Source organism: Apus apus, chromosome 1 (assembly GCF_020740795.1).
Source record: "Apus apus isolate bApuApu2 chromosome 1, bApuApu2.pri.cur, whole genome shotgun sequence".
Lineage (NCBI taxonomy): Eukaryota > Metazoa > Chordata > Aves > Apodiformes > Apodidae > Apus > Apus apus.
In genome coordinates, this window is record NC_067282.1 from 93,980,344 (window position 1) to 94,268,701 (window position 288,358).

The window sequence follows — 288,358 nt, forward strand, 5'->3', positions numbered from 1 at the left end:
AACGTGGTGGAACGTTCCCTGCAGGTGCCAGGAGGGGTGAACTTGGCCAGGAGACCTGGATTTTGTGGCCAGAGGATCTGCTGCCTGCGTTGAGTGCGCGGCCATAGGGCTGTTCCTTTGTTGTAGTGTTGGGCTCAAACCACAACACAGGCAGAATGTTTGGCAGGTGGTAGGACCAGCCAGAGAACAGTATTGCACAATGATGTTGCAGTTTGTTACATGCAGCTGTGGGGATTACTTGTCTGTGTCATGACACTACCCTAAACTTCTGCATGTTTGGGATAGAAGTGTTATTATCCTACAGGTTTCTTCCTCATTCCCCAGTATTAGTCTCTCCAGGGATGGGACATCTTCATGGACTGACGAAGTACTTGGGATGATAGTTTTGCAAAGTGTTCATTCCTTCGATTCATGCTAAGCACACCCTTTGCCTACTGCTGCTGTATATTTTTTATTTAGAGCCATAAAGCAGCATTTTAAAGTGTGCACAGTTTAAAAAAGCAGATATAGGTGTAAAGAAAGGGAACTGTAACCCAGCTGGTACCATAATATGTTATTTGTTTAGAGCCCAGTCATAAAATCAACTAGGGGAAAGCAGCAGCGTCCCTGTGGATTTTCAACATCAGAACAAGCAGTGATCTCACCCCGTGCTGCAGACCAGAACCTAATGCAGTGTTAAAAGATGTGCTGGCAAGAACCTGGCACAGCAAGCAGAAAAACAGCCCCTCTGCAGCAGGTGAGCCCCCTGGCCAGCACAGACTGACTCTGTATGGGGGGTTTGGCTGTCCTGCCCCACAGCTCTCACTGTAGATCAGTGTAGCTCTCTGCAGGTTCAAGCTATTCAGGCTAAATATCCTAAATTTAAAAAATGCTCTTCCCTGTAGTAACTATCCCAAAACTGGGATTGCACTGCTTTGTTTCCTTTTCCCCAAAATTATCTTTTCTTTCTCTCTTCAGTTCCCAGCAGCATTGTCTCACTGACCCCATCCCAACCAACCCCCGCTCTTGCCTCAACTTACTGAAGCATCTGCTTAGGCCACCTACAGAAATTGCTGCTGACTTCTAGGGGCCCTCCCTGTATCTTCTTGAAATCAGCTCTTGCAGCACCCTGGGGAAACACAGAGAGCTGAGCCCCTACAGTTCTTGTCTGTACCACTCTGGGGTGAATCTTTCCAGACCTATCTACTGTTTTCAAAATGCACTTGCTCAGCAAATGTACATGTTTTTTATCCCAGCACTCTCAGTTTTATTTTAACAACAGCTCTTATTTTACTTTTTTTAATGGGAAGCAGAAAAGAAGGATCATTTTAAATAATTTCATTATAAATTTCTGATTTTTTCATGCTTTGTGAGGTTTTGAGGGGGCAGAGGATTGGATTTTCTTGTCTTTTTAAGTTACTTTTTTTTTGCTGTCTTTATCTCCTGGACTATTGAGTATAATTCTACTAATAGGCTGCTATTGCAGTGACCTCAAAGAAAGCTGATACTCTACTTTAATTTTTTAATTTCTTCCTGGAGATCTAAGGGGCTTGATGTTTTGTTTGTTTGTTTGTTTGTGGGTTTTTTGTGGTTTTGTTTGTTTTGTGGTTTTTTTGTGTTTGTTTTGTGTTTTTTTTGTGGGGGTTTTTGTTTGTTTGTTTTTTAAATTGCTGCATTAGGAACTTCTGGGAGAGGATGAAGTAGATTCTTCTGAATTGCACTTCTACTAAAGCTTCCTTCCACATTGCACTCCCTTCTCCAACAGCAGCATTTTCCCCGAAACTGTCTAGTATCATGGAGAACTCTTGAATGCTCTTCACTTGCCATTTTTAAGCACAGGGCTGCAGTCCTCAAAGCAAACTTCATTGATGCTGGGCTCTTGCCTTGACCTACCCAGCAATTGCCCAGCCAGGGCTCGCTACGAAGATTCTCTGTACAAATCTGTAAATAGTCATGGTGCATGGCTTCTGGCTCCCACGCTGCCTTGCAGATCCCACCAAAGCAACAGGGGAGGTGGGATGTTACATGCCCCTTTCCAGAGTTACACGTACAAAATCAGTTTCTCCTTTATGCGATATTTGCCTGTCATCTCAAGTACTGACACAGGAGGGCTCAAAATGGTGCGGAGCAGCCGGGCATCCTTTGCCTGATAGGAGGTGTTATCCCCATCCTGTCACTGCCTTCTAAATCCTTGATGAGATCCTTCAGTCCCTTTGAAGACTTAATACCAAAGAATGGACAAGATTGAGGGAGAATCTGTCCCCCTTCATCGGGGGAGACACCCACTGATCAGCAGCATCAGTCCCAGCCTCATTAGCGCTCAAACAACTACAGAGATGCTAAACTCTCTAATACCTCTTGAGGAGTTAATTAAAGGGGTTTAACCTCTGCTGAGAAGAAGTGAATCCGCATCCATCCCTGGAAATTATATTTTCTGACGGAATGACGTCAAACCCAGCTAGAGCCCGGCGCCGGGCACAGCGCTTCCTTGGCACAGGGATGCCTCGCGTCCTCTCAGCACACAGGACGGGGCTTGACTGCCGCCAGAGCGCCAGGCTCTCCCACTTATGTCCCGCTTATTCGTTTCACTAAAGAGGAAATTCCCCGGCTTTTCAGGGAGCTGGGAAGGCCCGGCAGCCGTGCCTGGCAGTATTTGCGGGGAAAGAGTGACCCCCGCTGGCCACCGCCCTGGAAGCAGCCCCGGCCCCTGCCCGCCCGGCTCCCTCTCCTCCTCCTCCTCCTCCTCCTCCTCCTCCTCCTCCCGTCTGGCACATCAGTGGGCTCCTCCGCCCTCTCGCCCCTGCTCCCTGCGGAAAAGCCGCCGGGATGGTTGCTGGGTTGAGCCTCCGCGCTGGGACCGCATCGCTCCGCAGGCAGAGCGGCCGTGCCCGGGGAGGGTGTTGCCAGGGGTTTGGGGCGGCTGGACCTGTCCAGGAGTTGTATCCTGGGGAGGCACTGGGTGGGCTATTGCTGTTGTCTGCAGAAACACCTCTTTCGTTTCTCATCTTTCCTGTAGAGTGTGAGGAGAGTCCAGTTCTGGGCCCCTCACTGCAAGAAGGACATTGAGGTGCTGGAGCAGGTCCAGAGGAGAGCAACAAGGCTGGTGAAGGGACTAGAGGGAAAATCTTATAGGGATAGGCTGAGGGAGCTGGGGTTGTTCGGCCTGGAGGAGTCTCAGGGGGCACCTTATCACTCTCTTCAACTACCTGAAGAGAGGTTGCAGTCAGGTGAGGGCTGGGCTCTTTTTCCAGGCAACCAGCAACAAGACAAGAGGGCAGGGCCTGAAGCTGCTCCAGGGGTGGTTTAGGCTGGATATTAGGAAGCACTTCTACACGGCAAGGGTGATCAGACATTGGAATGGACTTCCCAGGGAAGTGGAGGCACCATCCCTGGATGTGCTCAAGGGAAGGCTGGATGTGGCACTTAGTGCCGTGGTCTAGCTGATGCGGTGGTGTTGGTCATAGGCTGGACTTGGTGGTCTTAAAGGTCTTTTCCAGCCTTGGTGATTCTGTGACTCTGTAAGGACAGCTGCTTGCTGGCAGTGATACTGTGCAGCCCAGAAGGCAGAGGCACAGAAGCTAGCCGGGGCTCTGGCTCCAGGCTGGAGGTGATGTTGGAGCTAACTGCTTCCCTGACCACCAGCAACAGACAAGGTTTGTTTTGTACTGTGGTCAGCAGGACCAAACTGCTTCAGTCACTCCAGCAAGCAGGCCACAGGCTCCTGCACAGTCACTGACTGTCAGCTCAGCTTTTGGGCCATCTGTCACAAACCACTTGGAGCACATTAGGCACGGCAGAGATATCTGAGCTGAAATACCACTCCAGAGCACCAGGCAGGTGTGCTCTACTGTCTGTCGCCTTGGCTGAGCGAAGCAAAGCCTTCAGTGTGCCTGGGGAAACCACACAGGGCTGGCTGGCCTCATGCAGCAGGAGAGCCTCAAGGCTCACTGACTTTCTACAGAGGGAACTTGGTTGGACATGATTATCTTTGACGTCTTTTCCAATCTTAATGATTCTGTGATTCACTGAAACACAAGAAGCAACGACTCATACTGGCCTGACCCAGTGACTGTACAAAGCAATAGGCATTTTATCTGGGAACTGAAAAGAAAGCTGCTGGAACTGTGGCTGTGTAATTAGATTTAAAATGTGCCAGAGACTACTGGCAACAGCTGACCCAGAGCAGCCTGCGTTTGTGCTGTGGAGCCCCCTCAGTCTCCCCAAGACCGTGGCCACAGGCAAAATATTCTTGTGGCTGTGTGCTAAGTGTGGGGGAGACAAGGGAGCCTGCGAAGCAGGAGGGCATTGCTGCAAGATGGTAGAGCAATTATTTTAGGTACAGTGAGTGCAAAGGTTCATCCAGTGCTTTTTTAGAAACAGAGAGCTGTGTGTTGGCCCTGGGGCATGGAGGAGCATTTGGCTTTGTCCTTGCCACACTCCAAGCACCCCGAGTGTTGGTTCAGAGCCTGCTCACCTTTCATAGATAGTGTAGCACATCATACTTAATATTCTGTTCACGCCTCTCTGCAGATTTATGAATCTGGGTTTCTGGCTTTGATCTTGCTCCTGCAACATTAATTAATTTCAGGCCCTCTTGCTCCCTCTTTTTTTTTTTTTTTTTTAATATGCTATTTCTAATTATTTCTTCTTTCCTTGAGTTACCTGTTTCATTTCAAAGAATTTTTCCCCAAGAGCAGATTGCTCAGCTGCTGTTAGAATGTGTGGTTGTTTACAGGTCATCAGCTAATTGCATAGGTGTGAAACAGGGATCTGGTAGGACACGGACTAACGGAGCCTGTCCTAGCACTCAGAAACACCATCAGCATTCATCTCTCCCAACTGTGCACGGAGTTGCAGGAGGAACCACAGGAGGAGGTTTCCCTCTGTCTTGCTCTGATTCACACAGAGGCGGTTGGCTCGTGGTAGCACCAAGGTTTTAAGCCAAAGCAGTGGGAAGGATTTCAGGTCTGGTGCAGTGAAGCGCACAGCGAGTTGGCATGAGCTGCTTGTTACTGCTTGTGTGCATGCTCTTCTAGTTGTGTGCTGCTTTCTGCTTGATGCCCTGCTTCTCCTTCATTTCACTACTTCACTGACTTCCTGAAGGTTTTGGATTAGTCTCGTAGTATTACAAGCTGAAAACACTCCTACCTGAAGTAGCAAATATTAACTTTCCGTAGGAATTGCTGCATATACCATACCCCATTTTCATGCCACTTCCTTTCTGTGCCTTTTATTGTCATCTGCTAGAGAGACGTGGAGCTTTGCAAAACTTAACCACACCAGCAATTTCTGTCAGGCTTGCTGGCAACATATTAAAGATGTGTAATTTCTACTTTCTATCACTGTCATACCTTCAAACTTTCTAATATATTTCGCAGATGCAAAAAAAGTCCTGTGGCATCAATGAGCTGGCTCTGCAGCTCTCTGAGTACCTGAAAGGGCTCAGTCTGGAAAAAAAACAAACACAACTGTTTATGAGGAATATGACAGAAGTTTCTAAACTTATGGGTAACGTGGAGAGAGTAAGAAGAGATTGACTCTTCACAGTTACCTGCAGTGTAAAATGTTAGCAGGTGTCAAGTCAAACTAGTGGGATCAAAACTCAGAATAAGGAAAAGAAGGTGGTAGATCCCTGCCTGGGTACCAGACCTCTGAAACTCCTTGCCAAAGGATGTCTGGATGCAAAAAGCTTTCCTGGACTCAAGGACACAGTGGACAGCTTCCTGGAGCAGAAGTCACTAGAGATCTATCAAACCCACAGCATGGGATTCAGGTACCTTTAATGCCACCACCTGAGCTGCCCCAGCATCACCCACCATACTCCAGCTGCTCGTCCATAATGGCATTGCTCATCTCAAGCACCTGTGTCCTCCTGTGTCCCCATAGAGAGATATTTTGGATCTCTTAGATGTCTTGAAGGAAGTGTTACTACTGACCACATGTGGGCAGCTGAACTGACCTTTCACTCTTCTGAAATGCCTTAAGATACTACACCATGAAATAGCACAATGTGTCCGTGTTTAGCAGCTAGGAGCGCAGAGGTCAAAGTATTACACGTTTGCTCCATTCTTCTTCCCTAGATGTATGTCTGTGGTTGCTGTTTGAGGCAGGATACTGGGTGCTGTGGGGGACCCGAGGCACACCATACCCTCCATTGCCCTTTGCAGTCCATCTTTCCCAAGAAATCCTTTCTTCAGACTAGCCACATTCTGAGTAAGATGACTGGGCTCTGGGAGGAGAGCCCAGTATCTTTAACTCTTATGTGCCAAAACAGGGGGTTTAAGGAGAGATTTTGTTTCAAATATTTTGCTTCAACTGGGAGAAGACAGGGGAGTAGAAAACCTTGCTGTGTATACCCAAACACAGTTCGGATAAAAGTCCAGTGATGTTTTTTGCGGCAAGGACCCAAGGATTAGTGGCAAACAGGCACTTCTGCAACTTACTGTGTTTAGCAGACGTGGGGCATCCCAGGAAATATATCTACATCTGCACCAAACACTTCTCTTTGTGGGTGAGAGGATCAGGAAAAGGTGACTTAGAACCTCTTCAGCTGTCCCACCCCTACAGTAAATCTGTGCTGCTGCCATTTCCCGTGGAAGACTGCCACCAAGCTTTACTTCTTGGGAGTATGTCTATTTTATTTCATTGCAATCTTTTAATCTTTTAAGACAAAACTCAAGATACATTTTGCAGCTTGCTCCTGACTGGAAAAAAAAACCCAAACAAACTGAAACTTATCCTGTTTGACCAGGTGTGGAGGGGTGCGGAGGAGGAGTCACAGTATCATAGGATAATGCAGGTGGGAAGGTCTGTGGTCTAACCTCCTACTGCAAGCAGAGCCAGCTCCAGGATCAGACCAGGCAGCTCAAGGCTTTCTCCACGTGGTTCCTGAAAGCCCGCAGCATTGGAGAGTCCAGAGGAGGACCACGAAGATGACCTGAGGACTGGAGCACCTCTCCTATGAAGACAGGCTGAGAGAGTTGGGATTGTTCAGCCTGGAGAAGAGAAGGCTACAGGGAGAACTTGAAGTGGCCTTCCAGTATCTGAAGGGGCCTACAGGAAAGCTGGAGAGGGACTTTTTACCAGGGTGTATAGTGATAGGACATGGGGTAATGGTTTTAAACTGAAAGAGGGTAGATTTAGGTTAGACATTAGGAAGAAATTATTTAGTGTGAGGGTGGTGAGACACTGGCACATGTTGCCCAGGGAAGCTGTGGATGCCTCCTCCCCGGAGGTGTTCAAGGCCAAGTCAGACAGGGCATTATGCAACCTGGTCTAGTGGAAGGTGTCCTTGCCCTTTCAGGGGGTATGGAACTAGGTAATTTTCTAGGTGTCTTCCAACCCAAACCATTCCATGAATCTGTTCTCCTCCCAGGTGTGCTGAGGAGTATTCCCTTGAGGCCATCTGTGTGCAGTCAGCATGACCTGTAACATCAGTGCACAGTGGGGAACAGCCACAGAAACCTTGGCTTTATGTTGAAGGTCACACAGAAAATAATTCATTAGTCACAATTATTCCCTCACTCATCATTATCCTTCTTATTAAATTGATTGGAAATACAGAATTGCGAGGAGAAAGCAAACTCCATACCACAGCTGTATGCAATGGGCAAACAAATTCCTGCTGCCCAGGCACTCTGTGTGACTTTTCTGACCACTTTATTACTCTGCCACAAGGAAGGATTCCTTACTACAGCTAATTACTTCTTTACATTAACAAAAAGCAAGCACTGACCAGACTAATGACTACACAGCCTTCTGTAAGCCTTTCCACAGTACCACAGGCTTGCTGCATGACCCTGTGTGCACTCTTCCACCTGCCTTCATTTGTCAAGCTTAACATGGGAATGATTTACCCAGGCCCTACAGTCTTACAGCTCCTGTAAGACTTCAGTATGGCAAAAACCTACTCAAGCTCATGCCCATGTACAGCACAGAGGTACTATGTATTTTTATAGGATGTGGTCAAAGGAAAAGAGAAAGAGAGGAAACAATTTTTCAAATGCTTTTTTCATTCTCATTTCCTCCCAGAATAAGGCAAGCTTCCAAAATGCTGGATTGGATTAATTAATACTGACAAGATGACAGTCTTCCATCAACATGCATGACAGGACATCTTGCCATTGAAAGGACTGAAAGCCAAGTGTTCAGCAAAGTGTTCAGCAGAAGTACCTCAGCAACTGTTGAGAATAATATTAAAAGGGAAGGAAAACATGTTGCCAAAGACACCAGGAGAGGGGACATGAGCTGTGGGAAGCACTGTTTGCTGTCTCCACTATTATCTACACACATTTAAAATAGCCACACACAGGGAGTGGGGTCACATTCTTGACATTTAATTTGCAGAGACAATAGCCTCAGAAACAAAGTATTTCCTGTGTTGTTCCAAAGCTGGTGCAAGCACAGCAAGTCTGCGAGAGAAGACAATGAAAAACAACTGACTGGTAAAACTAGAGTTAAGAAAAGCACATCCCAAACCTCAATGCCAAAAGGTGCCTATGCTCCCTTTACAGAAGACAGCTGCTGTTTTTCTACTGCAGGAACTGTGCAAGGCTCTTCTCACAGTTCTGGCAATAACATCTTTTTTAATAAACCGGTTCCATAATGTCCACCAACTCGCCTTTTAGGGCCAATCTGCCATAATCCACGCACATAACCCAACTGCCTGTACTTCACTACTCCTAGCTCCCCTAAAGAAAAGCGGTGGGAGTCAAGGTCTCACCCACAGGCCAGGGAAGCTCCTGCCCAGGCTCCACAAAACTCCAACCCGTGGCCAGCTCCTCCCATTTGGACTAGAATTCTGCACCCCAAAGGGAGGAGGTTTGGCCAAATAACAGGCCATAGCAAGACTGGAGAGCTCTTCCAAAATAATAGGAATTCTTCTGGTATTTGCTACTTTTTTTTTTTTTCTCCCCCTCATGTTAAAATACACACTTAAGGCTCCTTATGACCAGCACAGAAAAAGAAACAGGCATGAGTAGTTACAGGAACAATAAGGAAAATGGCAACTCTCACTTCTGCAAAATATAAGCTGAGCCTAACTTGAGTGCTCTGCTAAGCTACAGCAACTGGTAGTTGAGAATATAAGAACTATTCCATAGCATTAGACTTTCCACCCATCACATCTTCTGTGTAAGGCTTGATATAAGCTACATAATATGGATTTTTAATGCAAGGTATGATGTCATTTTAGTAGGAGAAGCTCTTTAAGCAGCTTCGTATATGATACAAAAGCTGAAGTCAGTTGTTGGAAATGTTGCAGTAGCCAGTAAAAACTAAACTGTGGAGGAGACGAACACGTGAACTGATCTAAAGAAAGTCTGTGGCATTTAAAAGAGAAGTTCATAGTTGTTCTCATTTGTTCTCTGCTGAGCACAGAAGCAAGCATTAGCACACTTTGCACACATTTCAGTAGAAGCTGACACAGTTTCAAGGATATGAGGAACAGTGTTGCTACTTACAGACTTAAACACGCCATTTTAAGGCCAGAAATCCCACTAAAGAAAAGCTTCATTTTGTGCCAAGGTGCACATCAAATAGGCACACTGTGGGCAAATACTCGAAGCTTGCATTTAATCTGTCTGTCTTGTTTTTCATCCTCCATCAGGGAAGGTTCCAGGCTTGGATGATGTTTTAATAGGACAGAAGGGAGGCCAACAATTTTGTCCCAGCCTTGCATGTGTGAGAGGTTGAAGCTCAGCACATACTGGCCAAAGGAGCTGCTACTCACCCCAGAGCTCAGACCCCACCAAAAAGCATAGCCAGGACAGGCTGAACCTGTTCTAAGGGTATACTCTCACATGATACGGGGCACACACTGCCAAGGGTAGAAATCTTACTATTAAGGAGACTCCCTACAGGTTATTAAAGCCAGAAGAGTGATCCCAACAACTTAATCTACTGTAGGACTTTCTTCCTTGCACATCCCTACTGAGAGAGACACTTGTTTCAGAGCACACAAATACACACCCCACTCTCTTGTGTTTTTTTCCCAGTATTTTATTTCTGACAAGCATTTACAACGTTCCATTCATAGAACTAAAAACATAAAAATAGACCTTCTTTCAGCTTATAAAAGAAATATATAAGAACCTTTGACATACGACATGTCATGACATTATGTACAAGAACAACGGTACCTTTCCCAGTACCAGCCTTCCAGTATTTCAGCGCTGACCATATTCCGCTGGGTACAGCACAGGACAGCTAAAACCTCTGCTCCTCTAATACGCTGGGACACAACTGACAGGTAGATGATATAAAACAATGATGTGAGAATAATACAAAGGGTATAGAAACCTTTCTAAAGCTTTTACGAAAAGAAATCAGAAGATAGCAAAAAGTTAAGAGAGAAAGCTTTCATAAGATCAAGTATAGTGCACCAGAAACCAGAAAGGAGGTGGGAAGGTGGGGAGGTGGCAAGGAGAGAATGCTAGCTGGGACACAAAGACAGTGATGGATTTTTTGGGGGAATAATTTCTGTAATGTTTTAAAATATAGTCAGAGTGGATTTTATAAAATATAATCCTAAAGCTATTACAAAATTTCAGGTTTTCAGAGTCCCTACTAATGTGTCAAACATCAATAGATACCAACAAAAAGAAATTTTCATATAGTCTTCCTTTTATCCTATAGATGAAACTGAAATGGGAAAAGCTATATAAATCTTAAAAAAAAAAAAAGTGCTATTTTGTGTTTTGTATTTGGAAGTCTACTTAAAAACCACAAGCTTTTAGTTGCATTTTACCCTGTTTTAGATGTTTAAATAAGTTTTTAAAATGTTAAAGAGGTTTGCTTGCGTAGAACTTGTTCATAATCTATTGCAGTGGAAAAGCTTTTATAAAGGAATTAAAATACACTAGTTTCACCCACAGTAGAAGAGTGGATGAGGTCAGTTTTTTGGCCATGAATTCCCTGTCCCCTAAGCCCAAACTCTGCCAGAGAGCGGACCAAACAGATCTGCGATGTTGCTACTCTGGCGAGGTTGCACCATGGATCAGTTTGGTCTACTACAATTGAGTCATTTTTATTTTATTCTTTTTCTTATCTAACTAAACTCCAGTCTCAAACATATACAATAATCCTTTTCCTGAAGAAAGTTATACCTAAATAAGAGATTCCAGTTCATATTTTAATATAAACCCACCATTCCTAACCCTCTGCAAAAAAGCTAGCCTTGTATCCTAGACATGGAGCTAAGCTAATGCTGTAAAACTCTTATCCCTTTGTGCCCCTGCATCTCAGGTAAAATACAAAAAAATATTTCTTCAAGTGTTAAATTTGGATCTCTTTTAAGAGAGTTTGGCATCTTTATAATATTATGTAAAACTAGAGCTTCCAACATTGACATTAAATTAGACCAGCCACAGACCAAGAGGACTTAACACAACATAAATCCCAAACCTTTCCTCACGCATTCCTAAGATACATGTATATTCTCTTACACTTAAAGAGGGAGTAATAAGTAATAAGAATGCTGCAACTGTACACATTAAAAAGGTAGTTTCCTTGATAAGGAGATGAACCTACAACTGATGTTTTACGGCTATAAAGCCCTCTGTTCCTTGTGCTATTGTTTAAGCTAGTTCACTGAATGTAGGTTAAGACATCTGGAGGAATTTGTTTTCCAGAGATGACATTCTCCCCATAATTAATTTCAGCCCCTGATTCTTTTAGAATAAATAAAATAGTGTGAAAGCCCTTGGTAACGTAAGACAGGACCTCAAGCTTATTCCATTCCAGGTTTTGAGCATTTTACAGTTGCCTAAAGTGTGGCCTCATGGCTTTGGACCAATTCAGCTGCCGAAATGGTGTGTGCAAGTGTGCAATCTATCGGTATCGGCTCTCCGCGGTGTGCGGGGGTGGAAGGGAGGGATGGAGAGTGGGACGGGGAGACCTACGCAACCAGGCAGGAAAGGGGACAAGTTTAGAGCTCTGTGTTCAGTTTCCTGTTGGGGACAAAGTCTTCACGCCTGACCCAGATGACCTCCTCGCCGTGGCCCTCCACATCGCCGTTGATGCCGGTCAAGGCCGCCTGCTTCTTCAGCTGGGTCATCCTGGAGGCGTGCGTGTCCATGGGCGGGCGCGGGCGGTCTCCCCGGCACGGCTGGCTGCTCGTGATGGAGGCTGCCTGCAGCCGCTCCCGAAGGTCTCGGTCGGCCACAGCACCTCTCATGGCCTCGCAGTACTCATCGTCATCGCTGAGGATGTCCGTTTCCTTGATGTCCTCCTGCTCCTCATACTGAGCAAGGTCAAACTGTTCCTCTACCCAGCGGTCAGTGTCCCCACTGTGCGTGGGCTGCTGGGGCTCTTTTTCAGGGCTGCTCGTGTAGACGGCATCTGAGTCAATGGTAAACCTGTTTCGGGCCAGCCGCCGCCTCCTCCTCCCAAGAGACTTGCTTGGGGCTGACACTGCGCACACACAAAGATAAAACCCCACAGGCTTTTTACACACGGTACAACTCTCTGTAAAAAGTTAGTCTTCCAAGAGCCTTTTTTATTTAACACCGCTAGGCATAAAGCAGGCAGACTCCCATGAATGACCCAGTTATTCAGCATCCTCCCTGTGGGCATGTCAAACTTCACTGAGCTCCTCAGCACAGGTCTCTCTCCAGCTGACAAAGGAGTTTCTGCTACTCAGATCTACAGTTGGGATAATGGCCCACAATTACTGTTCCTCCTAAGCGGTAGGCAGGCAGCCAGCCAGCACAAAGTGCATCTGTTCAGCTCAGCTTCTCACACGAAGTGCCCTGCTGTCAGCACACCACGAAAATCAACTAGCCTCGGAACGGGAAATTGCTTTGTCTGGGGCAAGATCAACACTATAGGTTTCCAAGTAGCTACCTCGGTGCTGAAGATGCTGCAATTTTTGTATTATTTATGGGGAAGTAAGCTCCCTGTCCAGGCTCTGCGACTCCCTTCCCTGCCCCCTCCCTACTGGGTTGGGGGGAGAGAACCAAACCCCAAAACCAGAAAAACTTTCAGAAGTTCCTTACTCAGTATCAGCTGGTCTATTAGCTTTTGCAACAGGCCCAATTAGCAAATTCACATCTTCTGTGCTGGAACATCTTCATAAGAGGCTTGTGAGGCAAAGCAGGGGACGAATCCTGCAGCGGAAGGACCTGCAGGCATTCCGGCGCTTTACGTGCACACACACGTAGCTCCATGGCGAGCAGGTGAACACTGAGGTGAGAGTTTGTCCCCCTCCACTAAACAGCACCTTAGCACTTTCAGGATCTATTTCTTCAACTCTAGCTTGGGGGCAGGGTTACATTTTAATATCCCTGAGCCTCAAAACATGCATTAAGTACAAAAGCTCAGCAGTTGCGAATTTTAACTGTAGTGACAGGTCTGGACTCTAAAAAGGAGATTTTAATCTCTGCAGAATTCATCATGCAAATGCACCAATGAGCCAAGCTGAAAGACAGTTTGGCATCTACAGCAGAAAAGCCCCACAAGGCTGACTGAAGAAGCCCTGAGGTAAAGCAGTTGCATTTTGACCCTCCTTTGACTCTTCTTCCTTACTATTTTAAGTGTCTCTGAGGCAGATGGCTAGCAACACTCCGAGTGAGAAGCCATGCTGCGAATGTTATTGGTCTGGCCTGCCCATGACAGAAGAGGAACAGAAAGCCTGGTTGTCTACATTGCTGGATCTAATGAGCAGAAAAAAACCACCAAAATAACAACAGACCAGAACAAAACACGCAGCGGTGCCATGTACTTTTTTCAGTTGGAAGCAAACGTTTCTTCCCTCCACCATCTAGTGTTCTGAAAATGAAAACCTGCTTTTCCCTGGGATTTTTTCATTGCTTTTGCCTGAAGTCAACTGAAAAGGAAAATCCATGGCTTAGGACAGGCCATTACAAAAATAATAGCATCAAGTGCATGCCTCTCAAAATGTGAGAACTAGAAGCACGTGCCCTTCAGCAATAGAGCTGAAAAGTTTAAAATGGATGACATATAAAGCTATCTCTTCAAACCAAGCTACTCACTCAGGGGAGCTGATTTTTCTTGTGCATTTTAGTTTAAAAGTGCTAGGGTTAGCTCAAAATTCTGTACATGCTTTTAAGAAATAAGCAGTAGACTTCTGCTTTGTTCAGCCAAAACCCATTTCCAGATTAAAGTGCACAGCCAATCGGTATTGACAGGAATCCCATTTCTTCCTTCCATGTCAGAAGGACCGCTTTGAAGCTAAGTCTTGAGTGCAAAGCAAGGTAAATAGAGGCTATTTAAGGCTCTCAAGGAGGTGAAGCATGGAAAACCAGCAGTTTTTACATACATAGGAAAGAATGCTAATCCTAATATACAAGTGACAGACACGACCACATGTCCTACAACGGTGCTGGGGTTACTGGGATCTTGAAAGTCTGTAGCCCTACAGTACCTGCCCTGTTCATGGCTGGCCTTGCACCTTTTAGAGCACACAATCTTTTTCCACCAAAAGGAACATATTGCTGGGATGAGGGCAAACTTTCGGTTTTAAGAAGCTGCCTTCTGTGTTTATCCCGCAGAATCGAGTGCACAGCCTTCAGAAAGTCCTTCCTGTGTTCTGGTGAACTGAAAAATAAGCAAGAATAAAAAAAGGCAACGTTATCTCTTGGGAACTGCTACAAGTCCACTGTAAAGCAGATAAATGACAACCAGTTCTGTAATTTAAGACAGTGCAAACTGACTGACATACACTTCACCCAGAGAAGACTCAGTTTAATCCAGTATTTTCAAAGTAAAGGTAAATCCATAATAATTGCAATGGACATCCAAGGAAACTAATACATTGCTAATTAACAAATCATTTAGCTGTTCACCCCTCTTGAGCCTTCCTCTTCCTCCAATACCCACCATGCACTTCACTTTGTCTGATAACCATCAAGTTGACCTATGATGGCTAATTAAATCTCAGTTTGTCTCCTGTAAACACACCCTGAACAGTCCTACAACTCTCTACTACAATTCCTAGTGGTAGAAATTGGCTTGGTGTCAGCTCTGATAGACCCTGTTGAACTCTTGTACCAAGTTCTTATTTGAACTCTAAAACACATCAGGGCAAGCACCACAATGAAGATGGACAAGGCTTATTCAAGGAAAGGGCAACGTCCTAAGAGCAAAGGTTGGAACTTGATGGCATGAAAAGTACTTACTGAACAAGACACATAAGCAGCTACCTGACATAAAGATCCAATACTGGAGTTTAACTGGTTACAAATTTGTGAAAGGAAAATTGTAATAATTATATTCTCATAGAGGTGCAGAGTTGATCAAATATATGCCTTTATTTTAATACAGTTTAGAAAATTCTGCCTGCCAGAGGTAAGGTTTTAATACCTTCTCCCCACTTCCCCGACTGCCTGTTATCAGATTGCCTTACAGGAAAGGAACAGGCAAGCTGGGATCCAGAGAAGCAGCTGCCATTGAAAAACATGGAAATGCACTTACCTACAGCAAAGGTGAAACGTTCTTTCTGGCCTGCCTTCAGACTCAGATTTTACGTGGACAATCTCACATACAGAATTGGTCTCTGCATCTATAGTGAAAAACAAGCAGAACTTCATCTAACAGTTTATCTTATTTAACCTCAATTAGAGTGTTTGTTCCATAATCCTGAAGATATGGTTTAAGATCCTCCAGGACAATAGATAATACACTGCAAATAATATTAACTCTTGGCTGAAAGACAGCAGTGGACAAGTGATTAATGAAACAGTAGACTCTTACACTCACCAGGATCTGGTAGTATTTTATACGCACTCAGTCCCATAAAAATATGAAAAAAACCCAAAAAAAACAGCCAACCCAGTTTTCAGCTCTTTCACAGAGTACTGTCACTTTTTACAGCTACCTCCTATATTCTTTCTACTTTCATTTATGCATTACAAAGGGAGCAAATTGTTTAAAATTTTTAACTTTTTTAAGACTATAAGGCTGATGTGAAGTCATTAAGCACAAGAATAAAAATTCCCTAGCTATACTGTTTCACAGCTGCAAGACTGCCTTCTAGTCTCCAGAAGAGTAACAGAGTGAACGAGAGTCAGCAACGACTTTGCCTTGTTCTTCTAGAACCCTGCCTGGCTTTAGGAAAGTACTGACAAGCTGGAAATACCCAACTGGAGCTCCTGCCCCTTCATCTCTCACTGAGGCTATAATGCTTGTTGAGGTTGTGGGTTCCCCTTTTCAGACCCCAGCAACTGTGTACCCATGTACCAAGGACAAACACTGGTCAGTGAGTGCCCCAGAACAAACATTTAGAACCCTGCCAAATTCATGCAGTGGGAACATTACCTGCACTTGCCAACGCTCGAACCTGCAGCGCTTCTAAAGGTATCATGTGGCGAAAGCGAAACGGATCCCAGTCTTCATAAATTGAAGCTCTATGTGATCCTCCCTGGAAGAATTTCAAAATACCATTTGGAAATGAGACACCTTGGGATAGTTAGACACACACTTCTCCTGTGTTTTGTACTAAGAATGTCCAGCTAGGGACTTGTTGCAATTCTTATTTTCTCACTACATCTTAGTAACCAGTGTCACTGAAGTGCCTATCTGTGAAGATCTTGATAAAACCTAGACAAATCTAGGCAAATCAACTCTATCAATGCCTTCAGAAGTGATTTGAGACCAATGCTGCATTCTCTCTTTCAAGTGCACATACACTCATGAACATGCTTTAGTAATCCAGTTATCTTGTGGCCAGTTGACTTTAATCATGCAAGCATTTCAAAACACGCTTTGGTTTATGCTGTACATGGGAATCAGTAAGTTTTCTGTAATACTATAAATTGTGTTCCCTATTGTAGCAAAGCATGTGTTTTACTGTCAAGCTTAGCTTTAACTTTTAATCTCAAACTCCAGTAGGATCCCCTGATACATACTATATACATACTATAGGCACACCTAATTCAGCTGAGAGCAACCAGCACTTGCTCAGTGGCATGCAACTGCCAGAACTGAAGTGAGGGCATTGTGTTTCACTGAGACAGTTGGCAGACATCAGCTCTCGTATGTGATTTATATACACTGACCAAAGAGTCAAACACATTCAAGGTGACACCTTGAATGTCACCATGAAAGTCTGGTCCACAGCATGAAACAGATGTGGCAGGCAACATGAATTACTAGTCTGGTAGAGAGCAAAGGATAAATTAAATGAAGGCTTGCAGAGTGCTGCACCCATGCTGAAGAGCAGGCCACTCACCGTTACCCAAAACCTCAGCTGTGTGGCAGAGAACAAGGATCATGTATGCAAAAGCACACTCTAGCACCACAGCTTTATGAAAAGCAAATCTTGATCAGAGCACCACAAATGAACACAGCATCACTAAATAAGTCTATGCAACTTACAAGTTTCTTCTTCTGTTTGGAACCATCCTTGTATACAAGGACCACAGCAGTTTTGAACACTAGAGGAGAAAGTTAGAAACAAAAGCCACGTAGTCAGTACGATTTGGAACAGGTCTCCTCCTATGCTCAAGCACAGAGACCTTTCAGCTGCCCCACAGCCCTCACCTGAGTCAGGGAGGGAAGGCAGAAGTAAACCTACCAATACTCTTCCCAGAAAACCCAAGCTCAACAGCTTTTACCACACAGAATTAGACTACTTCAAAGTCACTTGAAACTTAAGAGTTTAAGTCATCAGTTATCAGAACAACTATTTAAACAGTCACAGATCTATATAATTTTATAAAACATTTATCCCCCTGGCTAAATTCACCTCAGACCAGCATCCACCAGCAATGAGCAACATGCAGCTATATGCAGGGAGTCAGCAGATGTAGCTGCACTTGGACAGAATTTGAACCACTCACAGGTGGGACAGTGGTTTATGCTGAAATATCCGATTCCGCTTTTGCCACATAACATCCACATGGAGCTGGAATTTGTCTTCCAGGACTCCAGATTTCTATGTGATCTCTTCCTTCAGGCTTCAAACGCACCCTTTGTTTTCAGATTGAATGGCATGGACACTTAATTGTAGACATTTTATCAAACCAATTTAAAGATTTTTGGAGTAATTAAGCATTGCTGCACATTCCTAGCAGCTTTCATGAGGCCACACAGCTTCAGGGTATGACCAGGTGCTTTCCCAACTTACAGGAAAGCTGTCAATTTTTATAGGCTCTTCCAGAATAAAGCTGAAAGAGTCTTCATTCGTTATCTGTTATAAAACAAAAGCCAAATCACTGGCTACATAACCAGCATAAATTTCTGGAAACAACAAGGAAAATTCCCATTGTGTGTAAAGAAATGTAGGAACAAATAAAGAACACTTAGCACACTCTGAATTGCTTGATATAATTCTGGAACTAAAATAAATGTGATTTGGCCAATATAAGAGAACATGTACCTTTCCAAGGGACATACTTCAATGCAGTGGAAAGACCTTGAGATCTGCGCCAGCAGCAGTTTCAATTTCCAGTTTGGCCACTCAAGATAGACTACTCAGAAGGAGACAGACCACTCCAAAGTAACTCACTGGGAGTTCTGGCTTAGTTTTGTAGGCACTTTTTAAGTCTTATATATACAAGCTCCTTCTGGCAAAAGGCACTGAGATAAAAGCAAACCCTCTACAAGCACCAAACCCCCATCCTACAGGATGTGAAGTTGAGTTATTTGGCATCAGTAAGACTACCAAACTGTATATTTTCAGAAAGACAAATACTTCTTTATATATCTCTCAATTTGTAGCCTTGGATATGGGCTTAAGAAACCCTTGCACTATTACAGAAGTCATCTCCAGATTCTTCACCAGATTTGTATCAACACAGAACAGAATTTGACCATTGCAGCAAAGAGACAAATACAGTTATAAGTTCCAGCCAACTTTGCAGAAGGCAACATTCAATTACCTTTAGCAAATATCTGCTAAGACACAGTTTACAGTCGTTTAGGCATCTGAAATAAAATTACTAAGTTACAAACCAAATGCTGCCAGCTCAGGTTCCTTCTTCCATTTCCCCAGTGAAGCAGGAGGATTCAGCCATATCACTGTATTATGCAAGAGCAAGTCTCCCATTGAAAGGTCTGCAACCTGCCAACACAAACACATGCACAAAGACACAATGTGTAATAAGTTCTAGAAAGCTTACTTGAATTTTCACTTCAGGAAAACTTGCTTGAAGTTTACTCCTAAACAAACAAAAAACACCCCACAAGCAAACTTTTGGAACATTTCATCAGATGACTGCAAGCATGTGTAAACAGGTTGTGACAGTTAGCAACAGATGCATGTAAATCCTTAACTGGTGAGCATAAATTAGGGTAAGTCAGACTCAGAGTCTGGCTTTCATAATTTGGCGGGAAGTCAGGGCAAAAATCATATTTTTTCCTTGCTTTTTTTCTCCTTCGTCCATCTTTCTCTTTACCAGTTTCTTTCTATTGTGTTTGAACATATAAGCGTAGTCCCCAACACATACACATAGTTTGGGGTGAAGTTTAGAGACTGCATCATGGGAAGCAGTGAAAGCGCTTCCTCCCCATAGTTGCTATGGCTCTTGATTTCCTGCAAAGGTTCACCTGTGCAAACCATATTGCTGGAAATGGACTAATAAAGAAGTTCATAGCAACTGTTGGGAGATGACTACTAATATTGTAGCCACTGGATCTTTCACTTTGACTTATGGTCTCCCTGAGTGACAAACTGAGGACTATTACGAGTCTAGGGGCCATGTTCTCCCATTCCTCTACCCTCCCCCCTCAGCAAAGTCTGACTTTTGCCAAAGGATGCCACAGATACCATCAGCAAAACAACCCAAGGTCTCCCCAATTACAAGAGACACACTAAGATTAATACTTCCTAAACTTACACTAAGTTTACTGTCTCCTCTCCCATATTAACATAAACTGCAGTTGCTCCCCACACAGATGTCCTGACATGCTCTCTCTACCACTGCTTGCCAGCACCAACCCTAGTCTCTGCCCTCTATCCACCACCTGATTGCCTCTCCCCACTGTTGCTATCCAGCTCTCACACCCAAAGCTTCCTCAACACTAATCAATCCCAGACCTCCTTTGCCTTGTAGCCCAATGTCTCTTATGTTTGTTCTTCATCCTGGCTGTTGGCATAAACCCCATTACCATTAATTCATATGGCCATGTCTCTCTCAAGCCTTCACCCGCATCATGCCCCTGTTGGCCCTTTAGTGTGCCTCTACCTCTTTCCTTGAGTCCCCCTCAAATTTACTCCATTCCTTCCTTAATGCCCACCACTCTCCTTCACTGCACCACTGGAATGCAGACCTACTTCTTTTTTATTGGTAAGTGGAGTGTCCCAGTCTCAGTCTGAAACTTCAGGACACCTTCCATGGGTTTCTGAGACGGTCAGTGAGGACTGAGCCACAATGTATCTTCACACATTTGCATATGCCCCATGAGACACCTAAACCAAAGCCCAAGGTTCTCTCTTAAATCAAGACCGCTAACACACTTTATAAAAGAGAAACCACAGTTTCTCACACACTGCACACCTCACATTGTGATATCTTTAAAGTGATTAAAGAGCTAAGTACAGACTTGCCTCAGTGTGCCAGTGCACTCAGACTGGTGCGACAGGATTAGTTATGTGAAACAAGGACAGCCAAGCTATACACACAGTTGTATACAAACAGTGAGCTGTAGGTTGGGATGTAATTTTGATCCAAGCACTACACTGAAGATGTATTAACCCACTACTTCTTTACATTGCTCCCACTTACTGAACTACACATGGAAAAGCAGTTTTTAAATTGGATTGGGATCTATCTTTCTGCATCAGGATCCACTTAAATGACACAGCACAAAAGGTAAATATTTTATACAATTTAACATTATGGCTACAGATGACAAAATAACAGCCCTTTTCCCCTTAAATTTTATCATGTCACCTCTTTTTTCTCCCCCGTTTGTTCTGCTATGAGTTGGTCAAACACGGCTCCATATTCTTCATGGATTTTCTGCATTTCATTAATGTGGCTGGCAACTTTGTTCATTGTTTTTATGGCCACTAGAAGAAAGACAGAGAGACAGGACAAGAGACATAAGGTATTTTTAAGCCTCTGAGAGGAAGGGGATGGAGGAGGGTTCCAAACCAGGAACAGGGAAAAGTAGCCTAAGTTAGCTCCTTACCATCAAGGTGATAATGTTCTTCACTGTCTACATCAGTCAGAGCAAAGAGCTCCTTCAGCAGGAGAGGGTATTTCAGTATCCGCTGGATGGGTTTGATGAGGTAAGACTCCAGTGTGGAGGAATGCTGCCGTCGGGGATTCTGAGCATCCAGAAATGCCTTGAAAGCAGTGTCTGTCTTGGCTGGAAGATGAAAATCAAGTGAATGGATAAATCCAAAATCATAACAGCTGTCTTGATTAAGTGACTTTTCCAGTTTTAAATTAATTTTGCATTTTTTGCAAGGAAGTGCAGATTTATCAGGTCCACAGTATAATGCACTTCAGGTTTTGAGTTACTGACACTTTGCCACAGATACCCTATTTACAATGTAACATCAGTCATCTACTGTACCAATACACATACTGTCACTATCCACAGTATTTCTGGCCTTGCAATTATTTTAGAGCAGCATAAATTGCTTTAATCACCTGTTTCCTTTAAGAAAAGGCTCAGATTTGGTATATGTAAGAAGTCACTACTGATGAGTCTAGTCTGACAGGTACACCTATAATATTGGTGAGTCTGGTTATTGTTACCTCATTAAACCTTAAAATGTAGTACTGAACAACAGCAACAAAAATCCAGTGGTGGTCTGGGTGTTTTTTTTTCACAGTCACCTGATTTCAATGAAGCAACTTCAGTTTCAAAATCCAAAAGCCACCTGCACCTCAGCTGAGGATGCACCCAATTACACTTTAGATACACTCCGAGGCTTTTGAAGAAGCTTATCTCTAGAATAAAATATTAACTTTTGTTCGTGTGATAATTCGAGCACAACCATTTCTTATTTTTAAATACAGTCAGCAATGAAAAAGCAAAATAACCAGATCCAGCTGGCCTATGGCCTTAACATTAAGGTCTAGCAAAATGATGAAAGAAAGCTGAAAGAAAGCATGGATGTGACTAGCAACAAATAATTTATTCATGTATTCCACAGGGCTGCCAAGTATTCTTTGCAGCATGGTAAATACAATTAGAAATGGGGGGAAAAAAATGCACAGCAAAAAAACCCCAACAAACCTAAAAAAAACCCTAACACAACCCCCACCCAAAGTCCCAAAAAACCAACAAAGAAACAAATGAACAAAAAAAAACAAACACAAAACTTTTGATTGCCAGGCATCCAGATGTTCTTTGAAAAAAGAAAAGTTCCTCCCTTCATGACACTGCTCCTGCAACCAGAACCATTTCTTTATTTAACGTCTTGGCCAGAAAGGAATCGCATGAAGCACTGCTAACTTGAAGAGATTAACACTTTTACAGGGGGAAAAAACATCCCTTCAATGCAAGGAGGCCCATGAGCATTTATAAGCCAGATCACAGTACATATATCACCATCTCAGCAAGTCAAGCTCTACTAGGAATTTATACATGGAAACTTCTCAGGGAAACTGGAACAACAGTGAGAGAAGGAAAAGTGGGAGAGAGACAGAGCAGTGAAGTTAAAGTATTTAGACAGCTTCCATAAAACACCCTCCCAGGTTGACCCTTTCCTAGTGGCTGTCAGTGTTCAACCACATCAGCTGAAGCTTCAGTGGGATTGACATTAGCAAGGATTCATGGCACAATCTCTAGGAGGACCCAGAGGTCATTACAGGCTTCACCTCTCTTTGTTCCAAAGTACACAGTGATCCTAATGGATCACATAGCCCATTTATGAAATATCTCCACTTCCTACATGACTGAAAAGAAATTGAGCATGTCTGGGGAGAATAAATTAAGTGTGGGGGTAAAAACTACGTGTAAGGTTAATGGCCTTTCGTAATTAATTACTCTGGTATCATTACATTGATGGTGGTCCACGAAGACCCACGGCACAGAGCTCTGTGAGCCTCTCAGAACAGGTGGTCTTACTTCCCTACTGCAAAGGTTCCCGGAGAGGAACCGGGCATGTGTATGCCTCCAGTCCTCCACCACAACTTGCCCTGCATGGTTTGGGGTGCAGTGGCCACCTTTCATCATCTGCAAAGACAACCTGCACCAGCCCAAACCAATCTGTCACTGTGACATCTCTCTCTCTGCACGCCCAGGTCCATTTGTCCAGCACATGGCTCTTACCTTTCACCAGTACTTTAGGGACTTTTGTGTGGCTGGCACAGAAGGCACTGTACAGCTTGAACCGGTCAGCATAGTAGAGAAAGGATCCACCCAAGGAAAACAACACTTTCTAGCAACAAAAAAACAAACAAACAAACAAACAAAAGCATTAGAGAAAAAAGTACATAAAAGACAGTTATTTTCCCCTCTGCCAGGTCACCTGAAGTTTCTGTTTAGCTTTTGGATTACAGGACACTGCATTTTTAGAGTGTTTGAGTGTTTTCATACTATATAGCAAGAAACAGGTTCAGCTGTGGTGTCTGGATTCAGGCTGTGCAATTAACATCCTTAGCCAAGTTCTAGTTCAGATGATCTGGTGACACCACTGACTACAGAGGGAATTAGGTTCACAGCTCCAGGAACGTATTTGAATGCCTGAGCTTAAAACCTCATGAAAGTAATGACCAGAGACCCCAAGAAGGACTGGGTTTATCTGACTTCATAATGGATCAAGACACTAAGGAGCTACAAGCAAGAACATTATCCCTCTGCACAAAAAACACCAGGGTCTTCATTCTCATGGAAATGAGTTTGTGTTAAGGGCCAAAAACAATCTTCCCCTAAGATGTCTTATGCCACAGTCAAGCATTTGCTCTTTCACCCATTAGGAACAAGACAACATGGAGGGGTGTGTGAGACAGCACATAGGTAGCTTGTCTACAGTCAGCAGAGGGAAGCAAACTGCAGAACAATGCAGCCCTGATGTCCCATTTTGCACACAGCTTTCAGACTAAGCCCATAGCACAAAACTGAAAATCAAGCTGGTGCACATTTTATGGAAAGAGGTGGAAACAGCAGCATTCAGAAAAAAGACAGAGGTATCTCCACAAGGAGGCTTCTTCTGCACTTCACAGAGGCTTCCTCCACTGGAAAAAAAAAAAGTATCTCTGTGCCCTCTGTTAAGGACACATTTCCTACAAAAGAGAAGCTATGTTCTAGCTACACAAGGGCAGTGCTCATGATTCCTGTTTATTTTAAACAGGTACCTAATGGCAAGGCCAGACATGCACAAAAAGACAAATTCTTTCAGTAGTTCTTCCAGGGCTGTATGTTAGTTGAAGAGCAATCCCAGTGGAATTATTATTATTCATCAAGACATTCTGTCCTCTACCAAGATGAGTGCTCAAAGCAAGAGTAAAATTCCCCAAAGGCAAAACACTGTATTAGCTACTTGCAATATATCCAGCACATGACTGCAGTTGAAATAAAACTTAATTTCTTTTCCCACATTTATTTTTTAATCTATTTATTTATTAAATGAAGCTCATATATCATTAGTTTAAATATCTACCTTTGATGCACATCTGCTGATAGTTGGATGCATTTTCCATATAGTTCTGCTATGCATCAAAGTCCCAAATACAGAATTCAATTTACAGTTCTCATCTGTAGCCCTGTTTGGCTTCTGAACTAGTACATCAGACTTGTCAGAACAAAGATTTTACGTAAGTTTCCATTCCTAGCTTTTCCTGACAGCTTGAGACAAGAAATCTGGCAGAAGGACAAGAATAGCATCTAAAAGCACACGGCATTACAGATTTCTAGTAGTCTGTATGGCTAAATGTAGCATAAAATGCCATTGTAGAAGGATATTTTTCAAACAGCTTCAGTATTAGCAAGAAAATTAATCTCAGGTGTAAGCAGAAGTAGGTTTTTACATGAACAGTGACAGCAGTCAGACAAATATGATGAAGTGTTAAAGGACTACTCAGAATATAAACAATGAAATTACCTTAAATTGCTCAACTTTTTCAAGCTTTTCCAGGTCTGGAACCAGCCTTACTCCATCTTCAAGAGTTTTCAAGAATTCTACCTGGAATGCTACCATTTCAGTCAGATTCCCAAAAAGAACATCCAGCTAATAAGTGAGAGGGGAAAAAAAAAAAAAAAAAAAAAAAAGCAAGATGCTGAAAATATCACACTGCACCTGAATCATGTTTTCTACAACTTGGGTAACTTTCAGTCCAGTTGTACAACCAGTCTGCAGCCAGGAAGAAAACCTCAGACAAACAACAAAAAACCCCACCCAAACAAAACAAAGTCAACCTACAGACTATAAATTATTGAGCAGCACTTTTATATTCTACCCAATTAATTTTTTTAAATGGAATTCAGCATTTCTCCATCATCCTTGCTCAAACAAGCAAATCTGGGGAGCAGACAGAGTGGAGGGCTGTGTAAGCTATCCAGCAAAAAGAGAAGCAACAGTTAACTTACCTCCTCTGGAGTGAGGAATGTTTCTTTTTGTAGAGGCTTCAAGTATCTCTCCATTAGACAATTTAAGTCCTAAAATTTCAGAAAAAGATTCCCATGTAGGTTCCTCAAACTGCTTCTGAATGTTTATTGAAGTGGCAACAATCACCCTCTACCCAGACTAGGAATTTTTCCCTTTCATGTGTAAAACAAAATAGTTGGATTTCACAGAATATATGATAGTTAAAGGAAACATTTACACATACTTACAATCACATTGAGCAACGTTCCTCTGCACACCAGCTAAGTAATTTCAAAACAACAGCATAAGAATTTGGAAAGCCTACTTATTTCAGAGGTTTAAGCTGCTATTCTAGCGACAGACTGTAGAATTGGATGTAAGTTCACTAAGAGATACATGCATGAAACATAATTTGAAGTACTGGAGAAGAAACTAACACAATTTTCCAGAAGGAGAAGAAATATCAGTAGACTGACACTACACATCAAGACTCCTTACTTTGACGTAGGTGCGCTCTGTCTCAAGAAGTTCACAGATAACCTTTCGCAGTTTATCTGCATCTGTGAGTTGTCTCATGGTGGCCAGCTGGGGTCCTGTAAATTCCTGAGGATGAGCACTTGAATCAGAAGGGTTCATTTCATGCAGACTGCGACAGAAAGCAGCGACCTGCTCTGTACTCTTTAAAAAGAAGGAAGAGGAAAGACCAGCGGTAATATTTTTAAGTCAGAGCTATAGGAATGATGGAGCTGAAAAGTCTTTGCAGTTAAGCACGTGCAGCTTAGGGGCTTTTAGTTGGCACCAAAGTACAGAGGTGCACATATAATTTCATATATGTCTATACTATCTCTCAGTGACTGGGGATAAGGGGTGGGAAAAAAAAAAAAGAGATGCACAATTCAAGTTAACTAAGAGGCTACTCAATAACATTCCTGGTTTCAGATAAGCATGATCTGTGATTAAATAGGCTCCTCCAGAACTTAAGATTGAAAAACAATCAAACAAAAAGGCCCAAGAATTGGGAACCAAAAATGACTGTGCAAACAAAACACACATCCCAGCCCTCTGCCAGTTCCCTAATCTAGTTTGCAACAGTCCCATGAATAGCTGTGTCAACACAGCCTAGGAGACAATGCAGAGACAGAAACTGTCTAAGTTGTTTTTCAGGGAAGCAGAGCCAGCAAATGCATGCTCTTTGGGGACAGCAAATATATATCTGCTCTGTGTCTAGAAACAAGCCTTGCAGGGTGAATTTCTTCCCCTTAAGTCAGGTTTTTCAGAGCTGCTACATCTAGCTGGTTTCTTCAATGTTTAATCAGCTGTCCATATATAAAGACAGTTATCCTCTCTTCACCTCCTTGTTAGATCATCTTTTCACATCTTTCATTACCCTGAAAAGTATGGAGCAGGTATAGTCTCTGGTGTCAGTGACAACAGCCCGAGGCTTCTAGGGTTGCCAAAGCAGCAGCATGCCCTGCCTCCATCCCTCCCAAAGACCTGGAGGGGGCATAGGAGGGAAAAGAGCTGTTGAACTTGATCACACTTCCCTAACCTTCTGTGTCTAATCCTGCCATGGTATCTTAATCCAGATTCAGTGACTTCCCAACACTGCATCTATAGCCCTCCAGCACATACAACTGACCTAAAATGAGCCTGTTCAAACAGAGAATATACAAAGAGATGAAAGGAGAACAAAACAAAAACAACAACAAACAAACACCAAACAAGAAGCAGCAAAAGAAAAAACAAACAATAACAACAACAAAACCAACCAACCAACCAAAAACAACACAAAAAAACAACCAAACAAAAAACCACCACCAACAACAGAAGCAAACAAAATAAATAAAACTCAACACATCACTACCTTGCAGTTTGGAGACAGAACCCTGCCACCTGGGAGATCATTTCACTCCCACCAGCTGGTAGCAACAACCTCATCCAGAGCCTGTGCTACCCCACATGCTTAAGATGACCAATTGCTGAAAAACTCTTTGTTGTTGAAGCTCTGCAGTCTGTTCATAGCTAGTTTCCCCTCTCGGTGCACCTACAATGCCATGAAGCCCAAGAGGAGCATTAACTGTGCTAGTGACAAGTGAAGAATTTCCTGCCATAATACAGTTGCTTTCCTTAAAGGTATCTTATGGCTATAAATGCTCACCTGAGTGTGAAACTGCAAAGGCAAATATTAGTAAAGATGCTTATTATACAAAGGGTAATTTTCTTCGGGACACAAATGTAAGCAACAAAACAAATGTAAGGGACTGTCTATTCAAAAATGCCTCTTGGACACCATTTATTAGAGGAAAAATACTCATCATCAGTATCTGAAGTTTAACTCGGTTGAGAAAGAAAGGAAAAACGTTGCAACTTGAGGGCAGGAAGAAGCAGTGAGTCAAACCAATCCATTTCCAACTAATTCAGCTTGTAGCAATGACACATGTCACTGAGAGTTAAAATAATAAGTCAAAGAAATTCCTTTTTTTTTTTTTTTTTTCAGCAAAGTTCCACCTATACTCACTGTGGTCTTAAGTATAAAACATACCCAAACTTTTAGGTTAAGTTTGCATTAGATTACAACAGGCATGATCTTGATCCCAACTGACCCAAGTCCACAAAGTACAGTAGGTGAAAGCCTGGCTTCAAGACAAGACATAAAAACCTGCCCAAATTACCTGCTCAGCTGGAAACGGACAAAGAACTGACAATTAATATATGTTAATCTGAGCATGCAGAGACCCAGGATATGCAGGGTTTTGCTCAGAAATGCTTAGCTTTGTTAAGACTATTTGGTGAAAGAATATTTGAGGGAGACATATCCAGGGGCAATTTAAGAGCCAAAGGTACGAATAGTTGCAACATATAAAACACAATATGGAATCAAACTCTAAAAAGAAGCCAAGTGCTTTGAGCAGTTCATGCTTGATACTCCACAGACAGCTCACCATCCGGAGCATGCACTTGCAGTAAGTTGCAGGGAAAAATGGGTCACCCAGAAAGAGAGAGTGAAAATCCACTTACACCATGAAACACCTGCTAAAAACTAACAAGTACTTGAAAACTGGATAATTGTCATACAGGCATACTGCCTGCCCCAGAAGGAACAGTTACACCCATTATGTCAAAAAGGAAGCGTAGATGACTTTTAAAAGCCTTATCTCCACTTTTGCACACGTAATCAACCACTCACTGACTTCAGCCATGCCCAGCACAGCCAGAAGCAACTGAGCTCAGCCCTGCCTCACATCTTTTTACCTACTTCTCAAGTATCACTCACTCAATACTCTTTGGGCAGACAAAAAGTCTCAAGCACAACAACGCTTGCAAACCTGTTCTCTTCCTTGCTCATTGAATGGACTGGTTTTTTTCATCCCTGAATGCAATCCCATCTACTTTATATTTACTTTAAAAACAAAAACAAAAAAGCCCCACAAGTTCTAGACAAAAAGTTTATGCATATTGCACCCAGGGAGGTTCAGAACACAGAACTTCTGCTGAAATCTCTAAAACAGTATTAAGAAAAGCCTCTCTGTCTCCATTTTCCTGGAGAAAGCAGATAGAGTACAGCAGGTCTAGAACAGAAACAGATCCTTTCATCTTCCAGTACCAGCTCTGTTTGCCAGCTGTGACAATGACAGCACTGAACCAGGATTTCTCTAGGAGAATTACAACACCACACTTCAGGCACAATTCTGCAAGCAATCTCAGCTAGCAACCTTAAAATGAGATGGAGGGCTGGCACAGCTGGGCTGTAAAGTGAAGTTTACTTTGCAAGTACATTACCCTCATCTGCAGGGGGCTCAGCAGAGGAGCTAAGCTCACATCCTTCCCAACAGGAGAAGCAAGTCCTTAAACTCATCAAGCATGTTGATGGTGCCCACAGTGGGGAGTTTTGGCTACCAGCCATAGAGTTTTGACAGTGACGTGTCATTTTCTCTTGAGCTTATCTTATAGAGACATACAGGTGCCTGGGCATCAGGCAGATTGCCCCCTTGATCAGCACACAACAACCATCTTTTGCCACGGATGGCAAACTCCAAGCAGTATTGCTCTCCCAAACAAAATTCAGGCAAATAGCATCTTTTCACGCATTGCCAGGACTGCTAACGACACTGCACAATATCAAAAAGCCTCTACAGGGGACATACGTTACAGCTCAGCCTCAAACTTATAACCCAACAATTAAAACAGCATGAAAATTCATTTAACTGCTCATTACTTAAGACTAGTCACACAGCACAGCGGATCTGCTCACCAAATACAGCACACGGTACAGAGAGTCACCGGCTCTCCCAGGGTTTTCGTTCTTGAGTTTACGGTTACCTCTCCAAAGAGCCGACATCGCTGGAAAGGCAGTATTGCCAGAGCTGTCACTCAGCTGGGAGGAAAATCCCAGTTCTCCACATACTCAGCTGATCCAAAGGGCTTTCCCACTCCAGACAGATACTCCCTGCTGCTTATTTGGCACACAACATGGAAGACGGCTGCATTTTAACAAGGAAGGGCAGTGACCATGTTTCTCTAAGCAAAGCCTTTCCGCATGTGTCATTTGCCGCCGGCCTCGTTCGCTGACCACATTAGCTGGAATTAAGAGTCAGACACCAGTCAAAACTGAGAACTCAATGCTGCTTTTCATAGACTCGTTAGGAGGAAAACTTCAGCAGAGCAGCTGAAATGCAGCAAAGCAGAGGTGAAGGCAGCCTGAGAATGTAAATGTCTGTTGCCTGTGGCTGAGCATGAGCCGATTGGCTAAGAACGGCACTGCTGAAGAATATTAAACATCTGAAGGGATGAGGCACAGAATTAAAAGAACTTCAAACAGCCAGTTACACTAGTGGAAAACCTACCCCTCAAATCCCTGTTTTAAGCCTTTCACATCTATTTCAACACGTCGGAGGTTTTGAGACTTAATTCTTGTCTTGAATAATGCGGCAGAGAGAAGACGACCTATTTTCTCTGAAAAAATACTTCTAAATGGTATAAGCGTACACAGAGCCCATTACAGCATGCTCCTCCAAGTACAAGTGCTGCAACATAATTAGCTTTCAGTTCAAGAGGCAGATGTCTTTAATTGTGGACAAATTAGTGTCCTGCAGTATTTTAACTGATAACAGCTTTTAAAACACATCCCCTGTTAAATTCAAAGGACCATTACAAAAAAAAAAAAAATGCACAAAGACTGATCTTAAGAGGCAACACTACACCAATCTTAGCCTTTGGTAACCTGCAACATTAAAAACTCACACACATACTCAGTTTTCAGGGTGCCTCCTTTGAACCTAAATTTATTCTACAACATTTAAAAAGCTAAAATAGTCAGGTCACCACAGAGGGAAGGAGCCATCTAAGAAATTACTCTGGTATGATATGTTCCAAATATTTTTTTGAACTGGAGACTGACAGAGAGGCATCATCTAGATTTTAGGCTATTTATGAAACTTTAATTCACATGCTAGATGAAAACAAGCCTGAAGAGGTGGCAGAGAGTAGACTTTCCCCCACTCTTCTGCCTACAAGTTCTCTCTTCTTCTTCGCTACCACACGAAACTGGGAGAGGAAGGAAAGACAGGAGCCCACCCCAGAGCAGAAGCAACTGGTAGTGCAACTCAAGCCACTGCCAGTTGCATGGCTTAAAGGAAACCAGTTGCATCCAGAAAGCATACCTGCTTGTTACTGTTTACATAGATTTCAGCCCAAGAGATGCTGTACCTAAGAGGGCTGGCTGGTTGACACATGGAAGGCATCGTGAAATTAGATAGGGAGAGAACCCAGGGAACAACAACTACCCTACACCACTGCACAGCCAATGCCTCAAGCCACCTCAGAAACAGTTCTCTAGTATTTTATCAGAATAGTTCTACGGACATTTCATTTTTTTTCTTATTATTATAATGATTCCTGTGACAATAGCGATGGAGAAGTAAACTCTGTTATTAGTTCCTTAGAATTCTCAGAAGATAAGATCTTCAGAGAAGGAAGGAATCCTCAGAGCTACTGGTGTACCCTCCAAATCCTTCACCACCATCAACAGATTGAAGCTTTTTGCAGATTAAGAAACAAATGCACCACTACTAAAGAAACACACACCCACGTGCACACATGCTGGGCTGGGGGAAGGGAAAGAGACAGCTGGGAAGGAGGAGGAAGAGAAGGGAAGACACACTCAAGTACCTCCTGTGTTACACATCCGCCTATCACCTACATGAGAAAGTTACAGGTAAGTCAGAAGGCACCCAAGCCCAGCTTTCGGTAGGATTTCACACAGCTTACCTTCACAGAAAGCCTGCCTGGGCTGTGCTACAAGAGCCGATGAAGGAGAGCTGCAGCGCTGCCTTCCTCTCCTTTTCCCATGAATTATTAACTCTCCCCTAGGATTGCTTTGCTAGCTGGAGAGCTGGGAAATTTCCTCGGAGAAGCTTGAAGCTCTACTCCTCTGCAGTGTTCTGTGGGCATCAACAGACCACCAGCACCACGGTGTGGAGTGGTGGTGTTTGCAGGATTAAGCCCTGCCCCAGGATCATGCTATCGCAAGGCAGAAGACAACCCAAATGCTATTTTTGGATCTTCAGCTGCTAATGCTGCATCTGCGCTGAAAGAAAGAGAACTCTACATTTAGCTGGGAGGATCCAGCATAGTTAAAATGGATTTTCTCTCCTGCCCAGCAGTGAATGGATAAGAGCACTCCTGCCCTGCTTTTGCCAAGAATGGCAGAAAATAAAGGAACTCTCCTCCAAACTCCACCATCCAAGGGAGAATGATAGCTGTGGCAGTAATGGCAATACAGAGAATCATTCATGCCCCTCCTGGTGGGTACGAAGGCACTGTTTCACTTGCCACGTACAAAAATAACAAGTGTAAAACAGTGCTGAGGACATCAGCTTAATCTTCTGTGCTGTAATCCTAGAAGCATGGAAAGGTGTGGCAGTGCTGAGACAGGAAAACACCTTTGCTTTTTTCCCTGCTGTATCAGCTGGGTGGTGACTTTCCATAGAAAAACATATGTTGCAGACTCCTTAACTCCCCACACACGTTGGCTTTTCCAAGCACACAGAAAAGCAAAAGGATCAGGAATACACCCCCACACATACACCCCATTGATTGAGTTTTTTTATGTTAAGTTTTTTCATTGTAAAATGAAAAATGAGCACGTTATTAGCAAGCAATGACATCCTCCCTGCTACCACACATTTGAATTCTCTATAGACGTAAAATCATTCGGGGGTTTCTGTTTCTGCAGCTTTTGTTAGGGAGGAACAGCAAAGAAAGCCCACTTAGTAAGGAGGTCTTCTTTGTGACCAGGGACAGTGGCATGGTTTGCCAAATTGAGCACACTGTATATATACTATATGTACAAGTGTGCTGCTTTTTTATGGAAGACCATTTCAAGCAGTTTGTCCCATAACAAACAGAACGTGAAGTTAAATGCCTCACACCCCTTTACATCATAGAAACAAAACAAGACATATTTCTGAATTTTAAGCTAAAACATTTACTGATGTCAACATTTCATTTGCAGAAAGACAGATTTTCCTCTCGTTGGAAGCCAAGGCTTGTTAGAGTTGCAAGTTACTCTTCCAATATAAGAATACTAAGCATTAGAGCTGCTAACGCACATTTCTCAGTTTAACTAAATCTGCTGAGCCACAGGGATAATCACGTAATCCTTACGCCTTGCTTCAGGCAATTACAGCTCTGAAGATCCAGGAGGCAAGATACAAAATGGAACCCCACAGCCTGTTGTACAGCTCAGAAATAGAAAGCTACAGAAAAACACTGCGAGAACATTTATTCCCCAAGCAGCTATGTGGGAAGAGACTCCAGTCAGAGCATATGAAGATCACACATATTTACAGTAAAAAATCCCAAAGTATCAACAAATGTTTCCACTTACTCAAGAAGAAATTCTTTGTACTTACAAGGAAAACTCCCGTAATAAAACCTGGAAGCTGCAATAGCAATCACCTTTCTGTATGCAAGCTCTGCGTATATTTTATGCACAGGAATGTTTCCTCTTATCTGACTTCCACTGTCTGGCTAGCAAAGACAAAACTATAGGCTAGCATGACATGAGAGATCAGGAAACAGGAGGCCAGGGTCTTTTCCTTCCTTTCACTACAATGACGAGTATCATTGCACAGGAACCAGGTCAGAGCTCATTGTAACACATTTTATTCAAAGTAAGAGCTGAGAAAAAACACACCTGTACCTAAGCAGAGAGTGAGATCTAATACTCATGAAATCATTAATTCTGTAGAAAAATAGTTTTAAGCTCTCATCATTACCTATGCAACAAATACCTAAAAGCAATCAGTTCCTTCAAAATAATCTCATTTGATTCTGGCACAGAAGCCATTTAATCATCACACCTTATGTTGTGTAAAGCTCCCTAGCAGTGGAGCAAGTGCAAACTACCAACCACTGTGAAACCCATCCCTTAGTATATGGCAATTAGCAATCCATTTGCACAACCTCTTAGCCATAATTGGAGAGTTTTGTTTCAGTTTAAGGTAGATTAGCAGTAATTAGTTTGGAATTAAAAACTACCATGTGCACTACGATATTGATTTAAAGAAATAACTTTTTAACTTCCTTCCCTTCCTCCTATGCCTAGAAATCAAGAAAGAATAAGAAATCATAATCAACCTGATCGTTTGGTTTAGCTGTCCTGCTCTGGTGAGGGCAGTAATAAACCATTCCATTTAAAAATTATGTGGGGATGATATCACGAGATACTGAAGACAGGAACTGACCTTGGAAAAAGGGCACTAGTCTTGCTCAAGAGGTAATTATATGCCATAATCGAAGCTGTAATTTGTTATATTCAGTATCATCTGTAAACACCTTAAAAGTAAGATTAACATTTTCCCAGGAAAGATGTTCTAATCGTGTGTAGCTGTGAAGCCAGCACATCAGCTGTGACTGCACTGCACTTTGACTCCTTGTCATGTGAAAATGAAACTTTCTCACCTTGCTCATCTTGTCAGCTTCATCAGATGACTCCAAGTCTTGTGCTTCTGCCTCCTCTGGAGCTGTTTCAACAGAGCTGTCCGGGTCACCAGAAGGAGAGTGCCCTGATGAAATTGAGATGTGTGTGAAAACCCAACCATAATTTCCAAAAATTCAAGAAGCTGGGCACAACGGGCGTGCAGTTCCCACGGAGGGCCAGGCCCCATCCTGCACACAAGTACATGTCAACAACACATTATGCCAGAGGCACTCAATGACCTTAAAGGACTATCTGGGTTTACAGCAGGGGTCAGGTTTAACTACAGGTGTAAAAATAAACAGGTTATGGCCAGACACACTATTTAACTGAAAACTATGAAAGCTGATTTAGTGATAAGGCTAAAATGCCCCACTGAAATTCTGATGTTTATTACCAATTTCTTGGCTGGCCAGCAATTGCCTACCTTTATACTTCGGTGGTTTCAAATGGATACTGCAGCATGTGAACAGGCAAACCATGCCAAGAAGCAAAACTTGGCCAGCCTTTCCTCTGAGTTAAGTCAAACGTGATGATTTTAAATTGTTTGCACTTTTGGCCTAACACACGCACTACTAAGTTTCAATGTTGATTTTTAAGGAAAGAAACCTGGTTTTAGCAGGTTTTAGGAGTCTACAGCATTAGCTGAAAACTAAATTTCATTTCCATCACTACGTGACAACAACTAGGCACCCCTATGCCTGTGCACTCCTCTGGAGACTATGCTGTTGATAGAGCTAGTAACTCTTTCACAACTGCTTGGAAGTAAATGATTAGTTACCTGCAAGTGACAAAAGAAAGAAGAGAACCAATCTCAGCCTGAGAGCTCTGTGCACAAAATTTTTTTCTGGGGATCTCATTGTCTGACTCAAATAGCTGTAAAAAGCACTATTACTACATGTTAGCCAGTCTTTACAGATTATTTAATACACATTGAACTCCCAGCTACAGCAAATGACAGTGACCAGCCATGTACTGAACTCTGCCAGAAAACTCCTGCATTGCCTCAGTTTACCTTCAAGCCAGCATAAAGATACTTTATAGCAGCTGAGTCCAGATGCTAATTCCTTCTACTTTTTCCCTCTCTTCCTCTCAACCCCGTAAGGAAGAACTTTTTCTGCAGTGCCACTCCTAGGACTGGAAGGGTGGTTTCTGAGTATGCTTCCCTGCCTGCATCCTGCCACACAAACAGAAGAGTGAATATCCCACCAGGGATCACACATCTTATTCCATTATGCTTATTCTTCAGGTAATGCAGAAAATCCTAATTAAAACTCAATGGACACAGCAACACAGAAAATCCCCACTTTTTAATAGCCAAGATTCAACAGACTATATTACACATATTTTCTGGCTGTATTGTTAACATTTAGCATTTAAACATTTTGGTGGAAACCTGACACCTTTATGTAGCAGAACAGATATATTTATTTTTTTTTTTTTCCAAACCAGTGGTGGTTTTGGTTCTTTTTTTGTTTGCTAGCCCTATGGATAGAAGCAGCCCAACAGCACATCATCATGTTGTCAGCACCCAGTGGTCCAGCAGCCATCCCCTCCTATTCACTACTAGGTAGAAACATGGATGTTTTTCAAAGATTAAAAGTGATTTAGCTCATCAGATGCAGCACTGTTTCTATGTTAGTCCCATGCTGACTCTCATGTGACTTGCTATTTTTCAATTAGAAACTTCAATTTAGGTAAGTCATGTATGTTCGTCTATAAGGAGCATTTGGCTAGATAGCAATGCCATGAGTAAAAAGGCCACAGTGATAATAACAAACATCTGTTATACTGATATATCACAATTAAACACTGTGTGGTTTGGCTAAAAAGGCTATAGTAGCATGGATGGTCTTTTAAATTCAGATAAAATGGCAAGATGCTTTAAAATGAAGATATTTTGAAAAAACAAACCTGATTATGCACATCAAGTATATTTTTTTTATATTTATACTGGAACGAAATACATTTCATTATACAGAAATGACAAGATCTAAGAAATATGTTTCCTAAATAAGAAAAAATCTGCTGCCCCTTTGCTCTTCTTTCAGGGAGTTTTGTGCTAATGCAGAATGTCAGCTCACAAACACATAAGGTGTGTGTGTTAAGTTCTTTACATTAAGACTCAGTGCAGAGATCCAGGTTTGGGTTCCTCAGTACCCAACTTTCAGCTGCTGTACTTGCAAGCTTTCAGCTACTATTACAAAAACAAATTTGCATGACTGCAAAAGATTTCCACTTTGTTGAGTCTGTAAATAATTTGTAAAAAAGGGAATTCAGAAATCCAGAAATAAATTCAGAACATATTTTGCATACTGCATGGAAGCTAAATTGGACAACAAATGAGATCAGAAGGACACAGAAGGCAGTTCATAGCTGAGCTTCTGAAAGACATGCATCTTTTCTGAAAAGACAGGATTTACATTTTTAAAAATTGTGCCTGTAGGGGCTGTCTGGTGATACAAAAACTATTTGGAAAAGTGCTTTTTCATTAAGAAGTTAGATTTTTCTGAGTCTTGCCCAGATTTTACCAATTTAGACTATCAGCTTCCTGGTCTCTCTATCAATGTGTGAAAAATTCTTAAAAACCTTAGCTAGCCATTAAAAAAAAAAAAAAGTGAGATGTTTCATAATTTGTTTTGGGCATTCTGTGTTTTTTTACTGCGATTAATTTCCTATTATAGGCTGTGTGAAATACATCCTACAGCTGTTTCTTACCCCAAGCCAAGGCAAATAATGTTTGTTTGGGGTTTTGGTTCTTGTGTTTAAGCTACCACTTCTTCCTTTCCTGTATATTTAAACACCATTTAATCTGTTTCCTGCAGTATAAACACTTTTACAGAGTAGACAGCAATCTTTCACTTGTCTTAATGAGCAGTCACACAGTACATGTGCTTAGGGTATTTCTAATGTCTTAAGCTGCCAAAGCCAATGTCAACTTTAGCAGGTTTATCTGCTGGTTGTTAAACACAGGCAATCGGTTCAGTTATGCCGCACGTTCCCGCTTTTTAATACCTTCCAGTTACTGTCCCATTTCTGTCAGATTCATTACATCATTTTATTTTTGCCCTGTAAATCTTTTTTTAGCTCTGCAAGGCGCTCTAAGGACAATGAGCTCATTTCCTTCTGCAGCACCTGAACACCACCCAATCACTACCATTTGCTAGGGATGATAACGCATGGACTTCACTTGACGTTAAGGAATTAGAAAGGGAAATCTGAAAAGCAGCAGGAAAAGGGGGTCAAATTCATGTGGCCAGCAGCACAGATGGAGGTCACACGAGCTCCCGAGTTGCCTCAGCAATTTAATATCCGTGACATTATGACTAATGCCGATTAAATAACTCCTACTTATGGTTAGAACTAAGAAAATAAAAGGAAGCCTTATATCACTGAAGCAAAGGTGCTGGGGCTTAAAGGCCTGGAGAATCACATAAAGGTTAAGGACTATGCCAACACTTGACTAAAACTTTCCATGGCTGCTGCTTCCAATCTTGCAGGGTTGCTGTCGCTCAAGATTTTAATGTGACTTCCACAATCTTTGGTACTGCTCTTAAAGCTCACTTCTTGGTGCCAGGTTATTTTTTTTATTAATGCAGTGGAAATAAATATTCCTAGCCAAGGTCTGTCAGCTGTGGTGCAAAGCTCGGAAGTGTGCATCCTACCAACACAAAAAGCAGCATACAAGCAGAAAACACAGCGTCTCGATGCACTATTGCTGAGTACATAGAATGAGCAACACTGAATTTAGTCCCCTCAGTGGCAGCCATAGGGCATTGCTGGCAAGGGCAACCATTTGCCACCACGTTAGATGCTGAAGGCCAGAAGCAATAACAGGTTTGGATGGTTGAAAGCTATGGTTTTTAACTTTAAGGTGCTTTAGTCTCTTAAGCAGGTTGTTTTACACATCTCAGTGCCCCACACAACACCTGGGCATGCAACTGAGGAAATGCTCTGGGATTGCTGCAGCCAGGTGACAAGTGCCAGGCACCGAGGAGATCAGCCAGTGTCCTTCCCTGCCCACCTGCCACCACTCGCTCCCTGCAAAAGGTGCGTTGTGCTCCTCTGTACTTCTTTAACCAATGAAACTCTGCAATACTCAAAGTCAAATACAAAGACTGCTTAATAACTTTCATTGGGAAATAAGGAGTGACCTTCATCTGAGCTGAAACCACAGAAAGAATATGGACCAGGCAGAATGTGACTACCCCAGATGAATCCTAGCCAAGACACTCGGGTGTCTGTGCTCCTGCAAGAAGTGGTGTGAAGGTTTCACATTGGCCAAATGCTTTCAGCAGTTCATGTTTGACTCTTGTCTTGAAAAAAGAGAGTGTCAATTACTTGGGCAGTTCAACAGCAACTTCCTTAAACAGAAAGTGCCATTTCTAAATGCTGCCAAGGGAATAGCTCTGTTATAGCAATGGAGTACCTGTCAAAAGAGAATGTGCCATAAGCGAACAACTGTAATACAAATTGTTAGGGAACTGTCTCTCAGGTTAAATTTTTATTTGAGACAAAATTCCACCTATAAATCTACAATTAAAAAGGCAAGCATGCTTTTTTTTTTTTTTTTTTTTTAGAAGAATTCTGCTTACACTGGAGTGTTCTGTCCCATTGGGAAGACCCACAGAGTTGAAAACATCTCCAAAGACCTGTGAAACTCAGGTCTATGACAGCTAAAAGCCAACCAAAGGCCATATAGGAATGAACTGGAAAATTCTACCTTTCCTGGAGAGCTACAGAACAAGCCCTATAATTCTCTTTTACCTTCTGATAAAACTCTATTGCTTCCCTTTCTATTTAGCTAGGTAATAAATTGTGCAAATACAGAAAAACCTATGCTGAATGTCATTTAATTCATTCACTTTTCTTTGGGAAAAGTGCAGATTCAAGGAAACTTTCCCTGTACCAGCTGTACCACACTCACTTTTCACCCCCCCCCCCCGGTCAGGAGTCTAGTCCAACACTTGTAATATGCTTGAGTAGCCCCTTTGGAATAAACAGGAGTTTTCATAGACATGGAAGTGAAGCATGTGCACAGGGACCTTGGAAACCAGGGACATGGAGATCAGAAAAACGAGCCTTTCCTTCTGCGAGTACCTGGGGCTCGGGAGCCAGCAGGGGGAGCGGCAACACAGTGAGAATATTAAGATCAGACATGGGAGAGTAAGGGAGCAGCTATGCTCACTGCAGCTAACGTGGGAAGGGTCAGAAACCCAAAGCCGCACTGCAAAAACTAATGTGCTAATAGCCATGCTGCTTATTTCAACAGCAGCTCAGGCAGTCTTTAGAAAATCCAGGAATGAGACCTCTGAACACAGTTCTGACTGAGGCAACATCCTTGAGCTTTGGCTTTTAAGCTTTTAGAAAACAGATCTTGTGTCTGATTAACTATATGCAAGACCTTCAGATTGCTGTTGCAGTAAATGCCCCTGGTATTATTAAATCAAGCACTGAATGATGACAGTATTTTTTTAACATGCTACGAAAGGTATGAAATTAGTTGCCTCAGGAAAACAACCCTGAAGAAATCAGGGTTACTGTTAGTCTCAGCTTGTTCTGAAATCCAAATTACCTAGTGTACAGGGACCTGGGCCAGGATGAGGATGGAATGAAAAACAGTGGCCATTCTTATCGTGCCATGTAAGTTTGCTTCAGTTTTATAACATAGTCTTTAGGGCATATGTTAATTTCAGCCTCTCATACTCCTGCTTTCTGGATGACAAAATAATAGACTCCTTAAAAATACCTAGGTGCTTCGTGCCTAGAAGATTCATATATCCATTCAAAGCAAGGTTATTCTTTCTTTTTTATCATTTATACATTCTGCACAGTGATTTATATGGCTCACAATGATCCCTGCAGTGTTATCCCTCATGCTAGAGGTCTCCAAAATACAGAAGCATGCAAAGCCTAAACCTCAAGAAACTCTACTCTAGAGTAAATAAACGGTAGTGAACTGTAGGGATACAACAAATAAATAATGGATACTACTTCCATACCCAAATCCCTTCTACTAAAAAAATATCTTTATGATTTTGTGAAGATTCAATGCTGTGTTTCCAGCTTCCAGCCTCTCATTCCCTGGATTGAGTGGAGCTGAATGGGGAGTCAAAACACTCCTTATGGGAAGGGGAGACAGCTCTTGCTGCTATTTTTAGGCAATAAGGAAAACATGCTGTAGGGCTCCACACAGAATGAGAGCTAGTTCTCCTTGACCAGACTTATGCAGACTGTGTTAGCAAGAGTGAAAGCCAGGAAAAACAATACCATATGAAAGGAGCAAAACCTGTGGCTCTGCAAGCCTGATGCAGCGCAAATTCCAAGGGGGGAGTATATATATATCATGCCCAAGACAGTATTTTTCATATCAATTAGAGATATAAAATCCAAGGTCATCTCAAGAATAACCTGTTAAGTAAACACAATGAAGTATCCACTGCCACGGAGCTGATTTGCAGCTCTAGCCCCAACCTCAGTGTATACGAGGTAGTTACAGATAAGAAACAGCTGTAAGAAACATCCTATTTAACAGAAGCATCAGCAGTCACTTCAGGGAGGTCAACTCCCAGAAACACAGCCCTGCTTTGCTCCTGGAAGACCTCCCACTGAGTAATAAGGCATTAGGAAAGCTTCTTTAAAAAAAAAAAAAAAAAATGTAGCACAGCATCTTCTGTTGAAAAAACACAGCATGATTTGCCTCACACAAAAAATCTACCCTTTGCTGCCTTCATAGCCAATGAAGAATTGCTGGTGAAGAAGATAATGATAATACATCAGCATGATCAGTCAACCAGACTGAATTTCTGAAGAATGAATGTGCCTACAGGTGATTTATACCTGCTGGCATTCTGGCTCAGCCATGTTTTACTCCCCTGCTGAAAGGGGGCTGCACTACTTCAGGACTGAAAAAAAAAAATCTGCATGCTATAAATAAAGCATGTAACAGAAATCACTGAACTGATTTGCCTAGCCAGCCAAACTGCCAGTAATCAACAAGGACACAAATAAATGGGTCAGTGGCTATTTTTCATACTTGACTGCTCTCCACAAGAAGCTGTGGAGCTGAGACCTAAAATCTAAGACACAGTCACAATCTCCCAAATAAAAGCACATAGCCTTCTTAAAAAAATCACATAGATCCCATTTTAGGTAATGAATTGCTGAAAAAGCAGAGGGCCAGAAGATGAAAGGCTTCAGTAAAATTGCATTTTACAAACACCTAAATAGAGAGAAATTGATGGATATCAAAACACCTGCCTCCCAATCATACACTTGGGTACAGATCCTTGATTTTACTCCTCCCTAAGGCTAAGTCATCCCTAATTAGTGTTGTTTAAACACCATCTTAACATTGTTCTTCAGAGGCATATTTCATATGGCAACTACTGGCACCTTCAGAAGCTGCCAGAGACACCTGCACATCTGCTGATGAGCTATTATGTTGCTTCTGTTGTTTAAAGCAGAATTCCTCCTTCTTTGAGGAGAAATGAAGGCGATTCCCACTTCAATGTCTGCTGTATTTTGAAAGAAAGCAAACGTCAAGAGAGCTCTAGCTTCTGGGCCACCTGTCACCTGAAAGAGAGAGCAAAGGAGCTGGCTACAGCACACCAAAAGTGAAGAGCAGCTGTACCAAGACAAATCTGAAGGGAAAAGGAATCCCTAAAAGTTATCCCTGGTCCTGGGGAGCTATTTAAGAAGTAGTCGCTTTGGCCCACCAGACAGTTCACGTACTCACTGCAGGACATGGAAAAACAAGCAACTATTCCACACCACTGCGATAACTACAAAAAAGCTGGCTCAGGAGAAGCTTACAAAGGAGAACAGACATGACTCAAGTTGGAAGCAGCACAAAGGAAGCAGTGTTTACAAAGCAGCGGAGGTGGGAGGTCTGATTTTGCCATGGTGTATCCATTAGCCACATCCTATGTCTTCATTGCACTGGGACACACAGGGCTATTACTGGATAGTATAAAAAGGCAAATGCTAGGTTCTTCAGACACATTTGGCAAACCATGCACTGTCAGCAAAGGACCCCTTGAAGACCCTCAGAATAATGATGCAGAGAACTGACAGCGACAGAGACACTGCTTGTTGAGACAAGCTGTTGGGACCCTGTGTTAAGAAATGCAATTGCTCTGCCTTAGAAATCACTACGTTGCATAAATACAAATTCCCAATTCTCTGCACCCAGGGTAGACGCTCACTTCAGTGAAAAGTCAGGGTACAAGGACTCAGCACTCAGGGTTTCAGTGAAAAAAGCACAGGCAAGGACAAAAGGATGGGGCCTGCAAGGAGCTGGTGTTACACAGGAAATGGAGGCATCTTGTGGCCGGCTATAAAAATGTACAAGAGGAGTTTGATTTTTCAGCACAAAAGCATAACAGGGAAAATTTCAACGAAAATTAAAAGGGAAAAAATGTCCTTCTGAAAATGTTTTATTTTAACTGCCCTTGGCGGTTTATCCTACATATTGCATGAGGATGCTTTTAGCAGTCCCTTCAGAGATATTTGCAATAAGCTGTTTTTAAGCTTTCTTCATTGTGTTATTCTACTTGCTACGAATAGAAGACTCCTCAAAGCCAGATTAGTGGTCCAGCTTTCTTTTTCCCCACTACAAGTTCCTGTCACCTGAACAATGACATTTTTTCCCAGATCACTTTCATCAAATATTTTAAGCAAAACCAGAGCAGCAACTAGAAATGTGGAAAAAGCAGGCTCTACCTCCCTGACCCTTTGCAAGCAGAGATGAATTGAGTCAGCTTGGTTCTGAGCCCAAGCAAACTATCTTTCACTGCAGCTCATTTGCTACAGCTCAGCATCATGCTAATGCACTCATGGTGCTTCTGGGTTAGCTCCACTTTGCACCTAGACCATGAAGACCCTACACCAAGTGAATGCAACACGCAGACGTGTCCTGTGAAGTGCATTGACAGCTCTCCTCCCACTCCAGCTTTTTATTCTGTGTTCCTGAAACAATTATTTTGACAATTCTGAAACCTTTACTTCCAAGAGAAAGCAGCGTGTTTTGACATATTCAGACACCATTTACATTTGACTGAAAGCTTAAATTTACCTCAGCTCAGAACAGTTTTTATTATCTAGAAACCACTTATTTTTGGCCATTCCATTAGTTGTTTAAAATTATTTTAAAAAACCCAAAGCAAGCAGGCACATCTGGTATCCTCTTGTATTTGAGTATGGGGAGAGGGGGGCATTTAGAAGCCGGCAACTAGGTCACAACTGAGCAGGCAAGTAAGAGGAGACAGTGCAGGACCTTTTCTGCTATCCCAGTGCAATTCCCAACATTGTTGTCTTACAGCGGTAATGGCTAGAAACTGCCAAGGGGAAATCCTGCTCTTCTGCAGCTGTTTCTCTTACCCCAGCCCAGGCGCTTGTCCTTAGCTGGTTCAGGAAACTACACTAGCGGCAAACAATTCATATTTGTAGGGATGAATTTATTGCTAGTTCAGCTCCCTGAACAGGGGAGCGTGGTGAGCAGGAATGCCCCTTCCCATTGCAGTGTGCTGTGGGACCAGTTAAGATTTGTTTGGCTGTAACGTCAACCCCTACCTTTAGGTGTTTTGAACTTGTGATTTATTTACAAGTCTCATCAAACACACAGGGCTCCCATGCTTCTGGCTAATATCAGAGAGGGTAAATGCTTATCCTCTCTTCCTTCCCTGCCATACATAAATCCTGTGGGCAAATCCAGAGGTAAAGGCACCTCCTGAGCAGCCCAGAAGTGAGCAATTAGTTCTGTGACTTGATGCAGGCACAGTTTGATGATGTGACATACATTTGGCGACGACACAGGTTTCACAGCCTAACCCTCTAAACAGTCATTCTTCATTGCTACCACAGATTATACCTTGCAGCTTCCAGAGCTCACACATATTATCTGCCCAGCACATTCAGACTGTAACTGCTCTCACTCACTTCCACCATGGGAGTTACATGCAGGGATCAATGGGATTACACTAGCACACTGTAAGCATGAATTCTCCTCCTGGTAATTTCTACACTGAACCCCATACCTTGGTTGCTCCCCGGAAAGGCCAGTGCACTGTCACTTGAATCAGATGGGTTTTCCAAGCGACGCGGTGGTGGCTGCATTAGCTGCTGCCCTTCCTCTATCTCAGGATAAGTGCGCACAGTAAGACACAGCAAAGGCTGGACAAGGGCATCTTTCAGCAAAGCTGAGTCTAGATCCTCAGCTGCTTTCTTGTTAATCTCCACAATTTCATCGCCAGCCTTCAGGCCTGCAATGCAGAAAGGAACAGGTGAGACTTGCACAGTAACTTTTCTGTTATCCACAGACATCAAGGAGTTCAGCCAGGTGTTTATGAAGTGCCAGACAGTGTTGTCTAGACATAAAGTAAGCATTTATGACTGAAAATTATTTTGAATTTTGACAGACTGATGTGAGATCTGTTATCAGGCTGGTACTCCAGGATCGTCCCTAAGACTGCAGTGTCCAGGAAGTCCCTCACAACACACCAGCAACAAGATACCCCCTTTTTATTCCCATCTCTCTGCAAGCAAACGGCCGCTGTACACCAAGCCACACTGCACAACATATTGCTTGTAAATAAATGTATACTGAAGGACAGAGGCAGACTTCAGAGCTGTTGCACACAGGACAGGAAGAATGGAGTGGCTAGACTGGCTTGATTCTTGCTTTTAATTTCCAATACATGTGAAGGCTTCTACTGGAAATTGTCCCCTACCCATACACCTAGGAGGAGAGAAAATGTTTTCCACTCATCTGAGGCATATGGTGTAGAACTTCAGACAGCCTCTTTGGCCCTGTCTGAATCATGTCCTAGCACACAGAACTTTTAAAAGGCAAATTCTAGTGCTTTGTAAGTTAGTAATTTTTTTTTTCCAATCTGATTTCAGAAGTTATTTATAGCACCAGTGCCCAAGGGAAAAGGGAATCTGCAGAGGAAACAGCTGACTCCTGCTTGCTTCAGGGGTGACACAGCACTGCCAACAGATGATGTGCAGCCTTCCGAGGTGCTGCAGGAATGCTGACCTTCCCCTCAGCCAGCTGGGCCCATTCTCCAACTTATAACAGCAAGCTGGACCTGGCTTTAATCCCAAATAACCTTTAAGATCAGATAGGCAGCAGCGCAGCAGGGCATGCTGGTGCTGACAGCCCAAATCATTGGAGCTGCTCCTACTGTTGCAGCTTTTGTGTCCACTTCAGGCTGATGCTGGTGGTCCCTTACAGGCAGCCCCCAGCAGGAGCCAGCCCACTGGGCAAAGCCAGTGGGAACACACACTCTGCAAAGCCCACCAATCTCCCAACAGGACTGCTGCAGCATCTTGTTCACTGTTCTGGCATTTACAGGGATGAAAGTTGGAATTTACAGGGTTGAAAAAGCTGCTCTGTGGGGCTGACCTGCCCTCATGCCATTCAGTCCTCTGGGTGGGTGATCATGTGAGGGACAAGTCTTGCCACACTTTAAGCCCAGATGAAAGGCCTGACTCAATGAGCCTGAGCTGCAAGCAGAGCTCATCTGCACCCTCCAAGAAACAGATTACCTACCCACATTCAAGAAAAAAACATGGAAGGGAGGAGGCTAAAGGGCTTCAGTCTTCTTTAAGAAAATTGAGATTTTTCTAAATGCATGCAACTGTAGTGTAGCATGCAGTTTTGGAGACAATAAAATTAACTAGATAGAACAGCTACAAAATAAATGGACCATAAAATCATATTTGAAACAAAGACAAAACAGGGCAAGTCAAGCATTCTGCATTATTTCATTTATTCTACTTAGTGATGCCATGTCATAATAGTAGCACATTAATATGCCTACAACCATAAACATCTTATCTGGGGCTTCATTTACTCTTTATAATCTTTGGTTTTAATTATGTAGGGTAAAGCATCATGTATATCTCAGTATAATCAAGCAGCTCAAATTCCAACAATGGTCTAGCTAATGCAGAACAATGGAAAAAATAAAAATAATAAAAATTCTTAGGAGAAAATAAAATTCAAGTTTTCTTACTGGAGAAAAGATTGAAAATGAGATATTGTATCTCTTCTTGTTAGAGTTCTTACAGGAAGTGCAAATGCAAATATGCATGTAAATAATGGGAGGAGGAGAGTTTTCCTCCCTGCATTCTACTAACTATGGGTTATCTTGTCATAATACCCTACCAAATCCTGTACATACAGAAGCAGCTTTTTATGTTAATTGTGAAGAGCAACGTTATCACTGAAAGCATGTTTTAGCGTTTTAGCCCCACAGGAGGCAGTCTGTGTTCATGCATTCATTTAAACTGTTGCAGAAATGTTTTCTAAAAGCAAAATAAGGAGGCCCTGCTGAACCCTTACACACACACACACACACACACCTCGTCCCCCATTTTCTCTTTGCTCCCCACAAAAAGCCCACAGAGTTTTATTTCCCTGGTGCAGGCTGGCAATGAGATGTCCCCCAGCCCCTGGTCAGGGCTTTTGGCAGAATCCCTGTCCTGTCAGCCAGGAAATCATATGGGGTTGAGGTGGGGTGAGGAGAGAAACATGGTTTTTTCAAGTTTAACAGACATACATACACAGGAGCCTCCAGAACCACCTACAAGGTTTTCTTGAATGAGGGTTAGAGGTTGCAGGTGAGGAAAACTCCAGGCTCCCTGCAGCCAGAACTGCTCCCCCTCCCCTGCTTCTTCCTTTCTGGTTTCTGCCTGCACAGTCCTGTCCCTCTGCTGTGACATTTCTGCCACTTGCTTCACTGCAACACAAGCCTACTCCATTTGCTAGTGGGTCAAAAAAACAGCCATACATTTTGCAGTTCTCTGTTAAGACAGTGAGCTGAATTGGCTCAGCAGAGTGCCAGAGTCAGCACAAGGCAAAGGTCTGCAGGCAGCTTGAGGGAGACCAGCACCCATTGCTGACAGCAACAGCAAACTGTTGAATAAGCTCTGCAAGACCATATAACTACTCACCAAGAAAACTCTGAAGGTGTTTTTGAGCACTCTACATAAACTGATGGGTTATGAAGAGATGAGAGTCTTCCCACTCTTCGTGCAAAAAACTCATGTTATATTTTAAAATCTGTTTAGCTGCCCAGCTCCCTAACCGGCCTATCCCATGACTGCACAAGCAGTAACGCCAGCACACTGGAAAAGTCAAGGAATGCCCTAAGATGAGCCTGGCAACCTAGTTATCTCTGCCGGTTTCTGGCCCAACTGCTGTCATGCTTCTTGCAAAGGCTGGAAGCAAAACTAGTGGCAGTAATTCCAGCCACAGAAAGAGCACTATGAGGACTTCTACTGTACCCGTTTATTTTGCAGTGACTGACTTGAGAGGGCCCTGCTCCTCTTTCTAGCTGCAAGGGATGTGCTAACCCTGCCACATATATAGCAACTCAAAATTAAAAGAGGTTGACTACGTATCATAGATGATCTCAAGAGCAGAACAGAGCCAGGTCTTCAGTACCCCAAATTCTTCCCAAAAGACCATGACCTCCTTCAGACAAGGACCATGGTTTGGTGTGTTCATAAAGCTCCCATCCCAACAAGCTCATGGTCCATACCAGGATTAAGCAAGCAATAACAAAAGCAGTTTAGCCTTTTACCTTTTTTGAAAGCTAGGCCTGTCTCTTTGACACCATTCACATACAGCCGACGAACCCCTTCTTCTTCCACAGACGACAGAGAGAAACCTAGGGAAATACCCAGTGATGCAGTTAGAAAAAGCCAACCACTTCCAGTGTGTCCTAACAACTGCAGACACTACAGATAAGGCTGCAATGTCCCAGCAGCACAGTCGGAAATTCCTCCCTTCTCCTTCCCATTAACCTTTACAAACACGAAGTTAGAAAATTAAAGTGGCTTTAACAAAAACCTGTACCTAATTTCTGAGTGTATAGATAAATCATTTATAGCTTTATTTGAGGATAACACAGCTGCAAAATGTTGGAACAGACTTCCAATTCTCCTGCCACAAGTAGTCACTTCAAGAAGTTTTGCTGTTTGCAGACAAAAGCTGCACAGAGATGCGGTTTGTGACCGAAACTGACAAAACCCAGGAAGCAGAGAGCTGTGGCTGACATGCCATCCTGAACTCAGACAAGGCATAACACCTGCTGAAGAAGAATGCCAAGTTTTACCTTTTTTAATTCCCTGACTGGACAAGTTTGTAAAAATACTGCCTGCTCTTCTCCCCCTTTCTATTCTCAGCTGCTCCTGGCACGACCTATTATTTGCTAAGTCTCAGCTCAGTGCACATTTTATAGCTACGTTAGAGACCCATAGACCATCTTTATAATGGAAGTTCTGAAGTAGTCTTAATTTGGAGTGCAAATGGTACTGTTATGTTTGGTTTTGGTGACTTTCCTGCAATTTGTGATTGACACTACCTAAGATAACAATATGTAAAGGAAATAAATGTGGTTAACTAAATAGGGTTTATTTATTTTCTGTTGAGAGTTATCTAAAGCAGAACATTTGCCTTTCTGAAACTCCATTACTCCCAAAATGGGTGTAGGCAACCATTTGTTCTCTCTTTTTCTGACTAGAAAAACATTTACAAACCTCTTGGGGGAGACACTTGTTTGACATAGAATCAACTACCAGCCAAGAAGCAGCAGATGTGCTAGGAGCCTACTCAGACTTTAGGACTCCCTTCAAGTTGGTGTTTATGGATGAGAAGTTATTTTTTCATCTATCATTTAAAAAAAAAAAAAAAAAAAAAAAAAAAAGGAGAAAGGAGGGGGAAGAATGTGGCAGCCTAGAAGCAAGGAGCATATGGCCCTTTGTGACTTACTGATCTACTTGGAATATATAAAAGTTCCTCTGCCTGAATAAAATAAAATATGTGAAGCTCACTCAACACACCAACTTTGGCAGAGAGGAAAACTCTTAACTAAACAAATGAGCAGCTGTAAAAAAAATATATAGTAGCTATTGGTTGTTATCACTGCAAAGCCTACCTGGAAGGCCCTTAACCAGAAGCACAGTGGCCAAGCATAGCCACAAGAGTGCAGTTTGAGTCAGCACAAATTATCAGTTACTAATATCATCACCCTTTTTCAATTGAAATGCTGTTCTACAGCCAACTATCACACAGTTAAAACAAGGCTGAGTTGCATCTTAAGTTCTCGACGAGGCTAACTGTGAAGAGATTTGCATGCCTAAGCAGTCCCAAGCTCCCATTCTCTTCCATGAGAGGACCTCTGCCTCCTCTAATCTGTCAGGCATAAGGGAATGTGTAGTTGTTTTTAAATTCAGCTTTCATTAAGAAAAAATTCAGAGCAGAATGAGTGTAAGGAGCAATTACATGTGTTGTCATCACCTTTGGGAGATGAGTGATGGACAATTGGTAACAGCCTTTAAATGGTCATCTTACAAATACCCATGGCAGACAGGGTATGTGACCGTAAACTAAGTATGGATAAACTGGTTTATTTCCACAGTTGTAATGTGTCTGGAAAACTTGAAACAGCATTCCTGTCCCACTGCAGTGCAGGTACCGCTGCTTTCACTGCCCTGCAGTAAAGCAGAGCAGGTAACTCGTCAAGAGGAGAAATACCTGAAGTCAAGCTTTATTTTTATAAATATATATACACTTGCAAATATGCATACATGTGTAAACATGCCTGTGTAGTTTGTATATATACTTGTACAGTATGATTGTACAGTTTCCAACTGGCTGAATTCTGCAGGTGCTCCACACAAACACATGTACTAGCATTGCATGAGAGGAAGGGCAGGAGTGGGTGGAAGCGACGATTGCATAAGCTGGCATCACTGCCAAAAAGATTATGATCAAACTGTGCATGGACTCTGAAACACAGGTGGGAACTGATGGGTGGTGACCCAGACAGAGCCTTTTCCTCACTGCAAAGTTCTGATGACAGGAGAACAAAAGTTTGCACCTATGAGTGCACATGGCCTCACCAAACCAGCACAATACCTGAACAAATCCACCTTCAAAAAATTGCCTTGACCCCCTTGCTAACAAAATGCCAGTATGTTCCCAGGACATACAGGAGCTGGAAGCAATAGGTTTTCACTGCTGGGGTGCCCCGACTTGCCCACACAACCTTTGCAAAAAGGCTGGTACCAGTGAAAGAGACAATGTGTCTGGACATCAGCAACAGCATCATATTGACAGAGCTAATGCTGGCAAGGCCCGACACACTAGCCAGACACTCCAGGAGTGGCCCTTTCCACAGGCACACCGGTGGGAGTAGAAATTCTACTAAATGTTCCCAGGTGAGCTTTCCCTGTAAATGCTCTGCTCTGTCCTCTTAATGTCACTTGAACTCAGGTGTGCTCAAGGCCATGGTGAAGCTGCTCCAAAGGCCTGCTAATGCTTGAAGGGGCAGCTCTGCTACTTCCTCAGCACCAGGATCTCTTAGCTGGCCCAAAACAGCTTGTAAAGCCAGCAGACAGCTTCACTTCATTATCTTACCTTTCTGCCAGGCTAACAAGTTGAACTGACCTGTCTAATTGCACCCTAAGTGAAAGCATTTCACCTCCCTATCTTTGATACCATGTCTGTTAAGTGGAGATAACAGCAGTAAGTCTACATTGTTGGGATTAATTAACAGCTCCTTGTGAAGTATCTTGAAAATCCAAGGTTATTTACAAGTAGTATTATTGCTATTGCTGGAATACTAGCAACAGTAACAGGTAATGTCACTAATGATTTTCATAATTTCATCCATTTTCAAAATGAAGGCTTTTCCAGTTCTTCTGGAGGAATCAAGGCACAGGGAATTTGCATGTATGTTTTCTGCACAGAAAAAAGACCCTTCGTGCTCTAGACATTTGGTTTCTGTACTGGCTCCTGCCTCACTTCCCAACAATTGTTGAAGTGCCAGTGAGGGGCTGAGCCTCCAGTGCTGCCTGCCTGCCTGAGAATCAATCTCAAAGGCAGCCCCACTCACACAAGGACTTATGCAGGCGCTTAGATGCTTGGAGACTGTGAGGACATACTATTGATTTAGGATTTTTTTCAAAACAAAACCCTTAAAAAGGGTTAAATCTCTTTAACCCTGTTAAAAAGATACTATGCCATAATTTTAAAGCTCTGATCTTTGTGTTCTCATAACTCGTGAATGTGCTGTTCTGTAAAGAGACTAAAAGAACTAAAAACTCAACTGTGACTAACATAAAGGATGGAAAAGCATCTCAGGAGGAACCCTAGCCTTCTCCAGCACCAAGACATGATCAACACTTCACCTCTGCTCCCCAGGCACACATGTATTTCAGCAAACGCTTGCCACTGTATGAACACATAGTAGTGCTTCTATGAGACACACACAGACTACAGAAATTCTGCTGCCATTCACAGTCAAAGTAAGTTTCTCCATTTGCTTTCAATGACAGAAAGGTCAGGTTTTTTGGGCTGTATTTAGGGTTCACTTCTTGCAGGGTCAGAGCCACTGAACTAATAAATCCTATGTCTCACACAGCCAATCTCATTCCATGGGACATGACAGTGCATTTTGCAGTCTTTCCCATCTATCATTTTTAAAAAGAGAAGAAAAAGAAAGAAATGCTATGATACCCCTAACTCTTGCAGTACTTTCAAGCACAGCACACTTATCAAACCCAGGGCCATTGCTGTGCTGGTTAATATTTCTCTCTTAGGCCTTCAATATTCAAGCTGCAGTCAGCACCACTGCTTTGTAGCATAGCTCAATATTCAAATGGCCTGCAGCTGTATATTAAGCAGTTTGGGGATTCAGAATTATTCTAGTGACTAAACCAGATCATTTAGGTAAACAGTAAAAAGATGCAGATTGTCTTCCTGCAGGGTAGGTTGCACAAATAACTTTAAAATACACCACAAAACTGTAATTGTCAGACCAAAGGGCAAACTCACCAGGCTGGAGGTCTGTAATTTTAAATACTTGAAAGCAAAGAAATATGACCACTTCCAGGTAAAGACCAGGGATTTTGCTGAAATTTCACAGGGAAGACTTCCTCTGTTTTATGTTTTATACACAGATCTGTATGACATGTCAGATTCTGGCTCAAGGAATCCATGGAGCATACTCGAGGTCTGGGTGTGCACTGAGGCCAGGCTCCTCCAGCCTCAGTAATGTCGGGATGAGACATGGACCCAGCTTGTGTGCCCACAGCAGGTGGGGGAAGGGGCCAAGCAGCATCTCCTGGACATCTGCATGGCCACAGACCTTGAGATGTGTCCTACCTACAGCAATGCTCCTGGCTGCATCCCTGCTGTCGCACTGGGTGGAAAGACTGAGGAGCGGGAGAGCTTGCTAGCAGCGTCAAGCTACCATGGCAGCCCCCTCCCAAGCCCCACTGCAGGGACCCCATGAATGCCACCATGCTGGCACTCATGTAGGATGTGACAAAGGGCAAAGGGTGTTGTTTTCCAGTGGCGTTCAGCTGCACAACCTCTGTAGGCGGTGTTTTGAGAAACTACAAGAACAAGAAAACATTTGTCCTTTCTGCCACCATAGATCTCATTGAAGAGCTGCACACCCTATAGCTGGAGCACCAGGAAATACAGCATGCAGTGCACTGCAAATAAAGCAATCCCACTTCAGGGCAGGGGAGTGAGCTTTCTGTGGATGGCACAGGTATCAGATGTGATCTTGCTGCATTCAACAGGCCTTTCAGGTGTACCAATGAATAGCAAGCAAGAACCTGCACACTGAATTAGCAGAAAAGTGAAAACAAAATTAGGAGAGAAACTCACCGTAAATATCAGAGGATGCATCAGACTTCTCTATTTGAATGTGCTGTGTTATTTTCTGACAGATTTCAATTTCTTTGTACAGCTGAAGAGAACAAATATAACACAAAAGTACGTTACTGTGGGAGGACACATCAACTGTAAAAATTTCAAACAGATTTTTCTTTTAAATTACAAGTGGAAGAAATGGACCGTGGTCATTTTCTATCAAACAGTTTATCTCCACATGTGTAAGATTTATTAGTAGTGTCACTAAGCTTTACTGTTGGAACACAGTTAAAGAGGAGGAAGCAGTGTTTTACTACTGCCAACATTAGAGCAAAGATACATCTATTTCACTCAGTCAATACCATTTCGAGCACAAGAAACAAAGCTTCTATTCCTGTTTTCTTGTTTTATGGGTATCCATCATTTAACATTTTTATGTAATTTTGATTAAGACATTGCAGAAATTAAATTATTTGATAGTATTGAAATCACAAGGTGAGATTTTGTTTCTTAAATGCATTTCTTAATTGTTGGAAGACTAACAGACTTGATATGCAGCTCACTCTTAGCATGAAATTTCATCCCTAACACATTTATGTTTATTTGTACCAAGAAAAGCCCTCCCAAGTCTTTGAAATGGTCATTAACATCCTTCCCAGGAGACCAGCACAAATTCACACCTAGGTAATAACCCAGACGCCTAAGCATGCAGGTGCAATTCACTCTGCCTTTCAGGAGCCAGGCAACACCTCCACCAGAGGTCACACATTTTGTGCTTCTAAATCACCTATGCTCTCCTGTCTTGTGTGTCTCTCTGTTGTACTGGGGTCCTGCCCCAAGCTCTGAACAAAGGGCCTGTCATGCCACCTGAAACAGGGAAATCCCACTTTTCCAGACCAAGTCACCTATATCAGATATTTGAGGCTCTGAACTGACATGTTTGGGAGTCAGCCCTGACTTGCTCCTTGTAAGACAGACTTGACACTCTGGAAACCTCCAGCTCAGCCAAGGTTTGAAGCTGTTCTTTCCATAGCACAGGCTAGCACTTCAGTAAAAAAACATCCTTTTGTTTTTGGAAAAAATCATACCCACAGGTGCAGGCAAATAGTAATTTTGTTTACATGGTGGTATGAGTGTGTAAAAAAGCAATTCACAATAATTAACATTTTGAAACAAGGCGGCATCAGTGTTCAGACTGAAGTATTTAACCAATTTATTTAAAAATTAAGAGTAATTCATTATTAAAAGATTTATTTAATAATATAATTTTATCTTCTGCTTTTATGAGCACACACACATTTGTTTAATTGCAAATATTAAGAATTACAGAACAGTTATATATGCATTTAAATTATTCCATGTAGTAAAATAAAATGTAAAACTAAACAAGGATGGCATGCTAGCAATATTTTTAAAACATGTTTTTCAAATATGGGAACATATTATTCAGAACCTGAAAAATAGTTAGATGAACTTTACAAAAATCTCAGCTAGATTTCAGCACGGGTTTTAAAAAGAGGAGAAAGAAAAAATGGTCTGAAAATCGCAGTGTTTTCCAAACAAAACTTGAGTTTGATCCCTGCAGTTGTCTAAACTGAGCATGCAGGACCAGAACCAAGGAGGATGGCTGCCATGCTCTCACCGGGATACAGGAGCCACACATATTGCCTGCATCCCAAAGTGGCTTTTCAAGCAAGAATCTCTGTTGAATGGGAGGCAAATAACTGGGATGCTTGGCTGCCCAAACCAGAGAGCCAGTTTGGAAGGAGCCCTGAGGTGCCCCTCAGATTTCTGTGCCCTGTGGACCCACTGTCCCAACACCAAGGACAAGCAGCATATCTGGGCACAGAGAGGTTTGATAGCAATACTAGGAGCATCCCAAGGAGGTTTGCTAGGCCCAAGGACAGGATTTTGTCCTGACAGTGGCAGTGTTGCCCCTCTGTGCCACTCAAGTCCCTCACAGTGTTTCTCATGGCAACCTTGGGATATTATTGGGTTTTATTATTACTACTACTACTGCTGCTATTGTTTTTAATTCCTTGCCCTTTGTTCCTCTACCACTTTTGGTCTTGTTCCAACACTCCTTCCCAGGGGCTACCTTTTCTACCAGCCCAAATGCCTTCACCCCAGCCTCATCACACCTTCAAGATTTTCAGGGAAGCCTTTGGTCTTGTGCTTCCACCTAAAAGGGCCATCTTACTCAAAGTAAAAAGTCTGGAACATCAAGCTTCAGCCAAAACCTTAGTTTACAGTAACAGGTGCTTAAACAACTATAACCTCCTGGTACAGCACTTACTGCTAAATACTCCCCCCTGAGCCCTTAGTAACATTTTTAACACATAATAAACCAAGCTTGTAATTTTTGAAAGACTGTGTCAGAGCACAAAGCATAACCATTAATGTTTTGGAGAGGAATGGAATATGGATATTTATTCTCCATTTCTTATTTAAATACATCCTATAAATTCTGCAAGAAAAAATAATTTCCTTCTAGGAAATTTTGTTTACCTTTTCTGCAGCAATGTGTATCTCTAAAAGCATCTTAAAAGATGGAAGATACTTGTAGCAAGGTGATATCAACATTAGACAATAAACAGATATTCAGGAGACTACTAAAATACAAGCATTAATTTTATCATATTGCACCAGAGTCATTTAATCAAACACTGAAATAAAGTAACTCAAATTTTCTGATGAAACAAGCACACTTATACACTCACAAGCAAACATACAAATGTGTGTTGTTTTAATATTACTATATTAGATATAACTCTGCAGCATCTATCCATATTATAATCTTTCAGCATGTACCTAGTCCCACCGACTGTAGAGTTTTGGTTTGATTTCATTTTTTCAGAATAAACAATAACTGATGACTATGTCAATCCTACATCCTCTCAACATAAGACAAGTCACCAAAATCCCTGCAGCCAATGAAAGCTAAAAACTGTCTTCTCTGATCTTTAATTTTTCCCAGCTACATTTTACTTTCCAGTCTTAGTACTTTACTAGCACTTTCTCACTCTTTTTTTTTGTTGTTGACAGTGTTAATGGCAAATTCCAGAACTTCTTTACTAAGTGAGCAAAAGCATCCATAATTGGCAAAGTTTTACTTTTTATAAATAAAACAGCCACCAATGAAAAGTTTAAAAAACTTTATAATGTGCATGTGTAAAATCAAAGAGTTAAAGTATGACACTAATTCTACTTGGTCTTTTTTTTAATCTCCAAATTAAAAATTCCTTTGAAGTCTGCTTTTGAGATGAATGATATGAAAACATCCAACTGAAGCAATTAGGAAAGTATATACTAACACATAACTCCACAGCTTTTTAACTTCAACATTTACCTCCTCATTTAGTGGGGAGAAACAACCCCAACCAAACAACAGACCAAAAAAAAAACCCAACTACCTGTGCATTCTCCTTCTCTTTAAAAATCATGCAATGTGATCTGAACAAGAAATACTCAGGCATCAACACTATGTCTTTGAAACTACTGAAGACAATATGAACAACAGAAAAAGGCAACCTTGAGAAAAGTTAATTGTAACTGTATGTTTATAGTGACTTTCACCCATTACCTGTGGCTGTAGCTCCTCTCTCTCTTCCACATAGACACATGCCTGCACAAACATAGGCTAAATAGCAACTCTCTCTTCGAGGTGAAATGTCTAGGGACATTACTTTACTGTAGGCCAACTTGCTATATTGTGCAGAGCACTATATTCGCAAGTTAAAAAGTGTAACTCTGAATATTACAAATGACAGATAAACACTTATTAATAGTGTCCTACCAAGTGTCATTTAATTTTGTTCAGTAGGTAGCATTACCAGTTCATAGATATCCTCTTCTGGCTTTGGTACATAAAATTGAATCTGGTTTTCAATCAGGAATTTGAGACGCAGGTAGTGAGCAGAGTAATCCAGGTGGTGTGTCTGCAAGAAACAGAGAAGAGGCTTTAGGAGAAAAAAGCAATGGCTCACATCACCTATACTTAGAGAATGGCCTGACACTCATAGGAAGAAAAATGCCCCAGCATCATCTTTCACAAGAGGCCCATGACCTCCTAACTTGAACAAGGACCTGAACCTCCACCTCTTCCACAGAAATTTAACCACTGGCCAGGAAGACAAAGGCAGTGCTAGTACTCCTAAGAAGCTTTTTTGGTCCTGCTTATCTGACAGTTCTGCTCCATTCCATGCTATTGCAGAAATAAACAAACACTATTACTGCAGAAGACTCAGAGCAAACCTTCATATACAAAAGGGCATTTAAAATTGCAAGGAGGAAAACAGATGTTCTGCTAACAGAGAAAAACGTAACAAGAAAGCTGGTTTTGTTCTGTTTGTTTTGGTTTTTTAGCATCTTCACACATTAGTGATGTGGCTTTCAAGAAAGGTTAATATAAAAAATAAATAAATCTGTATGTCCTCTAATCCAAAACAGCTCAGGGTACACTGGCTTTATAGGACTAAAAGAAGCTAAGGGCTGCATATTGGATTACTAGTGGAAACAGGTCACACCATTTTAATGAATTAGTTATAATTAGCTGAGGATACAGCATTTGGTCTGGGAGATGTTAATGACCTTTTCTCAGCACGATTAATAAGCTTGATTTAAGCAGAGGTTAATGCAGTGTGTAATCAAAACACATGTGAATTATGATTGACACAAAGGATGTCATTCAGAAGTTACTTTCAAAGTTTGAAACCCAAAGTGATTCAGAAATACAGGAGGTAAATAATGTTTACTGTCACTTTTGAAATCCCATTATTATATTCTTTTATAGATTGGCCTTCTCATTTTGTATGAGCAAATTACCAGTTTCCTGGTTGTACCGAAAACAATGGCTCGTCTGAAAATTAATGCAAAAATATCATTATTGCCTATTTATTATGGCTTTTTAAGCCTTGCTTACCCAGTTCAAGCCAAGACAACGATACACCAGGACTCAGCTGACTGATCACACAGCAGAGATGATGAGTATTGTACTCTGAGTGACCCATGGAAAAGATCACACTGTCGTAACAAACCCTTCAGCAAGTACTCAGAGTGAACGTGTTTGAAAGTCTAGATTAGCTCATGAATAAAAAAGAGCTACCAATACGAAGGAGATAAAAAGATCTATTGCTGCACTTTATGTAGCAGTATGTTGAAGTATGTCCAATTTCAAAGACCAAATTATCCGTATATGAAACTGAGTAACTGAAATAGGATAACCTCCGTAATCCAGACAAATACCTAGTTAATTAAATAAGGAATGTGAAATATATCAAGGGCCAAAATAAAAAGAGCTGAGCACAGGAAATCCTCATCCTCTGCCCTCTTTTTCTTTTTTGATAAGCATTTTGCATGCCCATTTTTTACTGACTCTTTTCATAGTTCTTTCTCTTACATGCACATACATACAAAGAGCCCAGAAATTAAAGGGAAGCAGAACTGGTTTTAATCATAGATAAATCATACATAGGAGTCCTAGATTAGTTTCTGGTCAGATCAGTTTACTATCCCTAGATACAAACTAGAGAGTGCCTTGCACACTAATTAAACACAAAGAGGAGACATAAACCCACAGACTGCACACCCCACATCCAGAGGGAGAAGTTTATGCTAAGTCTCTGGAAGTCCAGAAAATGCTTGAACTCTTTACAGCAAAGCCAGTGGGGAAAAAAATTCTGTGTAGAAAAACCATACTAGCAGAAAAGAGAGCCAGACAACCTGGCAGCCTCCTCCTTCCACCATGGTGCATCAGCCCATGGTCTCCTACGCTGAAGCTCTTGTATGTGTCCTGTGTTTCATGCAGCATCAGGAACAGCCACTGCACAAACGCCAGTCAGCCAGGCCTGTGCTGACAAGCTACATGTCCCTGACACATGGAGATGACCATTGACACCTCTGTTTTCACACCGGTCTTGGCATGGAGATTTGCTTAGGAGAAAATTGTGTGTGCTGGCCATTTGAGAGGGTAGGATGGAGCCAAATGCAGAATGACCAAAGCTGCATTGAAGCCCTGAACTATGCCAGAGTACAGCATTGTCTAAAGAGGTCACTGGATAAAACACATATGTATTTTGCCCACTCATTTCTTCCAAGAAACACCACTGGCCAGAGTGGATGCCATTCATGAACTACCTTGCAATTCCACCCAAATCAGGCAATGAGAGTCATCACCATTAAAGCTGTGATGGTGCAGCACATGAACTGCACCATTTAGTTAATTAACATTTGTATAGCTGCAGCAAAGCTTTGTCTACCTCAAAATTTTACATTAAACTCTTTCAAATAGAGGCATGATTTTTTACTGAAGCGAAAGTAAAAGGCCTTCGCAAAGTGGACATAGCCAATCTGCCCTAAAAGTCATACCATTAAACCACTTCTTGTTGTTGTTGCTGGCCCTGCTGCATCCATATGTGGGAAGCTGGGAGCAGAAACAGTGCAGCTTTAATTATATTAATATCCTTTCAAGACCACCCAAAATACCTTTTAGTAGTCCAAATAAGCTTCTCGGTTTATTTCTTTCTCTCCTAATAAATCTGGCTATGTCTGGACTAAAGTAAGCAGCTAACCCAATTTAAAGCACAACCCGACAGGTTAACTGACATGCACTTGAAGAAGCATTTATAATCTGGGGTGTGATCCAATTCAACAGGCTCCACATGGTGTAGCATGTCGACACACAACCTGAACTGCTAATTCGTTTCAGCTCTCTTCCAGTTAAAGCCAGGGACGTGTACTTCCAGAGGACCATTCAGCCTTATCTGAGACCCATCTGAGTCACCTGTGGTCATCACTCCCTCAGTCCCATCTGCCTTAGCAGACAATCACCAGATTCAAGAACAGGCACATTCTTTCAGCTTGGTGGGAGAGACCTTCATTAGCACAGAAATGACAGCACCACAGAAACATGCCAGCCATCCCAGCCTGTTACTCTGGCTTCGCACTTGTGGGTCACAAGCTTTTTCAGTAGAAAAACCCCAGCTCAAATTCAAATTAAGCCCACAGAGCTTCAGGCTTAACTAACTTCTCTGAGACCTTAAGCACAGACTTGGAGACCTAGGGAAAATCTGTTTCTTGCCCCTTATGCAGGTCTATCTGAAAAACACAAATCATGCGAAAAAAAGAACCTTTTTGCTTTTTATCCAGTTCAGTCAAAAGACTAAATGCCATGTAGTTGTCTAGGCATGATTTTTTGTGTTATTCTCCCCATATTGGCTCTGCCTAAATCCATATACAGTGTGTATGTTTCTACTCAATTTCAAGATATACCATTATGCAAATACTGGTAATACGTATACATCCATTCACACTGATCAGTATTATTCATAAGAAACTATTTAATGTATATACACTGACTTTTCCTGCCTTCCAAGTGATGTTATTAGTTAAATCTTAGAAGTCTTCAAGAAAACACTTTAAAATACACTTTAAACTCTCTTCCCACCAATTTTGAATCATAAAAGTGTCACAAAGCAGCCTCCAAAATCTAACTCGCTGTATAATGACAAGCAGCAATGTTAGTATAAGAACACATTTTCTACAATGATTTGAGTGCACTTAATGTTCTCCAACAGAATAATCAAGCTCAGTTTAATAGCACAGATAGATTTAACCACATCTACAAACATGAAGACGTTTATATGAAATGTAGATCTTGAAATGTTTACTATACCAGAACTTGACTGGTTCTCAGATGGCAGATGGCAAACTGATGTGAAATGATGTGGATCAGATATTAAGGGGAAAAAAATGAGCTGAATGCAAGAGACAGAAGAAAGAGATTGATTATTAAATGCTACAGAAAAGAAGGCATCCATCAGTGCTTTCCAGACTGAAAACTCTTACAGAAAGGAAAGAAACAGGTAATAGCTCTTAAAAAAACTCTCACCCACCTCCCTTTCTCCTTATGCACCACCACCCACAAAAATCAAACACACACTGAGAGACCAGACTCTCAGCAGACACCTACTGAAACCTGTGGAGATACACCAATTTACTCCAGCTAAGGATTTGGCCCACTGAGTTAATCACTCTTACCCAAAGCAACATATAAATCTTTTAAAAAAAATAAAAAAAATCATTACTAATAATTTGTCATCCAGCTTCCCTATTACGTCTCTCTCCAAAAATGTCATATTTTCCTGAATACAATGATGAGCTTTCACAAGCTGCATCACTCTTTAATATAGCACCTGGCAGAGAGACAAGCACACTGTATAATTATTGCAGACAAATGCCTTTCTCTCACCTTCCCTCTCTTTGGAAGCACATGCAACATGTTCTAAAAGTACCCAAAGTTAAGCTCTTCATAGTAATAAATGTTTTCTTTTGCTGTTGTTGTTGTACAAAAGACGACTCACTTTTCAGAAAGGCACATGCCACGAGTTTGGTCTAGCTTGCAGTCAGCCCGTTAGTAGAAAACATACATTATGTAACTGCCAGAACTGAAAGCTTGTATTTAATTTGTCAAAGCTTTCAACTTCTCTGCTGAGATGTAACATTTTTTAATGACCAAATGTCAAATCCAGGTGGTTTTTCTTCCACCCACTCCCCAAATGCAGATTAAAGTTTTTCTCTCTCTTCCCTTTTGCCACCCACATGAAGTGAGCCTGACTCTGCAATGCAGATAGCAAACACAGGCACCTTCTACTCCTGGCTGTTTTCTATCTGCCTTCCTCCCCCATGCCAGCCAGAGGGAAGGAAGAGGCAGGAGGAAGGAAGGAGGAATGGCACCTGGAAACAGGATGAGCTGGCACCTGGGAAGGGGTGATTATCGCCCCTCTTGCCTGGCAGAGGAGATGGGCCACAGGAGGAGAGCTTGGCAGAAGCCGGGGGACTGCACTACTCTGTGGCAGGGCTATCCAGTGGAAGGAATCATGCTGGGGACCAGGAGCTGGGATGCTGGGGGCCAGAGAAGGAAAGGAGAAGGGAACTGCACGCTGCTTGGCTGTGAGTGGATGGGGAGAGGGTCTGTGGGTACTTGAGAGGTGGCAGCACAAGCAGAGTCAGGGTGTTAAGGCACTTCAGATGCTCATGCCTGATGGCCAAAATGGAGAAGGCAAAACATAGTCTGCCTTCCTCTCCCTACACTCATGCCAAGTTGAGCCCCAGCTGTAGGAATTTTTCTTGCATGGTGCTGGCATGAGAAATTCAGTATAATTAATGTTTTTCATCTAACATACAACTGGTCTCCCAGCACAGTGCAGTTTGAGTGCTGGCATATGATAAACTCACTACAAGGTTCAACTGAAAGGGCTCAGGGTTGGAGACACTTCATGCCACTCCAGGGCATGCTCATAGCCTTTACCTTGCAAATCATTTCCAGCACATCTCGTGTGGTGTCCCCAGGACGGATGACTGTCAGAGCAGGCTGGTTGTTCGGCAGGGAGAACCAAGACGGTGTAAAATACTCATGAACCCAAATATCGCAGTCAGGATTGTGCTGATGGACACTGCTCAGTGCCACTTCTTTTTCCCTCTAAATAGACAAAATCCATTATGACTCTACTGGCCAAATATTATTCCCCTCATCACCAATAACAAGTGGAAGAACATTATATGCTGTAACAAAAAGCCCTCTTGTAGAGAAGACATTTTATTCATAAGACTAGATTGAAGGCTTGTCTGGACAGGAAAACTTTATACAGTTTTACCTGAGCAGTATAAAGTGTGCCCTCCCGTGCCACCCACAAAGCTACACTGATGCAATGCACTGGGATTTCACCCTGTGTCTACTGGAAATGCTAAGAATGCAACAAAAAAAAATAGTGATAAAAAGAGATTTAAAATTAAAACTTAAATGCAATGTGTTTCTGGGTAACCAATCCAAAGCCAACAAAACTGCTGTAGAGGCATCAGTTCCTATGTTTAGAAATGGCAAAATGACAAATCTTAGCATCTATTTTGAATTTACTGTCTTCTATACATCTAGTTGCACTCCAAGCTATAAATCCCCAGATTTGATGGAGCTGCAGAATTCCTATTTGCTGCAAGTGGGCTCACACAGCTAAACCCATATTCACTAGATGAAGAACGTGCCTCTTAGCACTGTCTCAATGCTGGTTGATAGCCGACTTTCTCTGGGGGGAAAAAAAAGCAGTTGTAATTGTGGCTGCAAACACAGAAGCTCACAGAAAAGCATGAGAACAAAACAGAGGAAGCCCTGTGCTTCATAGTTGTGCCAACACTAAATATGGTTGTCACAAGGAGCTGTTTTCCAGAACCAGTGGTGTCAAGGTCCTCCTGTGGGAAGAGATTTCTCTAGCACGCAGTGCTAACACCCCTCTAGATCTGGCACCTCCAGCTGCACTTAGGATGCCACATGCAGTGAGCCCTTTTGACTGTGGGCAACCAGCTCTAACCCTTCCAGAGCAGCTACAAGGCCTAGAGTGCACAGAAGGTCCTCTCCTGGGGGCTCTGTGTCCCCCCTCACGTCCCAGAGTCAACAATGCATTTATGGTGGCTGCAAATGAGGGGGAAGGAGGCAGCTGGAGAGCGGGTGTTTTACCTTGCCGTCTGGGACTGTATCATCGAAGATGCCTTCGAGAGACTTCTTCACTGAATCAACTCCTTCACCAAACACCTGAGGAACAACAGAGAGACTCTGCTTTAAAACATGAATGTGCCTCCACACCATCTGCAGCACACACTAAGTGTATCTAACGTCTAGCATGGAAATGAAACTGAAAAAATAAAAACATTCATCTCAAAACACTGAAAAGGAAAATATCAGCTGGTTAAGAGGGAAGGGGAATGAAGAACAAGCTGGTCACAGAGCACCATCCTGAAAGATGAGAGGCCAGTTCTGCTTAGTGGTCTGTCCCTGATTTACTTGATGGAGCTGGACAAATCGTATATCCTTCTGTGCTCAGTTTCCCCATCTGTACAGTGGGGGAAATGAATGCTTCTCCACCTCTGCTAAGGCTGAGAAATCAGAAGGTCTCAGCTTCTGGCTGGTTTTGTAATAAAACAGCTTTCAAAAAGTACTTAGGAAACGTTCAAGTACCACAAGTTAGTGTAACCCCCATCTAACAAAATAAAAGCTGGTAACCCACCACAATCCAGAGAGCCAAAATCAACAGGACATGGTGCAGGAAGAACAACAGAATGGGAATAAATACAGGATCCACCCCAAATCAGCAGAGAACCACATCAGACAGGCAAACAGGGTTGTTACTGCAGCAGAAGCTTACAATTAAAACCAAAAAGTTAAGGCTTATAGCTCCACATCAGCACAGCTTTATGATCAAGTTGCTGGGTTTTGCTGTTACCTATTCTGGACCTAAAATGAAGCAGGGACCATACAGGGTAGGAGAGGTCACTGCCCTTTGGAATGATACAGTTTTTGCTTCAACTTGGCAGTACTTTGCATGCTGCTACACACAAACGGGAAATAAATTCAGGCACTACATTTAGATATTCTGCTACTTTGTAAAAACATAACTTTTTCTTTGTCTCTCTCCAGTATCACTTTTCTTTAACCTAGTACAAAATCCCTTTTTCACACCTGTGATTATTGAAGAGTAAGGGGGGTAGGAATTGGAGGAAATGTGGAGAATGTATTTATCTCCACTGAAAGAAAAAAAATAAAGGATTTGTTCAGGAAAAAAAAAACAGGTCTGAAGACACAACATGGGCAGGATCCTAGCTCAGGATAACAGATTGCACTTGCGGTAACAATTTGGGGAAAGTAAGTATAAAGTACCAGGGATGCCAGAGCACCAGCACAAAGAATTGGGAATGCACTCAGAGAGGCATCTGCTGCTTCCCAACAAAACTCTGAGCTTTTGTTTACCTTCTAAATATTAGGTGAACTTTTAATGTCTCACTAAAAACAAGCTAAACAATTCAGCAGCATTCATCCTCTGCTAAACAAAATAAACACCCACTGCTGCTTTAACAGAAGGAGGAAGAAATCACAGGGCACAGAACAACACGTGTCCCAAGCCTTTCTCTCTTCAAAAAGTGAAAGAAGAGAAAGAAAAGCAAAGCCTACACTTCCTGCAATTAGATGAGGTATGGCTCTCAAAAAGCAAAAGCTATAATTAGGGATGTTTGGAAAGAATAACAAGGAAGCACCTTCTTTCCACACTGAAACACGTTTTCTAGAGAAAGATCTGTTCAGTAACTGGGTGTAAACATTTCAGCTTTTGATTTTTTAAAAATCCAAAGCAAAACAGGGACTGTCCCTACTAAATGCAAAGTTTTTTGTTACTTCAGGAAGTTTCCCCAAAACTCAACTACATTTAAAGTATTCTACAAAGTCATAATTTTAATTTAAGGAAACAAACAAGTCTACACTTTTTTTTCCCCTTCCAAAATTGTATGTGGTTTACACTGTTGTTTTGTTACTCCTGAGTTTAAAAGGACTTCCAGCAAAAGCAGAAGCAGCAGAAATATAACCAAAGTAGAAATGCAACCAATTCAGCTAAAGAAGGTGCAGACTCTAAACTTTGCTTTACAGGAACTGCTGTAGACTTATCTGTAATTACAGTTGCTGATTTTTGAAGAGGATGTGGAATGAGATGACACTATGCTGTCAAAGATTAAACAGGCAAGGTTAAGGTTGGATGTGTAAGTGCTTGGTGCAAGTGGATCTTTGCTTGAGCTGCATTCTGCACGCTAACAAATAAGCCTTGGAAGTAAGAATATCAGAAACTTCCACACACATACCTGATTAATGCTTGGCCTCCCTTGCTTTTTCTTCGAGGTAGTATCCAGTCCCCAAAGAGAAGAAAACCTGCTTCTCCGTTTACTGGCAGATCTGGACATGGCCTGCGTCCTTCTCCTCACTCCGGACTCCCCTGTGCGAGCCGCCACCTGTCAAAGCCACATGGTTTTAAAAAACAAAGGTTGCAGCATGCCTCTGCACCATGGCTTACATAATCTAACCAAGAGTGGAATCTGTTGCTGTTGTTTGGTTGTTTTCTTTTTTTAAAAAGTCACTCTGGCAACAATGTGTACTCACAACAGGGACAACGGTGATGCTGCCAGGCTACCTCCTTCTCACTACTATTTAACTCCTTTTGAAGTCAAACATCAAAAATTAAAATAGACAGTAACTCCTCCTCCCCTTTTTTGGCATTTAATTAGATCTACTTGGAAACAGCCTAATTATCACAGGGCAAAGCCTCAGCACCAGTGAAGGATTTGGGTTTTTTCTTTTCTTTTTTTTTTTTTTTCTAAAAAGTTTTCAAAGCTGGACATACAAAACCTGAGATTCCAAACTTATCTGCTGCTTCCGAAGCCCAGTCTTTCTCTTTGCACTTTCCTGTGGAAACACTCTGGGCATCCTGGAACTGACTCACAACTGTTAAAAGGCCAGATAAAGGCTTGCAAATAGATCAAGGTATTTAAAACCTGCACTTCCTTAAAGATACCAACATTTGACGGAGTGAGCAAAACACAGGAAGAAAAAAAGTCAGCTGAAATGGCCTTTTTTATTAAAACAGTATTAACTTCTTGGGTACTTGAAAAATGGCCAGTGGCAACCCCTTCAGAGCAAAAAGATATTTGCCTTTACTGAGACCAAATATTTGGGAAGCGTTTCCCTAATAAGGAAGCTCTGGTAGAAATCAGTGTGAGGTGAAGTGTTTAGGCCAAAGTTGAAGCAGATTTCCCATGCTGAGGCGGCCTCTGGAGAGCAAGCTCCTCTCCTGCAAAAAAGGGAGTGGTAGGAGATGGCAGGTACGAACGGGAGCACAAGGCGAAGTGAGACAGACGGACAGACAGACCCACCCTGCCGACTTAGCCATACACTTCCTGAAACACCTTTGTACTGAATTCCCACAGCCGAAACTAGCAAAATGTGACTGTCATTTGGCAACCCCAGCAGGAACACCCAAATCTCTGAGTGACGCCCCAAGCTACAGAGCTGAGAAACAGGTTATTTGGGTGCAGCAGATACAAAAACTCATACAAAGATGGGATGAACAGGCTTGTGTACCCAGGGAACTGTCGCTGTATGAGTAAATGGTTATTCTCCTTGGGAAATGTGGAGATGCAAAGGAAAAGGAGAACGTAACACTACTGCAAGCATCTCCATTTCCACAGCCTGGACTTGTGAAACATTTCTCAGCTCTATCTGGGACATTTGTGCAGAGGCAGCTGGAAAACTTAGCACATCCTCTAGCTAATGTACTGAAGAACGTCTTCAGGAGAGGTAGGGATGCTATCACCATGCAGAACCCGGCTCAAGTCTGAGACTCGCTGCACCCCCACTACACTACTGAGGGCAAAGGAGGACACGAGAGTTTGCTTAGAGGAGAAGGAAGCATATGTCTTTTTCAAAACAACATCTTCAAAACATATTTTTTTTCACTTGTCTCTCAAGAGACACCAGCATGAAGAGGCAGACTGTTTTTCAGGCTAACACTCAGTGCTTTGCTAATGCAAAAAAATAAGCACAAATGCAAATTGCACCCAGCCACTTAAAAAAAAATATATATATATATAAAATCCACCAGCAATTGTCAGGATGATGACGCTAATCTTTTCATATATAAAAGAATAAAAACGCCCCTGACTGAATTATAGCTCTGGATTCAATTGAAGGGTACAGCTGACATCTATGAGACATCAGTGGTGCTCAGCTATTTCTGTGAAGCTCCAAGAGTCCAAGCTGAAACTACAGGAACTTGATTTAAACTCATTAAAAAAACACTACTTTGTAATACATTTCCCTGTATTTTTAAGAGCTGGGTTCTACATTATTTAAATTTAAGCAACTGCCTTAAACATTATTTGCCACATCATAAGTAGAAAGAAGAACATTTCCCCTCCTTTTTGGAGCACTGGAGACCGGATATTAGACTAATGGGTCAGCAGATTCATCCATATGGTAGTAAGGAAATCAAGCCAAAGAAGGTCTAAGCCAACACACACTGAGGGCCTCTGAAAGACCTCCGTTGACTTCAGTGGACTTTTGGATCAAGCTCATTAGAGCCAGCTCTTGTAACAGGAAGATCTGAAAGCATGTTTATAGTGCAGATCTGGAAATCTAAACTCACATGTTTAGGAGAAACATGGTCCTACCATAAGACCATGGCTCGCAAACATCTCTTTTTGATCTATATCTAGGACACACACCACTTTCAGGAAGCAGAATATTATGCACACTAAGGTTAAGGGCTCACCCCCCTGCCTGTTTGTTGACATGATCTCTGCACAGAACACATGAAGTGACTTGCAGGTTGGCAAAGGTGACCCCTGGCCTCTGTTCAAACTTACCAGTGCATGAAACGACGAGACTGAGAAGATTCCAAGACGGCCCATCGCAACTTTGGTTGGACGGCTGGCAAAAGCAAGCAGTCGTTTAGGGTTTGGGAGCTCCCCTCCTTGGAGACTAGCCAAGTAACAGCGGTACCGAAATAGGTCCATCTGGAACTGTTCAAGATTTTGTTCCCAAACAAAGATCTGTGTACAGCAAAGATTGAAGAGTGAGATGCATAAGAAGAAAAGGGGAGAGGTGGAAGAACAGAGTGATAAATACCTGGAAAAAATTCTACTGTTTCCAGTAATACACTTCTTTCACAAACGCTGATCTCATTCAAGAAGCTTTGAATCCTCTTCTTTCCCACTCTCCTCTACCCCCCCAAACCCAAACAGGATACAAATAGCAAAAAACTCTTAATGAGATGGAAAACAGCTTTTTTATGCTCATGGCAGAAGTGTTCTCCTGAGACAACCACTCCTTTGATATGATGTTAATTAATAGGATTAAAATTCCATTTTTAATTTTCTTTGTATTCCAGGATACTATTCTAAGCAGTCCCTCAAGAGGCTTCTTTCATGTATCAAGGGCATCTGAGAAACAAGAAGACCAATCCCCACCAAATTCCACATACTGAGTGCCCTGAATCAGCAGCCACATCAGCAGCATTGCTGTGAGCATCAGTGGAGTTCACCATACTTGAAAATGTGCTATACACTGGGGACAATTAATCTTACCAGCAGAAGAGCACTATAATCAGCCTATGTAAGGACTTGTTTAAATAATTCAAATTACTAATAGGAAACGGTTTCAAAGCATTTAGAAAAACACAGTTACATAAAGAGAGAGACTGTTTTGTCTTCTCACTGTGATTGACAGCCTTTGAGTGGAGTCCTTTCAACAGAGAAAGGACTCTCTTCCCTCTTCTCATGTGCTTCCAGGGGTTAGAAAATTTCTCTAGCTTAGCACACTAGGGCCCCAGCTGCTATGGTTTGTGTTACAGGGGCATTTAGCAGCCATTGTAAAAAAGCTACAAACTAGTGAAGCAGGAGCCATATGTTAGCTTCCTCAAATAAGGTGTCGCTGTGGGAGTGGGAGAGACATCTGCTCTAGACTCTCTGCTTCTCAAACACAACTTACATTGTCCACTTCAAGTCAGAAGGAGTGGTCCTGAGGGGCAGCCAAGGCTGCAGCCATGAGGTCAAGGTAGGCCCTTGTAAAAAGCAGAAACCAGGGATGGTCTCTTCATCCCATCTGCCAGCAGAAGAACCAGCCTCTTCCATGCTTAAGACAACGGAACAGCAGCATTAATTAATCTATGACCAGCTCTTCCATAAGGCATCCTGCTGCCATGGCCTCGAAGCCTCTTCACTCCCCTAAAGCCCTCACTCAACTTCTGAGCAGCTTGTATTGAGGCCAGAAGACAGCCCATGCTGTACCTTAGTGCACATAGTTTGGAGAAACAGTGCAACTAGGACAGCCAGCATAGCTCTCCTGCCAATACATGTCCTGCCTGTTCTGGGGAGCTTGGTCCACACACACAAATGGCACAACAGGACCAGAGAGAGGTATTGCTATCTGAAGAGGGCCTTAAATATTTGCTAGGGGTTTATTTCACATAAGTAAGTGAGATTACTTGATCCAGTATGGTCTTCTTCTTCTTGGAGTCTGTTACTGAGGACAGCTGCATTTCACCCATTTTCTTCATCTTCTCATCCATATCAATCTTCTGCTCCAGCTTTTTTATCTCTGTTTTCAGGAGCTTGACGGTGTCCTCTTTGTGATGCTGCCTTGCCACTGCAGTGGCACAAGCTGAATGGATTGCTGTGATCCAGTTCTCCAGTTCAGTCTGGCTAGAGGTCTGAAGAGAGGGAAAGAGAGGGAAAAGTCAGGATACTCTTTACAAATGATTGGAGATCAACAAATGCAATTACAAGGAGTTTCTTTTCCCTTTGATCTTAAGATTCAAAGCCTTAAATCCACTTCCAAGAGAAGTAATAAAAACCCCATCATTCTTAGGCAGGCCATTTTTAACTCAGCACTAGGCATTTGGCACTTAAAATTACATCTGTATCTGTGCTTTGCAGCTGTACAGTGCTTCCCAGCACAGTCTCAGGAATTATCTTCCTTGTTCAATACAACGCTGCCATAATTTGTAGCTCAACATTTAACTACCTTTTCTAAACTCCCAGTTCCTTAAGTCAGGGAATGTACCAGCCTTTGTGCTCTTCACAGTATGGAGAGGTTTTTTGGCATGCAACAGTTAGCAATAAATTAATGGCATAAATGTGGCTGTGATATCTATGCATAGACAAACAAGCTTTCCACTTCTGAAGGTCCCAGAGCACTCTGAAGACAACCCTATTATCATTAAAAGTAGGGTCATCATAATTTTTATGGCGCTGGTACTGTCCCTTCCCAAGCATGCGTGTGACAGTATGGGAAAAGGGAACACTATTCCTCCCTGGAAGTGTTCAAGGCCGGGCTTTGAGCAATAGGTACCTCTGCCCATGGCAGAAGGGTTGGAACTAGATGATCTTTAAGGTCCCTTCCAACCCATACTATTCTGTGATTCTACTATTCAATGAGATACTAGGCTGGGCCATAGGACACCAGGACATTTTTATGGAAGAGCACTACTCTGATAAGAGGCTTTTGACACCAAGAGTATTTCAAAGCGTTCCTTTTCCAGACCTTCTAAATAAAAAGTACATCCTTTTAGCCTTCTAACTAAACTTCATTCCTTTTTACACTAGGGCTGTAAAACAAAATTTACAGACAACTCAGAGCTTGCCCAGGACTTTCTGTGTCAGCCTTTAGCAGCAATCACACTGGTATTTGTCTCACGGCTGAAAAAGTAGCAAGGTGCCAAACCACCTTGTTCCAATTAAACTTTCTGATTACATCTGATCTATTAATTGACAGCACAGTATGACTTCTCCAGTTGCTAGCATACATGAAGAAGGTCATCTGCACTGCTCTCCTGGCAGTCACAACTAAAAACAAAGGACATGGCTTACTGAAGCCAAGGAGAGAACCCCACAAAACCCCAACTCTGGAAATCACGCAAGCACAAGCTGATGCTCCACAAACTTCTGTGGTACTGGAGCAGGTCAAACACACATGTCCCAGAATGGCATCGCTTTCCTTAGCTCAGGTTAGAAGTCATAAGCAGAAGACAGGGTCTACACCCTATCTCTTACTCCCAATTTTCTTGTCTTCAGTTGGCACTGTACCAAGTAATTGCTTGGTCAGGCTCCCTGCCCAGGTAATACTATTAACAAACTCTCATTCATAGACAGGAGCTTACAGTGTCTTCTTGCCACTACTGAAGACATGTTGAGCCCCACTTGCTGAGGAATTCCTGATGAAAATAGAGAAATTACTTGCCTACAGTCAGGTGGTGAAACCTAGCTCCCAGTAAAGAGGAGAGTAGCACTGGACTTATGAGATGGTAAAATTTGTTAATTCCTAGCAAAATCTTAACAACAAGAGGTCATATTTTTATCTTATTCCATTTTAAAATATCATCCGTACATCACTAGATTCAGTCTTCTTTTTAGTTTTCTGTGGATAGGGAAGGAAAAAAAATAATCTGGAATGGATTCTAGGAGCTTAAGACTCTCCTGGTAGGTAAGTAGGCAAGAGGAATCACTCTGCTTCTCAACAGAAAGGATCACGTAAACAAGCTGCAAATATCTGATATGTAAGTATGTGTGTCACAAGTTGCTCTGAGCTCCAGGAAAACGCATGTGACATCTGCAAGTAATGGATTTGTGTAGGCATGGGAAGAACTGACTGAGCAAGGAATCATTGTGGAGGAGGTATGTGATGTCTCCAGGTGCAATGCAGTGGGAAGGCTTGTTACAAGATGTCCAATATCTGTTCACATTACAAAACAACTCTGTTTTTCTCACGAAGTACACAGTCTCCATAAGACAGAAATAGTCTTCTGCAGGTCTGTGATTTTCTCTCATCAAAACCACTACTCCAGCCCTATGTTATGTGTGGATGGATGTGTATGACAGGAGAAGTTAAGTAACACTGCTGAAGGGCTGTACACATGCATCGGCTGCTCTGAGTGCAGCAGAGCAAGCCCTGCAGCACTGTCACTTGCACATTACTTCCACCACTGCAGCTGGCCTGGTCTTCCCTTCTCCCCAAACCCATCCCTTCTTTCTCTTCTGCTTCACCAGTGATGCATGTGAAGAAGGGACACACCAAGGAAAAATTTCTGCAAGGCAATATATATTATTTGCTTTCATTTGAAAAGGCTCATTTTTGCTTCTTCCCACAAAGTCACATGAAAATCTGTGCATGGCATAATGGCACAGGGCTTTTACTGAATAAGGCCCTGTGTTGCCAAAAAAAAAATGTACTGAATGTGACCTTTTCAGTACTTAGCATCCACTGGCATTAACTTTATGAGAATGAAGGTTATTCCTTAGAAAATTCCATGGAAAAGATTTTACAGCTCTTATCAGTAGATCAAGAAGAGGTGGTACTCCACAACCTTTCAAGAACACGCTGAGACCATAAGCACCCCACCTACCTCCTGGAAGAAGCTCTCCAGGTAGCAAAATACATGCACCCTGCCCAGGAAAGGCATGAATTAGAAAGAGGCAGTGCAGTATTTCAATATGAGCTGAGGGAATCATAGAATCATAGAATCCGAGGGGTTGGAAGGGACCTCGAAAGATCATCTAGTCCAACCCCCCGCCAGCAGGGTCACCTAGAGTACATCACACAGGAAGGCGTCCAGGAGGGTTTTGAATGTCTCCAGAGAAGGAGACTCCACAACCTCTCTGGGCAGCCTGTTCCAGTGCTCTGTCACTCTCACAGTAAAAAATTTTTTTCTGATATTCACCTTAAACCTCCTATGCTCCAATTTGTATCCATTACTCCTTGTCCTATCACTGGTCATCACTGAAAAAAGCTTAACTCCATCTTCTTGACACTCACCCTTTACGTATTTGTAAACATTGATGAGGTCACCCCTCAGTCTCCTTTTCTCCAAGCTCAAGAGACCCAGCTCCCTCAGCCTTTCCTCATAAGGGAGATGTTCCACTCCCTTCATCATCTTTGTGGCTCTGCGCTGGACTCTTTCAAGCACTTCCCTGTCCTTCTTGAACTGAGGGGCCCAGAACTGGACACAATACTCCAGATGCAAAAATTAGACTGGGGTTGCAGAGAAGCTAATCCACAAAAACAACTATTTTTTTCTTTCAGTATGCAATCAGATTCACAGTCTCCTCAAAATTTATGGCAGCACCACTTCCTTTGAGCCATTAAGGCTCTTTTCTATTTTGCACTAGTTCAAGAATTTAGCCCCTTGTTTAGGACAGCTGCAAAGACCTATGAGACAATGTAATCTTAAAGTTTTGCACTGGAGTACAGAGAAGTGACGACATGGGGGCACATCCTACCACAGAGTAGCTTCTGGCTTAAGAAGGCAAGAACTCCAAATTCTTTGTCATTGGAAAGGGAAATAAATACAGGGTTCCTTTGGTGAAGAAAACAATCAAAAGAGGAGGAAAAGGCATCACCTCAGCACAGGCTGGCAAAATCATTGGTTTTATCTGCATTTTTCAAGGAATAATATACATGACTTACCCTGGTCTATAACTCAGAATGAAAAAAAGCTAGATGAAGTAACTTGCATGAAATGTGCTTATATTATTTGATTAATATTACTCAGTAAGCTTCATGACTTACGAACAAGACTTGGCATGGCAGGAAAGCACTCTGATCTTTGGACAAGAGCTAGGACCCAGAACTCAATGGAAATACTTCTGTTGACTAAGGTCTGCATGAACAAAGGGCAAATGGATTCTGCACCACCATTGGGAGAGCACCTGGAGGTCCAAGTAGCCCCTTGCACTTCAGGTTCCTCTTGGTCTTGTAAACAACCTGAGCCACTCCACAAGGTCCCATCTTTGATATGTCTCTTGCTAAATGCAGGTAAGTGTCACAGCCCATTTAATGCACTACTGTGTGTCCTATATGGTAACTGGCTTGGTCTGTGTGCTGTAAGTATGCTGTCAAATCACACAAAATTCCAAGTTTTTACAGATACATGAATATTTCTTAATTTTTACTTTGTTCCAAACATCTACACAAAGAAGGGTCCAGTCAGCCAACAAAAGAGCAGATTGCAGTGATTCACAAGTGGTGGTAGGTCTCTTGAGTGGCGTTTACCAAATATATCATGTCCTTCCCCTAGTGCTGCCAGAGGAAAATCCCAAACCTACTGGAGTCAGCAGGATTTTTCCATTGATTTCAACCAGAGCTATGATTTTCTCCTTAGTCAGAGACAGAAAAACAACTCTGTAAAACCCTTGAACTGGACCAACCTGAAAGAGAAAAGCGTCCCCAAGGGAGTTGCTGAGACAGAAGACAAAGTCCTTCTTGGGGTGTTCAGGCACTGCTTGCACTATGCTGTTTTCCACCCAGACAGCGTGCTTTGGGATGCTGTTGTGATCAATGCCAGATCTGCCATCAGTCTCATAAAAAAACAACGTGCATCCTAAAAGAGACAATGGTGTATTAACAAGCAACACATTTAAAAGCAATGGCTGCCCTGCATCTATTCAGTGCTAACACTTGGGAATACAAATCATCTGTAAAACTATCACAGGCATGAGGGAGGATTCGCCAGCTCCTGTCTAGGTTTTCAATCCTACAGCAGAGACCAACAGCAGTAGCATGGTTTTTAGCCCCACAAGGTGGTGGTTTCCATAGAGGCACAGCACGAGCTGTATAGTACATCAATCCACACCCCAGCAGGCCATTTTGTTCACCCTAGTATTGCTAAAACAGCTGCAGACATGAGCCAGGGAAGTCACGGCAGTAAAATACAGCCCCAGCTGAGAAACACCATTCTAAGTCCCAAAGTGGGGGTCCTCCAGGGTCACCTTGTCCCACCAAGAGGACCAAAAGGAAGGCATGACAATGGTCTCCCTTGGCAGCACCGGACAGCTGTGAGACATCCTGGGCCGAGCAGACAGGCCCACAGGGAAACCTCCAGTGCCCTGCCTCAGCCTCCTGCAGCTGCTGGCTGCTACAGACCCTGCAAGGCAAAGATCAAGCGACTTAATTACTCGATGCAGACGAGCAACTGGAAGGAAAACGGGCTGTAATGAGTTGTGCTTGCTAAAAGACTGATGTACGAAAAAAAAAAACAACAAACAAACAAAAAGCATAAGCCAAATCCGTATTCCACTATAACGTTTCAGTTCTGGCTCACAACACTACGGCCAAAAACAAAACTGCATTTTAGCTGGGGACATCAAACAACCTGCTTGGTTTCACAAAAGAATATTTACAATTCTCTGGGGAGAAAAAAAGGTATAGCAAGCCTGCAATTTGGGGAACAAAAAAAAGGGTCTCCTTCTCCCTCTCCCACCTTCCCACATTATCTACAGTTGCTTTAAAATAAAACTGGCACGTTGTTTCTCTGCCACTGGAGCAGGCCCTCTCAGTGCAAAAGGACGCCCTGTTACCCAGCCTCTCAGAAAACTATTTGCAGCCAAACAATAGCAGCTGTTAACTTCAAAGCCTCATTTAAACACTAACATTATTAAGACACAGCAATCTGAGAGGCAAACACTTCACTTGAGTCAAAGCACTTTAAAATAACATTGCCTCCGTGCTCATCCTTCCCCTTTTTCCTCCCAGATGGCCCTTTGTTTACCAGCTCCTCACAGCAAGACCTTCCTGCCACTGGGCCCTCCTCCCAGGAGGACTCCCCCTTGCCCCTCAGCCCTCCCTCCCTCCTCTTTCATTTCCCCAATCTCTCTAACCACCCTTAAGGAAAAGCTGGCACCTAACTTTGCTGCTGGTTTTAAAACCGTGCTGCAAATAAATAAATAATAATTTTAAAGTGTTCTAAAAGCAGCACTCTGTAGGGAGGACAGGGCTTTAAAAACACTGAGGTAATCCCACCTACAGCAGGAGACACGGCTCTGCCTCCCCTGCCTACAGACAAGGTCAGTCCCAAAACCCTGCAAGTGCTGCTTCCCGTTTTACTGCTGATGCAACTGCATGAAGATTAATTAGACATCGCTTCAGGAGGGCAGCTCCTGTGTTTTGCTGCTCCATTAACATTTATGTGCATTTATAAGCACTCATACCCCAAACAAGGCTGGAGCATGCTCCTGGCAGGAACTGCAAAAATTCAGAGAAAAGGATCTGTCGCCCAGGAAGCCAAGGAGGTTGGTAGGGTGGCCAGGTGCTGCCCACCACAAGATGGATGATTCAGCCAGAGCCAACATGTTCCAAGTCACAAGCCAGCCTCGATGATTATACTCTAGGTTCCTGATCACACTGCAAATATGTTGCAATTCACTGGGTGTTTATACTCATGAGGCACATCTCGAAGAAAGGCCAATAGCACCAAGCACAAGAGTTACACGAGGAATGCACACAAAGATAAGAGTGCCTATGTGAACATGTGCCAGTGTCACTAGCAAACTCCCACTGTCACAGGCCTGCAGCTGCACACAAGTATTCAGTTTGTCAGCAAGACATAGATGTCCTTCTTACAGGAAACACCCAGGGCTTGGAGAAGCTACCCTAGGCTGTATCAGCAGGACTCAAAGCAGGGTATGAATCCCACTTCAGTGCAGCAGTCATGTGTCTTGGACTACATGCATGCCATAATGTGAGCACATCAACAACTATCAAATAAACCCCCCCCTCTGAAAAACATCAGGACCACTTCCTCACACTTGATGTTAATTACACTGAAGTTCACAGCAGCTTTTGTTAAGAGTCCAGGCTATTGGTCCCTTTATCTGCAGCAATACGTAACCCAGGACTCAGTGGATGCCCATCTGGATAAACCTTTGCACGCTTGCTCTGTACCTTTCAGGGAAACCCAGTAGTGCTTCCATTTCCTGCGCGTTGCTGACTCCACTTTCTTGTTCTTTTTATGCACCAGGAAGTTCTTCACTGCCAGAGCCCCGGCTTTCCGTACCGTGCCCTGGGCAGCCGTCAGAAGGATGTCAGACTGCCCCGGGGAGCTGAGGGTGCCACTGCTCTGCTCGTCACTGAGGGCAGAGCCAGCCTCCTCCAGGTTCTCGCTGTTGGTGGTGCTCATCTCCAGCTCCCGACGGAAGTTCTCATACACTCCCTGGCGAAGCCCATCACCTGTTGAGCTGCTCCCACTGTCGCTGCCAATGAAAGCCCGACTGGTTGTTGGGGAGTAACTCGAGTTGGTAGCATTGGAGCGTCTAGAAAGGAGGTCAGTGTCAGTGGCTGCTCCCTCAATCCCACTGTCGGTGAACTCGCTCCCCTCGCCTGCGTTGACGTCCTAGTTGTGAGAGAGAAACAGTGTAAGATGAAGATCCTGGCCAAGTATGGCCTTCTGGAGACACCAACAAAATGCCCAAGTGGCACCTCATTTCTTCACACCCGCATTTTGTGTGGCACTGGAAATCACTCATCTTTTTTCAGAAGAAAAGGTAGGGTAGGCAGAACTTCCACCACAGGAAAGACCAGTCCTGCATGCACAATTTCAAGTCGTGCCTCTACAGCCTGAGCATTTTGAAATATAAGATGCAGCATCATCTGTTTACATTAAGCTAAGTTAACAGTGCTAAAGGTTTTGCAAAAGAAGAACATATGGTAGCAAAAACTGGCAATGTCAAGAAAAGCCACAATCAACCTACGCATTTTGAAAAGAAAACATTGATATTGTACATTTGCACCTATAGATGAAGATATATTTTAGACATCCCAAGATTGTCATTTGCAAATTATATAACCAAGAAGGTACTTTTTATCCTCCTAAGAAGTTAACGTATTTGACATCATTTCTGTTTTGGTTGTCATTTCTACATCACAAACCCTAACAATGGGTCAGAACCTCATGGTGATAGACCCTGCCAAAATACTGCAACAACAGAAGACCATTCCTGGTCCCAAAGAACTTGCAGTTGAAGTATCACAGCAGACAAGAATATGGACAGCTTGAATAAGAAAGGAAACAACACAATCAAACTCAGGTTTTGAAGGCTTACTGGGTCAGCTTGCACCCTGCAATAAGGTTACGGCCCAAAGGGAGCTAACCACTACCATCTCTGCACTCGTACGTATCTATGGCAGTTTTTGAAGGAAAATAAACTAAGGCCAAGCCCTGTAAGTGGAGAGAAATGTCTTAAGTTAGATACTAGAGAGAATAGGGAGATAGGGAAGAAAATGCAAAAAAGTGAGAAATAATGCCAAAACAACAGGGATTTCAGCCTCTACCTCTCCAGCAAGAGCAGCTGGTGCTTTGATTTACAAGTTTAAAAAAAAGAAAGAGGAGACTTTGAGGAGAGGTGGCAGAATACAGTATTTATTTTGAGTGAAAAACAAGTTTGTTGGTGTTTGTTCAACCACCAGTTTTCTATGCATCCAGCTCTGCCGAAGCTGAGAAACCCTCCACCAAGCTCTGTTTGAAACCTCTCTGGACTGGAGCAAAGGCTGGATGAGAAAACCTTAGGGGTGTTGCCAAATCAACTTTCAAGGCATTAATTTGTAACAGATTGACTCATTCTTTATAAATGCTACCTCTCAAGGGAGACTTGGAGTCCAGCTGGAAGCATAAGCGCTTCCTTCCCCACTCAATGAGTACAGTTATCCTAGTCAGTCAGGTTATTTAATGCAACACATAGTGATAGACAAGCTGTTCTGGAGAGGCCAATATTCCTTTACTCCCATCCCATGTGAATGAGCTTAGCAAGGCTTCCTGTAAGTGCAGTCATCTGCCTGTCCAGAGCAGTTTTCACAACCACACATTTTTTCCTGATGTTCCACTACACTTTTTTTTTAGAAGCCAATTATCTTTCCAATTCTTGCAGCATTGCAAAGGCGGGATATCTGGAGGGGGGAGCTGGTGCTGCTCAGAAACCAGTGTTTACAAAACACGGCCATGAGTGCATTTTTGCACTCCATCCCGAAAAGCTGGATGGTGTGACTTCTGATGACAGTGCTCTATCCAAGACCCTGTGCATCTGGAGGACAGGACAGGCACAGCCGCTCAAAGCCCAAAGCACTGCCCCTCTGCCAGCACAGCTACATTGGTGCACAACCAGCATGCCAAAGAACTGAACCTGATCCCTCATGTTCACTGCGATAATTATGCCCGTAGAATGACCACTGGTTTCTGGACCCTTCTACCTGCGTAACTTTTTTAAAGGGAAGAATATGCCGTTCAACCAGCATAAACAAATCTGCATCCTACAGCGAACACTGCGTAATGGTGGCAATAGAAATTATCTGAGGTGTTGAGATTATTATTTTAGGTTACTGATTTAATAAATATACAATCTGCCTCATAATTATTTCATCCATGCTATAAAAAAGTTTAGAGTTAATTCCAAAATTTTAGCTGATGCCACTTTCAGGAAGCGTATCTCATGCTTTAACTAAAATCAGTCAGTTTAAAAAAATAAAGAGCTACTAAAACTGACCACCAACTTGAGGGAAATAGGATTTGCAATTTTGCCAGCCATTGTATGCATAGAACTTTCTTGGGCTTTTTAGCAGATGGAGTGTTTGTTCAAAAAGAGAAGTGCACCTAGAAATGTTCAAGGACAGTGCTGCAATGTGGGCTCTCAAGGTTGCTTGTGCCCTGTGAGACACAGCCTTTACATCAGGCATTGATGGCCTCAATTTCCCCATCCACAAACGGGGTTTTTACTCCGTAACTGATATATATGGGCATAACGGTTTACTGATTATAACAAAATGCAAGGATGGAAAACTCAGAGTGCATGTTATATATATACTCATGAGCTTAAATTGTAGCACATTTTGCAAATATCTTTATAATCTTTACCACAATGCAAGTGATAGGTTGGATGGGTCAAAAGGTCTTTTCAGCATAATGCTGCAACCCTGCCCCTAATCTTCCTCTGCTCCATGCACTCTTTTTTCCTCTCTTAAATACCCCTTATCAAAGACCCCTTTAGAAGACCCCCAATTCAACCCCTTTAGAAGGAGGAAAGTCTGAGCATACAAAGGTCAGAATGGTTCAAAACCTACAGCCTGCTGATATTGTTCACGCTCATGAATTATGAAATGTGGCATTGAGTGAGCTTAGCACTTTTGAAAGTCTGTTGTATGAAAAGATCAGTCTCGGGGTTAGGAGGGTTAAGAGCATTCATTGCACAGGTCTCTGACTTCTGAGTTCCTGCTGCAGTGTCAGCTCGTTCTCATCAGAGGGTATAAAAAGCTCTCAAGAAGTAGCCAACATCTGCTCTGGCCGTCTCGCAGTGCTATAACCAGCATACTGAAGCTCATTCAATTAAGAATTCAGCAGAGGTTTAGTATTGTGCTTCCATAGGAATGTGCTGAGGTTGAAGGGGTAACAATCGCAAGCCAAGCAACAAACCATAGCAGGGATTGATGAACACGTCACTGGGGGCTCTTCAAAAAAGGATGCTGAAAATTAAGCATCCCAACTCATACCATCAGCAACGTGGCTCTCTTGCTGATGAAACTAATGTGGATACACGGGCCCCTAGCTTTGGTATCCAGCTTCAAAATACCTACTGAAATGGCCACCACAGGCTACTGCCCAGAAGCAAAGTAAACATTGTGTAACCTTCATGGGAGCTATTTAAAAATTACTCACATTTCCTGCTTAAGTTCTCAAAGAGCCCCATGGGCAAAAGCAACATCTCTCTCCTCCAAGGCAGACTTATTGCTGTTTTGGGCCCATGATGGGATGCACCACCAAGGCTTGCTAACAAAACAAGCGTTTCACTCCTCAGCAGAAGGAGTTCTCAGGCAAAGACTTGAGGCTGAGAGTGAACTACAGACATGGCTCAGCCATCACTACTCACCCTTCTGGCTCCTTCCTATTGTCCCTGCAGCTCTCCATCATGATGCCAACAGCATGAGCCAGCCACATTGTGGGAGCTGGGAGGCAGCTGAAGAGTGCAGAATGCACTTTTCTGAGGCCTTCCCACTGGTGTTTACCTAGCTTTGGGCCTGGGAGGACAAGAGGGCAAAGCAAGAAGGAGGTTGAAATCATGAAATTGGGCACACCAAAGCAAAAGCATGTAGCAAAGAAAAGAAAGTGTATTTTCTCCACAGCAGAGAGATGGGGCAAGTCATGGGAATAGCAGTTCTTGGTATTTTGCAAACACAACAGGTCTTAAGTCCACAGAGACAACAAACTGAGGAAACAGGGGGCTTTGTGCCTTTGATTTAAGACTGCTTTGTGGAAAGCAGTAAGAAAGTTACATAAAGACCACTAGTTCAAGAAGGGAATTAAACTGGCTCTAGAGACTGTGCTGCACTTTATGCCATGATGGGAAGGTGGCAAGTAGTGGCACAACTTCCACCAGGATCTGGGATCCCTGCTGTTGCTGAAGATGATGGAAAAATGGAACGGTTTCTTACACTGGTAGTGCTACTGTATAGGTTGTAAGTGCCCAGGGTTTATGAAAGAAGGTTGGGGAGACAGTAATAGAGGGAAAAGGGAGGGGAAGGTGGAATGCCCAATGCCAGAAAGATATGCCACAGCACGAGAAACCAGAAATGGGCTGAATGGTGCCATTGTTACCAACAAGAACGCAGTGAGGCCCAGCAAGCAGGCCACGTGCCAGGACAGCTACAACAGCCCTAACAGCAGTCGAGCATAATGAAGTGGAATTAACACAGACCCATCAAACTCAGAGAACAAATTAACAGATTAACCAATTGGGTAAAATGTTGGTGAAAGTATTAGCAAGCCACTTAAATCTATGTTTTTGCCTCACATGGACACCGAGTTCCACGCAAAGCAAGCCAGTGGGGAAGAAAACTGTAATGCAAGCTACCTCAACCTCTTGTACTTGGTGCTGTAGCTTTTGCATATGAGCACCTGATAGTCATAACTCTGTATCATCACTACAGCCACATTTATTTAAAAACTCTTGCTAGATTGAGAAGATACACAGAAAAAAACCCTGTGCTTTAGAAAAAATGTCTCACCTTCAGCTAGCAAAAATCAGGAAAAAGTTTTGGAGCAGGTTCCAATGTCTTTGTCCCCTTGTGGAACATATTTGGTTCTAGCCTCTGCTAGCAAGAGACCACTGGATAGAATAACCCTTCCCCAACCCTCTGGCTCATGACTGGACACATTCAGAGTTCTTGCAATAACAAAGCACTTACCAAACTTCCCCCTATTACAGACACTATTAAAACAGCATGGTGAATCACTTTCTCCTGCTTGACTGACAGCAGTGATTCATAGGCACTTCAGGCACATGGGACTGATTTAGTAGGAAAAGTCTTACTTCCCCAATATGAACAGTTCCTTATGTGATTAATACTTCTTTCTAAACTAACTATTAGCTTAAAAGTACTCATTAGTAAAAGGCAACTGAGTGGGTTCTTTTCTTGAAAGAGGCTCCCTCCAAGAGAATGCAAATTCTCTGTTCCCCAGCCTGTTTAGCAACAGAGCAATAACATGTTCACATTCAGCAACCACCTGAAATTGCATGTAACTTGTCTGGTTGCTAGTTAGGCAAGTACCACAGAATACATTTAAAATAGACAGGTAAGCAGCCTGATGGTTTGCATGCTTTTATGCGCCTGGTGTCTCTTTGAAGCTCCTGTGTAGAAAAAGATTGGCTTGATAAGTGTTCTTCCTTTCTTTTCAGTACTGACTCTACCATCATTTGATGGTCAAGGTGGTCTGTTAAGGTATGACTTGCTCCAAATCAAAATTATTTTTTTCTCCAGAGTAACTTCAACACCTGGTAACGAATGCATTAGAAGATTTATCTGTCTTGAAAAGAGTAAAACCATTACAAGAAGCAAAGATAAATCATAAATTGCAATTGAAACCTGAGTGGGAGAAATGGTTTTAAAGCTGCAGTGGAGAAACACAAAAGTAACTCCATAGCTGATTCTGTCTGGGAGAAATACTGCTTTGAAGACTGTTACAGACATACTGAATTATGTCCATATAGCTCACTGTAAAGTCAGAGGGATTGTAATAATGACATGAAGGAGATCTGCTACTGCAGCAATGAACAAAGCCCATCAACCAGATGCTAGGAGTTGATATGAGGAAGGTTTTGAAGATACCTGCAACAGGACAGTATTATACAAGAACTAGCCAGGATGCATCAGATTGACAGCAGGCTTTAGAGAAGTAAACTGACAGCCACAAACCAACTCTGGCCACCTGTGGTTTTCTGTTGGATTGGTTGGGTCCTGTTTACACTTCCTAGGAGGGCTCCCAACTTGAATGAGGTACAGTTATGAGCCAACTGCAATTTGTATGTGGATACCAGACTGAGATGCTGAGTTTGTTACCTCTGGGAATTCAAAGAGATCATATACTGATATGTACAAGCAGCCTGGGTTCCTACTTCGGTGCACTCACCACACTGGTGCAACAGTTCTTCAGCTGTCTGAAGGAACCAAAATTAAACCAAACCAAATCCCTTATATGTGTTATTAAAGCTGTTCAGAGTGGTTTAATAAGCAAGAAGGGTTTGGTCATGGTTCTCTGAAATCAAATTTACTCCCAGGAAAAAAGGTCCCAGCCCAGACCTCCAGATATTTCTTCTACCCGTGAGCTTTACTCTTATTACAAAAGGATGAATCACAGTCACAGGTTTCTGGGCGCTAATGCCTCGGAAAGTCTTAAGGCATGGATTCCAATGTATTTTGGTTCCAGGATTCCTTTGTGAACTTATCTTGGTGAATGCCATACAGTGTAATCTGGCATCTTGGAAAGGCAGACAAGGTACTGGATGCCAGGCACTCAGAAGATACTTGAATATGGGAAGAAGAGGAGCATCCACTTTGCTCCTGTGGGGCAGGCAGGCAGCAATCACCAATGTACCAAGCATCCATCCACCCCATTTTCTTTGCAGGCAACTCTAACAGATACAAATGGCTGTTACCTCAGTATTACATTTGGCTCCTTCACTCCATGTTAAGCTAACACGTTAGCTTGATGCCTCTAACAGAGGGTTTGGGAACGTTTTTGGTTCACTGACTCCTCAGACTCTTTCCAGCTATTATGTGGACTCTTCCAGAAAGACCACCTCTGTAGACCACCTTGCCTCCCCAAGAAGCCTGGTTTTCTTGGCTAACTTAGATGCCTCAAAGACAAATTACAGGCTCACAGGGACTCCTGCAGCAGTCAGCAAAGTACAACCCTAGAGGACTTGTCAGCTGTGAGAATGAAAATGTTGAAAATGAAACAGTCCTCCATAAACCTGCAGGGAAATACACATGACAGCTTTACCCTTCTCTCCACAGTACTGTGCAGAGCTCTTCACTGACTCAGGAAAGTTGTGGCATCAGTTTGTGATCTGTCGATGTTCAGAAATTTAGTTTTGCCCTTAGCAGGAAACAGCACGAAGCACTTCCATGAGACCTCAGCACACCAGCTCTTCCCTGGCTTTAGCACTAACTTTTAAGGACTGATAAAGTACATAATACCATGAACAAGAATCAACCCATAATCCAGTAAAGTCTCTTGCAGTGTGGTCCCTGCACACAGCTTCCAAGACCTGCACAGATCTGGGGTTGACACCCGTTTTCCAACAGCAGCACTGGGAGGAAGTCTCTGTGCTTAAGCACTGCAGTGTTTAATCCCTCTGTTCCCAAATTATATGGTGAGGACCCCTTCCCAGCTTCCCCACTTTTCATCCCAATGGACCTCCCAGCTGAAGAAAGTTTCTAGATGGATTGAGCTAACCATAAACTAATGTGAGCAGCCTAACTGTGCTCAAGTTAAACAAATGGCAACATGCCTAACCAAAATCCTGGAAGTAAAATACAGGGTTAGGTTACTTTTTGTCACTCAGTGCCAAGAAGAGGCAATTACTCCTGAGAAATGTAATAGAGGGAGTAGAAGTGGGGAAGGGGGTAAACTGCTAGAACAGCAGTTTAAAAACAAAACATATCATCTGGGAGGTGTTCACCTCAACAATAACCTGACTGAAGGGAGCAGGGAAAGATCTGCCATCTGGGATGATGACTAGTCACAGGATCACATGCTGATGCTCTCTGAAAGGAAAAATTTCAGTGGAAGACTTCACTGGAAAGGAACACTATTGCAAAATTGCACCCATCTAAGTAAGCACAGCCCAGCAAACAAGCAGCTGGAGCAACCTGTCTGTGATTTTTAAGTGGAAAGTACTTGAAACTAAAAAATATGTGGTGTATATAAGCTTTACAGAGAATACAATTACTTCCAATGGTACAAGCACTTCAGATATAAAATTACAAATTCCTACTGTTTAAAAACAACATGCCTGAGTGGAGCTAGATCAGATATCAGGACTGCTGATTTGCTTTCCATTGACTTCACACCAAGAGCAATGGAATAAAAACAAATTAAGATCTTCAAAAGAGTATCAAAATATTTGCTAGCAAAGACCAAAACACTCATTTTCACCTGCTCCCTTCCGTGACAACATTGGGGCAGAGTTGTGTGGTCTGAAGTGAGTGACTACTATTGGCTTCAAAATATCCTGAATGGGCAATACCTGATCTAATCTCCTCCATCTGGGAAGGGGAGCCTGGCAACAGAGCAGGGAAGACCTCTGAGTTTGGGTCTGAAGCCCTCTATTCAAGCTTTCCTCCAAGTTTACTCTGAAATTGCTTCCAGTCAGGCTATAAACAGCTCATTTGGTCTAGCCATTCAATGGGTCTGGTAATTCAGATCCTCTAAGAGCTGCCACACCAGCAGCCAGCAGAACCCAAGATGTAGATCCACAAGCAGTTTACACTGGTGCAAACCTTGGCTGCCTTGACCCTCAAGACCATTTCCATCCCTTCCTTTAATTTGGCACCCTGGAGCCAGTAGCTGAAAACAAAGATGTTTGGTTTTAATAGGGCTGCTTGCCTGGAGGCTTAGCAAAGTGACCCAGCTGACCAGTGCTGTTTGGTGAGATTCAGCTCCTTGAATCATCCAGCCAAATCATCCAACTCAAGGATCTCCAAGTTTTGGAGGTTTGGAGCATGGCTCAGTTGATATCCAAGACCTTGGGAATGACCTCCATCTGAAAGGATTGTGTGAACAGGGGCTCAAATCAGTGAGATGCACACTATAGCTGAAAATCAGTAACATCTTACTTTTAGGCACCTACTAAACTACGTGTCATTAATTAAAATGTAATGACACACTAATTTGTCTTTATTACTTTCCTTGATTCCATCTGGAGTCAAACAACTAAGAGTCTGGGTCAATCTGATTAAGAATCACACTTAGGCTGAAAATAGCTGAGTTTTCCAGCTACAGACTGAGATGTACAGAATTACTTCAATAGAAGCAGATCTTCAGCTGCTGAAGATACTCTTGCCTGGAAAAGCAATGATGGAGGAGGGCTGTAAGCAGAGACTGTAAGGTCACAAGTGTTATGCAGAGCGAACAGGATGCAGTGGTAGCCAGAAGCAGAAAATTATTTCAGAACAGAGAATTCATGGGGGACAGGTCAACCCAACAGTGTTGGATGCATTCCTCACTCAGGAAGACTCAAATCACTAATCTTCCAGGATTGGGAAGAATGCACTAACGGGAAGTACACCCTGTACTCTACCAGTTTCTTTCTTTCTTTTCCTGAGCACTTGGTATTTGGGGAACAAAGCACTGCGCTGGATGGTGCTTTCATGTGACAGACCCAGTGCTGTCCATTTTGAGATTATATCCTCTATGCCATAAAATCATTTGTGAAAAAGTTTTACATATCTTAAAAATCAGTTTCAAAGTATCAGCTCTCTGGAGTTTAGCCATCTGACAGAGCATAACGAAACACTATAACCTGTTATTAAATTCCCTGAGATGGTAAAAAAATATTATCAACTGGAAAGATATTCTAATTTTAGACTGTTTACTCTGTACATCCTGATATAATTCCCACAAAAACCTTGATGGCATCTCCTGCAAATTTTTTTATATAGTTGTTTGGGGTTTTTTAGGGCTTGAGATCCCAAATTCCTTCAGGCTACCTACAGAGGTTTAAAAATAGTAAGAAACTTGAAAATCAGACAAAAGGGGATTTAACACGTCAAGGACATAGCCTGGGGCTGGCACAGAAGGAGGCGCAGTTTCCAAGTCAGTCAGGCAGGAAGTTTGTTTCGTAACAAACACTGGACTTAACATGGTAAAAAACCTTTGCTTTCCCTGCAGACCTGAGGGATATCTTCTTGCTGCTCCTTCTTAGAAGTCATGTAAAAAACCTGGACCGCACTACTGTAACACTAACGCTGGAATTCAGCTTTCTGGAGAAAATAACAAAATGGGCTATAAAGCTCTGAGAGGAATGAGCCACCCTTCTAGTTTGTGAATGACCATGCAAAAATGCTTTGGCCACCATGTTTGCCTGGATTTTAGTGCACACTGGAGTCACATAATGTTCTAAATACTGCTTTTAAACACCATTGCTCCCCTAGAAAAGGCCACCATAGCTTTACACCTACTAGGAACTACTACTCCTAAGGTCTTCCCCACAAAGCAAATACCAACAATGGAAGCCCCTGGAGGTGTCTATCGTCAGCGGCCTCTGTCATCACCACTTCAACCATCACAAAAACCAGACGGGGAGGAGCAGGACATACAGAAGCAGCATAAGGAGAATGTAGTGCTGGCTCATGCTGATCTGCAGCAGAAACCCACAAACAAACACAGTGCTGACACCAGGGCCTGGCAAGCAAATTTTGCCGCATGACTAGAACATCTTCTGTACATGTCTCCTTCACCTGACTGTAGAGGAGTCTGAAATGTCAAAAAAGGTTAATGACCTCCAAAAGACTGTATCCCTCCCATTTGACGGTCCACAGAAAAGAGCAATCAGAAATTATCCACAGAGGAGGAACATGGGAAAAGGAGGTGGCAACACAGGATTGAAAGTGGCACAAAACCTTATCTCAAGATTTCCATTCTGTAATTCCCCTCTCGAGACCTGAGCTTACATTTCTCCCTGAAGATCCACCTGGAAGAGGAGAAAGGAGTCTTCTGCAAGGAGATGTTTAGCTGCAAGCAGGACACAACAGAGACACTTCACAAAATCTGGATCCCAACAAGCAGGTTGTAGGATCCTGGGGATCTCACAACCCACATTCAGAACAAGCTGTATCCAACTGGAGCTTGTCTCCCTTTGAGCAAAAATGGGTGAAAATGTCAGCCAATTAAGCTTTTTCCACCTACATCACATCAGGTCCAAAAGCCAAACAGGATCCCAGCAGAGCTCTCCAGGAGGCCTCGCTTCAGCAGATCTGAACCTCTAATGTTAAATTATTACAAAAAACAGAACACCTGCGTGGGTGCCCCAAAGCCACTCTGTGAATATTAATCTCTTTTGCATATTGAGTGTAATTGTCTCTCCAGTATTAAAAAGCTCTCCTTCTCCATTAGTGGAAAGTGACTCCCACAGTTCAATTTAAGGTTTAAATTTGGAAGGGAAAAATTTTATTTTCTTTTTTAATCTAAATGATGTACTTGCAAAGATCCCATGGATAAGGCTTTGTAACTAAACATGTACGGCTGTGATTCCAGCATCTCCTTTCTCTGATACATCCAAGAATGCATTTTGCCAGTAGAGTAATCAGCATAGCACAAAAATGCTGCTGACAACTTCTAATAAATTTAGACTATATAGAAAATATTATGATATACATACAGTTTGAACACGCATGTAACAGTGGCTGGATCCAGGAATCAAACACAAAGGCACAGACCCATTACTGTGGTCTCAGACTTACCCTGCACTCGGCCTCTTCTGCTTTCAGGGACCACTTTGAAAACTAGACTACTCAAAAGCTACCTGCAAGTGGCCATCAGGACCTTTCCCTACTTATAGCATGAGGACAGGTGAGACTAAAAAAATTTGCAAATATCCCAGCTATGACTTTGTAAAAACTGGAAAAAAACAATAATAAACAAACACTGGCAAATACAAACCCAAATTCTTGTGAGGACGGGCAACAGTAATGTGGGCAGAAACCTCACTTCTGGCAACGAGGCTCAATTATGTGAGTTTGAACAAGGGAGCTACCTCTGCACTGTTAAGCAATGCAGGGACAGTGACAGGTCCCTGGCCTGGAGGTCAACAGGGAACACTGCATCCAACACCATATTACACCTGGTCCTGGGTCACCCTTGTGTAGTGCCTCTGTGGCCCCAAGATATAACTATTACTTTGCGGGATCAGGATGAGGGAGGCAGTTCAAAAGGTTGGAAAAAAACATGGAAGTTTTTCCTCAGTCCACTAAACTGTTTTTATAGCATGAAATGTTTTAGAGCATGAGGACACATGTGGCAGGCTCTAGGGCAATGCTCAAGGTGGTCACCAAGAGTGTAAACCCGATTGAGCAAGTGTTGTAAGACTGGGAAGGACAGAGGGAAACAAAACTCCCCAAACTTACCAAGTACAAGCTGGTACAGGCCAACACAATGCAAAGGAGCACTTCAACAGCAAAGCAGTAAGGCCATCAGTTCTACATGTGAGCTTCCACCATCTCAGGTAAGGTATCCATCATGCTCTACTGCACACCAAGGGTGTCAAGTAAAGATGAGCAAAGTGTCGAGATATCATTGGACTGGGGATCAGGTACAAAGACAGGCTGGTAGTCTCCCCCCTCTCACCCACCCTAATCAGGTTCACCATGGAACTGGTCCTTTTACTTTGTGTGCAAATTTGGACTTCCTTTTTGCTCCATCTATCAAACACATAATGATAGTAATTTACCTAAGCTGTCTAAAGGTTAGCTGAATAACATGAATTCATTGCTGACAAGTATGTTATACTTGTTGTACGCTGCTAGGATTAAAGACTTGGAATGAGTTTTGGCCTTTCCAAAGCTTTAATTTTATTGAATTTATACCGGTTAATAAACACTGCTGAGACTCCTTATAGCCACTGTCTCCAAGCTCAGAAGATACATCTAGTGAAACCAGACACACAGAGTGATTTCTCTGGGCACAGCTGAGTCCTCACAAAAAGGTACGCAAATTTGTGACTTTCACTAAGTGCCTCAGAGGAATCTTCGTAATTCCAAGATAGGCACCAAGAAGAAAAACAAATGCTTTGCTGTTTACCAGTGATATTGCTCTCTTCTTAAATACACTTGAAAGAGAGCTGGAAGCAGCAGTTGCACCTAACAGTCTTCATGAAAGCTATTATGCTCAAGGCTGCCAAACAACATCCTTTTTTTGGTGGTTGTTGTTCTCTTGTTTTTTATCCCACACTGCCTTCATGGAGCACCAAAGGGTTTCTATGGTCATACCGTAAAAATACCTCCAAAAATAAAGAGCCGATTTTGAAGTACAATGCCGCTGTTGTGGGACACTGCAGCATCTGTTTTAGCATGTCATTTTTATATTTAGAAGCAGTCTATCTCCACAGATCAAGCACAGCCAGTAAGACTCTCAGCAACCCCTTCTCATCAGCTCTCACAAGTCAGTGCCAGCCAGTGGGGAGCGGCATGCTCCTCTCCCTCTCCAACAGCCTCTGCACCTCCATAGCCCCCCACCTCCTCTGTGGCACGCTGCAACCTGCCTGGCTTGTGCTGCCCAGCCTGGTATCTCCAACACTGGTGTCCTGCCAACAGCTCAGCCCAGCAGCAGGACACAAGCCTGACGGCCTCCAACCTTGATGCAACGTGCTGTTTTCTAGTTTTTTCTGGGTCACGCAGCGTGGCGTGTGTACGCTGCATGGCATATGTAGGAGAAACCATGCAACAGAATCAGGGGAGCCACTGAAGCATGCAATCTGGTGCACAGCTCTGACCTGCGCCATCAGACTGTTCTGTCTGTGTCCCCCGGCCATGTTTCTGAGCCAGTGCCCACAGCTAGAAAATACTGCATGAAAAAAACCTACCACAGCCAGCCCCTTCGATTAGGTGTCTGGACCACCACTTTGAGAAGGTCCAGCAAGTCACCTGAACGAACTTAAACTGACAGCAGTATGCCCACAAAGTGTATGCCACATGCAGCTTGTATAAGTGGGCAGGATTTGTAGCTCCTTTTTCTCCCCCTCTAAGAGTAGTCTGCCACTTACTGAAAGCAGAATTGCTGCTTACAGCATGAGGCAGTGCTCTGTAACTTGATCAGGCAGAACAGGGCCAAGAAAAGCAGGGCAAAACATAATGAAGACTCAACAGCAGCCATCAAAGGAAAGGTCACAGGAGTGGTGTTTGGAGCACAAGAGGGGCACCAGACAGAAAAGCTCATCTTGGCTCTGTGCTGTTTGTTAAAAGGATGAAGGGTATGACGTCCTCCCTGACTAGGAGAGGCAGCATCTTCTCCGTATGTTTACATGCCACATAATTTTTCAGTTTACAATGGGTGAGCGCTGCAGCTCACAGGACTGGCAGTCTCCTGCAAGAGGACAGCAGTGTTTCTAGGTGATATTTTGGACAAATGTGAGCATCAGCTAATTAGAAGAGTGAAATTTCAGCCCAGTGAGTTTTTGCGATAGAGGGGAGGGGACACACTCACAGGCTTCTCCTTCAGTTCCAGCCACGAGTCAAGGAGCACTTGCATGTGTGCAGGCAGGGGAGGGTGACAGGACACAGAGGGCAGGGAGGGCAGAGAGGGGAGACACAACCAACGTGCAAGAACTCCTCAAGTGATCAGTTTTGGCAGCTACCCTGGAAAAAAAGGCACCATCAGCACTGCAAACAGACAGGAAAACCTTTAGCTGGCAAATGCAAATTTATCTTTTCCAGAGACAGGAAGAGTGGAAAGGGCCCAGAGCTGCAGATAAGGAAGGGAGCAGTGATGGGATCAAGCCAGATCTGGACACCAGTTAGTTCAGCTCTCTCCTGGATGCAGCTCTCTTCTTGGAAAAAGAAAGTTGAAGGAAAACAGCCTGAAAGAACCTGGAATATCTTTATCTACAGACATAGCTTAGCAAACGCCACACATTTATTACAAAGAATAAAACTGCCTTACCTGAGTAGTTTTTGCCCTTCTGCCTTGCATGCTGTTACTATGGCTAATTTGTGGGTTGGTGGCCCCTTCAGATAGGCAGTGGGATTTCCTGCAGGGCAGTGTGTTGTAATTACTGTAGGAAGGCGCATCCTCAGCAGTGACCGATGTCATCTTATGGCTCCCAATATCCGGGATGTCGGACACTAAATTCCGGCAGTACCCTCCAAAGGCGTTTCGCGGGCCACCATTGATGGTAGCACTGGGGGTTTTGGGGGAATACAAGTCACTCATAGAGTTGGCACGCTGGCAGACAACCAGTGGCTGGGGGATGCCACTGGCCTCTGTCCCCCGAGTGGCCTCGGCATCCTTCTCCTCGGCCAAGCCCAGGATTTCCTCGTTGCTCGTTAAATGTTCCTGGCTGAGGTCAGAAAGCGAAAATTCCAGGCTGTCCTCGCGCCAGATGTCGGCCGATTTGGAGCGCTTCTTCTTGAAGCTGGCTGTCTCCATGAAGTTTGTCCCATTGGTCGTGTACCGATGCGACCTCCCGTCGCCCTCTGCCAGGTATGGTGGCTCATCCCCATAGAGCCTGCTCTCCTCCGAGTCAGGCATGCTCTGCACAGAGGCAGCGGTGAGGACGGTACTGCTGTCCACGCTGGGGGTGACGGAGGAGTCGGTGTGGTAGGAAACAGGCCGCAGGCCCATGTCCACCCGGTCCACCCAGATGGGGCTTCCAAAGTCCTCTAGGTTGGCCTCCTGGGCGAAGGGCTCCAGGCCGTTCTCTGCCAGGGACTGGGGGATGCTGGGGGTGCTGCTGGAGCGGGTGCTCACTTCTGAGTTACGGTGGATAATTTTCCCGGAAGAAGCGTGCCGCGTCCGGCGAGAGGCTTTATTGGAGAGGCGAAGGGAGCGGGAGGTGTGCTTGCGGCCCAGGCTGGTGTGCTTGTCTCCGTAGAAGGCGTGCTCTACGCTCTGGCTCTCCGCGTTTCCCATGGTGTCACGGTCTGCAGGAGGAGACAGTGGACACGGTTACAGGCAGCAACCAAACACGCAGGCAAGACACATGGACACTTCAGAACACTCAAAACAACTTTTTTTTTTCTTTTTCTTTTTTTTCATTTTTTAATGAACCTGTCTTCAATCCTACAGCTACACCATAGCTTCTACCAGATCTAGCAGGACGTATTTTAACAGCAGCAACTAATCCCACAGGATTAACTAAGGGGGCCAGCAACCGTACCAGCACACTTATAAATAAAACTCAGTTAAATTGGTATGTAGGAAAAAGCCAGACGATAGCTATGCTGGTGTAAACGAAGAGTGTAGAAGAGGGAAGGACTGGACCTTGAATTTTGGTGTGAACTGGAACTAGTTTACCACCAAAAGTGCACTGGCAATCTCAGCTCTGCACACATTCACTCACTCTTCATGTTTACTTCGTGATTCCAGTCAACACTACAAACTCAAAAAATCAACAGCTATTGTTTATCTGCATATGACAAGATGGCAAAAAGCAGATGGATTATGTCTTTATCTGAAATTTCCTGCCTTTTTTTTTTTCCTAGGAACTGTGAACTGAAGCACCAAATAGCAAAGTGCAAATTCAACTGTTTGGCAGCAAGCTAATGATAGGTTTGATTTCTGGAACAAAAAAACAGTGCAACATTAAGCAGGTACAGAGAGCCCCACACAAGAAGTTCATATTATGAAAAATAAATTAGCATGAGTGACTCAGACTATACAAAAATAACCTTTCCTTCCTACTCACTCTGAAGCAGATAGCTAGATCTAAGCGCTTTGATCTAGCAAAGAGAAAACTGAGCTGGAATGCAGGGAGTGGGTTTCTGTCCCCATCTCTGTACCTAGCCTCCTGCATTATTCAGTTGCACACATCCCACTGCGAAACAGGTTTCCCATCCAGAAGATGGGAGTGGTGATCTGGATTCAACCTTGAAAAACACTTTGAGGTCGTGATCTCACTCAACAAATGTCAGAAATATTTTATCAGTAATATTGTCTCCTTCTGGCCAAAGATCAAGAAGAATAAGAAAAGTAAATGTTAAAGTACGTGGCCATTCAAAATTAAATAGGAGATCCTGAACTACACAGAAGACAATTATTTTTAGATATATAGTCCATAAATCTTGTACTGAAATTGCAGGACTATTTCCTCATTTTGAGGTATTTTTTCTGTTAGTCTTGGTTGAAAAAGAGCTGCCCTGACAGTAAATAATCTGGCGTTTTTCATTCCTTGGGGCAATTTCCTCTCCTTTAACAGGATGCGCCGAAGTTATTGAGCCAGATGCTGGCAGAATTAATGTGATCATGTATTTTCCCTTGCTATCTAAATTCACACTGTCACGGCTGCACGGAACTGAATTAGCCCAACATAAATTACACAGCAAGCAAGGAATCAATTGTGCTAAACGCAGGCACAACACTTTCTGCCGTAGGCTGCCCTGGGCGCCTATGGTAGCACCCAACTTGTACAGTGATACTTCTGACCACAGTCAGAAGATTACACTTCTCTGCTCTTCCACCCAGCTAAGTAGGTCATGTCTGAGGCTAAAAGTCTGTTCAGTTCTGGAGCAACAGGCACTTCCATAAATATCTGGAGATCTCTCTATCTAAAATAAATACAACCGCATGTCAAGTAAACTATACCAGGAAACACCCTATGTTGACTGAAATTAATGGCTGAACTCCCATTGACTGTAATGAAACTTGGTTATTGTGCATAGTTTAGAAAAATAAATGGGCTGAACAGAAGGCATGTTTTAATCTTAAAAAAAAAAAAAAATTAAAAAAAATTACAGCAATATAAAACCTCAGACAGGGCTGATTATTCCTTAAAAGGTACAGCCCTTTGATATGGACTGGACTGAAAAACAAATGTCGGCTAGCTTTCGCTTCTAAAACATTTTATAGCACAAAACCTGCATTTTGTCTTTGACACTGATGTCTAAAACCAGACCTCTACTCCCTATTTTTGCAAAAGAAACCCTCTCAGGGTAATGCCTTTAGCTGCTTGGATTCTGACATTCTTGCTAACCACACTTTCATTCTACAGGTTTTCCACCAGCTGCAAAGCCCATCAGAGCATGCAAACATTTATCCCCAGTCTCCAGCCACGCAGCCATCACTTTAGTACCTATCTATGGAAAAATAACAGTTTTATAAGTCCTCTTGAAACCCTGAATGATTGACGAATGGCTTTTTACCTTTAGAAACAGAGCTGCCAAGGGACAGGAATGTTCCCTGCACATCACCCGACGACGCACGCTTACTGATGAAAATGCTGAGCAGCGGGGCTACAGAAAGCAGCCCTGTGACACCATCTCGATGTAGTCTCCATGCACACCGGGCAGAATTTCACCCAGCCAAAAAGTAACTGAACCACAAATGTCTTGGTGACGAAAGGAGCAGCAGCTCAGGCTGCATCCCACAAGGAATAACTGCTAGAAACACTTTCATGGAAGGAGGAAAGTCTTTTCTCCGCAGACAGCGACAGGAATGTTTACTGAGTGATTTCACACAATGAGAAGTATCTGCTAGATACCGGCAAGAAGTGTCAGACTTCAAAGGAAAGAGCTGTCCCTTTTAATTCCGTGGATTGGCGCTTTAGGTGAGGACGCGTTTGCAAATCCTGCAGACAGCTATCTGTTCCACAGATTAGCCCATACTTCCCTCCCTCACTCCTGCATCCAGGAAGCACAGCTGAAGAGGCCTTACCCTGGAGCCACTGATCTCCCCGGGACTAACACTGCACGGGGGGTGCAGAGGGGCCGCAGGCAGGCACGGTGCAGCTGATCCAGCTGCAGCACTGCAAGCTGGCACCATTGCCGTGGCACATCACTGTTCCCTGCCAGGTGCCAGGAGATGAGGAGCACAACAGGCTGAGCCCACCTCAAGTGGGGATGACCAACATCACCAGGTCAAGCTGAGGGTGGCCGTGTGTGGTGTGCCTGGGACAAATGGCTTCCCTCCCCCTCCGACTTTCTCATCCTCGTTTTTTTGCATCTCTTCTGCGTTTCTGGCCAAGCATTTCTATGAGCTACCCTCAACCAATTCCAGTACCCATGCAGCGGGGTCCACTAAAACAGCAGAAAATAAACCCACGGGGAGGAAGAAAGGAGGGGAGAAAAACACTGTATTCACTAATTTATTTTTGCTGGGATTCAACCGGCATATGCCAGAGGCAGCACAAGGGTGCCCGTCTGGGTACACAGCAAGGGTGAGGGACAGGGCAGCATGGCTGGAGGGCGATGCAGGAGCCGGGAAAGAGGGAACAGCAAGGGATACCTCCCCCATTTTTTGGCAGCACTGAGCTGTTAGGTCAGCTAAGGCAGATGTGGAAAGGCAGCCCTGAAACGTGAATTCTCACTGAAGCAGATGCTGGCATCCTCGGCTAGCAGGAGTGGCACTGGGCAGGAGAGGGGAGCCCCAACCTCCCTCTCCTAGGGGCAGTGGCAGACACCCTGGGGCAGAAACATCTTAAACTGCTCCAGCAACAACTGCCAGATGCTGCCTGTCTACAGCTTAACTGAATTTAGCACACTCAATGAAAAAAATCTGTATCACATTAAGAAAAAGAGTAATGTTAATGGGAGCTGAACACAAATGCTGGTAGGACAAAGGCTCCCCTTGTTTGCTCACCCGCCAAATCCACAAGTGACCATTAAAGACCTATCAAGGTACCACCAGGATACAACATAAATCATGTGTGACACATCTTGATGCTTTAAACAGGTCTGTTGCTTTCAACCAACAATCGTGATGTGTCAAAAATCTGTTCCGAATTATTCTCTCAAGCTAGCACAGATTAACAGACACAGACCATGCACTGGAAGCAGAACTAGTTGGAAATTTTTCAGCAGAAAATGTTGATTCATCAAAACCCAAACTTTTTGTGGGAATAGATTGCTTTTGATGAAAGGCTCCTCCGCTCCAACGGGGGGGAGATTGGAAAACTGAAGCAAGGAGACAGGCATTTCTACTGGAACTGGCACCAGCTCAGTGACTCAAGTGCTGAAGATGCAGAAGATCAAGATTTGTATCTGTAGCCCAAGTCAGGCAAACAAGGGGTGGCAACTTGTTCCTCCACATCCTTCAGAGGTGCCTGACCGTAGCGTGGAGCTATAGGCTTCTCTGGGAAAGGGCTGTCTCCCTCAGAAGATCTGCTCCCTCCTGGTTCAGAGCCAGGAGAATGTAAAAATTGTGGAAATCTTCATGGGGCCAGAAAAGTCACCTTTTAGCCAGCTTGCACATCAAGAGATCATACGGGGGTTTGAGTTGTTGGGGTTTTTTTAAACCAAAACTTAAGATTTATATCAATGTTAGGGTATCAGCAGAGAGAACACAAATTCTGAGGAAAGCTTTTGAAAAACTGTTCCCTACATCAGCTACCCTAGACAGATGGACTGAACTCTAGCTGAACTGCTGAGTTTTTGCTGGATCAGTTGTATGTAACATAGTTACACATAATGAAAATCGCATTCTGGATGACCACTGATGACAGCTCCATCAAAGAATATAATTTTCTTTGAAAACAGTTATTTTCCTTTCTCATCCCTTACTCCTGATATTAAATATTTCTTAAAATAATTACAAAACCAAAATACTTGTTTCAACTAAGCCTAAGTTACTAACTCTCAAACTTGCAAAAAGCTGGGTCTTCAGATTCCAGAAGGAAATCTGAAATATATTAACTGTCCAACCAAATTTGAAGCACCTCGCAAGACAACAGATTGCATATTTAAAATTAGATTTTAGTAGGAGGCCCTGGTGACAAATCTGTATTTTTCTCCTGGAGCAGAGCTTGAAGGCTGTGAGAACTAGAACAATGATTAAATCCACAGCAAGCAATGAGCTTACAGAAATAAACTTTTGCTAAAATCTGCCAGCCAACATCAAAGTTTTTACTGAACTCATAAGAACCACACAGAAAAATGTACAAGACTAATAAGCAAGTGTGAACATACATGTTTTATTGCAATTAAAATGTGCTTTTCCAAAAGGGCAAGAGAGAGGCTGAAATTCCACAGTAAGCCTGTGAGTTTCTCAGAAACTCCAGCAGCATATTCAGTTGTTTTCAAATCAGAACCTTTTAACCAGCCATTTATTTTTTGTAAGCTGCTCTCGCATATGTTAAAGCATAGAATGGACTCCGAAAAGGCCCTGCAGGCAATTCAAACAAGAGGAGGAAGGAGGGAGGAATGTCATCAGTAGCTGCTAGATAGCCATTCAAACGCCTTTGTATTGCTAAATGGGTGTAACCATAAACCATGGTCAGCTTATGCATTTTTTCCCCTTCCACAAATCATTACACAACACAGCAAACTCCTAGAGAAAAATATATGGACACACATGTACCTTCCAAGGCAGTACTGGTATCCAGCGCAACCTTCCCCAAGAGAGCTGTGGCATTTAGAGGTATAGAATTGCAAATGATACCAAAATGAACAGTTACTGGGACTGCAGAAGCTGTCAGCACCTGCCACTCAGCGACTCCATTACTCTTGCGTCAGAGTCTATGACTACATGCCAAAAACCTGGGGAGAAAGAGGGAAGAAAAAAAAAAAAATCAGACAAAGGGTTAGCAGGAATGGCTACACAGGAGGATGTCTTCTGCCAGGTCCTGTTATCATCACTTACCTAGGAAACACTGTGCAATACAGCATACGAATGCTGTGCTTAAATTCAAAGGATGAAACCGGATGATTGCCGAAAAAATGAAAAACCCAGTCAAGCACCATCAGCCCAAACTACAGAACACAGAGAGTTTCTCCTCCCACCACTTTGTATAATAAAAATCCCCATAGATACTGACATGTCCTGCTGAGGACAATCTGTCTCAGACAGGGCTAGAAAACCTCAGGTCCAAAAACACGCCTGTGTCTGAAGATGACCACCAAGAAAGACACCTTCCAGTAAACCAGGGTTTAATTTCTGGCAGCAAGGGGAGACCCAACTGCCTAGGGAACAGGCTCAAAACTGGAAGACCTCAGAGGAGATTTCTCTGTGCAGACTGTCTAATTTACAAAAAGGGCGGTTATCCAAGCAGGGGGTTCATTAACATTTTTCAAGGACAAATCAGACATGTAGGGCAGAGCATTTAAATGCATTTTTGTACATGGTGAAAAGATCATTGGGTTAATTGCATTCACTAAGGTGTGGATATAAGAGACCAGTCTGCACCTATTTAGACCTAAGACAAGTCATAAGAATAGTCCCCAAGTTACACACATGCGTGCACTTGTGTGGGTACCAAATCCCAGACACCTTTCTTGGCCTGATACCACTGGCAAGGTCCCCAGGAAGTACTCCAGCTTGAGATCCACTCCTGTGAGATACCAAGAACCACCAACTCAGCAGAGGGTTGGGTGCACTGTGCAAGTTCAGCTCTCAAGTCACCAAAATCCCCCTTTTCCCAAGCAAACACCAGCATTGCAAGATCAATTCAACACAACACTGCACGCAGTTTTGAGAATGATGAACTTTTTCAAGAGTCTCAAAGAACAAAAACCTTGGAAGAGATTACTGATGCCCTTCATGTTATTAGAATTGAATGGTGGGGAAATTGTGATCCTCACTCATGTCTGGATTGTCAAAAGAGAGGAGAGTCACCAGCTCCTTTCTGAATTAAAAACATTTTCATTTTCTTTCTCCTCCTTCATGTTCCCCTCTTTGCTCCTCACCTCCCCCTCTTCCCCCAAGCTGTTGGTTGAGATCTAAAAAGCACTTCATGAATTGCTCAAGAGCTGGCAGAAATTAATAAAATGAAGCTAATTTATATTGAAATGGATTCATTACCATGCCAGCTGCCAATAATTTGCAAGACGGGAATCTTGCTGACAAACAAGGTCCTACAGGCAAGAGGCTTTCCACCTGCACCCACCACACGACAAGCAGCACTGCAATGTACATTCCTCACCTTCAAAAAAAAAGGAATTGCAACCATCTTTTTTCAGATCTGCCTGCTGCAGCCCCAGAATACTTGTAAAAAAAAAAAAAAAAAAAAAGCACATGGCCGAGCATTATCAGATTTTCCATCCTGAAGTGGCTTTTGAGAAGTTTGTAACTTACTCAGAAAAATCCGCTCTGGGCTGAAGCGAACTCTGGTCACTTCTGTGAGACACCAACTACAATGCCACCTGTTTCACATGCAGCCTTCCAGTAAAAATCATTCTCTTCTTGCACCCATTTGTTAAAAAGAAGATCCAAAGTGGATGTTTACAACTGGACACTAAATTATCCAAATCTTCACTCCAGTACATGAAAAGGGCTGGCAATACCCTTTGCCATGACAAGATGAGTACCATGCACACACAGCTCTTTCAGAAGAGGATTTATCACTACCTGCCTGCAGATTCTTTCCTGAAAGGGTTTCTTCCTGCTGACTTTTACAATTTGATGAGACTTGCCCAAATTAAGCCAAGCCATACTTGTATGAAGAACATCAGTTTTTCATACTTCATCTGCCACTAATAGGCAGTGAAACAGTTCTCACCCTCATGCTTACCCGTTTACCCCAAGTGCCCAGGTTCTGCTGTAGCAAAAATTCTGGGGGTTTGCAAGTGGTGAAGCAACCTTGGACAAGGACTTCCCTTCAACATGGTCTTGGCAAAAGGGGATGCACATGGTCTTTCACCAGGAGGAAAGGCAGAAGCAAACATGAGTACAGCCCTACAATTTGCTTCCCAGCACCGAGCCCTTCCCAGTACAGACACATTTGCTCCTGTGGATGCCTTACTCTGTCGCAGAGCCAGGCTGAGGGGGAAGCCAACCATGGGTTTGCACCACCAGTAATTCACCAGTAGCTGTTCTCAGGTAGATGGACAGTTGTAAATATTCACACAGGGAAAAATTCATCTTGTTTAAAAAGAAACATCAAATAAAGATTGATATTCAGTCTTAGAGCTGACTCCTGCAAATATGCATGTTCACACACACATATATATCTATGATGCATACATGCATGTACATATGCCAATGTCTACATGTGCCAGTGAAACCTTTCTTGTTCTTTGAAGGTTTAGAAGTAGCACAGCTGTATTTATTTCATAGCCACAGAACAGTGCCTTGAAAAATCAGGCCAAGGAGTTCCCACAGGGCTCATCACACAGTCAATTCAAACTGAGGAAGCTCGCAGCAAACCACCATGAATGGATTAAATGAATGCATAGTAAGGAAGGAGAATACATTAAAGGAGCACCTTGTTATTCATCACATCTGCTACCTGTGATTCTAGGTACAGCAAACTGAGGTTTGACTTTCACATGCTGGGAGGAGTCTGCAATGCCAAAAGATCAGGAAAAAAAACAGCACATCTGTTTTCTTTTTTGCTTGCAGACACTTGACATTAACATTAGTGGATGAAAAATATGGAAGCTCTAGTTTTCTAAAAGCCTCCTTTCCAAAGAAGAACCCTTCCTTTCCAGCAAGGAAAAATTAGTATGCAAGTATATTCCCTTGTCCAGTAAACATGAAAATTAGGCTAGGATGGCAGCTCTTTTTCAGTTCTATTTTCTTTTTTCGATTTTATGATGCATGGTTTGTGTCAGATTACAAATGCAACTGCAGATGTGAGATCAGTTGGCCATTAAGCAAATCTTCATCCAGCTTTGAGAAGCCCTCAGTAATTCTACCATAAGCCATCAGGATGTATATACATGGACAGAAAGCAGTAGTCATTTCATACAGAAACTATTAAATATTAATCAGTGGCTCTGGGCTGTATTCCCCACCCACTGTAACCCACTTCCATGCCACTGTAACTCCAGTGTTCGATCCAGTCTCCTGAAATGGAGAATCACGGCCTTTATTTGTAACTGGAGGCCACATTTTGCTAGCCTTTATTACCTCTAGTTAATATGAATTGCTGCTGAAAATCCATCTATCAAATCACCTACCCTGAGAAGAAGGTAAATACTATAGTATGCTCCAAGGTCCTAATGCCCTGACAATTCTGGCTCTCCTCATTCCCATATCCCTGGGCTGCCCTCCACAAAAGGAAACACTGCAGCCCACAGGAGATGGATTGGTGGGTGGATGAAGGAGAGAGGCTGCTTTATGCCCAGATCTTTGTCTGAGAGGGCTTTCCATGATGGGGCTGGGTGCACATGTGGGTTGAGAAATGTAACACTCCAAGCTTCCCCGTCCTCAATGTAGTCACTGAAACTATGTACAACACTGAGCTCCAAGACCAGCTATAGTGGATTGCAGAAGCTGGCTGACTTTAAGCCACTGAAAACAAACATCAAACATGCCCCTTTTTATGTTTTCTTTCTATGACATATGTCACATAACACTTTCACCTTTCATTTGTGAGAAAAATTAATTTCAAACCAACCACAGATTATACTGCCTGTCAAAGAGAACGGCTGCTCTGGACACTTATGTCTGTAGACAATGACAATCCAGACAAGGCTAGGGGGACCACCTGCACATCCACAAGAATTGGCCAGCAGAGCTAGAATTGCAAAACCTCTTTGCAACCATCTCACTAACACAGAACCCTTGTGTCTATCACAGTTAGGAGAACAATGCTGGCTGATTGCTCCAGATGAAGAGGAGGGGAAAGAAAAATAAACCCACTTTCTCTTTGTGAAGAACTCATAAAGGCAAGAAGTGTTTCTCCAGCTGTAGCACCACACCTGTGAGAATTTCTAAGGCAGGAAGAAAAAGCAAAAAGAGAGGAAGGGAATAAGGTCTGTGAGGAGACCTAAAACCTCCATATTCCTGACAGTCAGCCATCTCCAAATCAAAGCTTAAAAAAACAAAACCGGAAGCATGGCACTGACAGAGCACCCTGGCGCCTTGGTAATAAACTACTAGAAGAGAAGAGGAGGTAGCCCAAGGGAAAGTCTCCTCTTCAGGGTTTCTATATTTATACAAGGGGATGTGAATAGTTGACACAGTTGTGAGTTTGTTTGGTTCTTAATATTTTTTACAAGTATCTGTGTTTTAAGTCTTTCTCCTTATCTTTTATTTTTAATGGTGGGGAAATCCCCCTTTCTTCCCTAGGGGAAATCTGCACATTTACAGAAAAGGGCAAAGAAGGGAAAGAATTCTAATTTCAGATCATTAGACATAAGCAAATCTATGGGAAGCCACGAGGGCAACTCCCGGGAGCCTGTGGGGCAGACAAACAGCAGCTTGTGTTGTGCTGCACCCTGGGAAGCAGAGGGGTTTTATAACCCACTCCGGGAAGCTGCAGCTGGCACTAAGCCACGAGGGAGGTGCAGGGAAGGAGCAGCCCACTTGGCCTCCATGGAAGACAAGAAGGAGAAGGGTAGCTGCAAGGACTGCATGTGCACTTATGTGTTACTTAAAAAAAAAAAAAAGAATGCCCAAAATGCAGCTGAAATTTAAAAAAAAAAAAAGGTGTGGTTTGTTTATTTATATTTACGTTACATATTATTGTTATTACACGTTGTTTGAAAAGGACTTTCTGCTTGTGCCAAATGAGCAGAGAATTGCTGATACACTAAGAAGATGGGACATGCCAAATACATTTTAAAAACACTTTATTTAGAAGTAATAAGAAAATGTTCAGACCAGAAGACAGAGCCCTGAATGGATACATCAGAGCACTCCTTGCGCAGCCTAGGATGGGCAGCCTGAGGATGGAAAAGTTCAGCAGGGCACAGTGGGCCATGCACACAGAGAAGAACCACTCAGCATCAAGGTCTCCAGCATTAAAAATTAAAACCCTTGGGTTGAGTGACCAGGGAGCCACTGAGGCAGGATGTGAAAAATTAAAATGGTGTGGAAAAAAATTTAGAGAGATAACTGGGGGAGGGGGAGCTGAAGAGGAAGCATTTAGTGTGTATTCTCATTTAGGCACAGAGGTAAGTAATCTGATTTTCAAGGAATGCCAAAGACCTCCCACAGATCATTAAGATGGTGCCTGAGATATGAAGACAGGTATCTAATTTTAGATACCCTGACTCAAGTACCAGGGAGGGATTCCAGAGGTCTGCGGAAAAACAGGCAGCAAGTTAAACTTGGGCAAATGCGTGATCAGAATAGCCTCCACATTCTAGTCATACTCGCTCTCTGATGGAAAATCGAGGTACCTCAGAGAGGTACAAAAGCATTATAAGATATGCTATATAATTAATAGAAAGGATGTAAAAGTAACAACAACTTCCACAATGAGGCCACAAGGGAAGCATAATAAGGAAAAGTATTGAAGCAGAGGATTTCCTTTGAAGTTTCTAGCATGCCTTGCAGAAGTTTTAGTACCAGTATCTCTCTCTGTAAGCCTCTGCTTTTAAATCAGTACCTCGCAAGATTCAGCCTCCACTGAAACTGTTTGCCAGGGCTGGTGTGCAGGGCTGGGACAGAAAGGCCCGCAGCTGCAGCACTGCAGAGCAGGGCTCGATCCCCTGCCTGGCAGCCTGCCTCCTGTGCACCCCGGGCAAGCCAGGGAGACTCCCCATAGCTACTTTTCTTCTCTGCAAAGCGTGAATATAATGTTGTCATCACCTGCAGAAAGACCCAAGATGGTTGTATCTCCAAGGTAAAAGAGCACAGAGTGACTCCAAGGAGGAAAGTCACGTTTAACCAGCAGAAAGCACACGTTAAACATCCCACACTTCCTGAAATTCTAAGAGCTTACTGCCTTATGTGTCAGTGATACCATAGTCCGGTTGCTCTAGTGGGACAGGGCCAAGTAGAGATGTTTGAGACAGAAGTTCACCCAGGCAAAAAAAGAGGACTACCAACAGGACTACCAGCCTCAGCCTACACTGAGCACTCCTGCTGGAGCTGCCAGAGAGATGGGAGAAACAAAAAGGAGCCCTAGGTGAAGAGGCAGCCATGCTTCACAAAACCTCACACTGGGAATTATAACTACTGTTTATTCATAGGCTGGGAGGAGAGGCAAGTGAGTATATGACCAAATGGCTGCTGTTTTCACCTAGTGTGATCATATCAACCACAACAGAGCAGGTTTCTCAGCCTGGCATTACCACAGTATAAGCCCTCACCATTTTTCCAGCACACAGGAAAAAAAGAAAACATTAATGCAAAACTCAGCTGGTCTGGACCAGCTTGGCACTGTCAAAGTCAAATTAAGCATTCAGATTTTATCTTGCACGTCCTGACAGAACCTGATAGCTCAAACACCGTCACAGAGGTGTTTCTGCACCGCAGTTAAGTGTATCAGGGTTTACCGGTTTTAGTCACAACTCGTCCATCACATCTGACACAGCTCCTGCTGATAGCTCTTCCCCGCAGGAGGAACACAACACCAAAGGCCGCACACTGGGCGTTGCTACTTTAATTAAGAGGGTCCAAAACTCACGAAGGATGGTAATTCTGAGGGAAGACACCCTCGGGGTTCAGTGAGAACCCTGAGAAAAGGTGGGCAGGGAGCACAGAATCCTGTCATGGAGCAGGGAAAAGGACCCATCAGAAAAGAACTTTAAGAAGAAAAGCCAAAGCTACCAAGAGTCAGGCTAAGATAGCTTTGTGATAGAAAGATGAAACCCATCAGCTCTGAGCATGGCCTCAAAATAAAATAAATGTTTTGCCTTCATTTTAAGCAAGGGCATGGTGGGGCAAGGCATGTGAATCACCACATCTGAGGTACCTGAGGAGCAAAATTCAAAGAGTTTAAAATGTACCAGTCAGCAGGAGTTTTGAATCTGCATCCCAAAACCATGAGAGAAGCAGTGTGAGCAACCACAGGGATATGCACGAGAATTTTTATATTAAAACATGCAGATCATGGTCCTGCCTGAGACTGGAGAACAAGCGATCATAGCAATGACATACCCATCTGTTTGATCTCAAAGGCATGCAAGGCGGGAGAGCACATATGAGAGACAGCATGGTGAACAAAGTGGAAAGAAATGGGAAACTGAATAAAATGCAATATGGATTGTGGGACACTACTCTGATAGCCTTCTCCAACAAGATGAGCCATTTTCCAGAGGAAAGGGCAAAAGATGTCTTTCTGGGAAACTACTAGTTAAGATGAAAGTGATGAAAACTGGCATAGGAATTATGATATGTGTAAGAAACTTTGCAATGAGGTTGTGCTGAAAGAATTATCTGGCTCAAGGGACCAGCTTTTTTAATGTTTTCAATGGCGACAGGCAAAGAAAAAAATGTACCAGTGTCTTGTGCTGATGACACAAAGCTAGAAAAAGTCACACTACAGAAGGGACCTTTTGTCTGGTATTGATCCCAGAGGACTATAAGCTCCTGATGTGATAAAAATGACAAAAAGAGCAAATGTAATCAAAACATGCACTAAGCAAGACTTGCCCAGAAGAAAGAGGAGCGAATGCTGCCACAGAAGACACTGACCTCATCTGAAATAACACATGCAATCCTCGTCAGCCGTGCCAAAGGTTAATAAAGGCCAGACTACCTTCAAGAAAAGCAAGGCAGACACAATGAAGCATAGAGTCACTCTGAGAGGTGAAAACAACAGGACTGTCTTATGTGGCAAAACAAGAGGCTGCAAAAGGACGTGATTTATGTTCATGGGCAGAAAAGGGTCAGTTAAAAAAAATCATAAATTCAAATAGTTGTATTCCTTGTAATTTCATTCTGACAAAACAAGCAAGGCAAGGTTAAAACAGACACTGCCTTCCTCCTGCTCTCTCTTTCACAAGTGGCCTCAAGTCAGGCAGCAGCCCTGGTACTCACCTTGAAGAGACAGACCTGTCTAAAAGTAGCCAGCCCCCAGCATGTGTGCAGGATCTCCCAGAACAAGAAAGACACACAGCAGGCAAGTCCCTGCCATCCCAGCATGGCTGCTGCTGGCCTCAGGAGCTGCAGGAGCCAGCCAGGGTGATCTCTCAGTGACGCATTTCAAAGGACAAGGATTGATGACTACACAAGTTCTACACAGTTTCTCTTACATTACACTTTGTCTCTAGAATAACAGAGCTGTAGTCAAATGGAACATAAGTGTGTAGCAAGTAGGCAGCTTTGTGCTCCAAGCAACTTCAGTGGATCCAGGTGGCTTGTTCAAGAGATTATTAGTGCCCTGGATCTCATAAACTGACCAACCTTTGTGGGATCCATGGGCCAGTTTCATCAAGGGAGAGAGTTCATCCTTTGAAAAGATGTGAAATTCAAGCTATTCCTGAGCAATATGAAAAAAGTAATGGATTGATGCTGCTGCACTAATCCTCCACAGTTTGGCAGGCACAGCAGTTGTTTCAAGTTCTCCTCTGGTTTTGCAAACTATGGTCACTAAAGGTAAAATGTTGTTGCTGGCACACAGAAGCTACCTGTAATTACTGCAAAGCCAGTATGCCAGATGACTGGCTGTGGGTCTTGGACCTTTGAGCTCCTGACATCCCACAGAGCAGGTTGCCAAGAACAGCTTCAGCCTTCTTCTTTTGAAAATGATGCAAAAGTGTCACCAGAGAATGAGCAAGGAGAGATGTTCCAGATCCTAGGTGGGAATTTTCTAGCAACAGGCTGACTTTTTCTCTTAGTGCCTCAGCAATTAAGTATCTTACAGAAAGCGTAAGTAATTAATTAAAAGGCAAATTGATGTCAACTGCTCCAGGAACATCCAATAATGTAGTAACTCAAGAAAGCCTCCTGCGAAGATGCCTCCCACAGGAGAGATGGAAAATTGAGATTTTAGGCTCTCCAAACAGAGGACTTTCATCTTGATCTCCCTGGTTTTGGAGGAGTGACAGCCTCTTGGGTATAGAATGGAAAGCAGCATGTGGCTGCATGCAGATGTGTAGGGGTGCAGCTGGGAAAGCCACTCTTTCTCTATTTTCATAGTCTACCTGGGAAATGAAGTTTTCAGTTAAAAATACTGAGTGAGTTAAAGTCAAATGCATACTTGTAGCAGTCAATCAGAGCCTCAGATCCTGCCGTGCATCTGCCTCATCTCATCTAGGAGCTCCAATAACACAGGATCACTTGACTATGATCCTCTGCAGCATAGAATTGTCTCCAGAGTTTCTTAGCTGTCCCAAACTCACAAACCACATTTCAGTGAAGAAACCATTCAGCAGAAAATGTGGTTGCCTAGCCTGAAGTGAAACACTACTGGAGCATCATTCAGTAGAGCTATTTATTAGACACAGAGCTATAGATGCTGCCCAACTGAAGCACAACCAGAGCATTGGTGGAAAACTGCTTGCTGTCAGCTCTCATTCAATGCTTTGTTTTATAAAAGAAGGTCACTAATAAAATGTTCTGCCTTAATATTTACACAAAGAATATTTTTCTTACCTGTAGCAGTTACTGCGGGATATGGTCACATAAATGAAATGTTATACGGTGCTAAAATAGTAAGTGAGATTTTTTTAGGAATTTGAAACTATACATTAGAATTGCAAACTTCTCACGAAACAATAGATGTACCTCTTAAAAAATGCCAGGTTGGTGAAGTATCAGTCACACCTTCAAAAGAAGACACAGTAAGTCTACACAGTACTTGATAGTTTCAGCAGTAGTAACTGTCATTCCATCATTTCAATGTTTCACATTGGTATGTGGCCCAAAATAGTCCTAAAAGAAAATAACCAGTTTCCTCATTAAATTTAAAGGGTGGTAGATGATTTTAGTAACTGAGAAAACTATTGATATTTTCTGTGGCATCATTCCCAGCCAAAATGAAAATAAAAATTGCAGTAAATGTACACATGGTGTATTTGTGGACACACTGACCAGATTCATCTATGCCTGCCTTACAAGTGAATTATTCAGCCCACCGGAGCTAACAACAGTTCCTGAATTTACGTGAATGGCTTCTGTCCGGCAAATGGAGCAATCACCAAGCTGCAGGAAAGACCACACTTTCCCAGTAATTTCCCAGCACTGGTTTTGTTTGTATGCACACTACCCCCACTGTGTTACTGGATAAAATAAGTTTTTCCTCAAATGGGTATTAAAAATAGTATCAGGGGGCTGAAATTTCAGTCCTCTTGAAAGCTGCATTTCCTCCCTCTGTGTGCCAAAGCCACCAGGGCAGGTGAGTCTCCTGAGTCCTCCACTCCACCAGCCACCACTGCCTCACCCTATCTCCACACTGATCCTACAGACCTAAGGCAGAAGGAGTAACTTATTTTTTGCAGCAAGTGGATATACCTGAAAGACAGAGAAGAGACTACTGCCATTTTAAAGGGGAATTTTAAATGGAAGCCCTTTAAAGAGGGGCCAAAAGACAGAAGCAAAGGGCACCTTTATAACTGAGCTAAACAAGGACTCCTTGGTTTGCAGTGCTCCACCAACCTTTGCACCTCCTTTTGGAAGACTATATCCTTTGTGCTGGTTCAGAGGTCTTTAGCACTGAAGTTTTCAGATCTCTAGTACAGAGTCTGCCCTACAGATGTTCTGGATTACTTGCCATCAGAGGCAGTCTTCCCACCTTAAGAGATCACCTTATCACTCACTATCGATGAGCTACGCATCCCTTCAAGTAACTCAAGGACTGAAATAAAACTATTTCAAATGCAATTCTCTCCTCCACTTGTTTACTTGGTTGCTTTTTCCCCACCACTTTTCAGAATCGACATCCCTACATGAAAAGAGGTGGAGGGGGAAAAAAAGCCAGTATTTTGCATTTAATCATTTGCAGTTTTCAACCAAGTCCTACAAAAATTTTTGCAAAAAGTTATCTCCTGTACATTAAAGGAGGAAAGACAGCTCTATGCAGTGCAGGAATCTAAGCATGGTCTCAAGACTGAGGCCAGATCTACATTACAAATATTTGCCAGCACAGCTTTGTCAGTCACAAATCTGATGATGCATGACCTCTGATTATGCCTGCAGAGGCCACTGCAATACAGTTACAGAAGCAAAACTGACATGACTTATAGTAACACTTTCTCTTTTTTATCCCAAAGAAAAACAAGCTTAGAATAAGCTCTTCCAGCAAAAGCACTGTTTTGCTGGCATAAGCACCAGCCGCATGAAGCAAACTTTTACCACCACAAGGAGGCTGTGCTGGTGCACCACCCCAGTGATGTGCTGGTAACAGCTATCTGGCCTTGCTGCACCCCACTCCTGCACCTGCCCTCAGTGAGGTGATGCCTTTCTTCATCCCTCTGCCAGCCCTGCTGTGCTCAGCTTGCTAGGAGGGAGGGGAAAGTCACTCTTTTCTCCGTGGGTCCCTGTTGCGCAAAACCTGGGTTGCTCCAAGCAGCCTCAAGTCATTGCAACACAAGGCAAAACAAACACTCTTCTTTTTGTGATCCTGTAGCCGATCTTCTGCAAGGCTGCCAGCTTCTGGCTGCACCCAGGGTGGGCAGAAACCTCAGTTCTGCCAGGGGAAGAAAAAGTGTCTCCCTCCACAGTGCTGACACCGTCCTTTTCTTCAAAAGGAAGCTGTTGAGCTTATGTATATCGGTCTCACTCGGAACAAGCCGCCACACGAGTGATCCGGCAAGCCTCCCGCCTGCAGAAATAACAGCTCTCTTAAACGCCTTGCCCAAAAGCTGTAGTGAAATCAGTGGAAAATTAATTAAATGGGCTTTGGATCAGACCCCTGAAGAAATAAGGAGGTCTGAAGAGTCGCACACAAAACCAAAAAACTTAGCCCGGCTTTCACCATGTCTGAATTGCAATGGGAAACTCTTCTTTGTGTTATGCACATAACTTTCACACCAAAAAGCAAAAAGGAGAAAACAACAGAAGGAAAAAAAAAATCTCAGAGAAACAAGATGCTTTTTCTCTGGCTTTTCTAAAAATCTTTTCCTCTGGGGTAATTTTTAGCACCCATTTCTTTGATCTACAGTCCTCTCACCAGCAGGGTTGTGCCTGAGACTCTAAAGCCAGCTCCGCTGATCCCTCCTTCATGGGTTGTCCCACCGGGGTTTGGCTGGGGGCAAGGCTCTTTTCCCTTCTCCCCTTCTACCTGTTCTGGCCCAGGAGACCCAACAGTCCCAGTGAGGAGGAGGATAAAGCAAAGGCAGTGGCAGGCAGCACTGCTGCTCACCCCAGCTCTCCTCAGTGCTCCCAGCATCACCCCAGGTAGCAGTCCCATGGCAGCACATCTCCCTCTCCCATTTGTAAAAAAAACCAACACAACAGAAATAAACCTTCAAAGGTAATTCCAAATAAGCATTTTGAAAACACCCTTGTTAACATCTTAGATAATTTTTTTCTAAATACCTGAAATTCCCACAGCAGCTACATTCAGGCAGAGTACACAAAAAGCAACCAAACACACTTGTACCTCTGCAAAAAGTGTTCATTGCTTTAAACTTATGAGTAACAAACAAAGGTAGCATAGGCTGGAGAAAAATCATCACTTCTTTCAGCCCAACTCACAGGCTGTAGCATTCACTACACTGTCCTCCTGGAGACATCTGTAACGTTGCAATTAGCTACTAGTATTTCTGTAATCTTATATAGTGTAGCAAACAGTAGGTCCATTAACTGTGACATTATTGTGGGATTTCTGTCGGTTCACTTGTTCCAGAGGCTTATATTTATAAAAGACATGGAAAACTGACAGGCTTCCTTTGTTTGCCATGTTTCAGATGGATTCACCCACTTTCAGGGTTCATTTCACGTTTAATTATTAGATTAATAACCATGTACACAGGCAGTAAATCCCTTTTAAAGCTAACAAAAACATTCAAAGGCTAACTTAATGTTAAAAACAAGAGTGACACTCCTCCAAGCATCACCCGAATACCCACTGCACCAATTACTATGCAGGATATTGTTTAGCCTGACCACTTATCAGCACAGCAGGTCGCAAGGGAGAAGTAATTTCAACCAGCCGTGTCTGCAACAGTTTTGAAATGAAACAAATAAACTACGACAGCGACAGCTGGAAACACGGTTTGAGGCCAGTTTCTACCACTCCTATTGGCCATGAGCTCTGCTTTACCCTGAAAAATCTTGACTGATTTCACCAGAGGAAGGAACAGGGGGAAGGTGGCTTTTGGTGCAGACCTTATTCTCTGGGATGGGGTGATGGGGCAGGGAAAGGGCTCCATGCACTGCCAGCCTGGCAATTGGGGGGCCAACAGCAAGAACCATGGTGAGAGTGGGGTGCAGACCGCCAGTATGGGGACAGAGTCACTGACACTGCTCACAGGTACCAGCATTGCTCGTGTGCTACAGGCAGAAGAAAAGAGGCAAACAGTCCCTTGACCACCTCACCTGTCTCTGTCTCGAAGGGGAGGCCACGCAGCAGCCCCTGCGGGAAAGGACTGCCAACAAAAGAAACCAGACACAAAGTTTGGCGTGTCTTATCTACACCCAGCTGTGGGAAAAGAGGGAGGCACTCAGTTACCACCTCTCACACAGGTTTTAACGTGCCTGAACATATTCACTGCCTTTTAAAAAAAAAGAAAAAAAAAGAAAAAAAAAAACAACCAAAACAATCATGAAAAGGAATGTATAATCACTTTTTCAGGGTACCTTTCCGCTCCAGCTTGCAGAGTCTGCCCAGCCATGTGCTTTCCCAGCACAACGTGACTTGTGAAACATTTTACACAATGGGCACCTCGAACTTTTCCAGGGAAACAACTTCCCCTGGCCTTTGCCAACAGCTCCCATACAAATGAGGAAAAATGTCCCAGTGAAATTTGAATACAGAGGTGAAATTTAAAAAGGTATTTACACAGGAGATGCAAGAAACTCTGACCAAACATGCATCCAAGTGCATCCCAGGCTGCTGGGTTCAGGCTTTTGGTCAAACCACTCTTGCAGTGCCCAGATGAAGGACACACATAATGCACTGAGACCATTTTTGTAGCATTTACTGAAAAACCCACAAAACCTACCTGGATGGCTTCAACCAATACTGCAACATGGAACTGTGTATGCTGGCAGGGAAAAAAAATCTTCACAAGAATAGTCCAGTTGTGAGCAGGCAGAAAGCCATGCCAACTCTCTGCTGAGTTACACAAGTGCATCTCTTGGAGCCACTCATAAAAAGCTGGTGTTTAACTTGAGGCACAAAGCATTAAGAAAAATCCAGACCATGAGGCATCTAACGAGATCTGGAATATCAGAATGGGAGGGGAAAAGAAAGGGATTGTTGTTAATCTTCCTAACAAGCAAAAAGGCTGGGAAAACTCTAGGAAGGTTTTGTGTGGTGACTTACACACACTTTCAGGAGCTCAGCAAGGTTATTAACCCGCTCTTCTTAGAACACCGCACATAAATATGCAATTTTAGGGCACAGGGCCAACTTTTTAAGTTTATGCTCAACAGTTCCATTTTTAACTTCCTCCTTAAAGCCTGACTTCCAACCACATTTTGAAAAGGAAACGAGTCCTATACTTGTCTTAACAAGTGGGCAACACCTGCTCCAGCGCTTTTGGTTTTACTGTAGTGTTTGGGGCTTTAGTTTTGTTTTTTAAAGCCCAACCTAACAGGCTTAAGGGGAATAAAGGCCCATAACCAGTTTCAGGAATAAGAGAGAAAAGGACTTTATTTGCAGAATCACTGAATTGTTGGAGCAGGACAAGACCTCCAGAGATCATGTAGTCCAACCCCCTACTAAAGCAAGGTCACGTAGAGCACATTATTCAGAACTGCATCTAGTTGGGTTTTGAATATCTCCACAGAAGGAGACTCCACAGTCTCTCTGGGCAGCCTGCTTCCTGCTCCTTTGTTTTCAGGAAACTTACCCTAACATTTCTTAGTCAATACATCATGAAAAATGTAGAAAATGCAAACATTGGTGGGATGGTGTTTCAAAGGGAAAAGGTACAGGCTGGCTTTGTCTCCCAGTTTCTTCTGACCAAGCCTTTATTCTGGGATATTTCTGTATCATCAAGAGACCTTTTTACTGGAACTTTTAACAAGCAGGGAAAATACAGCAGCATTCTGCTTGCCAAGTGTAATTTGTTTATGCAAGATTCCCAGAATCCATCTTCTCTTCCCCCACAGAAATCTGATGTCCACTCACAAAGAAGATATTTAAATGCTACAATACAAGACCTGAGCAAAGCTCAGCACTGCTGCAGCAGAAGTTGGCTCCCACCAGACTGAATGGATGTTTTTATATGAACAGTCCCATGACTGAAGCAAGTATTGTCCTGCAGTGCTACACTGAGGTCATTATTTCAGATATCACCTTGACAAGTAACTTTATTAAAAGGAACAAGATTAAAAAATTATGCAGAATTCCAGGTAGAATTAGCCCATAATTCAAGCAAGCACCTTGAATGTGGATCAATGCAAAACAAGAATTGCTAGCATGCCTATCGGCCATGAAACCAGGGAACTTTCAGATGAAGATTAATGGAGACAGGAGGACAGCTCTCAGTTTAACCTGTCAGCCAGTGACTTGGGACTAAATTGAATTATGAATTGTTGATCCCATGAGAATGCTACTTAGACATTTTCTTGCAGTGTACCTTGCTTAAGTCCCATGTCCCGATGCCCCAGCAGCCTGTCTGGTTTTGAGCTGTGGTCTCTGCAGCAGCCTGTGGGAATCCAGAGGACAAGGAGAGCACAGCCACAGCTCCTACAGTGCACAGCACGCTGCCCATGGACTTCTTCAAAGGGATTCATGCCTCTGCTGGAATGGTGTTTAGAGATGTATTGACCAAAAGATGTTGAAAGCCACTGCGCAAGTGTACAGGCTGTGTACATTGGAATGGGTTTGAATGTGCAGGTAGAGAAGAATAAATCAGGATAAATCACATTCAGTATCATGACAGCTAACCATACATTTTAATTTAGATGACATGATACCAAACATGTCATCCCGGACTAGATTGACCACAAAGTTGTGATTGATGTCACACAAAATAACTTGATGATTCAATATCAGGATTAAATACATTAATATGTTGTTAGAGCAGTCTTAAGTAAAACCTCAAAATTCTGCCCATATTTTCCAAATCCATTTGGATGAAGAAACATTGATACAACAACCATCCAGCTTTTTCAAGGAGATGACAGTGCCTTTTATAAAAGAAGCCAGGAAGCAATTCTGCATGCCAAGTCAGTAAATAGAATTAGATTCAGATTTAGAATTAGAAGAGTAATAATTCCATTTTTAATCAGGGAAAATGGCAGAAATAATTAAAAACTAATAATGGAAACATAGCTGAAATATTTGTTGATTTTAAATTAAAATAGTCTTACATTGGACTATTTGTATTTAGAATATTTTCAACACATTCTTAGTAAAAAAGGCACTTAAATTTTTTGCATTTTTAATTAAAAGAATAACCTACAGGACTTGGAAGAAAACAATGGTACAGCTTTATGGATAACTCTGTTGCAAAGAAAAACACCATAGTGTTAGCCCCATCAAGAACTTTTAAAATAACTTCATCACATCATTCAAATGAAGTTCAAAATACTACAAATATAAAATTTTATTAGTTTAAAATTTAGATAATGCAGTATTTTCTCCCTTCTCCTCACATTTTGTTACTTCATAGAATCATAGAATGGTTAGGGTTGGAAGGGACCTTAAAGATCATCTAGTTCCAACCCCCCTACATGGGCAGACACACCTCCCATGAGATCAGGTTGCTCAAAGCCTCATCCCACCTGGCCTTGAACACTTCAGGGAAGGGGCATCCACAGCTTCTCTGGGCAACCTGTGCCAGTGTCTCACCACCCTCCTAGTGAAGAATCTCCTCCTAATGTCTAACCTAAATATCCTCTCTTCCAGTTTTAATCCATTACCCCTTGTCCTCTCACTCCAAGCCCTGGTAAAAAGTCCCTCCCCAGCTTTCCTGCAGGCCCCCTTCAGGTACTGGAAAGCTGCCATAGGGTCTTCCCTGGAGATTTCATTGTATTGTCTTAACCTTCTAATCTATTAGTGAGGGATCACAAATATCAACAGGAGGGCTGGTTAGAGTGTGGCAGCTAAAACCACCCCCATGGGTGTACCCAAGTGCGCTGCTCTGATCTTAATTCAGGCACACAGGCTGAGCCATTTGACTTAATGCTGTCTTTTGCCATCGCTGCTGCAGGGGCAGTAACTTCCAATAGAGGACCAGCAGGTATGGCTGCAGGCAGTCAGTGCCTCTGTCCAGTTTAATTTCCTATTATAGAAGACAAGACCCTTAGCAATGTGTTCTCCTGCTCTTTCAGGACCAAGTGCTCCCTGCATGACTGCTGTCCTGGCCAGATCCTCTGGTCCTGTGACTACACTGGTGCACACCCCAAACTCTTCACAGCTACTGGGAGCTCCAGAGGCACAAAGAAGCCTAAACTCTGGTGCCCATACAACCTTTTTGGCAACAAAACCAAAATAAGTCAGTTCCGCTGTGATTTCATAGGAAGACAGGTGTGGTGATACAAATATCCAGGCGACCTCTGCTGCTGCAGCTGAATCCCCTTGGCACAGGAAAATCAACTGCAGTGGTGTTCTTGGTAGCACCAAAACTGACCATAATGAAGGAGGCAAGGGAAACCTCACTGTACGCAAAGAAATTCTCATCTGGGGAGCCTGTAGACCTCCAGGGACACAGCACTGGCTTATTCCCCTGAGTATCCTCATGACCTCAGGAGTTGGCTGCCCAATTACAATGGCCCAGTCCAATGTACATACACATCCCTGATGACAGCTCAAAGAAAAGGTCTGTCTGCACTGGTCTGCGACAAGCTGGAAAGGTAAATGGTCATTTAGTAAAAAAAAAAAACCCACAACCTCAATTTCTGTATGAAAACATGATTACCCAACCCAGGCACACATTTTTGCCTCACACTCTTAGGGATCAAGCTCTTCCCATACATTTCTGTTAAATCCTTTGAGCGCTATTACAATGTCATCATGAAAATAAAATAATGCCTTTCAAGTGTAGCTATTGAGATAATCACATTCAGCCAGAAACAATCACAAAGCCCAATTCTTCAAATCTACAATTTACAGTGAAACAGCTAATGCTAATAGGTAGCATTTCAGATCACATTCTGTACTGCTGAATACATTCAGCAATGTTATACAATACTCTCCCATCGAGTAGGCCTATTCTCTGTTATTAGGCTGATGAAATAACCTGCAGGAATTACATAGGGCATGTTCATATTCCTGTTGTTTTCTTTACACTTAACAGTGTTGCCTATCTTCGTGTATTCAGCAAGATTTTAGGTGAACAGTCATATCAACCGTTTGGGGGATGTTGCTGAAAGAAAGGCATGTGCCTTTAGTGCTGAGGTCCATTTTTTCTAATTTTTTTAATTCTAGAGAATTCTGTTCAATTGCAAGCCACAAAATTCAACATGCAGCACCCAGGCTTTCTGACAGGTATATTAGTTTATTCAGTTGTGAGGTGTAAGCAAAAGCTGTATCTTATAGAGAAGGTACTAGATTAGGGCTCCACTCTCAAGCTTAATTCCATGGATTCACAGGCTAGTATTGTAAATCTCCCTGCATCTCAAATCTCCTTTTACAGATGGAGAAATTACTTTCCTATATCACTGAAATAAAGTCAGAACAAATCAATTTATGTAGGTAAGGTGCTCATGCAGATGTTGTGGTTGTGACAAATACCTAGACAGAAGGAACTGTGCTCAACACTGCATAATTTCATCAGAGCACCAAAAAACACAATGTCACTTTGCTTCACATAAAAGCCATCTTGAAAATTGAATGATAGGAGTCATATGCACCCCCTTAAGAAATGACCAGAATTAGTCCAATATACAGACTTGTAGGACTCATTCAATTACTTTGAGGTAATAAATTGTAGGTCAGGCATGGTGGAACAAGAAACCCTGGCCTCTGGAATTCATCTATTAGGTTTAAAAAGAGAGGTCAGAAGAAGATAATCCTCTTAGTGCTCTATCAGTTTTACTGGTAGAGATTCTAAATGTGAAATTCACTCCAGATTTCATTTGCCAACATCCCAAACTTCAGCCTCTCAAGAGCTCCAGGAGCACCCGCAGCTGCTGTCTCACCCTTCTGTACCAAATTCTGAGTAACATTAAGACATGACTAACACCTTTCTGCAGATTGCAGCAAGGCAGTAAATTTTATTGCCGTTTAGAGAATGAATCAGTAGTTCTGGAAGAAATAAAGCCTTCCAAAAGCTTTTGTCTTCCCATATTCAAATACACATTATTTTAAGATAATGTAATAAAAGTATAACTTCAAATACCTGCTGAAAATGCCTTAACCCTTCATTCCTGCTCATCAGTATTATATGCTGCCAAAACCTGTCCTCTGTTGGATTTGTCTTACTTCTCTCTCTGAATAATCCAGACCAAAGCATGTCACAGAAAAGTCAGTAAAAGAAACAGGTGGGCAGAGGTTTTTGAAAATCTGATGTCACTCCCTTAAGTGACTCATTTTGGGGTTCAACGAGCAAAAAAGTGCATTAAACTTTAAAGGAATTCCAGTATAGAAAAAGCTCTCCGCAGCCGGCAGGTCTCAGTAAGTTCAAAGTGACATGTTCGCTGATGAGCAGGTTCAAGATTGAGCTGAAAAAGCTGGCTATCTACAGCTTGCCTGTAACCTTGTCTCAATTACAGGCAAGCTAAGGATGGCCAGCTGTGCTTCTCCTAAACCCACTATGTGGAGGAAAATCCCAGTCAGATGAGGGGTATCCAGTCATCTCAGGCAACACTGGTTGGGGAAACACCTCAAAAATATGCTGATCAAGCTGCAGGCTTGTGGTAAGCACAGCAAAGTCAGAGCAGGTTCTGGTGGCAAGCAGGGTTCCCACCCCCCAAATCCCAGAAAACTCTGGAGCTCAGACTAAGACCCCATCCCAGTGCAAGGGTGAATGTACTTACAGAGGCTGGCAGGCAAGTCTAGGTCTTGGAAATAAGGTCAGCTGAACCCAAAACTGACTCTAAAGGCAATTCCTCAGGGTCTTTATTCCTCTTAGAGACAACAGCTCTAGGCTAAAACAACTTAGGGTAAAATGCACTGGAAATGTGCAAAGTATATTCAATAAATATTGGAACAACTTTTTAAATGCTCCTTAATCCTCAAAATCTGTGTGTGAGGAGCCATCTTTCTTTACAGAGGCACTGAGCCACCAAGCCACCATGCTTGAACTTGGGGCTAGTCATTGGTGCCAGGACCTGATGATCCAACCACCAGAACACACTCTCTGCTAGAAGCAGCCAACCTTCCTCTCTTCAGAAAATCAACACTGAAATTGATTTAAAAGTAAAATTTTTGGTGGGGTAGAGAAGAGGCAAGAACCCAACAAAGCCCTGAATTGCAGATCAGGAAGGTTTACTTACATAACTTCACACAGTACATGTAAGTTAGAGTTATGTCCTCATCTCATGAGCACAAGGCTCTACCTCCCCAAACAACACTATAGGTGAAAAGCAGCCCCCCAAAACCTGAACTAACAACAGCCTTCACTGGCACCTCCCTAAGTAAGCTTGCCTTTGGTAAATAAGATGTCATCCCTGGATAGTAATTTCATAGCTCTTTGCTATTCTATGTCAACTACATACTACAATATCCTCAGCCTTTTATTATCAGGAAATCTCTATAGCTCTGCATATTTTAGCATAGAGGATGTTATTTTTTCTCTTAAGAGATTTATTTGCAATTTTGTCTGCCTGACCACTCACTGTCTGGGAGCTGTGGTTTTACTGGGCTCCTCCAATTAACCTTCAAAGATGTCAGCCTTTTTTCTCCCTACACATTTATACTCAGCACCAAACAAACATTTGTTAGAGCACTTCACTATTTACTTTCCCAAGACACATTTCTCTGATGTTCTAAATTTCTCAATTATGCAAAAATGGCATACTACACTGACATATTTCCTATACATTTTGCAAGTTATATCTGTGTTTTACACTCACAAGGGCCTTGTTCTCTTGAAATGTTTTTCTTCTGAAACTCCATCCACCCTAGTCAACTCTTAAGAAGTGGTCATGGACCCTTTTGTACTTATACTGCAGTTTCAACTGAAAGCTCCAGTGTAGACTGAAACCAAGGCTGCCAGCTCCTTTACAGTCACACAAGGCTGTGTGATCCTTGGTCCAGGAGCTCACACAAAGCTGTAGCTGTTTTCCATATTGTCATAAACTCAGGCACATCGGTTATTCTGTTGCCATTTATTTGTTGCTGGTGGGGGAAGCTATACTATGCCTTGTGCAACGGGGCAGTCCCAGTTTGCCTTTCACCTAATACTTTGGGGGAACCAGCCCATACCATTTGACAGAGGAGAGCAGGGATAAAGTGGCTTAGCCTCCTGTTTTCCAGGACTCACCAACGCACACCCAGTGAGACTCAAGCCCTTGCAGTACTGGCCAACACATGCCCAATTCAGAGAGACCAACCCCTGTTTCTATCTCTCCTCCATCCCCATCCCATCCCAAATGATAGCACTTCCCCACAGTTCGTTTGCTGCCAGCTTCTCTCTGTCCCCTTACACCTTTCCCTGGAAAAGGAGGTCCCAATGAGGACAGATGTAAGGCCCTCAGAAACATGAGGTTTCTTTTGTTAGCTGTGAAACCCCATGGGGGCTAACAAGGCTGCAGGTAACAAGGCAGACCTTCTCCGTAAAGCCTCCATTTCCAAATAATCCTGCCCTCTTCTCCCAAACACGCAGCCCCAGCACCCCTAGTCCTACAGAAGTTTTTAGTCTCAAAGCCATGCTCCCAAAAAAGCCTTGACTTCTTTCTTTTTGCTTGCCCAGAAGCATAAATCAAAAGCTGACTGTGGTAGGTATCGTGGTTTTCTCATGCTCCCGGACAGCCTTGTTCTGCTTACTCCCCACATTACTTAATGTTATTTTGAAATACAGGCTCCAGCTCTCTGAATACCTATGTGGATGTGCAACTTTGCCCACTGCTGGCCTCAATCTCCTGCTGCAAAAGCAAATTTCAGTGGAGAGGCACCTGGCCAGCAGGCACAGCCTGCTCTGCAGGCGAGGAAGGACAAGGGGCTACCAGAGACGTTGCCAATTGGATATTAGGAAAAAAAAATTCACAGAAAGAGTGGTGAGGCATTGGAACAGGCTGCCTAGGGAGATTGTGAAGGCACCATCCCTGGAGGTGTTAAAGAAAGTGGGTAGATGTGGTGTTTTGAGAGATGGTTTAGTGGTTAGGGGCTGTAGGGCAGACGGTTGGACTTCATGATCTTGAAGGTCTTTTCCAACCTTGATGATTCTATGATTCTATTTCCTCCTCAAAAAGCTCATGTTCCTTTTAATTTCCCTTTAAAAAAAAACAAACCCATGAAGTCCAAACGGGAAGGTATGGTCAGATAACCACATCAAGCATAAAGATCTGTTTTAAACAGAAGCTGAAATGTCATGCATTCATTTGTATGCCTCCAGAACGACAGCTTGAAGGAACATATCAAACAGTATGACTTACAAAATAAATAAAATAAAATAAAATAGGCTGGTAAATTACAGTGATTTTTTCATTCTGTAACAAAGTACACACAAAAAAAAGTGCTTCCCAGAAATCATCCAGATGTTACTAAAGCATTAAGATCAATTTGCTTAAAAAAAAAAATAAAAATCAAAGCCATGAGGAAATTACTCCCACTGGCTTTTTTTGTCATAAGTTTCATTCTGCAACTTTTAACTGAATTGACTTCTGTATTCTCCCCCAAGTCTTACACCAAGGCTATGTGCACTTCTGATGCTTGCTGTCTGTGCTCATACCTCTTACAACAGCACCTCGCTTACTCACTCTGAGGTGCCATAAAAGTAAAAAATGCAGCTTTCCTCCCACTTAAGGAAAAAAAAAAAAACAAAAAGCATTTCCATTGTTGCAGTTGTGCAGAAGGAAAAAAAAAGGCTCCTTTATTACTGTTAAAAAAAGAAAGCACATTAGTCATTTTTAACCCAAATAACCTTTGGCATGTAATAGACATCACTTACAGTGAAAGTCATCAGATGTTTGGCAAAGGTTTTCAGTAACCACTTTAATTCCCTGAATAAACCTGCAGTGATTTCTTAACGATGCACACCCCCCATCCCCTCCGCCCCCCGGAAACCTGTGAGTAGTTAATGCTTCAAGTCTTGCAGCACTGGGTCAGCAGGTTTCTTCCAGCCACCCCTGGGCTGCAGCCACACCATGATGTGCCACAGCATCCCTCAGGCTGCAGAGTGACCTCACGTGTGGGTCCCCTCCTCACCAGGTGAGGTGGGAAGCAACTCACAATGGGAGATGAGCAGCCTCCCTGCAGCGAAAGAGCAACAAACAGCCCCTGTTTTGGGCCTTCTAGGCTTTGCCAGCGTTCATGCAAAACCTGGGCACAGGCGAGGACATGTCTGATCCCTTGGGAGACAAGACTTCAGCGTCAAGACACAGCTTTCTCATAACTAGAATAACCCAAAAATCATCTTCTCAGACACTTGCCGGAGGCAGAGAGCTGGTGAGCAGCAGTCATACAGCTGAGTTTTTTTTAAATGTAGATTGATCACTCATGTACACTAATTTCAGGTTGGGAAGCTTATACCACACTGCTAATGTCCTTCAACACTGGATTTGGGGGTTTTGGCAATATTTAGCCTAATTCCAGCTAGGTGCATTGATTAACGTGTAAGAAACATGCCTATCAAGCACAGCTGTTTGTTTGTGAATTTTGTTTTGTAGTTAACTATTAAATATTCCTTCTCCTGCACACCCCAGACCTTGATCAAAATCCCTCCTGCCCTGACCAGGATTTGATCCCCTTTCCTGCCTGGGGGCAGGGAGGCAGCTGCATCCAGCAGCTCCCAGCTCCATTTCCAGCGGTGGCCTTGCACAATGAGGAGTCTTTGTCTCCATTTCAATGTCTGAGGGCCTGAAGCACACTCTGAATATACCTTCCCCACCCAGGTTAATGCAAATGAATAACAAAACAATTTTCAGCTGGGAAGCAGACAGGGAAAGGCTTATTTGTTTTCTCTCGGAGTTGAGGATTAGAGGGACTCAGCTGCGGGACCACAGAGTGTTGTTTGCTCACTTGGGAAAGTCAGGACATCAGGTTTTCAGAGTTTGCTACAGCAGTTTTTAACATGAGCCATGAAGCCCCCTCTCACCCAAAGTCCAGCTGCTGCTGGGATATTTTCCGTTGCAACACAGACACACAGTGTATGGAAGGAGAGACCAACACAGGGGCTCTGTGCATCCTCCAGAACTGGTGGAGGCAGCTATTCATGCAGAATCTGCACACTTTCCTTTTTCCCCCTCCCACCTCTGCTACTTTACAGTAGCATTCCTTGCAGCTTCCAACAAAGCACTATAGATGAGGACTGGGGGCTCCCCCTGACTCATCCATCTGCACCTGTGACTCACTGGGGCCCTACACTGCCTGCTTCAGAGCACCCTATCTTCAGAGGGGTCATCAACACTACCTAAAAGAGTTATTTCCCTACACACACAGGAAGCTTTGGCTCTGTGAAGCAAGAGGCCAGCCAGTGCAGCAGAACCACCCACCTCTGCCAGGCAGCTGCTGTGGTTCCCAGCCTCTGACTGTCCTCTGGGCAGCTGTGCAGCTCCCTATGGCTCTCCCCACAAGCTAAAATACATCTGGGCAACACCACTAACACTGCAGGTATTGATACATACATACATACATATATATATATGTAAACTTTCATAAAGACAATGCCATCCAAGTGCTGTTTTTGTGCTTATTATCCAATATCAAATCCTCTCAACAAGTGAGGCATTTTCTTGCACCAGTTATGTGAAACCAAGCCCACCAGGAGCAAATTCTTGGAAGAGAAAATAGAAAGAGAAATTCAGGGCAACTTTCAAGAGAAAAAAATGTTTCTGCATCTTTGGAAACAAACACAAGTTTTCCCATCATTATGGCCACCCACCAGTACTACCTCTGTACCCTTCCCTCTGCTGGAGAACACACATCTACCAAGGCTCTTACACATTCCTATGTCCACAAGTAATCCATATGCCTGATCTTTTGACAGACCCAAACCATTCCTGAAATGTCCCCACTGGCAAACCCTCATGTCATTACAGCAGTGTGTACGTATGCAAGGTGATTTGTGGTCAGGCCCGAGTCAGCTTACGGAGGCACTGCTCATTAATTGAGAACAGGTACCACTTGGTAACTCAAGTACACCTATGGCAACACCAGGTATTGCAATGTATCTTAAACCATGCTTGGTCAAGTAGCACCACAGCATGCTTGCTGTGCTCCTCCTAACAACATGCAGACAGTTTCTGCAGCCCAAATAATACTTGTCAATGTATTAACCTCCATTAACATTACTACGAGTTTGGGCACTTAACTACTCCATAATCTAGAACAACTCTAAACAATACTAGAAAAGGCAAGAGTTGAACCACTGCTGGTCTCCCATCAGCAAACCTCCAACCTGCCCCCCCAGGCATTGCTGCTGGGAAGACCCCCAAAGGCAGTGAGGGAGAGCAGGAACTGCTGCAGGCTCTGGCAGCAGTGACACTGCTGAACCTCCTGCACTGGCTGCATTTGAGCCAAGACAGGGTCTGGGCACAGAGACCCTTCACAGGACCACAGCGAAATAGGACCCCTCAGTCTGCGTGCACCCAGATGCATGCACTGCCTAACCAGCATCCTGCTACACTTCTGGGATCATTTATTTGCTTTGCTTTAGGAGGGCTTTTTATACCACCTGAGAACATCACATTCCAACTCTTATTGAAAGCTTAATTGGAAGTCTCAAAAAGCAATTACATTAAAAGCACTCTGCAGTGAATCAACTAACTACTCATTTCCCCACGAGCCTCTGGCATCAGCCACAGCATCGGCCCATGGGGCTGCATTTCCAGGACCTGAGCTCAGAAGCGAGGAGGCTTCACTCATGGAAAATACGGGACAGCTTCCCCTGGAAGGAAGAGGGATTTGATACTTAGCACAAATGCTCTCCCTTCCTCAAGCCCTTTGACACCATCACACCAAGAAAGCAAACAAGCAGCACAAAGCAAGCCTGCTGAGCCAGGAAAAAAAGATCCTCGTGTTTGCTTACAATTCAATTAAAATTTGAGATGTCACAAGCAATAAAATGAAAAACTATGCCCTGGTTCTACAAACCCCTAAATCTTATGTGACCAACGCCTTGCAAGACACAATAAAAATCTTAATATCTACATGATAACTTACCTTTTTTTTCCCTGCTTCTGAACTGTTTGAAGCACAGCTGGGCTAATCCCATTTCCACTGTCTGTATTCTGACCTCCTTAAATAACCCCACGCTAGGATGTTAAAACACTCTAATCTATAAATAATATATTCCCCTCATCCAGCAATGGATTACTGGGCCATAAAACTCCCTGGAACACACTGCACAGTCACCAGTTTAACAAAATGATGCTGAGAAAGATGTATCAGTAGAGAGTTCTTTCTTGTCAAATTCTTTTAAAGATTCAATGCCACCATTACTTTCGCATTGGATTTCTTTTTTAATAAATGGTTTAGGAGCTGGTACTTTATCCTAGTGACCTCTTTTTTCCCCCCACCAAAGACCCTTTATTTTTTTTGCACAATTAATCCTCACAGCATGGCAAAAGACCAGCACTGGCTAACTAATCAGACCCAAAGAGAAGTGAGAGCAATAAAGGGCTCGCTGCTGCCATACGCCACGGGACCTCAACACACATGGTGAGGCCACACTTTAGACCCAAGCCAATCTGTTGCCTCAAGCACGGAGCTCCCATTTCTGCTCCTCCATCCTCCTCCTGCCTCAGGTTTTGGAAGGAGGATGCCTGGGAATTCACTGGACCCCCTGCTGGGCCAGTGTAGGTCACTCATCCTGCAGGAAACTATCTGTATTTTCTTCAGGGTTCATTTTCAGATAGCCATTACCTACAATTCAAGCTACAATGTATAACTTCATTTAAAGATAAACCAGTTTGCTCCAAAACAGACGTCTAATAGGCTTGCTTCTACTGCTCCAATGGTGCAAAACCAATGCCCTTCCTACACCACAGGTGCCAGCAGGAATCCTACCACTTATTTCCCAGGGCAAAAGCATAAAGCTCAAACAAACACTTAAATGATGCAAATTTGTGGGTTAGCAGATTTTTTCTGAAAGGCATTCTGGAAAAATAGTGTTCCTGCCTCAAAACAAGTTGGCACTCTTTTAAAAACAGAAGTGCACCCTTTAAAGAGCAAGTTCCCCAAGGAAGCGTAACCAAGCACGTCACACTTCAGCATTTGATTCCTTAGCTCTGTTTGCCATGATTAACACAGCAATTTTCCACGCATTTTTTGTAATGCACAGATCACTTTTAATTCCAAAAGGATTGGGGAAAAACAAGCAACCCACTGACACCTACAAAACCTGCTTCCTTCATTCCACTGCACTAATCACATGTGAAAATTTAAATCACTCCTGCAATATGAAAACGGCATCAAAGGAACTAATAGCTGCCTTGACAATGGGTTTCTGGTATATTAAACAAAACTATTAAAGCACTAACATTTCCAACAGTTACAGCGTGATTTAATTCCCCCCAAAAGGTATGAACTATACTTTGCCTCTGCACAGGAGGATTACTCATGGCTGATGTGTTGCATCGCAACTCTGAATCAGGTCTGACCCTGCCTGTGGGAAAACAAGCCCATGCCCCTCAGGAAATAGGAGCCATATCCAACATTTCTACAGCAGCCCAGAAGACAGCAGGTCAGGATGGTGAGCTGGGAAAGGATGGCAAGCCAGCCCCTTGACAGCAGCCAGCTGCTTGGGGAAGAGCAGGGCCAGGACACAATGCTGCCGGCTTGGTTATTAGCCTGGCTGCTTAGTCACAGTAATTGCAGGGCCAGGGCTCTGTACTCACATTTCCTGTCACCAACCCAAGAATTAGGCAATTTAGATTTAAAGATAGTAACCTGCATATAAAATAACTTGGTAAGCAATCGCAGAAGTAACTGGGAGAAAAAATAAGCAACCTGATATGGAAAAGCTTCCCCCAGCCCCTGCGTCTGCAGTGGTATCAGATCTTCAGCGAGTGCGAGACCCCACCAAACCTAGCCTTCCCACCCCTCTTGAAAAGCATGCAGCACTGCCCTTCAACAACGTTCCAGCTTTTCCCACCTTGCAGAAACACCTAACAGAGCTCAATTCAAGTTGAAACCTTTCACAGGGCTCATTTTCAACAATTAAAGAGCACGGCAACCTGTAATTACTGAAAATAAAGCCAGACAGCTGGAGAAGGGAAGCATCTTCAATAAGTAACATGATACTACATTTTCTCTCCAAGGGAATTTAAGTCCCCAGCACCCATTCAATCAGTTTGAGTTCTCAGTGTCTGCAATGAACCCAGTGTGCTTCTACTGCCAGCGAGCAGCACCCTGGGAAAATAAACAACACTTGATGACCTGATTAAATACAACTCAGAGAAAGCAACACCTCCGTCCACACTAGGGAAATACAGAAGCTAGGAGAGGAAAGCCTTATGGGGCTTCCTGGACACACAGTATCTTAGACAATATGATGACGCCACAAATACATTTTCCCAGCTTCAGCTGCTCTCATTCCCCAGCCCAGCACACACAATGCAAGCAAAAGTTAATGTGATTCATGAAGTAGCTTACCGCTCACCATCAACAGCACAAACATCTTTGCCTGTTGTACTTCCCAAGCTCCGGCTGCCTGTAACAGAAAGGAGGAAGCGCCAGCGTTTCATTCCTCTTCTGCTTCAGAGTGGGTGTAACTCGTTAAGTTTCATGCTAAGATGAGATGGGTCACAATTGGGTGTGTTTGAAGGTTTGGGTTTTTGCCATCCCTCCCTCCTTCCATCCGTCCCTCCCTCTCCTGATTAATTCCTCCCATCACAGGCTTCAGATGAGCTGCCACTCAGCCTGCTGGCTCCCAAAATCTGAATTCCTAAGGACAACCCTCCAGGGTGACTTTAACTCACCAGCCTGGTGTGGTGTGAGAGAAGCCAAGAACTAAAATACACAGTCAACCCACAGAGGTGACTTGCACGTCACTTGCGCATGAACCAGCTGCGTGGTCCCCTTCCTCATGCTGCTAAACTGCATCATCTTTGGCATTTCATTGCCTTTTTGGAGAGCAATTCAACAAGACAAAATAAAAAACCTTCTGACCTACTCTGCACCTTTTGCCACTGCCCTCAACTTCGTTACATCCCAGAGGATTTCTCCCTGGGTATGTATCTGCACAGTGATTTGCAAGAGAACACACGTTCAAAACCCACAGGCAGCTGCCTCCCAATAAGCCATCCACAAGTGCAAAAGTGTTTGTAGGATCAGGAACTACATGGATTTAAAAATTACTCATGGATCTGGTTTTATTCAATTCACTACTTCCATATAACTGTTTCTGGATTAGGATTTCAGCAGCATCATCTTCAAGACCAGGGCTGTTTAATGATTGCTATAAATAAGAAATACCAATACAAAACCTAAACCAGCTGTGTTTATCTGCCAACTTCCCCTACCTTGACTCCATACCATTTATACAGGAGAAGGAAATTAGTATTAAACTATTCTCAGAATGATGTAGACAACACTACATATTTTTACAAACAAAACTCTAATTAATCAACAAATTAACATTTACAACTCTGCATGATACTTCAAAAATATAATTATTAAGTGATAACCATATTCTTGTAGTTCTGCCTTCTGCAGCCCAGCAATGACCATAAATTAGGAAAAAGACAAAATAATTAGGAAAAGAAAAAAAAAAGAAGAAGAAATAAAAAGGAAAAAGGTATGCGCAGGAGCCCAGTTCTCCCACAAGGTTACACACACTGTTGTGCAGCCACAGTGATTAAATACCTTTAGTGAGGCTGTGGGGCTCCACATGCCTGAGTGCTATGGATGCTGGAGGAAAGGATGGGAGGAGATGACTCTACTATGGACCAGCCAGAGAAGAGAGAGTTGGAGAAGTGATTTGATGTGGCACCATCATTCTTACACACCCCATTATCAGAAACAGAAGTGTAAGCCAAGTTTTCTGGTACTGCAATCATTTTTAGCCCACTTCAAACAGCAGGTCTGGTTCAACTTTACATCTAAGTACTTGCAGCATCAGATGTTTCAGATATATCTGCCCACGCTTAAAAAGCACCAGGTCCCCTAAAGACCACAGAGCATTCCTGATAAGCACTGGAGCCCTCCACCTCAACAGCACCAAAAGGGTGAAGGAGGGATGGGACCAGATGTACCATTTGGACTAGAAAGCACTGAAACCATTGATCCTTAGCCTTCCAGTTAATTTAAACACTGAGTGAGCACAATCAACAGCTTGCATTTGCAGGCCAGGCAAGAGAAATGAACTGGAAAAAGCCCAGAGGAGCAGACTGCCTCCTCCAGAAGTTTTCAGTCCTGGTAACTAGCAAACCCCAAGCAGGCAAGCAGGTTAGGCAAGCCCCGAGTGACTCAGAAGGCAACAGGGGCTGCTCCTACGTGCCTTCAGGTTCACTTGGGCACAGCCAGCACTCCAGCACTCGCCACCTTCACCCCATTCAAACAACAGCATGACAGGCAGAGCTGTGTTCAGAGCTCCATGGCCACCCACTCCTGATCACTCCTATCAAAATGGCTCCACCATTATGTGGAAACCGATGTGTACGTATACACAGGCATGCGTGCACGCAGGCTCCCATAGTTACAAAGGAATTACCCTACAGTCTTAAACAAGGAACACATATGCTTACTACAACAGATTGCAAGTGATTGTCTGAAGCATTTTTTCCACTTTAGAGGACTAAAGGAGGCACACCCTTTTGCTGCCAGTGTTAGGGCAATTTGCATCCTGTCACAGCAGTTTGGGGCATCTTTTCCTGCTGGTATGCTGTAACCTATAGCAAATCCTTGACATGGCTGGGACTCCCAGCAAAACATGAACTACATGTGACCCCTTCCTTGTAAGAACTGCTTTCGGAAAGCCTCAGACAACCATATCATAAGTCAGCTAGTCCAAAGTCAATCTGACCACCAGTGGATTTTAAATCAGTGCAGATGCATAAAAGTAGAGTAGTGATTTCCCATTCCTGTCATGACCCACAGCACCACTGATGTATGAAGAGAGATGCACAGAAGAATTACAGGTGCCATCATGTACCTAAGATCCAGGGTTTTTGTAGATGCAGCACTTGATCTGGTTGCTGCTGCAGTCCTCAAGAGGGGCTGGAGAGAGTGGCAAGGGAAGCCTTCTCCATGGCTGTGGACCAGCCAACCTGCTCTCCTCCAAAACTTTGCTGAGAAACCAGAAAACGGGCCTTCATGGAAGCCTGGCTGGAGCAACCTACTCACGAGGGTCTGGACTGCAGGTATCAGGTGGCCCTGGACACTTGGGGAAGGAGTGGAGCAGTAGGCTGACAACCGACTTGCTGATAGCCCTGCCAGGCGGTGCCATGGCTTCTCAGCTCACGCCAGCCTGCTGCAGGAGAACAGGCATTTCCAGGCCCTGGTCCCATCACCCTAGCTTGGCTGACACATTTGGATACACACCTTTTGATGTGGGCTTCCTCTGAAGGTGCTCGAGCCAGCTTATATAAATCTTAATGCTCTCCTGCAATTAGTGAAGACCTCCAAAACCTGTTCTCAGACAACCTACCATATTCTGCCCAAAACGGACTGGAGACAACCAGGCCAGCCACTGAGCTGGACAACTGGAAGGGATGTTGTCTCCAGGAGCTTGAAGAAGTGGTCATTGGCTTAAGTAGTCCCTGTGACGGGATGAGGGCACACATCTACCCTTCCCTTTTCAGCTGAATACAGGTGACACCGCTGGGAAAAGCCCCATTTTCTTCCAGCATCAGCAGAACAAGTCCCAGCAACCCTCCAGGCAGTCCACAGGCTCTCCCAAATATCCAGCTGAGACGCAGAGACCCTGCCACAGAGCCTAGAGGTGAAAGATTCCCTCAACGTGGCATGTCCACTGCAGGACAGCACTTCCTCAGTGGTGAAAGGAGGGGAGAGGGACTCCTGTCAGACATAAGCCAAGTCTGTATCCTGCATAAAGGTATATTATCAACCCTAATTAACATTCCAGGCCCCAGGCTTCTCACACCCTGGCACACCTGCTAATTAGCACACATGAGTTAATATAATTTTAACAATGGATTATCACTTTGGCCAGAAAAATGGTTGGGAGTCACTTCAGTACAGTGACTCATCCTGAGCACAGCAGCAAGATATGAAGAGCATCAGCTGTGCTTGCACAGGGCTATGCAGACCGTATCTCTTTAACTATGGGTTACTTTACAAAGCCAAGGTGCTTCAAAAAACCATGATTGTATCTGTCTCTATTTGCAGCTGTGCAAATAGACGGCCTTGGAGAAGCGTCCTGTCTCCATCCTCCAGACACCTGGAGCCATTCAGGTCTTTCCTCAAATCCTTATAGCCATGGTGGAGATAATGGTCCCAGACACCATGATTATTGCCTGCTTTGGCCAAGCTTGTCTCAGGACACAACCTAGAGCCCAACATCTGCCAGAAATGATGCCAGGTGCTGATGCCCATGCTAGTTTTGGTGCTACTCCAAACATCCCATAACCACAGACTAATCTGGTGGCACAGGCAGGCACCCCAGCATATGTAACTGTGACATTACGTTCCTTTTTCACATAGCAGTGTAAACTACAGACCTATAAACTCGACCTGGGTTTCAAAGTTCAAGCCAGCTCTTGCACATCACTGTGGATGATGTGGCCAAGCCATGCAACGCCTTCACCCTGGTAACCCCTTCCCCTGGGAGCAACACCCACACTTCTACCTGTGCAACTGGCAGAAGGGACTGTGACCAAGAATACTGCTAAAGTAAAGGGTTGTCTCTGTGTAGGTGGAGGCTTGAGCCATGTTATATTCAATGACAAACTGAGGAAGAAAGAAAGCCAACTTAAGATTGTTTGGGTTCTGTTTGTGTTTTTTTTTAAAGCTTCAGCTTTCAAACTGGATCCCTGTGATATAGAAGCTCACAAGAGAGCACTGGTTGAAAACCATCACACCACCATCAGAATCAATTCTACCCCCTCAAATTGACACTTAACACTGCCTGCCTTCTCTTTGTCCAATAAAAACCTGAAAACCAACCCTTGACAATTAAAGAATGTGAACAGCATGAAAAATTACACTAGATTGAATGTATCCATACTCCCTGTTATCAGAAAGATTTTCTCAGCCTCATGTTTCTATGTGGGATTAAGAAGGGAGCTGTGAAAGGCAGGTATTGTTCAGCCACAAATAGTTCCCTTTCAGCCGTTAAAAAAGTAAGGTAATAAACTACAGGGTTGGGTTTTTTTTCTTTGGAGAGGTCAGCAGATATATCAACTCATGGGAAAATTGATCCCCCTTGTTACACTTCAAGGGTACTTGAAAAATGTTTCTAATGGGCTACAGGGAGTGGATGCTGGCGATGAGCCAGCACTGTTGACTGTCAAAAACCAAGACAAATGACAAAAGGCATGAACCACCTCTGGAACAAGTACAAGTTAAATTTTAAGGTTTGCATCTCATTGCACTGACTGTAGCTGGCAGTTCTCACTCTGACTTTGCAGGGCATATGTGGGCACTCTGCCCACAGACACTCGGCGCACGTAACTTCACAGTCAAAGGGTAGGGCTTCTTCTCTTTACTGGGACCGTCCAGGTAAAACACACACCTCTATGTATATAGGATTAGTATCTATAGATGAGACCTGCTTCTAGTCATCTAGCCTCAAGAAAACACATGCAATGATGAAGCTCTTCTGGACAGACACACAAGCACACATATACACATGTACCTTAAGTCGCCACAAGCTTCTGCACTGCCTCAGCACCAGGATGGCTTTATAGGGTGCCTGATGCCGACCAGCTGTGCCTAGTGGCTCCAACCCAGCTCCCCTTGACTAGGGAAGTGGCTGTCACAGCAGTGACACCCAGCATTGCACAAGTCTCACAGCATTGCCCACAAGCCCGTTCTGTCCCTACCGCAACTGCTGCCCGGTGCAATGATAAACCACAGTTTAACGAAACAGGGTCAATTTCCTTTTTTGACGAGAAGACGCAGGAGGAACACATTATTCCAGACCTCTAATCCAAACACCTCCTCTCATTTCTTTGAAAGAAACTGGGTGGTAGTTGCTGTCATTTTCATGCTGCGTTCTGACACGCTTCCACTGCATCCCTGCCAATAGTTTTAATTTCGTTGGAAAAATCAGCTCGAAATGAAAGTGACAAGCTGTGTGCTGGTGATGATGCTGTCAAATGATGGATATTGTAGGTTTACATTAGTTGTCAAAATTTTTCAACCCTAAAAATAGGTATCACAAGCTTTTGGACTCACTGCATTGAAGTATTAAACATACAGGATATTCACACCTCCAAAAGAGCCCCAAACAACTAAAAAAACCCAGTAATGTGTGATGTACAGCAAAGGTCTCTGAGCATTATTTATTTTGAGAAGGAAAAACAACACACTGTCATATGAAATCTCATAACAGCATTGGCCAAAGCAATGACAAGATGCTGCCCACAACATGAAATACGGAAGCACAATATGGGATGTGAGCACATGGAAAGAAGGAAGGAGGGAAGGAGGGAAGGAGGGAAGGAGGGAAGGAGGGAAGGAGGGAAGGAGGGAAGGAGGGAAGGAGGGAAGGAGGGAAGGAGGGAAGGAGGGAAGGAGGGAAGGAGGGAAGGAGGGAAGGAGGGAAGGAGGGAAGGAGGGAAGGAGGGAAGGAGGGAAGGAGCTTAGAGAAGACATAAAATCCTGCATCCTGTTATACCAGCGCTTGGTCCAGATCCCACTGAAAGGGAGGTCAGAGATCTTCCCGTGGCAGCTCCTCCTTTCCCTCCTGCCAACCCTCACCTGCCCCAGCCCAGAAAGAAAAGCCCAGAGCTGCAAGGCTCGAGAAGGATGGGAAAGCCCAGGAAAAGCAAGTGGGTTGCTGGAGGGGTGACATTTCCATTTGAGGGATGACTTCTACCAAAGTGGCAACCCGGTGACAGACACCGGCTTCGCAGCAGGTTGCCTAAGGGGATGTTTTTATGGGTAAGACAGCATAGGAGGAGGGGACAGGAGGACAGAGAGACCATTTACAAACTAAATCCAGTTTGCTTATTCCCTCTGAGTCACTGAGATGACTAGCACAGGCAGAGCTATCCCTGTATTAGGGTAATATTTATAGCGAAAATAAAATGGAGCATCATAAGGAATTGCTAATTAGATGTTATCATAACACTGTGTAGAACTGAAGCAGCACTCCAACATGCTTTATAAATAATTACCAAATTAACTTTCACAACACCCCTGTGAGGCAAGCATCAAGCATTATCCCCATCTTCTGCATGGCCAAGCAGAGAGACAGTGGTTCACTCATGGCCACAGTCCTTCAGCAGAGGCAGAATTACAACTGATGCTCTGGTCCCCTGTCAATAACACCTGATCTAGTCACAGCCTGGTCACACAGGGTGAAAACCTGACACATGTTCATGCTAAAGAAGCCAGACAGCCTGATCTGCCATCTATGTTTTTACACCAACAGAGAGAGGACAGAAGATACCTGTCCAAGCATAAAACCCAACTATACAGAAAAAAGCACAGCCTAACACTTGGCTTAAACCTAGTTAATGCTGCTGCCTTAAAGAGAAACCTCACCCTAAAGCCACAAGCTCCCCTCCTGGCACACATACTGGAGCTCATAGAAGGCCAGAGGCTTGCTGGTCAGGGGGACAGCTTGGGGTGAAAATTTGCCCTGCTGGGGAAAAAAAAAAAAAAAAAAAAAAAAAGGCAGAGTTTGGGCAGATGGAACCCCTGCCCCAGCCAAGTGCATGGCTGCCCGAGCACAAGGATGTGGCATCAAAGAGGAAGAAGGAATGGAGAGCCATCTGGTTACAGCTCCCCTATCATCAGAGCATGAACCATGCTGCTCCTCTCTCCCAGACTCCTGTTCAGGCCACCAAGCAGGGGCTACTTGGTTATCATCCCAGACCCATGCACCTCCAGACACTGGTCTGGGGTGCATTTTCCAATTCCTTGCAACTATGATGAAATGCACTCGCAGCCATGAGCTCAGGACGTGAATTCAGGGCTGACTGAGCAGCTGACCCCACATTACCTGGCACAGGCATGACTCCTTTCACTCTAAGGATAAATTCCAGCTTACAATAGCACAAGACAAAGGCTCAGCCCCTTCCCTTGCTCTCAGGAGGAGCACACCATCAAAGCTCAGGGTTTATTCAATGGCTCAGTCCCTCCCACTCTACCCAGAAGAGGCACCTTCTCACAGCTCACAGAGAAACCTCTTCAAAGCCACAGAGCTATGGGCTAGCAGACAATAAACATCTGTTAATTCCACTGGCACAACAGGAAGCACACTTCCAGTAATTCTTCCATCCAGGCAGTGCTTCCCTGTGCATCCAACTGTCACCTTTCACCAGAGCAAACAGGCTACCAAAAGTGTCCTTGCTCCCTTTCCTCCTACACTGAACTTTTTGTTGAAGAAGATCATAGCAATGCATCAATGCCATCCACACATACCCCCTGCCTGCACAGCCCAAAGTGGGCTTTGGGATGGGACTGGCTCAGCAAGCTCCTGCTGCAAGTCCTCATGTTGCCTTCCCACCACCAGCCAATGCTGCAGACCTGACCACCTGGCAGATCCAGGCTAAAGGCACAGTTTCCCACTGGCTGATCCTCCCAGTGAAGTACTCCAAGAGTCTCCCAGAAATTAACAGCATAGAAACAGAAACTGCTGCTATTACTCTCTGCAGGATGCATGTAAAGAAAGTAGGCAGACCTGCACCTATTTTAGACATGCTACATAAAAATAAAAGATGCTGGTTGACGGCACATATTTTCATTTTTAGAAAACAAGCTCAAATTTATTTCTTCTTTTTTTTTTTTTTTTCAAATCTTTACAGCCAGATGGTAAACAAATTCCCCTCAATGTCACCTCAATGAAAAGAAGTCCCAACCTGGTTTCAGCCTCCCCAGACCAGAGCACAACACAGGAATCACACTGTCCAGTTAATACCTCTTTCCCCCTCCTCACTAGCACTATCTGACCCAAAGTCCTCTGAGGTGAGCAGAGACCTTGACTTCAGCTTTTGTTTAGAGAGCTACCACCCCTGACTTTCACAGGACAAGTCAGGGTTATAAACACTACAGCTGGCAGACAGGGCACAGCCAGACTTGCCACCCCCAGAGGTCTTAGAGACTGCAGCAGATACGACTCCCTGCTTTAAATCTTTGTGCCTTCCCTTTTTCCATTAAGTTGTTCTAGATACTTTAGAGGTCTTTTTGCCTTTTAAAAATCCAGATTGAGTAATTAAATTTGAAGATAAACATAATTTTATCAGAAAGTATATGCTATTTTTCTGCTTTTCCTATTTATACTCCCTTCGTTCATTGCCATGACTCAATTTCTCCTGTAACTATATTACCATCTACTTGCTTGCCAGTGCTGTGCTCCTCACAATGAGCAAACCTTTCTTTCAAGGCATATTTTCTTCCCATCTACAGTCACTGTAAAGCATCCATATTGGTGGTGCCCATGCCAAGTCTGGGTACACTGTGTTACAGTGGTCATGAAGTGAATCACTGGCAGTTTTGCCTGGGTACACAGAGGTCTTCACCATGAGGATGCTCAAGATGAAAAGTGAAGCAGGATAATTTTTTCCAGAGAGGCTGTGCAGACTCTGTCCTTGGAGGTTTTCAAGATCTGCCTAGAAAAACCACCCTGAGCAGTCAGGTCTGGTCCCAGAGCCAGTCCTGCTTTTAGAAAAGACCCCCACACATCCCTTCTCACCTGAACTACTCTGACTTACTGACTCCAGGCTCAGGAGCACTTACAAACAGGCATCAATCAAAGAGCCAGGACAATGCCTGGCAGAGAGGGCAAAACTCTCCATCAAGAGTAGATGAGCCTTTCATCCATGTTGAGTCCACCCACCTAAGCTGCCCTGAAGCCCCCTCACAGCTTGTGGAAGGGTTTCTAACAGTCAAACCATGCCGGCAACTCTGACAGCTGGATCCTCATCCTTCCACACTGGCTGCTAAACCTGCCTACCAACCTAGCTCTACTGCTACTACAGCACCCCCAAACTGTTTCAGCCCGACCAAGCCAAGGACACACTTAAGTAAACACATCTCTGCTAAACAGAAAGACACTGAGAGGCGAAACAGCAGGAACACTCATAATAATGGTTTCACCAGCAGGACTGAAAGCTACTGACTCCCAACAGAGGTTTATAGTACTTCCCAGTGGTGGCAGGATAGCAGCCTCCTGCAAGTCCCTAGCAGTTGGCAGACAACACTGCTATCTACACCCTAATTCTCATTACGCAACTTAACAAATTTGAGGGATTTATATACATAACTTGGAGGCCAAGAGCAAAGCATGGCAGAGGCATGCTAAGATAGGATAGTATTGAGAAATGCCCATCGTGCATTTTGCTTTGAAAAACACCAAAATTACAGGAGATTGTTCAGACGCCCTTTATTAAGAAAACAAGAAATTGAGAAGCATGATCAGGAAACGCTCTTTAAAACCTGGCTCCTTTTCATGGTTAGCAGGCAAGGAAAGGAGGTGCAGAACAAGAGCAGGAGGAAAGCATGAAGCAATTGGAAGCATCTTCTCTGAATTGCAGTTTGAAGTTATTGGCTTGCTTTTGATACCAATACATTTAAAAGAAAATAAAGAGTCTCCAAATCTTGTTCAAAACTTCTATTTGCAAGAAGGCCACAGCTCATTACAGACAAAGCAGGCAAAGAATATGTGGCTTATGATACTTAAACAACAGCCCTGCTTCTGCGAGCCCACTTCTGAGTAACTGCAAACCAGTGACGACAGACAGGCAATGCATACATAGGTACACATCCATGATGTTACATGGTCACCTTTGGAAGACCTGCATTAAGGTCTAACCTGAGCCTGACACTTCTAACCCCAGTGCCATCTGACCCTGCCTCTGTACTTGCACAAATGTATTTTGAACACCCAAGACACATAATTTCTCTGACTGATCCCTAAGACTAAGAATTCACATACAGATTAACTTCTTAAGCAAGCTCAAGGGTAGAGATCTGCTGTCTTTTACTGGCAAAAGCCTCATACTCTAAAAATCACAATTGTTCTAGAACTGCTGATTAATTTCCCTCAGTTGTACTTTTTTTCCACACCCATTTAATGTCTTGTCTGTTCCTTTGTTTCATAGAATGGTTTGGGACCTTAAAGATCATCTAGTTCCAACCTCTCTGCATGGGCAGGGACACCAGGTTACTCAAAGCCCTTTTCTTCTGAGGCTTTTCAGTATTTGTCTGTTACTTAAATATTAAAGCCTGATTTGTGATTAAACACAACATTTGGGAGGCAAACTGCAATGTTGCCTGTTGTCACTTCCGACTGTAAAAAACTCTGGGAGACACGAGCATATCAGGACAGATCCTCCTCTGTGTAAGTCTGTGGGACCAAAGTTATTAACCCCCCTCTTCTATCCCTGTACCCTCAAAAGAACCCCCCAAACAACCCTGATCAATACACAGCGGGATAGCTGCATGGTATCAGTAGTGATGGATGTGAATGAAAATGGCAGTAAATAGGGCAACAGCAAGGAAAACAGGAATATGTAGCAGAGAAACAAAATAGTCCCATTGGTTGCATTAATTGCACAAAAGCGGTAATTGGAGGTTGTCTGCTCAAGAATGTCAAGAATGCTGGACTCAGTAACTTGAAGAAATTACTTTTATAACTTGGCCCACTTCCCCCACTGAAGCCACACTCAGCAGAGGGAACTCTCCAAATTTAAATGACCATGTTCCACATTTCAGGGTTCTGCAAAAAGCAGCTGAGCTATCTGGAGGCCAGCCGAGGTCAGGCCAGCTGAAGTTGGGCCAGCACAGTGGATGTGATCATCATCCCATTTCAGTGACACAAGGACACGCATCAGCCACAGGAAAACGGAACATCCCTGCATCAGGATTAAAGTCCTGGACAGATCCCTACAAAAGCAGGGGGGGGAAAAAAAAAAGCACAGAAGGCCTCACGTCTCCTGCACTGTTCCTATTAGGTGATCACACAGCACAAGTGATTCACAGGCTTTTCAGGGAGATGCCTCTTCTTCTTCACTCTCTACCCCACTCTCAGCATAGATCTCTGGTTGGTCCCTAAAGCAGGTATCTCCTTGAACATCCTCTTGCAGGACACAAGCAAAAAAAGTTCTAAAATCAACAGCAAAAAAGCACAACCCCATAGCTGGCAAGGAAGGGTTAAACAACAAGGTCCAACCATCACTGGGCTTTGGAGTGCAGGATATTCTAATAACACAGATTGCTGAGGCCATAAGAGCACTAAACAGGTTCTAAGACAAATCCTTTCTCCTCAAACCTCCTCAAAATGACGAAGCCAGATGATGCTGAAGGGCAGAGCAAAAAGCAGGGAGCCCAAGCTGTACATGCCCTAGAAGATGGAAAAGGAGGGGCAGACCCCCAAGTAGTTGCATATTTATGCAGCAACAACAACACTTGTGAAATTATTCATTGCAGGCAGCATACAGATGAACAGTTCAGAAGCAGGATGCACTGAAGAACTCAGAGAGACGTGTCAGAAGCAGGGTGCTGAGAGCAGAGGATGTGAATACTGCAGAACAAGAAGGAGCTCTCTCTGCTACAGCTCAGTGCCCAAGACCTCCAGGAGAATAAGGAAGTATTGGTCCAAAGTACATTGTACTGTTTCCCTCTCTTCCATCAGCTTCCAGCAGAGTCCAAAAGCAGTGGGAAGTGGCTGACTTCCCAGCACTGGGATAAACTGTCCCAATGCACTGGCAAGGAGAGATTGCAGATGGGGGTATGAAGCACTAAGCTACAAGAGAAGTTTTCCCCTCTATGTCAAAGCTTCCAAGAGACACTGCTGATCAAGGAAAAAGTGGCTGTGCACAAAAGGAAATTCTGTTGAAGTTAAGCTCCACGGACTGCCCACAACCTCCACTTTGCCTTTTTGCTCTCATTCAGTAGCACGCAGCAAAGCCTTCCAGGGAGCCTTGGAAACTGGTCCTCATTCCTCAGCAAAGGAGTTAGCCACAGCATTGACTTTAGATGTATTAAAAACATCTTTTCTTTTAACCAGAGCTCTGGTACCTGCTTAAAGCTAATCATAATGCTTGTAGGCTTTGTTACCTAGGAATGAATGGTGACACAACGTTACTTGAACAAGCACTGAAAGCTGTGGAGACTGTTGATAACTGCCACTCTGATAACTGCAGATGGGCATCCAGAGGTCCTGTGAGATAAAGACACACACCAAAGGAAATGCAGGTGGCTGTATTCATTCTAGCAGCTTTCAAATCATCACACCCAAACTTCATTCATGAAAATAAGTATGGGTGCTAACCACAGCACATCATCACTAAGTTCACTAGTGCAGAGCTTGTGGTAAGTAAAGGACAGCAAGATCTCAGATGCAGCTTTATTACTAGCGACAGTGTCTCCAGGACAGGCTTTCAATCAAAATCAATGTATTTATGTGTTATTATTGGCTATGGCTGCAATTCCACACATCACCAGAGCTACCCTTTCCCAAAAAGAGAGGAGTAATGTGCACTGTTGGCCAGCAGCACCCCCAGGCAGCCACCTGCCTCCATCCCTGCCCCTCTTTGCTACACTGAAGCTACTCCACATCAGGCCTATCATGTCCTTCCTACACATTTCCAACTCCAGCCAGCCACCAGCTCTCTTCTAGCACCCTGACTCACAAAATGCAGCAGGCCAAAAAGCCACATTTTTATTTTCTGGCCATTTTGGCTCCCTGAACCTGCATATTGTGCAATGAGGAAAGCACCTGTGCTGCTGCAAGGATTGGAGCACGAATATGTGGCCCTGATTAAAAGGATAGCTCAAGCTCAGAGCTGTGCCTCCACCACTCGGCAATGAAGCAGAGAAGGGAAACAGGATCCAGCTTATGGCTCACTGGGTGAACAATACACAGCTTATACACTGGCTCAGTACCTTGGTCTGATTCACAACTACCTTGGTGATGTAGCTATGTAACAGAAGAGCAGGGTGCCCCAAGATGGAAGTGCCAAAGGCTTGCTCTTATAAAACCCCAGCCACACACAAGCACAGAAACCTCACATATGATATTCCCCTTTTCACACACACACGCACACACGGATTTGCTATGAAAGGGGCAAGTCTTCAGAGCAACAGCCCCTTTGACATTAATTAGTATTTGATACAAGGGAAGGAGAGAGAAGGAAGGGAGAACAAAGAGAAGACTCTTTGCATTTTTCTCTATTTTTGGTTTTTGGTTTGTTTGGGTCTTTTTTAATGCACTGTCAGTCTTTATCCTCAATAAATGTTTGTGCATCCCTTTACAACATAAATGTCAGCCTTGCGGTGGATTGGAACCTTGGGATTACTGCACTGGCAGAATTAATGCATTAGACATAAAACCCATAACATTTCATTATCCATCATAAACTGCATGTACTTTCACTCCAGGGAAACTAGAAATCCCACCCAATTTCACTACCATTTTCTGTTAACTGACTGTTCTGCCACATATTCACACACTGGCACATTCAGTTTGATGATGTATCAGTCTTGTGGTTTCATTCTTCTTTCTCTACAATGCTGACTTAAAATAATTTTTTTTTAATTCTGTTTTTGTCGCTATGAAGGTACCATACTACAAAACCACTCAGCTGAAAAAAAAAAAAACAAACTTACCCTGGAACAAGCATAGAAACAAAATTAATTCTATTTGTAAAGCTGAAAACACACCAGAAGGAACCCACCCTGACATCTGAAATAAGGGTAGAAGGCAACATGGAAGCAAGACAACATCAGACACAACAGGCAAGGCTTCAACTCATTTATAGGCACACTAGGGTCTATGGTCAATAGTGAGGCACTAAAGAACAGAATCTGTTCCCTTCTGCAATTTAAACTCCCTGTATTTTTCCTTCCCACTATTAGGCTGGCTGCAAATGCAAAGATTTGCATAAGCCACAGATTTTGTCTGTCTCTTTGAAAGGTCAAAAATTAGAAGCAGCACAAGCACACATGACAAATAGGCCAGCTGGCAGCAATTTGAAGTGACCACATGGAGGAAGTGTGGAGAAGAGTAAGGGCAGGAGAGGAGCCTTTAAAAGCCTGGGTCATATGTACATTGCAAGTTGCAGGGTGCCTCAGGGGAATTTTTTTATTTAATCAGTTTTGCATCTTTGCAAAGATTAGTGACAAACTATCCAGATTTAGTGCTGTCATGTTTCTATAAACATTTCTGAATATACTTTCTTTGATAAAACATGCAGCTGCTGACAATCTTTTGTATAAACATTTCACTGTATTTCATTGCATATTTCAAAAAAGCCTTCATATTCTTATTTCTAAGACAACCACTCATTCTCCTCTGCAGACTATGGAGCATTGGCCTAGGACAAAGAAACAAAGGGACAAGTAAGCAGAGCAGAAGGAGGGTAGGCAGGAGTTGCAAACAGATACAACAGTTAAAATCTTCATCAAAACCACCCTGGTCGTTACTCACATGAGGATGTTACAGAAGTAAGTAGGAAGGTAAGGAAACATCGGTTGTTCTGCGTAGCTTCTGGAATGGAAGAGAAAGATTAATAGGTGAACTTCAGACATCAAGCCAGATGCACACAGCTGGTGTTAATTTGCACGACCCTCATTACCTGCAACAGACTGCTGCCAAACTACAGCAGCCAAAGAGCTGGCCAGATTTTTATTACTACCATCACTTCGACCTATTAATGTAGTGGGGGGGGGGGGGAAATAATTCAAACCCAAATCACTTCTCACTATTTGCTGCTATTTATATTTTGCCAGAGCCACGAAAGCCAGTTGAGTCTGTTTGGCTTTGGTTTGCATTCAGTCAGCTCCAAGCACTCAGGGCTGCTGTATCTGGGGCTGTCAGTCCTATAGGGAACATTTACTTGTTTAAAAGCAACCCTTTCCACTGGACTTGGGTTTAGCTAACTGTACCATTTCTATTGATCTTGAGTTTTATAAAAAGCTGGCTCCCACTCACATGCCATGAGCAAAATTATGCTTAGGGGCCAAATTTGGTTTAGCCTGGCTCTCACAAAGCAATAAATGTGAAGCACTGACATAAGTTTAAAGCAGGAAAACTGAATGCATTTAAACATAAAGCTCAAGAATGCCTGTCCAACTAAAGTAACAGAAATTCACTTATCCCCAGCAAATATCATCATGGCATGCTGTTCAGAGATTAGACCCCCGAGTTGACTGACAACTCTTTGAGCACCACCCGAGATTTTCAACATCCCCTCTTCCTGACCAACCCTCTTCACATCACTTCAAAACATGGGTTTGTGAGAGGGAGAGCTTGCTGACAGCTCATTATTTAAAACTGTTGTTTTCCCACAACAAGAAATGGGAAGAGGAGAGGTTCCTGTTGTGATTCGACCCACCACAATGCACTGAGCCTTTTCAAAACCCTCACAGGCTCCAAGTGCTGTAGATGATGTAACGTCATCAAACATCTGCCAAATAAATAAGCAAGCTCCAACGTGCCTCCCTCCAAACCTGCAAAGCAATTTCCATCCCAGTACAGGAACTTGTACCAAGGTTTAATACTCCCTTCAGTTTATCCCCATCCACAAAGTAAATCTGTGCCCACTGCTACAGGAACATGCTTAATCCCTCCAAGCAGATGTCAGCCTCCAAAGCTGAGAAAATTACTTTGTTTTTTAGGATCAGTGAATTTAAAATGCAAAAAGTTGAAATGCCCAGATGAATTTTGTAACTTAAACCCCAAGAGGAAGCACCTGCTTTCTGAATAGCCGCCCAGTTAAAAGCCCTCCACTGTTTTATGCATCCATAATTCAACATGAATGGTCTTTTGCTAGTTGACAATATATCAGCTGTGGTCAAAGACTGGTGCAACTAAAAAGAGAGAAGGGAGCTGCTGAGAGCAAACAGCTCAAATCTCACAGCATTGCCCCATGCAGCAGCTCTCAGATTAAAATATCCTTGAGCTGGGGTGATCCACAAGGATCCGCCAAACTGCACACAAGCTCCATCAGCCATCCTGGAGAGGCACCAGGTAGCTCTAGAGTTAGATCTGAGGCTTAGATCCACGCCTCAGATGCACAGCTACACCTCCCCTCTCCCAGCAACCCACTCAGAAATAAAAGCATTTCCCTCCACTATACCACAGGTAAAGTACGGTTCCAGTATGCTGCAGGTAAAATAAGGCATCTTCCTATTTATTCACACCAGCACTGGCAGGGATGGGGAGGGGAAAACCAAAGTGAAAAAAACCCAGTATAATAGGGGAATTTTGCCCCTAAAAATAAAGAAAAATAAAAGCCAAGAACACACAGGAAGGATCAGCCTGCCTGCAGGATTAGCAACCACAATAACAAAAAGAAAGAAACCATAGCAATCCCCTTAGCTGAACTAGAAATAAAGTGGGCAGGCTTCTCACTGCAGTCTGCTTGTCCCCACGCCACCCAGGGCAAAAGATGGCAAGGCTGGAGCAGGACCATCAGGCATTAGACAGCAGCTTCAAATATTCAACCCAGGTCCCAGTCCACCTTCATGGTGGCTAAGAGAGGCTCCTGCTAGTCACTGGGCCAGGACAAATAATTCAGCCATTTACCAAAAAGTCTCATTTACCTTGTGTTGCTTGTCACTTTCTCCCAGCACTGCCAGGCTTTCAAGAAATAAATGCTTTCCCTGTAAACAGACAGAAACTCAGCTACACATGAAGGTCCCCCCACACGCCTCATGGAGCAAGGAAGACTTGGCAGGAGAGGGACTGCGTGTGTAAGTTCAGGCAGGACCAGCAGTGGATCAGCAACCTTTCTGGGAAACTTTATCTGTGCTACTAGACACGCACAAAGGATATCAGTTTGGAAGTCTTAAAACAAGCTGGCGTGAATCCTAATGACAAGCAGAACTATCGCTCCGCTACGATTAAAATCTGCGTCGATACCCAGGGCTGGGCCAGGCGCTTCCCCCATTTCCCACCGCCTCCAGAGGGGTGCGGAAAGCCCTGGGGAGAGGCTGTGCTGGCCTTGGTCCAGTGCTCAGGTCGCCAGAAGCTTCAGAGAGCTTCAGTTGCCACCTGCTCAGTGCAGACCAGCTCTTTGGGCATGCTTACGCCAAACACCAGCAGCCTGCAGGGGGCATGTGCACCAAAATCCTTCTCCTGCTCCCCAAAATCCAGCCCTTGTCCCAGAAGCAGCTCCCTAGAGGCATCTCTCTCCTTTGCTTGCCTAGTGGCTGATGAGCACAAGGGACAGATAATAGACCACGTGCCAGACCAAGCCTGGACCAACGTTTATCTATCCAGGTCAGCACATTAATAAGACAAGCAGACTGGCCCCTAGCTTCCTAAACCAGAGCGCAACAGCAACAAAAATCCCAGCCATATTCCCTCTTGCAGCCTCAAGTCCCTCTTGCAGCAAAATCAGGGTTGGAGGCAGCCCTCACTTTATGCCTACTGTCACCAACCCCACCAGGAAGCAAATGTGATGCGGGCAAGACAGGAGGTGTCCTGCAATTAAACACTGCATCAAACCACGTACATGTAAAGAGGAAAAATTAAGATTAGGCAGACAACCTCATTGTGACATATTCCAATTTAGCTTGCTGAAAACTGTAGTTTCAATAACACATATTTAACATAGAGGTTGGGATGTGCAGTTTTAAATGTGTAATTTTGAAAGCCTACAGAAAAACATATGAAAGTGTTCTGGAAATGTTTACATTCTTCCATGTAAATTAACCACCTTTTTGGCTAGAAGATCAACAAACAGTTTCCTTACCTTTGCATTTTTTGTAAGATAAATCTGTGATACCAAACTACATTGAGGTCAGAGTGGTCCTATTCTCTTCTCCCAGGACACTCATTAATCAGAGCACCAGCCTTCTTAGAGATCCATTGTCTTATCTGCAAAGGCCTTTTCTTCTCTTTTGCTAAGCTAGAAACTTATAGTGAAACCAAATAATCCTCAACAACTAAAATCCCCAGTCCTTTTTTCTGATTTAAGAATGGCTGCAGCAGTACAGTATCATCATACTGTACTTATCCTTGAAAACATGCAACTCCAATTCAACAATCCTATTACATATGCTCCTAGCATTTGTACAGAAGAGATTTAGCTTTTAGCTCTCCATTGCTTTATCTCTGTGGTTTGTCAGTACAGAAATTATCTCAGGCTATAGACAGGTCATGTTCAGATTCTTCTCCTACTTTGCTGCAAATCTGGGGGGGGGGGGGAAAGCAACTATCAGGTAGATTGCACTACCCTGTCAAGCTTCCTAGCTCAGGTTTTAATAGCCACTCCTCTGAAGTGCAGTGGCAAGAGCCAGTTGTGCTGTCTCCCTTGTGTCCCACCTCCAAGCGATGCTATCAAAAAGACAACTTGCGCCATCAGCGGTTCTGTTCAATCACCTCCTGGGGGCCACAGGGCAGAAGGAACCCATGTCACACTTATAAGGATTCGGGTCATTTCCAAAGTGTTGACAATACAAGTCTAACAAGCTACAAAGCAAAGAACCCATCTAGAGCAGATTAGTCAGAAGCAGAGCTCCCAAGAGCAGAGATGACAAAACAAAACGAGGGGAAAAAAAAGAAATGCTGACAGGTGCACAGTTAGAAAAAAAACCCACATTCTATATTTCAGTGACTTCCCTTAAAACTTGGAGCTGGGGTGTTGAGGTAAAACCACACCAGCATACCATGCTGCTGGTTGGGGGAAATCATCCCATACTGCTCTCTTCTGGCTCCAATCCCCCCAACCTTTGTGTACGTTATTACCTCACAGGCACTGCCAGCTACACACGGCCCTTCTTATGCCCAACACTAATGCCAGCTCACTGCTTTTGTCAGCAAACTGAGCCACCACTGAGCTGTCTCCACATCTCAGCAACACACCCACCTCTTGCATAAAAAAATAATGTAGAGCTAAAACACATCTGTTTCATTTATTCCAAGTGTACTGCTCCTTCAGGCCTATCCTTCATGATACATGTATACATTTCTTGAATTATCTCCTATATCTAATACTGAAATCCTGTTGTAATGCTGTTTTGCCATTCACCTGCCAGGGATAACCTCTCTCTTTCACCGCGGTACCCCCTTCTGTGCTCTTGCCAAAGACCTGTCTGTTACCTCATCCCATTTTTAATTCATATCACACCTCCAACACATTCTCAACAGCTCATAGTTTAGTCACTATTAGCAAGTCTAAACCCTGGCTAAGCAGCATTTTCCAGCAAGACAGCTCTATCTCTGTGAGAACATCAGCCCAACTTTCTAAATACGCAGCTTTCAGCAGGTCTGACGCTGCAGCCCAGGGACAGCCCACTGAGCAGGCAGTGCTCTCGAGAAACTTGCCCTTTATTTATAATTATTAATGTAATAGTGGCACTTACAAATGCTTTCAACTCATCTTGGAGCAGCTCCACTCAAGGAGTACTAACTAGAATGTACACTGAGAAAAGAAAGGAGTAAGACAAATGGGATTTGCAAGGTGGTTTTGTCTACGCTGATGACCCCACCAACTAAATATTGACTGACAGTAATACTAAAACTGAAGGACAAGAGATGTCACTCAAAGTTTCACTAGCAGTTCAAACCAAGACCACAAAATGGAAAACCCAGGGTTGCACATTCCCACTGGTTCCTTCATGCCACCCAAACATGGCTGCACCCACGTGTCAGCCAAATCAAGCTGCCCAGATACAGACCTGATGAAACCAGGTCACTTTTCAGCAACAAGGCCTGGGGAACACTGGTACAGATACAAGCAAGGCAGCAGGAACACAGGACCCAGCAAAGAAAGGGGTAGGATAACAATGTCCCCTTCAGCAGCAATTAGTCCTGGGGAAAAAAAAAATATAATTAAAAAATAAAACTACCCAGATGCTTGAGAAAGTAATTTTTTTATTATTTTTTTTTCTGAGAAGTAAGCCAAGAGAAACAGGGAGCAGGCTGCAGTCAGCCCCAGCCATGCTCCCTTAACACCAGTGCTTCTCAAAACAATTTCTTCTGTGTTTTTTTCCAACCAGCCTCTAAAGGCAGGTTGCTGGTTTGGCTTCAGCACCTAATCTTGTCCTGCAAATATAACATCCCAACTCACAAATGAGCCATTTCCATTAACCAAGCTCACCTTTCACTACCGACATTGCCCTACCAAAACTTTTTTTTAAAAAGACTACGAGGTGCCTAGAAGTAAACTCAGCCTGCCTTGCTGAGCCGCATCTTCTCTCCACCCTTATAGCATCATGAACTCCTCTAACTGTGCTGTTTTGCTCTGCCCCTGCAGCTGGACCCCGAGGTCTGCCTCTTGCAGACCCTCACCCCTGACCTGCAGCTTCCGACATCCCCTTCTCATCCTCTTCCTCTCCCTCTCATCTGGCGCCTTCCCAGCAGGCCACAAACCCAGTCTTTGTCTTCTCCTCAGAGCAGCACTGATTGCCATGCCCCCTCCCCACCCCTGCTCCCCCCTGGCACCCGAGGCTATTAACTGCACTGTGCTATTCAAACACCATAAAGTTTAGGAACACGTAAAATCCCCAAGAGGGAGCAAAAAAATAGCCATGGTGCGTATGCCAAGTGGTTTTACTTAAAACACAGCTTATACCTGAATCCCGACACCAGCGACTGCAGACACAGCACTTCTCCCCTCACCTGGCTGCTGACCATGTGCTGCCACTATGCCTGCTCTCCTCATGCCTTCCTCTACACCTCCCCAAGGTGCCAGCTCTTTGCTCGCTGCTTCTCCTGTCACCTGGCTCGCCCCACGCTGCCCACCTTCCTCGCGGCTCCCACCAGCCATCACCCTCCCAGCTCGCCCCCAGCAGCTGCACACCTGAGGAGCTCTGGGGGCAGCACGGCAGCACAGGCCTTGGGCAACAAGATGGCAGCAGCAGCAGCTATAAACCCTTGTGCCGGATTCCTGCCTCGTTAGCACACGGAAACGGCAGCTCCCCCAGCCAGCACCGCTGTTACCAGGGGCAGGTTGTGCATGCCCAGCCAAGCGCTTCCCGTGCTGAGGTAATGCCCTGCCTGAGGGGCTCACTCAGGGGCATGGCAGACTGTTGTCAAATGAGCCCGTGGCAAAAGAAGCTAAACATCTTAAGAGATATACTGTGACTTCAGCTGAAGCATCACAGGCCTCAGGGAAAAGGTAGGTGATGTGCCACGAATGCTGTCATGTAGAAGGCCAGACTAGACCAGGGTCTTCACCTTTTGTTGCTATTCTGCAAGCGATTCTTGAGAGCAAGAGCAGCCCTTACAGAAATGCCTCCTGGCTGAACAAGCTCATCTGTGCTCACAGCAACGTGAACTTGCTTTCACAGGTACCTCCATCAGATCCCCTCTCAAAGGAGACTCCCAGGGATTCCTGGACAAACAGCTGCAGGTGCAGATGATGATCACCAGGTGCAGATAATCACCATTACTGTTCTGTCCTCAAGTTTCTGCAATTCCATCTATCAAATAGATCAAAGAGGGCAACCTCCTCTCTGCTTGCCTTTCCAGCTTCGCCTTCAAATTAGACTCTCTGATATTTCTGCTTCTCTTTTATTACTGCTCTTTTTGTCTCCTGGTCCTGTCCATGACCCTGGACTTCCATTACACTATTAACTACAATACCAACATCAGTTTCTCTGTGCCCATCCAGTCTTTGCCTTTCTTCAAACTCCCCTTTGCACGAGTTCTCCAAAAACACCTTCTTCTAGTTCCTGTTATTGTTTTCTTTATGACAGTGCTATGAGATCTGAGTTTGCACAGGACTGAACATGTCCTCTACAGACCAAAAAGGCAAATAAATTCTCTCAGAACACGTGCAACAGCATCAAACAAGGCAGCAATATCCATTATGTTCCTGCACCAGATGACTGTTCAGACATACACACACACGAATATCCTCATAAATATTTTCTGACAGGAAGGAGGGAGAGCTCTTCTAGCCTACACAATTCTACAATTCTGTCATATTTTTGCAAGCAAAATAATAAAGACTAGAACTGGAAACAGCTGCTCAGTTGACAACCTACAGCAGAGGTCTTATCCCAGATCTACTGTAATGCCAGAGTGCAAACTTTGCTGTCATGTTTCACTTCTCAGAAAAAAAAAATTAAAAAAAAAATAAATCACAATTTATTCCATTAAAGCCAATATAACATCAGAAGTCTTCATTTGCAAGGCACCTAGTAATTTTCCAATGAAAACTGTGATGTAAATAAGTAGATAATTGTGACTGTGCTTAAGACTGAGAAACAGCAGTACAGTCCTCACTGCTCAGATAACATTTCATACCTTCCCCATTCCTTCACTTCTCTTTGATAGGTAAGGAAAGTTGACTCATGTAAATATGCTGTTTAAATTAGGATTTCTGCCAGCCATTTTGGCAGTCTCCTGAAGAGACTGGAACTGGCTATGAGGAGCAGTGCACAAAACAGAGACAGGCAGGAGGTCAGGAGGCTGAGCCCCTTGGCCCCATCCCAGCACACAGCTACAGGAGCAGAAGGACTGAATTTTACTATGGTAGAAAACTGCAGGCTCTTTCCTGTTTCCAGCCTGAAGGTGCTCACGCCTTCCACCAGTGTTTTCCAAAGGGACAATTTTGCCCCTAGAAAGTCGGGAGTTCTTCAGTTAGCACCAGTAAGAGATGATGTTTAGTTTGAAAATGCGGCTGTCAGTGGGATTTTGAAATGTCACTCCCACACCCAGCAGATTCAGTTGGCTTACTCCTCATTTTAGAAAAATGTACTGAAATTGCTTTTGTAATTGATGTGAAATGTTTCACGAGGCTAGAGCTTTATTTTGAAAAAAGTAACAAAAAACAACAAAACACCCCTCATTCCCTTTCAATTGAAAGGCATTTTAATTAATTCTCTTGAAAATACTTAAACTCTTCTGTCCTTTTTAAAGATGCTTCTACAGGGTCAAGCTGTCTCCTCAACTAAACCCATATGGCACAGAGCTGAACTAAAATGCCCTAAACCAACACAAAAGAGTGAGTTTCAGGAAGGTGGATTCTCCATCTGTCATCGTTCTTGGCCCTGACTTTGCAAAAACATACATCTGCAAGTAACTCTGGAAGGATGATCAAGACAAATGTTGGTACAATGGGAGTTTGAAAATGTAACTTGTTTTTAAAGAAGCATGTAAGACAAATCACAACTGGAATGATAGCATAAAAAAAACAAGTGAGAGGAGACACCAAAAACCTGTGGGAGAAAGATCACAAAGTACCAAGATTAATGAGAACTCTTATTTTACAAGGGATCTCACCTAATAATTTGAGTACCAAAACTAATCTGTTAGATGAGTTGGTTTGTTGGGGGGGGGTATGTGTTTGTATCAATTTCAATCCATATGAAAATTGTCCCTTAAATACCCCAAACCCACCTGCACTTTTACAATCTATTTACCTCTTTAAACTTCTTCCTCCTCCTCTTTGGACAAATGTACCTGGAAGAAGAGGAAAGCCCTACAAAACAGCCCCAAATTCACTGCATCTTGAATCAAGGACATACAAAAACGTGGATGTGGAAAGAAAATTCATTCCTGAGTTAACATTTCACTCAGAAATAAATCTTTGATTTTTATCCTGAGGCAACTAAATCTCCTCTCTCTGCAAGTCCTGACACTGAACTTCATGGAAATTGGACCAGGCTGCTAGGAAAACTGCCATGACATTTTCTAAGGGCACAGATCTATATACCCATATGCTGATCTTTAACTTATTCAGCTAAACATATTGGATTTGTTTCTTAAGGTTGGAACAACATTATTTATTTTCTATTCCATCATGCAAAGTTTAAAAGGGAACACAATTGGTTTTGCTATTTGTCCTAAAACTAAGGCAATTACCACTTTACCATCAGCATTAAATTCAGCTTCTTCTTAAAACTCATCAGTTCTCTGAATTGCTGTTCTTTATTCATGGGGAGGGGGGTGGGGTGGCAGGGTTGGTTGAACTTTCTTCTTAAAGAAAACTGGCTATATACAAATATATCAGCCCATGAAACGGCCCCCAATATTTGGTACAGAAAGGAAAACAAGCATACCCCGCACCAAATTCTATGCAGTTTTTCTCCTCCATTACACAAACACTTGGCAGGCCTCCATTATAAAATTTATGCACTAAAATTAGCTCTCACCATTGCAATGAATTGCAACAATCAAGCCTAAGTAATTGTAAAATAAATTTTTAAAAAAGGGTGAACATTCAAAACAGTATTACAGCATTGCAGTAGTTCCTCTATTTATTTATAATTATGTCCAATACAGCCTTTCTATCCATTATTCATAAGGCTGCAAGCACACAACTCATAAGCACAGTAATTTCTCAACAAGAAGCTTCCTTCTATGATTCCCCAGAACATTTACTTGTGATAGCATTTTTGCACTCTCTCCCCATCCTGGGAAAGGAGGCTGGGAAGGGCCCCTACAAACTCCGCAGTGCAGAAGACATCCACCACCATCTCCTCACACTCCAGCTTTATCCAGCACCTCTTGGGCTGCTTCATGTATGCATGCACACAACCCCCTTTTCCTTGCCCCCGTGTTCTCCACACAAGTGACCTGGGCACTGCTGCCCACTCCACCCTTTCTCACCCAAGATACATCTGCTCAGTGCTAAGGGAAGGGACAGTGCAGTCCTGCAGGATCCCCTCAGGGACAGCACAGCCCTGGTTCTATACATTCTCCCCAGGGCTGAATCATAGAACAGTTCGGGTTGGATGGGACCTTAAACATCATCTAGTTCCAACCCTCTGCCATGGGAAGGGACACCTTCCACTAGATCAGGTTGCTCAAAGACACATCTAACTTGGTCTTGAACACTTCCAAGCATGGGCATCCACAACTTCCCATCCTCAACCCTGGCTGTAAATTGGCAGAGCACAGGAGCTTTCTAGGAGGGGCAGGGAGGGACATGGTCCCAAAGCAGCACTGGGACTTTCTGTCACCACAGCAACTTGCAGAGCATGGACAAGTACATGAGCCTTATTTTTCTCAATATGGTGTGGGGAGGAGTTAAGGGTTAAAAGACATCCTACCAACCTACAGGTGAACCATCAGGAAGACTCCTCTAAAATATTTTCATGACTGTGAATTACATTGCAACAACTACCCAGTTACTTAGCTGATACGCAATTTTTTAAATCAATCTCTTTGATGCAGATGGCATATACTGCACGTGGTATGGTGCCAGAGCAGAACTCAAAGTTAGAGGCAGCTTTGTACAGATTTTTCCCCCTTGAACTCATGTACAATAAATGTTATATTGTTTGGAATGAAAAGCAGATAGTGTCTATAAACTTTTGGAAACTAAACATGTATGGCAAGACTATGCTAGGGAATACAGAATACTCCAGAGAATGCAAATAGCAAAAAAAAAAAAGTCTGTGTAATTCGGTGTAAATATTACACCTGATTGTCTCTTCTCCCACGTGCATACAAGCAAATCAATGTCTGGCATCCCACTTGAATCTGAACAGCCCTCCACCTTCTCTACTATTAACCTATGTAACTTCTGGACCCCAAGAATTTACATCTTGCATGTCATCATGCATTCAAACTTAATTACCTGCCACTGTTTTAATTAGCTGCTGGGTTTTGTTTTATTTGGGGATTTTGGGGATTTTTGTTTGGTTTTTAATCAGGTCACAACTGTATTATAAAGGAATATAGATCAATAAATAGGCATATGGTATTAAAGGAACATTTTAGTTTTGTAGACAGGGGTAAGAAAAGCTTGCATGGTACAGCTTGATCAAATTAGAAGCAAAGCCCTTGGGTACCACCCATTTGTTTCCCCTTCTTAGTTCCTAATAGCAGATGCTCTTCTGACCCAGACCTATCACATTGAAGAAAAAAACATGAAAAACCAAGCATAAACTCGTCCTTCTTTGTATCTTCTAAAAGCTGTTTACAGTGGCAAACATGAAACAAACCAAGCTGTTTTGCACACAACACAAGAGCCCACCAACATAACTCCTAAAAATCTTCTATGGATGTCATTTGGCTTTGGTCCAAGCCCCTAATATTATTTCTCACTGGCATCCTTTTACACCACAAAATTCATGTTCACAATTAATATCAGATAACACTAAAGAGACCTCTCAGCAAAATGTCCAGAGAACCAGCTAACTAGTCAACACAGTCTACCATTAAAAAAAAAAAAAAAAAAAATTAAAAAAAAAAGGCATATGGGCGTGACAAAAAATGGATTTAGGAAAATACTGGTTCCCATGACACTAAATAGAAGCTAATATCCAGCACATCTTGCCTTTATTTTATTTTTTTCATTGAACACACCTGTTCTTCTCATTCAAGACGAGGGCTAAGCCATTTAAAAAACCAGGTTACTTTGTGAGCTACTTCCCTTAGCACACAAGCAAGCCCAGGCAAGAAAAAACAACCCTCCAGAACATTGCTGCTTCCCAGAGACAGTGCAGAGGGGAATTCGTAAATACACTCCATGACTGCAGAACAAGTCTCACGCTCAGTGTTTCAGCACAGCGTATTCCATGATTGCTTCCTCCTACCCCCCCTCCTGAAACACAGGTTGCAATGGGTTCTACTGTCCAACTCTCATCAATTCTGCTTTTTTTGCTCACAGGTGGATCTGCACAGACTAAACCTGCAGGTTCCATGTGCTACACCCCTCCAGGCCAACCAGCTGGCATCAGACGAAGGTGGCTATCAAAAATGACACCAAAAAACAAGAGGTACAAAAAGATGTACATATTTTTTACAGGAAAAGTCTTTCAGTTGAGGGACAAAAGTTTATTTTCAAAGGAGAAGAAAAGTCTCAGAAGACCCATCCATCCTGTGGCCATTCACCCAGCAGGACCAAACATGTCCTGGGAAGAAAAGCAGGAACCTGAATCAGGGCTCCCACTTTCCAGCCATGCCCCTCAATCACTGCCAAGGCAATGCTCATCATTTGAGTCCAGAGTGACTTTACTCCCTCTCTGATTCAAATCCAGTTTTAAACGCAACCATAATGAGAACATTTCTGAATTTTTCAAGTGTTATAGGACAGCATTTACGTTTTCAATCCAACTGCAATTAAAAGTTAAGCATAAAATGCAGGAGTGATGTCAAATTACTTAAAATTCCTCATTTTGCGATTGCATTAAGAGGAAAAACAGCTAGAGAAAGGTTTTAAAAAATATTTGAGCTGCAAGGGATAGTTTTAAATATAGCAAAAGAAGAGCTGGCTAGAGGAAAGGATTTGGAGGATATCTGAAGCTGATAATCAGGAAAGAGGAATATAACAACACACCAGACTGCAGAATGCTTTCCAAAAGCAATGAAAAGATAATCATTGCAAAAAGCACTCCCACAGCAGAAGATGATCAGCAGCTGAACACATCTCTAAATTCCCATGCTCCTGCAGTGTTATAAAGATCCAATGATATTCCAAATACTGGAATTTTCTTCAATTGAAGAGACAGGGAAAAGAAAATGGCAACATTCCAAAGGTATCTTAAAAAACTATCCATGTTGACTAGCACAAAAACCCCCCAGATTAGCAGAGACTTGCACACCCATGTTCCCAGAAAAGAAAGATCTCCCTAACTGGCCATCCCGTTCCTCAGCCTAGCAAGCATGCTGCCAAGCTGCTCCAGGTACCAAGGGCAAAAGAGTACAAGTGCAGCCACTTCAGTAGATAACTTCAAACCTGGCATGGCCAACCCAGGCACTACACATCTTTCAAGATCAGGTGCTCACTGAGCAGATGACTGTTCAGATAACAAGCTGTAAACAAAATCATACACATGGATACACAGAAGAAATACTTTGGCTTCAAAGGCATTTTTATTCAGCACATAACATTGCAGGAATTTCTCTCATGTCTCAAATAGCATTACTCTGTGCACCAAGTCAAGTCCACTTATGGCACAGCTTATTTGTGCCCAACCATTAGAAACAAAACAACAGCCTTTAACTGCTCACAGAGACTGCAGTACAACGTCCTGAGGTTCAGAGATGTTCTGCAATGATGGGACAAGCTATTCCTGGAAATCCATCTGGTTGCTAGGGCAAATTCTTGTAACGACACATACAATCCACCAAGATGAATCTGGTTTGCAAGTTAGGGGAGGAGGAAAAATTAAGATGAGAGATGACTAACCAGGGTAACGTGAGAAACCAAGTGAAATGCCACACTTTACAGAAACATGGTTAGGGCTTCCATCAAAACTCAGCTGAACTCCTACGTGAAACAAGCCTGGTTGTTTTGAGCCAAAAGAGCCTAGATCACAGGCTTGAAAGAAATTTCAAAAGGTTGTACAAGGCATCCTGCTGCCCCCAAGGCAGGATTAACTATATATAAACAGTACCTTATGCAGGGCATACCACTGCTGAATCATAAGCATTTATTCATACAACTCCCATGTATCAGTATCATTTGTCTTTTACACAAGGAAGTAAATGAGGCAGACATAATGTGCAGTTGAGGGCTAATGGCTTCATTTAAGCCTCCTGAAAAATTACAAAATCATTCCAGATGCTCAAAAACCCACAAATAACTGATGAGTCACTTCTAGGAGCTCAATGCATGGATATCTTCTCACTGCCAAAATTACTGGAGCCTCAGTTCACATCAACCTGTTAAACACCCAGTAGTCTTGCATATTTTATAAAAGACCATCACGGTTTTTCTACCCAAATTCTAAACTTTCAGCTCAAGGAACATCTTTTCAACATTGACAGGGCAAAGATGGTAAAGAAAGGATAAAGAAGGGAGGGGGCTTATAGACTATGTTATATTTTCTCCACAAACAGTGAATAGAAACTTGTGCTGAAAACCACCAGCTTTGGATGACAAAAACTGGAAAAGATTGTATAATTTATATTTTACTGCCATTATCTTCTCATCAGCTTTGTGCTGAACTCGACCAAGACGATAAGAAACCACGCAGACTGATCAAGTTTCGGAAACCACTTTACTCTTCTTGGTAGCTGAGTGCTCTGCATGTCAGAGGAAAGCTTGTGTAATTAAAATAGTATCTCACTTAGAACAGAGAACAGAGAATATTTCATTAGGTTTTAAACTGTGGTGGAAAGACTTATACAATAATCTCACTTAGGCCTCACAGCCAAATGAAAAGTGCCTACCAAGACTTAGTTGAACTTCAGCTTACCCACCTCACTGGTAATAGATTGTACTGCCAACACAACCTGGCATTAAAACTCAATTACTGTGCTCTTTTTCTCCATTTTGACTTCTGAAATAAAAAGGTTCAAATCTATGAGAGATTTAAACACTGCAGAAACCACAAATTAAGTGAAATTCATTAAGCCATCAGACTTAAAGATTACTGCTGTCATCTGTAGGACCAATACTAAAGGCAGAATGACCACCAAGAATAAAGCCAAAACCTCTACCACAGGAGACCAACAGGCATCCAGCAGAACAGTCACCTCTGCTGTGTCCTGGGCACATTTCACAGGCTTCTGGTTAGCAAGGGTAGCAATTCTCTTCACTGAGATAGCCATGAACCAGGTGACATACAAGCCACCAATGCATTCTTCTGTGCCAACACAGTGCACCCCCAGCCCCCTGCCTTTACAAAGCACTGTTCAGGTGAAGGTCTATCTGACTCATTTACCTTTGGGCAGCAGATTCCTCCTGTACATACATATGACACAGGGACCCCCTGCAAGGGTCATTCCTACCCATAAGGTGGCACAGGCCTGGTAGAAGGGGTAGAAGGTGTAGAAGTGGGGCTCCAAGGAACAGGCCAGCACACCAATCCAGGCAGCAAGCCCTCCCCATTTCTACTGAACATGCAAAGCTTCAAGGCTCTCCGAGCTGAAGCAGCAGCCCTCCTTCTGCTCCTCTCTCTGCTCAGGAAATAAATCAACTCTTCCTCAATGGAGCATTTGGGCAAGTAAAGATAAGGACTTCGCTGAACCATTCAGAGCTCGAACTGCAGCTGCCTTGAAACTCTTATCAACCATAGCACCAAACACAAGGTTTTGTGCTCTTCCAGCTGCATCCCAAAGACCTCTTCAAATGTGACAGTTTTATAAGCAGGATTTCTCTAGTGGGTTACAAAAACTTGGCAATTCTCCATACACCCAGTGCGTTCTGCTGTGTGAGCTCCAGCCAAGTCTCCTGCACCATGTGGAGGCAAAGCCCAAGAGTGAGGCACTCCCAGGTTTCTGCAGTGATCCAGATATGCTACTCAGACCTTTAAGGACTATAACAGTACACGTGGGTACAAGCAAGCAGCAATTTAAGGAATGACCGTGTTCACTTTAGGCACTGTTAAAGAGGCTAATGCTTCCAAATGACTCTGTTTTGAAAAATGGGGCTTAAATACCACTTAAATATAAGATCATAAAGAGAAAAACACATGTGCACGTGGCTCCTAAGAAACCAAACAGCTCTTCAAAACACAATTTCCCTGACATGCTCCTAAAGCAAGTTTTTTTACTTAAGCCATCATCAACTGAAGTGCAGGAAAGAGATGTCTACACATTTGTCAGTAAATATTCCTATTCTACACATGTAAAAACATTTGCACAAAGTAACCTAATATGATAAAATTCCATTATACATAACATAAATTATACATGCATATACACATGATATTTGTATATGAGCCTATACATGTATCACAATGTATAGCTTCTTACAAACAACTTCAGGAGAGAGTTTGGTCATATGACCACCTCCCTCAGGGAAGCAGAACAGAGAAGACTAAAGGGAAAGGTACTTTCTAGCCCAAGTGAAATCCACTGCGGTCAGGAGACCCATCCTATCAGCAAAGATCAAGACAGGAAACGAGGAGACACAGCTTTTATTTCCTGCAGCATCGCTTCCTTCTGGGCAGCTCCACTATGGCTCCCCACATCTCTGCTGCTCCTTCAGTCATTGTCCTTGCAGCCTGGCAGCTTGTTTGTGGAAAGGGCTCACCTTTGCTATGAGTGCAAGCATTTACCTGCATTAAGGTCCTTATCTCCCTCCAAAGGGCCCCGCAGACAGGTAAGCTGGCTGCTCAGCTTCCTGCTGAAGGGAGAATGGATTGATAAATATTGGGAAGGAATCTCCCTGTAGCTTTACTAGAACTGCATAAGTGGCTAAAATTTTCCTAGAGCAGCAGAGAGCTTGTGGGGGACACAAAATACACAGCTGCACAAATGTAAGACCAGGGAAAGAGGATGGAAGGTTCCAGAAGGTCTGAAATGTTTCCGGTGAGATGCACACACAGGCTCATCCAGACTCCTGACAAGTACTCTGATTTGAAAAGGCGCTTTAATCTGCCTTAGATCTATATAAACAAAGATCATAGAAACAATTGTATATAGCAGCCTGGGAAAGAGAAATACTGGCATCATCTTTCACTTTGTAGCTTTATGTTGGAGAGGAGGGAGGAGAAGGAAAGAGGGAAGTAAAGTAACCACGCTCACCACCAGGGCTGGACATGAATAGACCTGTTTCTTTTTGTTACTTTGGGTCATCAGGATAATTACATCCTTCATAACAGCCACCGATCCGCGTCAGACAGCACATATAACTGCCAGCAAACTTCTGTAAGTTACACAAAAGAGCTGCATGTCTTGCAAAAGAGCCTCTGCACCTCGCTTGGTGCTTTCAGTACAGATCCTGGAGGCACTCCTTAAGCAGTGCCATACCAAGCCTATCAGCCAGACGGATGGGCAGCCTCAGCCCACGCTGGCCACGGAGCCCCGGTGCCATTTGGGGAGCAAGGTGTCCTGCCTCCAGTGTCTGGGGTACAGCCCACCCACCTCACGCCATTCAGGGGACCCCATGGTTCGACCACAGCTCAGATGCTGCACGTGGTTTTGGACTAGTGGTGGAGTTGATGGAAAGGTCAGTCTGAGCCACTGCACTTGTTTCAACTCCTCCTCCCCCATCTGCAGAGTTTCTAAATTAATCTGGGGCTTTAGCCTTGTTGGCTTTTATTGCCATTTCTTAAAGAAAAGCCCAGCTTTCACGCTACAAACTACAGGGCTGAAATCCCCAGACAAGTTTACTGAGTGCTTTTTGCTATTTGCCTTTGCCCTCATTCATCCAAGTGTACTCCCTTAAGTATCTCCTAAAAGTCTGACAGAAAATGCGCTTAGTTTTTTTTCTTCTTTTCCCTTTCCTGCAACGTTTTAATCAAAACGTGCCAGCCAGCTACATCCAGCAGACTCAAACAGCACTACTTTGTACAGATTGCACCCCACAAGTCACATCAGCAGGGTGCAGCCTGAACCAATACCACCCCCCAAAAAAAGTCCTGACCTCTCTACTCTGAGGCTTCTGACTTGGGGATGCCAGAGGGCAAGAAATCCTGCTTCTGTGCAACAAGACATTGTTAAAAGGAAAATTCCTCTGGGTTTTGGGGGTTTTTTTTTCTGCATCTTTGACAAGGAGATCTGTGTGTGTATGGCCCACAGCTAAAATAATCCTACGCCTACTGAAATCAAACAGGAATTTACTGACCAGCTCTCACAAGCTGCAGGGACTGAGCCAAAGCCTAGAAAATTGCACTGGCTGTCCCATGACAATGTAATATGTTTTCTATTTTAGTTTTGTTTAAGTACAGGAGAAGAACAGAATATCAGTAAAAACATGTTTAACTAATAAGTGGAAACATTCTGTTAAGTTAATCAGGGTGCTATAGGTGGGTAGGGGAACACTATGGCTTCCCAGGACATGGTAACCAACCAAACATAACCCACCATCGGCTCCTGGCAGGATCAACTGCTCAGCTGCAAGAGCACACATCTGTTAGCACTGGCATTTTACAACTGGAAAGTATTAAGGAGGGCTGATTAATTGCTACAAGATGAAATTTCCATGCCTTCATTTTACATTAGCAGCTTTGTAGTTAGCAAAAGCCCCAGGGAAAACCAGAAAAGGATGGGATGTGAGGAGGAGAAAGTAGCCCCTCTCAGATGTGTGCAAGGCCAGTACCTTTTCAGCAGGACTTCAGCATCCATCAGAAAGAAGGCCTCCACATTTCCAGGCTGCACATAAAATGCTATGGGTGGTGGGTGCTGACACAGCAGTGTGATCCAGAGCTGCCAGACAGCCCCAGTGACCCTCTCCACCACAGGGGAAGCTGGACGGGCTGGTGTCCTGGGAGTAAGCAGCAGTGCAGAGGAACCACAGCAGCCACAAGATGGATGGAGGCAACACCACCCCTCCTCCTACCCCACCTCCCTCCTCTTCTTCCCCTCCAAAAAGGAGGGGTGAGGGCTATGCAGCAACTCCAAGGCTGCAAAGCTCTTGCTTTGCACCCCCCTCCCCACCTAGCCTCTTGTGCCTCACATAGGGACCAGCTGCCTTAATAAGTGGAGACCTTCATGAGCCACCTTTGCCTCACCAGAATGCAGGAGTGGGCCCAAGCACATGCACCTGAACAGGCACAGGGGCCAGCGTCAACCATGAGAAAATCCCAAATGCTCCATCAGAGGACAAGCTCACCAAGGCACAGGGACGCACTGCAGGGGGACGTTGGTGTCACAAGCTTTCCACCAAGATGCTTGAGTCCGACCTGTCAGCACAGCAGCAATTTGTACCTGCTGCCAAAGTAGGAAGTAGGAAACTCCACCACATCTTGCTCCTTGGATGGAGCAAAGCAAGACAACGGCTTTGTTGTCACTTCCCCTGCACCCCCTCCTCTCCCCTCTGCAAACAGGCCTCAGGTTTATTTCCAACACACGTTGGAGATATGAACTCAGATGAACAAAAGAACAAAAACTCTCACCCCCTCCCCTTGGAGGAGGGGGAAAATTGAGAGCTCGGTCTGCCACTCCACTGCTAGCTGGCACTGCCGGTGCCACGCGGGCCGCTGAGCGCCGGGAAATTTCACACGCCATATGTGCGGAATTGGGAAGCGCCGATGGCACAGGGCTGGAGGAGCAGCCACTGCCTGCAAATCAGCCCTGCTGCAGGGAGGGAGAAGCAGCAAAACAACATCCACAAGTAATCGGTCACGTGCAGTCTTTCCAAGGTGACACAACGCCCCTGGACGCGCTCCCCATCCAACATGAAAGGCACATGGACACAGTGCACGCTTCAGCATGGCCAGCCTGCATGTGTATCACTGCTGGTGGTGACAAACCCAGAACGTAGCATCCGCTCTCACCACCCTGCAGCCCACAGGCAGGAATCTTGGGGACCAGCATGCCACGCAGAGACAGGCAGGGTCAGGGCAGCAGAACCAAGGGCACTGCAGACATGGCTGGTTGCGTGCCATGCACACAGCTGAACCCAGCAGCTCTGCCCCGTCCCCTGGGATCTCTGTTTCCACCTGGGAAACTCACCAGCATTATTTCTGGGATTGCCATTGACAGGGACCCAGACCAGGCAGGAGAGCACAGTGGCAGGCAGAACAGCCCTCAGCAAGGGTTAAGGATGCACACACTGGGTGCAAGAGATGAGCACCCTCTTGCCAGGGAGGAGAAAACCCCACCTCGCAAGGAGCTCCACAGGTGGGAATATAGCATTGCCAAGCTTCAAGCATCAAAACCTTGAGGTCTGCTTCACACCTGGGGCTTTCCAAGGTTTGTTTAACAGCTGCTGGGCCCATGTGACAAACTTTACACAAGTGAGGCTCAAATCCTTCTAATTAAAGAGACACAGAAGTAAGGGTAGGAGGGGCAAACAACACAAAAGACACCCACACACTTAAACTGTAAAAACCTAAGAGGTAGAAGAGCACAGAAGTTCTTGTCCCAGAAGCAGCAATGCTTTATTTTCTTTTCTTTCTTGGAAACACCTCAGTCACTGAAGAAGGGGGAAAAAAAAAAAAAAAGAAAAGAAAGTTTTAAAAACATGGTCTGACACATCATTTGTACTCACCTTGGCAAGATCTCGTTTTCCAAAGGTCTAACAGCTTCTAGGTGAATATAGCAGCTCCGGAAAGAGAAGAGTTTGACAGCAGAGAGATACCTTGAAAGCAGAGGCTGAGTTTTTCTCTGTGTAGTCCCATTAACAGATTTTGGCCTTCATGATTCCTCCAGTTGTCTTCTCCTTCGCAGAAAGGTCCGAAGACGAGTTGCGCAGCAGCTGTGGGACGAACACAAGAAGCCTCTCAGAAGAGCTGGGCTCCAGCCATCGGGGGCGAAGGGCTGATGCCCCAAATGGCTGTGCCCCGTGTTGGGCCTCACCAACAGGTACTGGCACGCTCCCCTGCACAAAGAGCAAACACAGAGCTGACAAGTGCTGCCTTCAGCTATGGCACGGCATTTTGCTTGTGTTTTATGTAACCATTTATGACTGTTACTCAACTATGAAGGAGAGCTTACCATGGAAACCGCAAGGAGGTGTTTTGTTTAAGATACAGAAAACACTTTTTAAGTAAGAGCTGTTCATCTCTAATATGCAAACATCTGAACTGCATTCAAGGTTTCACATTTAGATGCATTTCCCAGAAAATGGCCAGTCTTACTTACAAGCTACGCACTGCACAGGCATACTTAACAACAAAGAAATGTTCTTTATTTTTTCCTTTCTAAAGCTAAAAAGCCAGGTAAAATGAAGGAATGGATCCGTTCCTTCATATAGCCATCGTAGGGTTCAGCAGGAAATGCCACTTTCTGCTGAGGCCCCGTGGGACTTCAGCAGCTTAGCAGGCTGCCAGCCTACATCAGCCCCCCAAACTGCTAAGCCTCAGGGACCAGTCCCAGTCCTGTATAGCCCACAGTCAGTTTGGTAAGTGACCTAGTAATCCAATTAGGCAACAACAAAGGCTGTCTAAAGAAATAAAACAAAAGGAAATGTAAAGGAAAAAGCAACAGGAAAGAAATTATGCCTAAAGCAAGTCGTATCCTCATTACTCCCCTAATCTGCAGTTGCAAGGAAGAGCTTATCTGGGTGCCCAGTACCTATGAGAGGGGGACAACAACCTACCGAATGCCCACATGGCTGGGTGGCAGAGGCTGCTTTCATGAGACCTCCTGCCCATCTCCAGCTGCTCAATCCCAAATAGCATCCTGGTACTTTTCAGAGGATGCCCTACATCTGGCACAAACTTAAACAAGTACATAAGAAACCACCCATTCAGCTTTAAAAGTCAGATTCTCTAGGAAGAGAAGAGAAATAGAATTGTGCAAGGCACCATGAAAAACTAAAACTGCAAAAAAGGGGATTTCTGATAAAAACAAATGTTTACATTGCCAGTGATTTTCACACACCTAAGAAATTAGCATGGCCAAAGTTTAAAAAAAACACGTTAAGCAATTTCCTAGGGGAGCACTGGCTTCAGCTGCTCTATAAGATAATTGCAAAATCAAACACAGAGTAAGAGATCTCAGCTGCTGATGGATTTGTCTGTGGGTGTGAACATTCAAAAGCACAAAAACTATCACATCAGCTTCCATGCTGGAGGCCCAAACAAGAGTATTATCTAGAGTTTTGAAAAATAACAAAATGAAATAAAAAAAAAAGCCTTATACATGCCATTGCTCTGGAAAATTAGCATTTTTAATAGAAAAGTAAACATAAGGCTTGTTTTATATGATGATAACTATCAGCATGTCAGGGGTTTTTTATGGTTTCTTCATTATCATAACAAAAGCACGCTGAGCTTTTTGGTTGAACTGCAGGAGTTAAAAATGCGTAACATCCTGACTTCTTAGAGATAATTTTGCAAACAAGAAGTGACAAGGATGCACTCCTCCTACCACCGATTTCTTTTATGAATAACTTTAACAGCACTTTAAGTCTGCAGAGACCCAGTTATTTTATCAGACCTGTAATCCAAGATCCAAGTTCAAAAGCAAGATAAGTTAAGGAGCTGGGCATCCATCCCTGGCTTAGAAAAATGCTTCTCCTGAATATTAGCATAAAGCATCTGCTTTTGCTGTATATCCTATGACATGACACTACACAGCACCATCTATCAACAATATACTTACTGCTTCTTGGTAGCTGTTTGCCGTGCTACCAAAACCTTGGCTGAATGTGGACAGGACTCTCTTTTGAGACAGGCCACTCCTGTGCTAGGCCAGCTCCTATGCTGGAGCACCCAGAGGCTCCCCTGGACCAGAGAAGAGTCAGTGCCAGTCCAATTGCTCTCCCCAGCTGAGGCTGGGCACTGAGCAGCTGAAGCCCTTGCCTGCCCAGACACAGGCAGGTGGATCCCCAAGCATGGGGTACAGCCCCTGGGATATCCTCTGTGCACCAACACGAGGGGTTGCCCCACAGCAGCAGAGCCAAAGCCAGCCTCCCACCCAGCAGGGAGCACAGGACCTAGCACACAGGGCAGCCCCAAAACATGCTCCCACATGTCACCTGCTGCAGCCAGCAGTGGGCAGGGAAGAACAAGGAGCCTGACACCCAAGCAAGAAAATCTCAAACACTGCAGGTTCATCCAAGCCCCTGGGCAATGTTCAAGCCATCAGCTACACAGGTCTAGAGAGTGACCAATTTTGCAGTGAGCAAAATATTTTTCTACCTTCTCCACAGATGATTAGCAACGCAAGCCTGAAACGTCAAACACTGACTCTTAATTACTGAAGTCAGCACTTAATGACTCCAATTATATTTCCACTGATTTCTGAAAATTGGATTCTCCACTACACTTGCTGTGTTTAAATTAGTTTCTTCCCTCATCCACAGTAATTATACTTTGACAAACTAAATTGAAATACAGTTGAGATTTCTAAGATCCTACTTTAAAATAGTGGGGATTTAAGAACAAAAAAAATGTGTAAGCCTACCACCACCCACATTTTTCACTGCCTTCCCTTCAGGGTACAGGAATGAAAGGCATTAAAAGATGAGAGACATACAAAGGACAGTATTTTGTTAAAATGCCACAGTAAAAATGTTTTAGTAGTAGGATACACTGGTTTAGTTCTGTGATAGAAACTCACTATCCTATCCACCTTATCACTGAAATTAGCTTTGCCTTGTATCCTAAAAACCAACAGAAGTTACACTTTTTAGGCTTAACATCACCAATACCACAGTGGACTCCAGCTACCAGGAGATTCAGATGTGCATTTATTGGGAGGGAATACATTTCTCACTTATAACTAACAGCTCTCTAACCTGCATGCTGGGACTCAAGTATCTAGAACTACAATCAAAACATGCCTATGGAGTAAGTATGACTTCTGCAGGATGCAGCTGCACCCATCTGGGGATGCTTACCCTTTGTTAGGGAATTATTTTCAAGTTTCTATTCATAAATAGTATTAGAAACAGAAAAGGACAAGAAAGTAGGCAGCATATTTCAAGAAACTAAACAAGCAATGGAAAGAATGCATAAAAATACATTATTTCAGGGAAAGCCTCTACATGTATTTACTTAATATGATAAAGAGGGAGCAGTGATTTCTCCAAAGAGGATGCCCCTCCATGCATTTTTCTCCTGAAAGAGGAAGGAAAAGCCACTAAGAGCCCCTAACCCCTTTGCCAATCTCAAACACCCAAAGCAAATACCCTTACATTGCAGCAGCCCAGCAATAACCACAGGAGCTGTCAAGTGTCCACAGTAACTACAGAAAAGACAAGGTGCCCATGCCAGCACTGCAGGCAGCACTGCAGCCCTGGCAATACAGGTCACAGAAGGGTGTCTCAGCACCTGGACAAATTAATCCTAATCCCTGCAGGAGCACAGCCGTCTCAGGAGCCAGCCACCTGGCACTGCATCTCAAAGGACAGGCAGGCATTACCGTGGCTGGGAGGTTAGCACACTGAGCTACCGACCCAGCCCCAGAGTTAGCTGATGGTAAATTAAAAAAAGGTTTCATGTTTCTGAGGGTTCACAACTACCCCAACAGAGAGATGACAACAAGTCTGAAGCAGTTTCAGATGTGGCAGAGCACCTTCTAGCTCCTTGTGGCAAAGGGGTAAGGCATTGCAAAGTCCCCACCAGCTCATTACAACTAGAGAGACATACAAAGCAAACCACCTGCATGGGTTCAGTGTGCTTGGTGTTAATTCAAGGGCAAAAGTACACATTTTCAGGGTCACATTTTCACTTCAGTATAGGGATATAATATGATGCTGTCACAGCTACTTGCGATAATACCTTTTTGCTGTGTTTGTTTCTGCTATATTTTTATCCTCATCTCTCATGGACACCCATTACTCAGCAGCATTGTTGGATTTTATGTTCACATACAGTTTAAAGGCATGGCTATTTAATGTTCTCTATATGTAAATAACTACATGCTGTTTCAGTCCCTGCTATGCAAGTGAAGGAATGATTAGATTACAAATGAATACAAAAATATGTCAAGTTAGTTTTCATCGACAAATCTAGAAAATGTAGCATAGACTAAGCTCTATCTTCCCCTTTACCCATGAATTCCCATTGCCTCTAATGAGCACATAAAGCAACCAGAAATGGACAAAAAACAGCCCAAGAAGCAGGACTCCAGGATAGCAGCCAGTAGCCTGGGTGCAGCTCTCTCATGGGCATCCCTCTGCCTGGAGGCAGGGAAGGCTTTCACCACTGCCAGTGCAAAGCCAAATCACATATGGTGAAACCAAGAGGGGACCACATGCTGAGGATGCTTTGGGAGCCCACCATGGCCCCCTCCCATGGCACAGCAGAGAGCAGGAAGCAACAGACCTAAGTCTGGAAAAATGCCATGTGGGATAAAAGAAACTCCTGTCACCACCTATGCTGGTGTGCAGCGTGAGCAGGAGCCACCACATGGACAGGTGGCTTCATCACCAGCAAAAAGCAGCCACAGGACAACACATGCAAACAGCAGCACAGCACAGTAATAACTAGCAGGGGCAAACACCTGCATTTTTAAATATTCTGCTTTTACTCTGTGCCATAAGCCTAGTACTGCTACTAGAAACAAACACACATTTTTCAGTGTAATTTATCATCTTTTTAATATGGCTGACAGCATTCATTGCAAATCAAAGCTCCCATGCCAAGCACATTAAAACCATTTTTACTTTTCAAAGATGAGGACCATGAGAGCCAGCAGCAACATTAACATAACCACCATTTCCAGCTTGTTCGGTATCAGAAACCAGCACATAGAATAATCTTTTGAACTTTCCAAGGTGGAGAAATGCTCTTTAAGTAAATAAAGAGGAGACATAATTTGTTGTTCAGCCAGTCTCCCTTCCTTGCAGAACCTCAGGAAACACTTGCTCCCAGGCCTTTAAATGCAAGTGAAGAAAGGCAGAAAGCTCACCAGCTATCAAGCATCCTATAGCCTCAGGTAATGGGCAGCAAACCTTTCATCACAAGCACCCCCAGACGGCTATGATGCAATCCACAAAGTGCCTGCCTGACAAAAATTGGGCTTGAACTGCTGAATATGGGAAGTCTATGCTGATGTATAAACTATGTATGTATAAACTAAACTATGATGTACCACTGAAAGCAAGCAAGAAACATGGCAGGCAGCAGTCGTAGCATGCAATTTCTTTCCAATAAACAGGGAGTTTGTTGGGTTAAAACTCTTACTCTTATCCTAGGAGGGTGAGCACACAACTGGCTGCCATGCACAACACTGGGCAGCGAGTAGTGGTGGCTGCCAAGTCGATCCGGCAGCAAAATTGCCCAAGTGTATCAGTACAGCGGTAAACAGATACAAGCACTCCCCATGCAACCACCTGCCTCAGGATAGAAATCAGTGTCTGGTGGCAAACAAACAAAGAAGCAAGCAAGCAAGACCAAGAAAAGCCTTGGAAGGCAGAAATCAAGATGCTAATCAAGAAGCCAGGAAGGAAGGAAAAACCTTTGGCCTGTGGAAGCAGGCAATAGATAGCAAGAAACTGGATGATAATTCAATTTATACAAATGTGGACCAATGATCAAGTTTGTATATATTATATCTATACATATACTGTGTATATATATATATAGTATAGTTAGGAGCCAGAGTGACTGCAAGAGCTATTGGATTAAAAAGATGCTCTAAATCAATGGTGCAGTGAAAGGATGGGAGGAATCCCAAACCTGCTCAGCTTTGCCTTCTTCAATCCCTATCCCACCCCCACACTCCCTCAGTATACTAATGAGGAAGCCTTGCCCAAATCCAGTCCCAGTAACTGATTTCTGCTGCCCTAAAGTGATCCTACAGCTCTAACAGCAGATGACTGATCTCATTTCCTACACTAGCAGTCTCTGTTGTGTGGTGTTGCTATGCATATTAATGATCCTTAATGGCACCTAAAAGCATCTGCAAAGTCTCAAGTATGGATTTTACCACTTAGTTCCATGTTTGGCAGACAAAAGCCACAAAGAGCCGACAATGGTGAAGTAAGTTTAAGGATCAAGACCAAGAAAGGAAAGCATTCATTAAGGCATCCTCTTAGTCTTGTAGGAAGGGGCATTAAGATGATTTTTCTCCTTGACCAGCAGTGGCAAGTGAGTAAGATGATGAGTAACATTAGCCTGAAGGGGATTTTTAAAAATAAAAATGTTCGTGGTTTTTTTGTTGTTGTTGTTGGTTTTTTTTGAAGTTGGCAGGAAATAAGCCTATTCAATGGAAGCAATTAAAAAAAAAAAAAAAGGTCAAGGGAGCATCAAGGGAGCAAAGGAAAAGAGCTGCCCATTTGCCTATGACATTGTCAGCTTCTGACAGTGATGGAAGATTAGTCCTTAGGAATACAAATCACCTCCCATCTAGGCTCTTGGAATTCACTGCTTCCCTGTGTCTGCTGAAGAGGCACTATCAGCTGGTCCTTATTTCTCAAGATTGGGATGAAGACAGGGGGCAGGATAAGGCTGAAAAGAATGGTTAATTTTAAAAGAGACAAACAAGCAAGAGCCTTTTGAAATTGATTAGACAATGAAAGTAAATGACTTGGCAAAACAACCTTGATTTCACTGCCAGAGTTATAAAAACATCTAAGAGATGGAGTGCTGTTTTAATGATTGATATTCTCACTGTATGCTCCTGCAGAAATGATAAGTACTGGGACATTTATTGGGGTAAAAGAAATCACAACCAAGCCACCTCCTTTCCTCCTCTGTGAAAGGAGAAAAAGCTGCCAGGGATGTCTTCGTCCAGAAACCAATACACCACCAAAGACTTAGGAAAATTATGATGTTGCCAATATAAAGTTCAGAAAATTGTATTCATCAAGTTCACATGGCATTTGTTGTTTCCTTGCCTGGAGGAACAGTGTATCAACATTCAGGTAAGTGACCAAAACCAGAAACCTGCCTTCCATCTGCATTTCTGCTCTATAGCTAGACACTATCCCATGCAGATCTATTTCTGTTTCTTTAGGAAGTCGTATGGCATGGGGAAGTCCCAGAGCCTTGGGAAAAAAATATGCAAAACATAGATCATGCCTATGTCACTCATCTGATTGTTATTAAATATTTTTCTGTAATACATCAGTAAAGAAAAGAGGCTTCAGTCCAATTTCATAACACAGAAGTCTTGAATCATCATGTTAACGAGGTCAGAACTGCAACTGATATAAATTTACTTACCACCGCTATAAATCCCAGCATCGTAACACTGAAATATCCCAGCCGTCAGAGCAGTGATGTTGCACACTGCCCTGCATTTTTAACCTCAAATGTACGTAATTGTTAATCACTGACCCATTCTCCAGCAGCCCTTGGCAGGAGTCAGTTGCTAAGCGACCCATTTTTGCTCCAGATACTTCTTAAAGCTAGTTTAGAAATGACCAAAAGTCAACAAAATGAGTGTTGAGACGATTGCAAACAGACCCAAGGTAGAGGTGAAAGCGTAAGAAACAAGTGAGACTGACTCACACCTCTATTGAAAGTGTAATAATAGTCCGTGGCGCTTGCCTAACTATGAAATCCCCTTGAAGAAGCCTTGCTGCAGCCTGGATGCAGCTCACACACCTCCTGACCTGCAGTATTAATTACTATCTGTTTCTGAACTACCTCCTGTGCAAATGGCCAGCACAAGAAGACAGAGATGTGGAGCCGGACCTCTGTGCTTGCCCAATCTGGCAGTTGCACCCAAGACTGAATCTGGGAGGTGTTGTGGCTGCAACCTGACACAGCTGAGAGCAGACACCCCGCTGTGCCCTCCCACCAGCCCCACAGGATTGGAAAACCCAAACATCCACAGCTCACAGAGCCCACTGGGTGACAGGTGACACCCTCCAGACCAGCATGTGCAAGGATGTGAAGGACCACACCAAACAAGGACAGCTTCAGAAACACACACAGGGTTTTCTTAGGGAAAACCACGCTGTTCTTTGAAAGATAATGGGAATATAATTACTCTCCCAGCCAGGAGTGCTGGGATTTTCTACAGACCAGTTATTAGAAATAATCAGGTAAAATTAATCAAGTAGAGGGTAGAAATCACCCAGCCGGTGTTTCTGCACCCACATTGCCCTGCAGCCTTCCCTTCCCAGCTCCACTATCCATAGGTACACACTGGCACACAGGCCCTGCCAGCACCCAGCCATGGGCCTGCAGAGCAGCACACCAGGCAGGCAAATTATTCCTGCTGCTCCCTTCAACAAGCAGGTGAGGCTGGGGCTCTCTCACCTGCAAGGCTGTCACATTCCATGGGACTTGTGGGGAGGGACTTCCTGACTCTGGGACTTTCATCCTTCTGGCAAACTAGCTTGGGTGGTGGGACACAGACGGCAAAGGTGGGGACTGTGAACACTGTCCTGTCTCTATTTTCCTCCCTTTTTGCTTCTCTTCTTCTTTGAATAAGCACCTTGAAGAAGAGGAGCAACACCACATTATGTCAGCTCAGAGGAAAAATGTCCTCATCTTGGTATTTTACTCAGGGATCACCATCTCATTAACAAACACTACAGTATGTCATTATTAGTTATAGAAACTTGATTTTTGTCCTAGAGGAGTCAGTGGCAAAAATGCTACAAATTTAAACCAGGGCAAGACTGAGCAACCATATTACTTGTCAAGAAGGAACTGGAAAAATTGCAGGATTCAGGAGGAACATGCAGACAGGAAAGCTCCAAAGTTCTGCTTTTTCAACCTTTTTTTTTTTTTTTTAAATACAGCCTACTAGTATAGATAGTAGCTATAGTTGCTAGTGTAAATAGTGTAACTTTTAAGATCAGGTTCACAAAGCAGATGAGCAATTCAGGAAGAGAAGCTGTGCCTGTATGCCAGAGTGGATATGCAGGTAGCTGAAAATGTCTTGCTTTCTTGTTTTCAGAACAGACTGTGTATCAGTTCAATACATTTATGCAAACATGCTTTTTTTTTTTTTTTTTTTTTAAACTTCAAGAAAACTTCAAGCACAGCCTAGCCAAACAAGTCCTGGAGTAAGTACTCATAAAACAGTAAGGGCTTCCAAGCTTGTGCCTTTCTTTTATCATCAGGAATCTTCACCAAAAGTAGCCAATGGTTTAGGTGTAGCAGAGATGGATTAAGGAAAAATGTAAGCTGTATTTTGTAAAGACAGAGAAAAATACTTGGGCAACCAAATGATTGCCAGAAACAACATGTGCAAAAACAACAACAGGATCAAGAGGTCAACAGAGTAAGACAGAGAGGGACCCTGAGCAGAGCACCCACCCAATGGATGCCCACCCAGTGGGCATCACCCAGTGGGGCTCCAGCCAGCCACACAACAAGGCAAGGGGACAGAAATGGGCCTCCCCATCACTGACCAGCAACCCCTGACCAGCTGGGTGGTCCAAGGCAATGGAGAGACCAATGGAGAAGTCCTGACTTGACCTTGTCTTCACCATTGGTGAATTTTCACCCCCCTGAGCACCACTACAGGTAGGATGTGCATCAGCCTACACCATTGCATTCACCTACATGCTCCACAGACACTTGGCGTTTGTTTCACTTGGTCTCTGTGAAAGCTCATGAATGAAATGCTATAAAATTATTAGCTTGGAAAATAAATTATTAAGCATGAAGAAGGGGGTCCCGTGAGACCACTTGTATTTAGACTGTATTCTAATAGTTTGTTATAAAAGACTTAAAACCTTAACCCAGCTTGCCATCGCTGCTGCTCTTTGGGTCTGAGCGAGCTGTTCACCACACTTGGTGATATTAAAACAAGTTACACAGCGTAAAGCTTTGTCACTGCCTTGTCAGTCACTCCAAGGAACACGATACCATCACCGCTAGCTGACCTCTGGAAGTTAAGTATTGTTTCATGAAAAAATACTGAAGCTTGTTGATGGCAACTTGCCCTCCAGACAGACCGACCTTGCGCAACACTCGTCCTGCATCCAAGCCAAGGCATCACCCAGCGGGATCACTAACTGGAGATAAATACCCACAGCACATGGAAAGGTAGTGAGCCAGAAACACAAAAACAGTGTCTTTGGGAAGGCTGCTGGGATTAAACAATAACATTTCCACCAGTTCTGCAGAGGAAGAGCTAGAGACAATCCAGAGTAGGAAATTGGCCAAGTAAAACTGCTAGGAGCTGAATTGTTCACTGTTCGCTTTTGCAAGCAAAGCTTCTAGGGAAAGAAAACAAACCCCTTTCAGTCCTAGAAGTGCCTGGAGTACAAAACCTGGACTCAGCTTTGTACCCTGCCTGTCCCCAGTTATAAAAATGATCAGGCAGGGAGAGCAGAAGGACAGTGCAATATACATATGCATGCAGGCATCAAACAGGCACTGCTGCTCAGGAGCCAGAAGACAGACGGCAGAAGTAATTTTAGGCTCACTGGCTTCTGCAGAACAGTAACAACAGAAAAAAAGGAATACAAAACAAGTCTTGGAGGAAGAGAGCAATTCAAGTAGCACCTGATAAATTCTGCATTTGTTAAATGATTGGTGCCCACAGGCATCAAGCAACCAGCCTCGCAACAAAGGCAAAGGTGACTGTTGAGATCACTGGAAGTTCTGCTGGTACAGAGACCTGAGGACCAAGTCTAAATCTTTCAAGGACCTCCATGGTCCCTAAAAGAAAGAAGTGGAGGGGAGGGGGAAGCATAAAAAGAGACAACCAGAGCTGATCTGCATAGTGCTCTGCGCTATTGGACAGGAAGCAAATCCAACCTTGCATAAAATCTTACAATAAGCATTTGGAACCAAATTCCTACTTCATCAAACCTATTAAAATCAGCCATCAAGAAGAGCTTCAACCTACTCAACACGAGCAAGCACCAGGCAACTAAGTCTGCTGGAGGGCTTGGGGCAGGAGAGGAGGGAGGCAGGAGCAGCCACAAGGGAGAGAGGAGGTGCACAAGTCCAAATGGAATGGAGCTTTGAGCAACCTGATCTAGTGGGAAGTGTCCCTGCCTATGCAGGGGGGTTGGAACTAGATGATCTTTAAGGTCCTTTCCAACCCAAACCATTCTATTATTCTATAGTGCTACTAAGACAGATCCATGCTAGTCTGGGTGTCTCCGGCTGGTCAAAGCCCGTTCTGTTGCTAGAGTTCTTCTCTCTACTCCTTCTTCTATCTGCACCCCATATAGCAGACCCTGCCTTCTGAAGCCTCTGAGGCTCCGAACCCACACAACTCAGGGTGTGCATGTGGAAGCAAACCTTTGGTGAATATCAACCCTACCAAGAGTGCTTTCAAGCAGACTGGCTTCCTGCACACCTCACCACATGGTCACTAGCATTTTCCTTGTCCTCTTCCTCATGCCAGCATCCCAAGGACATCAGGAATTGGAAATCCTCCTCCTTCTCCTCCCACCTGATGGCACTGGGATGGACATGGGCAGAACAGGGCAAAGCCAGCACAGCCACTCCTATGCTGAATCTGTTCTGGTAAAGCAGCCTAATGTTTCCAGAGAGCCATTAATCCATCACCCTTCAGCTTTAAAATTTATGCAAATTATTTTTGTTCATAATTAATTAAGGTCTCTAAATGTGGAAATTAAATTATCATTTACAGTGTAAAAGGAGATAACCCAGAAAAACCTAGATAGCAGCATCAGCTCTCTGCTTTGCATGAACGCAGAGAACATGTGGGGGTGGGAGCTATCTGGCAGTAGCTTTAGGTCATAATACAGATTTCAGCATCTTTGAAAAGCCACACAGGCCCAGTCATACAGATTTTCATTTCTGAGGTGCCAAATAAATCCCAAAACTCACACACCCCTCAACTCTGCTCCCAAGAATCCCCTAGACTCTTGCATTAGGAGCACATTTGTAAGATAGCTAAAAACCCAGCATCTCTTTTATTGCTTGGCTCCTCTGCTGGAAAACAAGATGTTTGAAGCACAAAAGAGCCACTCGTCATATGTATTTAGACTCAACTTTCCATTCAAATCAGGCTGCAGCAAAAGAGAGAACATACAGGGAAACAGATGGCCCTGCACTGAACACAAGGCATAATTCACTTGAGGGGCTGAGAGTCAGCGAGCAAGATGGGATGAGCAAGCTGCAGGTCAACACAACCACTGAATTCAGTCTTACATTTACAGCAGCACCTGGCTGTAAATACGGTAATGCACACTAAAGCCATGAACACTTTCTCATTAACTCAGGGGGAAAGATTCTGGAAAGTTTTTTCACTTCTTGTTTCAGTGGCAAAACAGCATCTGAATTGGTGATGGAGATGACGATGACAGTTTCAAAAGCAACTTCCTCCCATCCCCAACAGATCATCAATGCAGTTCATATCAGAATCCACCATGAGAGTAAAAGGATCTTTTTCTCTTATATTCAGCTATGGGCTTGCCCAATTGTAAAGGGATATTGAGGCTGAGATGATGGCAGGAAGATGGTCTGCATACAGTTACTCAAAGAGACCAGGAAACAGCCATGACCCAAGACGTTAGCATACTCAGCCAGGCACAGCCAGATTGCAGAAAGGGTATAAGCCATGTTGAAATTAAGCAAAGAAGAAAAGGTTAATATACATGACCTTTCTGATTCTGCGCAGCCAAAAATAATGAATAATGATGCACAAACTACAGGGAAGTTCCAGGGCTGGATTCCCTCTTGTCCCTCCCACCCCCTTCTGCACCCTCATGTCTCGCTGAAGTCAGCAGGGGCTGAGTTGATGCCTGTGCTAACAGTAGGCACAAGGCACAACTTTTCCTTACAGAGGGAAAAAGGGGAGGCTCCTTTTGGTACCCCACAGGAACCTTTCAGAATCAGTTCCTCACTTGGCAATACAAAAACCACTAAGCCAAGTAACAGCACAGGCATGTTTGTTGCTGAAAAAGCAGGCTCTGAAAAGATCAAGAATGTGGATAGCAGGAACAAGAAGAACTGCTCCGTCTGGTCTCTCTTCCTTGTGCGCCCATCTCCGTGAACCCACTGCCTTTGCGAATGCAACCAACTGGTAAGTGCCCTTCTGCTGCTGACGCACAAAGGATGCGAAACCTCAATTAAGGATCCACATCTCGCAGGCTGTCGCAATTCATGCCTTTAGCTCTGTAGGACCCCAGGTCAATTCCTGATGGGTACCTGCTCCATAAACAGAGCTCAGAAGCTAGCGCCTCCAAAATGCCTACAGACACACATGCAGAGGTATATAACTGAGCGCCAAAATAAATGCAACTGTTTTTAAAACCCACCATTTATTTCTTGCAAGCTATCCATTGACTATTCCACACTCCATCTAACAGTTTAAGCCTTGCAGAGGCCAAGGCACATGCTTGGTTTCACATATTTATGCACATCTGTATTTACACACCACGAGCACCAGAGTTTAGCAGATGCCCAAATCTCAGCAAGACTGCAGTTGGTATGTCAGTGCCATACCCAAAGGAGCTTATCTCTGTATCTCCAATATGACATGGCTCCAGTGAGCTTGGTGGCCACAGTGGAGGTGAATGAAGTTCGTGGTTTTCAGCTGGAATTAACTACATAATTTTATGAGAGGCAACTCAAATTGATGCCAACTTCAAGATGCTATAAAATAAGGAGACAAGTGTGAAAAGTGAACAACTGATGTGTACCTCAAAAGGTGTACCGCATTTAAATGTCACTGCAACACTGAAGGAAGTGAGAAGCCCCTTCAAAGGCAGCTTTACTAGTGTTTGTAGATATTACTCCTCCTGAAGACCCTGAGAGCTGCAGCCACATCCCAGGTGCCCCCATTTCACAAACACATACCCCAGCCCCTGCCTCCAGAGAGCTGCCTTAGGCAAGTGCTCTCCCAGTCCAGTAGCCACACAGGCAGATCCTCACAGCAGCAGGACCAGAGCATGCCCCCCAAGCAGTTCTCTTGCAAGGACTGCCTTAGCTTCTTCCTTAGCCTCTTCCTCAGCCAAGATCTTCAAACCAGCCTGCTTGCTGGGGCATCTGCCTGCCTGCTCCCAGAAGGCAGCAAGGAAGAAAGGAGATGTTTCCCAAGTCCCTTGTCTACACAGCTCATTTTGCAAAACTGTTTTGTGAAGCCCCACTCCTGCAAAACACAACTTCACCTCTCACTCCCAGTGTGCAAACTAACAACCTACCGGGACTACTCACAAACACAGCCACACACAGATGTGCCATACAGTCCTCAGACCTGCCACAGCACAGCATAAGCCTTTGAGGTGTGCAACTGCTAAGTGACACACAGAACTCCCCAATTTCGTTTGCACATTTGTTGTTTCATTTAATACCAGATAATCCCAACCACATAGGCTCCCATTTGCTCAGAGACCCACTGGGCTCCCTGTTGGTTCTGAAAGAAGCAAGAGCACTGCCATCCTGATGTCTGCCCCAGGCTTTGGGTCAGGTCCTCCAGAAGGAAGGGGACTGCAGCAGAGCTGCCTGCCTTCCAGCTCAGAGTCAAAACCTAAGACACTCCACCATTTCCAAGCAGTGAATATTGCAAACTGCTCAAACACGGCAGACAGGAAAAAAGCAATTTCCTCATCAGCACCACTTTTGTTAGTGACAGGACCCAAAGCAGCAAAAACAACTTTTCCACCTTCACCAAACCAAGAGCACATGACACATAATAAATTCAGCTGAGGACCAAGTGCTTTTCTTCCTAATGAACCTTTCCAAACTAGAGCAGACAATGACCACAAAACAATTACAAAGAATAATATTGGAAATTGCCAGTTAGGTATAGTATATTAAAGAACCTTCAAAGAAGAAAAAGAACTTCAACAAAGACACTACTTATTTTTACCCAGCTACAGACAGTACTTATTTAAGAGAAAACACTTTGCTGGAAAACATGTTTGTTTTAATTATTTAACTCTGACTTCACACACAAATAAATCCAAGCTATGGAAAACACCATACCTAGGCTTTTAAAAAGGCAGGAGTTGAGCCAAAGAGCTACAGTAATTAATGTTTCTTTGCAATCTAAAAGGTATTTACCATTTGGTTTTGCCCATGGGAAATAAACGCTGTTGCAAAGTGACATAAAACACTGTTGCAGTGTAAAACCTGCCTCTACCCTCCCCTTATTGCTCCCTGGGGAAAAAATCTGTATGCAAGTGAACAGAAAAAAGGGGGTTACCTCATAAAGGCAGAGACATTGCCCCTTCTCCCCATCCTGGGCTGAGTACCATCTCTCTCCAGGAGCACCCATGAGGGACCACACTGCCCCTCACCCCCCATGCGTGTGCTGCCTGCCACCCTCTGTGCCAGGGCACCCAGGGAGGTAGCTATGGGCAGCAGCAACCCTGTGGCCAGTCCAGCCCATGCCACCTGTCACTGAGGTACCCAGGGCTGCCTTGGAGGGCTTTTGGACACCCCAGCATGGGTCCACTGCCCGTTCCCTTTGGGACCCAGCAGAAATACCAACACAGCTGCTCATGGTGTGGCAGCAGGCAGCAACCAAGGGTCACCAACACACCAGGAAAAAAGACTGGAAATCGCTGTTAACTCCAGAGCAGAAAACTGTCTCCAAGTGTAAAAAACTTTCAATTTCAGCTCCGTTTCTATATAGTTGAAGCATCCTAAACTGCCTGAGGTTATCAGCACAAACATCAAACGTACAGAGCCATATTAAATGCGTCAGCAGCTGGTCCATTTGGATCTCCAAAAGCAATACCAGTGCTGGCAGAGTAACCCAACTATGAGCAGCAGAATTGGGAATTGGATGCAAAGGAGAAAAGAGAGGGATATATGGATAGTTAATAAGAAAGCTCACCAAGCAATTAAAAAGAAAATATAAAACTTTTTTAGAAGAGAATTCATCATCCAGGCTATTTCAGTCCATTAAATTTTTAGCAGTGCTACCCATTCAAGTCAGATACCAGATAGAGAATTTATACTTTTCACTTTTTGAAGCAAACCTCCTTCCATAAAAAGGAGAACTGGCCTGCTGGCAATTCATTCACAGTGGAAAAATAAAGTGATTCCCCCTCATGCACAGCAAATTCAGTGGCAAAAACTCCATAAATATTGCAAACCAATTTCAGTAATACATCTGATTCGAAAGGAGCTCAGAAGCCAAGGCTTAAAACAAGCCATTAAAGTAAAATGCTTTTGCAGTGAAGTGTTCAGAGGTAGCGTTTGGGGATTTTTACATAATTCTTTTTTTTCTCTCCAGTTTGTGACACTGTTACATCAAAAGCTTGATCTAAAACCCATAGGGTAAAATACCAGTAGTGGCTCTGTTTAAGTTGCAGAAGATTTTTGGAGCCCTTCATCAAGCTGCAGCCCCAGCCACAGAACCAGACTGCTTCCCCAGGGAAGAAGCCAAAAGCTGCTTCTGTTGGTGAGATGCTCACACAAGCTCTCCCTGCTTTAAGACTTAAGAGTTAGTACAGATATCCTTGCTGACAGCACAGGAATTTAACAGTTAGAAGGACAACCTTCTCTCTAGCCCACCAAAGATTTGACATGAAGCTCAGCCCAAATTCCCTCCGCATCTAAATAATCTCTAAAGGGAATTCGCACAGCCAAGGAAGGGCGAGCAACAGCAATTCCGTAAACCCACAAGAGAGACACAAAACAGAGCAGCAACAACCCGAAGATATGTCCTGCTATTTCTGCATCAGTTTCTTTTATAAACTGAAAGGAAAAAACAAAGCAAAACCTGCTGTTTAAAATATTATTTGGAGGTTACATAAGGGATGTTGAATAAAAATAACAATTTATTAATTCTTTATTAAAAGAAAACATCCCGAACAAAGGTCCTAGGTAGAAAAAAATATAAACTCATTACACAATTACAGAGCATTTACTTAAGACCGCTGTGATGAATGCACACAAGCAGTCTTCGGGCAGGGCTTCTCCTGAACTTCCGAGTGTTCAATTCCTCTGCTCGTAACACTGCACAAAATAAATAAATAAAATTGAATACTGTATGTATTAATAACTCCTGATTTAAAATATTTATGAAAGATTATTATCATTACCCCCGACATGGGTCATCCGCAGTGTGAAGACATTCAAATGCACAGCACAAGCAGCAAGGCCTAGTAAGAGTGAGCATCAGAAATGTTCTTTGCTTCCTGGATCACTCATAACTGCTGGTAGGTCTCACATCTACTGGGCATCAAAAAAGGGTTCAAACAGTGACAATAGGTTGGTTTAACTGCAGGTTTCAGAGAGATGTCTGCTCCCAAATGTTACCCTGTATTAAAGCACAAGTTACACACAAGTTAGATCAGCACAATTAAAACAAGCCAGAACAATCCTGTTACAGCTAGGCTGTCTAGTGTCTCACACAGACAAGCTTAAATTCACACTTAATTAGCTATTTAACAAAAGCTCAGTAGTCTCTAAGCCCAGCTTTTCAGAACTTAAGGGACCACCAGCAGCATTTTCAAAAAATAGCACGGTTTGGGGTGAGTGGCTATGGAACAAACAAACAAAAAACACACCACCACATTTCCTTCTGTAGAAGGGGCCTCACCAAGACCTCAGGGCACATGGACTCTCATCTGCACCAAAGTCCCTCAACAGCCAGCTGTGAGACCATACAAATCCACACCAGCTTCAGGCAAGGCAAGAGGCTGCCTTTAGTCTCCTGTACCCTTGCTGAGGCTGGCTGCAATGCCTGGAGCAGCAGCTGCATTCCAGGTAGCACTTGAAGTTTCACTCACTGTGGCAGATAACAAAAGCATCAGGTATAAGGAGCTGCCTCCCTTATTCTTGTTAAACAATATTATACAGCAATCTTGCAGTTCCTGTCAGGGTCGTTACCTAGTACCACAAGCAGTGAAACAGAACCATGTGGCACAGCAGCATCTTGTTATCCTCATGACCTCATGGTTAGACTTGGATTTATTTATCAGTGCTTTCTGTATGAGAGGGGGGGCTATTTTACCTGAAACACTTCAGCACACTGGGCCTTTGGGTCACTAACCTCACACCACTTTAACACAAATAAATGCCAGGTTATAATCACCTCCAAAAAAACAACTCAAGAGTCTACTTGAACAAAAGTAGCAGCAGGTTTACTTCAGGCATCTGGAGTGGAAGTAGGTATTACAACCCAAGTACAAGGAGAGCCATAAGTGGCAGAAGGACTCTGATAATGAGACAGGGAGATTAAAACTGACCCAAACATCAGAACAAGCCTTTCAGGAATGTCAAAGGAGAAATCCAGGGTCTGACAACCTCTTTAACATCATTGGAGCTTTGGCTATGTAGATGGATGGATAGCTATCAATGTTTAAATTCTCCTGAGGATTTCTACAAGTTTTATCTTACTGTGTAAAAAGAAGTTACACAAAATGACTCAATTTTGCTTTTGAATGTTTACTCTGCAACAAAGGCTACAGGTACTTTGGTCTCCCCTCTAGCAACACCACATGCTTTCAGCTCCTGAAATTCAGAATGTTTTAAAATTAAATAAGAATAGGAAATTAAATATTTTAGTCTCAGATAGGAGAAACAGTATTTCAAATACATAAAACATTGGCACTGGTTAACAAAAGGCAAATTGATTCAATCTCTTGAAAACCTTAGAGGGGTGAAAATTACCTTCCTCCACCAAGCACTACAGAAGAAAATTTAAAGGAAAGCATTTACTGATGAGTGACACTGCTATATCTAACTTGAAAGACAAGATTTAAGGCTAGATTAGGTTTTGTTGGCAAAGCTGGAGGAACTCCATCAATATCAACTGTCCTACCCACTTCAACAAAGCCAGGACCTGTTTTATGGTGGCCCACAACATGACCTCAGTTTTGAGCTTATCTTATAAGGCTAGGCACAGTGTGTCCCACTGAAGCATTACAGTTTATGGACTCAGCCAAATCTTCCATCTCAAAATGCCAGAGTAAAACCAGCAACAATTATCATCCTGGTATTGAAATATGCAATAGCACATGCAATGGATATGCTTCAGTTGATTTGAGAGATAGATTAGTTCCCAGCACTTCTTAATTCCTTTAGAAATGCAGTCACCTTTAATGCCTTTAATGCTGTTTCTGTCAGCACTTGGTTAGAGAGAAGAAAGAAGTATTGATTTTCTTCAACAGGTATCTAAAGATTGGGAAGGAGGAGAACATGCACCAAGAGTCCCCACAAGGAAAGCCATTAGCAAGGAGGGTATGGTGAGGAGGGAAGAGCACACCTCCCAGAAAGACAAGACAGGAAATAGCACAGTAGTGACTTAGAGCAGAAACATCCCCCCCAGCAAAACCTGTGTTGCATGTGTTGGTGCTTTCTTCTTACAGTGTCAGCCAGTGCAACTGGCAAGCAGCAGGTCAGGGCACCCCATAGCCTTGCCAAAGCTCAGCATGCGTGGTGCTGCACCCACGCTCTGGGGACACCCCCAGGCATCCCTCATTAACCCACAGGATGGGAGGGTGACAAGCAAGTGACGTTTCTCAACATGTTATCTTCAAATTTCACACTGGTTAAAATTCATCGGGTAAGCATTTAGTGGCTAGATACTGATACAGATCAAGAGATTAATTTACTTGCCACAGTCAACTGCAGGGAACAAGAAGACAACCCACACATACACGATTGCCTCTCCTTTTCCTCCATTTCTGGCATCTTTCTATTTTGTGTGGCTTGTGACATCAAGCAAAGGGAAAGCCTAAAGCATTCTGCAAACAAAAGAAAAGCTGGTCTTTCATGGAGATAAAAGAAGGAGGTATCTTCCCCCGAAGTACAAACAGGTTCAGACACCTTCTCTTAGAAAGATAAAGAGCATTTTACATACAATTCCTCCCACCATCTCAAGGAGGCTTTAAAGTACTCAGGGGAAGGAAGGACATGAAGAGTGAAGATTGTACATTTGCATGAGACACTTTGATGGTATAAACACTTCTGTGTAGCCACAGTTATTAAAGAGATGATTATGACTACCATGCATGAGTGAAAACAGACAACAGGCCTCACCAAACACAGAATGCAACATGGGTGGCAGAGGAGGACTCGGGACTCCTGGATGAGGGAAGCTCTTCTACAGCTTCACACATGCACTGCTCCAATGCTGGCAGGTCTGTGAGCATAGCAAAGGGAGGAGGAAGAGGAAAAGAGAAGGAAACTGGAAGCTGGCATACGGAAACATGGTGAATAACCCCCTCTCTGATATTATTCAGGTTAAGACTGCACTTCAGTAAACACCTGGGCAACATGAAGCAAAGATTAAGTGCACAGACATACTAGAAATTAAAAAAAAAAGTTGTCTCCCCAAGAGCTTACATATTTCCATAATCACTTCAGAAACAAAGGTCATCTTAACACCTGAAAACCCTACTAACAATACATTTAAAGCTAACATTAAGGTAATGGTGATTAAACTATTCCTTTTCACAAAGTCCAAAGCAGGCCTAGAAGCAGAACAAGTCAAGCACAGATTTCTCCCCATCTCAGAAACACACGCATGCCCACTCTGTGACTTGCTGCTGCTGGCTGATTTCCTTCATGCAGTTTGGCCTTACCAATCTTACTCTTCTCCTGGCTTTTGTCATTTGCCATAATTGTACAGTGAAGGTATCAGTCTTCTTTCACTAACTTCTACAGACTATACCCAGATCTCTCTTACTGCAGATTCAGCTCCAAGCACTTTTTGGCACAGCTCTCTAAAGGAAGCAATTTTACCACTGACAGCCAAGACCAAGAAAATAATTTAGTGACATGGAGATGCTTAGCTTAGCAGATTAGCTAACAAGCACGCTGGTGCTGGAAAAGCCATATACAGATTTCAGGCAGGGCAATACTCCTGGGTAACTTTCAAAATGCTTGATGACCCTTATTGCTTCCTTGGCAACCTTTCAAAAGTAAAAAAAATAAGGCAATTTCCTGCTGCAGCTTGAGAGAAGGTATACATCATTTTAAGGACAGCCACCAGCCCTAAAGAGAGACTTCTGTCCATCACAGACATCATGTTGAAACCTTATCATTTCCATATTTTTTCCGCTTTTTCTAACATGAGCGCTCTCAGCAGCTTCAGTAGATAGCATCCTTGCAGCCAAAAACAGTGACTGTACAAACAGGGTCACATAATACAGATGTCTTCAGAAGATCCCCACCCAGCAACAAGACTCCCCAGGTTTCAGCTGGATGCTGAAATAGCTCTTTGAATGAGCTTTTCACACCCAAGAGAGGCACTCAAGACCAGGAGGAGGCTTCCCGGCCCCAACACCTAAAGATTACCAGTGGTTCAGAGGAAAGCTGAATAAATGTTGTCTTTCTCCCTCCATGTGTGCACACAGGGTGTGCTGGGACAAAGGAGGCATGAGCCAAGAAACCTGCACATTCTTTCTGTCAACAAGGATTTGGGCAGATCTAAGAGAGCAATGTTTACTATTATCAATCATGAGTGAAAGCCCCTGAAGATGTGTTGGGCTCTGCTGACATAAACAAGCCTGCTCCTGGCCTGCGGGCTGCATAGCTCAGAGACCACGTATCCCTCTGACCTCCCACCCCTCTGCCTGCACCAGCAGCCCCAGTTCACTGTCAGTCCTTTTTACCCACCCAGTTGGCAGGGTCAGGACATCTCATCCCAGTGCAGTCTGTGCACTTCCTCAAGCTACCTCCTTTCCCCTGGCAGATGCCTGACAACCCACCTGGGCCAGCACTGTTGCCCTGCCTGGAGTTACACGAATACACCCACTTCGCATTGCTGGATGCAGATCCCCAGTGTCAAACTGAACCCTCAAGAGCTCCTCCCGAGGCTGCGGCTTTTGCTGGCTGTCACAGACCACAGCCCTTGGGCTGAGCAAGTCGCTGAGCGGGATCCCCAGCTTGAGATGCTTGGGTTATGCTGCTGCTCACTCCCTCTTGCATTTGCCAAAAGGAACCGTGCATGAGATTTTCCCTCTCCTGCCCATCAAGTTGCTCATTGACTCCAGAGATGTCAAGCATCTGCAGCAGGCAAATCTCCTGAGGCATTTCATATGCTGCCATTTCCAATTCTGCCACATGATAACTGCCATTAGGGTGCTCTCACCTTCTCCACAGACCTTGATCAGGATTTCAGTTGGTGTGGATCCTGAGGGCTCTCTCTACCGGCAGCAAAACTGTGCTTTCACTACTGCTGCCAACCCTGACAGTGTGCCAACAGCTCAAACAGTTCTAGAAAAATGGTCTTTTCTGTTTCTGGTACAGAGTTCCATTGACACCCCCCCTCCAGGATGGAGCAAACAGGTGAGGCAAGACCCAGCCAGGCCCAAGGATGTTCTCCCACATCTCCAGCACAAGGAGCAACCTGAAGTATAATTTCCCTTCCTCTTCTCCCATATTTCAAGACAATTTGGGTACTCCACAGAAAAATTTGAGATTTGCTTCTACACCTGCACCAAGCTGAAAGTTTGTTTTTAAGCACAAGGTTCAGTTACCTTTGCTGCTGCTGCCTCTCATTCTCCCGCTCCAGGACAAAAGGAGGCAACAGGCAGTGCTGACAAAAAAAAAAAGTCATTAAGCTTGTAAGATTACCCTATTTGAATGGAACAATACTAGGCAAAGATATTACCCCAGCAAGCTTTTATTTCATGTATGAGCTCCACAGAAACAGGCGGCCAGATGACAAAAACAAACCAGAGGGGCCAGGGTCAGAAACAGCCACAGAAGCTCAGCAACAAGTAAGAAAGTTTGCAAGCAAGCAAATGTGCAAGTTCACCTAGCTGGTGTTTCAGGTGTCCAGCAAGAGAAAGAGAACCCATGGAAAATTTGCTTTTCCTTCCAGCAGCAGTCTGTGCTTGTCCTGACACACCTGCCTTATACACACCAGTGCAAAACCAGGGAAAACAGAGGGCTCTCCAGCTTTTTTGGGACCCCACCAGCGGCAACCACAGTCACATCCACCTGCCTGAAGAGGCTTTGTGGCACTTGACCAACAGTTCTCTTTAAAAATGTCAGTAAAACCAGAGAGCACCAGGGCTCAGATGGGCAATGGGCCTACATGGAGTAGGAGCTAAGAGTAGGAAACCTCTTCCCACCACAAAAATGCAGACAGCTTCTTTATCATTCCCTGGAGGGTCCCTTCTGAAGACTGTTTTCTCTTCCAGGAAAGGGGAAAGGAGGAGATAGTGTCTTATGGCATCTTAGTTAAAAAAAAAAAAAACACAACTGAGGAGACCTGCTCTCTGCTGGCCAAACCTACAAGCACTTTCTGCCCCCCTGTCCCCCCTCCCCATTAGTCACATTCTCCAGATGTCTCCTCACTGTCGCTTAGCCTCTTTCACCCCCCAGACAAGACCATAGGTGCAGGACATCAGGGCAGATCCCACTGCACATACTCACAGCTTTTGTTTTAACAGAGTGTGCTTTTTAAAAGACAGACTGTGTTTTCTAAATTAAAATAGATGGAAACCAATGTACAGCAAGGGATGTTTTTGTCATTTCAGAAGATCTTACTAACATATTATATATCCACAACTCCATTATATATCCAAAGAAACTCACCTACCACACACACACACACACCCCAGCTGCTGCTAATTGCCCTTGCTCAGGGTCATTTTTACTAAAGGGCTCCCATAGCAGCTTTCCCAGGTTTCTTTGCTGGATTTTGTTCCCTGCCCTTCAGTCCCTCCACTTTTCCATAGCTGGCAGAGCACACAAGACAGAGCGACTCTCTGCCAGCAGACAAATACAGAAGATACCTAGTTTCCTCAGTAAACCATCCAATCTTTGCCTGAAGTCTTAACATTTCATAAGCGTTTTGCAACTGCTTTTTATACCTGGCTTCCTACAAGCTTAGAGCACCCTATGTTGGGTAACACCACACCTTCATGTGGAAGGGTGTCTATTTGTAGGAGTTTAAGGTTTCTAAAGGGAAAACTGAGCCAGCAACATCTACAGCTATCAAACCTTAACGCTGTGCTACAGAGTTAGCAGCATGTTAACCACAGATGGCCCAAGCAAGCTGAAGTGAGTAATGTAATTAGTGAACCATGAAGTACCTCCACAGTCACATGCTTCAATGACTGTCTTCAGAAAGCCCCGACTGGCCCAATGCAGCTATGTCTGAGGTTTTAACATGGAAATGAATGAGTCTTTGACCTGAGGCACAAAACCAAAACACAACAAAAAAAACCAAGACACCCACACCATGGATTTGGTCACCAACTAAACTTATGACTGCCAGTCAATACCATCACATGCCTCACACATAACATGCACACAGTGCAGATAATGTATATGGTGATGACACCGCCAAATTTCAAGTTCACATTATCCAGAGAGAAATGCATCCAGTCATCACAAAAACTGGTGCAGACTGTCAGAAATCAAATGAAAGAGGAGAATCAGCATTTGTATACATCTGAATTGGAGGACATGGTCTCTGATGCCCTGAAATACACTTGCAAGGACATAAAATCCCTTACACCACAGCATCCACAACAAGGAAACATAAGGGATTTCATGTCAATACCGCCACAAGCTGCTACCCGGACATTCAACGCGGGCACCACAGCTCACTCAGCTAGCTGACCTGACTGTTGGCACCTGACCAATGGTCCACCTAGGCAAGGTCCAGAGCCATGCCAGTAAGGTCTGTCTTTGAGACTCATACCACTCAAAGGTCTCACAGCCACTGTCACTCACAGGAAGGACAAAATAACCTATTGTTTGACTACCTCTGGAAAAAGCTGTTAATACAAAGAGGCTACTGCAAAATCCCCAAACTGCCCGGTACTAGAAGCTGGGAGAGCACTTCAGGGAAGTGTCAATAGCACCTGCCCTGATCTTATACTCATCCCAAATACAGAAGGGTTTTGCACTATTTAGTTGCCTTTCACAGACGTACTTCACTGAAGAAAAATAATCAAATATGATGTGAGTCTGTATTCACAAGACCCCATGGGAAAAGGAGGCTGCGCAAAGAACCACCTCATTCATCCTGTTTGAGCCTACCTTCAACTCATGCCCCACCAGGTACCTCCAGACACTGACAAATGACCAGAGGAAGACTATTTTATCATTCTCACAAGCTTCTTAAGCTTTTCTGTGATGCAAAAAGAACTCTTCCCTGAAACCATTTTACCAACAATTTCCACATGCAGAAGAAAAGGAAAAATTTCAGATTGATTTAAAGTTGAAAGCTAAACAGTTTAAATTTGGGATGCAAAGATGAAAATGTGAATTGCCAACAAATAATTATCCAAAGTAAACAACACACACACCAGTCTCATATCCCTGTATGAGCAAGCTCGAGACACGGCCCTTTCAGAGAAGACACATGCCTTGTGCCTACACACATTAGGAGGATTCCAGCAGAATAATTAGAATTAATCCATTACTTAAATCTCCTAATCACTTCTGAGCAAACAGAATTCCAAAACATTTGTTAATGACACATTCTTTTTCATACCATCCTACTCATGAAAATTTAGCCTTGAAAATAAATTAAAGAATGCCCAGGTAACCCCAGTTACTTCACTCAAACCTACAAGGAAGACAGATGTGTAGCCAAGGCCACATCTGCAGCAGCAAGTCCCCATCACTGTTGCAGTCACCGAGAGCTCCCTCATGCCAGAGGTCTCATCGTGGATCCCTCCCTGCCTGCCACAGCAGCCACCCTCTCTTGCCAACTGCTCAGGTTGGGTTCTAAGTGGCTTGTGGTCCATGAGCTGGATCAGTAACTAGATACACAGAGTCCTTCAGCAATTCCCCTCTTAATATATTCCACCTAACATATATATATTTCAGAGTTTAACAGCCCCACAGGATGCAATAACTAGGTGTTACCAGGGAAGTCTGAGAGTAGAAAAGAGTAAGAATAGAAATTTAACCAGTCTTTGCAACACTTCAGCTCTGTGTCTCACTTGGTAGGTTTAGGAAAGACCTCTAACATCAACTTTTTTTTGGTTTATTACCAAAGGAAAGAGAATGTTCCAGCATGGGAGCCCTGAAGCTAAAATTAAAAACCTATAATTTGGGTTCAGTATAATTGAGATTCCAGCCACAATGAGAGGTCTCCAACATTATCAACTGTCAACAATTATTACTGGCTAGGCACACAAAACAGCTTTGTTCTGAACTGGAAGCCACAACTGCAAGCAGCAGTAATTGCTACCAAAAGCAAAACACAGAAAAACCCCCAGCCTTTCCATGCAAAATACTCTCCAAAGAGGAATATAGGAATGGACACAAAAGTCTTACTATCTCCACTCACTGTATACCCAGCAAAGGAGGGGGCTAGCAAGGAAAAGTGACACCAGAAATACACTTGTTAACTATTCTGAGATGAACACACATTTAATGAAACATTCTGTTCATTAGTTATTGAACTTTCATTAGCAGTTTAAGGGAAAGCTACACATGGAACAGATGAAATGCAATCAATTTCTTCTGAAATTGCATACATTTCAACACTAATCTTCAGCAAGTTCATTTCAACCAATATTAAAAACAAAATCAATTAATACTAATCACTCACCTTATTTTCACAAAGGGATCTTCATGCTTCAGCAAGCCTCAAAAAAAAATATATAAAAGAAAAAAGCCATTTGTACAAAACAAATTTACTTGTCTGGTCTTTTTATATTCATTTTGCTACACACTTAATTATTTTGGCAGGTAATTCTGTCAGCTCAAGTTTCCTTCCTCACAACTACCCTTTTGCAAACTGACAGCACGAAGCAATTGCATTTTATAACCCCACAGCCTATAGCAACAGAATAAACAAAAGTCTTCTGAGTCATGGGGTGAAATCCCCAACCCACTGACTTCATTAGCAGGTCTGCCATTAAGTTGATACAACTGGTGCAACTGTCCCAGAAGACAATGATGACCAAATGAGGAAATGTATTTTACAAGCAACTAGCAAATGTAGCAGGATTTACATTCAATTTTTATTAAGACAACACGTACATTTTTAAGACACGCCATAGAGATAGCACAGAGTAAATGGAAGCTACATTTGTCCTCCTCTGGTGTAGGAGTGCAAAAGGTTCTCACCATCACATGCTGAGTCTTCAAGAGGTTTTCTCTTCCTGCACTCCATATAAACAAACAATAGTTCAACACTACCCTACCCCCATTAACAGATCTTGAAAAAAATTGTACATGGGTCCATTAATGTCTACAAGTAAAACAAGACAAATAGCTGTACAAAAACAAACAAACAAAAAAAGGCACTTAACACTGACAATCTTTCCTCTTCGCTAGTTTTATGGAGATAATCCTGCCAAAACAGCTCTCCAGAATGCTAAGTAACTTGGACCAATGTGTCCCTACAGCATCCTGCACCCATCGCCACTGGGCCAAGCAAGTGTCAGTACCAGTCAGGCTCTGGGGAGACTTTCCCAGGGGCTAAACAAGAAACATATCTGCCTAGCCTTGACTGCTTCTGGAGTTTCTTCCTGCTCTAAAATCACCACAGCTAGCTTGTGTCTCACCTGTCCCAGCTCCCACTCATGTAGGAGATGCACAAGAACATAAGAAAGTGCCAGTGGCAGAGATTCTTTTGGGGCTTTTTTGCTTCAGCTATATCCACGCAGCCAAGAAGTGACTTATGTGGAACTACTAACAAGGTGGGATGCAACTGCCTCAATTCTAAATGTTTCTCACATCATCCAGTTTCTGCACTTTCTGCATTGTTTTTGCATTTTTCCTCCCTCATCTGGTCTGGCTAATACTGCAGAGAAGCCAAGTCTCTTTAGGGAAGCTGCTTAAACTTTTTTCACTCCTGAGTTGGAACAAGTCAAGTATCACTACCTGTGATACTTGCTTCTTGTGAAGCTGCTTCTGCTTCATCACTGTAAGAGCTCTGTCTCCCAGCACACGAGATATCAAATCCTCTGCATCAAAAGCCACTGTCATCTCTTCAAAGCATGATGATAAAGAATATGATAGTAAGTGGAAAAATTAACTAGTCAGCTTTCTGCATTTTTTTTATTGTCACAAAGTGGACAACAGTTTTAAAAGTGTCTCTGCAATTGTGTTGCACAGGCATCTATTCAGGCTCTAAAGAAGGTCCCTGATGAAGGAAACAAGCTACAAATAGATGCCTCCTGCAAGTTATGCAGGTGCAGAGAGAAGTGCAGACAGGGCATACATTAAGGCTTTCATAAAAGTCTCAGCACCAAAACTCTGCAGGAACCCATCAGGTGGCTAGGAAGCAGTACTCTTAAAGCTTTAAGACATGCTGTCAATATGCAAACTGAGCTCAGGAGCTGATAAAACCAGAGCCCTGCAGGAGCGATGGCCGGGACTCTGAGGGAAATACCTTTTGCCCGAGGCTTCACTGGTGACTAACAGCAGCAAGTCACAGGGAGAGCACCAGCACAGAGTAGAGCACTGGGGTAGGGCACAGACAGCCTGGCCCGTTTGGAAGGCCATTCATTGTGAAGGAATTACTGGCAGCAGGATAGTACATTTTCAAAGCTCAGGGGTTTCCCCAGCCCAGCACATCAAACTGTTGCTGCAGAGGGATAAGGTGGCAAAGAGAAGAAAGAAGGACCAGCTTTGAGATCAGCATGGCAAGAGCTGAAGTTGAATGGGAAGCAGTCAGGAAGACCACCAGAGGTTAATGAGGAAACCCGCATCTCTCCCCAAACCATGCAGATAAAAGCAGGCATAAGATCTGCTTTAGAAGCAGCAAAGGGAACTAACTATGATGGACTAGGGCAAGTGGCCCTCCAGTATTGGAAGGGGGCCTACAGGAAAGCTGGGGAGGGACTTCTTACCAGGGCTTGTAGTGAGAGAACAAGGGGTAATGGATGAAAACCATAAGAGGGGAGATTTACATTAGACGTTAGGAGGAAATTCTTCACTAGGAGGGTGGTGAGACACTGGAACAGGTTGCACAGGGAGGTTGTGGATGCCCCCTCCCTGGTAGTGTTCAAAACCAGGCTGGATGGGGCTCTGAGCAACCTGATCTAGTAGGAGGTGTCACTGCTAATGCAGGAGGATTGGATCTAGATGATCTTTAAGGTCTCTTCTAACCCAAACCATTCTAAGATTCTACAATTCCATAATAATGGATGGGTCTGACAGAGAAGCAGTAACTGGATCCAAGTTTTGCTGAAAGCCTGGTGAACACTGCTCATCAGGGAGAGTGGAAAGCCAGAGGGCTAATGTGATGACAAATCAGCCAGGTTACTCAACTAAAACCAAAACAAGCCAAACAAGCAAACAAAAACCAAACAAACAAACAAAAAAACCAGCAACAATGCAACATGAAACTTTCATAACATCACTAGTTTTCTCTACACTTTCCTCTGCAAATAAGACAGACAAGATACAGGAAATTAAAGCAGGATCATAGATTGGTTTGGGTAGGAAGGGACCCTAAAGATCATCTAGTTCCATCCCTCCTACATGGCAAGGACAGCTCCCACTAGACCAGGTTGCTCAAAGTCCCATCCAAGCTGGCCCTCAACACTTCAAGGGAGGGGGCATCCACAACTTCCCTGGGCAGCCTGTGCCAATGTCTCACCACCCTCACAGTGAAGAATTTCTTCCTAACATCTTATCTAAATCTACCTTATTTCAGCTTAAAACCATGCCCTCTTGTCCCACAACTACATATAAGGGCACGTAAAAAGTCTCTCCCCAGCTTTCCCATAGCCTCTTCAGGTACTGGAAGGTATAAGGTCTACCCAGAGCTTTCTCTTCTCCAGGCTGAACAACCCCAACTCTCTCAGCCTGTCTTCACAGCAGAGGTGTTCCAGCCCTCTGATCATCTTTATGGCCCTCCTCTGGACTAGCTCCAACAGCTCCATGTCCCTCTTATGTTGGGTGCTCCAGAAGGGGTGGGGGTCTCACGAGAGCAGAAAACCAGCTCACTTGACCTGCTGGCCTCACTTATTTTGATGCAGCCCAGGATACGGCTGGCTTCCTGGGCTGCCAGCCCATGTTGAGTTTCTCATCAACCAGAACTCCCAAGTCCTTCTCAGGGCTGTTCTCAATCCATTCTCGGCCCAGATACTCATGTTCTTGTAGAGTAGCACTGGTATAGTAGGAAATCACGGGCAACGAATTAGGCCACGGCTTTCTGACATGAGGCTTTAAATCTCTAGATATGAGAAGTTCTGAGTGAAAGGTGAGAGATGTTTTCCAGCTGTGGTTTAACTTTAGCCTAGAGTTATACAGTTGCTCTACAAAGGTAGTTCCTAAGAGTATTTTTTACAACAAAGGGAGAGGAAACCCCAGTCATCTGAGTGCTATTGTTGGCCAGTCTGAGATGAAACAGCAGAGCACTGGCTGATAACAATGCAGGATGAGATGGCTCTCACATTAGGGAAAAAGACTTCTCTCCTTAGGCAGTTGGTTTGGGTTGCAGTTCTCCAGAGGCAGCTGTGGAGTATGTACAGCTTTACATAGGTAAAAGAAGGAGAGCTGTTCCTCTTCAAAAAGACATTTTGAAAAGAAAATTAGCAGAAATGACTTATTACAGATAGGAAAGCACTGCTGCAGTCCATCCACCCTCCCAAGCAAGAGACATATCTGCCCCCAACAGCACAAGGGTTTTGCATGAGCCCACAGATGACCCCACGGAAGCCGGAACAGCAAGGGCGGACGTGGAACTTAACAGCTCCTGGCTTCTGAACTTCTCTGATAGCTCTCTTCACTCCAGCACTGACTGTTGCCACCACTTGAAGCGCTCCTGGCACTTCCAAGCTGTGCCCAGACCTTCTGGAGCAGTCACCTACCCTCCATGAGCCCTGCCACCTCACAGTGGCAGGGGCATCATATTTGGCCCAAAGGATCCTGGCATCTTTGCATGCAGTGCCAGCCAAGGGGCACATTGCAGGTAATGCACAGTCAAATCCAACCTTGGAACTTGCCTCAGACTTCCTGCAGTCAACTTTGTTTTGGTGAAACACCCTTCAACAGTGCAATCAACCTACTGCACAACACTGACCCATTTTGCATCGATATCTTTGCCATCATTCTGCAAAGGGAAGGTCAGTCCTGCCCTCCAGTAAGTCATACAATTAGGCTAAGTAAATGAGTTGTCAATAAACCCTTCATTGTTCAATGAGACCCCACTAACAGGAAGGCAAATGTACATTGCCAGAATCCATCAAGGATAACTTGAAAATTATTGGTATCATGTCATGAAGTTATTTTCAGTTGCTTTGAACCTTTTTCTGAAAAGTCAGTCTTTGAATAATAATTAAAAAAAAAAAGTTGTGATTGTTCTGAGCTCAGATGCATCCATTTAATCTGTCCATGTGTTTAAATTATCCATGAGGAAGAAAACTGTACTAATCTTAGGAACAGAGCATATGAAGAGGAAAAACAATTAGACATAAAGACATGCTGAATAATGTAAAGCAGTATAGAATTCTCTCATGCACACTTGGAACACCTGTGGCCACAGTTGTTTGTTTCTTTCAGCCTGGGCTGCAAAACTTGAAATACAAAGATTTGCTGCTACTAGAAAATATGTTTCCCTATCATGAGGCAAAATTACTGTTTACAACAGGCACAAAGCCTCAGTCAGAAATTGATACTTCCCCACGTTTGAAAGAGCAAAACTTCTACAATGTTTTTTTCAAAAACAAAAACAGTGTCTGAGGAAAAAAGAGTACTTCATGGGTACTCTTCGTTAAGTAAGTGTGACATCCAGTGCTCTAAACCAGACCATTTCTCCTCATCACTTCTGCATAGAAACTAACCTCTTGGCTTTCTGCTTTTATCTTAACCTTCTCCCCTGTCTCTCTCTTCAAAGCCAAGGGTCTACCCCAGTGCCAAGACAAACTTCCCAGGTGGAAGACATACAGGGTGAGAGAGACAGTCCAGCCCTCTGTAGCCTTGCTATATTGCTCCCCCAGCAATGGCTACCACTAAATCAGCTGGTCTGGCACTACAGATGTACATCCCCAGGTGGACTGAAGGCCTGTGGTGACACATCAGGCCACCTGGTTAAGAACAGAAGACTTTCCCAGCACCCTTACTCACTGTCTGCTTTTTCAAATAAAGAACTTCTTAAAATCAGTCTGCTTTAATGTTAATGGATCAGGTACCTTGTTCCAACTCTCAAATACCTGGTCCCTCAGAAGACTTGGCTTTATCCACTGAAATTAATGGAGAAGGTCAAGAAAGAGGTGCATTTACACTGTGCACTACAGAAGAGTAAAATTAGGTGTACTGCTGCCAACATACACACATTTCTGCAACACTGAACCCCAGCATTGGTACCTTCACTTAGAAAGACTTAGCCAATTAAGTTGATAGCAGGGCACACACTGGCACTTTACAAGCATGCAGGAAAACAAACAGGCAGTTTTTATTTCAGCAAAGAATCTGGCTCTTCTCCCAGCTTGTTACCAGCTTTCTTTGCCTCACCACCTGGCATGCAACTCCTGCCATGGAGGTGGGTTCCAGCTACTGAGCAACAGCCTGCTCCTATGCGAACAACCCAAAATCCCTTCTTGCTCTGTGCTGTATCACAAAGGTTGGGCTGGCTACAGAGAAAACAAAATCCCTACCTTTGCTTAAAGAGACCCAGGGAGAAGTTCAAGGTATTTCAACTCACTTCAAGCCTTTGCCAGCTGCTGTTTCAATCATTTTGTTTCTGTAATCTGGGCAGCACACCAATGATCACAAGGTGTGGGTTTAAGTTTCATTTTAAAACCATCCTGTAGGAGAAGAATCATTCCTCCATTTTATTAAGCAAAAACCATAGGCTGCTGACAATGCTATTACAAGAGGCAACATCAACGGAACGTTATGTATCTATATATATAAAAAGAAACACATTGAGCTGGAAGGTTACTAAGAAAATAGAAAGGAAGACCCCTGAGACATTCTCTTTGTAATTCCTTTTACACAAGCCAACACTTAAAGCCTCCTGGCTGATATTCCCCGGGAAACCTACAAACCATTTTATAGCATCATTGCTCAAACCAATCTAAGTGTCCAGTAGGGCAATTTACAAGGGAATGACATGCCTATTATTGACAAAATTCTTCACAGAGCAAGGAGAAAACCCACAATGCAGATACATCAACTTTGAAAGTAACACTGGCTTAAATCGAGTTACAATGTGAAAGTGACCTGTTTTGATGTCAAAGGTCGTCGGCATTTACTGCTTAAGAGGAAAAGCATCTATGAAACACTCCAGGAGGGACACAGTCTTCACAAGGAGCAGCAGCCAAATGAGGGGAAAGAGAAGGAAAGAAAAAAAACAGTATCAGACCAGCCTCCAGCACCACAGCCTGCCCAACTGCTCCCAGGTACAAGGGATCACCCTTCCTTCTTAGGATCAGTTCTCCAGCCATGGGAATCTTTCATTTTGACATCAGCCTTTTTACTCAGTTTTGTCAGATTGCGCTCTTGTCATTAGTTCTGATTAGAGATACAGAAGAGATGGCTCTTCCATATTTTTTTTTCATTTTAACTAAAGTGCTTTATGCTGTAACTTCAAGGATAATTACTTTGGGGGCTGAAATTTCCCACCCTTGTTCTCATTGCAGAGGTATATATCTGAAGATCTGCTTGGTTATTTAAGGTTTTTAAATATGTTCTCAGATAAGCACAGCTGTGTTTTTAACAGTAGCTAAAATTACAGAATTTAAGAAAGGAAAATTTGATGTGATGTTTCGTGCTTTAGTGAACAGCCTTCCAAGATACAAAGCTCCCTCCAGTTGCTCTGGAAACTGTAACTTGGACATAACCATGTAGATACATCAAGCCTCTGGCTATAAATGAAAACACTTTAGCAACACTGTACACTGATGTGACAAATGTTTTTAAAAACAAGCACAGTGTCCTGATCTGCACATAGGGAGGGCACACACCACCACACAGGGCACAGTTCTCCACCTGCAATTCCTTGAAGCCTCAAGAGAAATGACTGAGCAAGAGCCAGGAAAACATGTGGACACACCATTGACATAGTGACCCTCCGGATAAGGAAGAGATGGGAAACACAGGTGGGTATTTGAGGGATATGCCAGGGATTCAAAGCAGAGCTGCTTCTTCCCATGTTTGCGTGGTACCTATTGCACTGCAGGTACAGATGGAAGCAAATGCTTATACCAAAAGGACTGAGAAGACAAACAAACATGGTAGACAAGGCTGGAATCTGGTACACAGAGCCCTCAGCCGCTGGCCAAGGAGAAGGCAGCAGAAAAGCTGGAGCTGGGAGCAAAGCAAGGTGACAGCCATGGGGAAAAGGAAAGCAGAGGGGGATGCTCAAAAGCAGGGTAGGAAGGACAAGTGTGGGGTGTTCACAGAGGAGGATTCAGTACAGCACTACATGAGAAGATAGGTACTTTTAAAAAAAAAAAAATAAAGGGGGAAATATTACCTACGTAAATGACAGCCTGAGTATTGGTTGCTGTGGAAACCATAACTTTGAATTCAGTGGCTCAAACCTACCACTGCTATTTATACCATGCTCCTCACTACAGTACGAGAACTTTGTCTGAGAAATGGAAAGCTCTAGTACCAGACACATGTGTTTCCCCCTCCCCCAGTTACTCAAAGTGATCCTTTCAAATGATACCTCACAAGGTTCTTCCAGTGTTCCTGGCCACTGAATGACTACACACCATAATCACCTCTGATAGAAAAAAAAAAAAAAAAAAAAAAATCACTGTCTTTATACTTCTAAGCAAGACCAGATGAATCACTGGACAGACATTGGGTAGGATTCACTGAATTCTGCTTTGGTCAAGCACAACCAGAGAAGCCAAAAAGACCCTTTAAAATAGCTGTATATCTAGTTTCCCTTACATGAACTACAGCTAGCACTGCATGAGATTATGGAAGGGGAGATCCCAAAGCCAGCTAAAGGTGAGCATTTATTTAAGGACTACAAAATATTGCCTTTAATATGCTGAAGAGCATAATTGAAGCATCAATCCAAGAATAACAATAACAAAAAGGCAACAGATTAAGTGTTTTTTGGGAGAACCCCTTTAAAAAATTAATTTTCAAGTCACTCTGTTGTTTAAGAAGGAAATGGCTTTTTCCTCCATGGGAAACATGATTCTGGGGCAGCAAGTGTTCCCACAGCCTAAGCGGGAGCAGGACTAATCTGCCTGTAACCAAAGCAGAGGTGAGCCAAGTCCCCACGGGTACATCACATTCCTCTTCCACCTCCACCATTCCAGGGCCCCAAGGGAATAGAGAGTCCCATTCCCCACCCACTCCTAAATCACGTTTTACCTCAAATGGTACGGAGGCGTTACTGTAGCGTGTTCATTGCCACTACCAAATACACACTACAACTACCCTGGGGTGATGGTGACCCTGGGACCCATGCACACACCAGTCCCCAAATCAAAGAGTTCAGGGCATACCACGGCCATGAAGGCAAAAGCTGAGAGAGAAAGCCACAGCGTTTTCCAAGGTCACTCACACCTTCAAAATCCCACAGGACTGTCCCATCCATGCAGGCTCATCAGGAAGCAGCAAGGGCAACCTTTCCATGCAATCCAATAAGCAGTACTCTGCATGAACAAGGCAGCTTTTGCCTGGGGAAGGACAGCTGGGGATTGTGCAGGGACAGCAGCAAGGACCCAGGAAAGGGGCTCCAACAACTGCTGAGCCAAGAGGGGCGGAAGGAAGTTGCTCTCTGCAGGATTGGGCCCTCAGAGCTAAGGTGAAGGAGGTCTCATTTGCCCTTGTTCAATAATTTATATATCATAGAACTGAAGTGTCATTGAAATTGACAGAAGTGTTTTAATAATACAGGAAGGGGAAAAGATGCTCTAATCACACATTAGGCACCCAGGCAATCACTCCATAGATCTCAGCCTCCCCTAATTTATTCCAGTACATTTTTTAATCAGAATTTCATACATCGCAAAATGATTAACAAGTCATGGGTCCTACCTATGCCCTAGCTGCAGCCAGCTTTCACTAGTCCAGAGTCCTCTGGCTGCCACGGAGAAGGGGAAGCGTGACCGAAGGGCTGACAAGGAATGGACCGCCGATTTCTCCCAGCGCTTCCCAATCAAACGCGGTAGTACTGAGCTGCGCGCTGGAATTCCGCACCCGTTCCTGAAACTCTATTCGAGACCACGTTTGTGCCAGAGCTTCCTGTCAAGCCCAGGACTGTAAGCACCAGAGTCCAGTGTCCCTAACTCCAGCAAGGGCAGCGCGGGCAGGCTGTGCCCCACCTGCAGTGACCCCCGGCCAATACAAACCCCCCAACCAACCACACACTCGTTAATTCTCTGTTCCCTAAGTGACACCGCAGCTGCGTTCCCGCACCGCGGCAGCAGGTACGGCTGCCCCACGGCAGCAGCATCACCCGGCGGGGAAGGGACCCGGCGGGGAAGGGACCCGGCGGGGAAGGGACCCGGCGGGGAAGGGACCCGGCGGGGAAGGGACCCGGGCAGCCGCCCCCGCTCCGCGCAGCGCCAGGAAAGGGGCCGCGCCGGCTTCTGGTGCCCCCCGGAGCGGGCAGACAGTCCCCGCACGGACCCCGCGCAGCCCCCCGGGGGGACAGCACCACTATGTTAGGCGCAGGACCGGCGCTCCCGAAGGCCGGCTGCCTCAGGGCGGGCTCCGGAGCCGCGCAGCAGCGGGGCCGGACCCCGGCGGACACCGGGGCATCGCGCCTCCGCACCGCCGAGGGGAGCGGCGCCGGCTGCCGGCGGCCCGCACCGCGAACAAAAGCGGGCCCCGGCGGCGGGCCGGGCCGGGCGGGCGCCCACAGCGAGGCAGCGCGGCCGCGCTCCCCGGCACACCCTGCCCGGACCCCCCGGTGCGGACGGCGGAGGCTGAAGGGGCTGCGGGGTCGGGCCGCGGCGGCGCGCAAGGCTCCCGGCGCGGGGCGCTCTGCCGGGGCGCACCGCCGTGCGCGGGGATGCCGTGCGCGGGGAGCGGGTCCGCCACCCGCCGCACACTCACCTGCCACGGCTGGGCTGGGCTGGGCTGGGCTGGGCCGGGCCCCGGGAGCCGCCGCCGCCCGCCCCGGGCGCTGCTCCCTCCTCCGCCGGGCGCCCGCGGCCGCCGCTCAGCGCGCGCCGCCGCCAATAGGCGCCGCTGCCATCTTGTGACTGCCGCCGCTGCGAGGGGCGGCGCCGCCGGCCGCCTTGGAAACCGGCGGCCATTGGCTGAGCGGCCAGTCAATCAGGGCCAGGCGAGCCAATGGGCGGCGGCGGCGGCGAAACAGCGGGGCGTTCGGAGTTGGAACGTGGGGTGACAATGGCCCACGCGGCGGCGGGAGGGGGGGCGGGGGGGGAGGGGCCGCGCCGCGCCCCGGGGCGGTGGGGGCGGGCGGGACAGCCCCACGCACCCCCACGCACCCCGGGCGGGACAGCCCCACGAACCCCTCCGCTCCCCAGGCGGGACAGCCCCACGCATCCCGGGCGGGACAGCCCCACGCACCCCCACGCACCCCGGGCGGGACAACCCCACGCACGGCTCCGCGCCCCGGGCGGGACAGCCCCACGCACCCCGGGCGGGACAACCCCACGCACCGCTCCGCGCCCCGGGCCCCGCAACCGAGGCGGCCAAGGCGGGGTGCGGGCCGCCCGCAGCGATTGGGGGGGGCCCGGCCAATGCGGGGGGCGGAGGGGGGAAGCGGAGAGCGGGATGGGCTGCGGGGCGGGATGGGCTGCGGGGCGGGAGAGCCTGGGTGCGGAGTCCGACCGAGCCGGGAGGAACCGGCCCGTCGCGGCTCCCGACCCCCCGTCCGGCCGCACCGCCCCCCGCGGGGAGGGAGGTTGGTGATCGCTGCCCCCGGGGGTCCTGAGAGGAAGGTGCCCGCGCGCCGCAGAATCCAGCGCGGCTGGAAGGGGTCGGGACCCCTGAGAGAAAAGCGCTTGACCGGCTTAGAAGTCGGGTGGGCTTTGAGGGGGTGGGGAGCCAGGCGGGCGGGCACCTTTCTCTCGTGGCTGCCCACCCCCTCGGAGCTCCCTGGCAGCAGTGCCGAGCTTTCCCGGACCCTCCCTCCTTCGCAGGCAGCACCGCTTGCCATGGCCCAGCGCGTGTTGGTGGCACCAGACCTTTCACCCGGGCCTTGTCCACACTTGCATCCCCCGCCGCAGGTGCCATTCCCTACCACATTCCCCTCTGCCGTCCCCCAGAGACCCCCCAAGAGCCCATGGCTATATCTGCATGTCTCAGAGACACAAGGTGCAACAGCTTTTTTCCCCTGTGCCAGCCTGTTCCTGCTCTGTTTCTGCAGCTAAAGGTGTGGAGGGACTTCAAGCCAGGGCTTTAGCTGTGCAGCACACACGGGCTCCCTCTGAGGGGACACAGGGATGCCAGGCACACCTTGTCACAAGCACTGCCCTGGCTGCCAAAGCCGAGGTGTTTTGTTTTGTCCTTTTTTTGAGTAATGACTCAGCTCAAATCTAGATAAGTACATTTAAAAATGCATTAATAAATAAACATGAGCTGCGTCTCAACAGAAAGCATTCTACAAAACCTGCCAAGGTACACAAGTTGGTTTTTAGACACAAAAAAAGGTGGAAGCACCTCCCCATCAACTTTGAAAGTCAAGATGGGAAAATCCAAATAAATTATCATTGTTAATGTTTGGATGTGTATTGAAGAAAGAATATTTATTTGTAAATACTGTGTATTTCTTCTACATTTAAAAAGAAAATCTTTTTAAAATTGAAAGGATTAAAAGCCTCAACTCTCTACTCAGTAATCACTATGTTGCTAGCAAATCAAATCTAAATATAAAACATCAGTTTTCTTCATCAAGCCATTGATTAATTCATGGCAGGTTTTAAATGGCATTACCACACCAAGCACTTTAGTAAGAATATTTAATCAGCAAGATGAAATGCAGGTCCTTTCCTGACATTGATTTTTAGGTAAAATTCCCTACTGGTTCAGCCAGAAGGTCTTAATAAAATTTGGTAGTGTGCTATAGCCCCCGGACTAGGGAAGTCTAGCTAGTCAAGTGGCCACTCAGCATAATCATACAAGCCAAAGTGAGTGACAGCTACCCCAGATGTGCCATTTATTTTGTAGCTCAGAATTGGTAGAGTAACTTAATACCAGATCTTTAAGATGTCCATCAGTTTATCAAGCTTATAAGCAAATGTATCTCATCAGATTATAGTTTCCACATCAAAATCCCCATGTATCCAAGAGCCATCCTAGGCCCGTGTAGGGCTGCTTCATTTCCTGCAGTGCCCCAGACCAGAAGGACAGTGCTGGCCCTTGGCCACCTTAGACATGCAACAGTGTGTGCAGCAGGACTAGCCCAGTGATTGTGCCCCTAAAGGACATGGAGGTGCTGGAACATCCAAAGAAGGGCAATGAAGCTGGTGAAGGGTCTGGAGAAGAAGCCTTATGAGAAGCATCTGAGGGAACTGAGGTTGTTCAGTCTGGAGGAAAGGAGGCTGAGAGAAGACCTTATTCTCTCCACAGCTACCCGAAAGGAGGTTGTAGCAAGGTGGGGGTTCGTCTCTTCTCGCAAATAACAAGAGATGAAACAAGAAAAAATGGCCTCAAGTTGTACCAGGGGAGGTTTATATTGCATATGAGGGAAAATTTCTTCACTGAAAGGGTTGTCAAGCATTGGAACAGGCTGCCCATGGATGTGGTTGAGCCACCATCCTTGGAGGTGTTTAAAAGACATGTAGATGTGGTGCTTAGGGACATGGGTTTAGTGGTGGACTTGGCAGTGCTGGGTTAACTGTTGGCTTAAAGGTCTTTTCCAACCAAAATGGTTCTATAATTCTATGAAATACCTGGTGCGGTAGATGAGAGGGGAGCAAGTAATATTGTCCACTGTGACTTCATTGTAGCTTTTGACATTGTTTCCCATAAGATTCTCATAGACAAGATGATGAAATACGGGCTGGATGAGCAGAGAGGTGGAATGAAAACTGGATGAACAGCTGGGGCCAGGGGGTGGTGATCAGCAGTACAAAGCCTTGTTGGAGGCCAGTAGCTCCAGAGGTCAATACTGAGTCCAGTTGTGTTCAATATCTTCATTAATGATCTGGATGATGCGGCAGAGTGTACCCTCAGCAAGTCTGCAGATGACACAAAACTTGGAAGAGTGGCATAAAACAGGAAGCTGAGCTGCCATCCAGCAGGACCTAGACAGGCTGGAGAAATGGCCCGACAGGAACTTCACGAAGTTCAGCATGGGGAAGTGCAAGCTCCTGCACTTGAGGAAGAACAACCCCATTCATCACTATATCCTGGGTGCTGTCCAGCTGGAAAGCACCTTGGTAGTAAAAGACCTTGTGCACTTGCACAAAAGCATCAAATGGTATCCTGGGCTGCATTAGGCAGAGCTTGCCAGCAGGTAAAGGAAGGTGATCCTTCCCCTTTATTCAGCACTGGTGAGGCCACACCTGGAATGCCATGCCCAGCTCTGATCTTCCCAGTGCAAGAGAGACATGGACACACTGCAGAGAGCCCAACAAAGGGCCACGAAGGTGATGGAGGGACTGGAGCATCTCTCCAATGAGGACAGGCTGAGAGAGCTGGGACAGCTCAGTCTGGAGAAGAGAAGGCTCAAGGGGGTTTTATCAGCGTATATAAATACCCAAAGGGAAGGTGCAAAGAGGATGGAGCCAGGCTCTTCTCAGAGGTGCCCAGTGACAGGACCAGAGGCAACAGACACAAAGTGAAACACAAGAGGTTCCCTCTGAACATCAGGAAACACTTTCTCACTGTCAGGGTGGCAGAGCTCTGGCACAGAAAGACTGTGGAGCAGCTAATTCATCTTGGAGATACTAAAAAGCTACCTGAGCAACCAGCTCTAGGGTGCCCTTCTTGAGGAAGGGGGTTGGAGCAGATGCCCTCCAGAGCTCCCTTCCAACATCAGCCATTCTGTGACCTTTTTGCCAAATCCTACATATCCTGGCCTCCCTCCCTGACTGCAATTACATGTACCTACTCCACTTTGGTCTCTCTATGCCTCACGCTTGCCTCCTTTGCACCACCAGTGCCTTTGGCCACAAATGCATCCTGGCCACTAAGCCTGGGCACTAGCTTACCCAAGTGGGGCCAGACAATGCTGCTTTGTCATCATGAGCCAGCTAAGTCTAGTTGATCTGCTGTCTCACCAGATAGGAGTGTCTGGCACAGCACTGCTTTATTTCTGTCTATCCTGCAGCCCAGACTCAACTTCTTCCACATTGCAGGCAGCTCCACACAGTCCAGGGAAAATTTGTCTCCTTGGTTAGTAGACTATGCTTGACTCCTCAGCCAACTTTTAGGCACACTTGAGTCACACGACAACTTGTGAATATTTAAGGTCTCACAGCTTGGATATTCATTGTATAGTTAATGAGATTTGTAACTCTGATCTGTTTTGCCATTTTGGAAAACTTCTAGTGAAAGTGAAGGGGAGAGGCATGGTAAAAAAAAGAGAGAACATAATTTCGACTCTCAAGCAAGGTGAAGTCACCAAAGACAGCAGAAGATCCTCCACCCAACATGACCGCTTTGCCAAGCAGTGGTTGAGGAAGGCTGTATTACTTCCTGGGTTTGGCCAATACCATCCAGCTGCAGCCTGCTTTGATGATGAGCCATCCTCACAGAGCAAAATCAGGACAAGGAGCCAAATGCTCTCACTTCTGCAAAGTAAAGCCAGTGGCATCAGTGGGACTGTAAATCACAGGAAAGTGTGAAGTTGGAAGGGATCTCTGGGAGCCTCTAGACCAACCTGCTCAAAGCAAGGCTAATTTAGATCAGGGACATCGTGCATGGACTTGGCTCATTAAGGTTTCAAGGTTTCATAGCTTCTGAGCAGCCCGTGCTCTTTGTGCACCATGAGTTTCAGCCTCTAGCTCTGTGTCCTTCCACCAGACACACTCCAGTCTGGCAGTTTCATAGACAGACTCATGGGATGGTTTGGGTTGGAAGGTTAAAGATCACCTAGTTCCAAGCTTCCTGCATGGGCAGGGAGACTTCCCACTAGACCAGGTTGCTCAAAGCCCCAGCACTTGACTTGATGGAAGTTGGGCAGAATCTTGTTTCTGAGTTTCGTAGCAGCCAAGAAATTTTCCCTCTGGTATGGGGGTTTGCATACATATCCAAAGCAGAAATCCTACAGCTGTCAGCATGGTTTGAGACAAACACAAGGAAATACATCAGGAAGTCATCCAGCAGGTCCTGTTGTACCCTGTATCCTCCATTTCTCAGCCTATGGCTCCTACAGAACACATTACAGCAGAATATCATATATCCCCCCCACCCAGCTCCTCTCACCCCCATTTTCTGCTCCATCCTACAGGTTCTCTGCAGTACATGGAGAAGAAAGGTAAAGAAGAGCTAATGGCAAAAAAAGGCGAAGACATTTTCTATAAGCCTGTAAAGCAAAATGGTAGCAAGACACATCCAATGGTCTATGACAGTCCGACACCAGAGAGGTGCTGTTGCTTCCTGCCACCACAGTGCACAGCCCTGGCATGCCTCTGCTTGAACATGAGTGTGATTTTCAGCAGCTGCTCCAGAACACAGGGAAACCAAAAGTGTCAGGGAGATTGACCTATAGGTGACACCTACCATCAGACCAGATCAGGGAATATTTCTGTTCCTATGGAAAGCTCAGGTGTCTGAGGGAGGAGCTCCAGCATCCCCCGCTCTGCTCTACAGATGCTCATGTGAGCACCAGCAGGGGAAAAAAAGGCCAGAGGCTGAAACCCCTGCAGGGACTGCTTTTCTCTGCGGCAGCACAGGCTTTGGCATGCATCAAACAACAGAGCAGGAGAACCGACCCCCCTCCCCAGCGCTGCCAGCCCCTCCCCTGCTGTGGCCCCGCACACACCGGATGCGGCTCCCTTGGTTGAGCACATCTGGGCAGGCGGCTGCGTCGCAGCAGACCTGACTCTGCAGCTAATATAGGTATATTTCTAAGTAAGCCCACTTCATTAGCTCCTTTTCCAGGTCTTAAGCATATCATGAGTGAACTCCATTAGTCATCTGACAGCTCTAGTTTTTCGGCATGTCAAGTCCTATCTCTTCATTTACATATCCAGTTATGGCAAGCTGGTGTGCTAGTTGTACCCCTCCACCTACTCAGAGCTAATTTAAGAGTTGTTATTTTTGGCTCACAGTGATGGTGTGCATGAAAAGCTCAGCTTCCTCCAAAAACTTTTAAAAGGAGGGAGAATGCAGGACTGAGAAGAACACTCCCTTTCTAAACACCCTTTGTCCAACATCAGTAAATCTCGTTTTCAGGTAATGTAGCAGAAGTAAAGTAAAGATCCTGTCTGAGTTTATGAATGACTGAGTTGCAAAAAAACCATAGCTGTTTTTGACAGGAGTTGGTCACTGAGAAAAAAACAACTTGGCAATTCACAATGAACAGAGTATAACTTACAGCAAGGACAGTAATTCTGTGACTGAAAACATGAAATAGCATTTGCTTATCAAAAAATGTGTATGGATGAGGAAAGCTCAAAAGAAAAGTTCTGTCTCTACTCCAGACATTCTTTGTCCCTTTGTAAAATTAATGATCTGTAAATAAAGCATGTTTCTCTTTGTAATGCCTGTTCCGTTATTTCTCCTCTTCACCAAAGAATGTTCTTATCCCTGAGCATTCATGTACCTGAATGGCAGAGGACATTTAAAGTTGAAAAAATTAAAAAAAGGGTTAAAAAAATCAGGGGAATTGTCCTTTGAAAAATAGTTGTAGACTGTTACCAGTACACCGTTTCAAGGATGTGCTGCTACATGCATGTAAGCTGACATTTTATGTCCTACACAGAGTCAGCCTAAGGATTCCTTACCACCAAAGTCCTAACCAGGCCGTCGGTTAGGAATTGTTCTGTACTGGTGAATCTCATGCCTTCTGCTTATTTTCCTGACAGTTTTGCCCATAGCTGAAAAAAGATACTCATGACAACCCAGAAGTTGTTGCCTTCTCTTTTCTTTGCAAACAGGAACAACAATGTAATAATGGAGGATTCTTTCTGGCTTTTAAGCAAAAATAGCTCAGGCTGGTTCCAAGACCCTGAACTCCATACATAGGAAGTAACTATCACTGCTGAGTATCTCTTTTAGCAGGAATGGTCTGCTGCCATGTGTGCCCCTTGAAGAAGCTCTTTCAGGCCTTTGTATGCTCAAAAAAATTATAATAATGCCTTCCTTGTTCTTTTTTTCAGCCGGTATTTGTCTGAATGGCTCCCAACCTGCAGCAGGGCTAACGGCAGAATCATGTTCTTGCATATGCAGGATTATGTAAATGAGGAGATGCATTTGATGAATTCTTGTCCACCTTAGCCTCGCTTTTGAGAAATGCTGTTATCTGTGCACACTGTCAGTTGTGAGTGAAGTGTTTTGTAAAATCACAGAGTACTTTGGATAATGGCAAAGTCTAAGCTTTCCCAGGGCTATGATTGCTCATGTTATAAGGACACGTATGGGGAAGACAACAGCCCTTGCTTCCAATCCCCATTTTGTTGTTGGTTTATGGTATTAAAAGGTTTCTTTCAATGTCATTGTTAATTTATTACTGGAAAGCCTATCAGGGAGGGGAGGGGGGTGTGTGGAGGGGAAGGACCATAATTGAAAATATTTGTCTCTTGTTGGATTAGCTTAACTCACACGTGTAAATCCAAGTAAAATCTGTGTTATTGCATTAGCCTTTTACCACTAGAAACCTGGCCTCAACTCTGCTGTAGGTCACAGACAGAAAATCATTTCCTGTCCTTCACTAAATCCCAAAGGCCACATTTGCCCTTGTGACCACCTGACTAAAACCCCAGCAGGCTTTGGTCTGGCTTTTGCCTATATGAAAGGAACCAAAAGAAACCCATGAAGGTCAGCAGAGGAGAGGACAGGGGTGACAGACTCTGTGGCAGCATTTTCCTCTTCTACCCTTCCATCTGTAAACACAGTAACACAGAGGTGTGGGATAAAACAGCGAGAGATTGGTGTGTTGAATGCCCAAGTTACAATTTCATAGGCAGAACCAGTGCAGTCTGAAACATCAAGGATGTATTTTAAGAAGACAGAAATAACAACAATTTTGGAAGCTGGATGCAAGGAGAGTTGCCTACATAAAACTTACCCCTTATAAATGGCAGAGCAAGAAAGACAGCCTATCAGACAGATGGCAGGCTTTGCCATCAGAGGACACAGACTGAGAACACAGATTTCTTGGGACCTCTAGGCGGGTTAATTAATCTTACTTCATCTCCTGGGATGCAGCTTGATACTACATCTAAGCAACCCTAGACAGCAAACGACAGTGAAAAGTGGCAGTGTTTGTCCCCCTCCCTCACTGTTTGTCTTGTACAATCTGACCCTGCAATGCACCAGCTCAGTCACCCAAAAATTAACTCTCCAAAAACAAGACATCAGTTTTCTTTTGATCTAGTTTCCTGAGCAGGCTGGAAGGCTGGACAAGTGGGTGCTGGTACCAGCAAAAAGGGAAGGAGAACTTTCCCATAGCAGATTGTTATATTGGTTTAGCTATAGTGCAAACAGTACAGCAAGTAGTGCCATCAACGGTGGTGTTAGTGCATCAGAAGAAGATGGTGGAGGTAGGACTGGGTGGGGAAAGTAGAGAGGAGCCAGAAGACACTTGAGGTGCCATTGCCATTGAGAAAAGCATAGCCTAAGCCCGCAAATAGGGTGTTTGCAGGGACAGGCTGTTTGGTTTGGTGCTAGGTGGTTGTTGGATTTTTTCACTAAATCCATTGATACTGTTGAGAAACAGCAGCTTTCAGGCACACAAGACCTTCCTCACTCCTGAAACAGAAGCAGCAGTCTTCATGCTAAGAACAAATTGAGATTAGTTGTTCTAAGTTTAATTGAATTATGTTAATCAGCTGGACAATTTCAGAACAAGTTTAGTCAGTACTTGTGAAGTGCTCGCAAGGGAGAGTTGGTAGGAGAGGTAGGTAATACTGCTTGTGGGATGCTGAGGTGTCCGGAGATGGGGAGCATCTACAATGTATCTTAAAAGTGAATATCTTCCTAATAGATTACATGGTGTTTTTTTAGCCAGTAGGTTTGTTAATTCCAGATTCACCTTTTGTAGGTGTTTGGTATGTTCCTCTGAATATCTATTTTTATGAAAAATGCTCACCACCACCCCCCCCCATTTCAATTTGGAGCATCTTTCTCTGTGGGCAGTTTGTAGGAGTTCATTCCAGTGATTGCCTGGTTCCACCAGGTTATTTCTCCAAGGGCAGAGGCGCACTGAGCAGCGCGGGTATCCTTCTGGCGCGGCATGTGCGTGTTGCGTCCTGACTGCTTTCCTGGTCGGGGGTTGTGCAAGTTTTGCAGCTGGTGCTGTACAGTAATCCCCCTTTCGGGGAGGCCTAGGGGAGAGCTCGGATGAGTAATTCAGGAGACGCACTGATGTTCTGTACCGAGGATGTCTAAGAAACACCTGCATGAGTAATCAGAATGGATTTTAAGAAGTCATTTTATCTCGAAAGTGGCATTACTCAGCTTGTAAGCACGTGGGCTCCTGCAGAGGTAGTCTTCAGTGCTCCTGATGGCTTGCTCTGTAGCATCATCTGGTGGTAGCAGCAGGGAAAATCGACCCCTCCAGCACCTCTGGGTTCTGTATCCTCCATTACAGTAGTACTTCATAACCTCCCTGCTTTCCTTCTCCTCACCATTGCTTCTTCTCCTCTAGGTAAATTATTTCTCCTACAGTGACTGGAGCCACAGGAATAACTCGAGGAGTACTTGGTTCAGGTGACTCTGAAAGACTGCTGGTCCCACAGCCGGCATTGTGTGAAACTTGTGTCTTGGTAGAGGGTCAGCCCATGTGTCATTGAACCCCTTTGAAAAGTTGTGGAGGATTATACAGCCCACAGGTTTCACACAGTCCTCAGAGGAGGCCGTACATCACACTAGTACTATCTGGAGGGCAGATACAGTGCATGTAAAACTTAAATGAATGTTGGCTCATGCTACAGGACTGAATTTCCCTTTAAAGCCTGAGCAGCAGATAAATAAGCCATCTCACCCTTGCTCCTCAGCACAAGGAGAGGGGTTGTTGCTGCAGGCCTGCTGCTCCCACACCAGCTGAGCATGGTGAGGGGAAAGCAAGAAGCAACCAAGCGCACAGGGTCAGGACATCACCCATCAGTGCCTTAGTTGGGCACCAGCCCCTTGGAGAGAAGCTTTAAGCTCCCCTCCACAGCATGGGAGAATGGGGACTGAGATGTGACCTGAGGGCTGTGTTGCTTTCTTGCAGCAGGTGAGGATCATCATGTTTGTGTTCATCTGGTGAACTTGGACACTGACAACGGTAGATGGTAGTCCTGGCTTTGGCACATACCATTATAAGCTTGTCTTGTTTCATGCTCAGGTGGCTTGCTGTATTAAGGCCTGTATGCCTGAGCCTGTTACCTTCCCCAGTGGGACTCAGGAGAAGCTGGATATACCTTCAGTCATGGCTGTGCAGAGAGATAATTTTGACCTGTGTGCTCCCCAGCCCTTGTGGTACTGCAGGCACTTGCCTGCGGGGAGCATTCATCATGGCTCTTCATCACTTATTTTTCTGATTGCTAAAGCTGACTCTGATCAGCATGGAGATCTGCAGGAACTTCATCTCAGAGCAACTCTTATGGACACAGCTTTGTAGTCCTGCTGGCCTGCTGGCCCATCTCCTGACAGGGCTACCCAGGAAAACATGTTTGCAGTGCACAGAATGACAGGGGAAGGGGCAAGCAGCCCTGCTGCTCAAGCCTCACCCAAACCTCCAAGCCTTCGGGCCCCAGTAATGTCAAAACAATTTGTCTTTTTGAGGTAAACTTTCAGCACAGGCATATTTATGGAGAATCAATCCTGCTTCACCCCACAATGTGTCAGAATGAGATGTAGAGAAGCACAAAGCTGCTTATGAAAGGATGGAGAGAGAGTGACTCCTGCTTTTCCTGTCTAAATCATTGGCCTGGGGCTTTTCTTCCTCAAATATTAATGTTTTCCTGATTATCTTCTCCTTATGAAAAGTTGATTGAGCCTGCAGACTCTCTGAATAATTCATTTAAAATATTAAAGCCAGAGAAAAATGAACTTTTACTTAAGAGTGGGCCTGCTCATGCCATCTTTGCCCTCAGGATGAAAGCAATGGGAAGCATTCCCATGATCCTAGCCCTTTGGAGATGCCAGTATGGCGAGCAAACACAGTAGTCAGAGTTGCTGCAGAGCATCTTCTCCCACAGTTGTGTAGGTGTGGAATGGAGAAGGAAGGCAGGAACTGGGGGTAGTGGGGGCCAGCTCAATGAGCTTTCCTTTTATTTTTCTATATTTTAAAGCCATGCTTAGCAACATTGCTTCTGTAGGTAGCCACTGCTGGGGTCACTGCCTTTCCTTAAAATAAACAAATTAAGTGGACAGTGCAAACCTGTGTCATTTTTGCTCCTGCTATCTCTGGTGCCACAAGCATCCCTGGTGTGATACTTCTATTTTTTTTCATGGCAGTTCCAAAGGTCAACTAAGAACACGGATTCACCTACAATTTAAGACATAGCTTAACAAGTGGTTGGGCAGATCAGATACCACATGTTTGGAGCAGATGGCCCAGGCATTTGCACTTATAGTTCCTTTAGAAGGACGTGGTCTCAAAGGGATGTGAGATATAGTTAAGATGCACTGGAAAGTGAAGGATGAGGTGACAGAAGAGACGAATCCTTGCATACGTATCTCACCTAAACTGGTGACTCTCGGCCACTCTGGGAAAGCCCTGGGTTGCTTCTCTATTGCTAACTCAGCTTTGAACATGTGCTGGCAGAAGAGATCATGGTTTATAGGGGCTTGGAAGAGGACTGCTTCTCTGACTCTGGGGCAGAGGCTTTGACTCAAGTTGCATTTCAGTGGCATGGGAGCCCACCACAACCACTGCACAGGAAGCTCCAGCCCTGGAAGGGAGGAAGGTCCCAAAGTCTTTGCTGTCATTTCGGGCTATGCTTGCACTGCTGGATAGCAGAAAAGCAAGGATCAATTCCTAGTCTAGCAGCTAAACAGCACATCCTCTGTGCATTGCTGTGGGCTAGCCTGCTCTGTTGGCACATTTGCCTTGGAGAGGCTGATTGAAATGATGTGAAACATTGACCTAATAGTTACTTGGTGCAGATAAACAGGAATCCAGTGCTTGAACTTAATCCCTAGTCACTCTGTCCTCAGCAAGTGTAGACATACCTTCTGTCTTCTTGAGGAGCTAGGGACAAAACTGCTACCCTGCAAGAACTCTCACAAGCCAGAATATGGATGGTAAGACTTGGGGGAAAAGGCAGAAAGCAGGTGAAACTGAGTTAGGCTCTCTGGAGGATGATGTCAAGACAGGACAGTTTTAAACAACACCTTGACTTCTGTGGATTCTAGCCTTTTTGAGTTTTCTGTTTGGACCCTAAAGCTCTGAGATGCTTTGATTTAGGCAATTTGCTGGTGCAGTCTTGGGCAGCTCAGGAGTCCAGAAGTGTCTGGGCTGAGAGCATACCCATGCGGTCTGTCCTCACCTGCTGTGATGGATGTTAGATCTCACCTCAGAGGGGACCAGAGGGTGTTAAGTGTTGCTGGACACTTGTGCTTATTGATTTGTGTTTATTAGTTCCATTATTTCTATTTACACAAGAGCTTTTGCTGTGCTCACATAATTCAACCCTGTCAGGCTAATGCAGGTGATAAGTCATTTTACCCTCTGATTCCAGCAAATTGCCTGTCTGTGACAGACGTTTATTTTCCTCCTACACAAACTATAGTCTGTGCCTGTGCTGGAAATGGAGGGAACAAAATGGGTCTGTGCCAAGCATAGCATACATGACCAGCCACAAGCACTGCTCTTGCACGGTTTGACTGAGCAAGGAGGAGAGGGGGAAGCAAAAACCTCGGAGACTCCTTGTGGAATTCAGCACCTGCAATGGGGGAACGAATTAAGTGGGCACTGGCACTCCCTCTGCATCCCTTCATTACCAAATTGTATTGTGGGATTAGCTCATCTGTGTCCTTGGCATTTCGCTCTCATTTTTTTAAGCAGAGTGAATTGTTCAGTGGTCTGTGTCATCGGGAATTTATATGTTGGAGGAGGCAAGTGTTACCTAAATTGATAGTTCCATCTTGTACATTCAAGGGGGCTTCTTTGCTACGCTTTCCAGTTCTCTCTGTCCTGGCAAGGTCCTACATGTTGCCAAAGGGTGAGAGATTGCATCCTGCCATTTTTACTGAAGCCACTGACATTACATGACTATTGCAAAATTAGAAAACTTACGAAGTATCCCTGTGCCATTGGCTTTGAAGTCTTTTTTTACCCAGACAGACCATGTGAACATGACAGACTGGTTCCATGTTCTGCAATTGATTATTTTTTTTCCCCACACAAGAAAGTCCTTATGCCCCTTTTATTTATTACTGTCTGATGTAATATGTCATATGACCCAGTGTGGTCAACATACTGGGGGAAAGGGAGTCCCTCTAGAAGGACCCTGACAGGCTTCAGAGGTGAGTCCATGCCAACCACATGAAGTTCAGTAAGGCCAAGTGCAAGGTCCTGCACCTGGGTTGAGGCAATGCCAAGCACAATTACAGGAGGGGCAAAAAATGGATTGAGAACAGCCTTGTGGAAAAGGGCTCGGGGATGCTGGTTGATGAGAAGCTCAACATGAGCTGGCAATGTGTGGTTGCAGCCCAGAAAGCCACCCATGTCCTGGGCTGCATCAAAAGAAGCGTGACCAGCAGGTCAAGGGAGGGGATTCTCCTTCTCTCCTCTGCTCTTGTGAGACCCTGGAGTTCTGGAGCATCCACATAAGGGGACATGGAGCTGTTAGAGTGAGTCCAGGAGAGGCTACAAAGATGATCAGAGGGCTGGAGCACCTCTGCTGTGAAGACAGGCTGAGAGAGTTGGGCTTGTTCAGCCTGGAGAGGAGAAGGTTCTGAGGAGATCTTATAGCTGCCTTCCAGTACCTGAATAGGCTACAGGAAAGCTGGAGAGGGACTTTTTATAAGGGCTTGTAGTGACAGGATATGGGGGGGATGGCTTTAAGCTGAAATAAGGTAGATTTAGATATGATGTTAGGAAGAAATTTTCCACTGTGAGGGTGATGAGACATTGGAACAGATTGTCCAGAGAAGCTGTGGCTGCCCTCTCCCTGGAAGTGTTCAAGGCCAGGTTGGCTGGGGCTTTGAGCAACCTGATCTAGTGGGAGGTGAACCTGCCCATTGCAGGGGGTTGAAACTAGATGATCTTGAAGGTTCCTTCCAACTCAATCCATTCTATGGTTCTACTACTCTGTGATTCTATGATGCTATGATTCTATGATAAAGAGCTTCTCTGTGTCCCCAGAGTAATTAGAGCAATCATTTGTATGAACATGAAGGCTTTCTAATCTCTTTTCAGACTAGTTTTCAACCCTTGTGAGGTAGATACTCTGTTCCAGAAAACTATCAGCTATCCTCCCCAGGTATTGTGGGGTAAGGAAGGAGATTCTCCCCCCTACATTTTATATAGTCACACAGTCAAAAATTCATCAAGGTTTCCAAATTAGAAACCTAATTTAAAGATAACAAATTTCTTTTCCTTGAGCTGATAAGCCTACATAATTTCTTCCTCCAACCATCTTCTGCTTCCTCAAACCCCTCACCCAAATGTCCTAACATTGTCAAGCATACCAAGCAGACAATTAGATCTTATCCAAGTCCTGCTTTTGCTGGATGGTCTGAGACTGGAATCTGTATAAAACAGAATTAGACATGAAGCATGTCAGATGGGTAAAGGGATGTACTGGGGAGATAGCAATAAGGAGCCTACTACAAATGTTCTTCTTTAATGGAACCAGGATTGTCTTCTCAAAATGTTCCTTTTAAGTCTTATTTTAATTGAAACAGACTGATCTATGCACCAACATAAAATGAAGCATGACTTACAAAACCTTGCTTGGCTCAGCTGGACTTCAGTTTCTCACAGTCCCTAGATCCGAATGTCTAGCAGATAGGTGCAGGGGTTCCCTGCAGAGGGCTTTCTTTGAAGAGCTGGTGTCCCATCCCTAACACCAGCAACTTGCACAGTGCTGATTCAACTGAGCAGGGCCTGCCTGAACCCAACAGTGCTAAAAATCAAGTGCCCAACAAAGGGATGAGATGGGCTGCAGAAGATCAGTAGCTATTTCAGGAAAGCTGGTGGTTAGTCTGCTTGTTTATGAGGTGAAGTGGGAATTTCTTCTCTTGCCTCTGGGTTTCCTAAGGAAGGATGAGGATAGTAATACGTACATGAGAGAGGGCAGGGGAAGTTGTTTTCATGTATACAATAACCATTGTGCCTGATGATCTTGCTTCTGTTTCTAGCTGCTACAAATTTTCTAGTACTTTAGCAAATGAAGAGTAGAAGTACTGTGGAAGGTAGAGTCTGTTGAACGAAACCTGGACTACTAATGCCATCCAGTGGCTGGCACATACTAACACACTTACCATTGCTAATAAACCCTAAATTGACTGGAACAAACGTCCACTCTAAACACTTCCCTCCCTGCTCTTTACAATCATCCACATATCATTTTTTTTCCCCTTGGTCCTACCTTTTTATTCTGAAAAAAAATTAAGAAACCACACCTATGTTGTATCTACTTTGTTTTAAGCATACTTTTCCTTTTTCTTTGGAAAGCATCATCTACAGCTTAGTCTCTGTAAAGTAATCTCCTCATATGTTGTACATGCTGCTGAGTTTGTAGCTGACCTCCCTTCATGTGTCTGATGCAATAGGCTGTCCTGCTTTTGTAGTGAGGACCTTCAACCAAGAGCCATGGGAGCAATGTGTTACATGGAATTTGGGGTACAGAGTAAAACTGGCTTTGTTTTATTTGTTTCTGCCCCTCTTGCCCCTATGTAGTTCATGGAGCCCCTACAGGACAGGTCCAACAGGAACTCACCTTCAGCTGCCAGGAGACAAGGAGAAAGCTGTGAGATTAGCTGGACACCTACTGCTACATCCTCCAAAAATCCAGCTAGCTAACTGCCAGCACGAAGCACAGCCATCTGCATCCTGCTCTGGTCTGGTCCTCTTTCACATCTGCCAAGACACAGCAGGCAGAGCTGCAGGATCACAAAACCCAACCGGTTGTGCACCCACTCAAGTGTTTGTGGGGGGGACTCATAGCAGGCTCCTAGCAGAGCTTTAGAGGACACCATCCCCTCCTTTCAGAGAGAGGGAAGAAAGCAGAAAGGTGTCCAGTATGGGGAATTCTCCTCCTAATTCCACTGTTTATCCTGTCCCACAGTGGGGAGAAGTCCTGGCCTGGGGTGCCTGGACAGCCAGTCTGCTGCCTGTTGTTATGGGCAGAGAAGGAGTTTGGTGTGCAGACAGAGCTGAGATGAGGGCAATGAGAAAACTCCACAAAATAGAGGAGCTGAGGGTCCCACAGTCAAATCAAAGCAGGGATGGTATCTGGGGAGTTACAGGACATAACTCACCGGGCAGCACAGAGATCACCCTTCTCTGATGGAAGCTCTTGTTGGCTGAGGCCATGCTTTACACTGCGACCTGGACAGGTAGGTTAAAGGCTTCCTGCTACCCCCAGGAGTACAGCAGGTCCTAAGGCATCTGGGTAATGTCGTCTGTGCTGGCAACAAACCATCTCAGAGTTACTGCTGGCAGGCCCTCAGCTACCTAGAGCCAGGCACAACTGGGATATATGACCTGAAACCCTGCATGGGTGCTGTTTTCACCAGAGAGATCAGTCATAACCAAGATCAAAACAGAAATGTTGATCTGAAATGCAGGGGCACTGTGCATCATAGCTGATGCAGCTGAGGTGGTTGTGCATTAATTACCTCTGTTGCATAGTGGAGCAAACCCAGTCCAGTGGCAGTGGCTGCTCCTCCTGCAGATGGCAGGGTGAAGACAAGTGTCCCCACAGCGACTCAGGAATAGCTGCTGCAATTGCTGTCTCTCTAGCATGCAGTCACGATGCTCAGGATGTCCCCAAAAGCCAACAGCTCCAGAGGAAAATGAGGCAGCAGATGACTTACCTCCCAGTGCCAGTGGTTCAAGGTACTTGCTGGCTCTGAGCTGCTGCAACCCTGGTCGGTGGGTGCCAGAAGGCAGGGCTGACATAGGGCAATGCCTGCCCATTGCTAAAGTGAGAGAGGGGCACAGAGAGTTTGAACACTGCAGATCCAGAGCTAGTGCCATGGGAGGGGTCTTCCATATCCTGAAGCAAATGGCCTCCTGCTGATCATTACACCTCTGCAGGATAGTATGTTCCTACAAGCTGCTGGTGCTTGCCCAGATCCCCGTGCTGCAACCAGCACCCACCAATGGCAGCCAGCACTCACTGTAAAAAAGGCACGAGAATTACTTTGCGGAAGCCCAGTTGTTCAGCAGAGGGGTGCCAAATGAGGCTGCAAGGAAGACTCATGGTGGTGATTTGTGTCTGGAGCACTGCTGGGCACTCCGTGGCAGGGTGTGCATTGCACCAGCCTGTTCCAAGCAGCTCCTTCAGTCTGGCCCGAGCAAAGGTCACCACTGTCCCTCAGACTTCCCACCATAACTGCACATGGCATCACTTCTTAACCACGTTATGTCAGAGCAACCACGGCTAGAAAATCCCTGCTATTAAGAGTGTGCAAATTAGCCTGGATCATAGTGACAGGAACGGGTTAGGGAATAACCACACAAGAAGTCAGGGAGTGGTGTTGCTCTCCAGCCACTGGGTGCCGTAACCTCTTCTGCCACCACTGCAGGCAGGCTGGCATTAACCGAGCTGTTTGCAGGCATGTGACAAGCTGGGCAGCCTGCCAGGGACTGTTAGGAAGTCTAAATTACTCCAGCTCTGGAAAGGTACAGGGACTGTTCCACCAGGCCCGTGTACCCTCTCGGAGTCCCAAGCACTGACAAGCTGGGAAGTGTGCTGACAGTGCTGGACACAGCTCAATGCAGACCCAGATTTCAGTGGATGCAGTAGCCTGTTCTAGAGCAGCAACAAAGCTTGGTCCTGGCAGACACTTACAGGCAGACTTTCAAAGTCTCTCAACCCTTACAACTGAATGTGGACCACCAAAACCAACAGTCACAGTGCCCAAGTCCTGACTGGGAACTTGCGTATCTGCTCTGGCCACATTCAGTGAAGGCATTCCGGATCACACCAACCCAGAGGGACAATGGTTCCCCATGTGTGCGCTTGGGTGCAAAGTCTACAGGCTTTCTCCTGTGTTGCACTTCGTCCTTTAGGCAAGGCTAGAGGTGCCTGATGGACCTATGGAAAAAATTTCCTAGCAGATGAAAAGTGGTCCCATAAATATTAATTACCCGGTACAGTGAAAATTGTATAACAACACCTGGCTGATGCATTTTGCAGCTGCATTCCAACTTATTAATTGCATGTATTGAAACTGCACCCAGAAGCCTCGTTTCACTGACAGCTGTACAAACCCAAGCTGAATTCTGCTTCTTAGTCATGAAAGAACTCAGCCACTCCCCAACCACCCCATGTTCCCAGAGAAGAAATCACATGTTTAGAAATCCAAATAAAAACACATCTCTGTTATTCTGGAGACCTGCCTGGATGTATTCTGTTTGGCAGTCTTGATTTCCCACTGCAGAAATGTGATAGTTGACCCTGTTGTATCATTTAGGTATTTTCTAATTGTATATTAATTAGCATTTTCACTGTGGTTTTCTACTGAACCAAACAATTGCATCTCCAGGCCACATAACACAGCTGAGTTTAGCAAACAAATAAATACAAACCACCTAAAATGTAAATATGGTAAACAGTAAAGAGAAAGCTCAACACAGTTTGCATTAGAAAGTGCTGAAAAGTATATCCATATGAAAAAGCGTGGGAAGTTTCCTTTGGCATATGCTTATGTGGGTTGGGATTTGCATATCGACTAAGATTAAGAGTTCAGTTACAACTGTAAGGACTTCTACAAATAAAAACCTAGCTAAAAATCTAAGAATAAGCTTTTCTTTTTCTAAGCTGCAAATTAAATCCTTAGTAGGTCATTATAAATAACATATACACAATGTATGGAAAAAGTACAGGCTTTCTTTGGACTTTATTGATTGATATGTTGATATTTTAAACATATTTTCCTGATATATATTTATACACACATGCAAATATTTTGGTTGCATTTATTTAGGCAGCTGGGGCTGTCGAGTGGCAAAAATAACATTCCTGAATGCATAAACATTTTGACAGTCTCTAATTAAAAAAACCCACAAACTTCTTTCAGATGAACTGTCAGGACAATGTTGTCTCTTTGACCAGTCTCAAAGGAAGTATTTTCACTTTTTCATGCCAAAAATTTTAGCCACCAGTAACCAGCTGTCTGCTTTACCCTGTAGTCCTGGTTCTGCTCCCCTGCAGAAGCAGTCTTGCCAGACACCACCAAGTACCTTCAAACATGCGTGTACCTGTTTTCTTCTTGATGGTGCAAATGCCTGATATGCACTGGCCATGACACTGGAGCTCCCCTGCAGAAGCAGTCTTGCCAGACACCACCAAGTACCTTCAAACATGTGTGTACCTGTTTTCTTCTTGATGGTGCAAATGCCTGATATGCACTGCCCATGACACTGGAGCTCGAGCACCTCCTGGGCTGCTCCTCCCAGGCTTGGCATGGTGCTGACCAAGAGCATGGTGTCACACCAGTGAGCTCTGCTGGTACAGCCTCAAGTGACACCTGTTTGTCAGAAAGGGGTGAAGGACTTGCAGGGCTTTGGTCTGTCTTATGTTGGCCACGCTGACAGCTCAACCCTCCAGAACTGATTTTTGCTCCAGTGAATCCAGCTGCAGTGAATCCAGCTGCATCACACAGTCTCAGGACTAGTCCACAGCATTTTGTCCTGCTCCCCTAGAAGCAGCAGCAGGTGGGGTCTGCGGGGGGCTGCAGTGGCTGGAGAAGAGGTACCCCAGTGCCTCAGCGGGGTGCACACCACAGCAGCCGTTTTCTGTGGCTGCTGTTTATGGTTGGGCTTCTCTGTCTGGAGGTGGGGAGTCTATGCACTGAGGATGGTGGAGCAACAGTAGTTTAAAATAGCTACTTGCAGGAGAATAACTCCTCAGATTATGGTTTCCGTTACCTTAATCAAAAGATTCTTATGAATTTTTTATAAAATATTCAAGTAAAAAAACAAACAAACAAACAGTCTAGTTAATAGTTTACGATCCATTTTAAACTTCAGATGTGTTTCCCTGTATTTCAGTTTGATTGCAGTTGTCACTTTGTGTCACAGACCTCAGCAAATTACTTTTTCTGCAAACACCCAGAAAATCCAGGGGATTCATGTCTGTATCCATCTTGTCTTGCTTATGACAGTCCTGCTGGTCACTGGTAGCTCCTTCATGCCTCAGCCCTGTTGGGCTGTTTCAGTGGGGAAACTCTCCTGATGGCTGCTGGGCTTGTGGGAGCTCTGGCCCACAAACTCTGAGTGAGTCACTGCAGGACCAGCTGTGCTGGCAGGAAATCCTCACTTTCTCATGACTTTCTTCTTTTGGCCAAAGGTCACACAGCCTTTTGAGCAGAAATGAAGGCCTGTGGTTTCCCTCATAAGCTACTTCTGTTTTTTCAGGGCAATATCATAGCAATATCATAGTCTTAATAATGTCAGTAAAAAATTGTCGGTATTTTAGCACAGCACTTGCAGCTGTAAGGAACCCTCCTGGCAGTGGACAATGCCAAGAGCACCTTCTCCTGTGACTGCTCCTGCCCCATGCAGACACCTACCACCCAGGTCCTTCAGAGCATGCCTATGGAGGTTTGCATGGGCAAGAGGGGATGTTGAGCATCAGTTTCGCACTGCTTTCACAGACCATCTGCTGCAAACTTCCATACCTGGTTCAGCAGGAGCTCTGCAAGATCCATTGAAATCACTAGCAATACACACTGGAGTAACAGGCACAGACTTTGGTACTGCATAAAGTATTTAAAGTCCAGCCCTTGGTGAATGTTAACAAGCAAAAAGATAAAAAACAGTCAGTGGGCAGACCTTGATTAGTACCAGTGCCCTAGAATGGCTGTAGTCACTTGTGGCTGCAAGGCCCACCCATGCTAGGTGCAAAGGTCTTCATGAACATTTACACAACCTCTTATTTGAGTCTCATGTTTCAAGCTTACTCAGCTCGTCAAGCAATGGAGGAGGAGGGACTTGCAGCAGTAGAATTAGCTCAGTTCAGCTGTTAAACGTTAATGTTATTTTTATTCTTGTATGTTCCATGCAAAGGCTTTCCAGCCGACACTGTTAATTACATGCATACTGCAGTTACCTGCACCACTACCTCTTAATTGGAACTGCAGGCTTTCCACTAGGGAGCCACCATCACGAAGTTTCTAGTGGAATAATGCTTAGTAATTTCCACAGCACTTTCCATCTTCAAAATTATATACAAACATAAACTCAGTTAATTACCTCTCCCAGCATCCCTTAGAGGTATGGCTGTTACTGTATGGCTGTAAACGAATGGGAGGACTTTAAGGACACACAATGTCTTGCCCAGGACAACACAAAGGCTCAGGGTTCAATGAGGCCCCTCAGTGTATGTACCTAGTGCACTTTGAGATGCTGTAGGGTGCATCTTCAGGGATGCACAGGGGCTGGCAGGTAGGGAACAGGAGCCCCTCTGTAGCAGCTAGAGGCCAGAGGAGATAGCCTCTAGTATCTCAGCCACTGCTAGACAACAACACATAGACAGCTGAGTCCAGGGACAAAGCAAGCATTGAACAGGAGGAGATTGTTAGACTGTAGGATCCCAAAGGAAAAAAAATAAATCAATCCACAAGCCTCTTCCAGACCATAACACAGAATAATAATCTACATGTGGTACAGAACTCTCCTTACCGACCAAGCCTGAACAAATACACAGACATTGTATTCTCTGTGCATCAGGTGAAAACACAGCAAGTTTTCTATGGTGCCACAGCACAAGGTCACACTAACATTGGAAATGTAGCTTCCACCTTTCCACAGAGAAGATCTAGATGACAAGACCACACAACCCATCCATCCATTACAGCACAGGGAAGCCACTGCTGATCACCTTCACGTAACAGCAGTTACTCAACTGCTGAGCTGGAAAAATAGGTTAAGAATTGCCAAAGATCTGCTCCAGGAGCAGGAGGGACTGCTCGGATCCAGCCCTGCTGGGATTCTTAGTCACTAGAGCAGAAGGTTGCGGAGAAAAGACAGTTGCCTGCTTTCCTGCATGCTGGGATGAGCACAGGCTGGGATGGGCACACCTGTACTTACCTCACCAGTGGTGTGCCCTCCAGAGACATACATCCAAGAATGTATCAGGCCCTTATGAAAGACCACTATTTAAAATTCATACTGTTTCTGTTTAATTTTCTTAATGTAAGACAATAAACATTAAAAATTACATCAATGCAGATTTGTGGACAGTGACTTCGATGAGTGAGCACCCATTCAGGCAACTTCAGGTGATCTGGAGTGATATTTACCAGTGCAATATGTTCATGCTGTGTTTCTCCAGAAGAGACATTGCAAGAAGGAAATACTATATATTTGCACAAGGTGCCAGATGTACAGTTGCCATGGGAACACACACAACCCTCAGAATTCCCTCTAATTTTTTTTAATCCATATAAAATCTTGATCAGAAACCATGTTCATATGCTGCATGGACTTTAAGCTTTATATGCTATATTTTTACAGTACATTTTTACAGGTTTGGGGTTTGTTGTTGTTGCTGTTGCTTTTGCACATTTTGCTTAGAAGTTTATTAGGTTCTGCTACATAAATTAGACTTATGTTAACCTGTATCACACTAATTAGTTTATTTGCCCTTTAAGTTGGCTAATTAGGAACCAATACTCTCTTGAACCCTAGCTCTTCAAAGATCCCTGTGCATCTCCCCTTAGGCAGGAAGAGCAACTCTTTTGATCAACAATAAAACTGCTTCACTCCCATGCTACAGTGGAAATGCTTTGCAGCCAACAGCAGATGGGGCAAATGGACAAAGCCATGCTGTCTACCCAGCCCTACGTCTGTCCCTCCTGAGTTTGTTTCCTCTGGGCTCCAGAGCAACCACTTTATCACCAGTTTAGCTATAAAGATGAAGGCAGGCCCAAGCTTTAGGCTTCTTCCAAGTTGTGATGGCAGAACCAAGGGTATAGGGCAAAGGGGGATGTCAAACAAAGAGGTGCCAGAGTTGCAAGAGTTGCCACTCTTTCTCACCTCTGCCAGATTCTCTGTCTTACTGTAGTTCCTATTATCAATGTTTGTGTCCTGGTTTAAGCCAGGATGAAGCAAATTTTCCTTTTACGGATTTTTTTTTTTTAATTCAGTGAGCTTTCTTTCAACTAGCAACATTCTGTTCTAGCTAAGGCTGATAAGACATTGGAATGTTTTTCTAACTGCTGAGGCTTCAAGGTCGCACCTTCACTCTGCTCGCTCAGACACTATGGGGAGATCTATGACCTCCCCGTAGGAGGCTGAGTTAGACAGACAGCAAAACTGTCCAGAGATACTCCATTCCATATATCTATGTAAGCTCAGAGGAAGGTCAGAGATCACAGAAGACAATTTCCTTCCTTTTTCTTCCCTTCTCTCCCATCCATGGCTGGCATCCGGGGAGGACTCCATCCATCCATCACCGTCGACCCTTAGGCTGGAGCTCTCCTGACCCTCATCACTCTGTGCTCTCTCCAGCAGCAGCTCCGGGATTTCTCGGGGCTGTTCCAGCTGAGGGGAGTGCTGCGGGAGTTGCTGGGGGTGGGGGGAGGTGAGAGGCTTTTGCTCATACCTGAACATATCTGTATATAATTGTATATATTTTCTTACATCATTTGTGTTTAATTAAAGCTGTGTAGTTTAGTTTTCAATCCAGCCAAGTCTCTCTCTTTTTCTCTCTCCTTCCCTACCTGGGTGGAAGGGGCAGGAGATCAAGAGCATTGTTGTCAGACCTGAGTCAAACAGTGAGTTTGTAATCCCAACTCACACTTTTTCTTCTTTCCTCTCTGCTTTGACTCTGATACTCCAAACAACAAAATGACATGTTGTTCAGCTTCTTTGGGGTGGATTTTTCACAAAAAACTGTTCCCTGCTGATAAGATTTAACAAACTGAATGAGTTAAAAGGAAGTATGAGCGGGGAAACAAAACAAAAACCTTTCCCTAGCTTACATGAAATACTATATCTGTAAACTAATACCTGTGTATGCCTATTGTACCTTTGAAAGAAAAGGGTAATAGAAAACACCCTAAAAGATGAGGTCATGAACTATGTAAGATTACTGATCTCTTTTTGCATGTGCTATACAAACTCTTGTACACTAGTCCTCAAAATTCCCATCCCTCCTTTAGCCTCCTACTGCTCGTCTCTTCACCATGGTATCCCTTAGCATGTTGGCTTTGTTAGCTGCATTTTGCCTAACTCAGGCACTGGGCACCTCAGGGGACCTTCACAGGTAACTTGACATTGACACCTAATGCAATAAATCTCTGAAACAATTACTTCAGATTACTTAACTTGACATAGTAAGAGGCCTGACACATCTGGCTCTTATCCATCTGTTTGTCTTACATTCATGTAGAGGCATGAAGAAAGGCAGATCTTGAAAATTTACCTCCAGGACGGAAGGAATAAACCTCTCTGATAAAAACATCAGGAGACTTGGAAATAGGCCTAAAAATCAGAGAAAGCACTATAGCATGGCACTCAAGATGTCCATCTTCATGAAAGGGCAGGCAAACTAAGATGGTGACATGGGAAGCCAAAGACGACTGAAAGTAAAATCCATCACTACTATTCCCCCAAGTTTACAAACCATTTTAAATCAAGCAAGCTTCACCTTGAGGGCACTGAAATCTTTCCTCTTGATCTAGCAAGCATTCAGCATGCTGCAGGTTGTGCCATGTGGACAGACCTGTTTGCCCACAAGTAATTTACAGAGTGTCTTCTCTCCAGGCACATCAGGAATGAAACTTGAGGGAGTTCAACACGCAGTGCCAAGGTACCTCCTAGATAGGCAGCGGCCCAGTTCTGCTTTCTCATCTTCTTTCTGGCATCACCTGTCTCTTAGACAAATATTCTCATGTACGTGTTGTGGGGTTGTTTTTTTTTCCCTTGCTGTTTCTTTTTCAAGCAAAGAAATATACCACTTAACCAAACAAATGCCTGTTTGTGTCAGCCATGTCACCCGAGCCGTGACAGGTGTCACGGCTGATGAGCCTGATGTGTGAAACTAACCTTGTACATCCCTTCCTAACTATTTGGCATCCTCAACCAGGTGACTTAAAACCACCTGGGCTTTAAGTAACTGATACCTCAGCCATATAGAGATTACCTAAATTCCCAGGTATTGTAAAATCACTTTGTGCTTCTGATTATTTCTCCATCAATAATGCAGCAGAAAAAACCAAGTAACGTGGGTTTTTCATTCTTACAATGTTCTAAGTTGCAGATCTTTGAACAAAACTGCAGAGCTGTATGCTCCCCTAGTCTGTTGTTAACCTTCTCTCGGAATCTGAAGTTCGTCAGTGCTAACACCGTGGAGAGAATCTATTTTGTCACCTCTCCCCTACACACCCCTCGGACAAGGAGTCCTGGCGGCCGTTCTGGAAAGCAGCGGGAAACAAAACGCTGCAGAGGCGCCTCAAGAGACGTGTTTTGCAGGAAAAGGAGGCAACGCTCCCGCTGCTTCTCCCCACGTCACTGCTTCAGGGCACGTCTACAAAAACAGATGTTCTGCGTCTGGATGTAATCCTCGCACTAGAAGGCCGCAAAACAGAAATCCCGGGGGAGGTTTCGAAGCGAGGCCGCTCCAAGCCCGGCGTCCCTCCAGGGCCCAGCGGCCACCACGACCTGCAACGCAGCAGCCAATTCCCCGGCCTCCTGAGAGAGCTGGCGGAGCGGGCCAAAGCGCAGGAGTCTCCGGCTGCCCAGCCTGCCCAGGCCCGTCCACCACTTCCCTTCCCCGCTGCCCTCCCGGCAGAGCCCCGGCCGGGCCCCCAGACCCGGCCGGGCCCCCAGACCCCGCAGACCCCCCGGGCCCGGCCGCCCCCCCCGCCCCGCGGCGGCCGTTACGCAACGCGCCGCCACCCGGGGCCGGCTCGCGCCCCCCCCCCCCCCAATTGGCTCAGAGGCGGGAGCTGCTGATTGGCGCGCGCCCGCCCGCCCGCCGCCACCCGCCCCCTCCGATTGGCCGAACCGCGCGGAGCCGTGGCGCGAGGAGCCCCGCGATTGGCCGCCGCCCGGCCGGCCGGGCCGATATAAGGGCGGCGGGAGGGGGGCCGGCCCCGCAGTGCGCGGGTGCCGGCGGGAGGGGCGGGTACGGGTACCGCGCTCCGGCTGCCGCGGGACGATGGCGACGCTGAAGGCGGTCTGCGTGATGAAGGGGGACGGCCCCGTGCAGGGCGTCATCCACTTCCAGCAGCAGGCAAGGGCTGGGGCTGGGGCTGGGGCGCGGCGCGGTCCCTCCGCGCCTCCCGTGGCGGGGGCTGGCCCGGCCGCGGCGCTGAGTCATGGCGCGGGGCGGGAGGCGCGAGCCGCCCTTCCCCTCGGCCGCCTCCGCCCCGCGGGGCCTGCGGGCTTGTCCGGGCGCGGCGGGGCAGGGAGCGGGGCCGGGGCTGTGGCGCCCCGGAGAGCGGCGGGGACGGGGCTGCTGGGCTCCCTGCCGGAGCCCGCCGCAGCCCTCCCGGGGAGCGTTGTGAGCGCTCCTAGAGCAAGGTGGGTGGTAAAGCGGTCGGAGGCCTTTGAACGCGCCCGAGTCGTTTATACTCGGCGAAGAAGCTGGGGCTGCGTGAGGGCGACACTCTTCCCTGCAGAGAAGGAATGAGTTCAGGGTTGCGTGCACCTCCAGATGGAAGTATGTGGTCGTTCTCAAGAGCCAGCAAGCTGATAAAAGGCATTCCTTTTGCTGGTTGATACGTAATAAAGTGACTAAATAAATGCAGGTGTTCTGTGACATGCTGTATTAGACATACAGTCAGTTAATGTATGTTAATTATTCACGTCTTGGTAGGTGAACTTGTAGTGCAGCCTCAGGTGCTTTCTGTTGTCTAGGAAGCTTCGCTCGACACAAGGTGATTTAATGCTGTAGTAATTTTTGTGATAATCTTTTTCATTAAAGGGTAGCGGACCAGTGAAAGTTAGTGGAAAAATCAGTGGCTTGGCTGATGGAGATCATGGCTTCCACGTCCACGAATTTGGTGACAATACAAATGGTAAGATATCCCAGCTTTTGAGTTACAGCTGTAATGGCATCGTGCAGCTTTAAAGAGTTTCTCTGCATTGCAGCAGCAACTCGTGCAAATGTACTTGAGTCTTATGACTGTAAATCTGTGTTAAGAAATTATTATATTTCCTAAGGAATTGCTTCCCATTTAATACTTTGAACATGTTTAGGCTGGTGTTCAAAATGTGGCATAGCAAGCCCTAACTTAACTACTTCAGTTACCTAGTATTAAGAAATAAGAGATCTTTTAGCTGAGCCCGGAGTGTTACAGAATGAGTAATTTTACTTTATTGAACCTGTAAGTCTGTAGTAGGTTACTTACCTCCAGAGGATTGGTAGAACATCTAACAGGAGAGTAGCTATGAAATCATTAGTGACTTAACTTCCTCTGGCTATAGCAGGACTGCTGTTTTGTAGTGTATAAGCAGCAGATTTAAACTGGCTACTGTAAAAAAAACCCAGAAAACTACATTACTTTTGATGGCTGTGTCCTGTTTCAGGTTGTACCAGTGCAGGTCCCCACTTCAATCCTGAAGGCAAGCAGCATGGTGGACCAACTGATGCAGAAAGGTGGGTTTAATGCGCCTGGTCTCCTACTGGGTAGTTACTCCATACAGTGACCTCCTAAGTGCTACTTTGCGCATGGGGAGGCCATTTTATGACTAATGCTAGGATGTTACCAGAAGAAAACTAGTAATGCCTCTGGGACTTCTAGGATCAGTTAAATAAGGCTCTGATAACTCTGTTGAGATTTCTTAGATACTTTGGCTTCAAGATTATTGGGTAAAATGTAGTCTTTGGGACTTTCTTGGTTTTATCATAGTTTGGGGAGAGGAGGAAATAAAGGTAAGTTGCTGAGTGCATGTTTCTCAAGATGAGAGCATGGGGGATTCCTATGTTACAGCCTTATTTTGTCAGTGGTGATTTTTTTCTTTTGTTTTGGGACCAGCTTTCAACTGCATGTGTCCTGAACTCTTGACTCTTGAGCTGTATGTGGGTTGGTCATGTGAGAGACTGGATCATCAATGGAAGGTACTATGGCTCAGGGGAGCCTGGAAGATTAATACAAAGGTGTCTGAGCCCAGGCATGGTGGCTTTTTTGGGTGTGCTAGGGTATTCTTAGTATGTTAGCTGAGGTACTGTATACTGTCCCCAGTATGTGGTTCTCAAGGGGCTGTGTTAGTGCTGGGTCTGATGCTTATGCTTAATTATCTCTGTACTTCAGGGGAAGCTCAGACCTAGTTCTTGAAGCACTTTTCATACTCTGGTTACCTTGAGGGAAGCCTTGTGTGCTTGAGCCCTGATGTCTGAGCAGCTAGTTTAAATAGTATGCTGACTAGGGTGGGAGAGTGCTGTACAGAGCTGAAGACCAGTGTGGTAGTGAGTGGATCTAGGAGCCAGTGTTCAGGATAGGCTGGTTTGTTGTTCGGACCAGCTTGGCATTGTGATTAGCCTTGAAATGCTCACTTTTATGTCCATAACTGCACCTTTTGTGACTGATAAATTCATACCTGAGTGATCAGTTAAATGCCAGACCAAGCAAGCTGGCTGCTAGCCAGCTGTCTAGATGACAGATCAGCATGAAATGGTGTTCTCATGCGCTTCACAGGCAGCCAACTGCTCCAGTGTGAAAGGTCAAAATGGCATGAACATGGTGCCTTCTGCTGGTTCTGCTTTGTCATGTCCTTCTTCTAGTGTAACCTGTGTGCTCAGGCAGCTGTAGGCTGGGTAATTCCTTAGGTGGGTATAAGAACTAGATCATGCTTTTATCAGTGTAGAGTGGTAATGATTGGACTGAAGCTTCCTGGAAGCTTAAAATGAGCAAATTCCTAAAGAGAAATGATCCTTGACCTATTTTTGTAGAACTTTGGTTAAAAATATGAAATTGGTACTAAGCTAAGAAGCTGGTGGCCAGCATTCAGTGAGCTGAACGGCTCTCACCCTGTGTGCATGGAGAGTTTCAGGAACAAGTTTGTATTTGAGGTTCTGAACCTGGATAGAAGTCTTGCAGAACATCATCAACTTGTCTTTTGAGTAAATGGTTTGTTTGTAGCAGATGTTTAGGAAACAATATGGTGGAATGTCCAGAAGTTCAGAGAAAACTGAACTGTGTGAGTTAATAATTAAGGGAAGTCCTAGAAGAGATCTAGCTCTGCCAAAAGCTATGTGGTAGGGTATAAATGCAATAGTAGTCTGTGGCACTGATGAGAACTTAGCACTTGATGCATCCCCCATTGACCTGCCACTTGACAAACTGCTTTTACTAATCCTATTTAAACCTGCAGCTGCTTGTGGAGTGACTAATTTGCAGTAGATGTTAAAAGCTCTTAAGAATAGCAGCAGTGTTTACACCAAATGTTGTATGTGCAGGAAAGGTTTCCACCTAATTTGAGAGACTTCCTTTGAGCAGAGGGAGATGCCATCAGCATAGAGGAATTCCTGCCTGTAAGAGCTGTGCACTGGTGGCTTGGTTTGTTAGGAAGTGATGGTATTCCTTTCCCCAAAGTTGATAAACCTTTCAGTTTCAAGTTCTAGCTAGGACTGGGTTTTAATCATACCTTAAACTAAAGCAGTTAAAACAGCCCAAGTGTTAAAGATGGGCTGGTGGTAAATGAAGATCCATGTGCTGTTAAAGATAAGATGGTTGACTGCTAGAGTGTAGTAATGGTGGGCATTGTATTGTCCAGGCCATCGTCACTGAGAAGAGCTTTTAATTCAACCAAGTTTTGAATTTCTCTGCATCTTTGTTGTAGGCATGTGGGAGATCTTGGCAATGTGACTGCTAAAGGAGGAGTGGCAGAAGTTGCAATAGAAGATTCTGTCATTTCTCTTAGTGGACCACATAGTGTCATTGGACGTACCATGGTGGTAAGTGTCTTTGTGCCTACTTGGATGCTTTAAGGAACTCTAGAGTGATCTTGCCAGCAAGTGGAGACTTAATGCTGGAGGCTGGTCCCTGGTGTGTTACAGAACTTGTAGTGCAGGATTTCCACTATGGGGAGTTTTTAAGCCCTGTTTGAAAGTTCTGTGTGTTATCATGGCACTTCACTGCCATGAGATCTTCGTCTTCTGCCTGCTTTCTGAAGATGATCTTTTCCATTGAACTTTGTTTCTCCCAGTTGTGAGTGACTTAAGCAACCAGATTTGAGGAAGGAACTGGCAGTCTGGCATAAATGCTGTCACTGAAAGGTGTGGCAGTGGGCATATTGGGGCACTGGTCACTAGTACTGATCTGATGGCTGCTGGTGCAACTTGTGCTTTGGCCTCCCTGGAAAGGAGTAGGAAGATGCTGAGTGGACTTGGCTGAAGATGGTCATGGTCAGTCTTGTTTCTCTGTGGACTCAGTGTGCTGAGATCACTGTACCCCTATGTGAGCCAGACTTGGACTGATGACCAAGGAGCAGGGATATGTGTAGTGTGGCAAGTCAGATGGTGCAGACAAGGCCTTGTGTTGTAAGGGTGAACTTGAACAGCAAGTCCAAGCTTGCTTCTGGACAAGTAATAACTCTTTGAAGCGTGAGGTTTTGGTGACTTCCACCTTAAACAAGTTCAGCTGAAGGCAAATCATCTGTTTAGACCAGTCTAAAGTGTTTAGCACAAGTTTTACTTTGGCATTCAGCATTACTGAATTGCAGTAGGTTCTCTCTGTGTAACGCACCCTGCTGGTAGCTGGCAGTTTTGCATGTCAATGCTGCTATTGATGAGTAGTGAAAAATGTTGGTTTAATTACACAGTAACATGAAATAAAGTGTCTTCAATTCTCTTTTAGGTCCATGAAAAACGTGATGACCTGGGTAGAGGGGGAGATAATGAGAGCAAGTTAACTGGAAATGCTGGACCCCGTTTAGCCTGTGGTGTAATTGGAATAGCAAAGAGCTAAGTATTGTACCTGAAATGCTCAAGATGAGTGGTAAATGGGCTGTATTTCATTGCAGTTGCTGTATTTGCCCTTCTGCAAGCAAAAGATTTATCACTTAATCTCATTACTGCTCTGTGTTCTGAGTATCAGTTAAACTTGTAAAGACTGACTTAATTTTGTATGATGTGTATTGCAATTAAAGTGACCCTGATGGAATGTCTCTGTAGTCTTCTGCTAAAGCATCTGCTGAAACCATTAAGTATAACTTCACTAGCAGGAACTCCAGTTCTGTGTCACAGAAGATGTAATAGCCATTATACCCTGAACACCAAAACTTCTGGTATGTTGTAGATTTGGAGGATTAGCCTTAAGAGCTCTAGCAAGACTATTCAGTTCTCAGACAAGAGTAGTGTATATATCAGGGCTTCCTCCTGGCAAAGTTGCAGCATTATGTAGGGTTCAAGCTGGTGTAATAAACTTGCTGGGCAAATACACCCTTGTCTTGCTGTCTATAAAAAAAACCACAATAGACTGGGTTGCTAGCATGGAAAAGTAGGCCTGGACTTCATGTTAGTAGTTAAGTTGCTAGACACCAACAGCATCCAACAAGTTGCTTCCAGCCAGTCCCCCTGGAGCAAGCAAGACCCAAGATCAAGCTGTATGCTTCTTGTTACTTGTGTTGCCATGCATTTTCCTGTGACAGAATCCCATGTTCTGTGATGATAACCTGGCATCCTATGCACCTTACAGCTGGGATCTTGCCGAAATACTTTCTTGCTGTAAAATGTAATGGTGTGTGACACCTGACACTTGCATGTGACTGCAAAGTGCATGTGTGTGTGTGTGTGGTGGGGAAACCTTAAGCACATGAAATAGTCTGGCTCCAACCTGTGTCCTTGTGCCTGGTCTGGCTGTGGGGGTTGGATTGCTCTGGGCTGGTGTGCAGTGACAGTCTGGGTGTGCTGATGGAGGCAGCTTTCTTGAAGCTATGCAGGAGTGTCTAGCATGGAATAGGACTTTCTTTAAAAGGATACACATAGCTAAAAGTTCTGTATTTATCAAAGCTTTTTCAGCAGTGTAATTGCTGTACACTAGTGCCAGCTTTCATTTTTTTTCTTGTATGTGCCTCTTACACACAGATGTCCAAGTCTTTTAATAGACAAAATTACTGATTTTAATGAAGACTTGTATTAACATTGTTTTATATTGTACATGAGAGATATTAATGGAAGTAGTTGTTTATAGTTTTAGACACCCCAGCTCCAGTGTTGCATGTTACAAATGGCTTTTGGTAGTATGGCAGGTATACTGTAAAAACACTTAACTCATTTCCACTGCAGGTGGCAAACAACTGTGTGTACAGTCTCTACCCACCTGTACCTCTTGCAGTGGGTAAGTCTGTGCTGACTCACCTGCTGCAGCAGAATGAAGAGTGACTGCACCTTTCAGCTTCCCCCTCAAACATCAGAGGATGCAGACCACTTAATGCCCACAAATGCCACTGTCACCTCTTCACATTTTAGAAGCTCAGAGGACTGTTACATTGTCAGGGGGAAATGGCAAGTACTAGGTCAGCTGTAGGTGGAAGAGGAGCTCTGGCAGCTACTGCTTGCTTCCTCTTCCAGTTGCTGTCAGTGCTTGAACCTGCCTGCTTTGAAAGCCTGGTGCATACAACTGGTGACTGTCCAGTCTGTTCTCTTGTTAGGTTAAATGTCTGATGGCACACAAGCCTAGAAGTTAAATGTTGCATTGAAGGACATCTAAATAATGCTTGGTTCATGTACCAACAGATGTTATAACTTGCAGGCATGGAATGACCAAGGTGTGAATTGCCAACACTGTAGTGTCATTTATCAGTAATGGATGCTTGCTAATTAATATTTATGTACATATTTCTGCCTTGCTGTATTTTGCAGTTAGAAATTTGGTACTTGTAGATGAGTAGGATACAATTATGCTGGTGATGCTGTAAGGGTGTTGCATTTCCAGCAGGTTTATAATACAATTACTGCTTCAGAAGGCAGTAACTGTTCTGCAAAGGATATCCTGAGTTTTCCTAGGTTTTGTTTCCAGTGTCCTAAAATGGGAAGTGGAGAGAATGTGAAGTGGCATTTGTGTAAACAGCCTTCTCTCTTTTTCATTCTTGTCTTAAAATCTTTTAATAAAAAGTATTTGTTAAGAAAAATCCTACCTTCTTATAGAATTATGGCAGTTTTTGTTCAAGTCTTAAAACACAGGACATAAATGTCTGCCTCTGTAATAGTTCCACTGGCCCAGCATGAAACAAACATTAAGGACACAGGTTTTAACACATGGAAGCTGAGTTCACTACAAGTATGTAAACAGGATTTTTCTCTCTTTATTCTGCTATTGCAAGAACATAAAAATATATGTCCTCTCCCCAGTCCATAACTCCACATTTGCTTTCCCACCCACCTCCCTCCCCCAGAGAAAACTCCCTCTGCTGCAGAGCAGCTATGAAAAAGTACTGATGTAAGAAAGCAGCTGCCCTTCACTTAGGGAAAAACCCCAACTTTAGAAGTAGAGCACACCTAGATCAAAGGAGGGGGGGAAAAAAAATGCACAGGATTCATACAATTTTTCCACAGCACTTCCAGAGTTAAACAAGCTTCAACAGAAGGCCTGGTGCCAGCTGTGCCATTGATAAGTGAGTGTGTTTAAGGGCAGAACTGCCAGGGCTCTGACTCTGCTCAGTCCAACACTGCTGTTTCTCCAAACTGTTTGCACCTAGAGCTGCACCACCAAGAATTAATACTTGCCCTCTTAAAATTACTTAGGTGATACAAAGGGAAGATGGTAAAACTTCCACAAATGCAAGAAAATTCACACTGTCCATCAGTCCAGTAGGTACAACACTAGGTGGGTAAAAATTTTACACCTACCTCTTGCAGGATTACAGGAGGTAGACATCGTTAACAGTAGCAGCCCAGGCTTGTGTGAATGAAGAGGAAGCATTTTCAAATCCTTGAGCACCCTCCCACCTCCCTTCCTTCTTCCTTTTCCCAACCCTACAAAAAAAATAGGTTAGCATTTTATATTGTGTTTTGGTGTCTTCTGATTTCTCTTTCACCCACTTTGCAAAAAGCATCAATGAATAACAAGTACAAAAGATGCTGACTTGGTGTGCTTCTTAGCCCACCACACACAGTAATTTCATAACATCATAAGCAGAGCAGACTAAGGATGTCTGAAGGTGTCCACTTTTTTAAAAAAAAGCTGATTAGGGCAACATTTACCACAGAACCAGGTGGAGGTGGGGGCAAAGGGTGGAGAATAAAAAAAAAACAAACCAAACCAATTGCATTGCAAACACTGAACAGTTACCTCTTCAATTAACATTTTAAAACCACTAACTTTTTACCTAGTATGGTCAAGTAGATCATTAAAATGCAGCAATCTAAAAACCAAGATGACTATTACAAATAAAAAATTGCTTCTGTGAATAGCTACACAAACAGATGTATTTCTTTTAACAAATATAAACAAAACAGTCTAATTTAGACTCCAATACAGCATCAACAGTTCAAACTTTCAGATGTTGAACACTCCTTTTCCACATCAGTGCAGTGTAGGAAGAATAGCACACATTAAAGTTTGTTACGAAAATAGAGTTTATTAAAAACACATCCCTATTGGTTTGAGGAGCTTTCACCGTTACCTTTTCTTAAATTAAAAAAAAAAATAGAAAGCACTTCTACTTCTGATTTGTAAACTTTTTAAAGTCAAAACTTTAAAAAAGTTACAGCAAAAATGGGTAATATTTTAATCATATCTTCAGTATCTCGTGTTATGTTGTGGCTATTTTAAATAGAAGGGAAGCAATCAAATTGCTTACAATTCCCCACCAACTACCGAGGGGCTGTGATATAAGCAGAAGCAAATATAATACAGCAGACTGTACAACTCTAAAGCTCTACACTCCAACAAATGTCACTGTCATCTTTCAGCAACTTCCAGTCTCTAGCGAGGAGCCTCTGCCACTGAGCCCATCTCCTTTTCCACCTGTTCCACAGATGAGGTAGCCTCGGATGTTAACTCTTCAACAGGTTTTGCACCTGCAGGTTCAGACTCTCCCGCAGCGAGTTCTGAAACAATGTCTGCGTCTTCCATTTGGCTGCTATGAGATTCGTGGTTTTTGTCGCCATCTGCCCTGTCTGTCATCTCTGCTTTTTCCTTGCCTCGATTCTCCTCCTTGTCTCTGCGAGACTCCCTATCTCGTGAATCTCTCTCTCTGTCTCGATGGCCACTGGATCGCCTGTTTCTGTCCTCCAAGTCTCTGTGCCTGTCACGCTCAGGGCTTCTTCTTCCCCAGTCTCGCCTGTCGCGATTACTAGATCGCTCATGATCTCTGTCATCGCTGCGGTTACCATAGCGCTCCCGATCATTTTCTACCCGATTGCCAAAAGATCTCCTTCCAAACCTCTCCTGGTCTCTGTTAGGTGTGTATGTCTGCCTGTCATTCCTAAACTGCCTCCCATCTCTGTTATCCTCAGGTCCACCTGGCCCCCCGCTTCCCTGCATTCCCCCAGGTCTCACAAAGTGACCTGGAGGTGGGAAGGGGGTTTTCATTCCGTGGGGAGGAGGCATCCCAAAGCCCCCTGGCCCGGGTGGGGGCCCTCTGTGCATCATGTGGGGAGGCATGTGTCGTGGTGGCATCAAGGGAAAGCGCTGCAGAGGAGGGGGTGGCATTCCTGGCGGTCGCTGGAGTGGTATCAAACCAGGCCGGGCACCCAAGAGGCCAGTGGATGGAGTCTGCAACCCAACGACTGGGGCTGGCGGGGGTGGCGCAACACCTTGAGTGCCTGAAACAAACAAGAACACACACACATATACACAGTCAAATCAGAGGCTGGCAGGAGGGAAAACAGTTTCACCATTTCAAAAATGTTCTGAAATTCTCATGAAACAAGCAAAGCTGAAATTGTGAAGGGGAGAGCAGCCTGCAGTTTGTGCTGGTTGAGCTGGATGATCTTTCCAGGTCCCTTCCAACCCCTAAGATTCTGTGTGATACTGTAAAGAGAGCAGCATCTTATAACAGAAGTTTGTATTGTGTTAGGAGTAATTAATATTCAAACAGTAGTAAATAATTGCTTATCCTAAAGGCTTCCTTTTGTGACAAAAGCCACTGCCATTTTGCAGAGATCTTTCAGATCCGACTGCTGACGAAACACCTTCCCAACAGGTGATGCTTTCCAGGCTTCCTGATAACAGACACCTCACCTCCTACAGTTAGCTTTAAAAACCTTCTCCTCTATTATAAACATCAGTTAAATTGTATCTGGCTAAAATGCTGGAGATTTGAATTGGGTCATCAACCAGATTTTCATCATGCAGACGAGGCAGCAGGTAAACTATGAAGGGAGCGGCAAGGTCAGATCGTGGTCAGGAGAGAAGCAGGGAATCACAGAGTTCAATTCACCATTCAAGAGAAAAGGAATTAATCAACATTGAATTCTAGTAGAGCAAACCTTGCAATATAAACTGAAAGGAAATGCAACAGTTGATGTCTGGAATTTTTTTTTTTAAACGCAATTTTCCATCCTCTATAGCTCGTACCCAACACCAACTATTTTCAATTTTTATTAATGGACTATTGTTTTAGCATGGTCTTCATAAGAGAAAAGAAATGTAACTTGCCAAACATACCATTTGGGACAGCTCAGCTCAAAGCCTGTTGACATCAACACAAGACAAACTGAAGATACTTGAGCTCCAGATGAGGACTTCTTGCCAATAAGTGTGCGCCAGCTTATCTTGCAGGCCTCCTTTTACTAATGTCTCATGTTCCCTGTAGCTTTTATACTGGATCTATCTGCTCTTTCTGTTCATTAGCAGCTATCTACTGGAAAACAATCTTCATTTATGATAGTATGTTTGTGGGCTGTTTTATTAAACTCCTGAAATGAAATTTAAAGGGATAGACTCTTGCCAGCAGAGCAAGCAAAAATCTCTCCCAATCCATCCTGCACTCCTTTATAAATTCATTAAGACTGTAAGTAATGGATCATTTCTGCATGTACTCATAAAAAAGGAAGTGAAAAATCCAAGTTACATAAAATTTTGTAACTCCTGCCCTGGGTAAAACCAGAATATAAAATAATTTTGCAGTGTTGTCAGTGAAAACTGCACCTTGATTTCAACTTAATGAGCACAGTGGAGCAAATATCCCAGATAACCTTCCATTCCCTCTTCCTCCATCTGATTTACTTAGCATTTCTATCCCAAACATGCCTGAGCCTTCTGAAGAAAAAACATATGCTGCCCTTTCACTACACCACTTCTTATGCTTAAGAACAGCTGTAACAGGGCCTTTTTATCTGAGTGATTTTTATATTCATATTACAAGGGAACTTAATTTTGCCGATGACAGAACTTGGGTAACAAAGATGTTTATGTTCTTCCATCCCATGGTATCATCTTACCTTCACCTCCAAGCAGTCACTTTTAAGATACAGCTTGACAGGTAACACTCTTTGAAAGAAATGTTCCAACAGCAACAGCGTATTTGTTATGGCTTGGCTTTTTTCCTTTTAACTTTAAATGCACAGCCCTCCCCCTTCTCCTGTTCACAACCAAGGCTGTAAATCACCTACAGTTTAAACTCCTCCTGTGACTTAGCGCTACAGATTTGATGAGACAGATATATGGCTAATGATGTCTTTGACGAATGTTACTTGAATTCTGAGGTTGAGGGATATTTTTGTTGACAAGCAAATTCTTCCACAGAAGATTAAAAATAATGCAGAAAGGAATAACTGAGATCTAATGAGCTGAAGAGAATAAGCACATGCTGCTGCTCCATAGAAGAGAACAGACATGGGTTACTGACAGCATGAACATGAGGCAAGTGTGAACAGATTCTAAAATTCAACTAGTATGAGTAATTTAAATTCTCCACCTTACTTCTACACAATAATGCTGTACAGAAGCAGCATAATGGGATCTGAAACCATTCTCTTTCAATCTTGACTGCATCAGCAGAGTAGCTGAACACTTTTTCTTTTAAATTATCCCAGTCACATTTTCAGGCTGAAGTGCACTCTGAAAATACCGTTAGAGCTTCTTCACTGTGCTGACAATCCTGGCACTAATTAAAGAATTACTCCCAAAGAGTTGTCCAGAAACACATCCAAGTTTACTGAAAAGGCTCAGTAAAATGTGTGGTATGGACTTGCATGTGCAAAGTCTAGAAAAATTTACTTAGGGAAAGACAGTGCGTAAAATTTAAATAGCTTGTCAAATTTGAAGACATATCAGAGCTCCTAGAAAAGCAAGAAAGTAATGTAATGACTACCTCATACCTGTGCCAATGAGCGATGGATTTACTTGCCCCGGCCTGTATTTTATTCATTTGTTGGTAACTGTGAGATGTTGTAGTAGCTACCCTTGTCATCTTGCTTATAGATATCAAATACAACCATCATTGCACCAGCTGCTTACTCTGCATAACTTTGCTAAGACATGGCTTTTAATACTGCTGATACAATCCTCAGACATTACACCTAATATATAAAATTCTGTTTGAATGTGCAGAATTAGAGAGTGCTTTCAGAACTTACTTTTATTTGTAACTTTTCCCAGTGATGCACATTGAAAGGTCCTCAGAACTTGGGAGTGTTTACTACAAAAAATGCAGATGCAAGTGTACTAGGAAAACCCACTGTCAACCACAAGTGTTATTTCAGAGGTGCTAGCACAATCACACAGTGTCAAAAGTTTTGTCATTTCACTTTACTAGAAAGACATAGCCCAAAATGCTAAAGCTGTCTTGAAGCAGTGTCTTCTATCCAGAGAGGTCACAGGAGTCGTCCTTACTGTTTTGACAAATTTAGGTACAAAGCCAGATTTCTGTCACTGTAGTTCTGATTATCTTCTCTTCTGGCTGGACAAATCCTATGTTCCTTTGTGATAATTACCAGTGTTACAAATGCTGATAGAAAGAAGTGCAGCACCTGATTTTTATTTTTTTTTAAACTAAACTCAGCTCAATAAGTCACTGTAAGTGTCTCTTCTACTCTGTTAAATTACTTCTTAGCTTTGCCATTACAAGAAAACCAGAGAAGGAATGGTGGTTTCTGCCCCTGACCCACCAATCCTCCTTTAAAATCTGATGGAAATATGATACATGAGAACAAGAAGTCAAAAGCTTATGATTCCAGCAGAACATGCTAAACGTTTATACTTTGAGTTTGATGCTGATGTTCTGCAACATGTAGCATGTCACAGTGATTCTCCGAGAGTTCTCCAGTGCGGAATGTTGCATCTTAAAACCAGAACATTAAATAGTACCAGGAAATTACTGAAAGAGGGACAATGCTGTAAGTCTTGTGTCTTTTTCTGAAGTTTGATACAGAATCCTTTAGACCAAGACATGACTGTAAAGAAAAGACTAAACTTAAGAGCCTAAAAATTCATTCACTGCTTAAATAACTTGCCAAAAGTAACTTTTTTCAGGGTAGTCACTTGAAGTCAGTTGGAGCGTGCTCCTGTTCATGTGAGATGCTTAAGTAGAGATGTGAAAATCAAGCTACACTATGTGTACAGTGTTGGTTTCTGGTATCAAGACTTCTAAAATTCATGCTTTATAAAACAAACACTAAACTGATCCAGGTCAAGGAAATCATCAAGGCAAAACTGAATTCCATGAATGGTCCTTGAAAGTTCATGTTCCCTTACCTCTGAATTCTCATTCAGTAGTATTACAAAAGCAGTCACATATATAACTAGCAAGGGCATTGTTTGTTATGCTTTTAAAATGAGCTATCACAAGAAAATTGGAAATGTATTAAGTTTATCACAGTTCATATCCTGTATTAAGAAGAAGCTCATTCTTCCTGTGAAGGAAGTATCCACTTTAAAATACAGTAATATTCTGATGCACTCAGAGAATATTGTAGTCTGTCTTTTGTAATTTAATGCAGATTACAAAAAGACCATATAGTCACTTAAGAACAAACCAGCAAGGGAGAAAGTAGTTCAGCATGCATTAACAGGAAATCAATACCAAGTTCGATGAGAACTGCAGCATAATTAATCTTCGATAACGTGCAATTATCATTGTAGGAATTTTGGCAAAAAGAGCACTAGACCAGAACCTACAAACTGCAATATGGTGTATTTAATCAATAGATCACAGAATCTGAATATTCGAAACATAGCATCTGCAACAGCAGTTTATTACTGGTCCAAATTACAGCATTTGCTCAACACTAAGAACACGTTGGCAAATAAAAAATGATTTAAAAGCCTGTCACTCTCTGCAATATGCATACGTAAAAGGAGTGTAAAAATATCTGCTTTGCAGATCATTAAAAAAATTACATATGAGCACATACTCACAAAATCAGTTACAGTCTGGATAATCTTGTTCAAATTAAGAACAAGACGCTATAACAGCAGTAAATATGATCAAAGATACAACTGAATCAGAACAACCTAAGGGTGGTTTTTAGAAACAAACACAAAAAAAATTCAGACACAATGTCCATGAGGACTCAATCCTCTGAAGCACAAACATGCCTGCTAGAAGTGATGAAAGAATTACACTGGAGGAACGAATGAAATTAGTGGAGATGAAACAGAATGTAACTTACATTACTAAGAAATCATATAAAATCTTACAACAATCAATTTAGAATTACTTCGTAACACATCTTCCATATAAAAACTGAACAGATAGATAAGCTTTGTTTTTAAGTTACAAAAACAAGAAAAGAGCTCTTGTGTTTGTACAGATTACACAAGGTGATCTCAGGCAAGGTTAAGCTTAGATTTCTATGACAGTCTCTTCAGAGCAATCTTCATTCCTTGAATTCAGCCTGCTGAAGTAAGTTCTTCTATCCTGACCAAGTATCCGAAGAACATTTCTTCATTCTTCATGTTACACTACTCAAGCCCCTTTATCCCTATTTCCCCAAGCAGAGTCCTCATGACATACTTCATGATGCTGTCAAACAAATCTTTCATCCACCTTCTTATCTCAGCTTGGAGAGCCACATCATGGGAACATTTAATGAGCAGTTTGAGGACTTCATGAGAAACCAGTCACACGATCAGTCATCTATTGAAATTGCTACACCGTGTACTTGTGAACACAAGGTCCTTTAGTCTGAAGCATTTGATTTCCCTTCTCTGCACTTGCCCATGGCTAACTGAGGATGCTGCCCTACCTACTTATTTCCCTTGTCCAGTTCATTTGTCTCTGACCTGCACAAGACTGTAGGTCAGACACTAAGCCTACATTTAAATTGCCAAGCCTGAGAGTACTTCTAGGCTCCAGGACCAGGATGCATATGTTGACTGCATCTCATGTCTGCACAAGTGGTGAAACCCTGGCACACTCCATTTCCCATGCTTTGATTTCCCTAGTGACACACAGAATGAGAAAGAAGGAATGATTATGCAGCCTGGCCACACTTGAACTCAAGAGGATAGAGAGGGCAAGACTTCAAGGGACACTTCCTTGCTACTTAGATCAGTAGGAGTGGTGGAAAACATCACCTCTTTCACGTTTTTCTTCCAGCCTAAGAAGAGACCAGATCTGGACTCTCGCACACAGAGCTGAATTAATTGATAAATGAATCAGAGTGGTTTTAAGAAGTCGGTTTACTTTGTGTTAACTTAAGAGAAAATTTAGAAGCAAAAGACAACTGATATTAATCTTTAATCATGTAAATGTTATAATGTAATCATGTAAATATTAATCTGTTTCTTCACATTTTCTCGTATCTTACGGCAGGTTGTGAACAGTCCCCCTTAATCCCTGAAATGTCAGGATGGAAGGATTTTACATAACTCCTTTATTTTAAATAACTTCTTGAAATAAGACACTCATCAACATGAAACGCTATTACTTAAGTAAATACACAGCCCTCTAAGCTATTACTTCAGAACCCCTCTAAGCTCAAACTCTCCTATCTCCTTGTTGATGAGATTGAACATTGAGAGAAGTTCACAGTGGCCACATGGACAACTTTATGTACCTCAGCTATACAGTAAATAAGTTAATAAAGGCAAAAACAAAGGTAAATTCCTTATCTTAGATTTATCAAATTCAATTTCATTGAACTTGTAAGATTAAAACAGCTACTGTCCAAGTAACTAATGTGGGTATATAATTTACTTCAATCTTAATTTTGTAAAGCCTTTTTCTTAGGTGTAGAGCAATGCAGCAAATTGCAGAATAAATTAATACATTCCAAAGGCTTGGAATAAGAAGTTCAAGTTATGCCATACAACACATAGTACCATGAAACTTAAAAAATGTGATAATACTGTATTACAATTACAAAAAGTGTAACTTCACCACTAAGATATGAGTATGGCTTAAATGTACAGTCCAGTAATCCTTATTACTATAAAATTATCTCAATCCATGGTGTCACTGCAGAATTTTTTTAAGCTTCTCTCTTTGTCCAGTGTCCAAGATACTCTACAACATTAGCTATTGGATTTGCATTCTCTCCTTTAATAGATTTTAAAAAGCAGGCAGATTTTCAGAGAGAAGCAGCTCTTCACTTTTTGAAATATGTTTTTTTAAAGGTTCTTACTTCAAGTTTCCAACACAAAAGATCCAATAGTCACAGCTAGAGAACTGAGCCATCAAATCCAACGGAGAAGTAAGCTCTTGTGGAGACAAATCTTCAGGGCTTTTTTAATGTACACTGTCAATTTCTGGGCACAGACACACTAAAACAAAACTAGCTTTTTCATTCACTTGTTATGCTCTCATTCAGAGGTCTGAAATGCCATAAATGTAATAAACTCATTAAAATTTGTAGGAAATAAGTCTCTTGAGTATGTTCTTGGCACTGACCCATAAAAGGCCACCCTAAAACAAATATTCAACAGACCTCTGTTGTTAACAGGACCTCTGTTAACCTGTTAAACAGGACACACTGCCTTGAAAAATCTGACCAAGTTCATAGTGTATTGTGAAAAATAATTTATATAAGATATCCAAAGTTAGCTTGGTTTTGCTAGTCTGAATACCACATTGTCATACTTAAATAAGGTAACATTGTTAAAAAGGATTCAAAACCTGTAACACTGCAAGGCTGAAAAAAGGTGTTTTAAAATTTTATTAAAATAATTTATTCCATACATAAAGCATATACCATATTTTCATCATTTAAAAAAATACAAGAAAAAATACTGTTTCTCTGTAAGTAAAGTTTATACATGTAATAGTTGTGTCTAAAACAGTTCATACGTCATACAGATGTTTTGCTTATAAGTTAATTTTTGATATGTTATAAACCTCAATTTGTTAAAAGTAAGTAGATAGCATTTTGTTTTGTCTTGAATTTGTAACTTAAACGTTACAGCTTTTTTGTTTCTTCACAAAACCAGATCTTCATTAAAAAAAAAAATCACTGCACCATCTGTTTGAGATCAAGCCTCTAAAAATAATTTAAAAGCCAGAAGGGCAGAAATTTCAACAATTTTAGAAAATTTGACTTTACTTGCCCACTAACTGCAAGTCATAAGCAAAATCAAAACTGTCTCTAAAATTCAGGGAACAATAACACTGAAGCATATACACAAAAATGAACTTACCAAGAAGTGGAAGAGTTTGGGTGACAGGAGCAGGTACATTAGTAGGTGCTACAGGAGGTGGAACAGTTCCATATATTTTGGAACTATCAGTAGTTTCAGCACTCCCTCTGGATCCAGAAACCACTGTTGGGATGGGATTTCCTACAGAAGAATCTTTTGCAGTGTCTTCATTCACACCAGTTGCTGTAGCTAAGAAACAATGCATTGACGTATTAAAAAAAAAAAGTTGGCCTTTCTGATTGCATGAGATTGTCCTTCTACTGCCACCTGCCCAAGATTGAAACACTTACAATTTGGGATGTTTACTGCTGGAGTGTGAGGAACAGATACTGGAGGAGTTATAGGTGGTGGTGGTCCAGGAGGAAGAAATCCTATAAAAAGGTATATATCATCACTGAGTATCATTTTACCAAAACATGTATGGCAGTTTGTATGACAGATGCTTTTATTTGCTATACAGTTAAAAAAACAAAACCAAAAACAAACAAACAAACAAACAAGACTTGATCTTCCTAAAAATATATAAATATACCTGGGGGTAAATGCATTGGGTTGAAACCAGGCCGTAAAAATGGAGGCGGTGGTGGTGGTGGCACTCCAGGAGCAAATCCAGGAGGTGGGATTCCTAAAGGTGCTGTAAAAGCAGGTGGTTGGAGTGCACCAACCACAGGAGGACCTGATGGATGTGGTGGAACCTAAGAAAAAATGAAGGGGAAAAATGTGTTACTGCAAGACTGAATGGATTATCTGTTGTTCAGCTGTGGACTGCTGTCTTGTGAGCTTTGTCCATCAGAACAAGAAATTTTAAGCTACCTTAAATTACTCTGCAACAAGGTGACTTACATAACTGATGTAATTGGCAGTCGAGCTCCTACAACTTAAAACATAAACATTGATCTTGTTTGCCTTTGTTCTTAAGGAAGAAAAAAAATCTTCTGTGGTAAACTGATATTAATGGATGCTGGTAACTCATCTAAATATACTCTTTACAGAGTAGCTGGAATTAATTTACCATCCAGCATGGAACACCAATGCACATAACTATGGAGCAATTAAAGACCCATTATTTTTTCTTTTTTTGCTACCTGAGTTTCTATAATATTTTAGAGTGACTATTGACTCCTTATTCATTAATTTTAAAAATAAATTAATTTATATCACGTTCTGAATGAAAACTGATTTAAATTCAGTTGGCCTCTAGACTAGTATTTGTGAGATTACTATAAAAACTAGGTTGAATATGTGGGAAACAAAAGGAAAAAAGCTTAATCAAAATACTCTCTGTATTTAAAATTGATGTATTAAAGCAAAGGAGAGCTGTGGACTCAAGTGAGCATAACTGACTCACATCCATAACCATTAAAATTTCAGAACTACTATACTAAGACCCTTCATAACTGATTTTTTATTTCTAGAGTAAAGGAGAAGCCTTTACCATTTTCTTCTCAGAACTGAAAGAAGTAGCATTAAACCAAGGTAAGCAAAATATTCTCCTTAAACCAGAAGATGTCAAGCACCTGATACCACTTCAAACTTCTGTTCCAAGTTCTTTACCTATGGCTAGGTTAGTGAGCTGAGGCACATTAGAATTGTGCCATTAAAATTTTAAACTAAATCAATTACAGTATACTTTAATTCATTAGGCCTTAGTGTAGACCACCACTTTTTATTTTTAAATCATTTACTATTTGGTTTATAACAGCCTGCTCATTAGGCCCTGGCTTGAAGTTAAGGTAACTGCACAGGATGTGAGAAACCACTGGATGCAGAATGAGAAATTGCCAGATGTGACAGGTAACAACGTGAGAAACTGAAGTTACGTATGGCTCCACAAGGGATGGCTGATTCCGCAGGTGGTTAAGAGGATGTTATGTGAGCAAAACAAACTTCAGAGACAAGTAGAAAGGAACACTGGGAATCTGGGGACTAGGACCTTGCAAGGTCAACTGTGCACAGGTGAGTGTACAGAGTGTGTATGTAACAGGAGGAATTGATATGGGGTATCAATAAGGCAGAAAGGTTTAAAAAGAGAGGGGAAACTTGCTAAATGCTATCAGTCCTTAAGTAGCTAAAAGCTGACAAAACTCTAATGAAGCATGTGTACACAATGGTTTGAGAAGGTATAATGGATAGTAAAATATTGTGATGGAACCAGAATAGAATGAACATCAAAGAAGGATGATTTAGAAACATATTAGAGGATATTCATAACTAATTCTGGAAAATTCTAATAACTAACCTCTCAATAACTGCAATGCAGACTGCCAGGTGCATCTCAATGCAAATGTCTAGGGGTTTGGCCTTTGTCCAGGTACAACTATTTCTTAGTGCACACCTCTTAGATTGTGACTTGAAGAAGAATCATCGGCCCTGTGAACTAAAGGAGCACAGTCTACCTAGAGTGCTCCCAACAAGTAAGTACCTATTTAAGCACACCTGGAGTCTTCAGAATGAAGACTGTATAAGAGGAGTCTGCCAGTTTCAATAAGAAGGGCACAGGATGGATCAATGAACAACTCCCACATCTAGTTAGAGGGACAAGGAGCACATGGGATTAAGAAATACAACAGGAAATCAGGGAGGTACACGTTCACCTTGGACTCTGGTTTCTGGCTGAAAATCCATTAAATTAAGAAAATGGACTTTGTGTTGGGAAACTTACAGAAAGGGCAGCCACAGCAAATCCCATGGACTTCAATGGATAATCCTAGCAAAGCCTGAGACATGGTGCACTCTAAAAGAATGGCAGTTTTGGTAGGGTAACACCAAGCTTTGCCAGGAGAATGGAACTGCAGTTGCCTAAAACCTTGTCAGTGAACATGCAACACAAAAGCTCTTAACTGAAACTGACTCAACAACCAAGAAATATACTTAAGCTGATCTTGGACACTGCAATAGGACTTAAACATAAACACAGACCTACCCATTGAGCAGACCACTGAGGTGGATTACTCAGACCTGCAGGAGTGGGACCAGATTTAGCAACAGCTCAGAGATCTGAATCTACAGGCAAGAAAAGGGCTCACTCCAGTGGCAGAACACACCAGAAGTATTCCACCTATCTTGCCAACAAACCACGACACCGTGGCTAAAAAGAGGCTGTGTGTGCTATTGAGGCCAAAGAACCAGACTTACCTAGGCAGGCCATCACTCTTGAAAAACTGTTATCAATTTTAAGTGCTTACTACATAGAGGTTGCCTTCACGGGTCAAGGTGATACTGGCGATAACAGGAAGTCACTCTGCAGTTAGTTACGGGCTCACAGGTACCGTCCAGCAGAACAGGGCTCCACCCCTATGTGTGCAGCCTATGCTGAGGGGTAGCACTGAAGGCCCATTCGGGCTCACCAGAGCAAGGAATGATGCAGCTCTCTCCCATCCTACTTTAAGCATACAATTGTTAGGGTTATGGGCAGATCACAAGCTTCTCACTAGGCCCTGGCCTGAAGTTAAGCTTCGTGAGAAAGGGCATTAAGGGCATTAGGGGCATTAGAAGCCACTGGACACAGCATAAGAAACCGCGAGACGTGACAGATAATGTGAGAAGATGACAAACTACAGACAGTGCTGCAAGGGATGGCTGGATTTTGTAGGTGGTTCACAGGGTGCTTCATGAACAACAGACAAAGTTCACAGATAACCAGAAAGGAGCACTGGGGATCTTATGTGGAAAAGGACCTTCCTGTGAGCCAAGAGTGCACAAGTAACCATATCCAGGAATACATACGACAATATTACTTAGGTAACTATATATTAAATAGCAAATCTAGGTACGGATGCAACAAAATTGGGACCAACCTGGGAAAAATAATTAGGGGAGAGTTGTCTAGTTGGGAGGAGATTGGAGTGCAGAAAGACAGAAGGTAAAACACAACAAAAACGAAGGTCAAAAAGTGAGAAAAAAGAGAGCAAGTTATGGCAATCATGCAGTCAAAGTTGTTTGGGCAGCCCCGTGCTTGATCACTGCAGCCTCAATGAGGACAATGTAGAAAGCCTGTTCTGACATATCACGTGCATCAAACCTGCTTCTCCAGTCAGAAGGAGCAGGGTGGGCAGGGTGCTCTCTCTGGCTAAGAGGGGAGCAGCCAGAGGGATGGGTCAAGCAACTTGGTGTCACTGTATTGATGTTCATTCAGAGCTACCCAGCACTCAGAACAACCTCCCCACCTCTTAGAGTCCTGATCATTGAAGTCAAATACAAATGAAGGTAGTTTTGCTTGTATCAAGAGGACAAATATACATCAGCTAATTAAAATGCAATGGTATCCTACAAAGTAATTTAAAAAAAAAAGAAGTGGAATATAATGAGCTTTTTCCTTTAGGTCTTAATGTAATTTGCATATTAGAAAACACGTTAATTTTACTACTAACATCACTATCATTACAGCTGAACTTAATATGCAAGTTTTAAGAACTACTCACATTATTAAACTATTGTAATTCTATGGCCAGAGAACACAACTGAAATGGTTGAGTATAAAACAGCATTAAGAAGTTTGTAAGGAAACCAAAGACAAAATACAGTTCTCTCATCCTGGTATGAACTTATGAAGATGCAAGTTTCTTTGCCACAGTAAAAAACAAGCTGATGGGGCTGAGGCAAGTAACCAGCACACTCAATGTATTCAGAAATTTTTTTTTCTCTTTACACTTTCTTTTTCAGCATGGAATTAAGGAAAACAAATAAAACCACTACTATTTAAAATACAGTTACTGGCTAGCAAAAACTCTCTGATATGAGAAAACTGACTTACATGTTCATTAACTAACAGTATCTCACAGCATTTCAGGAATTCTGTGTCAATACAACCCAAAATGTTCTAAAATCACATAACTGGCTGAATTATATGGGTCTTCAAATAACTTGAGTTCTTGATCTTTTCAGAGGAAATCACATTTCCGCAAGATGTAAAAGAGTTTTTTCATAGCTTCTCCCATTTGGGAGAATATATATTACTATTTTAACAGTGATAAGAAAGAAACTGTTACTATAGATGTAGTAATGCACCTGTCCATAAGTAAAGCTAAAAGAAATACAGATTATAAAACACTGGAGGGAGTAATTATTATTAAATTAATAATAATTTATTTAATAAATTAAATTATTATTGAACTGATGGCAAAACTTCAGTGTTGTTTTGATGAATGAACATACATCAGCTTTGACTGAAGAACCATTGTAACAAAAAAGGAAGAGTATTGCATTTTTTGTATTAAATTCCCAAAGGCTTCTTCAAAGAGACTACACACAATATGAACAAACATGAAAGCAATGTGCATAGTTTAGAAGGTCTACACCTTATTTAAGCCAAATAGTAAGGAAAAATAATTAGGAAAACAAAAAAAAATGCAATCATAAAGCTGGAAGGATACAATTCATGCCAGTAATAAAAAGAATCTACAGCAATAACTTATCCAGGACTGAGAGAACAGATACTAGCAGAGTCCTACAGCACTTCAAATAAAGATCTGGCAGTACATTAATACTAGAGCAGCAGTGAGATTTTGGAGCAAATTCTCCATCAGTCCCACTAACCACATGCTGACTCAGTTCCAGGGCTGTTGTGGTCCATGCAAATGACATCTCTTTTCAGGGAAATCAAATCAGATGCTCTGCATTTCTGCTGGGCACAAAACATGCTCTAAATCCTAACTGGATATTTTTTTTTCCAAGTCTTCCATTGCCATTGTGACTTAGCAAAAAAGGAATGTTCTCCTATGAGAACCCATTAACATAATGCATTTCAGGTGCATACTTAATTTATGACACAGGAAAGTTATCTTCATAAATTGACAGCATAGTCAGTCTGCTAACAAGATCATTTTTAATCAGGGACAACAACATTACAAACACACACACCCAAAAGCAACCAGTTACCATTCATCATATTTCTTCCCTCTCTTTAACTTAAATATAGCCAGCCTGAATTATTATTTAAAGGAAGTTTTTGTTTAGATATCCAGAGGAAACAAGAAGCAACTCTCACCTGTGGAGGAGGTACTGTTATTGGTGCAGGCATGGGAACAGGAATTGGAACAGGTAAAGCTTTAGGTATAGGTGAAACTGGCTCATTATGTGTAGCTTCTGCACCTCCATTTTGAGCTACTTCATTTTCAGACTTCTTGGGAATCCCCTTCCACTCTAAATTAAAAAAAAAAAACCACAACAAAAACCCCCCCACAAAATAACAACAAAAACAAACATACATGTATCAGCTCAGCAGCAACAGACAAGTAGTCAAGTACTGCCAGGTAAAACTACTATGCTTTGTGATGTTTAACAAAAATTACATGATTTAAAATATTCAAATAATGAGAAGCACAGAGCTAAAAAGCATTTAAACATATTTCTGACAATAAAGACTCCAAATTACTTGAAATACAGGGCACTAAATCATTGAAACATATCAAGTAAATAGATTCCTTTCATTAGTAATTTAACAATTCTTTGCACTGAAAGAATTTCATACATGCCCAGGACTCTTGAGACACATTATCTGTAACAAGAACAGCAAGGCTGTTTTAGGACAAGCTTCCAACAGATTCACTCCATTGCCCCTGAGCAAGAAGTCAGCAGCTTCCTCACAAATTTGGCAAGCCACCAACATTTTCAGGTCTTGCACAAAGGATAAGGAGAATATAGCAATAAAGAATTGCAGCAAAACAAATAAAAAATCAAACACAACCTTTAAACTAATTTTACAGAAGAAACATGGCTCCTATTGTTTGTCAGAACTTCCCGGGAAAAAGACAGCTAAGCAGAAAAGAGGGATCAGTGAAGAGGTATTATGGGAAAGTGAAAAGCAAAGAGAAGACTGGAACACACTGTGGTTATTATGCTTATCATTAGTTAGTCTTTCATTTAAAGTACATATTCAACATATTTTTGTGCATTTATCATGAAGAGATGCTACTATTTAGAATAAACACCACCTGACATGGGCAAAATGGACCGAATGATAAAACTCTGAAACAAGGTTTCAGTAACTAGACAGCACATCAAACGATGGTTAAACCCAACACAGTCACCTAGAGTACCAATTCAAAGAACTTAAGGTAATTTCAATTTTTGTTGCATTAATTTAATATTACTTTTAAAATCACAACAGCCAGCACACCAGCGACTCTATATTGATTTGAAGCCTGTAACTGATTTGAAACTGTTGTTATAACAAATATAATTTTCTTAATGCAACCACAGAAGCCTGCTATTTTCACTGCTTACATACAAAATAACGAGAATTCTGTTTAGGTAACTATAAATACAAGACTTGCTAAAGGAACTGAAAATGTCACAAGTGTGAAAACTATAGGCACTTGTTTTAGATATTAGGCAGTTGCTGTCAGCTCAGCTGCTACACAAGTACTCCAAGGCAGGCTCCTTTGCTAGGGCTGCCGAGCACAAACTGGGAAGGGGGGAGGAGACAGGGACAGGATGGGACGATGACAACCAGGCTGGCTCTGGAGCTAACAAGTGTAACACACTTGTATCATGCATTACTATCAAGGGCAAACACCAGCACAGCTGACAGGTCACCTGGTATCCACGTGCATTTTTAGCTCAGCCTCTTGCAACACAGCTGCACAACTCCTGATGAGGGGCTGTCATTCACTGCTTACAAACTCTCTCCAATCTATAGGCGTTACACATGCTGCATTTCCTGACCATTTTCAGGATTTTATATACACTTCAGAGTCAGGAAAGTCAGTTACATAACTGCAGTACACCAGCACAAAAGGACATTTTTTAAAAGCTTTTGAAGATGGAGCAATACCTTACCTGGACTAAGAGTTTCGTTGTCCAACATTCCTCCTTCACAGAAACTTTCAAGATCTTCAGGTTTCACTTTGTCCCATGGTATGTAAGTAACACCTAATTCTACATCCCAATACTGCTTGTAATCTGGCTTTATTCCTTTATTCAAAGCCCATGCAATCTAGGGGGAAAAAAAATGCACGTGGTCAGTAAAATGTTTCCGTTTTAGTTCTTGCAAAACAGCATTTTGATTTGAGGCTAAAAAGCAAAAAGAATACTCTGAAACAGCAAGACAAATAGGTTAGAAATAAAACTCTGACATAAGAGGGTTTTTTAAAGCAGACTTAGTTCTTATTTCTTGGCTTGACTCCTGCAAGCAATTTGTAAAATTTCTTCAGTTTCTTCAAATATTCCCCAATCACTAAGATTAATTCTATTTCCCTTGAGAGGAAAGCATCACACTCTAACATGGTGTTCTACAAGAGAACTTCACTAATAAAAGCTTTCTTCCTCAGTTATTAGTGTTCTTCATAGGATTACCATAGACAATTAAACTCAAGTTATAAGACAAATAACCAGCAACAAGAAAAACACAGTTACAGTCCACTGTAAAGACTAAAAGGACACAATTTTTGTTGGTTAAAGAGACAATTATTGGCAGTCTTTAATTAGTCTGAGTTCCATTAGTCACATTATAGAACAGGAAGAATACCTATCAATAAAAAAGTGATTCACTCATATAAATTTACAGAATACACCTCTAGAACACACAGAAGTCTAAAATACCCCAAAGTCTAGAATAGATTAAGAAGGATTATGGTAATTACAGTAACAGCTCAACATTTCCCAAGAAGTACCTTTATAGATTTCTGATTGACTTTAAAGTTTCCTCGGCTCAGTTTCTGTAGGGCACGGTAAGCATCTTGTCTGTGAACCATTACAATATAGGCACATCCTCTAGGCGGTATCATCTGTTTGTATTTGAGGAAAAAAAACATTGGTTTTGCTAGCACGTGAACAAAGCAATATACAAATGTTCAATTACAGTAATCTGGAACGTCAGCAGGTGTTGGTGTTTCATAAAGGACTATGGAATTATGAAAAAGAATAGTAGTTTAAGAGGCTAAGACAGGCTGTATCTTCTAGAAATAAAAATTTCTGGTAAGTTAAAAGCAACTTCTTACGTGGAAAGCTTTAAACTCCATTCCACGTAAGAATATGGGTGACTGTTGTACATTTAATCTTCTACAGTTGTTCAACAGTAGTGTTCACGTAAATGCTGTGGTAGTGAAATTAGCTACTCTGTCAGAAGATGACACTCTAGTATCCCACTTCATTCCTTATGATACAAGGTGCCAACTGCACTTTCACACTCATAGTTTTATCTCTAGTTTTGTAATAATTTTTTTGTAATGCATTTGAGAAAAAATTTCTACGTTGATTTATAAAATTTGTGAATAGCAAGAAAACTGCAGTCACTTCTTTTTGTTTAAATTTTATACCTACCAAAACAGCTATTATTTTTATATATAAAATCTTTAAATACAGGAAGGCACAACAATTGTTCTCCATGTTTTTGACTAAAATGATGGAAGAGAAACAAGCAAAAGAAACAAAAGCACCAGAGAGTCCACATCTCTCTACTCAAACAAAATGGTGCAGACAAGGAACTCAGTAGCACAGTATGTATTCCGTACCCATCTCCTCAATAGCCCCTTCTCACTTAATTCTCTCCAGAGAAAGCACGATTTTTATGAAAATGGTAATCTTCTCTATTATCCCCAACAGCATTTTTAAATTGCAAGAAACTAAGTAACTGCCTTCTTGTTTTTCTAAAAGGTGGCCAAATTAATTTTCATGTTAGAAAACACAACCATGTATGAAATGAGAGGTCTTTGACTCTTTTGAATGTATAAAAAATAAAGCTGTCTTAAAACAGTTTGAAAAGACTTTTTCTAACCAAGGCATATTAAAGTAGCTTACACTGTATCGTTTATACTTACATTTATTGATTCAATTGGGCCAAACTCCTCCAAAAGACTTCCAACATCTTGTTGAGTTGTCCTTTTGTCAAGTTGTCCTACCCAGAGCGTAGTACTACAAACTACAACCAAAGTTAACACAGACTGTAAGAGAACTTGGTAATACATGGCACAAGACAAAATGTCAAATTAGTAATTTTAAAATAGTCAGTTGTTCAAATGAGAAAGCCAGTTAATATGAAAATCTAAATCTTCAGGAGCGTTTGACAGAAACCTCTTTTTCTTGTCTGCCTGGAGCTGCATTAACACTTTATGTCAGCAACTACACCAGAATTACTGTTAGAATGCACTCACTAAGCAGCTCTCTAGTTAACTAATACGGAAGAAACCCACAAGTTCCAACGATCATGAGCTTTGCAAACCATCATAAAAAGGAAGAAGATGCTTTGTTGCTAACAATGCTAAATTTAGGATCTCAACACACACAGTCGATATTTTGCAACAAGGTAGCTCACTCTGCTCAACATGAAATCCAAGCTATGGGCCACCATTCCAAGTTGCGGATGGTGCTTACTGGCAAGATGGTAATTATTTATGGCAAGACACCCACTACTAGCAAGATTTTCTTCCAGAATGTGGCAACAATTGAACTACAATGATCAAACTTTTAACCTCTTCAGTGACTAAAGTGACTATTCAGTGCAATTTCTTTCTAGAGTTAAGTGAAAAATTATTGACACAAGCTTTTTCTTTCAGGAAAGACTAAGCAACATGCTTGTCTCATTTCATTCTTCCAAGGAAACAAAAACAGCAGATGAGTTCAAAGTATCACATTCACTGAAAACTATCACAGCAACATTCAATACTCATCTGTGTTTTGCCCTCTAAGTGAAGTAAAACTGCAATCCCCAGAAAGCATTATGTGACAGAACCTGGAAGAGATGCTGGCAAAATCTTAACCCACTGCCATAAAGCTTTAAATGAGCAGCTATTAAGTCTTTGCATTCCTTTTAAACTAATGGTATTGTCATTCACAAGGCTTTGACTAGTTAAAACTTTTCTTTTTTATATAAAAGGGACAAAAACTAATGTTCTCCTTTCACTTGATGATTCTAGAGAAGTTTTCACACTTTCCAGTAATATAGAGAAGACAACACTACATTTTCTTTATAAACACAGGCAAAGCCAGGATTATTTCAGAAATCTGAACATTAGCCTGTGTATTTTCCAGGTCAAAGCTCCCCTCCAGGTTTGAGACACACAAAAAAATCAAATCATCAGAAAATACATAATATATATTGTGCTCTATTTCTTGTTGCTCAATCTGCTTTACCTTATATGTGTTCAATGAAAGAAAAGAAAACCATGGTGTTTCAGCTTTTTCATCCCTAATTTTACAGCCAAAATTATTTCTGACTTGGAGATATTATAAAAATGCCAAATTGTCTACTACAAGTAAAGGCAGTACAGGGATGTGTGGTGAATTTAGTTGTCACCAGCTTATTGACAGTTCAGAAAATAAATCACAGTACAGTTTACTTCTATTTTGTTTGGATGAGTCTTGGAACCCATATCAAATAGCAATAAACCCAAGAAAAAGGAATAAAACATTTTTAAAATAACACATATCAGATTATCAGTTGTCTTCTGGGACATTCTGAGCAGGTATCGTACACTGAATGAAGTTAAGTGGTCAAAATTAAATTTATAAAAATAGTCTAATAGATACAAGCATCTATTTGTCTTATTAGCATTCCATTTTACATAGGCATAGAATCTTCACCTTCACAGAACTCTGAAATTTATTAAAGAAAATACTAGGCACAGGAAAAAAATTCCACATATAAATCAGGAAGATGTCAAGCACCTGAAAAACAGCATTACAAGAACTTGCAAAGTTACATTGGCAATGAAGAGAAAGAACCAACTTACCACTAACAGTTTCTGACTTGTTTGGTGGGAGGCCTTTTAACCTGCGTTCTCTATCCCTCTCACGTTCACGTCTTTCTTGTGACCGAGACTTTGGAGAGTGTCGGCGTCTATCCCTGGATCGCGACCGAGATCGTCGATGACGTGACCTTCGAGATCGGGAGCCAGATCTTGAACGTCTCCTTTTAGGTGACCTAGTTTAAACCAACAACCACTAATGTTCAATCTTTCTGACCCAGACATTGACAGATACACAACTATTTTAGATAACTATTTAAATAATCAGGCAAAAGTTCTGCCAGTAAAAAAATAATATAAATAAATAACAGTTAATTCATATGCAGTTAGAACTAGAAAAAATTATTGCAGTAGCTTATTCATGCACTCCACCTGAACAGTTGATTATTTTTCAGTTTCTTCTATTAATTTTGTATTGAAGCTGACTTTCAAAACTATGCCCGTGGCAGCACAGAAAAAGGTGACATCTGCTTAAGTGAGGAAAATGTTTATTGCTTTTACAAAAGAAAGTTAAAAAGGAGATTTAAAAATAAATTCTGCCAGTGAAATTGTATTTCACATCATGTTCAAGTTCTAAACCAATCAAGGCCTGGAAGAGAGAGTAAACCTTCAAAGAAGTCATATGAAACTTGGCAAAAAAGAAGACTCGTAACTAAGCAGATAGCTTTGCTTTAATCCTGGAGCCAGATTTGTTAGGTCAGCTGAGATGTGTGAAATACTGCCTCTATGACAGGCACACCGACCGGATCATAGAATCCTTCATAAGAGAAGTGTCCTTAAAGCACAGACAAAATTAAACTATCATATTCTGCTTCCCTAACATTTTTCCAGTATTAACAGGAATGGAAGTTACTCTCTGCCAACAAGAGAGAACTGTACAAATACTCAGTTTTCATTATAAGGCAGATGACTTTCAGAGGTTCACAAGTCTTAAGACTCACTAATCTTGTTTATCATTACCACTGCACTGAAGCACATACAACATTTGTCTGCATTTATAGACAACTCCCCTCAGAGGTAAGAGATCTCTTCCAGAAAGGAAATTCAAATAAAGCCCTTGACAATTTTTATTTTACCAAGAAATTTCACTAGTGTTGTCCAAATGGAGAATAATACACAGACAGCAATTTATTGTAATTGCTCCCTAGATTAAACTGAAATGGACTTCTTAGCTACATGTGTATTTTGGCATTTAGTCATAGAATGCAACTTGTACAGCACAACTGGGCACTCACAAGAAATGACCTCAAAGGCAGTATGCTGTGCAGGGCACCTAAAAAGCCAACTGAAAACGCATGTAGAAAGACTATGTCCTAAAGCACTGAAAAATAGCTCCACCAGTAGTTCAAGGAGTAAGAACCTCTCCGAGTGTCATCTCTTCCACCCCATAGTAGATTTGTCAGCACAGAACCTGATTCTCTGAGCTTCAGATAATCAGTGTAACTGTCCTTAGTACACATACAGAATTAGTAAAGCATTTTCAAGTCTTTGGACACGACACACTGAAGTTCCTTGTGTTAAAAAACAATACTTGATTTAACATATACCCTCACTAAAAAAACTTCCACTACTTTACCTTGATGCAGATCTAGATCTTGACTTTCTGTTGTCAGAAGCATGACGTTTTCCCTCTTGAACAACAGGAGGCTGCTCTACTTCCATATCCTAAAATGTTAAGATGATGGATGTTATGGGTGAGTAGCACAAACATTTCCTTTCATTTTATGCCTAGACTAAATTACGTAACAGCACTAAAATTATATTGAATATTCACAAATGTGAAATTAAAATGTAATGTAACTCTCCTCAGAAGCATTGCCATAACTTTGTAGTCACTAACTGGGAGGCAGTCCAGTATTAAATTAACTTAATACAACCAATGCAAAAACACAGTAAAAATAATTTACACAAAATTCTCATTTTCAATTTGCATATTTTTAGTCAATTTCCATACAGCAATACGTAGAATCCAAGATTCAACAGACTTCAAGACTAACACACTAACTACAAAGATACTCTCAAGAAGTGTCCCTTCAATTCATGTGGAAAGCAAGAAGTTATTTCTAGAATCTATGACATCACAGTTCACCACATAAAGACAGCTTAGTGCCATGTCTTTCTCATTTTAGGACTTCCTTTTCTTGGAACAAAAGAGGTAAATACAGTTAACTTTTTTTAAAAAAATACAGCCTCATAAATAGGCTTGCTCTTTTCTTTCCTCTTACTAGCATCAAACAAACAATATTCTCCAAAAATCTTAAGAATGAGAGAGGTGTTTACAAACACTTTGATTTTTTAGAAGTTTTACAGACTTCTGAGTCCACTTCCAATATCTCAGTGATCTATCACTCCCTTAAAACTAACTTTTCCAGATATTTTATCTCAAGAATGAGATTGCATTGTTAGAATTCCAAGGAACAAAATATTCCTGAAGCATAATGAGGATAAGAAAGGGAGGATGAGGGAAAATGAGGAGAGGAAGGACAAAATGCAATCCAAAGTCTTTCACAAAAGGAAGCATAAAGCATCCATATGCTGGTTTTGCTAGACTTCTGAAATACCAGACTTGTTATGCAGCACTGCAGTTGTCCAACTTTTCCTCAGATGACCTACCCTCACAGTCATCTCTAGACACAGTTATCATGAAACTTCCTCTCCTGAACAACAGGATACACATTTGAGAAAGACAGATATTAGAGCATTTAAGTTAGTTCATTGCTATTAAAGTTAGTATATTCCTCACCTGCTGATGTGGTTTCTGCATGTGTGATTCAGCCTGTACCGGAAAGGGAGACTGAAAAGTTTGCTGCACAGGTGCCGTTGGTGGAATCACAGGCTGAGCCATGGGTGGAAACTGCGGGGTAGGCAGGAGACCAAAACCTGACATTTGCCCATTAGGAGGAAGTGGAACCTTTGGAGCAGAAACAACATAGAAACTTCCAGTTAGGAAAAAAAAATTACATTAGCTTTCCCAGTTGTCTAAAGTAAAATTGTATCTCTGCTCCAAAGTCACAATAAATGACCAGAAGCCCGAGAAAGCCTGAAAGCAGGTCAAGCATTTAGTGTATAAAATAAAAATCTTGTTCTTGAAACAGAGAACTAAAATATGTTTCTTGGTAAAGGTGGAGGGCTTAGCCATATTCACTCTTCATGAGGAAATGCCACTTCCTTACTTCTCCACCGAAGGAAAACAACAAAAATCTAAAACACACCACAACAGTGGACAAGGGAAAATCCTCAAGTTACCTGGTGACGCATTGGATCCTGTTGTATTCCTATCATTCGCTGCTGAAAAGGATCCATATTTGGGAGCTGAGGAAAAACTGGCTGTTGTATAGCTTCTCCTGGAAATCCACTAAAATCAGTAATAATTTGGAGAGACAAGTCAGTAGATAGACAGATTATGTGCCTTTATTTTACATATTTCAATACACATTTACACTTCTTTCCTCAAAAATTCAGACAGCAAAATTATCTTTATTATATTCCCACTTTCTCTCTAAAAGTGAAAACAAAAGGAGAAAGAGTGGCTTCCTTATCTTTCCTCCACTGTAAGAGTAGTCCTTTAGCATATCAAGAAATGTTACATAAAGGTTTAAATCTCTATTCCCCTTGTAAGATATTGCTAAAAATCTCAGTTTATGGAAAATTTTCATGTAGGTTGTCTGCCTTAGGATATCTTTCTTACTTTCCTGTTCCCTTTATAAGAACAGAAGAAGTAAGCCTTTTCCTCATAGAAAATAAATTTGCCATACTTTTGCTGGAAAAAATCCCACAACTTTAGTCTGGGAGGAATTTAGGGCAGAGGAGAAAGGGATATGCATATCACAGAAGGACTACAGTAATGCCATTCACTTCCTGATTCAACACACAGAATGGACAGTGCTCAGGGAACCAATGAGGCCTGTGCATTTAACAGGATCTGTTTACAGAAGGCAGTTTGTGTAAGGAACTGAATGGGTTTTCATGAAGATAAAGGAATTTCATGGTAATGTGAAATGGAACTTTATAATATTATAAGACACAGCTGCCATACAATTCAGATTATCTGGACAGATCAGTTTTTCTTATAGAGTATTACAGATTTTGAGAGTCCAAAATGAGACTATTGTGATCCACTCTTCAAAACCATCCTACACACCTAGAAGGTAATAAGGACAGAGGCTTTGGAGTGCTACAAACAAAACATGAACAGCCTGAAGTGCCTAGTCCAATGATCTCTAATTGGGCAGACACAAGCAGTTCTCACATTTGATGTACCTTGTCTTTCTGTACTCCAGAGTTCCATCGGTATTATAGGGAAATATACTACCAATTTACTTAAAAGGCATTTTACTTAACTAATACTTGTGGAACACTGAAGTGTTCAAGGTGACAAACACAGTAAGAAAGCTAACAAAGTTAGTTATTCTGTTTGAGAGCAGGGTTTGGATGGCACATAGAGAAAGTAAGACATCAGGCCACATACTGAAACAGGGAAAAAAGAAATAGTGACTAACCCAGGTATTGAGCACCATCCAGCCTGTGCACTGAATGAGAGAGGGGTCCTGTGGAAAAAACTAGTATGCGATCATGTAATTTAAGACTTCATCATAATGTATACCAAAAGGGAAACAGGAGCCCAAGTTAGTTTGTGTGGGTATTTAATGTTTGAGAACGTACAGCCACAAAGCCATTTTTTAAAATAGTTAAAGCTATCACAATGTTTGGAATAGCATCTTTTCCTCAGCAGCAAAGCAAACCAGCTGATTACTAACAGTGCCCTGACACATTCAGTTGTGCAACAAAAACATGGAACTCATCCTGAAACCACAACTGAGCTTTTCTCCACAGAACACGATTCCTCAATCGACATATCAAACATACACCAAATCACCAAAGCAAAAAGACAAAAAAACCCACCCCAAAACACCAGAAGTTGTTAATGTTTTAACTTTGGACTACAGCTGCTCAGCACTGAAGTAACTTGGAATTTTAATCACCTTTCTAACTAAACTAAAGATTTTCTAGAACAAAGATCTGTTAGTTTTCGTGACACAAAACTTACAAAGCTGGCTGAGAAACTGAAGAAGAAGGAGCTGAATCTTCTTTCTTTGAATCCTCCACTGCTTCTGGTTCATCATCATAATCAAACCGATCTAGCAGTTTCTGAAAGAAATTACATTGAGCCAACTATTTTTTCAGTATTTTATACAACAAGGAGCCAAAATATCCTTATTATTGAAGTCTTACTATCTATCTAACAGTCCTGAAATTAAACACAAGGTTAGATTCAGAAAAAAACCACACTATATTTTAGTACACAATAAACAAAATGTCCAAACCCAGTTTTATTCAGCTTCAGAAAATGCAAAGGTTGTAAAAAGAGGAAGCCCACCTTTAAACAGAAAGAAAAAAATTGCACCATTTTTCTACTGGAAAATGGAGGACATTGAGGTACCCATCAGTCTTCTGCTGAACTGAAAAAATTAAACATGCAGAAAAAATTAAGACTTACTTTGTCAAATGAAGTTTTTTGCTCAGGTGCTGGGAAAGTAGCTTTTTGTTCTGGTGGTTGTGCTGCTGCAGTTTTCAACTGAGCAGTAATAGCTTGAACCTGAGCCATCACAGTGTTATCTATGACCGGTGATTGGGGTTTTTGAGGCTGTTGAAAAGTCTGAAGAATTTGCTGAAGCTACAAAAAGATATACAGCACTAAGTACATAGTCTTATATAAATATGTATTATTTCATGAGTTGTAGGATATAAGTGCTATATCAAACCAGAATATGGCACAGGATGAACACCAATAACAACCCAACTAAACTATGGTGAAGTTTCAGCAAGACCAAGAGTCAATTTTTCAATACTTCAGTAACAAAATTCAGCAGATCCCAAGATTTCAATATTCAGGCCTTTCAACACTGCAAATATTTAAATGGACCAAATAATAAAAGTCAACATTTTTTTTGGTATATTCTGCCTGTTCTTGATACTCTGTAACTGCATCAATTCAGAACTAATCCTTTAGGAATAAACAGCCATAATTACCGGACAGAAGGATCACAGAACAAATACTGACATTAACTCTTATAAGTTTTCCATTTCCACTTAGGACCTCCAGGAGGCTTTTTGTTTTGCTTCAAATCAAAGACATTATTTGCATCATTTCCCCCCCTCAGATAATATAAAAACTGAAGTTAGAAGGGAACCAAATATTAACAATTACCTGTTGTCCTTGCGTTGTTTGAAACAACTGAGCTACAGCTGCAAAGGCATCAGAACTGGGCAACTGTGGCACAGTAGGTACTGAGTTAGCAGTAACTTGAGGGGGCTCCGAAGGAACCTTTGCTGGAGGGGGTGGTGAACCTGAGTTTCACAGAAATCAAAAAAGCTCCCAGTTACTCCAAAATGTTCATTTTACTCTTCAGTGCATACACCTGCCTCCTCAAAACAACTGCCTATTTGCAATACTCTATTTAACCCAAAAAGTCCTACCTACATTACCCCAACTGCATATCCTATTAATTTCATTTTGCCTTTAACTGCTCTCTCCATTTACTGTTCACACCTGTGCATTATATACAAACAGAAAGAAAACAAAGAAAAATGGCCTGAAAGCTAGTCCAGCATAGTAGTTTAGATCACAATTCAACTTTTAGAATTGTAAAATTTTAGAAAAGCTAGAAACTATTACTTAAAACAGTGTTAAGCAATGGATATTAATGCACTTAAAGGGCTCTAGAGGGCTGGAGCACCTCTCCTATGAAGACAGGCTAAGAGAGTTGGGCTTGGTCAGCCTGGAGAAGAGATGGTCTCCAGGGACACCTTATAGCAGCCTTCCAGTACATGAAGGGCCTACAGGAAAGCTGGGGAGGGGCTTTTTAGAAGGGCATGGAGTGACAGGATGATGGGTAACAGCTGAAAGAGAATCAATTTAGGTTAGATACTAGGAAGAAATTCTTCACTGTGAGGGCGGTGAGACACCAGCACAGGATGCCCGGGGAAGCTGTGGATGCCCCCGCTCTGGAAGTGTTCAAGAGCAGGTTAGATGGGGCTTTGAGCAACCTGGTCTATTGGGAGGTGTCCCTGCCCATGGCAGGGGGTTTGGAACTAGATGATCTTTAATGTCCCTTCCAACCTACACCATCCTGTGATTCTATGATTCTAAAATGTTAGTTCTGGTTACAAAGTTCTAGACTCATTCTTCTGGATTAATATTTCAAATCAGTCTTGGATCGTTTTAAGAGCAACTGAGTTTCTCTTATTATTTTGTTTTCTAGCAGCAACTGAACTTTTGCTAAAATGTCTGGTAATAAAGTTTTTATAAAATTTTTTCACAGAAACACCTTTTCTCTGACAAGGACTGTTCATATGCCACTTTTACAAAGGCAAAAGCCAAACCTGCATCTGATAAGTAAATCCTACCATAAAAATCAGATTGTACTAATTCTCTCAGGAAAAGACTCTTGTTTCCACTAAGCTTTATTAAAACTGAGATCACATTTTAAGATACCATATTAGTTTTGTCTACACATGCAGCTTTCCTATTCTCTCTTCCTTAGATCACAATGCCTTTTTTTCAGGAAACATTTTGCCATTATCAACTAAATTAGCAGTAACACCATCAATTCCTACTCACTTTGAGCAATTAACTATTCTTTAGCAAATGTATTTTGATGGACTACTATGAAATTTACAAAGGAAGATGGTTAAGAAAACCCCAGAGACAGAAAATTTTACAGTTTGAGACACTAAGCAAACATTATAGCAACCTCTTTAAAGCCATTCATCTGTTTGCAGTTTAAATAACTGCAGTGTTGACATGCGGCAAGCAGAGACAAACATGTTGAATAATATTTTCCCAGAAGTCAGATGCTACATAAAAATACTGCAAAAAGATACATGATTGTTTTTAAATACAAGCTAGCTCTCAAATTTCTTCCTGTATATATTCAGAAGGATATTTGCCTGCTGAAGGGAGAAAATTTGCATTATTCTTTCTCTCTTTTTTTGGCTAGACAGACTTTGTAGCATTATGAGGTTCAGTTTCACATAATGCATTAACATATTTATTATTATTCATTAGTATCTTTATTTTGGGGCAAAATTATCCCCTCTGGTGCATCTGAATAACTTCATTGAAAACAGTAATTCCATACATGAAAATTTATGCAGAAGTCACCCAACCTGTTAGCTCCTAGTGATGAGAGAAAGATGGAAAAATAGAGCCACTCACCTGTCATACCAGAATGAAATTGTATAGCCACCAGTTTGCACCCAAGCTCAGATGCTAACACATTCCCTGCCCTGTCATATTTATCAAACATGTCAATAGAATACACTTTCCTATATAGCATTGGAGATCAGTTCACTTATGCTAATGTGCATCATTATTTTGTTGTCTGTCACCACACCTTACACAATGCACTACATTATATGCTAGTCCTACTCTAACATACATGAGTGCAATAAATAAGGACGTTACCAAAGCTAACTCTGAAATAGTGAGTGCAAACTCAAAAGAAGGTCCTGCAGAGAAAGAGAGAATTGCAATATGCACATTCTTGTCCACAACTCTGTAACCTCAGTTCCAGCTTTTTATGTGGCATAAATAGGTCAGCGAAAATACTGTGGGCAGGCTGTCATTACTTTCCACTTTAGGTCAGTGGTTTTTAACCAGAAGCCTGTGTAAAATTCTACTGCCAGGCATAAATTTACTGTTCAAGAATATGGATTTGAAACACCAGTTAAAATGTGTTAAAAGGCTGCATACTGAAAGAGACTGACAACTACTGCTTTCACAAACTAAGCTGATTCAGAGAAGACAAAACTCCTGATGTAAAATCATGCTTTAGTTACCCAGATTCTAACACTAAAAAAATGACAACAGAATTACAAAATTGAGAAAAAAACAGAAAAATATTTCAGACCAAACAAAAAAAAAACCACAAACTTTTTTTTTTAAGAGGGGACCTTGAAGTAATCTCTAAGTGAACTGTGAACGTATGTATGCACATATGCATAGACAAGATATAAATTTCAGATATTTTCCAAATAAGTGTTCACATTCTGATAATTTCTGAAGTTCAGTATCTGCATTTATTTAGAATAAGTTCAGCTGCTCCATGTAATTGTGACAATAGAGTTTATTAATATGTTACTGTTGAAACTAGCAGTAGGTGCTTAATGTGAAAGCAAACAAGCTATTTATCATTCGCTCTTTTAAAAGAAGTTATAATGTCATCCATACCTTCATTATTAGTAGCATTTTCTGTCATTGGTGCAGTGGCACTAGTTCCTGCTGCCATATCCAGAAGAGGTTGAATTATTTCTATTTTAAATACTCCATTTTTCTGCCAGAGGTTCAGGACACGGACTATTTTACTCTGTTGAAACACAAGAAGTATCAATGCTAAATACAGCTTTTCTAATTCACAAACTCCAAATTTATCTTCCATACACTGAGAAGATCAGTTTGAACATCACAGGAGTTCAACATCATCAGGCATACCTACTAAACAAACCCTCTATTATCACATAAGCCAGGAAGACCCTTTAGATGGTAAAGTTCAAAATTGCCAACTTATTTTACTATCCATTTCAATACAAAGCAATTAGTGTGATTTTTCTAAATTTGTCTGTCCAATCAGAAAATTCAGGTTTGAGACACAAAAGAGGAAATTACATCAGCCCCACCACTTCTTCACAGATGGTCACAAAGTGGTGAACAAACAATGCAAAAAGAAAAACAAAGAAAATGAAGATAAGCTGCAAAACCCTAATGGAGAGAGGGGCAATGAGACCATAAAACACTAGAACAAAGCTTTAAAGTTAAACAGAAGATAGTTTGCTGGAATTTTTTTCTACTAACCCAACCAATTCTATGTTGACACATGGAAACCCATCTCCATCATTATTCAAAAGATCAGGAAAGCAAGTGGAACACATTCTAACCGATCACTACAGAAAGATTAAATTAGAACCTCTGATTGTCTGCTGTTATTTTAAGCTTGTTTCTTTTTTTAACATTAAGAACGATGAAGCTCTCAGGAACAAGCTGGAAATCAGTCTTTCCTTCTTTAGCCCAGTATTAAATAATAATACCTAAGTAGATGTCCTGCTTCAGTTGGATTGTGCAAGTGGGTCTAAGTTGGAATACATGTTACACTGACATACCTATCCTTTTTGTATCCATCATCTGACTTGCACACAAATACATTTAAGTATTTTTCACTTCTACAGTTGCTGCTAAGAATGAACTGATTCTGTTCCTTCTTGCTTCAACAATAAAATTCCTTACTGTGACTCAAGGTATATACACCCATCTGCACAAATGCATGTATAATTTCATAAGCTAAGTGATTAAAGAATTTCATAAAACGTTTCTATGCTGAGGTCAATTAGAGAGAAACCTGAAATGGCTATTTCAAAATAAGATTTTGGTCTGAAAATCAGCTGACTTTTAAAACAGCAGCATCTTTTGGTTTTGGGTATTCTCTCTCCCCAAAAGACTTCAAAATAATATGAAGGCCAAAAAAAAACCCCAACAACATAAATCTAATACTACTGTTTTAAGTAACATATTAATCTTACAGAAAAGACTTAAAAAAAAAAAAAGAGTGTCACTGTCTTTGGATATCAACTGTAGTCATTATGTATCTGCAGACTGGGATTTTTGTTCAGCAACTTGACATTCATTAAAACAAGTATGTTATAAATAGTATTATTCCCCTAGTGGAAAGCATCTTAATTATTTTAAGTAAGGTATCAGGTAGTTCCATAAAGGAGATGGTCAGTCTAACTCATTTAGATTAACAAAATGGCAACGGCAAAGAGAGAAACAAGAAGGAACTGCTCTATTTCACTAGGGTATTAACCCAGAAGCTCCAGAAAATCAGATTCAAGGCCTAAAGGTCTAAATGTTCCACATTTTAAAACTACAGAGCATCAAAGACTTTCAAAAGTTTTGGGAAAAGTAAGTTAGAAAGAGTATTTTGCTCTTACAGTACTATGATTAAGGAAAAAAAACAAGTAGGTGATTTTCTGGGAACTGGCAACTTCTAAATGACACACCTTGGGAGTTTTTAGAAATTGTTCTGACACGGGGCATAAAAGCTATCTTCTGTGGAAGCAATCTGGACCGTAACACATTCAGGATACTTTCTGAGCATCTGTTCTATCAGCACAAACAGCAAAACTAAGAAAACTATGGTCTCGAATCTTGATAATGGCAACAAAATTCTCAAGTATGGGATATATCAACATGATGATTTTCTTAGAAAATATTTGAGAGCAGAACATTTACTGCCAACAACAACAGAGTTTCTCCTATAATACTTTATAACAGCACCTTCCACAGAAAGCCTTCCTGAAAGGAGTCTCAAGAACAGAAATTTTGGCTTAGTCACACACACTGTTGAAGTGTCCACATAAGCAAAACAAAACTAATTAAGTTAGGCAAAATAAAATATTTTAATCAGAACTTCCATTTAACTATCACCACCTTTGATAATCTTTCTCAGCACGTCTTAGTATTTCATGTAACAACATACACCACCACTGACAGAGAGTATCATGGAATCAGCTTTCACACAAGTGGAAACACCAATGCAGCACTGTTATCAACAAGTTACAACACTTTGGCAAACATAGCTGTACCTTGTCTTCAGATGGACAGAGATACAAATACTGGAATGTGGCAGTAATATTTTTCGAGAATCTTGGCCCAAAAACATCTTTGTCTGTTCCAAACTGGTGACGAGACTGACGAACAATAGAATCAATAACATACAATCCAGGGACTTTATATTCCGGTTTGCACTGAAAACATAAAGGAAACTTTCCATTATGCAGTGATACTAACAAGGTAACATGCGTTCACTCCAGATCCTTACACAAAATCTATACTTAATATACTTGGATAGAAAACAAAACACAAACAAAAACCATATTAATTTAGTTTATGCAGAATTCTCTTAGTGCTTTACTTTTGTTTTGTTTATAGAAATGGAAAAGAGAAGAAAACAGGCTTTCATATTTGGGACAGAGAAAATATACCTGGATAGCCTAAAGCAGCCTTTACCTTCCCAATCACGGCCTTTGAACTACCTTCAGCTTGACTACATGTGACTTTAAGAACAGGTCCACCATATTACAGTACAGGCTGTTACAGCTCCACTATCAAGCCCACTTCACACGCAATGCACTGAATTACTTCCACAAACTCTGTTCTCCAGACTTCAATGTAAAGTCCTTCTCTTTGGAAGTCTCTGAAGAACTCTGAATGAAAAAGAGTACTTATCCTGTTCACTCAGAACTTACTTTTAGGCAGCACGATGGTTTGGTTTTAGCAAGCATTACATTCTAGCCTGTTGTTCTACATGCCTAGGCAAGCATGAAAACTGTATTTCCTGAAAGATATATTATCTCAGCCAGTGAAAATTAATTTTATGTTCAGTACCTCCAGTTTCCTCCCCAGCTGCTGGATAGAGGAGGAAGGGGGAATATCACAATTTTTTTTCTCCCCTTCTTATTGTACTACAGAAAACAAAACGTGATTATACAGATACCAAAATGTGTAAAATGCTAACAATACAACCTACAATCCCTGAATAACAGAAACCTTTCTGGTTATTTACTAGCATTAGTAATGGTATCTAGTAATAGATGCAGACACTACCTTATCAGGATATTATTATTTTTTTTTTTTACCTTTTTGATGAACTTCTCTACAATCTGGACAACATGCTTGTACAGCTGGAAAATAAATACAAAAATTAATTTCTCATCTACTCAACAGTGACTCAACATTTTAGAAGTATTTTAACTCTTTGTGCTTACTACCATTTCATAGAATCATAGAATCCTAGGGGTTGGAAGGGATCTGGAAAAATCACCTAGTCCAACCGCCCTGCCAGAGCAGGGTCATCTAGAGTACATCACACAGGAATGCATCCAGGCGGGTTTTGAATGTCTCCAGTGAAGGAGACTCCACAACCTCTCTGGGCAGCCTGTTCCAGTGCTCTGTCACTCTCACAGTAAAAAAAAAAATTTCTGATATTTACCTTAAACCTCCTATGCTCCAATTTGCATCCATTACTCCTTGTCCTATCCCTGATCATCACTGAAAAAAGCTTAACTCCATCTTCTTGACACTTACCCTTTATGTATTTGTAAACATTGATGAGGTCACCCCTCAGTCTCCTTTTCCCCAAACTAAAGAGACCCAGCTCCCTCAGCCTTTCCTCATAAGGAAGATGTTCCACTCCCTTCATCATCTTTGTGGCTCTGCGCTGGACTCTTTCAAGCACTTCCCTGTCCTTCTTGAACTGAGGGGCCCAGAACTGGACACAATACTCCAGATGCGGCCTCACCAAGGCAGAATAGAGGAGGAGGAGAACCTCTCTTGACCTACTAACCACACCCTTTCTAATGCACCCCAGGATGCCATTGGCCTTCTTGGCCACAAGGGCACACTGCTGGCTCATGGTCATCCTCCTGTCTACCAGGACCCCCAGGTCCCTCTCACCTACACTGCTCTCCAGCAGGTCAGCCCCCAGCCTGTACTGGTACATGGCGTTTTTCTTCCCCAAATGCAAAACTCTACACTTGCCCTTGTTGAACTTCATCAGGTTTTTCCCCGCCCAAGTCTCCAGCCTGTCTAGGTCTCTCTGAATGGCAGCACAGCCTTCTGGTGTGTCAGCCACTCCTCCCAGCTTGGTGTCATCAGCAAACTTGCTGAGGGTACATTCTGTACCCTCATCCAGCTCGTTGATGAAGATGTTGAACAACACCGGTCCCAGCACCAACCCTGAGGGACTCCACTAGTCACAGATCTCCAACTAGATTCTGCCCCATTGACTACAACTCTCTGACTTCTTCCTTTCAACCACCTCATGATCCACCTCACTGCCTGATCATCAAACCCATACTTGATCAACTTATCTACAAGGATGCTGTGGGAGACGGTGTCAAATGCTTTACTGAAATCAAGATAAACCACATCTACCGCTCTACCATCATCTATCCACCTAGTAATTTCCTCATAGAAGGCTATAAGGTTAGTCAAACATGACTTGCCCTTGGTAAAACCATGTTGACTGCTCTTGATGACCCCCATGTCCTTGATATGCCTAGAAATAGTGCCAAGGACAAGTTGTTCCATCACCTTTCCAGGGATGGAGGTGAGGCTGACCGGTCTATAGTTACCCAGGTCCTCCTTCTTGCCCTTCTTGTAGACTGGACCCAATCTTTGGGAAAGATTACAAGCAAAACACTGTAGTGACATGCTAAAAAGAATTATTTTATGAAGCTAAGGCAATTAAGCACAGAGAAAAAGACTCCATGGGGGGAAAAGGCAGAAACAAGCTACTCTTTCTTTCAGAAGTGTGTCAGTATGTATATAAAAGATATACTGCTTCTAAAGCATTAGTGAGAGCTTTCTGGATTTAGTTTCTAAGCAAGTCCACTATGTTTTAATATGTTACCATACACCTGCATCCTGAAACATTAAAAATTTTATTACATAGAAATCACAGCACTGTAGTGAGTGTAGCATCAAAAAGCAATGATTCAAAGAAATCAAGTTGACATTATGCTACTAGTTTAAAACCAAGAGATTATATATTCACCACCCACTTGTTTCTAGATAACATTCTTAATGCCAACTAGAAGAAAATATCCATAAAGCCAAGACTAGGAAATCCAGAGATGCATTAAAAGTGAATTTATAAAACATCACTACTGTTACAGTTTCATGTTTGTTCTATTGTACTTCACCTTAATAGCTTTAATGGCAGCTTTTGTGATGAGAATCATCTTTGCTCGGGAAATAGGAGGTTTCATCTCCATCAGCGAAAAGAGCTAAACAAAGAAAACAAATATTAAAAATGAAGTTTAAGCAGTTAATCAAAACCACAACATTTCAGACAACTGATTGATTACTGACATTCCACATTATGTAGCACCACAGAAGAGCTGGCTGCTCTTGAAACAAAGAGACTAATGGGCAAATCATTCGAGGCAATGTTGAAAGTTATCTTGTGAACTAACCCGTACTCACTGATTTACCAGATTTTATAAGGCTGCTGTCAAAGTTCCATCTGTGTCTAAAAATCAGTATCTGCTAACTTAACAGTAGAGGCACTCATGGTGTGGGAACTTGCTATATAAAACAGAAATAACTGCAACTTAATTTAAACTAGCCTTAATATATGCTTACCAAATAGAAGTATTAGGATGGCCCTACAGATAGCTAGACTGACATAAACCTGTAATTTTAAAATAATGTGCATAAAAGTATGACAATTTTCATCCACCAATGTCATCAAATTAACACTACTTTTTAAAGTTATCTTGTATTATACAGGCATTGCAAATGCCTAATGGAGATGTCTACCATTTTGTTTGCTATGACCATACCACACTACTATTATTAAAATTAACCACACCAACTGTTTTGGAGAATCCTCCACACTGAAGTCACCCAATGGAAAAATTACTTTCTCAAGGACAATGTTTCCAAAGTTCTACAGACAACAGTTTGAGGCATTTTGTGAACCCAACTTACGAAGTATTTCTGAACTACCGTAAGGATAGCTCCGGCACACTATTTCAAAGGGTTATAATCATATCAGAAGTTTATAATACTGCTATTCTGTTACGGCCATTAAGCACAAAAAGGGATTCTTGCAGTGCTAAAAATATTTTTTAAAGTCTTGCTTCACAGAAAGCATATTCTATATTCAAAACATGTAGGATACAGGTAGAATGTTCAGCTCTTCAAATCTGAAAATGCAACTCCAAACCAAAAAATCCCAAACTTAATTTTCACAAATAGCATTCACCATGACTTATGTGTTATGTGTGAGGAAATCTATTACAAAACATTTTAAAAAGTCTTGAACCTAGGCATTCAGAAAAGACACCACTCTTGTCTTTCAGCATGGACCATTGTCAAGATTTAAGGCTGGGCTGGCAATTAAACAAATGACAGATGCTCTCTTTTAACTCCTCTCCCTTCCCAGAAAGGGAAAGGAAAAAGGGACTTACAGATTGGAAATTAAACTAAGCAGCTTTAATTAAACAATACTGATGAAAAAGAAAATAATTAAATATATACAAATACACATAAACCCAGTATCATTCTCCCCTCAATTAATGGTCACGTCACTGCAGAGGCTGCAGGGCAGGCCCTGCAAAAGTTTCAGACTGAACTCCTGGAGTGGGCAGCAGATGGGAACTGGATTCAGGAACACACAAGACCGGGATCAAAAGCAGAAAACAGAAATTCTTCAAGAACACAGGTCACTGGCAGATCTTTGAACAGGCCATGGATGAAGAGAGCTTAACCCTCATGAGACGTATGGGATGGAATACTTCATTTGGTCAATTTTGGGTCACCTGTCCAGTCCGCTCTTCCCCACAGGATGGTTGCTGGTGTGACTCTTTCTCCTCTCTTTCATTTGCAGAGCACAAGAAGTTTAGTGGAACGAAGCAGTGACAGCGGCTCTGCACACCCTCCTCTAGCAGTAACTATGAACACAGAGTGTTACCAGTCCTTGAAACAGACACTGACTGAAATACATGCTGTTAATTTCAGAAAGTGCAGTTACTTAGAAGACACCTTACTGAAAAGTAAAAGTAACAAAAAGAAAATTGCTTCTCTCCTGGTTCAAATCAGGATAACCATAACTCTGAAAACATATTTCAAAAACTGAGAGAAACTAAAACTTGCATGCAGAATGGTCAGAACCAATGAAACATCAAATGAAGGGCTAAACACAAAGCTGAGGGAAGAGGGATACATTTTCCTCAAGTCCCCAGCATCACCTGAACAGAATGACAATCTTACTGTACTTTGCTCCCTGTAGAACATTTTAAGAGAATAGGGTTATAATGGATCTGAGACTTGTTTTGAAGAAACAGTCCTACAGTCAGGTACTCATAAGCATAAGTGCATACACACCAGAAGACACCAAAATCCGACACACATTTTACCACTCTCCAGACCACTCTGCCTACTCTGGATGTGCAGTGAATTCTATATACTCCATAAGCTGCTGTTATAATTTCACATCGTAAAGTAACTAGTTGCAAAACCCGCACCATTCGTTACACTAGGTTTTTATGACATTCTGTGTACACTTCTTTTCTACTAGTCATTAGACCTGGAAGCACAACTCACTTTAGCTTGTAGGATTTTTCTCTCTTCTCCAACCTTCCTTCCCATCTTACAAGCAGAAAGAGAAGCCAGGACATTCCAGTACTACTGTATAATTCCTCCTTCTACATCATAGCTTGTGGTTAGGTGCTACACTTCATTAAATATTTATTTTCTACTCTTCCCATAAATTTAACTTCTGACATACAATGTGTCTTAGTAAAGGTAGAATCATTCCATTGTCATGATTTGTACCATGCAAAAAATTATGGAGATCTTCAACATTTCCTATACAAACATTTTTTCTTTGAAATATTCTCCAGAAATCATAGGAAAATGGCTTTGCATCACATAATTTAATTTTGCTCTTCACAGTAAAGAAAAAATAGAGCCCTTGAATGCTAGCCAAAAATGTAATAATTTGCCACAAAGCAAAATAAGATAATAAAAGTAGCTTAATTTGACAGAATAATGGAAAGTAAGATGCCATTTTAAAAATCATCTTATTTTCCTATTCATTTGAAGTTTCAAGATAGCTGTGAAGTGACCAACTTCCACAGATTTTTCCACTGTCTCAGGGAAAAACACAATGCAAAAAATTAAAAAAAAAAAAAAAAGGCCAAATATTTAAAGGCAAGTAATGTGATAGCAAGACTTTCAGCAATACAAATTGAAAGCCTTACACCAATAAAACACAAGGAGTAGGCAAAAAGGAATTTACTTTCCTAATTTGATCCTTATTCCAGGAGATATGAAAGAAGACAAGTTGTCCTTCAAGACACTGGCAGCCAGATACCTTTTCCTACACCAAAATCAAATCAAGACCATGACTTTTCATTACTAATCTCTATAAAAGGCAAGTTTGAGTGCCAGAATGTTTGATTTTTAAAGCCACTCAAGCTACAAGACATACTTCAGTTAACATCCCTGCTTGCTGAGAAATCACAGTATGAACAAATAAACAGTGTCAGATAAAAGGAGAATGGTGTCTGTGAGTTGACTTGTTTTGTAAAAATTTTAATTTCTATTTTGAATTGTATTTCTTTAAAATAAGTGCAAAGATTCTTCCTGAATAAAGTCTGTGCTATTCCAAAAAGTCAGGAAAATTTGTTTTAAGAGGTAATCAAAGACACAAAAAAAATTTCCCAAAATCCAACACCCACCAAAAGATCACCAGAAGGCTCAAAAAATGAGATGGAGGGGGAAAAGAGGAGCCAAAGTTCAGACAGGCACTCCGCACGCTTTCCTTTACACACCAGAAAAAGGATCAGTCCCATATAACAAGAACAAAGAAGACATGTGAAAGCAGCACTTGAGCGTTTGTATTTCAGGAACGCAACCAGAGAGAACCAGGAAACTGGGAGAGCTCATAGCAGGACAGAAGATGACAATAAACAAGTGGCAGCAAAAAATAAAAAGAGGTGTCTCAACAGGCATCCCAAGAATGATGTTGCAAATGGGGAGGGAAAAAAAATATATAACGAGAAAGAAAGTGCCAGAGGGCAAGAAAAAGGGAAATCAGCTAGATGCACTGTAGCAGCCAGGGAGGATGCAATAACAAATTTGGTAGCAAGTCATTAATTAAAGAACATGAGAGTTTGAAACTAAGGCTAATAAGGCAGGAATAAACAAGAGCTTTAGAAGAACAGGACAGAGCAGATCACTGGAAATTACAGTTACTGTTACGGACAGCACTCTAGGTAACAGCAACAAAAACACAGTAAAAGCAAACAGGTCAGTACACAGAGGTATTTCCAGTTCAGGATGAACTACTGCTGAAACTTGCAAATTGAGATGCAAATATTTTTATATATAAATACATATACACACACATATATACATGTGTATACTATATGTGTGTGTGTGTATATGTATTTTGCCCTCATTCACACCCCCCCATCACTCTTTCTCAGAACAGCGCATCAAAACTTCGTTGCCTTTTTAAATTTTCCTAAGATATTAGAATATCAAATTAATATTTAAAGCTGATTTTTAATTTTCAATATCATAGTTACATGTGTCAAAACCATGTTTTAAAGATGGGTAAATCTAAAAGTTAACTGCCTTACTAGTTTCTTGTGGATTTCACTGTTAGAAGGAGAAACTGTTCAGTAAGATGCACAAGTGCTTTACAATTGCTTGTGTTCAATTAGACTTGGATCTTCTTTCATACACATTTCCCAAACCAATACTTGAGTAAAACCCCTATTTTCAGAGGACTGACCATCATTCCAATAATACACCTAATTCCAAAAAGGGCACCATGATCTCCTCAAGAAACAACCTACAGAGAAAAACTTACACTTTATTTTAGAAAAATACAAAAAAACTTGTATGGATATAACAAAGGCAATGATAACTTGCAGCTTGAGAATGTTTCCAATGTACTGCTTCACAACAGGAGCCTGTCACTGCAGTGTTCTGCCCTGTAAAGCCTGACCTGCTAGAAATTATTTGCTGACTATAACTGGATGTTCAGAGAAAGAAAACAGCTCCTAGATGTCCCCTACCTTCCTTCCCCATAAACTGACACCACTGGCTAAAGAAAAAAGCAGTTTAGCTCCACCTCTATTTCTACTGCCCACCGATCCCGATGCATTCACTGGTCAACAAAAACTACCCGGGATATCCCATTCACTAGGATGGGGGGTACCACCGGGCAAGAGGCAGGACAGGAAAAGAAAGAAAATGAAATTTCATTTTTACCTAAGAAATAATTAATCCAAGGACTATTCAAAACATGTACCTTTATTCAGTTTCTATAATTTTAGGAGTTTAAGAATTGTCTCCTACTATCTGCCTGGATTCTTTAACGCACAAGGAGAAACTACACAGTAGAAAAGCTTAGCTACAAAGTATTATCAAAATCATTAAAGCAAAGGTCACCAGAAAAACTTTATTATTTCAGTTATAATAGCCTCACTTGTTGAAAGTAGTACGAAAAAAACCACTCCCTTTGTTTAACACAAGCTCTAGCAGAGGATACAATTTCAATTTCCAAACATTTCTTGAACCTCCCTTCCTATATTTGAAAAACCCACATAAAAGAAGCAGCACAGATAGAAGCATGATCTACTGAAAGAAACACAGTGTTGGTTGGTCACATACAATTCCCTTCCCCTATAAAACTCATTGCTTCCTTTCCTCTTCAGGTCCCCATTCCTCCTTCAGCTACTAAGAAAAGGACAAATACAATGATGTCTACTAAACTTCTGCCACTAAGCTGTCTCAGAGGATCAATGTAAGTTTTAATTCTTGACCACCAGCTGTGAAGCATATCAAGTATTAGGTGCTGCTGAAGGTAAGAGATCACAATCAAATTCATGGCTGTCAGGCTACATTCTTTGGAAAATAAAGCAAGATTGAAATTTGACCAGATATGAACCCCAGGGAATGAAGCTAACCGAGTAGTACGTCAGCTGAGCTGTTTCTGTGGCCTAGAAAGACCATTCACAAATTCTAGATCACTGAGGAGAAACCTCTTTATAAAAGATGCTCATATGAAAATGATGCCATAAAAGTACACAGAATAGAATTCTGTTTTCTACACAAATGTTTCTTAAACTTACCTGCCTCTTAAGATAAGCTGTTCATCTCATTTCTTCTGTTACCAAGAACCTCTAATAGAATGCCACAGCTTTTAATATTTCTGAGAACAGTTCAGTCCAGAAGCAACAGACATAGTTCTTTCAGGATTACAGAGATGATGACCCTTCAATTACTGTGATAACAGTCATAAAAACAACAAAGCAACTTCCATCCCAAAAGAGCTGCTCACTCCTTCTGCAATAATTTCAGTCTGGGTCTGACAGCTTAAAAAAGGGACTAAATTTAGCATAAAACTCTAGTAGCACTCTCCTATCTTTCTTTCCCTCTACCCCACCCAAACAGCATTTGAGCTGCTGCTTAAGCACTCTTCCAGGACATGCAGGAGACAGGACTGGCTTAAAAATACAGCCTCTTGCACCTATTGGAATACGGACATAATTTTAGGCAGCTACAAGAGGTAGCAGCTTCTACTCCTTTCTGAAAGAGACAATGGGTGCCAAAATGCACAAAATATTATGTTAATCTTTCCTCCAACCACTGATACTGGTAGTCGTGTCCTTGCTGCTTTGCCATACAACAGAGGGAATCTAACTGGGGTTCATGAATTCCAGTAACTGCTAAAGAACCACTGGGAAGGATATCCTGCTAACCTCTATTTATAGGACCTGGGGAGGGGAAGAACAGGGAACAACAGATCGCAATAGAACGTGCAAAATGAAGTCTTACCATTAGCACAAGATTGCTAAACTAGATAAAAAATACAACTACCTAGTTAACTGAAATCAATTAAATAGTGAAGAAAAACACAGCTTTAACTTTAAAGAAACAGCCCACAAAATATCTATGCTGTTTGTGATCTAGGCACACTTAAGTGGGGATATCAATTGCTTCAGTGGGACAGATTAACTATTATCAACCTGTGACACACATTTAAGTGAATATCCTGCATTACTCAATATAAACATAAGGTTACAAAATAGCAAACTTGACTTCATTCTACTTCAGCAGCAAGACTGTGAAGAAATCTGTAAGTTTTATAACCAGTAAACCATCCCACAAGTTTTTCAGATTAAAGAAAATTAAACACATGGCCCCTAAATTAAAACATGACAAGGATTAAAACCTTTATCAACCATGGCAGATATGTGAGTTGGCACTGTTTGTTTTCTTTAGAGAAATGTTTACTTGTTTCCTTAAAACTGTAAAAAAGTTTTGCACCATTATCAACTTATCTTTTGTGATTTACTTAATGGTAATCTTAATTTAACACACCATATACAACTAATGATACATGAATTTTAACTCGTTCTTGTAGGATACAGTTTGAACTAATTTCCTGAGGGAAAACACACTACACTACATAACTGTCAAATCCCTCCTATACAGTTGGTATTATCCGCTCAGAGTACAGCTAGATAAGAATCAAGCAGCAAACATGTTTGGTCCACACAAAAAACTTGCTAGCTCCTGTAGAAAAATGATAATTTTTAAGAGGCACATTTACTGGTGAACTTGCATTCAAAATACAGGTACAAAGAACAGGATTAAGGGAATGGGCAACACAATCAAACACGATCAAATTACGCAACCCGTGTAAGTTACCACCCATTGGCAGAGCCAAACTAATTGACTCTAAGTGCTCTTTCCTAGCTTGCCGCAATTGCTAAGTGCAACATGCTAGCTCAAACCTCTACATTTAAGTTCTACCTCACAGTTCAGATGGGCAGGTAAGATCACATACTTATCGCTATTAGCTGACAGGCAAAAACTTGTTACTTCATGGCAGCATAATCATATATACCATCAGAAACCTATAACCCGAATGGCAGAAACTGAACTTCCAAGGAGAACTGGAACCCAAGTCAGCCAAAACTACTGACTTCTACTGGACTGGATGAACAGCTGCAGCAAAACCAAAACTGTTCTAGATTGCACAAATTAAAATGTTTTTCACCCTAAGCTCTTTTATCTGAGAAGAGGATACCAACATAATAGCTTAGAGGATGCCTAATTTACAGCCATGATTTGACCTTGGACCTTCTGCCATTCAAGAAATTGTTGTAATCACCAAACCCACCCCAAAAAATCTCAGGTGATCATATCACCTGAAGCAGTAGCACCTCCTCCTTCATGTAGACTGGCAAAGCACTGACAAAAAGCACAATCCACAAAAGAACAGAGTGTAAAGTCAGAAGGACATCACCCCTAGCACCCATTGGAAGTCCAGCACATAACACATGGTTGCTGTAGTTAAAGTTGCCATTATAAAACCACAGTTCTCTGTCAACTGTGGCACTGTACAACCATCAGCCAAGTTCAGGAATTCTTGACCTACAGGGCATTCTGTAGATACCTCTGTCTTTGCTGTTGAAGCTATTCCACTCTCAATCAAGTAATTAACTACTCAGTGAGAGACTGGTACCTCTGTAGTCCTCACAATGTCTATGCATTGTAAGACAGGCTTACAGACAATACGAGTCCTCGCACACTCACTAGCCTGCACAATTCCCACCAGTCTGTGAATAACATTGTGACCTTTTGTAAAACAGCTTTTACTTGCTCTGCTTTCACTGAGAAAGCCCAGAAATGGAACAATATCTGTCAGCAAATCTTGCTATCTTCAAAAAAGTTGAAGATGTTTCACACTTTATTCTAGTATGTACTGTTTTGCATGCTTCAAGGCAACACATGCTGCAAAGTTAAAAGAACAGTTTAAGAACTGGACTTTATGTTCTTAGCTAATATCATAAACATGCCTTCTAAGATCAGGACAGCAATTACACAAACCCTGAATTTTTTAACATGTTAACGCATAAGTAGTCCAATGGAACAAGTTGTACCTACAAATTACTGCAGAACAGGGATTTTAGCACGTATAGTTTTCTTCCCCATAACCGATGTTCAAATGAAATCCAGTGCTCCAATTCCTTTCAGCAGCCAGCCATCAGAACTTCACTCAGTATTTCTGATTGTATCAAACAAAAGCATCACACTTCTACTATATCCGAGAGGAAGATGTTGAAATAAAACATACCGATTTCTAAAATGAAGATTAGTCAGAGAATACCACTCTAAAGTCACACATACTTTCACCACCAGATCAGCAAACGTGGGTTTTATTGTTTGAGAAACACTAAGCGCTGCCCGTACAATTAAGTTTTATCAGGTAGCAACATGTTTAAATTAATGAAGTGAAAGCAATCACCTGCTAGGACTTCTGTATATTTAGGCAGGTAAGTATGTTTCTGTTGTCTGTTTACATGAAACCTGAAATGTCACTCTATTTCCATGTATTTTGGGAAGGTTGTTTTGTACCATTTCATACCACTGATTCAAAACAGCACAATAAACCCATAACATATGCGAATAATTAAAAATAAAACTGTTAAGAAGAGGTGTATGTTGCCTATTTTTTTACTTTGTACTTCTAGAATTTTGTTAAGGATGAGCAGATTTTCAGTTGTGCCTGTGTCCATGACAAGCAGTTACAGGGAGTGAACTTTACACAGCATGACTTCATCACATGAGAGCAGTCTGCCATTTTTCCTGTTTCTGTTCAGCAAACATGCACAGCTACCTAACCTTCGAAGCATATTAAACACATTGGAATAGGTTCTAGTTTAGCTTTAACTGATTATCTGCAATGAGAATATGCATGTTCTATAGTCCATACAGGATCTGCAAACATCAAACCGTCAAACTGAGGTGGGAGTGTCATGTATCCTAAAAATCGCCGTAAGTCATGTGTCACAAACTTTATAAAGTACCAGTTAGAGCATTTTGCTATACACTATGCAAAAAACAATCACCGTCTATTTTGTTCACAACTCTGACTGGCTGACTAAAGAATAAATAATCATCATAATACAGGCACCTTCTGTGCAGCATGAAAGGAGGCCTTACACTTTCTAACCTACCTCCCGTGTCCCTAGAGCTGGGGTCGATCCCTTAGTCCCATCTCCAGACGCGGTTTCTATACAGAGATAAGCCCCCTCGCAGTTTTCCCTCTCTGTTCAACCTCCAGCCTACCCTATCTGCCGGCTGTTCACATGGCAGGCCTCTCGCCAAGCCACTGCCGGGAAATAAAAAGTGCCCCGCGCCCCGAAACGCGGCTTCCCCCTCCTTAACAACACGCACGCAGTGGAAACGCCTTGTAACAGGGATCCCAGCTCGGACGCTCTCCAGTGGGGCGAGGAAAAAAAAAAAAACAGGGAGGGCAGAGAAGGGGGGTCAAAGATCCCCCTCAGCACCAAGCCCCCTTCCCCCCTCCCCCGCCCCGACGCCAGCGCGGGCACTCGGGCTGCGGCGTCGCTCGGGGAACGCTCGTTGCAACGGCCGCGGCGGGCCCGACCCCGCTCGCCTCCATTTTCCTCGGGAGACTCGATCCCCACCCTCCCAAGGCGGCTGGGGCCAGCCGCGGGGCCCGGGTCGGGCCAGGTCGAGCGCTGCCCGGGCCCTCCCCCAGCGCAGGCCTCTGGCGGCGCCGCACCGGGCCCGCGCGGCCCAGCGCCGGAAGCCGAGCGAGGGGTGGGACGGGGGGACGGGGGCAGCGATGGCGGCTGCAGTGACCCCCCCCGCCCCCCCCACCTCCCCCGCTGCCCCTCCCGCCCCGCCGCGGCCCCGCGCTCCCCTCCCCTTGCTCCCCGGGCTCCCACCTCCTGGTTGAAGGCGTTCACGGCCTCCATGTTGGCGGCGGCGGCGGATGCGGGCGGGCGGGCGGCCGCGCGGGGGAGGGAGCGGGGAGGAGGGGCAGCTCGGTCCCGCTCAGGGGCTGCGCGCGGACATGGCCGGGCGGGCGGGCGGGCGGGCGGGCGGGCGGCGGGGCTGGCGCTCTCCCCCTCTGCCGGGCTCGCGCTGCCGGTGCGGCGCCTGGCGGGCAGGGCCGCGGCGCGGAGCGTCTCTCCCAGCGGGATGGCGGAGGAGCCCACGCCGCGCACAGCACCCTGGGATCGCGCAGGCCTCCCAGCCCCGCGCCGCCCGCGGGAGGGAGGGAGGGAGGGAGCGCGCGCGCGGGGCGGCCGGGCCCGTCACGTGACGCGGGGGCGGCCGGGCTCCCCCGGCGCCGCCATGTCAGAGCCGGCCCCGCCCCCAGGGAGGGGAAATGGCGGGGGTGCCGGGGGGGCCGCGGCGGCCCGTCCCGCGGCGGGCAGCCGCTGTCCTCCGCCGCTTCCCGGGCAGGAGGGGCCGGACGAGAGCCCCAGCGGCTGGTTTCTCCGGAGGGGCGGCGTTGTTGGGGCGGCTGGGCCCGGGCTCGGGCCCTGCTCGGTTCCCTGCGGGAGGGGGGCCGGGGGCTGGAGGCTGGAGGGAAAGCGGTGCCGGGTTCCGGGGCCGCGCGTGGAGAGCCGGGGCTTTGCTAATCCCCGCGGTCTGGCCTGGCAGGCGGCACAGGGCGGGAGCTCGGCCCTGCCGAGCGGAGCGAGGGGCCGGCGCTGGCGGCTGCCCCGTGTGCCCGGGGTGCCCGGTGTGACCGGGGTGCCCCGGGTTCCTGGGGTGCCTCTTGTGCCCGGGGTGCCCCGTGTGCCCCGGGTTCCTGGTGTGCCCGGGGTGCCCCGTGTGCCTGGGGTGCCTCTTGTGCCCGGGGTGCCCGGTGTGACCGGGGTGCCTCTTGTGCCCCGTGTGCCCGGGGTGCCTGGTGTGCCCGGGGTGCCTCTTGTGCCCCGTGTGCCCGGGGTGCCTGGTGTGACCGGGGTGCCCCGGGTTCCTGGGGTGCCTCTTGTGCCCGGGGTGCCCCGTGTGCCCCGGGTTCCTGGTGTGCCCGGGGTGCCCCGTGTGCCTGGGGTGCCTCTTGTGCCCGGGGTGCCCTGGGTGCCCCGGGTTCCTGGTGTGACCGGGGTGCCCCGGCTGCCCCGTGTGCCCAGGGTGCCTCTTGTGCCTGGGGTGCCCGGTGTGACCGGGGTGCCCGGTGTGACCGGGGTGCCCGGGGTGCCTCTTGTGCCCCGTGTGCCCGGGGTGCCTGGTGTGACCGGGGTGCCCCGGGTTCCTGGGGTGCTTCTTGTGCCCGGGGTGCCCCGTGTGCCCGGGTTGCTCCGTGTGCCGCCGGTGCCGGCCCCGGGAGAGGCGCTGCAGCTCGGCGGAGTGTGGAACGGCAAAACTGAAGGGCTGTTCCCAACCGAGGGTTTTGCACCGGTAGAGAAGACGGCTGGTAAATTAAAAGGTTCATGCTAACGCTCACGAGAAAGCTGCACGTATGCTGCGAGCGTTAGTTTCAAGGACATAATAAGCAGGCTGTTGGCGTTTGTTAAGGAGAGTGTTTGTCAAGTACACCGTCAAGTGCTATAATAATGTGTTGGTATTGATGCCAAATCGGTGATTTGAGTCTTGTCAAGTGCTCTATATTATGATGCATCTAACACGTTACTGTTTAAGTTAAGAGTTTCATTGTTTAACTCTAGTCCAGTACATCCGCAAGGGAGTAAATAGGAAAGAGGAAACTCAGAATATTACAGAATTCTCACAGAAAGTGTCTTTGGCTCCATTTTGTGTTCAGGTATTAAACTGTGCCTGACGTTTGTGCTGTTAATCAAAAGGAGATAACTTTCAGGAGTCTCTTCTCCCTGTCATCAATATATGGATGTCCAACCCTCTTTAAAAGCAAGTATTTTTAAATTTGAAGAAAGCTGACAAGTAAAAAGAAATTTTGTTCTACTCAGATTATGAAATGCATAGGGAATTTGTGTACATTTATATGGCTGATATTCAGAGGAACTTTAAAATAACTTCAGCTGACAAATGGAAAGCTCTTCCGGCTGTCGTTGCTTTCTATAGGTTGATCTTTTATTAAAGCTTTTATAGTTCTTTTTTTAAAGAAAGCTGCCAAGCTAGAGAAGATTGGGGAAGGAGGGAAAGAGGATACTGGCCATCTAGTTTCAGGGTCTGTGTTTTTTGTGATTCGCCAGTTTCAGCATGGTAAATTACTTCATACATAGCTTTTACTACTGTTCTTGCTCATGTCACTGTCCAAAAATTCACAAAAGGTAGCTCATGCTGCCACCTGGAAAATATGAACAGCAAACGTAGAACTCAATTGTACGTTGAGAGGCTAAAAGAATTCAAGTTATCTCTGTCCAATTGTTGCATCAGCTAAAATGCTTCCTGATAAGAATTGTTTCTGTGAGGGCTCTTGGCTTAGAGCGAGAGTGGATTTCCTGCATTAGTGATTAATGTTCAGGTTTGAAATCTAGGTGTAAATGGTAATGGCTGTTTCTATGATGTTGAGTATCTGACACCAAGTTCCTTTCAGAATTTCAGAATATACTTGATAGTACAAATCAAGCAGCTCTCTCAACACGCCCTTAGGACCTTATACAGAGTACAGAAAAACAAGCCTCCCTGGGACAGGAAATGCTGCCAGTTGTTGTGGAGATTTACATTAAATTTGGGAGTTCTTTTGCCTATTAAAACTTGTTAAGTTTTATATATTTGCCTTTCACAGTATGTGACTGCAGGTTTTAGAGGTGACTCCTCTAAAAACTGTCTTAAGTACTTTCAGTTTTTCTTATTGCTCTTTTTTTTTTTTTTTAAAATCTGCTTTGTCATGTTTTGTAATCAGGCTTTGTGCATAATTGGATTTTATGTGACCTGCAGGGGGGAAAAACACTGTGTATGTATGCCAGTGTGTTTTAGAATTGTCTAGTACAAGTGCTGGTAGCTGCAGTGCCTTGATGCTCTGTGGGCTACCTGTCCTACTGCTTACCTTGCTATGCTAAACTCTGTCCCCATTTTCCTACCAGCCTAAAACCTGCTGTGGTTGTGTCTGTGCTAAATACTATGTTCCTGGTTCCACTTGCACTTTAGGACCTGTAGAATTATCCCTGGCGACTTTTGTTCATTGAGAATTAAATTCTGATTCCTCAGGGGCTGTTTGTTAGGATTTGATGGTGGGAAAGGATGAAGTAGGTTAATTACTGTAGCTTTAGACTTAAGTCTGGGTTTTACTATCCTGTGGCTTTGCTGTTCACAAATAATATGCTAGTAATTTTGAAGTAAAATTTGCTATTGCTTGTATTGTATTATATCTACCTATAGAGAGAGGAGATAGTATAATTCCTTAGTTAAAAGCATGTTCTATTCATTATGCTTTAGTCAATTTTACATTTTCAGGTAGTTGAGGTTTTAAATAACAATAAAACTGCCTGGAGTTATTCTAGGACAGGTTGCTTTTATAACAACATTAGGCATTGTATAAATATATGGTGTATGATGCCCAACGTTGTATTACATATTTGTACAATGTAAAGGATGGTCCTTGCCTCAAAGACCATGCAATCCAATGTGTCTCTTGGAGCACTTAATATCGTTCTCATTGTTCATGTAATATATATTTTAAAATACCATTCAATGTTGTTCTATATGTCCTATTTTCAACAGTTTTAACTTGTGTTAGTGCATGGATTTAGTTTATTCAGCTTGCTTACTTTTGTTTCTGGCAGATGGACAATAAAATGGGCACACCAATACATGGAAATCTCTGTTGAGAACAAATTGTGGTTACTTGGTGTAATGATTCTTTTTGTCTTTGTACCAGCTGATGAAATACATGTGCAAGTCTTATTCAAGCTTGTTGAAATCTGGGATGGTTTTGAATTTAGTGTAGTCCTTGTCATTTTACACATATTGAAATAAGCTTAACTGAATTTCAGTTAACTTAAGCATTTTAAAAGCTTTACATAATGATATGTCTCTAATTTTTTCTTGCTGTAACATTAATTATTGATCTTTGAAGACATTAAGAATCCCAAATATTGCTCAGTTTCCTAAATTAGTATTAGCATTGTGCATCATTATTGACAAAGAAAATGATTGACAAAGATTGTGCATTAAAATGTCATATTCCTTGCTCTTTGATTGTCTGTGTCTGCCTATCAGTGTTCCTCTGACTCATTCAATAAGGATTAGTTATCAATTGCACATTATAACTGTCTAATTTTCTCATGTAATGAAACTTAAGGTGCAGCTTTTTTCTTTACTAGAATTTCCTGGAATCCTGTGTTCTACAGAAAACAAAATTTATTTTTCCTGTGATGTTCAATATATTGCTGTGGCTTTATATTCTTTATTAAAACAACACTGTATATTTTAACCATGGTTTTTACTCTGAGTGGCTCTACCTCATATCATGGTCAGGGTTTACTTATTGTTCTCTAAATGTTGGCATCAAATACAGGCCATGCGAAAAACAGATTCCTGAAATCAGTAAGTCTTTGAGGGAAGGGTTTGTCTTTCCCAGCTCTTTGTGCTCTGGCAGGATTAAACTTGTAGGCCTGGCACCATGATTCTCTACTTGAGAGTTAAACAGATGCTTATGGATCTTGATCTAGTTTTTTTTTACTATTTTTGAACTCCAAGTATTACCAACAGACAGACTGTAGTGGAGCTGTGCTTTGAAAGCCTTTTGGAAACTTCACAGGACAGAGTGTTTTGCCTGCCTGCTTGTGCTTCAATGCGCAGAAGCTTTGCACAGAGCAAGCTTTCAACTTGATTTTAAGTTCTGCTCTAAGTGTGCATGTAGAGCTTAAGATCCTGGGTTCTAACCTAGAAGACGGTATCGAGTTTAACATCTGGGCGCTTTGAAGGTTGTCTGTCTTCATTGGCACTGTTGGGGTAATTTAAGTGACCAAGGTAAAACATAGTGATTCTGCAGGCATCCTGATGCAGGCAGTTGGATCTGTTGTTTGCACTGGAGATATTCTAGCCATGAGGCTTTCTCAAGATTTGAGCCTGATGTAAAATACTTCTTTCTGGCCAGGGCGTTACTTTTGAACTACTTACTGAGGCAAGCTGGAGCAGGGGGAACGTACAGGTTTTTGTCTGTTGTGAGCGTTTATATTTTTATGCTCTGCCGTCATGCTACTACTGTAGATTTGGCTTTAGTGTTAAAGAAATACTTGGGTGTTTTGGTTTTTTTCTACCGCTGATGAGACAATGTTTAAAACTGATGTTGATGGATAACTAACCACTGAGGGTGTGGCTTGTCTATATCTGATGATTAGTGTAACCATTTATTTTAATATTTTGGAGACATGAAGAAGCCTCTGCCTTTAATACAGTATCTTAGATAACACTATGGAAATGGGACTACCCACTAATCCCTTGCTTCCAGTGGATCTTGAATATTACTCCAATATTTACAGAGATTTCAGATCATTCATAGCAAGATAATAATGAGCTCACTTTGCAACTTCTTATTAAGTGAATGGAGGTTTTGCACTTGAAAGCTTGTGAGATAGAATATTAACTTGGTAGAAGACACACCACCATTTAGGTTTTCTGTGCAATCCAGACTTGCTTTTGCCAGTAGACACATGAGAAAATAGACTTCCCACTTTGGTCCTCCAGAGTTACCTCGCCACCCCCTCCTGGTCTGATGTGGAGGCTGGTAAGATTATGAGACTAGACAAGGTTTTATTGTAGGTACAAGACCGAAGATCAAAGTATGTCAGAAATTACTTCCCTCTCTGGTAATATCGTGGTACTGCTGTTCTGCTGTCCATCAGAGACACACAGACTGCTGAGGGCTAACAGCCGTTGATTAAAGACAAATTAATTTATTTTGAAAAAATTCAGTGTTTATCTGTGGCTGAAGAGATGATATAAACATACGGAATTTAGGACACAGGGCATGGAAACAGATACAGAAATACATGTTATACGTGATGGCTAATAGTCTGCCAAGCACATTTTGGAGTTTATAAGAACAACTATCATTAATGTGTTTGCATAATCACATTAAAATAAAATACCCAGTGCTTTAGAAAACCTGCACAATAGGAAGCAAGCTGTTTGTTTTGTTTTTTTTTTTAATTTGGAATCACAAATGACATTTTTTTTAGTGAAAAATCTATTTGAAAAAAATCGCCTGCAACTCCAAGGCAGCCACCATTCTGAGTCTGAGTCAACTTTTAGCCATGTGTGTAAGGCAATAGCAAAAAAAAAAAAAAAAAAAAAAAAAATTTAGAAATGGGAAACTGTTCACTGTAAAACCTCTATATCTCTCTGGTAAATTTGTGGTCCTAGTTCTTTCTTGTTAGGTATTTTGAAACACAGTATTTAATTTTGGTTTCAATGAAATCTGACTTCAAAGGGCTTTTCCCATCCCTTCCATAAGTGAGGTGAAAAGAAGCAAAAAACCTGTTTGTGTCCAACTGGATAGGAATTACTTTTCTTGTTTTCTGTGTTTGCTTGTTTATTTAGGAGAAGAAAATCAAATTATACAGTCAACTAAGCAGAAAATGCTGTCTTTATTAAACCAGCTTTCCACTTCCTGTGTTTCTTGTGAGTAAAGCCTGAGAACATTTACCTCTTCCAGCACTGATACCTGCTTTACAAAATCAGTTCTAAATAGCATCAAGCCCTGATGTCCTTAATAAAGTTCCATGCTTCTGAATTTCTCTTAGATAAAGCTTCCAAGTTTCGGTGGGTTTCAGTGATTATTGCAGGCCTCCAGTTCCGTTGCTCTGTACTTTGTACTCAGTTTCTTTACTCTGTACTTAACCTCCTGCTGACATCAGTAGGCCAGAAGCACTGAGGGCTTTTGTCCTTCATTGATTATCACAAAAGCCATCGAGCTCACTTTAGGTCTCAAAAGATCTTGTGCCAAACATCTTGCACAGAAACAATACATAGCTCCCTATTGTTCCTGTTAGCCTTTCTCCTTCCCTCCCCATATATCTAGGGCAAAAGGGGTTGTGGATTTAAATGTGATTTCTATTTGTGTATAATCTGTTTGCAGTATGTTGAATAATTTGTGTTTACAGTAACCTGTTCTGTTGAACCTGTATTAAAGTGCCTTATTTTATTATTTCTGTCAGGCATTCAAAAAACGTATTTAGTCCTTTTTTCCTCCCCTGTAAGGAGTGCGACACAAAAATCACCAAGAACAGTAGACACGGGTGTGGTCATTATTTGCTTTCTAGCTTTTGGAAGTTGACTTTTTTTGGTGTTTCTTCCTCACAGTGATGAGCAAGATGTTTGTTTGTTTACTTATTTATTATATCATCAAGATGTTGATGTAGTCATAGTGTAGTCACTATTCAGAAGATGGGATTTTAAGACAGCAAAGTGTTATGAGATGCTGTAAAATTCTGTGTGCTAGCAGTGATACACTGATGGGATGTAACCAGGAAGTATTTAAAACTAAAGGGGAACATGTAATTAAGTAACACCTTTTTTTTTTTTCTTCTCTTTCCAATATACTGGTAAAAATTTCTAGTTAGATTATACTTAATGGAGGAAAAATAAATCCTATGCAAGTGACAAGATTGTAAGATGTGGCAATAGGTAGTTGTCTGTCTTCATAGGAGGTGGGTGGACAGATTGCTGAGATTTACTTGATTCAGGTGCATGTTTTCAGGAGGGTTTTGTGTTGCTGCAGCAGCCCAACAACATAGTACAGGAGTGACAAATGTGGGTTCCCTGAAATTCTACCAAAATACCCTAAGAGGAATTTGAATGCTTTTCCTTGATACTATTGAGAAGCACCAGTGGCACTATCCTCATGTGT

The 288,358-nt window shown here is 43.2% G+C and overlaps 3 protein-coding genes across 9 annotated transcripts; 1 reads left to right on the top strand and 2 right to left on the bottom strand.

The window, feature by feature from the left end:
- Nucleotides 1-9,960: 9,960 nt before the first annotated feature.
- Nucleotides 9,961-196,123, bottom strand: TIAM1 (TIAM Rac1 associated GEF 1). Of its 6 annotated transcripts, XM_051631317.1 has the most exons (29): nt 196,063-196,123; nt 162,765-162,971; nt 142,460-142,519; nt 98,541-98,719; nt 92,193-93,172; nt 77,159-77,606; nt 74,647-74,819; nt 69,930-70,154; nt 68,311-68,496; nt 65,755-65,901; nt 63,590-63,664; nt 62,390-62,560; nt 56,916-57,020; nt 53,098-53,179; nt 47,996-48,082; nt 44,441-44,665; nt 34,388-34,491; nt 25,922-26,101; nt 25,426-25,494; nt 24,941-25,066; nt 23,170-23,278; nt 21,073-21,252; nt 20,832-20,950; nt 18,892-19,000; nt 17,314-17,372; nt 16,255-16,357; nt 15,412-15,499; nt 14,363-14,535; nt 9,961-12,390 (listed from the first exon to the last, which is right to left on the bottom strand). In XM_051631317.1, exons 5-29 carry the CDS (start codon nt 93,159-93,161, stop codon nt 11,906-11,908), a joined length of 4,797 nt encoding a protein of 1,598 aa, XP_051487277.1. In that variant the 5' UTR covers nt 93,162-93,172; nt 98,541-98,719; nt 142,460-142,519; nt 162,765-162,971; nt 196,063-196,123; the 3' UTR covers nt 9,961-11,905. The 6 variants fall into 6 exon arrangements, 5 of the variants coding, with proteins under 5 accessions (XP_051487277.1, XP_051487259.1, XP_051487286.1 ...); XM_051631299.1 differs by lacking the exon at nt 98,541-98,719; XR_007890810.1 differs by lacking the exon at nt 98,541-98,719 and having other exon boundaries at nt 12,308-12,390; nt 12,975-14,535.
- A 29,993-nt stretch (nt 196,124-226,116) lies between these two features.
- SOD1 (superoxide dismutase 1) lies at nt 226,117-231,120 on the top strand. The gene is made up of 5 exons (XM_051608911.1): nt 226,117-226,247; nt 226,941-227,034; nt 227,546-227,615; nt 229,799-229,913; nt 230,815-231,120. The coding sequence occupies exons 1-5, from the start codon at nt 226,173-226,175 to the stop codon at nt 230,923-230,925; spliced, it is 465 nt and encodes a 154-aa protein (XP_051464871.1). The 5' UTR covers nt 226,117-226,172; the 3' UTR covers nt 230,926-231,120.
- A 3,398-nt stretch (nt 231,121-234,518) lies between these two features.
- SCAF4 (SR-related CTD associated factor 4) lies at nt 234,519-280,784 on the bottom strand. Of its 2 annotated transcripts, XM_051608909.1 has the most exons (21): nt 280,515-280,784; nt 269,928-270,011; nt 267,861-267,905; nt 266,808-266,969; nt 264,400-264,535; nt 261,376-261,515; nt 260,665-260,841; nt 260,215-260,315; nt 259,667-259,714; nt 258,414-258,522; nt 257,911-258,078; nt 256,744-256,832; nt 255,153-255,343; nt 253,242-253,342; nt 252,096-252,209; nt 251,263-251,419; nt 249,470-249,624; nt 244,016-244,178; nt 243,774-243,854; nt 243,484-243,672; nt 234,519-235,727 (listed from the first exon to the last, which is right to left on the bottom strand). In XM_051608909.1, the coding sequence occupies exons 1-21, from the start codon at nt 280,542-280,544 to the stop codon at nt 234,886-234,888; spliced, it is 3,282 nt and encodes a 1,093-aa protein (XP_051464869.1). In that variant the 5' UTR covers nt 280,545-280,784; the 3' UTR covers nt 234,519-234,885. The 2 variants fall into 2 exon arrangements, with proteins under 2 accessions (XP_051464869.1, XP_051464870.1); XM_051608910.1 differs by lacking the exon at nt 259,667-259,714.
- Nucleotides 280,785-288,358: the final 7,574 nt, after the last annotated feature.

Bases quoted from the DNA above. Each gene is read 5' to 3' on its own strand.
- TIAM1 (XM_051631299.1), bottom strand. From the start codon at position 93,161: ATGGGAAACGCGGAGAGCCAGAGCGTAGAGCACGCCTTCTACGGAGAC. The intron at 53,180-56,915 runs GTAATGCTACCT...TGTTCTCTTCAG, and splicing joins AAGAGGATATCTATGAACTG to CTGTACAAAGAAATTGAAAT. The intron at 12,391-14,362 runs GTACTGTAGGGC...GTGTGTGCGCAG, and splicing joins GCCAGCCATGAACAGGGCAG to TGTCAGCCCCAAGCAAGTCT.
- SOD1 (XM_051608911.1), top strand. From the start codon at position 226,173: ATGGCGACGCTGAAGGCGGTCTGCGTGATGAAGGGGGACGGCCCCGTG. The intron at 227,035-227,545 runs GTAAGATATCCC...GTCCTGTTTCAG, and splicing joins ATTTGGTGACAATACAAATG to GTTGTACCAGTGCAGGTCCC. The intron at 227,616-229,798 runs GTGGGTTTAATG...TCTTTGTTGTAG, and splicing joins GGACCAACTGATGCAGAAAG to GCATGTGGGAGATCTTGGCA.
- SCAF4 (XM_051608909.1), bottom strand. From the start codon at position 280,544: ATGGAGGCCGTGAACGCCTTCAACCAGGAG. The intron at 267,906-269,927 runs GTGAAGTACAAT...TTTATTTTCCAG, and splicing joins CTGCCATTAAAGCTATTAAG to CTGTACAAGCATGTTGTCCA. The intron at 259,715-260,214 runs GTAAGTTTTGTG...TTTTTTCCACAG, and splicing joins TCAGTTTCTCAGCCAGCTTT to GACCCCTCTCTCATTCAGTG.